General features: G+C 41.0%; 1 protein-coding gene and 3 long non-coding RNA genes across 5 annotated transcripts; 2 read left to right on the forward strand and 2 right to left on the reverse strand.

Moving 5' to 3' along the window:
- Positions 1-18,334: 18,334 nt before the first annotated feature.
- Positions 18,335-226,154, reverse strand: Prim2 (DNA primase subunit 2). Of its 2 annotated transcripts, XM_087898050.1 has the most exons (14): positions 225,986-226,153; positions 225,256-225,421; positions 223,480-223,583; positions 219,837-219,916; positions 218,259-218,379; positions 196,405-196,500; positions 193,220-193,357; positions 109,107-109,174; positions 86,919-86,991; positions 83,138-83,323; positions 53,263-53,389; positions 46,357-46,439; positions 26,826-26,894; positions 18,335-18,916 (listed from the first exon to the last, which is right to left on the reverse strand). In XM_087898050.1, the coding sequence occupies exons 2-14, from the start codon at positions 225,407-225,409 to the stop codon at positions 18,692-18,694; spliced, it is 1,524 nt and encodes a 507-aa protein (XP_087754176.1). In that variant the 5' UTR covers positions 225,410-225,421; positions 225,986-226,153; the 3' UTR covers positions 18,335-18,691. The 2 variants fall into 2 exon arrangements, with proteins under 2 accessions (XP_087754176.1, XP_087754177.1); XM_087898051.1 differs by lacking the exon at positions 193,220-193,357 and having other exon boundaries at positions 225,986-226,154.
- Positions 200,693-204,886, forward strand: LOC125397873 (uncharacterized). The gene is made up of 2 exons (XR_007231211.3): positions 200,693-200,881; positions 204,697-204,886. It is a non-coding gene; the product is annotated as an uncharacterized LOC125397873 (long non-coding RNA).
- Positions 226,155-226,188: 34 nt separating the features above from the next.
- LOC148119109 (uncharacterized) lies at positions 226,189-226,805 on the forward strand. Its single transcript, XR_015735450.1, has 2 exons — positions 226,189-226,249; positions 226,528-226,805. It is a non-coding gene; the product is annotated as an uncharacterized LOC148119109 (long non-coding RNA).
- A 37,734-nt stretch (positions 226,806-264,539) lies between these two features.
- LOC148119110 (uncharacterized) lies at positions 264,540-266,166 on the reverse strand. Its single transcript, XR_015735403.1, has 3 exons — positions 265,757-266,166; positions 265,552-265,601; positions 264,540-264,662 (listed from the first exon to the last, which is right to left on the reverse strand). It is a non-coding gene; the product is annotated as an uncharacterized LOC148119110 (long non-coding RNA).
- Between the last annotated feature and the right edge of the window lie 22,192 nt (positions 266,167-288,358).

Below are 288,358 nucleotides of genomic sequence, written 5' to 3' on the forward strand. Positions count from 1 at the left end.
ATAATTAGTTCTTCAGTGATCCAAGATGTCTAGGCATCTCCTTGACTGTAACTTTATAGCACTGGTCCCATCAAACTGAGTCTCCCTGTGGTATGGATATGTTTAGAATTGCAATGACATACAACTGTTTTGTAGCTACTGTAATTATATTGCTTTCTTGATTTTTTTCATCCATTTTGTCCATAATGCATAAAAATCTTTTTAGTTTTTGTCTGTTGATGTTTATGTCTTGCAATTTAGCTGAATTGCTATGTTAATTCAAGTAAATTTTAGTACATCATTGGGGTGTTCTAGTTGTCTATGTATTACATAACGTCTGGAAGCAGTAACAGTTTGCTTTCTACTCTCCCATCTGCATGCCCTTTGTTTCTGTCTCCAGCACTACTGCTCTATCTAGGATGCCCAGAATTATGCTAAGTGAGCAGCGAACGCGGTTATCTTTGTGTCTTGTCAAGCTTCATGTCTTGGAGAGTGTTCAGGTCTTCTCGTTTCAGTTTGGTGCTGTTCTGAGTTTCTTAGGGCTGGTCTTTTATTTGGCCAATGTGTGCAAACTTCTATGTCAGTTTGTTCAGAGGTTTCGCCATCAACATTGATGACGTTGTTGAATGTTTTCCTACAAGTACAAAGATGCCATATGGGGTTGTCCTCTGTTGTATTGATGTGGATTATCAAATTCCTTAATTTGTTTTGGTTGACTTGTTCTCGTACTCGGGATGAGTCCTGCTTGATTATAGCGAATAATCTTTTTGATGTTGTGAGTGAATTTTTAAAAGATGCTTATGTCAGGATTCACTTGTTTTTATATCTCAGTTTTTAAAACGTGGGTCCTTCGATTAAAGTAGGGTACTGATGTTCCTCTACCTTATATATTGGAAGCCATTTATCTTTTTGGAGCACATAATCATAGGGCTCTTGGATATTCAGTGCTTAGAGACTTACTCCCATTCTATCTTACTGAGTCTTAAAGACTTACTTCCATTCTAGCTTACTGGGTCGATCCCTCGCTTATTTTATGGTGACGTCTTTGAGTTCCCATAGCTTTTGTCTTCAAGCCCATTTTATGAGATGTAAGCGCAGATGTTTCTGCTCAGCTTCTGCACGTGTTTTCTTGGGATGGCATTTATATATGTTCACTTTCAGCTTCAGTATGCTTTGCCTGGTGTCATCCATCACTTGGTCTTGTCCTCTTATAATTTCTTCCAGTCAGTGTCTTCACCAGAATTGTCCATCCATTGGCATGCAAGTTATGACTAGTACATGATGACTGTGGCCTTAAATGTTGTATTTGGTTCATGTTTTAACTATTATAAGCTTTGATGTCTTTCCTGTAATATTAATTCTTTGTCTTATATTCATCTTAGTGACTTTCTGTACAAATACTTTTATATTTTTATTTTAGCTACCTGCTGTTCTGATAGGATTTGTAGTGTCACCTGGCTTTATTCTGGTAGCTACCTTTCCTTTCCTTCTGAATGCAGAATTCTCATAAGCATCTTTGCCAAGGCCATTCTGGTTGTCATGTTTCCCTCACTTATGCTTGCGTAGGCAGGCCTTTGTGTGTCCATGGCTGGAGGACAGCCATGATGGATACTGTATTGGGGCTGGCAGTTACTTTCCTCTAGGTCTTAGACTACGTCATTCCGTTCCCTCCTGGCCATCGGGTTTGTGCTGCGCAATTTGCTCTTAGTGCCACGGGGATACTATTAAATGTGACAGCGCTTTTATATGGCAGAGCCTACAATTTATCCCTTTTCATACACTTGTGACAATTTGACAATACGCTCTAGCGAATCCTTTTTCTATATCGGGCCCCTTGGGTATCTAGAGATGTAGAAGCTTGTTCATTTCATGGTACCTCAGTTATATCTTGAGTGCTTCAATTCTTTTCATTGTTCTTGTTCCCGTGTGTGTGTGTGTGTGTGTGTGTGTGTGTGTGTGTGTGTGTCTCACTAGGACATTTTGAAGGACTCACCTTCAATTCACAAATTCTTTCTTCCACTTGATCTGGTCTGAGGCTTCAGCACCTCGTTGTTTGTCTACAACGACTTCATTTCCAAGTCTCCCACCTTCCTTTTGGAGCTTTGTTGCTAAACTTCTCATCCGCACCCTTTTAAGTTCTTTACTCATTTCATCCGTATCGACCTGGGGGCAGGTGTCTGTGCCTAGAAAAATATTCTAAGGTTTGTGCCTCTGATGAGTTCATAATCTCTCCACTGTTAAGGGGGGCAGCCTTCGGAATGAGTGTCTTTCTTCAGAAACTGTGTCTCAAGAATTTGCCAGCTTTCTATGCATTTGGCTGTATTTCCATTTAGGTACCACAGTGAAGTTTCTTAATTTCTTGGGTTGAACGCAGTTCTTAACCACTGTGGAGTTGGCAGGACCTCTTTCTTTGTGGTTCCTGCATTTAGGGCCACTATCAGCTTAGGAGGGTGTGGTATACCCAACAGGAGGTGTGGGTGTGGATGTGCGGAGTGCTTTCAACTTAATAACCTTTATGATGGGAGCGATGGCCCCAATGGGACAATGCAGGTTATCTTGGGCAGTGCAAGTTCTAACTCTGCTATTACCAATGCGCTCTGGTACTGGGAGCCACGGCAGTGGTGAGGAGGCTGAAGTTCTTTAAACAAGCAGACCCTGACACCATAGGATCTGAAGCAGCGCCTCTTTGGTGGCCAAGCCAGCTCTGAGGTGGCTAGTTTGCACGTCAGCTTGATACAAGATAGAGCCATCTGAGAGGAGGGGACCTCAACTGAGATAATCTTTCTAAGATCAGACTGTAGGCAGACCTATAGGTAATTTTCTTAATTAGTGATTGATGGCGAGGGTCCAGCCCATGGTGGGCGGTTTCACTCCTGGGCTGGTGGTCATGGGTTCTATAAGAAAGCAGGCTGAGCAAGTCATGAGGAGCAAGCCAGTAAGCAGCATCCCTCCATGGCCTCTCCAGCAGCTCCCGCCTCCAGATTCCTGCCCTGGCTTCCCCCACTGGTAGACATAAGATATGAGGTGAAATCAATCCTTTCTTCCCCAGGTTACTTTTGACTGGGATATTTTATCACAGCAATAGGAACCCTGTGAAGACAACAGGTTCGGGGCAGCAGTGGAAACGGTGGCCCTCTTTTCTGCAGATCCTGGTAGCAGTGCAGACCTGGGTGCAGCTGGATAGCTGTATCTCTTTGGGCCCTTTTAGCATTGCATCTATGTATGGAGCAGCAGCTGCAGTTCTAGACCCACACAGGATCTCAGAATGCACAGCGGTGGGACACCAGCGGTGGCCACGGCCTCACCTCTGTCCTGCCCCTAACCTGGCAACAACAGGCACCTACAGCAATGAGGGCAGGGGTAGTGGAAACTGCATAGGTTCTTGACAACCTGGTGATGATATTGATACACTTGTCGCTGACCTTTGCTCTCAAAGTCAGAGCCCCTAATATCTCCTGGTTTCCCAGAATGGTGGCCTCTGTTCCCCTCTGGGCCACACAATTGTCCCCTACAGCCACTCACGAAGCATAGACTCTCTGACCCAGTGCAGTAAATTTCTGTGGAAGAATCCCAGATCTGAGAATCTGCAGGGGTTCCTGACCCACAGAACAGTACCAATTCAGAACTGTCTCATGTCTCCAGAATGCTACTGGCCACAGTAGCCTGGGGAACTACAGAGATGCTGGGGCAGCCTTTTCCAAAGCAAAGGCTGTACAGATTTCAGGCTATTTACCTGAGCAGCAAACCAGCACACAGTGAAACTGTCCCATAGCTAGGCTGGCCAGCAACCATGCTGATGCAATGCTGGGACTCTCCCATTCACTGTTACTCTAAAAAAAAGTCCCCTCTCTGTGGGCTGGGAGATGGAGGCTGGTGTGGCAATTGCTAGGATGTACAGATCTCTTCTTTTTCCATACTATTGTCTTAATCTTACAATATTCTACTGTCTCGTCAATGTTCTCCTTTCAAACGCAGTTACAGGTGTTTCCCTCTGGTGTTTCTCTGCGGAGAAGGAAATGAGTACCGGGTGTCACCATTCAGGCACATTAAATATCTTCTCCTATCATCACTGTATTGGGCCCGTCTTTCACCGTAGGTCTATTATATTTGCTTCGTATATGTAGGTGATTCCATAGTAAAGGTACCTAAAAACATCATTTCTTTGGCTGACTGGTTCCTTTATCATTATATAGTAACCTGCCCTGCTTCCTTTTTAAAACTGCCTTTATGTGTAGTCTACTTTTGTCTAGGGTGAGTACGGTTACCCTTGCATCCCTCCATCTAGGGTGAGCACAGTTACTCTTGCGTCCCTCTGTCTAGGGTGAGCACAGTTACTCTTGCACTCCTATGTCTAGGGTAAGTATGATTACTTACCCTTACATCCCTCTGTCTAGGGTAAGCATGGTTATTTTGCATCCCTCCATCTAGGGTAAGCATGGTTATTTTGCATCCCTCCGTCTAGGGTAAGCATGGTTATTTTGCATCCCTCCGTCTAGGGTAAGCATGGTTATTTTGCATCCCTCCGTCTAGGGCAAGCATGGTTATTTTGCATCCCTCAGTCTAGGGTAAGCATGGTTATTGTAAGCATGGTTATTTTTGCATCCCTCCGTCTAGGGTAAGCATGGTTATTTTGCATCACTCTGTCTAGGGTAAGCATGGTTACTCTTGCATCCCTCTGTGTTCCATTTATTTGAAATAGATTCTTCCAAACTTCCGGTATTCCTCACACATGTCCAAAGACATCAGGTTTTTTTTCAAACAACAGTTAAACAATGCTTGGTGGGGCCTTTTATTCCTCTTCTTTCAGTCTCTGTTTTTTATTAAGAGAGTCAAACCAGTTACTTTGATAGACTAGATCTTACTATTGTCTGGTGTGGGGGTCCTTCTGTCTATGTGTTGCTTTTATTGGTTAATGAATAAAGAACTGCTTTGAGCCTATGGCAGGGAAGAACAGAACCAGGCAGGGAAAGCTAGGCTGAATGCTGGGAGAAAGAAGGGCAGAGTGAGAGAGAAGCGATGGAGCCATGGAGACAGACACTGAGAACTTTAGCTAGGAAGCCACTGTCACATGGCGATACACAGATTAATAGAAATGGGTTAAATTAATATGTAAGAGTTAGCCAATAAGAAGCTAGAGCTAATGGGCCAAGCAGTGATTTAATTAATACAGTTGCTGTGTGATTATTTTGGGTCTAAGCTGCTGGGCGGCCGGGAACCAACAAGCGGCCTCCCTTCTCTCTATAACTGTCATTTGTGTTCAAGCTTTGTTCTCATAATTCTTTTTTCATTTCTTGTAGCTGTCTATCGATGTTACATTTTTTTTCTGATTATTTGCATGCCTCATTATTTTCAGTGTGCCTATTGTAGGTTTTGCTTTGTCTTTTCAATAAGCTTATGATGAGGGGAAGGAATTTAACATTGATCATAAGTACAGGAGAAAAACCACCAAAAAGACAGGGAAAATAATAATTAAAACATATATTATGGGCCCATAAAATGTCTCTTGTATTTTAAAGGTACTTGTCACAAAGCCTAACAACCTGTTTGATCCCAAAGCCACACGGTCAAAGAGAGAACCAATTCCTGCAAATTGTCCTCCGACCACCCCCATGCATGTTATTAGATATCCCTACACACACACACACACACACACACACACACACACACACACAATGTAAAATCGTTATGTTCTATCGCTCCATGTATTTTGAATAATTGTTCTATTTTCAACATAATCTTATCTATCTCTTAGTATAGTTATTTAAAAATTGTTTTTAGTCTTTGTACTTCAGCTATAATGGTTTGTTTGCTATGTTTACAATATAGGGCATTCTGAATTTTTCTATAAATACTCATGAGTTCCATGCATTCCCATGTTGCCTGGTTTGTTTCTTACTCACAGGTGCCTCTTACTGTTGGCTTGAAGAACCTTCCTCTAGCAGCATTTCTTAAGGGCCACATCTGGTGGTGAGAAATTGTCTGGGGCTGCCTTTATAATCTCCTTTACTTGGCTTCTGTGAATACAGCATCCTGGCTTGGAAGGTGTCCTCTACGTCCCCACCCCCACACCTGTTAATACTTTATGTCAGCCCACTCCTTCCTGGCTGATAAGGTTTCTGCTGAGCTCTGCCGTCAGGTAAATTAAGACACGTTATTTCTTTTCTCCTCCTCAGAGACTCTTCTCTGTATTTTGAAAGCCTGATTATATCTTAGGGTGGACTTGGTTGAGTTGAATGTGACTGCTGACCTTTAACTGTATTTCGCCTGGATATCTTCATCACATTCTAGGATTTGGGACAGTCTCTGTTGTGTCTCTGAACAAGCGTTCTACCTCCTTGGTATTGTCACGTAACCTCAAGATATTTGCTTTCTTAATGCCGTGTCAAAGTTCCCAGAAGCTTTCTCCTTCCTTTTCCATTTTTCTTCTCTGAATGTGCTTTCAAGCGGCCTACTTTTGTGCTGATTCTTCCCTTTCACCTAGACAGCTGAGGATAACGTCTAGACACTTTTTATTCCCTTTGCTGTACTTTCCAGTAAGAGAATTTTTTTAAAACAATTATTATTGTGAAGGGGGCATGTCACAGTCTAGGGACAACTTTATGGAGTCGCCACTTTTCAGCCACCCTTATGTGGGTTCTGGGGATTGAACTCAGGCCTGCAGGCTTGTGCAATAAGTTCTTTATCCACTGAGTCATTTTTGATGGCCCCGTTATGAGGAAGTCTAAGGGATTTTTTTTTTCTTTGCAAGTTTCATCCATCTCTATCAAGTCTCCTTTATAACTAAGCTTTCTCCCGCTTGTGAAAGTTCACTTTGTCTACTTAGACAGTCAATTGTTCAATCCCTGGAGTTTTATTTTGCTCTTTTGGTGAGTCACAGCTCCCTGAAAGCTCATGGTGCTTGTTAGCAGGCAGTGAGACCTCACCTTCCGGTCTTCATAACCTGGATTTGGGTTTTGTTTTCATTTCCGACCCAGGGTCCATGCAGCCCAGACTGGTTTGTGGTCTTAAATCCACCACTGCTGACAGTACAGTCATGATCATTTATCTATTTTTACCCACCCTTCCAGAAATTCTACACAGGCTGTTTATTTTTAGAGGCTGTGGCCCCTGCTGTTTCATCAGATGGTACCCCCGAATGGGGTCTACTCTGTGGTCTTTGCACAGGGAGTTGTTTGTCACAACTTGAGCTTTGCTACTCAAGATGGTTTCAGAAAGTATCAAAAGCCTGGTCCATCCCCCAAAGCCTACAGTCAGCAGCCTTGCTCAAGTGCAGTGGGAATCTGCCTTATTATTTGGCCTCGGTACTACAAGGCTGAATACATGTAGGGCTCAGACACATGCGGTTCCCCAGCAGGAGCAGGGCCCATACTGCTATGCTTGCCTGGTGCTCAAGCATATTCACAGTCAAGACTATTGCAGGTGACCAAAGGCAATACTGGTGAGAATACAAATGTCCCTTTGGGACCCCATGCAACACCAGAGCAGGTTTCAGGACTTCATATATACGCACTGGCTTAGCAACAGGGACATTAGGCTCTGCAGAATGCTGGGTCTCACCATAGTGGGCCTGGCACTGAGTTCCAAGGCCAAAAATCTGTGATTCCTTCTATGATCTATAATACCCCAGTGCTTGGATTCTTTCTCCACATGGTGCTGTCTGAAGCTGAGTGAGGGGTCCTGAGACATCAGGCTGATGTGACTGCAGAGGCACCATTTTTGGCCTGGAAACATCCATCATGGGCTCAGTACTAAGATCAGGTCGGCAGTTTATCAGGTCCTTCCCCGAGGAGAAAGCAGCTCTCTTCACAGTGCTATGCTTACGAAGGGGACTGAAAGGACAGCAGCCCTTCCTGCCTGCCTCCATCGGTGCAGCTTTCACGGTGCCAAGAACCAGGAGTTGTGATCTCACCTCGCTCCCTTAGCTCCTGGGGAGAGAGCTGTGTGTTGGGAGCTGTGCACATCAATGCCAAGGCATGGTCTAACCCTGGTGCCACTTTTTCTTTTTAAAGATTTTACTTATTTATTATGTATACAGTGTTCTGCCTGCATGCATGCTTGCAAGCCAGAAGAGGGCACCAGACCTCATTACAGATGGTTGTGAGACACCATGTGGTTGCTGGGAGTTGAACTCAGGACCCCTGGAAGAGCAATCTGTGCTCTTAACCACTGAGCCATCTTTCCAGCCCCACCCCCAGTCGCCATCTTAATCTGTTGCTCTCCTTTCAGTCATGCTTTGAAGTGGAGGATGCATAGGTCTTGCATGTTATGCTAAATTTAGGTATTCCATGTTTTAGAAGCTACCAGAATGGCCTTTATACGATCTTCAACTTTTTATGATTGTTAGGAATATTCGTTTTGGCCTCCTAGGACCTTACTGCACCCACCGATTCATTCTGAAGAGTAGGGTTTTCTAATGATGGTCACGCCACCAGTGACAAAAAGTTCTAGCTTTTGTTTCCTTGCCTATATAGCTGGTCCTCTTTCTTGTCTCATTACAATAGTTAGAGCTCTAAGTACAATGTTGGAGACAATGTGTATCCTTGTGACTACCATCCATTGTTAAGGACTGTATCACCTCCGGGATGTTCACCGATGCCTTTGGTAAAGTAAGGAGAGTCTCTCTGCATTCTGTTTACCAAGAATTTAAGCATGGACAGATATTGCTTTGTCAAACGCTTACTCTCTATTAAATGATCGTGGTTTTCCTCTTGGCTAACACGGTAAGCTACACTGATATTTGCACATTAAACTGACATTACAATCCCGCAATAGATCCCATTTGGTCAAAATGTATTGTTCATTTGTTAAGAATTGCTGCATCTATCCTTCAGAGGTACTGACCTATGCTTTTGTTTTCTGGCATGGTTTTAGTTGCAGGGCAATGCTAGCTTCAGAACATATGTTGGATCCTTAGTCATGAGAGAAATGCAAATCCAAACAACTCTGAGATTCCATCTTACACCTGTAAGAATGGCCAAGATCAAAAACAATGATGCCAACTTATGCTGGAGAGGTTATGAGGAAAAGGAACACTTCTGCATTGCTGGTGGGAGTGCAAGCTGGTATAGCCCCTTTGGATATCAGTGTGGCAATTTCTCAGAAAATTAGGAAACAACCTTCCTCATGACCCAGTAATATCACTTTTGGGTATATATTCAAAGAATGCTCAGTTGTGCCACAAGGACATGTGCTCAACTATGTTCATAGCAGTATTGTTTGTCACAGCCAGAACCTGGAAACAACCTAAATGTCCCTCGACTGAAGCATGAATAAGGAAAATGTGGTACATTTACACAATGGAGTACTACACAGCAGAAAAAAAAATGACATCTTGAAATTTGCAGGCAAACAGATGGAGCTAGAAAACATCATGTTGAGCGAGGTAACCCAGACCCAGAAATACAATTATCGTATGTACTCACTCATAAGTGGTTTTTAAACATAAAGAAAACCAACCTACAAATTACAATCCCAGAGAACCTAGACAACAAAGAGGACCCTAAGAGAGACATATGTGGATCTTGTCTTCATTGGAAGTAGAAAAAGACAAGATTTCCTGAGTAAATTGGGTGCTCATGGGAGAGGGTTGAAGGGGAGGAGAGAAGCAGGGAGGGGAGCAGAGAAAAATGTAGAGCTCAAGAAAAATCAATAAGTCAATTATAAAAAAAAAACCTATGTTGGGAAGTTCCTGTCATCATTTTCCTGTTTTTGTATAGAATTTGGTACTATTTGTTTCAGCATTAGATAGGATTTACCAGTGGAACCATCTGGATCTATTTCTGGAAAGAAGGTTTGAAGTCATACGTTCTATTCTGAATGGATGTACATATTAGGATGTTAGTCACCTTTGTTCATTTGTAACCCTCAAATATTTTATCCTTCATCTAGGTCAGGCATTGACAAACCGTTTCCCACAGGTCAAATCTGGCCCAATTCATGCTCAAAATAGTCACATTAATTTATCCATGGCTTTTATATGGCTGCTTTTCATTGTAATAATAGAACTGAGAAGTTACGAGAGAGGCAGCAGGATCCACAGCATACAACCTCTACTTCACTGGTTTAGAGACTGAATAAATGTCTGTTGTTAGGCTCGAAGGAAAGGAACACACAAGGACCTAAGTGGGCCGCATTCATCTAGTGGAAGTGGCAGGAATCGGGGCATTTTCCTCACTGACTTTGTTTCAAACAACTATTGATACCTTCACAAGCAGGCTGGTTCACCTCTGAAAAATAAGCAGACCGAGTCATTCTCTACTTCCTTCTGTCTGGTGCAGCCTAGTTTGGGTAAAGACAGAAGCTGTGTATAACTCCTAGTTCTTATTTTGATGCACAGATCTAGCTTCTAGAGAGATTTAAGAGTTTGCCTCATACGATGCTGTTTCCAGCTTCTGACAGCACTGACATCAGCCACATCACAGAGGACCAAGCAGGACACCAAGAGAAAATCGGAAGCTGCTCTCGCTGGTCTCTAACTACCCAGATCCCTTCTCATGGGAGACTGGTTTCCTTGCCCATTAAGGATTGAGCTGAAAGAATAGGGAAGATACCACAATGCAGACAAGGTAGCACAAATTTCTGAGCTTACTGGAGATGATGCTAAACATCTTTGAGAAACTAGTAGGCCACACTAGGCATCATTGTATTCACCGTGTCTTTGTGTGCCACCTCCAGCTCCACATTTCTTATACCGCCTCTAGTGATATCAAGGACTCTAAGTTTGGAAGTCCGGCAATACAAATTCCTTAGCTTAAGGGCTAAGTGTTCTAGAATTTTCACTCTGGGAACAAATTATTACATGACTCTTAATTCCAATTAAATAAAAACATGACTTATTTTTGAATATATAAAATAATTACTGCAGTTTGAAAACTTTATTTAGATAAGTCCTACAAACAAAAATTAGTAGATTTCTATCATAACAGCTAACAACAGTCTTTGAATATACCATGAGTCAGGCTTAACATAAAAAGTTTTTGATACTGTTCTATGATTTCTTCTCTCAACTGAAAAAGTTGAAGCCAGAAGCTCAAGCAACTTTCCCGAGAGAGTAGCAAAGACTGTCTCACAGAGGCCTGCAGGTGAGCTCCCTGGCCAAGGCTAGTTGGAGGCCTCAGTATGAAAGTCAAGCATGGAAGAATATGCGCAGGCCAGGAGTCAGAGCATAAGTCAGTCTACGCCCCAGAACAGGGAACTTAGTTCTCAGAATCTCCTTTTCATGGAAAATGCAGATGGCTGCTCTTCTTAGCCTGTTGCGGAAGTGCCATAGTGATAATCTACCGTGAAGGACACTGAGCCTGGGCAGGATGGCAGACACCTGAAGGCGTAAGTCACAGACAATCCCACACCAGTTTGGAATTATGATTAATAGAATGGTTATTTATTCAAAGGGGAAAAAACTTACAGATTACCGTCCCAGACAACAGCCCCTCCGCGCGAACAGGAAAGGAGTCCAGGGGCCGGAAACGGAGCCGGAAGACAAAGACAGAGTGGAGGACAGCCGTTGCTTTTTTTAAAGGGAGAGAGACCACGCCCCAATGGGCTGGTAACTCAGCGGCGATTGGCTGAAGGAGCTGAAGGAACTCCCACAGCATCTCCCCCTTTTGTTTAAGTAAGAGAGTTCTAAGCCTACTACGCAATTATATACAATAAGTACAAACCTACGAAATTATATACAATAAATACAAATATCCTATTCTAACTAGCTTAAGTCTTGTATAACAAATAACTTGGCCAAGTCATGAAAGGAAAGTAACTACATTTATATAATCTTCAATCCCATCGAAGATCTGAGAAGGGAAATAATGTTATCTGAGTAATTAGGAAATGCAATCAAACAACTTCCAGAACATGTAACAAATCGCAGAGACAACTGGCTACCTGGACAAACACCCAAAGTCACATTTGTAGCGTTGAAGCAACCAACTTTGGCTAAGGCCTGATGCAACTGACATACCATTTTCAAAGGCAAGAAACTTCAAAACTATCTTACCCTGTCTTGGCAGGATATGACAGTCTTGTTTTATCCATTTACGGATATTCTGTAACTCTGTCAGTAGTTGAGGTATGAGCATTTCTTTACCCAAAGGCCAGTTCTGCCAAGAAGAAAGGCTCCAGGTGGAGTGTCTTTGGTGCTCAACATTCTCTCGGGCATAGATCAGTGTTGTCAGGAGTGATTGTGTCTCCCTACCATAGAACTCTGAATTAGATTAAAGGCCATTTTCTACAGCTCTTTGAAGAGGTTGAAGATTATCTATCTATATTGAATATAATCTCTATATATCTAAAGAACCTGATTAGTCTAATTATAAATGACAAACTTAGATGACTGTTGATCTATATAATTTTCAATATCTATCTAACTTAAAAACTGAGATAATAAACAACTGTGCAATAAATGAGGACAATGTGACCTCCAAATATAAACAATGTGCAAGTATACATTGCAATATGGTAAATATATATATCAATACATAAACAATATATAAGTATCTTAATCAGAGGTAGAAGTGTACAATGCAATATGGTAAATATATATATATCAATACAATATATATATATACAAATACATAAAAATGTTTTAAACAGAGGTAGAAGCATGAAGCATGCATGCATAAAATAGTCAACATAATTTAACTTTGTATCAATATATAAGAATTGATACCAATATGTTTGTCTAAAAGCAATAACTCATAAGTACAAATGAAGGCGTAAGTCACAGACAATCCCACACCAGTTTGGAATTATGATTAATAGAATGGTTATTTATTCAAAGGGGAAAAAACTTACAGATTACCGTCCCAGACAACAGCCCCTCCGCGCGAACAGGAAAGGAGTCCAGGGGCCGAAAACGGAGCCGAAAGACAAAGACAGAGTGGAGGACAGCCGTTGCTTTTTTTAAAGGGAGAGAGACCACGCCCCAATGGGCTGGTAACTCAGCGGCGATTGGCTGAAGGAGCTGAAGGAACTCCCACAGCAGACACCTACAATTCAGTATTTGGGAGGCTGACTGCAGGCTTTAACGGCAACCCAGGTTATATGATGAGACCGTTCCAAACGTCTTTGCTATTTAAGTGCTTGGAGGCTGGGTACCACACAGGTGGAGAGCTATCCACCTGCACGAGAACCCCAAGATAAATGTGCAGCTGCTTTCTCAACAGCGAGGCTCTTGTTGCCTCCATCCTTCCATTTAAGAACGAGCAGTACCCTGTGAACATTTGTCACCCTGGCGGGTTTTCACACTACTCCTCAAAACAGGGAGGAGCCATGCGTGGTGTTTCCTGGAAGGGATTATCATCAAATTGCAGCAGCTACACTTCCTGTTTCCACTTGTCAACATCCTTTGTTTTGTGCATGTAATAGCACCTAACCAACAATGCTGAAAATGGATGCAAATTATCCTCCATTTCACAGGACGCCAGAAAGTACTGGAAACTAGGGAAGGTGACAAGGTCACAGCTAATGGTGGCTTTACTTGGGAGTCAAAGTTCATTCTTCTTTAAAAATATTATTTGCATATGGATGTCTGAGTGTGGGTTTGTACATGTGAATGTATACATAATATAAACATATATTATATATTACATATATTATAGGTTCATAATAATAAACATATATTATATCATATATCACATAATATAAACATGTATCAACTGGCTTAAATGTGACATGGAGTCTGCATGTGGTTAGAGGGTATAAAGTCCTGTGGGTGAGAAAGAGACTGATCCAGAAGGCCTGAATCACGGCACTGGATTACAGAATGAGGAGAAACAATGTGGAAGCAGAGAGGCAGGTGAGGGTACCGAAGAAAACCCCTGCACAAAGCAGCGGCAACTGTGTTTCCTGATAAAGGTGATAGGGACCCATGGGAAGAACACTTGATGAAAAAAGTACTTAGGTTACATACTACGGAAAGATATGGAAAGGGGACCAGATTCAGATATAAGATGATATCTCATTACATCACCTAACATTACATGGGTATTTTCATACTCAGAAAATTAATCATCTATTACTTATGCTCCCCTTCGTTGGACTATAAAATCGTTGAGTACAGTAAAGGCTTGTGTGTGTGTTCATATTCAAAATTCTAATAATTATGATTGTTTTGAGCTCACAGTGAGATGCACAATAATTCTGGGTACTTAGTACATATGCTGCTAACAGCAGTAGGATCGTGTAATGCAGTTCAATGTAGAGAGGATAGAGAGGGGAAACTTTAGAACAAGGATTCCCCAGTAATAATGTCACTAACATTTCAAGCCAGACATTTTCTCTGTTGTGGAAGAATAGCTTGTAGGATGCCTGGAAGTTTCCTTGATCTCCGTCCCTTAAGTAACACAAGCAGGGCCCTGCCAGTTGCAAGCACCAAAAAACGTCCCAAGCATCACCAAATAGGTCCTAAGGCAAAGCTGCCCCAGGTGAGACCCACTGGTTAAGACATTAAGACAATTCTGATACTAAAACAGAATCTCAGGAGGACCTGGATGTATGGTGGCTGGGGGAAGGAGAAAGAAGCAGGCTTAGGAAGGAAACAGACCTGGTTTTAGATACATTCAGTATGAGACATTTGTGGGATCTCCTAACAAAGATGTGCAACAGGTAGTTGGATGGGTGGGTCTGTGCGCAGCGGAGACTTCACAGGTTAAGAAGTGGGAGTCACATGCACATCTATGGGAACTGATACCACGGGACTAGATGGATTCACTCAGGGAGACAGGGGTGTGTGTGTGTGACTCAAGGGCAAGGCAGGAACTCTACAGAAAGCCAAGGGCTAAGGGTGGCACCGAATTATTAAATAAGTCTCTAATTAGTTGAGAGGGACGATCAAAAAGAAGTATGCATCCCAATATCTTTCTGAAATGAGTAATCTCGCTACCCTCTATGGCTCGAGTGGAGGCTAAGAATAAATGTACCACGTGCATAGAGGTAGTCAGTAAAGTATGTGATGACCCGCTCCTGGGTTACAAAGAGCCTTGCATGCATCGTTTGCTGAATTTATTTCCTTTCAATGCTTTCAGTGTGAATGTAAAATAAGGCAAAACCTTAAAGAGTTCCATAATCCTATTACCCTAAACTGGAAACCCTATCATGCATTTATTAGCAATATTATTTCACCACCTTGTCATCAGTGTTCAAAACCAGCAACTGCAAAGGCAGGCTCGGGGGAAATATAGCTGCTGCATATAGAGACGTAATCTTGAGCTGTTGATGAGGTGCTGCGGTGACAAGTCCTGGATAAAATGGAATGTCAGGGAGCAGCAGACAGAAAGAACTTGCCGGGTAGAAAGCAAATCTGATAACAGGAAATAGTACTGCCTTTGGCAGGAAGGTCAGAGAAGTGGGAAGATGCTTTCCTACAGGCGACATGATTTCCATGGAGTCACAATGCTAATTGCCTACAATGCCAATTATGGCGGAAAGGCACAGATGAGGGCAAAGCCCTGCCAAAAAAAGGGCTCAACGCCGAGAAGACGGCCGGATGCTTTGGGTAAATACCGATTACCTGGATACAAGCTAGCTACCGTGAGAGAAAACACTGCGCCCACAATGCACCACTGGAGGTCCACCCCCAAACGATGCTGATGGTTTTTAGGAGCGGGATAACTAAACCTTTCACATCAGACTGCGGGAAACACACCTTCCACCCTGGTGCTGTCTGTGCTGAAAGTCAGACAATCGATGTCCCTGAAATGAGTTCCCATCCCACTCACTTGTCTGCTGGGACATTTATCACTGTGACACAGAGACTCCTGCTCCCCTTACCCCCACCCCTTGTTTACCCTGGCATCCACAGGTAAGGTAAGCCTGTTCACCTTTTCCCCATCCTTGGCCACCGTGAGGAAAGCAGTTAAGAAATGAGTCTTAACTGTGGCTGGAGGCTTCTCGACGCCGTCTCCCGACCAGCTGCAAAGAGCGTCACAAGCAGAAGGGCTGTCAAACTCCGCTTTAATGGGCACTCACATTTAATGTCAAGCTGATGCCTGTGGAAGACCTTGATTAGATCTGCAAACGGCAAACTAACCCAATGAGAACTTTAGAGTTGTCTCGTTTCATCTTCCAAGCTTAAACCCGTGTGCTTCTCGGCAAAGAACGACAGAAATTTGCATATTGTGGCACTGAGCATCAGTGTGGAAGCAGGATAGGGTGAACAAACACCCTTGCATGGCTGGACAGACCCCTCAGCTCATTATAAATCTGTATGAAGTAAAGATCTTCCCCAATGCTTTATTCCATCCCAACACATTAAAAGTCTGTAACTGTTCTCTCTAATGACTATAATATTATAGTAAGCCCTAATACATTTACTTGAATTCTTGTAGTATTCTTTTATGTGCATGACAACTAAGAGCCTTGTATCCTGTGGGCAGGATGAAGACTACAGAGTAACATAAACGAAATCCAGTAGTATCTCCATCAACAATGCCATCGCTCCAACAGCGACAAGAACCCCAACTTCTTTTTTTTCTTCAACTGTTTCACCTGATAAGAGTCACACGGCCTTATTTTTTTTTTTCCACAGTAACAATGTGAAATACTCAGATTTTTTCACCATCTGCTTTTTGGACGGGCCACCATCTTTTGTTTTGTTTTGTTTTTTTCCCTTTGAGTTCCTTCTACATCATCCAATTCAAACAAGTCTGCCTTCAAGAAAACAAATCAAAACTGTCGAGATCCATGAAGCATGAAAGAAAGAATTGTTTTTTCCAACCTTCCAAAGCAGCAGAAAAAATATTAATTTCCATATTCTTGTAAGCCTCTAACTTCTATACTCTTGATCTACAGACTTCAAAATTTTACGTATTCTTCTGTATAAAAGACGGCTTCTTACTGGGATACTGAACTTGCAGCTGAGATCTAGCATTATTCGGAAATTTGACTAGGGACATACAAGACATTTAAGATGACATATATTCTTGAAAATGTCATTGAATAAAAAAAACAGGCACTAAGACATATCTGCCATTCTGTCCATGGCCTTATCCTTCTGCCTCCTGAAATGAGGACATGAAGCACCAGCAAACGATGGCCCCACATAGCACTGTCACCTATGGAGACTAAGATTCCTTCCTCACTGAACTACATGCGATTGTGTACAATGCCCCCTTACTGCACTACAAGAGACCTACGTTTGGATGGTCAGTGTTCTAAAGCTAACTTAATTCTGCGGTTAAACCCAGCTCCATGGAGCACTGGACCAATAGATCTCTGCTCCTTTTTCTATTCTTTCATAAGGATATAGCACATCGTAAGATTGAAACATGGTACTCCAAACATTTCCAAATACAATGTCTTTTCGAGTTAGATTCTTTTCCAAAGAAAAAGGACAAGTACTCCCTTACCAGAAGAAAAGACTGAAACAGATTAATGGGCTTGTATTTTCCACACAGTTGAAAACAACCCTTTCTCTTATATAAAAGTCCCAGCTCCTCTAGGTGAGTGGAGATGCAGTGGGGGAGTCAGGCACCTAGCAGATGGCTCTGATGAATACTGTCCTCATGGGCTGTCCGGGCCTACCTCACCTCCTTGCCAGAAGCAAGCCAGGACCAGGAACTGCATTCATTCACTGTCTGCTAAGCCCCGCTGTTCGCATTGAAAAAAACACTAGCTACCAAATTATTTGGTAATCCATACCTTAGATTTTAAACCTCCTTCTTGCTTTTGTAAGAAGCCAGTGGGAAAGAGCAGAGATGCGGAGCGCTAATACTTATCTAACGGCCTGTCCCTGAGCAAGTAACTACAGGAATTCTGTCTCTCCAGTCCTGTTCACTTCAGGGAGTCTGCTGCCATTCACAGGACGGAGCTCTTCTGCTGACAACAAGTAACAAACGGGCCATGGAAAAAAGAAAGCGTTTCTAATCTTCATTGGTGAAAGCTGTCTGGGGCAATGAGGGGATGAAGAAAGGGCAGAGCAGAGGCGCGTATGCAGAAAACTCGGAGCGGGGGAGACTGGGCTTGCTTAGATGGAGTGCATCAACTGCAGCCACAACCAGAAACGGTGGTGAGTCCGAAGTGAGGAGCAGGGTAGCTGGTCTCGGTAGACGGTCTCCACAGGACAGCAGTCCCAAGAAGACACCCCAGATGAGGAAGCTGGGCTTGGGAATTTTTTGCGCACACTTACAGCATTCCCACTCAGACCAAAGGAAGGCTTTGCCATTCTCATGAGTTTCAGTCATCGGTGTCCTTGCCATGGCCGTGCCGTGTCAACAATACACATCCACGCGGGACTTTATCCACTCCTTATGCATTCATTTGGAGCCTCCTCTGCTCCCCATACTGACTGACAGTGATGAGTATTTCAAACAGAGAAGTGATGGCTAGCTTGCTGTGAAATAAGATCCCAATCACACAGATATAGTCATATACATGTTCATATTTATTAGCAAAAATGCTCCAAAAGAGGACTGGGTCAAAATTCTAATATGTGAAACTGGTTTTAGTTGTATTTGCTGCCTCAGAACTTTAGTCACTAAGTTCTGTTTTAATTTTCTGAAACAGGATTCAGATCAAAATATTCAATAAAAGATTTCAACAGAACACTGTCTTTTATCATCATGTCACAATTAAGGTAGAAGCAAGCTTGCTTTGCTAACAAATGTCTGTACATGGAATAGGTGGGTAGAGGAAGTTGTTCAACAGCAGGGCTTTAAAAAGGCAAACCTTACAAACAGGAATGCATTAACTGGGGGGGAAATGTACTGAAGTGGCCACATCAATTACTAAAACAATCTTCTAGGTCCTCCAGCTCCATTTCCAGGGAGGAGTTTAGAGAGGCTAAGGCAGACGATGCATCCCTCGCCTTCTGGACACTGGGTTTGGGCTGAGGAGTTTCTGGTTGGCTGAATTCCTTCTTGATGTCTTTGCCACCAGTTAGGATCCGCTGGCTTTCAAGGAAGAACTGATTCGGATGATTCAAAGAAAAGCCACAATCCTCCACCTGCCCAAGTAAGCAAATTTAAACCACATTAGCACACAGCAACGCTAGAAATAAAGCTTCAAAGGCTGTCTCCACCCCCACCCACAGCTGAAGGCCCACGATGTGGATCCCAGCTATCCCCATCTGAAATACGCAGCCCACTATTTACCCACTTCACTCAGTGGAGCATCCGCTGAAGCCCACAGACACCGGAGCTAGTACAGATGTACGCTCAGTCCAGCTCTCTGCAGTTGGCTGTTCTTTCTATCCACTCCATACTCTCAGCAGAGCAGAAAGACTCAAGACAGCTACACTCCAGCCCCCAGCCACGTTCACAGAACTAGATCACCATTCTGTGACACGCTGGATAACAACTCAGCCCTCCACACCCAATGCACCCTCAATTTTTAAGAGTATCCACATCAGCATTCTAATGTCTGTTAATGAATACTCATGATAAAAATATGTTCCACAGGGCTGCCTGGATGTGCAGGTCAGGGGTAGAGCCCTTTCCTAGCATATGTGCCACCTGGGTTCCGGCCCCTGCACACTAGAAACAGAGTTTGGGAAACACACCTGGGCACGTCTGCGTGTTAAAATGGCCACTAGTGATGCACAGGCCACTGCTGCCCTAGCCCTAAGCAAAAGGCTTAGCACATTTCTGACCAAGCTTTTCAAAGTGGTATAAAATCTCTTTGATCACTTTGATACTGGTTCCTGGGGCCAGTGTACTTCAGGGCTTAGGTCTGGTATATGAAATCTCATTTGGTATAATTAGAAGGCCGAACAAGCAATCTTACTTAATGTAACTTCTCCATGTTAATTTGGGGCATCCTGTGATCTGTCCTGTGGAGGAAATCTTTTAAAATTTTAACTGTAACTCAGTGGGAACCTAATAGTTTATGCTGCTTCTTTTCCTCAAATACTGAACTTCGAGTATTATCTCACATTGCTCATTATTCTGCACCTTTCGAACACCGGAAATGGAGGAGCAAAGAATATCATTCCCAGATTTTGATTCTAAAGTTTACTGATGGTGAAAAAAAAAGTTTTCTTATCAGCAGCAAGAACTTACTGTCCCCCATGCGCCAGGTGTCACAGACACAGCAGCCGTGTGCCAGGTGTCACAGACACACTCTCCGTGCACTCAGCTAGAGTGTCAATATTTTCCAGGATTTTTAGGTAATGCAACTGAAAAGGAAGGTTAAGGATTGTGCCCAAGATTACACTACCAAGGATGGGCTATATGAATGACTGTCCTTAAGCCAAGGTCAAAGTATTGTGTCATATATACAATAGTCATTCCTGAGAACTGCAGTCTCTTGTTTTAGTGATTCCTCAAAGATGTGGCATAATCTAACAGGGAAATTTTCATTTCCAGTGTGAGTGTTCAAGTTCCTTTCTTCATTCTCAACCACTGGGTCAGATTACTGCGTCTATGAAACACAGCCCCACAGCAAACCTTATCTCCTCATCTGCAGTTAGCGGTAACAGCAGACACCACTTTGCTTGGTTTTAGAAATGTGATATTTTCAGATCAGAAACTATTATGCTATGTCTTTTTATTTATCTTACTATTCATCCATTTATTTATTAAAGACAGTGTCTCTATATTTCTGCTGTATTAGCCTGGCTGGCCTTGAATTGTAATTCTCCTGTTTCAGGCTCCTGAGTAGCTGAGATTACAGGTTTGTGGCCCCATTTTTGGCTTTTACCATTTTTAACACTTCACTATGTCTTGAGCTGGCTTGTACAAAATAGGTATCTCATAAATATTTACTGAGTTGAGCCCAGAACAGGTCAGTCATATATCTCACGCCTTACTGTATATGTGGCTGTGTTATAATCAGTAGTTTTCCAGAACACAAGAATACATTTGACTAAAATTAGAGCTAAAGAAAAATCACAGCCCAGTAATTCATAAGTTGAAAAATCATTTCCAGAAACTGGAAGTGTAGGGGTTACAGATAAAGGCCATCACTCCGGCGAGGCAGATCAAAGGAAGCTTTGTGAGAAGTGCTCTTTGAGGCGGGCTGGCAAGATGGAGAGGGCAAGAGGCTGGGATGGGGAAGCGGCCAGCACAGGAGCTGCACTGGTACAGAGCAAAGGGGGGGTGGCACAGGTGGTACAGAAGGGGTCCCATGGCCTGGTATAAAAGGCGCATACAGCGATAAGAAGAAACAAGGTTATAATGACTGGCAGGGATCAGACCTCGGAGATCTCAGGAAGCCAGGGTCTGTCTGACATAGTTCTCCAGGCACAAGGGAGGAGATGAGTGTGACTGGATCTGTATGGAATCTTATGGTGGGCTAATCCGGGCTGGTAGTGAGAAAAGGAGCTGCTGTGGCTCTGAACAAACTCGGCGGTGGAACATGCGCCAGAAAAAAAGGGGGTTTCCTGCTAAGTCAGCACCTCCAGATATCCTGGTTCTTTAGTCGTAAATCCACACAGGGCCAGGAGCTGTAGGACCATTACTGTGCTAAGTGACTGGCTATTTGTATCCAGGTTTTAGAATTATTACACAGATCACCAAGAAAAAAATCTTTATCTTTTTTACAATGGGGCTGCTTAATTTGTGTTTCCTCAATGTTTTATGATAAGTTTGTAATTTTATTAACAATGGCATAATTTGTGAACTTCTTTATCTGATTACACCCAATTCCTGAAAAACGTGGAATGTCTCACAAGACATTTAAACCTTTCTGAAATTAACATATAATAGAAATAAGTTGAACACCACTGTTTACTATAGCACTATGCACAATAGGAAAGTTATGGGACCAACCTAGCCTCCAGCAACCAGGGAATGGATAAAGAAAATGTTGTATATATGCACACAAGGGAATATTTTCAGGCATCATGAATAAAGCTATATCATTTGCAGGAAAATGGATACAACTGGAGATAATCACAATAAGAAAACAAAGCCAGTCTGAAAAAGATAAACATTCTCTTCCTCCTCATTTGTGGTCCTTAGATTTTACACAGGCACCAAAATCATGTCTGTGTGTCTGGCATAAAAGGAAAAATGAAACCGTCAAGAGGAACACAAGGGTGAGAATGGGGAGGGAAGCCTGCTCTATACACTGCACACTAAAATGTCCTTCTATAAACAATACCACATACATATGGAATTAAACACAAGAAAAATGAATCCAGGCCTTTTGACTAGAGCACTTATGTTTCTCTGAAGCTGTATTAAGAGGATTCATGCAAGATCAAATAAACTGGCAATGAAAATTGTATAAAACTTGGCTTTAATTGTTATTTTTTAAAGATTTTTTATTTTATGCATATGCGTGTTTTTGCCTGCATGTATGCAAGCACCCTCCAAAGAGGGCAGCAGATAACCAAGAAATGCAGTCACAGGCCGTTGTAAGTGCCACGTAGCGATGGACAACCAAGCTCGGGTCCTCTGCAAAAACCACCAGTGTTCTTAACCATCGAGCCATCTCTCCAGCTCCTTTAAAGATTATTTTTACAGTCTTTTTTTTTTAAAAAACTTACAAAAATAATCTAATTCTAGAAAGAGAGTAATATAGAGACAGTTATCTTTCTTTTTTTACTATGAGAAATTTTTCTGTGCCTCCCTTCAAGTTGTTAAAGTGTTCGGCACACCCATCTTACAGAAGGTAACTGAACTCAAGTCTCAGAATGTGTTGTGAGCAAGTGAAAACGCAGTAGCCTTTCCCAGCCTCACTTTTCTCGTCTATGGAATGGCATAATAACAGTGCGATGATGTCAGGTTGTTCTGGGGGAAACTAATGGGATATGTTAAATTGAGTCTATATGAAATCCAAATCAAATGTTTTAAGAGTCAAGAAAGGTAAGTTGATTAAAAATGAGGTAGACTTCCCCAAAAAATAAAGTTATCATTATTTTTTCTTTTTTACTTTAAAGAACCCCTCTGCTGTGTGAGGAGAAAAGATGTAAACGGGGCATGTGTAGACTCTGGAGAAATGAGTTAGGAAGCTATGATGGGTTCTAAATGAGACATGATGGTGGGCACAGCTTCTGGCCCAGACGTCAATTGCTATGTAAGGATGACCCCACACAAGTAAAGACACTTAAGTGCATTTCATACACTCCATTTAAAACTTTAGAAAAATGTGTGATAGGTTTTCACAAGACTTTTGTAGCAATTTATATGCTAGGGAAGAAATTATGCTTAACTACTTGGAAAATAAGTCTACAATCAATATTCAAAGGGATCAATTTCTAAAGAAGCCATTTTCAATTAAAACTCGGAGAGTAACACAAGGCCTAGTGTTTCCACTTACAGTCAAAGCATTTAAGAATGCAAATGATGGAGTACTGCAATATATAACTGTTCTGAACACTGTCCCTTAAAGCACTGAGGCAGACAGCTATCAGTAGTTCAGCTTTTGACACCCACTGAAGGAATCAATACATTCCACCCGATGACCTTCAAACAAATGTAGGTCTCATATTTCTGCCACAGCGAATATAGATCTGAAGAATGGAAGCAATGCTGTTTTACCTATGGGATATTCGGGTTTTAATCAAGAGGTTTGCAATGACAGCTTGTAATGAGGCAGCTGGTGTTACCACACAGCCATATGGAGCTATCACAGCGCTGCTGCAAATGGTATCAATTAACGAGTTCATTTTCAAAACTTGCATTTAAGTGAATTTCATCACCGAGGCCTGGAAAATGAACCCAGAGGTTTAGTGGGGAGGGAGACAGGAGGGCAGAAAGTAGGCAATACAAACAGATTCTATTTTTACACCAGAAAAATAATAAGTGAAGCTATCCAGATCTACAAATCTACAGTTACAAATCTAACGAATACAGGTACTTTGATGCAGTGTAAGCTACGAAAAGGTTTTGATCACATCTTGAGTGAACTAAGGCTAGGTTTAAAAACTGGCAAATTATAGCCCTAGTTGTATTGGATACCACAAAAGCACACTTTAAGAATTCACCAGACTGGAGTGTGGCTCACTTAGTACAGTGCTTGCCTATTATCCCAGGAGGTACAGGCAGAGGGGTGAGGAATTCAAGGTCATGTGTGGGCTACAGAATGACTCTGAGGGCAATCTGAGCTATACTAAAAAGCAAAACAAACATGGGATAAGGGAGGGAGGGTAAATAACTTAGTATAACTCAACTTTAAGCCTAATTTAATTACTAAAATTAAAGCTTAAGTACAGAATCTAACATTTTGAAAGTTTGGAGACTTCTTAGTTAAAGGGTCCACAAATGGTTGAGAGCGTATATGAATGCTGGGTCAGCAAAGTAAGAAATGCAGTCCTGTCATGTAACGGTTTCCTCTTCCATGCTGGAGGGAAGCTTGTGAGACAAGGATGCCAAGGTGAGGTGCACAGCAGGGTGTTCTAAGGGGAGAGGGGTGCACAGCAGGAGGTTGTAAAGGGGAAGCTCCTTAAGACAAAGTTGTTAAAGGGAGGTGAAATATTTAAGGAGCAGGGAAGCTCCTTAAACTCTGGAAGTAAACAATTCAATAGCTTCAGGAAGTCCCTGAAACCGACCAGATTCATTAGGCACCATCCTCTCTAAGCAGATATATGCTGTTAACAGAAACTCTCAGAGAAGCTGAGATTCCTAGAAAAGGCAGAGAAGCCAAGCTGACAGGCAGAGGTAAAGACCAGCCAGGGTACCTAAAAAAGGCCCAGACCAAATGAGGCACCTGGAAAGGACACACTCTACATCCCGAGCTAAATGCAGGCTGTGCAGTATGCGCTGGAGTTCCAGCTTTTGTGAGCTGTCACCCATGCTGAGGTGGGCTCTGGTGATGCACCTGTCTTTGAGTCATTCCCACCCCTGTAAAGCAACCCCAGGAAAGCCCACTGGTTCACCAAGTTAGACTGGTGGAACCTATACATTGGTCTGCTGTTGGTTCCCTAGCTTGGGTGAATATATGCTTGTTCACCTCTTCCCAGAAACAGTGCCATACAAGTCCTCATGGGGCAGGGCCTTCAAGGCTGGTGCTGAGAAGAAAGGGCCTGTCATGATCAAACTTAAGAAACTTTGCTGTTGCTTACTAATTTTTCTTATGACGAACATTTCAAAATTTATAAGAATAAGCTGTTTCAAAAATAAGGGCAATATTTCCAACTAGATGTGGAAGATTCACGGTAGGCCCATCTCTAGCACAAGATGTTCCTTCAGACAATGGAGGCCGGTTGAGTGAGTACCCTGGATCCAGTTTTCCTTACATAAGCCATGGAGTATGAGTTAGATCATCCAACCTCACCAGTGCCTCAAAGTTTAACATTTCCTGTCTAGAATCACCTCGGCTGACGTTTTTCCAAATCTAGGACAAGGCATAGAACACGACTAGGCTATCAGGCTTTTAAGGACTCAAACAGCCCAGGTTCAAATCTCAGTTACATTCCAACAAAAACTTATCCAGGCTGCTCAGCGTCTCTATGCTGTGTTCATTAACAGGGTACAGTAGGACCTGCTGTAGGGCTCAAAGGAGCCAAGGTGCTCAGTGAACTTGGTGATGTGCCTGCAATGCCTTAAGGGTTCCACAAAGGCTCATATTATTTGTCATTTTAATCATTGATAAGACAATTTTCCTATGAACACTTAGAAAGAAATTAAGCAATTACATAGCCAACATTGTAAAAGTCATCTTTTGACAACCAAATAAAAATATGAATATAAAATTTAGTGCAGTAGCTGATAATGACTCAACAAATGCAGTGTTCTTTGTGGGGAGACTCAGGGTAGAATGACAGCCCACCGCAGTGCACACAAGCATTCAGTGACCAATGACAAATGCAGTATCTTTGTGGGGAGACCGGGGTAAGATCACAGTCTACCGCAGTGTACACTAGCACTCAGTGACAAATGACAAATGCAGTGCCTTTGTGGAGAGACTTGGGGTAGAATCACAGCCCACCACAGTGTACACGAGCACTCAGTGGTGAACTAGTTCAAGAGGCGGACAGGCCTCCAATGCCCATTCTTAGACGTGTGTCCCAGGTTAGGGAGTCACATTCAAATTAGTGCCTGTGAATGTGGGCCCAGTAGGCTGATTCTGCCCTACACGTTTCCTGTGGCTGCACAGAGCTGTCAGTTCTGCTCACATGAAAGGCTCTAGCGTGCATACTTCTTTGGTGCACCAGAGTTTGTGGCATGCTTCTCCCAACTGTAGCAACTTCACCTTTCTGGGTGATCTATCTAATCACTGCAGGCCTCTTGAGCCTGTGATTCCTGCTTTCCTTATTTCAAACCCGTGTCAGATGGACTCGCTCAGCACTCCTGTTAACTATCCAGTAGGAGCTTCCGTACCAAGGAAGCGAGCAAGATAATGGTCACATTTCTCTAAATCTCTTGTAATTCCAATCCACATGTAAACCATGGTTCTACCATGCAAAATATGAAGCCTGGGAGGCAGATCAACTACTATCAAGTGGCAGCCACAATATACCAAACTTTCTTCATGGAGGATGGAAAGGTCGCTGGTTCATCTCTACAGCTATGGCCAAAGCCCCAGATCTAACCCAGTTCAGGGATTGGCAAATTAAATCAAGGACTATAGGTCAACTCTACCCTGCTCCATAGACAAATTCTCTAAGTTCAGCTATGACTACTTATGTATTTTCTATGGTAGCTTTTGCAGTGTTGTGACAGACGTAATAAATTCTTTTATTTTTTTTTCTTCAAACCAAAATCTCACCAATCTTGGTTTCTGAACCTAGACCGGGAGTGGTGGATGCAGTATGGCACGCATCTCCCTTGGACTATTTCTCCTTCTCTAGAACCTATCTCAGCTCTTTGGTGCTTTTATAAATCTTGTAAAGTTGCTTAATACCATGTAACAAATCTCTTTTTGTTGAATTATGGAGAGTGACTTTCACTGCTACAACAAAAAGCACCAAGCAAAACACAGAGCAACAACCACACACATCAATCTGCAAATTTACATAATGTACTTACATTATGTGTCATCTCGAAGTACTTCTGACAGGCTACCTGGTAATGAGTCCCCTTTACTAAATCCAAAATCTAAAATGAATGGGAAAAGGAAGAAAGAAAAAATACAAGATAAGTTTCTTCTCAGCCACTGTGATCACAGTTGTTGACTTTCTCATAATCCATTCGAAAAGAAAACTCAATATATAAATCATGCAGCATGCTGTGCTTCTACAGTCAGGGTACTGCAATGGTGTTGCGAGTATCCAGGAATGGTTTAGCTCAGCAGTAAAACACAGATGGCCAGTGATAGCAAGTGATCTTTCTGACCTGGCACCCTGGATTTTAATAACATTACTTTGACAGCAAGATGGGAGCAGCAGATCCTGGTATTCTGACTTTGATGGTACTGCCGGCATATCATGTTGCAGATCTTTGTAAAACCGTGTACCTATAAATCTACTAATCTAATAGCAGAGGCATGAAGCAATAAAAGACATTCTTTAGACTTACTTACACACTACCTGTTTATACAGATGCAACACTAAACACTGTTATGAACACATCAGGAAAAAATGAGCCAAAACCCTCTGGACCAGCATAGAGAGGCAACAACTTACCTGCAATCAGATTGTCTTTTCCATAATATAGTTACTTCTAGTAAAACTCAGCATATTGCAGAGTGAATAGCCTATTCTGAGCATCTATTAGGGACGCCATCCTATCTTTTGTAAATACAATTTTCCTTCCAACTGTAGCTCATGTAATCTTTTCAGAAAGGCATAAGCACCCATCCTTATCAGCAGAGCACAATGGCAGCTGAAACTTACAAAGTGTCACTGCCTTCCACCACTTCCAAATAAATAAAACACATATTTGACCCATTTATCAAGCACAGAAAAATGTTGGAATTAAGAGATAACCACAAATGAAAGAAAGTGGAATTCTAGAAAATTGTTAATTTGTACCGCCTTTCAAAATGCTAACCTTCCTGTCATCAAAGAAATGAACAGTCTTGAATTCTTGTTATCCCCACCAAGGAATACTGCTTTACAGTGTTGACAGAACATAAGAAAATTACAACTGCAGAAGGGGCATTGGGCACCAGCAAAAATCTGCTTTCCTCTGGTTGTTGTATATACAAATTTCATACCACTTTCAATTAACTTTAAAAGATTTGTGTAGATATCAACCTGTCACAGAACCCAGGATTCCATCTACCTCTATGACCCATTTTTTCCTCAATTAGAAAAAATGAAAAATAAATTCATTAAAAATAAATGACAATACATACATGAAGTCACAAAATTTTGTAAGTAATGCCAACACTTTGAGCTTACACCCCAGTGCTTGTCCACACAGTCACTAAAGCTGTGCAGTGATGAACTTGAAGCTAATTACTGGATAGCAAACACAACAGATTGACACATATGAACTGTCATTTCTAAGGAGACTTCAAACACAGATTCAAGATCTGATCCCATAAATTAACTGAAGACAAAATAAATTCAGAGAAGTAAAGCTGAACTGTGTGATATATTTATGTTCCTTTTATGTAAAATCAAAACAAGGGAATGGTGCTGGTCACAACTGGCTTGGTCTTCTGATATCAACTAACAATCGTGATAACCCCATACACGTGCCCCACAGACCAGCCTGATCCAGATAAACCTACTTTAAGACGCTCCCTAGGCAAGCCTAGGATATGTCACGATGTCAGTTAAACCACACAGCAGAAGTGACTAGATACATGTAGAAAAGTGCGCTGACAAGTAAGACTCAGAATATGAGAAATGCAGACTTAACTGAAAATGCTGGCGGTTTAAGAACATAGCTGTTTCTACCACCATCCTATGGAGGCAGCTCCTTTTTAACAAAAATATTTTGTTTTGAAATCACTCAGCCGTCTATTTTAAAGAATCTTACTAGTCATACTGCAGCATGTTTGAGATAACACATGTATAATTGTGAAGGGATGATGAAAACAAGCAATAGTGGGTTTTCTTTTTGTTTTCTGGCAAGAAAAACCGACAAATTTAGAATGAAAGAGATGAAGCAGAGGAGGTTAAAGGAGAATACATGGGGGTGAGGGAGTTGAGCCATGGAGAACCCCGAGAGACAGAGAGCGTGCTCTGCTCTGAGGCAGCTGGGGAGCAGTGTCAGACACTGTCTTCACATCAGACAAGAAGGGCATCCTGTTAAAATAAAGCTGCCTGAAGGTCTCATTAGGGACAGGATCAATTTTAAAAAGAATTAAGAAATCATGTGCAGCTTAATCTAGCGTTCCATAGAAAAACATAGAAACAACTTGTATGTTTTTAAATTAAAAAGAAAATGTCAACTGACCGAAGAGCACAACCACTAAGAGTCCAGATTATGATCTATATTGTAGGAATGCAGAAAGGCAGGCGCTCTCTCAGCCCACGGTGAACTAACTCACTCATGCCAGACTCACAACTGTGAAGGGCAGACTAGGATCAGCAGACTGCAGACTCCACCAGGGTAAGAACAGAGGAGTAGTGGGAAGTACTCAGACTTGGAGATTAAGCGTTTCCTAAGAGTCAGACACTGTTTCTTACAGTAGGCACTTTCCGTGAAAATAACCGATCAGAGTCAATTCTGAGGCTTCTAGACAATGCACTACTCACCCTCAATTCCCCGGACCACTCCGAAATATCATGAACTAGGTTTTTAAAAAGAATTTTTCTAATGGAATGGTATGAACTCTTCAACAACCGGGTTCAAGGCACATATAAGGTCTTTCCACTTTCATTTACTAATTGTACAAACTAAAGGGTTTCATTACGTCACTTGATACATATATGTGCCGTACTTGGTCTTCTTCAGTCCTTTAATATCCTATCCTGCTCCTGACTCCCGCTGCTCCTCCCCTAACTCTAAACCCACCTCCTACTTCCATGTATCATCTGCACTGTGCTCTCTTTTCTTTAATTATGACTGCTTTATGTATACATGCCTTTAAATCTACCAACACAATCTGCTCAGTCCATTTACTGTTGCTTATATGTATATGCTCTTAGGGATGACACATGGCATTGGATAAACCAATTAGGGAGGCCCACTTTGGGGGAGACTGATTCTCCCTCTTTCAGCAATCATTAACTGCCTGCAGCCTTTCATCTAGGGGTGGGGACCTATGAGATCTCCTCCATCAACACTGGCATGTCAACTAGTGTTGACACTGTTCAGGCCTTGTTTAGGCAGCCATACTATTAAGGTTTCATGAGTGCAGCTTCCCTGTCCTATACAAATGACACAGCTTCTCAGCTGACTTTCTGGTCCCAAGGCTCTGACGATCTTTCCACTCCCTCTTAAAGAAAGTGGACATGACTCCCCCCCCCCCATGGTTCAGTTGTTTCTCATATACTGACATTTATTTCTTATATAAAATAAATACAAAATACCCCCAATACCATATATCAGTCACTAAACACAGCTACCTGAGTGGTTTTTGAACAATAGTACAGTTATAGGGCTATAATGCTAACATTGTGTATGTGGACCCATCTGCTGACTTCAAAAATTTTACAAGTGGTTCTGAAGTGTTAGCATTTGTCTGTGTAGTGCAACTTGGTGTAGGTTTGCTCTTAATTTTGTGGAATTGCCTGATACAAACATTAAACATTGTATTAAGATAAGATGGGCACTGAAACAACCTGCTTTTGGGAAGAATGACTCCAAGGCAGGAAATATAAAGTTAGAAATACAAGGAAAATCAAGATATGCCCCAAGTATTCTAATTTGTATTAAAAAGCACAATAAGTTCAGTAAATACCAGAATCCAAGAAAGGCTGGGAGACACCCAAGACAGATTTGAAGGAACAGAGTTCGGGCCAGAATCAAAGTGTTCCAAATGGTAAAGCAGAGTAAAGGACGGGGCAGCAACTTAACAGTGCTGTTTCTCCAGCATCGAGTCTGAAGACCACGAAGAGATCACTCCCTATATTAGTTCACTTTATGTTCCCATAACAAATACTCAGATTTGGGTACTTGACTTAATAAAGGGTTATTAGCTCACAATTTGGAAGGATGAAAGTCCAAGATAATGAAGTCCCATCAGCTGGTTTCTCTTAAGGATGACAGAAGTGAAAGGAAGCTACCATAAGACAAGAAAGGAAGCCAGAAAGACTCAAAAGCCCGCAGCTCAGTGCCACGGGGTTCTAAGAACTGCTAGTCCTTTCCGAGAGGAGGCCTAAGCTACACTCCACGGTGCTCATCACAGTGAGGCTAAGCTTGTGCAAACACTGAAAGTGTACACAAACGTGTGCTTTCAAGGACAGCAGCAGAGAGGGACCTAGAGGAAGGATAAGAAGTCACACAAAGGCAGGAACTGGGGTCAAGAAGACAGTGAGGAGGAGCCAGTGAGAAGAGTGAGCCGGGTGGGGAAATGAGGAAAGAGCCCATGGAGTCTGCGGTCTGCTGCAGCCTGCAGAGGGTCCTATAACTCTTCAGTCTCCCTGCTCCATTCTGAATGAGCCCAGCAAACCTACTTCCTCTTCCAGACAGCACTATTTCCAAAGGGCAGCACCCCTGAGGCCAGAGGGAAAGAAGGCACAGGCAACTCTGATGCCTGCCTAACAAATTTTCTAATCATGCTCCAGGAAAAAAAAAAATCAAACTAAACAATCACATCAATTTTGAAAACATAAAATTATCAAAGAAAATATTGCATGAAGATCTAAGAATATTTCGGAAACAGTAGTAAAATTAGTTTTTCATACCAATATTTAGAGTAAAATTGAGATGCAGGAGCATCATTATGGCAGCTTGGCTCTTAAGAGCACTGAAGGACTATGTAATGTCATGTATAGTCCTTGATTTTCCCCTCGGATTTTAGTCATTCTCTATTAGGTACTAAGATCCACCAAGAAGAATTCTAAACTTATAAAAATAAAATAATTCATCTTTTCATCTTCACAGAAAGTTTATCAATTTGTATTTACTATGTTTAGCAAAGGAAATTAATTATACTTTAGCCTCGAGACAAGTTACTGGTTATTTCCCTAAGAGAATTACTATTCCCTTCTCTTTTTATCATTATCCTTTTATTTAAATTTCTTTTATATATTTTGATCATGTTTCCTCCTCCTTCAACTCCTCCTGGACTTCTCCCTACCCACATAACTTCACATTCTTGCGCATCTCTCTCCCCCTGTCTCTACCCTCTCCCTCACCCAACAAATGAAAAACAAACAAAGAAAGAAAAAATACCCCCCCCCAAAAAAAAGCTACACAGAGTCCGTGTTGTGTTGGCTGAGTACTCCCGGGCATGGTGCCTATCCTGGGGTATAGCTGATCTTTCCAGTGAGACACTGTTGGAGAAGGTAGATTTCCCCTTTCCCAGCAGCCGCCAATTGCAAATAGCTTCTTTGTTAGGGGTGGGACTTTGTGTTCACTTCCCCTTTTCAGTGCTTGGATCTCTCTGCTATGAACCTGGGCAGGGGTTGTGCATGCTGTCACAGTCTATGAAGCCCAGGCTAGTTTCAAGTTCATGGTCCTTCTGCTTCAAGCCTCCCAAGTGCTGGTACTGCAGACACATGCCACCACACCTGGTAAGGAATTCTAATGAAGTGGCATAACCAAGGTATCTTTAAAGAGAAATAACTGTTTTTATGATCTGAATGACTGTGATCTATCAGACTAATCTTTGCCAGTCAATCAACACGTATGACAGTATCCAACACCCAAGGGAAATGCCACACAGCAACAGAAACAAACATAAATATCAGGGCACAGCACACGCTCCAAGTCTAACTTGGAGAGCAGGTGCCGCTTCCTCCCACCGTTTACTCCAGTGCCTGCCAAAGATGCTCAAGGATGACTTGGCAGCAGGAAGCTGCCACCTGCCCACCCTTGGCTCTGGTGACTGGTGGACTGCACATGCACAGCTACATACGCTGCACCCACCAGTTAGAGACACGCTGGTGTCTCTAATTCAAGGTCATCTGTCTTAATGTAGAAGAAAGAACAGCCTTGTTTCTTCTTAAAAAGCTCAACTATTCAAAACTAGCCCATAAAGACTTTCCACTCCATTTCTGAGCTTCCTTATTTCAAAAGTGAAAGAAAAGCTCGGTAGAGGTAGGAAGTATGGGACACATCTACACATAGAGCTCTCTTTGTTTCTCACATGCCTGGCATGCACAACCAGTAGAAGCCTCGCACCTCTGCTATAACCTTCACTAGGAAGAACAAGGCCAGGTTTCCCTCCCTTGAAAATATACTTTCATTTGATTAAAAACATCCCATGTCAAGCATTTTACTGTTCTTATTTTTTATTGTTTATAAATACGGTTCTGAGCTGATTTTATTTCCAAATGTCTTTCAGTTTTCCCCTTTCCTCTCTACTACTCAGCCCCATCATTCTCTCTCTTATAATAGGCTCCCTGATTTTCCCTTACAAGAGCCTACAAAGCCACCAGCGTCACTTCTAAAAGCCAACCCAACCCTGCATTCCAGTGTCCACCAGAGAAGGGGCACATGCTATTCTGCACAATTCAGGCCTTCTCATTAAACCTAGCCTCCCTCCCGGGGCTCTGCTCAGGCTCATCTGGCCATGGGGTCCTCACAGCTGCTCTAGGCTTTTCTACAACGTTTAGTGAAACTTTAGTTCATAAAATCCTAGTGATAACAACTATGGGAGTCTCTTGTCAAATACGTTGGTTTGGTTTAATCCAGAATTACCTAAATTTCTTGGTGGTAATATTTACCAGAATGGCGCTTGCTCTGTGTTGTCGCATGCCACCCAGAACACACTCTGACCAGGTCTCCCGAAGGGCTCCTCCTGGCCTCTTATCATGCTGTAGTTGGCTTTCACCACACTTGCCTGCCTGGCTCCCCACTGCAGTGTTAGCTCCATCGAGTGGGTCTCATTAACATCACCTGTCACAATATTCCTAGTGTCTTTGACAGCAACTGGAATATAGTTATCTCCAAATTATTATTTACTTTTAAGAGTTTGGGAATAATTGTTTGGAAAAGGGGCACGTGTCGCGTTGCACATAAGGTCAGAGGACAATTAACTGGAGTTGGGGCTCTTCCTCCACATTTCCTATGGATTCTGGAACTCAAACCAAGCTTGTATGGCCTGCTGAGCCACTGTGCCAGACAAATGGCTGTTCATTTATGTTGAGTGTGGGTTTGGTTGTCTCAAAACCCCACTTCCTGCCACTGGGAAACCCTACTCAGTATTCAAACCTGATTCAAGCACTATCCCCTATGTGACGGATTTTCTGCTGCTCTCCTTTGGATCTGTGACACCTTAACTGCACTGATATTTATTCTTTATTCTTTATTACAGTAAAACAGGTACCGAAAACCCTTACAAAGCAATTTAAACTGCTGTCCTAAACACTGACTTCTCAGGGCAGATTAATATCAGTACTTTACGGTTAGGAAACAGCAGTAACTAAGTGACCTAGGAACTGGAAGAAGGACAACTTGGGACACAGGTGATGAACCTGCTTACAAGCATGACAGGCAGTAGTGTTGACCCTCGGCTCCAGGGTTCAGTTACTAATTACTGCTCTGGTTTGAATACTCTTTGTTCTGATTTTTTAAAAAAGCTAGACAGTTCAGAACTTCTATGCCCTATAATCTTTATAGGCCTGTGAAAGACGCTTATATTGATTTCATTTTATTTATAAAGGTCTTATAAAAAAAGTCATGCTCACAACCTGCCACTTAATTGCTTTCCATGAATGAGGGGATTGAAAGGAGTATATGTACTATATGCATATACATATGAATTGTATTACATATATAAACACGTAAAAACATATATACATACATGTACACACACACACAGACAGACAGACAGACAGACACACACACACACACACACACACAGAGAGAGAGAGAGAGAGAGAGAGAGAGAGAGAGAGAGAGAATTATCTAACAAGAATTGCATTATAAACTGATGGTAAACATCATAACTCTAAAATAGCTCAGCACTGAGATTAAAAACCTGAAGTGTTTGCATTATGTAAAACCTTCCTTTTTATTTAAACAGAAAATGTTAAGTCATGTGGGATTCCCCTCTGTATGCTGTTAATACTAATGGCTAATAAAGAAACTGTCTTGGGCCTGCACAGGGAATAGAGGTAGGTGGGCGGGGGGTGGGGTGGGGAAACTAAACTGAATGCTGGGAGGAAGAAGATGGAGTCAGAAAGAAGCCATGTAGACCAGCCAGAGACAGAAGCTGAACCTTTCCGGTAAACCACAACCATGTGACGATACACAGATTAATGGGAATGGGTTAAATTAAGATGTAAAAGCTAGCCAATAAGAAGTTAGAGCTAATAGGCCAAGCAGTGATTTAAATAATATAGTTTCTGTGTAATTATTCCAGGACTGAGCAGCTGGGAACCAATAAGTGGCTTCTTGCGACAATGAATAGCTACTTAATTTTCTATTGAAGTTTATTTCTCCAAAAGAGGTAGGAACTTTGACAAAATACCTCATAAAAATGGTCACAAAAAGAAGTATGTTAGGAAAGTAGTTTTATGAAGTAGACAGACTGGTTTTATGTGAACAGTACCAAATACTAGTCAATGAAATTTCTGTTTAGTGAATATTTTCATCAACAAAGACAAATGCTATTCAACTTTATATATGATTTTTCTTTTAACTATATATCTTGAATAATATTTAAAAATTTTAAAATAACTATCTGTGGCCTCTAAAAAGTAAAATAAATTTTAAAAATCCAATTAAATGTTTAAGGACTTTGTGATATAAGCAAAAACAATCATGGCGATCACCTCTTTCCTCTACTGAAGGTCTGAGACTTAACTAGTGAAAAGGCCCATTTTCAACTACACCATGAAGAACAGCAGCAGGGCTGCAGTTGAGGCAGAAGGAGTACTTATAGCAGACACTGTTTCCTCAGCAATGGGGAGTGCATGCTGTAACATGATGGCCGGCTTGTTGGGGTTTTTGTCTGGCCCGGTACCCCACAACTGGCAACTCCCAAGGAAAAATCATATATAGGACTCCATAAGGTTATAAACTGATTGGCCCATTAGGTCAGGCTTCTTGTTAGCTCTTATGATTTATCTTAACTCATTATTCTGATCTATGTTAGCCATATAGCTCAGTACCTTTTTCAGCTGGGCAGGTTACATGCTGTCTCTTCGAATTGTCTGTATTCTGTCAATGCATGCCACCCCCCTGGTAAGCAGCCCTCATCTGATACCATGACAGAGATCTTTGGTAGTTCAGATTTATCCACACTTCAAATAAGGAGTCATGCGCCTTTACTGGAGCACCTGTCAGCGCTATCACGAGATTCTGACAGAGCTACCTCTAAGCCTTTCAAACTGTCCATTTTGAGGGATTTCTTCATTAAAAGGCACTTACCAGTTTAGATTTAATACAGTAATTGCCTGAAAATTTTTGGACTGTGAAAACCAAGTTCACTTCCCTCCCAAAAGTACAAAGAACACATACTTTTCCACACTTGATGGCTTTGACATCACTACTTAATTTCTTGGAAGCACTAATTAGATGCACTTTAGAAATAATTATTAATGGTTATGCTGATCTACAATAAATATGCCTTCTCTAGTGAAAAACACTAAAATGAAAAAGAAATTAAAGACATTAATAAATAACACAATTTCTGTCAACAAACTTGCAAATAAGCAGCTTATTTCTACTCTTACAGTGAGGTTTGTAAAATTATTACTTGTAGAAAGCTAAACACGACTCTAAGCAGAAGCAGATATAAGGCACATGTAAAGCAAAGCCTAATCCCTCTGCTCATGAAGTGTTGCCAGTGCTTGGAACTCAGAGATCACGGTTGTGAGCGGTGCTCCCCATAATGACATAACTCAGAACACAGCTGGGATGTTATATTCTCTGTGACCACATGGAAAAGGCTCAAATGAAACAAATAATTACTTTTTAACAGTTTAAAACAAAAATGTCAAAATATTATCATCTCTAGCACGTAATTAACCTACAGTATTGCTAAGTTATTTTACAGTGCTTTTCTATATGGATTTTTAGCTGGTTTGTTTAACATTTACAGTGGTACAGTAGAGCTGACTTCGATAGCTTGAGAGTCAGTGTGCCCAGCTCCACACAACAGGTGCGACCCCAGAACAGCTGTTTGACATGTGATACCACACAAGAGAAAGGAGTAAATATATACAACCTCCCAGGAACTGCTTTACTAACACACAACCTTTTCATACTTCATTGGAGAAATCAGCAACCCAAGAGCTAGTCAGCCTCACACCAGTCAGTCACATACACGGCATCTGCAGCCCATGTCGTGCTGCCTGCTACACCAGACAGTAACATCAGGTCACACCAAAAGACCTGAACTTCCACAGTTAGACACCTTCATACTCAGATTCTCTAGTTTTCTACAAAGTATAAAACATGCAAAGAAACTAGAAAGCATGACCTATTCACAGGAGGAATACAGATTCACAAGAGGTAACACAGACACATTTTAAATACATTCAAAGAGTTAAAAGAAACCATGAAAATCTCATAACAAACACTGCAATTATGTGACTGTTACAACATAGATGAAATAGACAAATTCTTAGAAATATAAATTGACAAAATGGATCTAAGAATAGATAGATAGACCATCAAAATAAAGAATAACAAGCATAAACCAAATCACAATTTAAAAACCTCCCAAAGACAGTAACACTTTAAAAAGATATCATGAGAAAACAGCAGATAGCGAGCCCTTATGAATGTATAGACAAAAGTCCTAAATAAAACACTAGCAAGTCTAGGCTATGGCTACAGTTCAGTGGGAGGGTGTTTATCTGGTATGAGCAAGGCCTGGGCTTTGTCCCTCATACTGAAAAATCAACAAAACACTTGTAAATCAAATCCAGCAACACACTTACAAGGATTAGAAGTTATACCCAAATGCTCATGTAGTGATGCCAGGTGGTTCAAATATGAAAATCAATGTAATGCAGCATCTCGATACAGTGAGGCTGAACAGAACGTGTGACTCACCTCGATTGGTGCTGAAGAGGCACCTAAAATATCCAATGTCTTTTGGTTATTCAAACAAAAGCTCTCAATTAAGCTAAAAGTAGGAGGAATTTACTCAGAATTATTAAAGATGCTTATGAAAATCCACAGTTAATAGTACACCTTGGAGAAGACTGAAAGGCATTCCCTACCAGTAGGAACAAGATCAAGATACTTACTTGCTTTTCCCTTGCTACTCTCAGCACCTTACCGGAATTTCTAGTCAGAGAAGACAATCACACAAGAAATACAAGGCATCCAGATGGAAGGGATGTAATATACCGCATCTATTCTCAGAAGGCCAGTTCTTACAGAATCCACAAAAACATAGTACAATAAATTAACCTAGCAATGCTGGAAGACACATGAATAGAAATCAGCTGTATTTCTAACACCAGAGAAAGAAGAAAACATTTCTATTACAAAGTACGAGGAACGCATTTAGTCATAAAGCAGAAAGTGTGTGTGCTGCAGAGTATAAAACACAAGGAAGGAACCGAAGGAACTGAGAAAAGGAAAAGATGTCCGTCATTACCACCCAAACACATTGTGTATCCATCGAAGTCCTAACGCTGATCCCGACATTCAGAGAAAATGAAAACAGGCTCCAAATAGTCAAAACAATATTTAAAAGAAGGGACAGAATTGAAGAATTCACACCTCTGGGTTTTCAAAACCCAGTACAAAGCTATGATATCTGAACTGTAGTATTAGTATCAAGACAGACATACAGACCAAAACAATGGAATTAATAGTCCAGAAAGAACTTTACATACCTATAACCAATTTACTTTGTGTATTTTGAAGTTTCTACTCCTAAGTTAACTACATCTCTAGATACAGTTCACTTTTGTCAAGACTATCAAGAAGCAAGCCACCTCTTCAATGGACATCAACATACAAACACAAAGTGACTCTCAACATCACACTACACACAAAAATTAATTCAAAAGAGACTAAAGATTCAAATTTCAAAGACAAAGCTCTAAAGCCAATACAGGAAATTCTAAGTGTCAATCTTTATGATCTTAATTCTGGCAACAAATTCTTTAGCTATAACACCAGAAACATGTGAAGCAAAAGAAGACACACCAGACTTCACCCATGCTCAAATGTAATCCCAAATTGCATTACCAAGAAATTAATAACCTATAGAAAGGAAAAGTACAATTTTCAATCATCTATCTAATAAGGGCCTCAAATACGAAATAAAAGAACTATTACACTCAACAAGAAAGTAACAACCCAACTGAACTGAGCCAAACAAGTGAAGAGTTACCTCCTCAATGAAGGACAACCAGCCTATCTATAGAGATTTAAAAAAAAAATAAAATAAACACTGTGTTGGACTCTGATATAATGTGGCTTATTCCAAAAATCACAGGACAGAGACACAATACAAAGGAAAAGCGGTGAGAAGCCTCAGGGAGAATGTCATGAGTAATGCAGAAGGGAAGATTCCACTTACAGGCAACACCCAAACAGGCAAACCCACAGGACAGCAGGCAGCTGGTTGCCAAGAGCTGGAAAATGACCAATAAAAACTAAGTTTTCTTCTCGTGGTAACTGCACAAACTTGTAAATATAATGGCTATATGTGTTATACAACTTAAAATGACTAACTGCACAGGAAGACAATTTAAATGAAAATATAAAAGCATGTTTTAAAACCCCGTCTTCACCTGTGATTTACATTTTGTGTATTATTCACATCTTTGTTTCTTATCAGCTGGTTTTTAAACAATGCATTAAACTCTCCAAAGTCTAGGCATGTAAAATTGCATTCATTTCATTGTAGAGAGATTTTTCTTTGGGCTGCCAACTTGTAAAAAAATGACATGGAGAAATTATTAACTATGAAAGTTTGGCCTTTGCTTAGGCTTGTTCCTAACTAGTTCTTATAACTTCCATCAACCCATTTCTTTTAATCTACATTTTTACATGTCTTGGCTATCGTTACTCTGTACTGCCCATCCTGCTTCCTCTCCATCTGTCTGGCAACTCTGCCTTCTTCTTCCCAGAGCTCTCTCTGTCCAGAAGTTCCACCTATACCTCCTCCTGGCTATTGGCCGCTTAGCTTTTTACTAAACCAGTCACAGTGACACATCTTCACACAGTGTAAAGGAATACTCAACATTTCATAGCAAAGGTTTTCAATGAAAGAAGGAACTAAGAAAAATTTCAACTGAATTGAAAAGAAAAATGTGTCAAAGAAGCAGGAAAGCAGAGCGACAAAAAGTGGAGTTTGATCTCCAGTGCCTGCCAGTGTGAGGTTTGGCCTCCTGCACCTCTGATCCAAAGCTCTGAGCACGTCCTACCCTCTCTAAGTCTCAGATTCCTCATGGAGGAAACAAGGATAACGACAATGTCTTGTGAAGAATGACTGGGACACAGAAGAAGGCTCCGAGGAGGTGAGAAAAGGAAAAGCACCATGGCATCCATGGCTCCGCTCACACAAGCACTCTGTGAATTATTACATAGGAAAGAGAAACTATCATGGACTGGATGCACTCAGGAGTTAGAACAAAGGACGCTGCTCTTTCCAAGGCACGGAGTGCAAGGACTGCCACGGAAGAGTAGTGGGTGCTGTCGGGAGTGAGCTCTGTCAGAGCCACAGCACAAAGCATGGGTCTTGGTGAAGCAAGGACAGTTCTGTTCATAGACAAGAGTTATAGGACTGGGCAAACAACCTAAAAATTTCAAGTATAGTTTTTCATAAAAATAAAATTATGATCAGTGATTTTATTCTCAATATTTCGATCACATATTCTTAAAATTTGGGTATCTCAAAACATAACATTTTCATCATACAATTATATATTTTTTATTTTGTCAAAGAAAAAACCTAAAAATTGGACTTGCAAGATGGCTCGGTGGTTAAAGGTGCTTGCAGCAAACCTGACAACATGAATTCCATACCAGGACTACACATGGTGGAAAAAACTCACTTCTCAAAATTGCCCCAACCTCCACTCTGTGACATGTGTGCCTTCATACACATATAAATCAAATAAGTAGGAGCATGGCTTGTGGCCCACCCAGGTAGTGACCCCCATTCCTGCTGCAGCTCCACCTTGCTGCTTGGCACCACGCACCATGCCTAGGAAGGGACTCCCACGCTCCCTGCCTGAGGACCCCTGTATCCTGGTAGCTGTTGCAGGCAGTAGGTTCCAACCCTGCTACCTGAGGACCTGAGTACTGTGTACCTCCTTCATGTGGCACTGTGACACTCTAGCCCCTGCCACTGAACTAAGATCTACAGAACCATGTGAGCCTTCCCCAGACTTCTGAGGGTTTTCAGCAAAAGCTTTCTAACTCTACAAGTTTGCTCCTGTGCTCAGAGGATGAACCTAGCCCTAGCTGAGCTGGGACTATTTCTAATATCCCATTCAGACATCAACGTAAAGCCAAGACAGAACAGAGACACATAAGAAGTTAAAGTGTTAGCACAAATGGATATTTACAGAACATCCCACCCAAGCACAGAATACACATTCTTCTCAGCAGCCATGGAATATTCTCTAAAACAGACCACAAAATAAGTCTCAAAGAGACAGGAAAAATAAAATAATATCCTTCATAAAAGGAAAAGGCTGGATGTCAATGGTAATAGAAAACACACAAACTCATGGAAAGTGAACAACACACTACTGGATAATTAGGTCAAAGACTAACTCAAGAAAGAAACAAAAAGCTTTCCTGATTATATCCATTTAATTTCCTTGTCTTACACTAGTTTTCCAAGCATTTCTTCCCTAAGAACTGCCATGGGTGTTTTCCCACTGCTTGTATGTTTATCTCATGTATATATTTCATTTATTAAGTACACATGTAGCTGTGGATGATCAGGAAGATGATTTCTGCTTAATGCATAATTCTGATAAAAAGAAATAATACTAGAATACTTTACATTATTCAGACTGACATAGAAATACTAGTATTCTCAGTCACAAAGACAGCCTTTTACACAGACAGCTAATTTGAGACTTCAGAAAAAAATCAAAGCATGCTGATTGCCCCAAGAAACAAATACCTGGTTGCCCCTTGAGATAAATACATGAGGTCATTTTCCCAGGCGTTTTGCTAATTCAAGGTCAGAGCTTGAAGCAACCTTAGCAGACATAACTCTGTAGGAAAGGACTTTCTGCACATACTTCCCTACCACTTAAGGTCCAGCTAATTAACTGTTATTGCTAAGTCTTGAATTCCAATGTCATTTTCTGGGAAAGAGCTATGTGAACGGCCAAGTGTTACTCATTGACCAGTCTATGTGACATCCCTAACCTAACAGAAACTACATGAGTGATGTGTTACAAGAATAGGTTAGGCCCCGAAAATGTAATATGTAAATGTAATGTAACATGTAAATGTCCATGTAAAATGTAAATGTCCAGAGTTAGGTTGTGAGAGGAGGGCAGTTGTGTTGAGGGAGAGCAGAGGAAGGGTGCAGAGAGAGAGAGAGATGAAGAGAGTCAACTAGAGAGAAGCTGCTGAGGACAGCAATGGGAAGGGATGTAGAGCTAATAAGGAAGAAAAAAGAAATTTTTTAGAGATGATTTTTTTTCAAGGTGAAATAAAGAGAAGTTACCATCATAAAGTATCTCTGTTTTCTTATTTCCCCCTCAAATAGAAAAAGTCTAACCATCAGATCAGTAATTTTTCCTAAGCATTCATCACACTCATGAATATTTTTGCATACTCTGGGTGTTGACTAGACGCTGGTCACCCAGCTAGCCATATCTGGTACCCAAACAGGTTTAATTAGTCAATCATAAGTAATAAGCTGTTTAATCTCCATGAGTTTATGAAGTTATTAAATATTTGCTTGCTTTCAATTTTAAGTTTACTATAACATAGCCATATAGTATGTAAGAAGTGATTTCACTCTTTTTAAAGTGAAAAAAAAAAGATTTGTTTTGTGTGGTCTATTTTAGAAAAGGTTCTATGTGCTTCTAGGTAGGATATTCATTGTGTTTGGGTAGAATATTCTGTAGATATCTGCTAAATCCATTTGATGCATGATATCAATTAATTAATGTATCTCTGCTTATTTTCTACCTAGATAATATGCCTATTGGAGAAAGCATGTTATTGAAATCATTTATGATTAATGAATTGATGTCAATCTGTTTTTTTTAAAAATCCAGTAGTATATATTTTATAAAACTGTGTGGCAAGTTTGGTGCATATATGTTTAAGACAGTAATGTCTTTTGATTAATCCTTCTCTTGATACAATGAAATATCCCTCCTTATTTCTTTTGATTAGTTATAGTTTAGAGTCTATTTTCTTAGATATTAGGATAGTGGTGCCTACTTGCTTCCTGATCCCATTTGGAGTAGCTTATACATCATTTACTCCAAGGAGGTACTTATCTTTAAAACTAAGTGTGTTTCTTGTAGACAACAGGTAAATAGATTCTGGAGTTTTTGTTTTGTTTTATTTTGTTTTGTTTTAATTAATTAATTAATTTTAAGCAATCTTTTCTCATTTTACATACATATCCCAGGTCCCACTCCCTCCCTTTGTCCCGCTCAACCCATTTTTCCCCCGCCGCAACCCCCATTCACTCCTCAAAGAGGGTGAGGCTTCCCATGGAGAAACAACAAAAATCTGTCTCATCACTTTGAGGCAGGACCAACGTCCTCTTCCCTATATTTCAGCTGAGCAAAATATCCCTCCAAAACAAATAAGCTCCAAAAAGTCAGTTCAAGTACTAGGGATAAATCCTGTCCCACTGCCAGTGGTCCTAGAGACTGCCTAAGCCACACAACTGTGAGGTTAGGGCCGATGCAAGTTCTCCTGCTATCAGTCCAGAAATGGCGATCTCCCACTAGCTCAGGTCAGCTATTTTTGACAAAGAAGCTAAAATTATACAATGGACAAAAGAAAGCTTTAACAAATGGTGCTGGCATAACTGGATGTCAACATGTAGAATAATGAAAATAGATCCATATCTATCACCATGCACAAAACTCAAGTCCAAATGGATTAGAGATCTCAACATAAATTCATCCACACTAAACCTCATAGGAAAGAAAGTGGGAAGTAGTCTTGAATGCATAGGCACAAGAGAGCACTTCCTAAATGCAACACCAGTAGCACAGACACTGAGAGCAAAAATTAATAAATGAGACCTCCTGAAACTGAGACACTTCTAAAAGGAAAAGGACATGCCAATAAGACAAAAAGGCAGCCAACTCAATGGAAAAAAATCGTCACCAACCCCACACTGGACAGAGGACTGATCTCCGAAATATATAAGAACTCAAGAAACTAGACATTAAAACATCAAATAGTCCAATTAAAAATTGGGTACAGATCTAAACAGAGAATTCTCAACAGAAGTATTTCAAATGGCCAAAAGACACTCAAGGAATTGCTCAACATCCTTAGTCATCAGGGATATGTAAATCAAAATTACTCTGTTTTTGTTTTATTTTTTAATCTATTCAATCTGCCTGTGTCTTGACTGGAGAATTGTGATCACTAGTATTTAAAGCTATTGTTGAAATGTGTATGTGTGTGTGATCATCATTGTGTTGCTGATTTTTGGTGGCTTTGTGTTATTAACGGTATTTTTAAAATAATTATAGCCTCATATTTCTTTTCAAAATTATTCTGCTACCCTCACTCCTCTCTTTAGCCTGAAATACTGCTTCTTAAATTTTCTTTAGGTTTGGTTTGTTGAGTATGTGTGTGTGTGTGTGTGTGTGCTTGTGTCATGGAATATTTTTAATGCATTTCTTCTTCAATTATGGCAGATAGTTTTGCTGGGTATATTAATCTAGGTTGGTCATCATAAGTCTTTTAGGACTTGGAATGTATTCCTTCAGGATCTTCTAGCTTTCAAAGTTTCCAATGAGAAGTCAGCTGTAGCTCTAATGGATTTACTTTATATGTGACTTGGTTTTTTTTCCTTGCACTTTTCACTACACTTTCTTTGTTATATATAGTTAGTGTTTAACTCTGAAACGATGTGGGAATTTTCTTTTATGGTTTTGTCTATTTGGTGTTCTGAGTATTTCTTATATCTGGGTGAATGTGTCTTTCCTTAGTTTGGGGACATTTTCTTCTATGATCTTGTTGACGATCTGGTCTATGTCATTGACTTGGAGTTCTTTTCCCTCATCTATGCCTAAAATTCAAAAGTTTATTTTCTTCATGGTGTCCTCCCTGTGTTCCCATTTCTGTTCAGACTTCATCCTACTTCCTCTTAACCTCTGGTAAGCATTAGCCAGAATTCTGCTTTGGCTTTTACTCCACCCTGCTTCTCCCATAACACCCTGGTCTTGGAAAAGCTGACTTCTGCTTCAGGCATCACTACCTGCCAATTGGTTATATACTAGTGGCATGTCACATCTACGACTCCTCAGTGTTCTTATGATCTTTCCAACTCATAATTGTAACTAGAACGTGCCTTAGCTTCTCTATTTGAATGTAAAACCACCTCCTCTTTGCCATTCAAATTCTTTACTTCGAAAATTCAACTCCCAAACCAAGCACCTCTTAAGTTGCCCATCACAGATCATGTACTGGTCCTTTCACTTGAAAGTCAATGGCCTTACACACTCCTGCCTTTAACTTATGCATTTGTGATTCAAATTATTCAAATTCATGACTTTCTATTAAGTCCTCATCCTGTGACCAGCTCTTGCAGAAAGTGCTTTCCAGACTCAACTGGCTATAGACAGTTTCCTTTGTTAAGCATTGCTTCACTTTGACTAGACTAAGTACCTAAAAACTTTACAAGGTAAGCTGAATCAATTAGACAGTAGGGTTTTTCCAGTACATTGATGTTCTTCAAATTAAAAAATAATAATAACTTTTTTAAAAGAATGTGCAATGACTTTGCTGTCCCAGCTTCTTCTGGGGCCAGGAAGGATAGGCTCAGTCAGCTATTGTAGAACCCAAGGCAAGCCAGAATCGCACTGTGGACAGTGGTTCTAACAACACCATGGTATTTTTTAAAGGATAGTCTTACTAAAAGATGCATTCTCTTAAATATTTAGTTAACAATTTATGCATTTTAGTTAAATTCTTAACAAAACAAAGTATTTGAAAAAGCACTAGACCTAATAAGCTGCCATCAGACTTAAACAGATTAAACCTAGTGACGACTGAGCCTACTAGAACAGTCATTGACTTCAAAGTATATTTTATTTTCTCAGAAAACAATTTTCCAAAATGAAAGACTCTGTCATGAAATTTCAGCTTCATTAATAAACCTCAATGCATTAAACATTTATGTTTTTAAGTGAGGCCCTCAACTGACAGAGAAAAATAAGTTGGGGTGGAATTTCTATGTTCTTTTATTACCAAGGGAAATAAAACTGTAGCCGAGCAGATGGAAGAACTGCAATTTCCAGGGACTCAGAACCTGAAAAGTCAAGGTGTTGGATCAATTCACCCAGAAGGCAGAAGTCTGGTGTGAGTCCTGACACAGTACACAGCATCATTCTGTAAACAAATCCCAGAGGATAGAGCTGCTGCAGGACCAGAGGATCCTGGGCAAAACTGGACCTACCTGGTTGATCCCCGAGGCAGGAATCTTGTAGGACTGCATCTTCTGCTTCAGCAGCTCTGCATCACTGTGACGGAATGGGCACCCTGACAACAAAACACAAACCATACAGCAGCAAGGTCATTTACCAGGACAGCACAGTGCCACCCTCGATGCCAAACAGCTTATTAATAAAAGCTCAATTGCCCATGGGTGCAACTGCTTCCCTTTCTATCTAAAGGAGGATTTAGCTGCTCGAGTATCAGGACACTACAGGGTCAGGAGTTACATAAAACAGCGCAGCACTTGCAGACTCACATGGCCGTTCATTAGGAAGGGAAAGCAGTCTGAACCCTGGCACTCTCTCACCGAACAGGAAATCACAAAGTAGGCATAACAGCTTACCTCTCACATTTCTGCGCTCTAAAAATACTGCAGAATGACATAAAAGAGGTGTGTGTGCATATATATATATATATATACATATATGAAATAAAAATATCCAAATTCTAAGAAACATAAATATATAAAATCAGATTCTGACATAAATTCTATGCCTATCTCCTGAAGACCGGAACCCCTATAAACTCTGAAGAACCATGACAGTAAACAATGTGGACAATTAGAAACAGCTTCAGAGAAAAGTCACACATACTATATTTGTCTCATCACTTATTTCATGAGCAAAATAAAAGGATGGACAATGAGAAATACTTGGATGAAGAAGAACAAAGACTATTTAGGCACAGAAGAATATATCTACACGCTAACTGGTAGTAACTGCACATTTTATATAAAATTGGTGGAAATTGGGGAATGAAAAAATAATGGAAAAGGGCCAAGAAGTTAAAGTAATATATTTATCAAACAATTTAAATATAAATAAAGCTTCCATTGTAAAACTATGGATCTCTACGAACTATGAATTCTGCAAAATTTATAGCATATCCTTTATATATATTTACAAGAATACATTTTAGTACAAGGAAGCATCTAGAGAAAATGTATAGTAAAGTGTATGGCATTCCTGGTAGATTGATCATGCTCCTGTGGGTGGCTCAACACAAGACTAACAATCTGAGCAGTACAAACAGAACACAATGAGTTATTTGAAATAAAAACCAGAGAGATAATTGAATTGAATAAATTCAAATTTTAATTGAAAAATCAACAACATAGAAATAGGATCTCAAGGCAAATTTTGCGAAGCAGGTAAATGCAGAGATTTATACCTGACCAGAAGAGAAATCCCTGGGCAAAACCTCTGTCACAGCCAGTGCCCTGGGCAAGCCCATCTGGAGCCTCAGTGTGCATGCATCTAAGAGAAGTTCAAGGGGCTGAGTGCTTACACTTTTTTTGAGTTTCACATCAGAAAATCTACCAGCATCTCACAGTGTTTATCATTTAAATAAACACAAATGAATAAATAAATCAAGCTTCTGTAGAGGGAAGGGAAAGACTAAATATACTAGCACATCCTATTCTCCAGAAGAGACTACCTGAGCAGAGCCCTGTTGAGTCTATTACAGCCTGAAATTCTCGGAAAAGGGGGGTTCCCAGCAAGTTTATCTCATTCAAGGAGATAAAGTCAGCAAAACACTGGAGAAGTTCAGTGTAAAAATGTTAAACAAACAATACAGAATTATAACAGCAAGGATGCTGGAATGAAGAGGCCAAGTACATACATAGGCTAGAAAAAAGAACAGATGTTAGAATATGCAGAGAGATATGAAACCTAAGCACTTTTTAAAGCTACAGATTAAAAACACTATACACATTAAGAAGGATTTCTATGGTGGTTTAAAGGAAAATGGACCCCAATGGGAGGGACACTATTAGGAGATGTGGTTTGGTGGAAATAAGTGTGGCTTTGATGGAGGAAGTGTGTCACTGTGGGGGCAGGTTTTGAGGTCTCTATTGCTCAAGCTTTGCTCAGTGTAACACTCAGTCTACTTCCTGTTGCTTGCAAGACATAGCACTATCAGTTCCAGCACCATGTCTGCTGCACACCTCCATGTCCCGCCATGATAATGGACTAATCATCTAAGCCATCTCAACTAGGTGTTTTCTGTTGTAAGAGTTGTCGTGGTCATCATGACCATGTCTCTTCACAGCAATAGAAAACCTAACTGAAAGAGTTTCCTCTCTGTTGTCTCTAAGACACACATCTTACGGGTACAATACTGTCAGTGCCATGATGGGAAATATCTATCAAGCAAACAGAAATGGAAAACAAGCTGGCTTAGCTAGTCTGAAAATATCTGAAAAAGAAGATGTCAAACCAGAAGTAGTCAGAAGAGACGAGTGAGGCCACTGCATATTAATGAAGGGAATAACTCATCAAGAAGATACAATTGTAAATATATATGCACCAAATGTTGAGCTTCACAATTTCATACACAAACACTAATGAACATAAAGGTCAAGCAGATCAAAAAAAACAACAACAACAAAAAACTGGTTCCCCACTTTTACCTCTAGATAGATCACCAAACCCAAAAATCAGCATAGAAGCTTCAGATTAAACATTATACACCAAATGCATATCAAGTCTCAACAAATTATTCTACCCAGCAGAAACAGAACAGAAATTCCAGAAAGCAGTCATAGAGCCTGTTCAAAACCCGACCACATTCTGTGTCACTTAATATTTAAAGCAACTTGATGGAAACAATTAAGATGTTTGTGGTAGTTTGAATGTAATTGGCCCCAGTAAGCTCATAGGGAGTGGCACTATTGAGAGGTGTGGCACTGCTGAAGTAGGCGTGGTCTTGTTGAAGGAAATGTGTCACTCTGGGGCCAGGCTTTGAGATCTCCTATGTTTGAACTTCACTCCGTGCCACAGTCCCTTTCCTGTTGCCTTACAATCAAGATGTGGCCAGCACCGTCTGTCTGCAAGCTGCCATGCTCTCCACCATAATGATAATGGATTGAACCTATAAATTGTAAGCTGCCACCTCAATAAAATGTTTTCCTTCATAAGAGAGCTACTGCGGCCACACTGTCTCTTCACAGCAATAAAACCCTAACTAAGACAATGTTCTTTAATAAGTGAAAAAAAAATAACCTGTGATATATCCAGATAATGGACTATTACCAGATTTCCACCCAGCCTCCACTTGGAAATCAAGAGTGGCCTCTGCCCAGCTCAAACAGCAGGACTACCTTCGATGAGAAGCTATGTCTAAAAATAAAGGCAGAGAACAATAGAGAAAGGCACCTAACATCAACTTTTGGCCTCCATTAACACACACATGCACACATGTATATATCAGAGACACATACATATATCAACACAACCATAGACACAAGCAACAGTCCAAAAATAGGGAAGTGATTTAAAAATTACTTTTAAAGAATATATTATGAAGTAAATTAAAATAATCTTCCAGAGACTAGTTAATAACAGAAAATAATGTCAAGTTTAAAAACGTGAGGCAAACAGTTAAGAGTTAGCTATCTAGACTTAAGAGAAAGACCCATGATTAAATGTGAAATAATGGGTAAAATTTTCATATTTTTTATAGACAGAATATTTTGAAAATAAACATAAAGGAAACATACTGATGTTCACAAAGTCAAAAATGTGGATGTCACAGACTTGGGGAAAGAGAGATGCACAGAAAATTATCAGGCAGTAAACTTATTCTCTACAATATATATAGTACCATAAATTTGTCCACACATAGACTATAGACACCAAGAGTGAACCCCAATCTCAGCTACAGGCTTTGAGCAATAGCAACATGTAGTAACCAGTCACTGTGCCAGAAGATACTGAGAATGGAGGAGGTCATCATGTGTGAGGATGAGGAAACATGGGAGCACTTTCTTTTCAGTCTTCCTGTGAACCTAATGAAGTTTAAAATTTTAAAACAATTGACCTGTGTGCATGCGTGTGTGTGTGTGTGTGTGTGTGTGTGTGTGTGTGTGTGTGTGTGTGTGTATGGGAGGGGGGGATTGGTAAATGTGTGCATCAGACAATTCAGTTCATCAAGTGTTTGTGAAGAACAGTACAGGAATCCACCCATATGTGAGGCTTTACTTTCTGTGGTTTCTATTATTCAAGATCAAAAATATCCAAATGGAATTTTACACAGGTGTTTCATCTGTGCAGCACCATGAGTAGTGTGGCAGAAATTGTAGGATGTCTGATGTGTATATGCTGAACACAATGATTGCCTGTTGGTCACTTAGTCTTAGTTATAACAATGATATCACAGTTCTATCATGATAACACAGTTCTGCATTTAGATTATAGCACAAGAGTACTGCCTATGGCAATCTAGGTATGCAAACAAACAAGCAAACAAACAAAACTTACTGTAAGTAAAAAGTTAAGGAAGTGGGGAAGGAGGCCAAAGTTGTTAAGATACTATGGCAGAACAAATTTCCTACTCATGAAATGATCAAAAAGAAAGAAGAAACTTATTACTGGCTCTCCTTAGCACATGGAATTGCAAACGAATCAGGCACAGTATGAGACAATTGTTTAGTTAAGATGGCAAAGACATGAACTTGTGGATGGGAAAGAGTGAACACAAAAGGTGTTGTGGGGCTGTCGAAAGCACTGAGTTTGCGAGTGTACACATCAGTAAGGATCCTTAAAGAGTGACAAGCCATGTATGGTAAGCAGTTTTTATAGAGATTCAGGAATAGAGTTGTTCTGTCTTGTTTTGCTTCTTTGATATGGAGCTCTGGATCAAACAAAAGGTCTTGCATGTAGTAGGTCTACAACTAAGCCAACCCAGAAACAGAGTTTAAATGAAAAAAAAATCACTAGGCAGGCTACACATTCTGAGGAAGCTACTGCCACATTCCTAAGAGGTTGGGAAGCTGATTAAGGAGAAAAGATGCCATCTAAAGTAAGCCTTCAGGGAGGATGAAAGCAGGCTCTTCCAGCAGATGATGGACAATAAACCAGCACTCGTGAGGTGCTCAGGAAGCACCAGAGCACAGTACAAGGGAAGACAGACCACCTCTAGCAGCAACAGTACCGGGCATGTGACAAAATCAAGCATGGTGTCAAGAAGTCATGAGGTTTCAAAACCCAAAATAATCTGCTCTTGTTCTGGCAAGATGATCTGAGTCAGGGTGACAGCCACCTTGTTAATAAAAAGTTCTGACCAATAATTCCTCCAAGAAATAAAAAATACTTGCAAGAAAGGTTGAAATTTAAGGTCTTCTTGATGAAAGACAATATTCCTGACCATCCTGAGTTGGCTTATTATGGAAATGCAAGATTGAAGTTGTATTTTTATTATTTCCTAAATTGAGTCCACTACTTGAGCTCCTTGATCAGAGCACCATCTGATTTGTCAAGGCCATAAACACTTGCCTGGTTTAATTGCATTAAATCAGTACTGATACAGGTCCTAACCTAGACATGGTACAATGTAGGAAATGTTGAGCTCCTGTGAAGCTACACTGAAAACCAGAACTAAAAATGCCTGATGGAAGAATTTACCAGCATGAAGCCATGAATGACTTTAAAAGCTTCCTGGGAACAGTAAAGGAATAGGGAAAGCTACTTGCATTGAAATACAAGTTGGTATGAATTTGCTAACATGCTGATGAAGGACTGGAGGAAACATTGGGTAACAAACACACAATTGAAGAAACTTGTTGAGACCCCTATATAGGGAAATGGACAGAAAATTGAGGCAGAATCAGCAGTGGAACATTCCAGAAATGATTTAGGCTTCTTATTAACTAACTATTACATCTTAAATTAACACATTAATAATCTATGTATCACCATGAGGTTGTGGCCTACCGGTAAGGTTCCACATCTCTCTCCTCTGGCAGCTACATGGCACCTCCCTGACTCTGCCTTCTCTCTCCCTGCATTCAGCTTAGTTTTTCTGCCTAGCTCTATTCTGCCCTGACACAGTCCAAAGCAGTTTCTTTATTAACCAATGGTAACAGAACATATTCACAGCATACAGAGGGGAATCTACTACATCAGACTACAGGCTCTGTGCTACCACACCAGGTTTTAAAGTTATAAAAGGACAAAGGATGGAATGAAATCCTCAGGAAACACATAGTTAAGAGCTCCCAGATGACCTCTAAAGAATCACAATGCTGGGGTAGTAATCTGACAAACTAATAAGAGATAATTTATTATTATAGTTTTCACACACACACACACACACACACACACAACGTTCTCCAACAGAAAAAAAAAAGATGAAAACCTACCAAATACTGAGTCTTTGCAAACATTTCTATCACCTGGTCATAACATCCACCCATTCAGAGCATCAGAGCTCGCCTGGCCTAGGGTCACCTGACATGATATTCCCAATACTACACCACAATGATTACATCTATCACGCTGGCCTCCAAAATATTGATACCAAAATATACCGTATCAGCTCATATCAAATAAAAGCAAGGACAGTACATTAATACGTTATTATTATAGTACGTCACTATAATTATTCTATTATTGTTAATCTCTTGCTATGCCTAATTTAGAAATTAAAATTTACTATAGCGTGTGTGTGTGTGTGTGTGTGTGTGTGTGTGTGTGTGTGTGTGAACAACTCAACCAAACTGACATAAATTTAACACTGGGACTTGTTTAAACTGCTCATTTAATCTCTGTTAATCAGATGACAGGAGTAAGAAAACTAATACACTGCTCCTCCACACATGGCTTTTTGAACATTAATAAAAAGCACAAACAGCTCTAAAACACTCTTATCTTCTAAGACCTTTGCAGAACACGAGATACAGAACAGTGGATGAAAGAGAACGGGAAGCCTGCTCCGGCACAAGCTGACCACGGCTGAGTGGGCTCAGTAATAAGACAGATCACTGTCACGGTCTCCAACCTGACACATACACAGACAGGAGCTACCACAAGCTAGGTCCTTCAGCAATGCGAAAAGTCATTCCCGAGCATCCAGCACAAGCACTTACCATGATAATCCCCTTGGCTTGGAGGATTGGTCAGGATAATCTTCATGCAACTGAAAGGCGTATAGTCTGTCCTCTTGCCTTCCTTTCCAAAGCTGTGCCGGATATTGTAAGAGTAACCCTTATCAAACTGAGAAAAAAAAAGAGACCAAGTCAGTCAATACAGTAATGGCATCAGCACCAGCTAGGATCAAACTAAGGGATTCAGTGATCATGGACATGCATAATCTATGTATCTCCTGGGTTTCTGTGACACAAATGTAACACACATACACACACGGAAACAAGGTTTTCCTATTAATGCCCTACCTACTTGTCTCTGCAGCACACTAAACAAACTTTTTAAAGAAACAATAAAAATCATCTTAGATAGGAGAAAGTTAAGGTTATAATCATCCCCGCCTCTGGTATCTAATGGGCATTGTTCCAGCAATCCCAGTGATAATTAGAATCTACAAGTCAATGTCCAATAGCTCAAAACTGAGTGTAATATTTGTATTTAACTTATTATGCCTCCCATCTACTTTAAATGATCTTCAAATTATTTATAATAAGTAATACAGTTTAGATGCTATGGGAATAGCTGTGGCACTGTCACTGGGAATAATAGCAATAGAAACATCTATGTGTGGTTAGTACAGACACAACAATTTCCCCAAACACTTCAATCTGAGGTTCACTGAGTCTAAGGATATGAAAGCCCAAAGCCATGAAGGGTCAACTGCTTACTGATTAATGGTGAGAATAATCTGTTGCAGAAAATAATCAATTTTCCCTCCTTGATTTGATTTCAGAAACTATACTAGGTGGAAACCAGTCTAGCCTCTCTGTCCTCCTCCTAAACTGTCCTTTAAATTCTACATCCTAACTCACTCTACTTATGAAGTGCCTCTTAAAATACTGAATGCCATCCTCTGCATTTCCACTCTGGGAAGCAAGCTGTCAGCAAATGTCTGATGAGTGGATGAGCCACTACAGGTGCCTCCCACCTGGAATCCCTGCCGTGGTGTTCATAAAACAAGATAATGGTGTGGAAGGGACTTTAGAATGAATAGGATAAGAGGTGGAAAAGGGACTTAGCACTCACTGAAAGGCACTTAGGTACCACCAGGCATACTGTTGGGTGCTTTCAAAAGTGCAATCCCATTTGATCATTTCAAATAACTGGTCTCCCTATGATGACGGTACACAAGAGGAAACTAAAGTTCAAAGAAATGAGGCAATGTAATATAACTCAGACATTAAATAAATAGCGGAGTTGAAAAGCATGCGAAATTGGAAAAGTCTGGTTCCAAAATCCAAGTTCTTTCCATAATACTGCTCTTCCTCAATAATAAGATATTCAAAATCATAGGTTCCAATATATCATTTTAGGTTGTAACTTCTTTCTTTCAAAAGATACTTCATCTTGGAGGCCAGAGTTGCGAGCTGACTCTTCTTCCACACCTCAGTGGCATTTCCCTATGCACCCCTATACTCCTCTAGGATAGTTCTCATCACTGCATATTTGGTTTCCATTACACTTGCCTGTGTTTATCTTATGGCTTGTTAGTGTCTGCTGTGTACTGATCAGTTTGGCGGTCAGTTGCTCCTGGGCTATCCAGCACTACACCAGTATGCAAGAAAATAAACTCACTGCACGTGGAAGAACTCCTTGGTCTACTACAGCATTTGAAAGGGCATTATTCTATTTTCATGCCCCCATCAAATGTTTTCAGGGACTGATGTTTGGTAATTTTCTAATACCTATATTAGGTGATGCCTATAACTCATTGGTCAAGCAAAGGCAGACAATGTACCATTGATAATATGTTTGATTAAAGGATATTCGATGTGACAGAATATTAGGTAAAATCCAACTTGATGGAGGAGTGTGTAAATTAAGGTAAATTTCTCACCTAATTATTTCAGTAAAAACTATGAGAATAGCCGGGCATGATGGCGCATGCCTTTAATTACAACATAGGAGGCAGAGACAAGTGGCTCTCTGTGAGTTCCAGGACAACTAGGACTGTTACACAGAGAAACCCTGTCTAGAAAAAGAAAACAAAACAAAAATGAAAAACTATGAGAACGAAAACCAAGTTTCTAAAATAACTGTCATACTACAACAAATGGCAGATCATAAGAGCCTTTAAATAATAGGAGAAAAATCTTAGACTATGCCCTGCTTTTACTACTCAGTAATCTCACAAGCCTTCAAAACTAAATTCTCAGAAGCTGTAAGTGGTTCACAGAGCACATCAAATGTTCTTCCATGACACCCAGGCAATACTTGCTAAGTCTTGAAAAGCCACAGAGCACACATAACGAGTCATTTCCAAAGGGCATCTTCAGAGTTTTGAATCTAACAGTCAGAATAAAACATCTATAAAAGGTCATACTTTATTTCCATGCTTCTTTTAGATAAAATGCATATTCTGGAAAGCTTGAAGAAAAAGTTCTTGAGCAAATTTTCATGTGAAATTACTAAGCATAACACTAAAAGTATTACATAGATGGAAGTAATGGGCAATAAACTGAAAACCTGAGTGTGCAGGACAGGTCTAAGTTTCATCCACATTAGTGAGCACAGGGCACACCAATATGGCATTTGCTCCCCCATAAGGTTTGTTATGAAACAACCCAACAAATATCAGGTAGCTGGAGATGCCAGGCTTTGTAATGAGTGAGGTAACTTACAAAGGGTCTGACTTCACTCTCATCTTTCCCAATCCAGGCCACACCCTTAAGGTCTCTTTCCCTTAACTTCACATCCACTGACCCACTTACTCTTTGGCTATAGATCGTCACTTGCTGATGCTGCGCCCGGTTCTATAATATTCTCTCTCCTCATTCTCAACTACATTCTCTCTCCTCTAGTAGTTCCTAAAGAAAACCTGTTTATATTGCTTTAATTACTGTCCAGCTCTGCCTTTAATTTACCAACATTATGGTACCGCAACTCAGAGCTGACTGCCATCAGGTCCCTCAATCATAAAACACCAATCCAACAATCCAAACTGAACCTGTGTTTCCATCTGCATTAAGGTACGGGTAACCGTCTACTGAGGCATGATGCAGGCAGGTTTCACTCCTAAGATTCCGAGGACAAATGCCTACGGATTGGACCATTTCAATAAGCTCAACATAAGCTTTAATCACTGAAATTTAAAATACACTTAATAGCCCTAACCTATCAAATGTCACCACTTAACAGGACAAGTCACAGAGTGGTTAGTTGTTGACCTTTGACCATGGGCTGACTGGGAACCACAGCTCACTGCCTTGACAGCTCCTCCATGAGACCAAACTGAAGAGAATTAGACTTTCTCCTTGGGGATAAAGCAATAAGGACTTTTACAAACATTTCTAAAAAGTAACTGTCCTCAGCTTCTGCTAGGTTAGGATCCTCCTGTCAGTTTTATTCACGTTTAGCTTCTATCCACTTTCCACACACAGTCTCCCTATTTGTCTTTGCCTGGTCACTTCAGTCCATTGCATCAGGGGAAAAATATTTTCTGTCTTATAGCAGCGAGGATCATATATGTCTGTTTACATAAAGTCACTATAAACTAGTCTGCCTTGTAGAGAATACAAATTATAACACTATAATACTTCCCAGTGAGAGGGATGAAAGGCTGAATAACAAAGTTCACTAGCCTTAATGAGTGCAAGCATTTAGTTACAGGATTCAAATCTATCTTGTACAAAAAGGTTATATGCATAGATTTGTGTTGTGCTTTTCTTTGCAATTCGAGTGCTGCATCACTTACTTACATAAACCACACAGATAGGATTCACTGCAGAAAGACAGCATATCAAATCGAGAGAAATGACGCAATGTTTGAAGGAAGAGAAATGCTTCTTCTCCCTCTTGGTGTGTTATAGGCATGAGCCCAGATAGCTAGCTTCATGTAGATTATGATCAAGGTTCTGAATTAGAGCTGAAAACAAAGCGGTTGTTGTCTTGTAACCAAACAATACGTTATTGACAGATTGTGTTCTCAGCAATGCAGGAAGACGACTCTACCAAGGGAGGGCTATGTAAATTTCATTGTCTGGCTTCAGGTTATCTGTTTGTTTCTCAGCATCAGTGTGGTTTCTCATTAAGACACTGGATTTATGTTGCCATGCTATTCTTTCAAACGATCTGCACACAAGAGACAGGCACAGGAAAAGATAGAAGGAAAATGCTTTTTCTTCCTTCAGTTTTACCACCGTAGAAATGTTTAAAGGAAACCATTATTTCACAATTCAGATGCTCCGGACCCATAATAAATCTTTCATTCTTTCATAGGAATTTAATGTTAAGATTAAAATGTCAGTATTAGTTTGGTCAAACACGAACATATCCAAAGAACAACCAGAAAATGGCAAACTAACAGCTGAATACAGACTCATCTGCTTCCATCTGTAGTGCATTAGTGAACAAACCAAAAAACTCACATGTGCCCCCCCACACAAAGCACACATCAAACTATGAATAATAAAATTATCTATATTTCATATCAAGTCTCACATTAAATGCTAATTTTCAAACTGCTTAGTAACTGTCTATTCTCACGCTATCACTGAAGTACAGACATGTGTCGTTATCAATGGAGATGCTGTCTGAAAAAGTGTATGTTAGGTGGGACTGTGAGAGGAGAGTGCATATTTACATGATAGTGTGCAATGACCATCCATCAGTGTGGTCTCTTGCACAACCCATAGACAGGAAACATATGGGGGTTACTGCTGGCATAATATGGTGTGCTTTTACAGTTTGGTGTTTGCTTTTGTTCAGTGCTATAAACCAATGCCAGGGCTTTGAACATGCTAGGCAAACACTCTATCCCAGGCTATATCCCCAGTGCTATAAACGTATAAGTCATAAAGCCCAGTGGTCAAGTGCTTGCCCAGCATGTACACAGTCCTGGTTAGATCCCAAAACTGGGAGTTGAGGTAAGACAATATAGTAAATATAAATATGCAAACATAATCAATTATCATCATCAAGTATTATAAACTGTGCTCAGATATATGTGCTATGCTTTTATCACTTGGAAACCACAAACAAGGGAGAGCAATACTGCAGTATGAAGACCTCCTACCACACAAGTGGTGCATATCTGGCCAAGACATCACTCTCTGGCGCGTGACTGTGTATAGGACTAGTCAGCTGACTATAATTCTGCTGGCGGATATCTGAGTAACAGAGTTCCTCAGCAGTGACTCTGAACCTCCAGTCTGTGCATAGTTCATTCATTGAATTACAAAACTTCTCAACTATTTACCATACGTGGTGAAGGACACAGATGAGATTGTCCAAATATAAAAGAACAAATATATCTTAGCTGTGTTTAGCAATCTATCAAACTCCACTTTCATGTCTGGGTACATTTAAAAATTCAGTAGATAAAACCTACCATTGGCACTACAGACGTAACTGCCTATTTTATGGGCTCTAAGAGAGCAAGCTGAGGGGAAGGAGGCGACAACCAATGCAGAAGCAGACATTCTCTCTTGCGGTGGCTCTGTTCACCATGCAAGAAGAATACTGGACATGGTTTGGGATGTGTTGTGACTGAAAAATTCTGTGCTGTGTTGTCTCAGGAGAGGTAGAGAGTCAGCATAGGACATACTAAGTCTAGATGAAGGAGAGACATCCTGAGGGTAAAAACCCCTTAAAGACAGAGATTTTGTCTATTTCACTAAATTCTGTGTTTTCTGCACTTATTTGGCACATAAGTAATAGTTGTATAAATAACAGTCAGGGCCACATGGACTTGCTGGGTTACACTGCTTTAATCTATACAATTGTCAAGTTTCATGTATTTCCGGTTGCTGAAACTTTCTCATTCTACAACCTCTCTTAAGGGACTGAGATTTAAAAAGTGTCATGTTTTTAAAGAAAGGATGTGTGGAGGAATGGAGTAGAGTAAATGCCTAGTCCTTGCTCTGTCTGCCAGTTGTTGGTTCTCCCTCCCTTCTGACTTTCTGCCTAGTGCATCAGAAGTACCGAATGAAGACAGAAATGACCCTTTCCTCACATCTCTTAAGTTATTATTAGTAGGGGAGTGCCAATACTCCTGGCTCTCTCCAGAACTTGACAATAAACTCCTGTTACTAAAGATAGCACGCACTTGAGTCACAGAATTCATACTCACCTGGAAGCCTCATCCCTACAGACTAATGTTCACGGTGCTGGAAGGTGCTGTGTCTGAATGTTGATCAGTTTTAGGGATAGGATCTCTGTGTTAATTGCCATCTACTAGAACTGGCTATCAAACACTGCTAGAGAAAAGTAAACCTCAATCCTACCCAGCTATGAATCCTGCAAGCTGCAACTGTCCTGACAAAATAGGCCCACTGGTGTAATAGTGATACAGATGTTATAGGAACAACCAACCACTTTTCTGACTGGAGCAAAGGCCTGATCCATGACCTAGCACTGTCAACAGAGACAAGAACCTATGGTCATAGACCCTAGGAGGGAACCCAATACATTATTCTTCTAAATGCAATGACTTTTTATCATATCTATAAATCAGAGCCAGTTCTCAATCCTCATCAGAGAAGGCTCTCCTTGAAGTAGATGGCAATTAACACAGAGATCCTACCCCTAAAACGGATCAACATGCAGAGCAAAAAAGACTGTGGAGTACCCATTCCTGCCTTAAAGCTGAGGAACTTTTGCTAAAGGGGAGATGTACAACATGCAGACTCACATCAATTGTGACAGCATTTTATAAGGCCTTCAGAAGCTCCAGCCAGACAAAATCTCAACATAAGAGGAGGAAGATGAACACAGTCCCACCAGGCTGAGCAACTACTGGTATTTGATAGTCACTGGGAAAAGGTGTGTCAGTTTCCTTTAATGATGTGACCTCTAACAGACTAACTACACAGCAGGGCAGGCCTCAACCCCAAGACTAGCTGGGAAATACATACTGGACTTGATGGGCAAAGAAGAAGAAAATAGAGGACATCTCAAAGTTGAATGGGAAGGGGTGGGAGGTTAGTAAGGAAAAGAGATGAGGGTGGTGAATGTGTTCAAAATACACTGTATGAAACACTCAAAGAATTATTTTAAAAAGATCAAAAGTTGTCACTCATTATAATAAGTATTCTATAACAGCATTCCCCATAGTCTGATCACCATTTTAGAGCTAAGATAACAGAATAATATGATTAGCTCACTAAGTCTCCAAGTTCAGTTTTGTGCTGGATTTATTTAATTTCTTCCAGCTATATAAAAATATACAAATATTCTCCTACAGCAAATAATTATGTTAAAGGATTCTTTCCCTTAATATAACTGTTTTAATTGTTTCTCTATGCTACATCACACTTGAATACACTAAGAAAAAATCAATTGCTTATAATTTTACTTTAACAGTTTATTTCAATATATTATTATATGAAATATTTCTCTTCATGAGGCACATTATCTTTAAATACATACATATGAATAATGTTCCAAATTACCATTCTGTTATAGAAATTTCTGTTGCAAGTTTTTAGATTACTGTGTCATAAACTCAATATTAACAGAAATTATTTTCCATTCTGTTTTCAAGAAAGGCTGCTCCTAAAAAAAATAACTTTCACATTAATTCAAATTTAATCATTTAAATGGTGAGATGCTATGACAAAGAAAGCTAGGGACAACTGCAAATCTAAGAATGGGACTCTGCCTGGACAGCTTCTGGGATCACAGGCCTATGAGCCTCTTCATATGCAGATGAATGTTCATTGAAATTCAACAGCTGCCTCTGATGTTCTCTACGGCATACAAATGAGCAGAAGCACAATGAGAAACACAACATGTGTAAAGTTACAGGGATAATATTTTGATGTGCAGCTTTAAAGAGTAATTTGTGGAATACTAATAATCCCCAAATCAATTTGTCTCTAAAGAAATATAGCCACAATATTACTTTTGAAACTTGAGTAATAGCAGTGAAGCCCTCACCAAGCAACTACATGAGACATTTTCCATAAATTCTGAAGAATTTATCTTCTCTCAGTACCACCCAATTCACAACTGACAACATTTGCTCCTTAGATTTGTTTCGTGCACGCACATACCCAGTTAAAAGGCTTCAGTTTATCCCTATTTGAGTTGTGTACATCCAACCCAGGTAGATAATGGCTTGTGGTGGAGGGGCATTCCTGTTTTCTATGTCCACTATTTTCCATAGTGAAAATCTTTTTAAAATTATGAACTAAATTCAGTAGGTGTGCACATAAACATACAGTGACTTCCCAGATCTCCACTTTTCTTGGTTCATATCATCATTTTCTATTTCTTCTTTCTGTTATAAAAACATCATGCACCATGAACCTGCAAAATGTTACGTGGCTGTTTAAGAAGCGCAAGCTGAGCAGCTCCTGAAGGGAACAAGGTGACATGGTGTGCAAAGGAAGTCATCTCAGTTCCACCGTGGGAACACTGCACCCAAACCTCCCTCCCATGGCTGAGCCAAAATTCAATACTGAAACAAGTAATCTCAAATTCCACATTTTGGCTGCTGCTCAACACTATTCCACTCGCTTGGGGAGGCAACAAAAGTCAAATAAAAGAAGCCTTAATCTGTCTTTTTTTTTTTTTTTGCTGCATAACACGGACAACACCTTGTTTATTAATTACACTTTTTCCTTAAAGAAAAAAACAGCAGACACTGGAGAAAAAAGGCGGAAAATAAAAAGGATGGATTTTTTTATTATTATTTCAAAATTCTGTTTAGAGATACAAAGTAGTATTCCCAGATGATAAAGCCTATGAAGCTGGGCATTTCAACAGGAAAGGTGGAAGAGGTTGCCACAGACAGAGGCCATGTGCATAAAGACCCCTCCCACAGGCTGTACAGAATTAACCAACACTCAGTTCCACCTTGACAGCTTAAGCAATCGCTGTACCTTCCCTAAGTTCTGAAGAGCTCTGAGATGCGGTTATGAACTTATGTCTTCAAGACTATGCAGCAAATTAGTAATGGTATTTTTGGTTCCTTGCATATCTTACGTCAGAAGTGAATACATTCCTGCCACTTTAGTTCTAAGTAACAGGGTGGGAGGTGACAGGAAAAATGGACGTAACCCTTCCCTCACTGACCTTTGCTGCAACAATGACGTAGAGTATGGATGTCACCTCTAGCTTTGCTGCCTAAAACTCAAAATAGCAATGCAATGAAACACAAGTTATTAAAGAAAAGTCTTTTGACAGGAATAATAGACATTCTAAAGGAAAGTGATCCAAAGGCTTTAAAAGAAATGAGAAAATGCATTTGATGCATTTTTATTTGAGTTTTATTGAGGAATACAGGCATTCCTTTCATTTTATCATTATATAAATCAAGTAGATTTTTTCACACAAAATTCTATTAGAAAACTGCAAATATGAATATCTTAGACTCAAAAAATTTATTGAAATGATATCAATTTAATGGCAACTTTAATAAAAAATATTCTTCTTATTGTAAAGCTGAGAGACTATACTTATTCCTGACATGTCTCACTAAAACTTGATGACCAATGGGAATATGACGCCTCATTAGTCATGAAATAGTGAGACTAAACTCAAACTAAATGATAAGCTGGCGTTCACAGTTCCAAACCTGTGCCTACTTTCCGGCAAGGCTGAGTGAGCTGTGATGCTGGTGCTCCTTCATTTACTTTGTTCAGAGAAACATTTTACATACATTTTTACACTTTTATATTGATTTTGCTTAAACTGAACACCATGAAACAAACCCAGTTCCACCTTATACATAAGGGAACGGTGGCTCTGAGCAGAAAGTGCTCATGAGCTCTGCACCATCAGGGAGTGAGTCAGCTGAAGCTGCACTCACATGGAGTCTGTGTACCTGAAATATCTTGTTGTGTGTGTGTGTGTGTGTGTGTGTGTGTCACAGTGCACGTGTGTGGCGGGGGGGCTGTCAGAAATTCAGTTCTCTCCGTCCACCCTAAGGATCTCTGGACCAAACTCAGATTGTCAGGCTTGGCGGCAGGAACCTTTACCTGCTAAGCTGTCTCACTGACCCCGAAAATGTTAATTTTTAACATTGTATTAATGTGTTACAAATCTGAATGTGAAACCGAAACCACATCCAATAATACTTTCAAAGTAATATTGTTCTTCCCATTTCCCAGACTGAAAAATAAACACCCAACAGCCAATTGCTTCTTTCCAGATCAAATACACTGATCTGAAATACACGCGGTGTAGTGTAAGTTGTAGATTAAGAATTGTCTGGTTATATGATTAGATTTGCCTTGTGCAAGTACAAAAACAAAAGCCATTCTGTCCACAGATACTACGGTATTTCACGGCATCCCGTAAAAGTGCTGTGAGATTTGACTTTCCTAGAGTAGGGTTGGTAGCTACAATGAAATGCCGTCATGTGGGCATATGAGGTTTGAACTACCACACAGAAAAACACGCTTTCTTTTTCAAACAAAAAGCCTCTTTTAGTTAAATCAAACAAATAACGTCCTTCTTGAAAACACAGTGAATAGTGTATCTGCCTGCAGCTCCACAGCCAGGCTGGCAAGGACCTCGGCAACTCACCTGGGCCATGCTGCAAAGTCACCAGTCCCACAACCAGAACCCTAAAAATCCATCCTTTCAACGTTCAGTACCCAAGTATTTTGTAAGGTTTGTACAGAAAAATTACCTAAGTGATAAGAGGCAATGCTGCTTGTAGATGCTATAAAACCATGGAGACAAAGAACTCACTGGGGTGGCCTAGATTAATGATGGTGAGTGGGAAAAAGTCACCTGCCTGGTGATCACAAAACACTGAGAACCACATCTACTCAGATCATCAAGCAGAAGAGCTGAGACGACGGCTCTTGGCTGTCATTATCAGCTGGACAGTCAGAGAGCCCTGCCGAGGCGACAGCACAGCTCTGTCACCCCCTGCGCTCCGATTCCTAGGACTCTCCCGGGTGAGCCTCTGCCACTTTCTGTAGAGATGTCCCTGTCGCTCGGCAGCTGCTGGGATGATTTAGCAAACTAAAGAGATGATTTCTCATGCACACATAATTCCCTTTCACATCCTAGATGAGAGAACAAGCAAGAATAACAGAGCTAACCAAAGCAAAGGGCGCAGAAGTGAGAGCTGACGGCTGATGAATTCACCTTGCGATTACACATTAAACACGGATGCTAAAATGTAAACTCTTTTCATTCAATTTACCTCTACTCCAACAAATATAAAAGATTTTTTTTTCAAAAGAGTCTGAGTTACAGACAATGAGTATTCAAGAAGGAAAAAAAGTATAAATTTGGGGCTTAGAAAACTTCATTCCTCAACAATATTCTGTTTTTCAAGAAAAATCAATATTACATTTTTTTCACTCATTTCTACTTAGTACATTAACTTAAACAAGAAAATCAAAACCCAATGTTCTCTACAATGCTACCTGTTGTTAATATTGAACCTTCCTCCTCCTCTCATCTTAAGAGGCACACAAATACTAACGACCAGAAACTTTTAAGCAAATACAAAGCTAACGTGCACAACACTCCTCTACGTGGCTGACATTGCTGCCAAGAACCCGCCCAAAACTGAGATGATAGCCGTCATATCCGAATGAGAACACGGGACAAACCCCAGTGAAGCAAAGTCACACCAAGAAGCAAAGTGCGCGCAGTGACTTACTGTGAACCCGTGGAGCTGCTAAGGCTCCTTCTAAAGGGGCACAGCATCCACATGTCAGGAAGAACTTCATTCCCAGAAAACTGACTTAACTCTGGAGCTGCCCACACATGGAAGATGTTATTTCTTTAATTTGCTGGGAAGACGTTTCAGAGTTTTTAAGGTGCTGGCCTGGCTGTGCCCTGTGGCTTTAGACCCAGGGTTCTTTCTAGCGTTTAGGCTTCGCTGGTAAGGCAGAGTTGAAAGGACGTGTGTCTTTGCAAAGCACCTGCACAGAGATACACCTGAAGACTGTAGTCCGGCCCTTTTCATTGTATCCAGGCTTCTCATTTCACTGCCCCTTAATAGCTAGGAAACAGAATCCTACAGACACTTGCCTTTCCTGGACGAAAAGGTAACCTACTGAAATACAAAAGTACGACTAGAACAGCTTCAGTCAGTCCCATCTTTAATACCACAGTGGTGCTTGTTTGTGAATACAGAAAGCCCAAGACATGTAATAAGGAAATAACACTGAAAATGTGTTTAAGGTGAGTAATACTTTCTTCCCTAAAACATTAGCACAAACCCACAGCTACTGCACATGGTGCTTCTCCCTTCCTTGGTCCAGGTCGGGCAGTTTCACACCAACAGTAAGGTGGAGACTGAGGAACAACCTGTGCTGCTCTTTACAATGACAAATCGCACACTTACCCCATGTGGACCATAGCACACTAAACGGTACCACTGCTGCCTGGCTGCCTACTTATGCACCTAGGAAACTGTGATAAATGCAAGTGTTCCACTTCTCATGGCCAAATACAAAGCTCTTTCAAATTCTCAGAAAGGTTATACATGGTACAAATCATTTATAATGCAGGTTCCCTTTCAAAGAAGGCACAAAACATACTTGATAACTCAAGAAAAAAATACAGTGACGAGCTTTGCTAGCACAGTACAGAGAAAAAGATAAGAAGTGCAAAGGACGACAATTACCCCAATTGTCATCAGAAAGCTTCCATCCGTAACTGACGGAAACAGATGCAGACCCACAGTCAAACACTGGGCAGAGCTCGGAGACTTCTGCTCAAGAGAGGAAGAAAGAATTACAGAAGCCAGAGGGGTCAAGCACACCACAAGAAAACCCACAGAAACACTAACCTGGCTCATAGGAGCCCTGAATGGACTACCTAAGCCCACTATAATATGTGATAGTTGTGTGGCTTGGTCTATTTGTGGGACTCCTGGCAATGGGAGTAGGGGCTGTCCCTAATGCTTTGCCTGGCTTTTGGTAACCTATTCCGCATACTGGATTGCCTTGCCCAGCTTGAATGGGGGCGGGGAGGGGGCAGGATGACTTGGTCTCACCGCAACTTGCAACTTAATAGGCCATGCTTTGTTGATCCCCATATACCCATGGGAGGTCTGCTTCTTTCTGAACAGAAACAAACGAGAAGAGGACTAGGATATGGGGGCAAAGGGGAGTTGGGGGTGAGGGATATAAAAAAAAAATCAATGGATATATTGAATAGAAGAAAATAAAAAAGAAATGCAATGGAACAAATAGGAAAATTCCAGCGATCAGACTAAATGTTCATGCACCCTTCGTCCTCAGCTTCCGACAGAGCAGTGCAGAAACAACGCAGAATGGCAGCTGCAGCTTTCTTCCCCGAAGCTCATCTGGAGAGCAGAGTCTTTGCTTCATAAAGCCCTGGAAACCACCCTGACTACAAGCGTCCGCTAAATACATTCCAAAAGTTCCTCGCAGACAAAACACATAAAGATGAGAAGTACGATTTAAATGGAGCACCACCATCTGTACTCTAACAAGTAAGAAATGAAAAACAGGGCAGAAAGCATTTGGCTTTTGCACCTAGTGCAGAATAAAGTAATTCATGTCCAGCTGAACAGACAGAAGTTCACTTGACAGCTTTTAAAATTGTCAGAGTAGGAAGTGTTCAGATTCAACAAATGAGAAAACCAAAAACAGAACCAACAAACCTCTCTGATAAGACTTAAACAAAAGAAAATCGTGAGTGCAAAGCAGTTTCCATACATCTTTTCAAACACCATCCATAAGCTTACTAGATAATCCCACAGGTGTAACTAGAACCTGAAGACACGTGTCTGTAATCACAGGTTAGCAAAATGCAGTCTCTGCTGCTTTCATGCTTTAGGTCGGTGCTACCTCTTCAGTCTTCACGCTGCCAGTTCATGGCTGACCAACCATCACCCTCTGTAGCAGTAAACAGTGCCATATCGCTTTCCTAACAATTACTGCAATATTTCTAATGCTTGGCGTGGATGGCTCATAGAATTAAAAGCACAACTATGGGACAGTTTGTCTACAGAAAACAAGATGATATTGAATATCTACTGTGTGCAAAGTACAGGTCTAAGCAATTTTCTTTTTTGTGTTAATTTCATTTAATGCTTACATCAAGTCATTTGGACAGATACTATTAGGATCTTCATGTCATAGATGAGGAAACTGGAGTATGATAAGATTAAGCAATCTGTCCAAGGTCAGCTGACAGCTACGGTCTGACAGAGCCAAATTTAAGCATAAGTACTCACTCGTCCTCCAAAATTATTTCCAATTTATTAAATAAAATTATCTACTCCCTTTTTACTTACCCAAAAAAAAGAATAGTGGAAGAGGGCCAATGAAAACTATGGTATTCTCACTGAGCTTACAGAGCAATGTAGACTGAGTTGTTATTGAGCACTAGTGTGGCTATCTGGGCTTGGTTCTGCTAGACCAGTCAGGAGGCCCACAACTTTAGGCAATTAACCTAACTTTTTCAGCTCCCAACCCAATCTATAAGTGAGATTTAAAACTCCTCTGTTCCTTGTGAATTCTACCTCAGGGGAAATCAATCTTCAGGATGGCCTGGGGAAGGTTTTTTACAGACAAATTCTGGCTGATAAACTTAGAAGTAAAATATTAGCATAATTGCTTTGAGAAGACCATGCTATTGCCAAACCATCAAATGAGACAGCAAAGGTGAAGGCAGGCTACGGCCACCAATATGGCCCCTCAGGTGACAGAGAGTAAGTGTAAGAGTGAGCCACATAGGAAAGGCTCCTGATGGGACAGCTGGGCCTGGCGGGACCAGCTGCTCGGAGGGAAGATGAGAAGGGGAGCAGAACAACACAACACCACAGAGGGACACAAAGACAGACAATGAGACATTTACAGAACGAGCTTGTTAAGAAGCTAACAGATTAAAAATACAAACAAGGGGGCAGTGTAGCAAGCCTGCTGATGCGCATGTGTAATCATGACAGCTAATGCTGTGTGTTTGTAGCTGGAGTGTGGGGTGCCTGGCATTTCTGCACATGTCTGGGTGTTCTGACAGGCTGGGCAAAGTGGCTTTCCCTCTCCAGTGTGATGGGCAGCGTCCTATGTGTTGAAGCCTAAGCTGAATAAGAAAGACAGACAGACTCTCCCTCACAGCCTACCTGGAGCACAGTGACCTGCTTCTGTCAGTAGTTGTCCTGATTAGGACTGTACTTTTCCTATGGCTAAGGCTGAACTTCACCACTGGCTTTCTCTAGTCGGTAGACAGCAGAATCTGGTGGTGTTCAGTCTCCATAATCACATGACACAATTCTCCACAGTCACTTCCTCCCTCTGCGCACAATCCTCCCTGCACTTGTGTGTATGTGACTGGCCCTGTTTCTTTACAGAATTTTGACCTACACAGTACCACACAACCACCCTTTGGAACAAGTTTTAGTATTGTTGCTTTGTTTTGTTTTTTCAATCAGCTAAAACCAAAGACTAAAGGATAAATTTCATGTCAGAAAAGGATAGGTAATCGTTTCATATGATGGATAAGTGGAAATTTGCATATACATTTGCTTGTAATATTTCATGTTAAAATTTAAAGAAACATTGTCACCCTATCTCACAAGCTATTATAATGACCATTGACTAAAAGCAGCTACAACATATGTGTACAAGATGAAGGTCAGTCTGAAAAGAAAAAAAGTTAGAAATCCACGTTCTAAATTAGGAGTTGGCAAACCACAACCAGCACATAAGCTAAATCCAGCTGGGCACCTGGCTTATGGGTGACAAAGTCATGTGCAATCACACAGGCCCCCTGTGGTTGGCTTCCTGCTACTGAGGCAGAGTGGTTGCAACAGAAGCTGAAATAGATACTATTTGGCCTCTAAAGAAAGCCCACCGACTCAAGTTTAAATCCTGTATTTTCACAGTAGCCAGACACTGAGAGACTGCAGCCTATGGACCAAGAGTTCAAGGTCATTCTTAGTAAGAAAGGTGAATTCAAAGCTCGTACGTCCTAGGTGAAACCCTGTTTCAAATGGAAAATAGTATGAGAGGCTTTTTTTTGTATTTTTTTTTTATTTAAACTTTACTGAGGATTTCTGCCTAATCTAGTTTCTCACAAAAGCAAACCCTCATCAAGGAAATCTAGGTAGTTTCCTAATTTTCTCCTAACATGGACAAATCATTTCATAGTTTCTGAGAGTCCATGTGAGAGAAAACAAAGTCAAAACAGTAAAGAGGTAGAAAAAAATCAAAAATAAAAATTATAATTCTGAAATACCATTATTTTATTTCAAATTCCCCAACTTTAATAAAATAACTTGAGGGAAGGAATGTATCATCTGGCTTCAACATATTACAATCAAGGGATGTTTCTTACTTGGGAGCAAGGTAAACACCACACTGCAAGTTCCCTCCTCTTAAGTCTGGCCAAGAACACTGTAGCCCCAGGAGCCATTTTCTTTTCCAAACCTAAACTTAGATATGTTTTGAGCTAGTAATTTAACAGATTCTTTGACAGCCTTTGGCTTAACTTATATAACTCTGGGTTATACCTGTGAGTTGATTAGCAAGTTGGGGACTGAGAAAAGCAAAGTTGCAGAGGAAAACATAAAGACATGGATGGATTTAATATGCAAGCTCACTAGCTAAAGGGCATAATTAAAACTACTCACTCCTTTAAATCTACATAATTATATCCCAAAGACATTCGCATTAGTATATTATACTTGTCACTAAATCAGAGCCTCATGTCTACATGGTCAGGAAATAAACATAAAATTTAAAAGTTAACATAAAATAAAATGTTTGCAGAACTCAATGGCTGAACTTTACTTTGAACAAGTGTTAAATAAAGCCAATCTGTCAGACATCACTACTCTAAAACAAATCCATTATCTGAATATGCGTGAGATTTTTGTCACAAATTTCTGAGGGAAAAGTAACTAGATATGTTTAACAAACTGTATCTTTTTTGTTTTGAAGACAAAGGCTTTTTTTTTGGATACTAACTCGACTTGAAGTCTCTATAACCAGTAATCCTTCCCTGCGCAATGATAACCGACGTTCCTAGTGATAAGCCTGAAGCACTTCCCAATTCTGAAGTGTCCTATAAATCATTAAAACTATGGAATTATGATCAGTTATTTGGTAGTGAGTGCATTTCATTATATTCTCATTATTTTGGCATTAGTAATGTATCTAGGATATATAAGACAAATTCCAACCAGAAGCCGCTCTACTCAAATCAGCTGCGCTAATGGAATGCTCTGATAGCATTATCGATGGATTATGCATCATGGAAATAATTACCTCCCTCAAAATTTGGGGCAGGATGTTGGGGAGAACGTTATTAAAGGTGGAGTGCCAGGACTTGTAGAAATTATAAACTTCCTGTTAGGAAAATGAGCAGCCTGTGGTAGCCTTTCTACTTCTCTGCTTCTGCTGACACCGATAAAGTCCCCTGGGACAGGAGGCCACAATTCAGCCATGAAGCTATCACCATGGTCTGGAGGACAGTGACAGGGTAGGCTAGCACTGTGGCTGTAGGGACTGAAGGAACAGTAATTGTGCTGGTCAGCTTTTCATTGCCACAGCAAATACCTGAGATTATCAGCCAACAGCGAGGCTTCTTTTGGTTCAGAGTCTGAATGCTCCAGTCAGTGATGCACTCACCAATGCATCCTGCTCCTGGGGCTTCAGTGCACTGAAGGAGCAATGCTACCAAGAGGAGGAATGGGCAGCTTCCCACTATCCTCCTCCAGGGCCTGAAGACCTCCTGCTAACAAGTCCGAAGCCTTCACCACCTCCCAATAGCAAGTGGGAAATGCTCCATATCAAAAGAGCAGTGGTACACGTCTCAGGTTAGGTCAGATCACTCACACTTCTGATTGCACAGGTCTAAAAGAAAGGCATGGTCTGAAAACTTCAAGGTTGAAGTATGAACCCATCAAAACAATGGAGTTGCCATTCCCTGAGATAAACTTGGAAAAAACACAGCGGGTGATCTGCACCACAGACCAGGAGCTCAGGTTTAGAAGCCTGAGATGATCTGTGAACTACATTTATATGATTCAGAACATAAATAACGAATATCAAGACCTGAACCATGCCCCGGAAACCTCAACTATCCAAGAACAGTGCTGCTCTGCCCAGAGATACTGAGCACCAGCGTATCTGTATCATCTAGGATCTGTCCATCAAGTGTCCTAGGAACTCTGCTGACCCAGCTCTTCAGTTTATCATCACTCAGTAAACCTACCTTTGCTACCAGTGAAAAAGATGGCTTCTGTAAAGCCCCTCAGAAGGGACCATAATCTAAGTAGCTCTTTAGATACACTTCTGAGAAAGGTACAACTTGTAGACTAAAAGCAAACAAGAACACTGACACACAGCCAAGTCAGGACTATGAATTCGCTGCAACAAGAAAAACACCAACCTTCCTTGGGCATTTGATGCTTTAAGAAGAAGCTCACTGTCTCAAAGAATTACTTTCCATCCCCCATTACAGATGACTGCAAAGCAAAGAAGCCCACATGGAATTTCTTAGCACCCAGCAGGAATGCTTTCACTGAGATTTAATAACATCCAGCTTCTGCAAAGATTGAACAGAAGAATCATCCACTTGAGTAATGATTTTATGTCTTTAGCCAAAACACAATTTACAAGATCCTTTGTGATGTTACCAACAGCCTTTATAATAGAAACATACCACGGTTCAGGAAACACTGTCACCCAATTCTAATGCTCACAACTACCATCATTCAGGACTCAATTCAAATACTAACTTCCCCAGGAAGCCCTGAGTCCCCTGGGTGAACATACTATTTCGTTCTTGAGCTTGCTCTCATGCTGTTATCACCACATTCTACTCCACATTAAATGGGAACTTAGGGGCAAGCAATTTAGATTCTCTGCTAAATAACACACACTGTTAATAGGTGGTATAGGAAGAATATTATCATATACAATCACCATATAAATTCCACCATTATCCTTACCCAAGGCAAGAGAAACTGAAGCTGAGAGCAGACTTATATAAAGGCACACAGATTATAATGAGCAGATGAATCTGAGCTCTCATTTGATTCCAAAGTTCACATTCCCCCAACTACACTATGCTGCCATCCAAATCAAGCCGCACTGCCCTATTCAAAAGACTTGTGTTTGTTAAACTATGAAAAACATCTGAGTACTCAATAAATGTTACTTGAATATAAAATCAAAATGTCTGTGCCTCTTAAAGAGCTTATAATTAACTGAAAGGTAATTCAAGAGTTATAATGAAATAGTAAGGACTTTGTATTCCATATTCTCTGCATATTCACATTCGGATTCATATTCTCTCCCTCCCTCCCATTTTCTCCCTCCCGCTTCCTCCACACCCCTCCCCATCTGGTCTTATGGATCCCAGTCTACCTGGCTTTCAACTAATGGATAAATTTATGTAATTTTCAAGAAACAGATGCAAATTTGAGAAAATCGTAGATTTTATATAAAGACAAATTATGTTTGCATATATTACATGAACACAAAACTAGGAAAACACGGGGGGCTAATAGGAGGGAGGAGGGTGAAAATGGGAAGGATAAAGTTACAAAGAGAATATACTCAACTTACAGTAAATAACTTTTTGAAATGTCTTTATGTAACAGTAATATGTTTATGTGTATATATTTATATATACATATATGATGGTGATTTTTAATAAATATATAAAAGTAATAAAAAGAAATACTCCACGAAATCTTAAACAGATTTTTTTTAAGAAGCTATATATTCACCACCATCTTTTCCTAAGAGCATCAGGTACATTAGCAAGACTGACTTCCACTTAAGAGTTAGCTGCAGTTCCATTTCCTCATCAGTCTAACCCAGGGTACCACTGGCATGAATAAATGACTGAAGTTGGAATCTTGGGTTAGGGTGCATCATAGCTCAGTTGTAAAGGGCTTGCCTAGCATGCATAAGGTAATGAATTAAACCCCCAGAATGTATGAATAAAATAAATAAGTTAAAGGTACCTGGTTTTTGTTTGATTTTTTTAAGGCATTGAGGAGGGGAGACAGAATAGATAATTATGGATGAGGGATGGGGGAACTGGAATAGGAGGATCAAGTGGGTAGAGGGGACAAGGGAGGAAACACAAGGAGAGAGAGAGCGCTAAAATGAAGGGCTGCTTGAGTAGTACGGAAACCGAATGTAGTAGAAGCTCGTGTGTGTGTGTGTGTGTGTGTGTGTGTGTGTGTGTGTGTGTGTGAGTGTGTGTGTGTGTGAGTGTGTGTGTGTGAGTGTGTGTGTGTGAGTGTGTGTGTGTGAGTGTGTGAGTGAGTGTGTGTGTGTGTGAGTGTGTGTGTGTGAGTGTGTGAGTGTGTGTGTGTGAGTGTGTGTGTGTGAGTGTGTGTGTGTGAGTGTGTGTGTGTGTGAGTGAGTGTGTGTGTGTGTGTGTGTGTGTAAGAAGGCAATTTGAATGAAATTGTCAAATTATAAGGAAGATAGAGCCCAAATTGGATATTTCTTGTCACAAATAAAGGTTCCAGTATCAGGAATGGTTTATATCTAATTGAGATGTTGGCCAAAAGAGGTCCCTTTGGGACCCCCAAACAACCCAGGCTGTTGTCAAGACTACTGGTTACTCTCCACAAATGGACAACAATGCCCTGTTACTGAAAACAACACCTACACAACTCACTGAGAATGGGAAAGTCAAACTGGTGCCTACTCAGAGCCTTCACCCCTATGTACTAGTGTCTGTGGTACAGGGAGGTACTCTGCATGCTACCGAGCCAGTCACAAACCCTCTGACCTATAATGCTGTCCTGTCTGCTAGATATGCTAGGGCAATAAGGTACACAGCTTGTAGGACTAACTAACCAATGATTGATTTAACTTAAGGCCCACTCCCCAAGATGGAACCCACGTCCAACACTGCTTGGGTGGCTAAGAACCTGAAACCAGATAGCCCAGAGACCTAAAATAAAACCAAATACTAATGTTTACTTGGAGAACATTGCTGTAAAATGACTCCTAATGACATTCTGCTAAACACATAGATCAGGGCCTTGTTCAGTCATCACCAGAGAAGCTTCCTGCTATGGCAGATAGAAGCAAATGCAGAGACCCACAGCCAGACAATATGCAGAGAGTGAGGGTCCTTGGAACACTCAATTCTAAAAGTGATGTCTCCATCAAACCCCTCCCCTCAGAGGTCAGAAGAGACAGAAGGAATGTAAGAGCCAGAGAAGAAGGAGGACACCGAGAAGACAGGCCTTTCTAAATCAACAGGATCAATGCACATATGAATTCACAGAGATTGCTGCTTCACGCACAGGACCCGCATGGGTCTGCAGTAGATGGAGTCCTACACCTGAATGGAGAAATGAACATATGCCCCAATCCCTAACCTAGAAGGTATTTCCAATTGGGAAAATTTAGTTTCTCCAAGAGAGCTGGGGAAACAAACTACTCCTAAGGGTAGGCTGCGTGCCCAGCAGTAGAGGCCAGCAGAAAGTGAACTCAATAGAATCTTTGGAGGTTCCTTATAAGACCACATCTGGGCTTTTTTTGTTTTGTTTTGTTTTACTTTTATCTCATTTTTAATTGTTAGTTTATCTATCTTTTTTCTTTTTTCCCCTATATGTCCTTCCAGTATATATTATGGCTTCTAGTTTGGTGTTTCTATGAACTCCTAAGTATGCGAAGGAGTGCATCTCTGTATCTCTGTTTCTTGTGCCTTTTCTTCAGCTCTTCTATTTTTCAGTTTTGTCCTATTCCAATGTGATAGTTTTTTTTTTCTTTTGTCTTATTCTATTCTGCTCTGTTCTGTTCTGTTTTAATTAACCTTTAGAAGCCTGCTTGTTTTCTAATGAGAGACAGAAAGGGGGTGGATCCAGAAGGGAAGAGGGTGGGGAAGAACTGGAAGGAGCAGAGGGAGGGGAAACAGTAATCAGGATATATTTGTGACAAAAAATATTTTCAATGAAAGGAAGAAAAAAAAAGGAATTGTAAATTATTTGCCAGAGGAAACGAAAGTTAGTGGCTTTACCAGACCTAGTATTCAATGGAACAGTGTTAGGAGAAAGATACTAACACTTGGTACCTTGTTTAATTCTATGTGACTGGCAAGTTTCTTGATTGTTCCTAAAACAAGCCCAAGCTGCTGAAGTGAGTTTAATATTCTCATATCAGGCTATGCAGAATCAGTTCTAAGTAACACAGAAGAGATGGAGCAAACCTTTCCTACATACACATCTCTATTATATTCTAAAACAGAAGGGCTGGGCATACTGCTCAGAAGCAAAGTGACTGCCCAACATGTACGAGACCCTAGGCCTGATCGCAACACTAGAGTAGAAGAGAATGAAAAAACGTAAGAATGCAATCCAGGCAACTTGTAACTCCTAAGAGTACCTTTAAAGACTGAGGTCCAACTACAGTGGCTTGGGTTACTTTGCAGAACTTTTATCTATTCCATTCAAATTACTTCCTTATATCACCACCATGAACATTCAAATAAAATGAAATTTTCTTCTAAAGAAAAACTAAAATGTAAGCAGCCAATCAACTATGTGAGGGTTTTCAACAAGTTAGGTTTCTAGGTCTTTTAAGGTGAATGTGTGAAAGATTGCAGAGCAGGGCAGCGATCAAGACTTCGACATGACAAGTACCACTTTAGGTCACAGGAGCAAATATGTACACTTACTTCATGCACACTATTACTTCTCTTTAACCCTTAGCGGATAATCACTGCCTGAGTTTTAGTTTCTTGTCCTGCTCCAGTAAACTGCACCATCAAAGGCAACTAAAGAGAACAGGTTTATTCCGATGCGGTTTGAGGTTACAGTCTCCCATGGTAGGGAGTCAAGCAGCGGAACTTGAGACAGCTGTCACAGCACATCCACAGCCAAGAAGCAGAGAGTGTGGAATGCTTATGATCAACTCATCTTCCTTTTATACAATGCAGGATCCCCAGGGACTGGTGCGACCTATGGTGGGGGAAGGCAGTGAAGGCGTCATCTCACCCCAATCTAGTCAAGCCTACCCATACAAGTGTGCTGCTGCTGGCTTGCCAGGTAGGTCTAGGTCTCAACAAAGTAGAAGTTGAGATTAGGCCATGAGTCGTCATTCACTGACATTCTGGTCTATTCAAAGTGGTGTCGCGTTTGACGGTTTTCACAGCACAGTCAACTTTCCAGAGACTAGGAAATACACAGCATTTAGAACACCACCTAGCCAGGTTTAGCGGCGTGCCATGTTCCTGCCTAAAACTGACTGCGCTCTTCATGTTTTCCCGGAGTGACAGCCTGAGTTTGAACTGAGTCAGAATCACCCTGCTTTGCTTCTCTAAACCCGAATGTGCTCACTTTGTCTTCTCTGTTCTAAGGCCATAAGACACTGTTGAAGACAACCTTATGGAATTAGGAAAATACATTTCAGTCACATTTCTCTTGAGGACTGTTTTAAGGATGAGACAATCAAATACACACTAACAACCATACTGCCTGCCAAATACAGGCATCAGTAAATGGTCAAATGGCAACTCTGCACTTAGCCTTTTTTAAAACATTGGTTAATTCCTTTGCGAACACCTCCCCCTCCCACACGATGATCTCAGGGACAGGAACTGAGGCTGTCTTCCTCACATCCAACAAGGGGTCTGAACAGACCACAGACACTCAGCAGCAGCTAACTTAATGCACATGCTATACAAGGACCTCAGTGTTCGGCTGCTGCAAAACTGAAGGGAGTAAGAAAGAGGGAAACAGGCAGCAAAGTGTTAGACTGTGAGGAACTGTCTTGGTCAAGTTATTCAAAGCTGGAAGACCCAACCTAAATGTGGGTGGCATCTTGTAATAGCAATACAGATAAAAGGAAGTCTAAGAAAAAGAAAGCTTTTAATATCCACTTACTTTGACTCTGGCTAGCAAGTTCATCTACCTTGTTGCTGTTGTTGCTACGGCTGTGGTATTCTTTTGCTAGTATGAGAACCCTGATTTTTAGTCTCCCAATGTGGACTGAAAACCAAAGGTTCTCTGGGAATCCTCTAGGCCCTCAGCACCAGATTAGGGCTTCTGAAGCATAAAGCCTTGGGATCTAACAACTACTAGGTTATCAGCCTCTCCAGAATGAGACAGCCACTGTTGGGATTACCCAGACAGTACTGTACAAGCCAATCTGACATATTCCCTTTTAATACCTATTCGTTCTATCTGTTCTTTCCCACTAGAGAACCCTCATATAGTTATATAACTTGTATAGAGCAGAAAAAATATGCTCTCGCCCAAGCCTGCATTCTCTGACGGTACTTCTCAACCCCTTTCATGTCACTTAGCACATATAAAATGATGCTTAGGAAATATTCTAGAGGAAAAAGAAAGCACTATTTACAATCAAAGGGAACGAGCTATGAGTACTCAGGTCTGGCCTAGCTTCCCCGAAGGTTCATGGGATCAATACTGGAGTATATTGGAGATTCATTAGCAGTACATTAGCTGAGACACTCTGCTGTACATATTCATTTAGCATTTCTAGGCCCTGGCATGTAGCGGGCCTTTAAATATATGCATGGATTATTGACAAAGAATGGATCACTAAGCCTAAATTGCCTACACAGGAAGATGGAAGAACAAGGAAGAGCTGAAGACGTGCAGTGTCTATTTGTTGGATTAGTGTTGGGAGCTGTGAACCCCCAGATCCTGAATATCTTGTAAACAATGTGTTATGCTTGCAGCTGCTCTGAGCAGGAGACCCTTGGGAGTTCCTGATGGCAGGGGAGTGGTTCTGGTGGGTCTGGCTGGGGCGTGGCTATCAATTAAGGATCCTTATATAAGCAGCTCTGGTACATAATAAAGGGGGCATTCTTGCACATTCCTGTTTCAGGGATGACCCTTGTCTCTGTCTGTATGTCTCTGTGTGTTTCAGTCTCCAGGCCCTTGCCCAACTTGTGAATGGTCATGTAGTGCAGGCACCACAATGCAGTAGTACCGTAGTAGCGTAGTACAGGCAGGCGGTACAGATAAGCCAGTTAGGAACTTGAATTTTTTAAGGGTCGTCACAAAACAATTTTTCTCAATCTTTAGTGAACATCAGCTTCATGTGGAAGGTTTGAAGACACAAACTATAGGCCCTGTTCCCAGATCTCGATATGTATAGTCACACCTCATGAGTAAAAATATTTTCTTCTTTGGTAATAAGTTGAACAACTCAAGTCTAACCTATGTCACTGCCTGCTAAATTTTGGGACAAAAGATAAGCTTTTTAAATAGTTCTAAATGTCCCTTGACTCAGTTACAACAGAATGTAGTTGACCCTGAATACGGCGTGCAAGGACCAAAAATTGCAGCCATTAAATGTGCTATGTTGTGCTTAATGTCTGGCTGAAACAGAAGGCAACTGACAGGCCCACCAATATAAGCAATCTGGATGAAAGGGTACTGTGCCGTGAATTCTTTATAATTACACAGTTCACTTTAATTCTAGTGACTGAGCGATTTAATAACCAAGTTCCAAGTAAACAAACATTTCAGGGATTTTTTTTTCCACACTTTAAATACAAGTTTGAGAAAAAGGGAGGAAAAATTGGTGACAGCCAACAGCAGGCACCTCGGAGCTCCAAGGAGTTTGAGAGACCCATGGAGGCTCCTGAGGGTGATGCAGATAAGGAAAAGGCATCTGTAGAGCCTCAAATAGCTCTGGAACAACTTTTTAAAAAGGCAAGTCTTATGGGAAGATGCTTTAAAAAGTGGACTCATGAAACTGCAAAGAAAGATGGCAGCATAGAGCCATGTACGGCGGAGAATGATGAATCTATGCCTTCCTATAGATTCCATATCTATATATCTATGCCATGTCTCAACCAATAGGCTGCAATCACAAAGGTCATGTCTGAGGAGCCCTTAGGTGGCCAGTACCAACAATAGGAAGATGGCCTAGAGCCCCTGTAGAAACAGGTCAATACTGAATAGAGCCAGCCTTAGGCCTGGCATCTGCTCCGAGCATGGAACCTGCAGCACTCACTGCCCACAGTCAACAAGCACAACAGTTGTACCCAACACCTGGCACCAAGGACAGGGTGGTGTGCAGCAGCCTGGAGCTTCTGCAGAAATAAGTTATTACTGAATAGTGCCTGTCCTAGGCTCACTTGGAACCACTGTGGCTGCAGCCTGCTCTACCTGTCTTGCTGAGAGAGGGAGAGCACAGGACAGTGGTGCAGCCCATAGGCTACAAGCACAAAGGTCAAATCGGACAAGCCTCAGGGTGGCTGACATCAAGAGCAGGGAGGTGTGTGGGAGCCAGGAGCTGCAGCAGCCTGGAATTTGCATGGAACTTGCCCCTGATGCCCTGCCTAGTTGCAACATCACCCTGACTATGGGCAACAACAGAATATACGAGCAGAGTCTAGGCAATGGTTCAATATTTATGGTGCTTCAGAAACCAGAAAATTTGAACCAGACCAAAGCCTCATGCAATGAATATTTGCATGTAAAGTTGTTTGGGATATATAAATATATATATATTGTGTGTGTGTGTGACACATTGCAGCACGCAATGTCAATACGACAGACAAGTATGCATTGGAGAGGTGGGAAAGGTGGAGGAATAGAGCAGTGTGCAATGGTGGTGGCAGGTGTGAGAGAAGGCTACAGAGGACGGGGACATGTCACTGCTGAGCAGGGCCAAGAGGGTGGTGTGCAGCAGCCTGGAGTTTGCGCATACTCAGCCCCCAAACATGCTGCCCAGTTACACTATCGCCTGGTTTTGAGAAACAGATAGGATGTTCGAGATGAGGAAAACGAGATGGCTCGTTTTCTGGATTGGACCTCCTCTAACAGAGGCATTTCTCAATTGAGGTTCCCTCCCTTCAGATGACCCCAGCTTGTTTCAAACTGACATAAAACTAGCCAGCACAACACTCATTAAAGTTTCTGTTAGAACATTCTCCATATCCATCCAACAAAGTACTGGGAGAGCACTGTAAGCCAACCCTTTCTGCACCTCTTCAGACTAACAAAAAGCTCTGTTAGATTGAAAAGAGTATCACAATTTAACATACCATAGTTGATTATACTTCATATATGTAAGAAAAGAGAACACTGAGAAAAACATGACCATTTGTTTACAAGTGCAGATTGTATAGCAACAGAACCTAAGTGCAATACAATCTTAGTCAAAATAGTACATTTGCTATAATCAATAAGCTAATGAGAATATAAACTCTCATCTTCTTATAGCGAAAATTAAAAATTATCCACTAATTTCTTTTTACACTGAATTTTAAATTGTGCGAAGAAAAATCTCGTAAGAAAAACACTAAACAAATGGGTTCAAAATAAACTTTACAGTGCTGCTGCTGCTGCTGCTACATGGACCTTCTCAAATACCAGACAGGGTGACCAAAAGGCAAACTAACTCTGAGACCGGTCCCTGGTACCTCTAAAAGCTTTACATGTAGAGGACAGAAGCTCAACCACTGGAAGCCCTTCAGCCCTGTGGTAAGAGTTGGGTCAAGCCACAGTGTAAGAACATTTTCACAAGGTTACAGTGTCAAGAGCAGGGTTTGGTATGTCTGGATTATGCGAACCACAAAAGAATGCAAACCTCAGAGTCAGGATGCTGGTTCACAAGGAGGCAAAATCCTTTTGAAATTGTGTCCATGGCCAGGGGAAAGTACCAGATTAACCCACCGTAAGAAATCAATAAAACACTTGCCCTTCCTTTGTTCACTAAGCAGTCTGGTCAGCATGTCTCAGCAGGTACAGGGCACTGTCCCACAGCCTCACAATCTCAGGTTGATCACAGTTGTTTTCTCACTTCCACATGTGTGCTATGACACATACCACACACACCATAGCACACAACCCACATGCACACGTGCACACACAGATACACATATACACACCACACATACCACACACCACATAGCACACAACCCACATGCACACGAGCACACACAGATACACATATACACACCACACATACCACACACCACATAGCACACAACCCATACACATACACACAGCATACATACACACACACAGCATACACACACACACATACACACCCCACACACACACCACACACACACAAATCACATACACACTATATTTTTAAGTTGGGTATAGTTAGTGAATGCCTGCAATCCCAGTGTTAGAGTGGTAGGGGACAGAGTCTCTCTGCCCAGACAAACTGAAAAAGCCAGCTCTAGGTTCATGAGAAAACCTGTCTCATAAAGGAAGGTGGAGCATAATAAAGACACCAACATCAACCTTGGGCCTCCACATGAATAAAACACGTGTACACATGCATGGCACACACAGACAACCCAATGTCTAAAACCTGAAATTATATCATTTTTAAATGCTACAATATTATGCAACAAATTCAAATCACCTTTCAAAGATTAGTTAATAACACGGAAAACCATAAAAGTTTTATAGTGGGGTGGGGTAGAGCAGTAGTTAGCTACCTGAACTATAAAGAGTGCCTAAACACTAAATATTTCTTAATGGGAGAAGGAAAACAAGTAAATTTTTCTGCAGCTTTCATACTTTCCATAGTTAGAATACTTTAAAAGAAAACAAACATAATAGGAGTATAAAAAATATTCTAAACTGTTCAAAGAAAGTTTTATTGAGTCATATATTTAAAAGTCCCTAGGCAGTTCTCAGGAAGGCAGTTTTTAAAACAAGTCTGCAAGATGGATAAGAACTTTTCACAATATTAAAAAAGTCTAGGGGCTAGCGAGATGATCAGTGATCACGTTCAATGCACAGCATGGAGACCACATAAAAGCTGGGCACGGTGGTGTGTGTCTGTAAACTCAGTGCTACAGGGAGGGACACAGGAAGATCCCAACTCACTGGCTAGCCAGTCAAGCTGACATGGCAAGCCCTAGGTTCAGCGAAAGACCTTGTTTCAAAACTAATGTGGAAGCAACAGAGGGGACACATGACCTCAACCTCTGGCGCATGCACACACACCCATCCCCCTCCACACACACACAAACACATAGTCAGATTCTTAAATAAAGTATAAACGAGAGACATGTTATATACTGAGGAATGCTACCCTAAAATTCCTATTTTGAAGCTTTAATCCCAAGTGCGACTGTATTCCAAGAGTGTCTTTAAGAAGGGGAAGCAAGGTGCAGTAAGATGCTACGTGTGTAGTTGACACAGTGCAACTGGAGTCCTTGCAGCAGCGGGGGTGGCAGTGGTACTCACACAGAGAAAAGACTGCATGAATAGGCCAAACCTCAAGGCATGGGTCAGGCCTCAGAAGAAGCAACATCTGCCAAAACCCTGATTGGGATTTCCAGATTCCAGAACCACAAGAAACTAAGTATCTGTTGCTTAAGCCACTTGGAATTTTGTTACAGCAGCCTTGGAAAGCTAATATGAGATAACATGATATTTACTTATATGAACACTCTTCATTTCCTATTAACCTCTTTTCCAAAAGAAACAAATTAAGAAATAAACAACACAAACTTTTTTTCCTTATATAGTGCATGATGTAAAAGAGACAAAAACCACATTTGGAGACAAAAATCTTATCATCTGAGATTAGTAGGAAAGAAGAACTGAGAAATGGGCCTAAGAACATGATGCTACAGATGGATTAAAAGCAGCTCCAAGGGTTCATAGTGACTGCTATTGAGAAGCTTCCAGGAACTGAACACAGGCTGAAAGAATATTTTAACTGCCTTGACCTAATGGTAGTGTGTGTGTGTGTGTGTGCTATGTTGTATATATACATCCTTCTAGAAACATAACTCGGGAAGCAAGTTCAGTCCACTGATGACATGCTTACTTAAGAAGATACCTTTCCCAAGCTTTTGTTTGGCATTTGCTAGAATAACATGTGAATTTCTTTTTACATAAACTAAGACATGTGCATCTTTTATGCTTTTCAGCTGTTTCAGTGCGTACTTTAAAAACAGACTTTTGCTATTGCTCTATATTTTCAGTGTTACCTTGTCTGGATCCATCTTTCCTCTGATAAACTCTTGCTTCCAGAACTGCAGTGCTTGTTCCAAAGTTAGGCCAATGCCCTTCAAGAATAGGCCATACTGCATCCGGCCTCCATGACGAAGATGGTGATTTTCCCTCAAAGCCTTGTGCAATTGACGCATGCAAGGTGGGAAGGATTTGGTAGAAAGCTACAAGAAAAAAAGAAAGTTTAGGCAATGGTGAAGATATACTAGGTCCCCTATTATATCTGCTGGGGTTGCAAATTTGATGTAATTGGGATAAAGAATAGTGTTCCATGTTTGAGAACTGGCTTCTGGCTAGTTCCTCACACTTGGTTCGAGGTTCTCCTGTGACAACTTCGGGAACGTCAATGACAAGCACAGTCTAGACCTTGAATATGCTGCAGTTTGTTTAGCCATCTGCTCACGGGACAGCATTATGTCCTTTCCACCTTTTTATTACAAACAAAACTACTCTGAATATGCTTGGAGGGTTTATGTGGACATAATATTCCATTTTTCTAAGAAAAATATCTGAAAATATAACTGCAAAGTACCAAATTGATTCATAACAAACTAGACATAAAGGAGAATATGAAATTAAGAGAAACGATTTCAAGAGAAAATCAAATAAACGTTTAACCAATAGTTTAAAAATGTAGGTTTTAACATTTTAGTGTGAAAAACAAAGTATCTTTGCTTGTTTTTAAATTCAGCTCTTTTTTCAGTCACAGTCTCAACCTCGTTTCCCCTAACTCCCTCAAATGCATCCTTCCTCCTAGGATGTGAGTTCTCACCAGGGCACACCTGCCAGCTCACCACGGAAGGAGGACCAGGCCTTGCTTTGTTTGATTTTGCTGCTCCCTCTAGTGACCATCTAGTGTCTCTCCGTAAAGAACAACTAAATTCTATCCTCAACACTTACCACCACACAGACCTGTATCTTTTTCTGTGGGGAACGAACAGAAAGCCTTTTGGCTCATTTTCACATAACACTCTGGTTCTTTCTTAATTAAAAAGAAAAAGTGCATGTTCAATGTCCTTAGTGTATGCCCACACCATCCCCAGCGCCTGCTAGCTTTTCATTAATATATGATAGAACAGATTCTATTCAGTATTTTAGAAAACAGCTCACTCAGTTAAGCAAAGGAACAATACATTGACTACTATACCTGTTACACAGTAAGATAATAACTTAAATAATGAGGATGGCAATAAGGACACAGTCAAAAGCCGCAGAAGCCAGGAGGGCTGATTTGTCACTGGACACACTTCCACTCTGCTGGCACCGTCTGGAGGACCCGCCCCACTCTCATGTGATTTAGTTACAGCAGGGAGTCCCTCACGACACACTTCTACCTCTCCTTCCTTTATTACAATTCCCCAGTCTCGCTGTTCTCAACCACCAAGAATTTATTGAAGATTTGAACATGTATTATGTGTGCAGCCCTCACAATTACCAGTAGAGAAAGAGGTCACAGATCCCCTCCTGGAGTTTACACTGTGGTGCAGACAATGGGCATGGACATAAGAAGGTGAAAATGGTGTCAAAGTCTGGGAACACAGCAGCAGTGGGATCGAGTGTGACTGGGAGAGAGAATACTCGGAACAGAAGAGTCTCCAAGGAAACCACACTTCACCTAAGACAGATTCCAAGCTTGATTTTGCTTGTGTGAGGATCCAAGAATACCATTCATGTAATGAAAATAAAAAACTCCAAGAAGGAATGAATATGGTATAGTAGAGCACGTGAGTAAGCCAAGGAATGAATATGGAGCACTAGAACGCAGTGAGTGAGCCACAGTAAAGTAGAAGGCAGGCCGTAAGCACCCGAGTGTGGATAATAGGAACCCAGGCTACAACACTCTACGGGGGCTATACGCAGCAGGAATGGAAGCAGGAAGAACACTTAAGAGAACCGAATGGCTGTCCACAGACTGAAAATGAAGACAGTCGAGCACAGGGTTGGCCACAGTAAGACGGCAATGGAGACTGAGCTGACAGAAACTGTAAAGACAGGATAAGGGATGCTGCAGAGGGCAGCAACAACAGATGCAGTGCCGTGCAAATAAAAACGGTCAGCATCTGGGGATGAATCCAGTCTATGTCATGATCCCAGGGCTTTAAGAAAGCTGGAGCCCTAACAGGGAAGGCTCAGAAGAGGTTGTGTACTCTAAGAAAGGCACTAACTCCATACAGTCCCCATTTGAAGAGAGACACGGGGACAATAGTGCCACTGACAGATACAGATTTCAGCATAGAACAACCTAGAAGGAGCAGCCCATGACCAGCAAATACCAAGAGAAATACTGATGGCATGGTGTTATAGGGATAAAGCAACTGAGTCAGTGAGCTTCCAAATGAAGTTAAGCCTCAGGCACAGCCCTGCCAAGTGATTTTTCAGGACGATGCTCATTTGCTATGTTGTCTGTTTCACCCAGCAAAGGTCTATGAAGGAACAGACATTCTGTTATACTCCATTCTGCTTCACAGCCAGTGACTGGTGCACAACGGATGGGCTCAATTTACATCCACTGCATAAATCAGTAAGTACAGGTCTTGGTGTTCCCACAGTTCACACTTGCTGGGGAATGGGGAAACACCTGGCTAGAGGCAGGAATGGAATTAACTATTATTAACTTCAACTATTAATATATAATATATATTATAAAGTGAACACATGGAGAAATGGAAAAGCAGCCTGGCAGTGGTAGTGCACACCTTTAAGCCCAGTACTCAGGAGGCAGAGTCAGGCAGATATCTGTGAGTTCCAGGACAGGCTCCAAAGCTTCAGAGAAATCCTGGGGGCGGGGGAGGATGGAAAAGCAATAAAGAGATCATAAGGTGAAATAGCTATTTAGAGACAATTCTGGGCATATTAACTGTTAAGTACTAGGTTATAATTCACCATGAGATAATCTGTATATTCTGATTGGTTTCTGGTAACTTTATTGTAATTCTTGTATTCCAGCACTAAAATCCTGTTATATTTTTAATTTTTGCAAGTGAAGTGGTAGTTGTAAATAAAGATTATTTATAGCAGGCTTATTTTTTCTTTGTGGGATCAAGTGCACACACTACAGTAATTAAAGAGAGATTCTGGAGACTGAAGTATAACAAAGCACTTTTGCTGAGGAACATGTGTTCATGCGTTGGAAGCCTCCGTTAGTGCTAGTGAACGCTTCTGGGTAACTGCACCCACACTTACATGCTGAACTTTTAACCCAGTACCCAGAGTTCGACTGGAAAGAAATCCCTAAAAGAGGCAATTAAGTTGCATGGTGTCATTATATTATAAAAGGTGACTACTGTACATAAAAGAAGAGAAAGAACCAGGCTATATAGGCCAACAGTGGGGAAACCATCTCATGAGACAGGAAGGCAGAGGTCTACACAGCAAGGAGAAAGACCCCAGGAAACCCAGAGCTTAGGCTTCACGCGTCTGGTACTTAAGTCACCAACCTAGAACATTTTGCTATAATGGTTCTAGCTAACTAATATACATCATTTTTCCTTTTCTAAATGTGTGTATTTAAATGTAAACACATAAATGGCACTTAGTGATTGTTATTTAAAAGAATTCCATTTTCCAGTAATCAAGTTGTTTTTTAAAAATTGTAAACAATTTCACTTTAAATTTTGTTTTCTTCCAATTTAAAAAAAAATACATACATAATATGAGACTTTCCTAAAAAATAATCAGAAGCATATGGTATTGCTCCCTATCTTTCCAGCAAGGGTCTCTAGTTGAAACAAGTCTGCTTTAATAGGGGCTGGTGCTTACCGAATCAATCTGATCTAAGGAAATCTTCCCAGTGTTCTTCTGGGTGCTGTAATCTTGGCCAGTGTAAGAATGACTGGAAAACAAAGCAGAACAAAATACTAAAATGGGATCTGTAAAATACTTTTATCTCTTCAAAGAGAATTTTTATTCTAAGATCAAAGTTATAATAAGAAAACACTTCACACATGAATCTCAGCAGAAAGCCAAGTACTTCAAATGTATTTAATAAGTCATATACAATGAATTACTTACAAGAAATACACAATATAGTGCCAGCCTGGATTTCCTGATTCCTACCCCAGGGCACTGCTTTCACTTCTTACAAGCATAATCCATACAGTAAACACTTAAATCACTTTTACTTAAGCCTTATTAAAACACTGCAACAGAACAAAGATGAAAGGAAAGCTGCAATCAGAAATCACTCCTTGACAACAGATCTCTAGGCATTTCATCTGCCTACTGGCATGCCATGTTCCTTCTCTGTCCAATGAAGATGATGATACCCTACCTTCAGTGCTGACATGATTCAAATCGAAATCATTTTTGCTAAAGGCCTGATAAATAGTAGTAGTTGGCATTCATTAAAATATTTAACAGTGCTTAGCATGCAAGAAATCTCCATGTACATTCTCTAATTAAATCTTCACATCCATTTGGGGAGAACTCCTAATTTACTCTTAGCAAATGAGGAAACAAAAAATGTATTAGGATCAAGTCTGCCATGTAGTGAAATGCAAACTCGTCTCCTCATTCCATTTCTTCAGGATGCTATCATCCTCTTCCTACAATAAATGCCTCTGTGGTGTCATTTACAATCTGGAAACACAAGTTGATACATGCTATCTAATGCCATTCATCTTTTGTAACTTTTCATATCCTTGAAAAAAGCTACTATCCATATCCAAAGATCCCATTGCGTTCAGTTTGCTATATCTCATAGGAAAATGTATACAGTCAAGCCATGACTTATACAGTCACAACTAAAGAAAATGCTGGAGAGAAGAGTCAAGTTAATCATAAAGAACTCCAGACTCTCTATTTCATATCTACTAGGTACAGACTTTTCCTGCAGAACCACACACATGCTCTCTAAGATACTGCTGTTTCCACAGTTGACTAATTTTATTGATTAAACAACAGATATGAATTATGAAACAAGCCTCTAGTAGTGTGTTGGGATGCTGCAACTGCCCTAAGAGACAGATCATCAAGCCTAAGCCTTCCTCTTCTGTGAAGTAATGTGTCATTTGCTCTGGCATATTCCACCAAGGATATTAACATGATGCACATAGAGATCATGCTACGTGAAACCCAAAGCTGTTATCTTAATGATTTACACTGTTTTCGCAGGTTTATGTGTGTAGAGTGTATGTGCATGTAGGTTCACACGTGTGAGGGTGTTCATGAGTATGTGTGTACATGTTGTGAAGGCCAGAGGTAATGTCATGTGCCTTTATCTATAGTTCTCCACTATATTTGCTAAAGCAGGGTCTCTCACTGAACTTGGGATTCCATGATAGATCCAGCTAGCCAGCTTACCCTGGGGAGTCCTTGTCTCCACTTTCCAAGTGCTGGGATTGCAGGTGGTCACAGTGCCTAGTAGGCCATTGTGATTGTTTGTTTGTTTTGTTTTTTAATATGGATGCTTGGGATCTGAACTCCAGTCCTCATGGAGTTTACCAACTTAAACATCTCCCCAGCTCCTGTTTTACACTGTTACATGGGCACGAAAGACCAATATTTCTGTAAAATCACAGGAATAGAAAAACTACTTTCCCAATTTACAGCAGAACAAAGAAGCACCACAGGGGAATAGAAATAGTACAAGGCTACAAGTCTGAAGACCTTTCTTCTTTCATGCTTTACATCACTAGTTATACAACTGGAAAAGTCAATTATCCTGTTTTGTCATCAGTCTCACTTGTAAAATGAAATTATGAATGCCAAACTTGACTAGAAATGCTAGAGAAAGTAAATGCTATGGCTTATTCAAAGTGCTAATTAAAGTAAGTAACATGGATTCCAGTACAACAGGGCAATTACATCCTTTACCAGTAAATAAGGAGAAGTCGGTACGGCAGTCAGTGTGAGTCTAGAGGAGACATCACCCGGCTCTTTACTAGGCCATGCCTTTGACCCCTGCAAACCTCAGTATCCAAATACATTAATAAAAATGGTGATTCCAATCATCTAAAAGAACTGTTCAAATCAACAACTAACAAATATACAAGTAGTGGTGCGGCGATACACAGATATAATTATAGATGGCTACTGATAAAACACAGTCAAATAATTACTTCACCATAGGAACTTGTCTTGGTCAGATGAATGTAGCACCATGAGTTAAAAAGAATACATAAAGAAGAAACACAGACAGCACAGCAGCTACACCTGCAGTCTAGTGGGTGGAGGGGACTTGGAATCTGAGCTACACAGCAAAGATGAAGCCAGCGAGGGGAGTAGGGGAATATATATTTGCCAAAAATGGAAAGCATCTGTATAAGATGCATGATTCTAAATATTATAATACACCAACAGACTAATTCTAATGAAAAGGAGAATTACAACATAAAAACTACAGAGAGGGCAAGTACAGCATACACATCAAGCACCCAACACAGAAAGGAGGTCGCTAGCCACATACAACTAACTGGACTCCAGTGGAGGGAATGACAGCAATGGATATTAGAAATGTGATTTCTCCTCTCATCTATGATAAAAGGGGTTCTTCTGTCTTGACCAATAAGCAAGGACCCCAGATCCTCAGTACTGGGTAAGCTGGTTATGACAGGCACAGCTGGCATGGAAAGTGTAAGTCGCTGCATTCAGACAAATGATGAGAAGGCCATGGAACCCAGGCTCTGTAGGCAATGGAAACCATGGGAAAATCCAAGGGGCAAACGGACATCATCAGGTCCACAGTTAAGAGCAGAGTGAAGAAATGAGCAAAGAAGAGAGGAACTGGCAAGACTACATCTAGGCCAGCGAAGGTGAGAGCTTGGCTTATCTCAGTAGATGGGTTTAGGTTTTTCTGGGGAAAAAAGAAAAAAAAAACAGATACAACTTAAAGGAGAAGACAGAAAGGTCAAGTATCACGGGGAATTTATAGCTGAGTTACCTGAGTATGTCCAAGATACAAATTCACCTTCAAAGGAGAAAATCTAATGAAATAAAACAACTTCAAGTGTAAACTTTAAAAGAATATTTTAAATGTAAGTTAGAAATCTTAAAAAGCTCTGCTCTGGCTTGAAGGTAAAATGTCACCCACGGCTCAGGCCAGTGAGATGGCTCAGCGAATAATGGCAAATGTCTTCAAGCCCAAAGGCCTGAACTCAACCTCTGGGACCCAAATGGTGAAATAAAGGCTGTCTTCTGCTCTCCACACACACAGACACTAAGCAAACAAATGGAAAGATATTGGTGCCCAATCCCCAGTTGTGGTGACTGAAATTTGTACACCACTAAGTGTGGACCTGGAAGGTTATACGCACCTCCCCACCTCCCTACTTCACCTCTGCACCTCCCCACCTCACCTCTGCACCTCCCCACCTCTCTACCTCACCCTCCCCACCTCATATCTGCACGTTCCCACCTCTGTGTCCTACTCAGGGTCTCTGCATCCTGGTCCACCGGGATGCTAAGAAGCTCTCCCACATGCTCTTGAATCTTGAGTTCTACCTTCCCTTCCCCAACACACTGAAACCAGGGTCGAAATCAAGGTTCCCTGTGAAGTTGTGTTGGGTATTTATGGTCCCAAGAGGGAAAAGTAACTAACTTCATTGCTTAGGTCATTGGAGTATTTCCAGGACCGACTTTTCTGTTTTCTTATTTCTTATTGTGAAGCACTGACAGCAACACAAAGATCAAGACACAAACGAAACACAAGCAAGCAATGTTGCCACAAAAAATAAAAATCCTTACAGTTCTTACTAGGTCATGAGATAGCAACTTTGGCTTTTACACAAGTGCCAAAGTGATGCTCCTGAAGGGGACTCTTGCAGGTAACCCAGAAATGCGAGCCACATCTCTATTATATGCAGAGAGCTCTCGGCTTCATTATCTAATGCTTCTAAATGAAAGCAGACACCACACTGGGTAACTCTCTGTGTATTCTTATTTTATGAATTTTTAAAATGCATCAATTTTATAAATATGTCATGTTGATGTTAGATAAAAAGAAATAGTAACAGCAATTTTGCCTTTTTAATTTTTGAGAGTATAACATAATTACATCATTTCCCTCTTCCCTTGCCTCTGCTCCAAATCCTCTTCTATCTATCTACCTCTTAGCTTTCTTTCAAATTCATGCTTTTTTCATTCATTGTTGAATAGCTGCAAATTTGTTAGGAATAATTTAAATAGGAGGCACATATGCTAACACAACAGAAAATATTCATTCTGAGGATGCTTCATGGTCACCACTGTTCAGTTTTCAACAAGGCAAAATCAGTGAGCATAAAAGCTGTTTAATTCCTAACCTTTTATATCACCATGTCATTTCTTCCAGACACAGATTTTTAAAAACTATTTTAATGGTTCACTAAATTCATATTATATCCATAATCATTATCTTGCCAAATACAAAAAGAAAGATTTCATTAACTACTCAGAGAATCTTGAAAATGGATCTTTTTATGTCTTAGTTGAATCACCAATTTGCCATAAATATAAAAGGAAGAAGACAAACTATACACCAGTTGGTTCATTCATAAACACAAGTAGTAAAGGTTATGAATTCCAATAGTTTACTCGTGCTTCCTATACCTAAGTTACCTCCCACTTGCTGGAGCAGCCTGTAAAAAAGCTCTTGAAGTACAACAGCTTTCTGGGGTTACATAAGTAGCAAAAACAGGAAGGATGTGACTCCAGGCACAGTTGCATTAGAATATGTTCTGAAGATACTGGGCTGTAAAAGGACAGTGTCCTTTTGCTAAGATGTAACAGTGCTGCGTGCCAGCAAAACAAACCTGGTCATCACCTTAACAAAACTGACCAGTGCATAAAATTCAGGATGAACTCATCTTTAAAAAAAATTTTTTTTGTAATTTTATTAAATTATAAAAGTTTCCATTTCCGCCCCTCCTCCCACCACCCTCCCACTCCCCCCACTCCCTCTCCTCCTCCCTCTCCATCCCTAAGAGCAGTCAGGGTTTCCTGCCCAGTGGGAAGTTCAAGTTCCTCCCCCCTCCCTCCAGGTCCAGGAAGGTGAGTGTCCAGACGGACTGGATCCACAAAATCCAGTATATGCAGAGGAAACAAGTCCCAGAGAAGGGGAGAGGGTTAGAGAGGGAAGAGGGAGTAGGGGAGGAATGGGGAAAGCTAGGTGGACTGGGATGGGGGGAGGGAGGAAGGATGGATATGAGATCAGGGAAGAATATATTTCAACTAAGGGAGTCATCTTAGGGTTTACAGGAGACTTGATTATAAATGGGATCACAGGTCCAAGGAGATCCCCAGACTGTTCTCTGGACAGAGGAGAGGGTGCCTGAAACGGCCTAGGCCCATAACCATACTGATGAATATTTTGCTTATCACCATAGAACCTTCATCGGGCGATGGATGGAGATAGAGACAGAGACCCACATCGTAACACTGAACTTAACTCCCTAGGTTCAAACGAGAAGCAGAAGGAAAGAGAACGTGAGCAAAGATGGCAAATTCAGAGAGAACCTTCATCCCACGATGGATGGCGATACAGATGGAGACCCACATTAAAAAATGTTTTTAAGCCAGGTGGTGGCACAAGCCTTTAAACCTAGCACTTGGGAGGCAGGGGCAGGCAGATCTCTGAGTTAGAGGTCAGTTTGATCTACAATATGAATTCCAGAACACCCAGGGCTCTGCTACACAGAGAAATTTTGTCTCAAAATTAAGTAATTAATTAAGAATGCTATTAGACACTTGGACTCAAATAGGTTTCTCCCTACAACTCGGTTACTGTCCTTATATAAAAAAAAAATCCTAATTACTAAATTACAAGACAAAACAAGAAACACTGCTCAGCCCAAGAACTGTTGCCACAGGTATTCCTGGTGGCACCTCAGTTAACCTAAGGAGAGAAAATTCCTCAGAGATATTCGCACAGGCTAACCTAATCTACACACTCCCACCCAGGCAGGCCCAGAGACTTGTGTCCGTCAAGTTGACAATCAAGATTAACTATCACAATTCCAAACCCACATTTATATAACCAAGTTTATAGGGTTTCACCCTGTTAAACCAATGCAATACTGGGGAATATGGGTGTGATAAGTAACTGAGACAAAAAGACAGATAATTCATTCACAATGAAGTAGTTTTTCCAAAAATCTCATACAAATATGTAATATACAGAAAATATAAATATCTAAATAAATAAGTCATTGAGTATCTAAAGTGACAAATCTGGAAAACACATCCGCACACATGCACCTATGAACCCCAAGTGGGAGGCGGACCGTCTGGACTTGGCAGAAGCACAGAAATGTAAGTGCTGTTGGCTGCACATGCATAACAATGGAACACTTAGACCCTTGGCGGGGCCTTCTTTCAAAATGTGAAAACCAAGAGCTGGAAGAAACAAACAGAAATCAGACAAAAGTGGACCTGTGGGTCCCCAACAAGATCGGCTGGTTAAGAGGAGGGAGAGAATCTCCCCAGGCTGTGGCACTGATGACAAGCACAGATGAACATCACCCCTCATCACTACAAACAGGAGGTAAACATCAGCTTCTCAAGGACGGTTGTGCCTCCACTCATCTTCTCCTTTTAAAGGGTGAAAACACAGGTAGAACGTTTGTAACGGTGAAGTCGTGGCTGCAAGTCTTCTTCCTGTGTGTGACAGCCCGGAATAGTCCTGGAGGCTCAGACAAGGAAGTAAGCAGGGTTCTCAGAATCCTGGAGTCATGGGTTTCATCTTCTCTGCGAGAGACAGGGACTAAAATGGAGTCCTGGTATTGCCATCAAAGGTTGCCATGAAGATCAGGAAATGTCTGACTTCATCACCGTGCAGTTAGTTTCATCTAACTGTAGCCATCATCTTCGCCAAGGCCTAGATGTATTAGACCTAAACAAGCTGTGGTTGTTTTCTTGTTGGAAGTCCTGGCTGGCCGGGACCTCACAGAGTAGACCAGCTGTCTTTGAACTCAGAGGTCCCCTTGCTTCTCCTTCACTAAGGTGTGGCTCGCCATTCCACTACTGCTTTGTTTTTCTATTCTTAGCACTTACTTATCTCTTCCAGCAAATACTAGAAGGTGATTTTTTTTATCTACTTTTTTCTATTCCATTGTCAGAAATATTTAACCTTGAGGTAGAAGCATTTAAGTGTCCTTTGATGTCTGATATCTGGAAGCTTTTTTTTAGAAACTATCATTATAAACAATATTTACTTTTGGGGACATTTCCAAAGGTAAAATTCAGCTTCAAATGCAGGAGATTTAAATGGAATTCAACTTCATGCAATCAGTTTTACTCACCTCATGTATAAAAAAAAAGAATTTCCACATAAGCTAAGAACCACCAGACAAACGACTGTTAAACACTTAAATCTGTCTTTTTCTTAGTTAAGATGTTTAACAATAAGAATAATGTATTCATTGATTTCAAATATTTGCAATGATATAATGTAAAATATTTTACCAATAATTTGTCATGTCAATTACACATTAAAATCATATTTTTGGTATGAAGGTGTCATTATCTTTATGTGCGCAATATGAAAGTATGCATGTGATTCCCACTGTGTTTTTACTAATGGCACTGCTGCACATGTACACAATGACAAGAGACAGCCAAATGATCCTTTGGAAGGCTAGGCTAGGTAGGCACACCTACAGAACAGTCACTAGCCTGCCCTCACTTCTACTTGCCAAGCTAAAATGCCTGAGTCATGGGCATAACATAAGCTATAAATATAGACAAACCTAAAGAGTCTTTCGGTCTACTGCAAAAGAACTTGTTTTTAAACAATCTACTTGGGAACTAGGTATTAGACACAATAGGCATAGTTTGCCCTTAAGCAATCTTGGATTGGGATTACTGTGGAGGTAAGATAAACTACGGTTCATTTTGGAGAGAAACCAAGCTTCAAGATATCACTTCTTGTGATCTGGGATAGTCTGGTCCACCTCAACATACATGCTGTCCACCCTTCTTTCATTTGTAAGAAACCATGAGACGCTAGTGTGATTCTGAGCTGCAGTAAAAGGGTTTCCCTCCCACCCTCCAGGAATGTCTGTCCTCAACAGAGAGGTTCTGAAGTCCTTAAAACAATAATATAGAAAATACACTGCCTGTCTCTGTCAAGCATTTCCCAGTCCAGAGAACCTAAATAGGTTACCACTACTTACCCCTCTCCATCTGGCAGACTTGAGTTAATAATATTTTTTATACCAGCATAAAACATGAAAGTAGCAAAGAAAGCACAAGTAATCAAAACTGATTTGGTGAACCAGGCAATTATATTTATTTGAGGAATTAAAAAGTAAATTAAAACATCTTGCAAAATAAACTGCGATCTCTTGGATCATTCTATAGAAGAATCCCAAGTCCCAGCCTAACCTGTCCATATAAAGCCGCAGCATCATGGCATGGGTGGAAAACAGTTTCAGAGAGCGGAGACGAGAGGCTCTGCACAGCGCGTGTGTATATCCAGTTTGCGATCACAGCTTTACCCACTTTGGATAGTAAAGACAAAAAAACACTCTAATCACTTAAGCTAGGCTATTCAGACGTTTAGAAACCGGAATCCCCTGCAATGTAGATTTATTGGGTGTACAGGAAATCAGGGAAGCCAAAGTAAGGACATATCATTTCCTGCTGTGAAGGGCATCACGAGAAAACTCACTCAGCAGCTGTCACTACTGAAACTGAAATGAGATTCTTCCTAAGGCTAAGTCCCCAGTGAATGGTATCTAACGTGTGTCAGTGCAGGTGATTTTCCTGGCAGTGATTCCAAATGAGAACACAATCAATAAAACTCTGTCAAAATTGAATATAAATTATTTTCCACTGGCATGAATTTTACTCAATTTCATTTTTAAAAATGTTCCACAGAAAACTATCATCAGACAACACGCAATATAATCTGCATTTGTGGATAGCAGGAGTAGCAATAATAAAATTGGGACGCAGACTGCAGGTAAGTGCTACCCTGGTACAGCTGCTCTCCGACCCCACATGGCCCACACCATCAGTGAGTTTCTTATATTCCCTCTGCTCTTGGTGCATATTCTGGTGGTGTGTAATGAATGATGCTCTGAGACAGACTAAGAAGGGGTGCCTGCTGGGGCAATAATGAAAACTATGAAACAGGAAGAATGAAGTCCTGAGGGAATGCGCATTGTCAGGAGAATGGCCACACCAAGGACCCCGCCGCCTTAGACTCATGAGAGTGATCAAGCCTTCCACATATGGCCAGGAGAACTGCAAAGCCGTCCCCTGCGTGGAGTACAGTTGTTAGCCAAAGACTGACCTTTAGTTAAAACCAGTGTGCAAAAAAAAAAAAGTCATCTGCAGCTTCCTCCTCCTGGTCACATGGGAATAAAAAGCCCTGTGTCCGTGCAACAGTCGTAAGTCACCAAAACAACGACAGAACTCCTGCTAAGGTAGAGTACTGCACATCCCCTTGGAAATGACAAGAAGCTCTGTGACTTTGGGTCCCAATTATCATCTCAGGAGTGGGGCAGGCACTTGGCTAACATGAGTGAGGCTCCGGGGTAGACACTCAGAATAGCATCAACAGACCACCATCTCATTAAGACTCAATATTTAGCAACTTAAAAAAAAAAAAGAATGAATAAATGGCAAAAGTTAATTTTTTAAAAAAAGCTTAAAATTTTTCTATCATTCATTCGTTCACTCATCCACTGGATTCACATGGTCACTGGGGTCTTATGGCAGCCACTGTTTTATGTAATGAGAAAACAAAGGTAAATGAGATGAGCAAATTCTCTACTCTCAGACTGCATTCTACACAAATACCACACAAACAACTAAAAATGACTGTTTTTCTAGTTGATGTGGCTGTCTTAGTCACTGTTCTATTGTCATGAAGAGACACCATGACCAAGGCAACGCACAACAGAAAGCATTTAATTGGTGGCTCGTTTAGAGTTTTAGAGGTTTAGTCCATTGTCATCATGGCAGGAAGCAGATATGCAGGGCTTTGGAGCAGTAGCTGAGAGCTGTACATCCTGAAACATAGGCAGCAGGTGGGAGGGGGATAAGAAAGTGGAAGGAGGCAGGAGGGGGATTTTGAAACCTAAAAACCCACCCTCAAGAACACACCTCCTCCAACAAGAACGCATCTACTCCAACAGGCTACACCTCCTAATCCTTCCCAGACAACCAACCAACTGGAGACTACACATACAAATATATATATGGAAGCCATTCTCATTCAAACCTCCACCGTTGCCATGGAGAACTTTGCAGTCGGGTGGAGTCACACACCTGTCATCTTTCTTAGCATCTGGCTGAGGCAGGAGGGTGCTGGTCACCTAGCAAGCACGTTTCTCCTCTGTGCATGCTCTGCTATAGCCCTTCACAGGTGACCAGCTCAGGTGTGCAAAGAGCCAAAACCTACACTAAGTAAAGGTCCACCCTCCTATACGGCTATCATGACCGTGAGTTACCCAACTGTCTTACCACAACCCTTACGGGTAGCTTTTACAAGCGCCCCATGTTAGTCATCTTTCCACTGTGACAATACTTCAGAAAATCACCTTCCGGCAGGAGCTTCTTAGACCGAGTTATGGTTTCAGAAGTGAGTTGACTCTATTGCTTTGGGCCTAAGGTGAAGCAGAATGTCATGGAGACAGAACTATGTGAGAAGAAAGGCTATTTTCTTTGTGGTGGCCAAGAAACACACACATGCATGTACGCGCACGCACACACACACATACACACACACACACACACACACACACAAGAGGGATACAGAATGAGGGCTAGGCCTAACACACAGCCTCTTGGGATACCCTTGTAGTGACCTACTTCCTCTAACTAGGCCCCATCTCCTGAGTTTCCAACTCCCAACAATAAATTCAATTACTAACCCAGCAATGGCTTCTGTGGTTGACAATGTTATAAGCCTTGAGATCCAACGCCTCTGAACACTGACTGCTATATGGGGGCCAAACCTTCGGTACTTGAGTCCTTCAGAGACACTGCGAGGGAGCCATACCTAATTTGTTTTATACTAAGAGCTCTCCACCCAGCTATTTTAAAATGCAGTTCCTCTGGTATACTGGCCAAGCACTGGCTAGCTGTGTCTGACTGGTTGCTGGAGGAACAGCACAGGTTCAGAGCATCTCAGAAACGCCAACTGACTAGCACATGACTCCTCTGCAGCTGCTAACAGTGTCACAGCAGGCACTGCAGTGCGTTCCCAGAGCGTTTCAGAAAGTCATTCTCTCCACCCTCATCACTGTGCACTTTGTGAGAGAGCTTTGGACTGACCCGGCAGAAGAGAACTGATTTTATTACTTAACTAGAGGCCAATCAATGTTAGAAAAAAAACTAGAACAGGAGATTTAGGAATGTTTATTCTCTACTGTACCTTTCCCCTGGTCACACAGAAACTAAAGTTCTCTCATGTACACAAAGAGGAGCCTCAAGATTCGAGAAAAAGAGAACAGCTAAGTGAAAGATAAAGCTGCCCTCCATTGAACAATACGTAAACGTGAAAATCAATTTCTATTTTGTGAATTTTCCACTACGTGAAAGACCTGTTTTAAAGTGCCACCACTTTATAATAACATATAAATACTCATGCGGTTACAACAAAGCCAGCAATGGCCACGCCAGGAAGCAAGAATTCATCTCTGCCCCCCTTTATTTCAAATGTGACATAACTACATATTTTACTGAGCACACAAAATAGCATTAAATTATTTTAATATTAATTTTTAAAATTCTCTGTGTGTGCGTGCACATGAGTACGAGTGCCCACAGAAGCCAGGTCTTCTTGCAGAGGAGTGCATGCAGCTAACTGCTGAGCCATCTCTCCAACCTAAGAGATCCACGTGCACACCCAGCCTCGCCTGAGACCTTCCACTTTCCCTTCTTTCTAGATTAGGCATATGTGCACATGTATGTGTTCATAAATTTTGCTTCTTTTCCCCCTAGAAAATATATTGGAGCTACAGGGCCATATCTAGTAACTCTTTTGTACATACATAATCAGAGTAATACAATGGGTAACTTCTAACAAACGGTCAACTTTTAGCAAATATTCTTATGAACACAGGATCATTATTGATATAAATATGAAAAAATATAACTCTAAGGTTACAAATTGAAAAGCATACATTATAATTTATTAATTCCTCACAGACCCCAAATAACTTCATAATAATCTTATTAATTTATTACACAGACCTTTGCAATAATCAGTGAGCTAAAAGCTTGTGTTGATGCATGAATAAAAGGAAATAAATAGTTCAAGGCACTGCCAGAGGCTGGGAACAGGTGACAAGACAGAGCAAACAGCCGATGCTCGTGTGCATCACGTCAGCAAGGCTTGTACGCACACTCTGGCTGGTGTAAGCCCCAATCTACTGAACCATTTTCTAGCATTTACTTTCATTTTTACCACAATTGACACATAAATACCAACACAATGTTCGTATTTGAAAATGAGAGCTTATTCACCTTCTCACTATGCCTACTAGGAAAAGCTTTCTTCAGAGGCTGGCTGTCTGACAGAAGATTAGCGACAGTGCGCTCTTCAGAGAGTAAACAGAAACATGTGCGTACTGCACTAGGAATGGGACTCAAACAGGCAGTTATAATAATGACATGATAATACAGTGTAAGGAAGATGATTTCATTACTTTAAATGATGTTAACAGATCAGTATAACTATTTAATGCATTCTGGAGGCATTAGAAGTTAAACCTAGAGCTGGAGAAATTGCTCAGTGGCTAAGAGCATTGGCTATTCTTCCAGAGATTCTGAGTTCAATTCCCAGTAACCACTTGGTAGCTCACAGCCCTCAGTAATGGGGTCTGTTGCCCTCTTCTGGCATGCATGTGTACATGCAGATAGAGCACCATATATATATATATATATATATATATATATATATATATATATATATATATATATATATAAAACAAAAACATCACAGGGTAGTGGTGGCATACACATTTAATCCCAGCACTCAGGAGGCAGAGGCAGGTGGATCTCTGTTGAGTTTAAGGCCAGCCTGGTCTACAAGAGCTAGTTCCAGGATGGGCTCCAAAGCTACAGAGAAACCCTGTCTTAGAAAACAACAAAAAGTTACTCCTAGTCGGGAACGGGTAGGGGGGGAGGGGGCATGTCTTTAATCCCATCATTTAGGAAGCAGAGGTGGGCAGATTTCAGTGAGTTTGAGGCCAGTATGGTCTACAGAAGGAGTTTCAGGACAGTTACAAAGAGAAACCCTGTCTCAAAAAAAAAAAAAAAAAAATGTGGGTCTCTGTCTCCATCTCCATCCTTCGCCAGATGAAGGATCTATAGTGATAAGCAAAATATTCATCAGTATGGTTATGGGCCAAGGCCAGTTCAGGCACCCTCTCCTCTGTCCAGAGAACAATCTGGGGATCTCTCCTTGGACCTGGGATCCCATTTATAATCAAGTCTCTAGTAAACCCTAATCTGACTCCCTTAGTTGAGATATATTCTTCCCTGATCCCATATCTATCCTTCCTCCCTCCCCCCCTCTCAGTACCCCCGAGCATTCCCCATTCCTCCCCTGCTCCCTTCTCTCTAACCTTCTCCCCTTCCAACAACCCTCCTACCACCCCCCCCCATGCACCCGAGGTTACCTGGGACTCTTGTCTATTTCCAATCTCCAGGAGGAAAACTACCTGAATTTTCTTCAGGTTCACCCTCCTATCCAGCTTCTCTAGGATCACGAATAATAGGCTCAAAGACCTTTAATTATGGCTAGAATCCATTTATGAGTGAATACATACTAAATTCCTCTTTTTGGGTCTGGCTTACCTGACTCAGTAAAGCGTTTTCTTTTCTTTTTTTTTATTATTTTTTTAATTATTTTTTTTATTTTTTTATTTTTTTTATTTAATTTTTACTGGGAACCCCTCCAGAATCAAGTCTCTTGCAAACTCTAAAATGGCTCCCTTAGCTGAGATATAAACCTCCCTGCTCCCCCAACCATCCTTCCTCCCTCCCCCCCCCATTCCCCCAAGCCTTCCCCAATCCTACCCCTCTCCCCTCTCCCTGACCATCTTCCCTTACTTCCACCCCCCACCCCCCATGCACCCGAGTTTGCCTGGCAATCTTGCCTAGTTCCACTATCCAGGAAGATAACTATATGATTTTCTTCAGGTTCACCTTCCTATTTAGCTTCTCTAGGATCACAAATTATAGACTCAAAGACCTTTAACTATGGCTAGAATCCACTTATGAGTGAGTACATACCATATTCCTCTTTTTGGGTCTGGGTTACCTCACTCAGATCCAAACAAGAAGCAGAAGGAAAGAGAACGTGAGCAAGGAAGGCAAGATCAGAGGGAACCTTCATCCGACGATGGATGGCGATACAGATGGAGACCCACATTGGAGCGCCGGACTGAGCCCCCCAAGGTCCAAATGAGGAGCAGAAGGAGGAAGAACATGAAAAAGAAAATCAGGACCGCGAGGGGTGCATTCACCCACTGATACAAGGGGACTGATCTAATGAGAGTTCACCAAGGCCAGTGACTGGGACTGAGCGAGCATGTGATCCAGCCAGATTCTCTGAATGAGGCCGGATTCTCTGAATGTGGCTGGCCCGGAGTCTTTCTGAAAAGCCATTGACAATGACACTGGGACTTGTTTCCTCTGCATATACTGGATTTCTGGGATCCAGTCTGTTTGGATGCTCACCTTCCTGGACCTGGAGGGAGGGGGGAGGAGCTTGAACTACCCACAGGGTGGGAGACCCTGACTGCTCTTGGGGATGGAGAGGGAGGAGGGGAGGGAGGGGAGGTAGTGGGAGGGGGTTGGGAGGAGGGGCGGAAATGGAGACTTTTGTATTTTAATAAACTTTGAGAAAAAAAATGAAAAGTCAATCCTTTGCACATAACACTCCTATCTGCTATATTGCTATATTGCGTTATCTTTAAGTTCTAATTCATTCTTGAACTGAAACAGGATGATAAAATTAGAAGAAGCAGTATAGCAAACACAGTTTTAAATTATTTATTTTTCAATAAAGACAAGACATTAAATAAGGATACTATTAGATTGATAGGCAACATCCTGCCCTCCCGCTATTTGTTATATTAAAGTGGAAGGATGTAGAAGAAATATACACACTATAGAGAGTCAACATGATTGGGAAAAACCTGTCCCTCCCCCCAACACACACGTTCCCTATGCTAAAGTGGAGGGGCAAGGAGAAATACACAGATTATGGAGAGACACTACAGTATATTTTAGGGGATAAATTCTCTCGTGCAAAGTATTACACGTAAAACTGGTATAAAGTCTTCCTCTCTAATCTCATGCTTTCATAATCCTTTAAACTCTAAGTGATATAATAAGTGAAAACAGTGTGTACCTTATACATCCTGAGAGCTGGTGGAATGGGTCAGTGGGTAAAGGTGTTTGCCATCATCTTTAACCTGAGTGTGATCCTCAGGTAGAAGGAGAAAATCAGCTCTTGAAAGCTGTTTTACCCACAGACATGAGTAAACAAACATAATTTTAAAAAGTCATACTACTTTATAAATATTACCCCATGGGATTCCAGGCTCAGAGCAGTAAAAGATTCTCATTTATAATGAAGGCCGAGATTCATGGGAACATGACCAAAGATCTTTGGACAGCTCAAAATAAACCAGTACTCCTAGTAACCATGCCTAGAAAATGCAATGGCAGAACACAGGGTTACAACGAACTTACAAGGAGAAGCAGCTCATTAATGGTGGGGCTAATCCATGATCTAAAGAAAATAGAAATTATTCATACAACTTTTCTACCATATTCTAGAATTGGGGGGGGGGTGTTGCTGTTTCTTTGGTTATTCTGTTGGATTTCTCAGCAAGTCACAACCAGTTTAATTTTCCTAACTTAAGAGTTTTCCTAATAGGAATTTTGAAGAAAAATAATTATGAAATATTCATTCTTCACCTTTTTTTGTTGTTTACAAAACAGGGTCTTACTGTGGTCATCACATGGTTAACGTCATCCCCTTGCCTCAATCTCCCAAACCCTGGGAAAAAGAGGCCATCACTGCGCCTCTCTCTTCTGAGGAGAAAGATGGGCAGTGGTTGTAAAGAAACTAAGCTCCATGAAGAGAACTCGCTCTAAAGTTCTCTGCCGACTTTTAAAGACGGAAACAACGATGCCCACTTGCTATTTCCAGGACGTGGGGGGTGTCTTGTGAACAGGAACTGACGTACAACAGACCAATACTTCGCAAACGCCAACCCAATGTCAACCATCTGAGGCCTCAATCCTGTTCACTTCGTGCCCTCTCAGCCGTCCTCCTTTGATTGCTTCCCTCTGACGCCCAGGATCCTTTCCCACCCTGTAAATATGTCTATCTCTGCAATCTTAACAAAAAACTAAAACTTTCTTCAACCAAGAAGCCCAGGAATGCAGCCCTCTGTCCTTCCCTGCCCTTAGAATGAAGCCCCAGCAGGAGGAGTGTGGATGTCCTGTCTCACTTCCTCCTTCCCAGCTGGACCATTATTATAACACTGTGGCTAATTTCTGGGGCTCACTTCAGTTGGCACTGTTCACTTCTTACCTGACATTCCTGTGGTGTGTGACAGTGTTCTAAGCTTTCCTTTAGTTCACTGATTCTCAGCCTTCCTAATGGTGTGACACTGTGACCCTTTAACACAGTTCCTCGTGTTATGGTGGCTCCCAACCATCAAATTATTTCATTACTATTCAAAACTGCAATTTGCTGCTGTTATGAATCATAATAATGTAAATGTCTGATGTGTAGGATGGCATATGAGACCCCAGAGGGGTGACGACCCACAGGTTGAGAACCATGGCTTTAACGCCTTTCAAACAGTATCCTCTCAGTGTGCTCAGGCATTCCGGAGATCTCTCCCTGGTGGTTCTGCTAGTTCTCTTCTTACTCATCTCCCATTTCCACTGCTGCCCCACAGAGGTCAAACACCAACATGCTGTGGCCTCTATTCAAGTCACTTCCTCCTTCACTCTCTCTTCTCTGTTAGCGCAACCACTTCCCAGACTATGACAATCACCTACAGAGTGACCAGCAGGCACTTTTCATATTAAAATCACTCTCACAGTGTAGGCTGTAGCTAGCTATTCACTAAATATATTCTTTACATATGTGTTATAATCATTTCCAGACTAAATTGTCTTACATTATTAATTCGACAGCAACCATAGTCTCTTCTTCTCTATTCTCTTGTAAAAGACATTATCTACAAGAAGGATTAAGGCTTCCTCCAATCTGAGCAGCCAATTTGAGACACTACTGAACTAGAGAGTACAAATATCAAAAAGCAAGTGGGCCTTGGTACTATCCTTTAAGGAAATGATCACAAGTCAATTAAAGCTGTATGCCTTGTCATCCACTCACAATCAAAAGCTTAGCAAGTTAACACGCTAATGTGCCAGTCTCTTGGATGAAGACAAGTCTGTGAATTCTGGGATAACAAATTGTGCCTCACTTATTCATAATGGAAAATTCAGTAGCCAGTAAATGTTACTAACAAGTAAAAATAAACTGACTTCTATAAGACACTGAGGCAAATGCTTTTCTGTGTTTAACTTTTAATAAGAGAACTGAATTCAATGAAAAATATGGATATGTTATATCTTGTCTTTCTCTATCTATCTATCTATCTATACACACACGCACATATATATTTAAGAAATGGCCTAGATTATCAGGTTGGCAAAGTGTTACATCAATTCTGAGTGACTAAATGCTGTAAAATAATTTAGCGATTTCTCTGTACTGTTCCTTCAACTTCTACAGGTAATTGAATTATCTCCCAAGTGAAATTTATTGACAGATTTAATTCAAATGCTATTCATATTTCATCTTTGATCATTAGAGACATCAAAGTTAGAACAAATAATGACTTCAATAACACCTTCTAAAGGCTATCTCCTCTAGGTCACACTTAAATTATAAAGTTCACACAAATCAATGATAATTTATTTTTTCCTAACAAGATTACCATTAGAATGTCTCAGATCAAGTGATCATCCTTCTCATATTTTTTTTTAAACAGAGTCTAATGCATCCTAGATCTGCCTGCATCTTATTATGGTGGAGAATGACCTTGAGATTCTGATCATCCTGACTCTATCTCCCAAGGGCATGTGCTACCATGCCCTGTTGATGTCCAGCTGAAGAGACCAACTTCAGGGTTTCACACTCACCAGCAACTGAGCTATCTAAACTCTCAGCCCAATTCTTTGCCACTTTGACCTTTAAAAAGAAAGATAAGAGAAAATCATCATGCTTGAAGCCAAAAAACAATTCAAAATGTGAAAGGCACACATTTTGTAGGATTACTTTGTAGAACAGGAAGTGCCAAGCTATGCACACCAGCTGCCACCCTACCTACAGATGTCTCTGACACAGTAATAAAATGAGAAGCCATTTGGTTTAATAACAATAAAAAAGCAACATCCAGTCCTGGTTGCATAGCAACCAGTCATGAATGAACTCCACAGAGAATAAAAGCCTTAAACGAATGTACAGTCTGTGCAAGTTTCAAGGACTCAAAGAGATGTCAGTAGTTAATATAAATTCTAGGTGACAATTACCATATTGAGGTAGAAGATGAAGAATCTATCATGATTGCACGGAATCAGGTATTCACTAGCACCAAGAGTCAACCTCTTTGACTTATATTTTAAACCAACAAAATTATCAGAGGAAATTAATTTATACAAAATAAAAATTTCATTAAGAAAAAAGAAAGCATAAATGTCATAACTTGAACATCACTCTGTAAAACACATAGTACTTCATAGGTGTCAGATATTATCCTAGTTACTGGGCAATGGGCAGACAAGAATAGCATCAAATTCTGTAATGGAGGTAGCTTAGAAGAAAGGAACTACTATGGGAAGGTGATGTGGGATACCCTCTGTATGCTGTGAATATGTTTTATTATCATTGGTTAATAAAGAAGCTACTTTAGCCTACAGCAAGGCAGAATAGAGCTAGGCAGGAAAACTAAACTGAATGCAGGGAGAAAGAAGGTGGAGTCAGATAGACACCGGAAACCAGTGTACCAGTAGGCCACAGCCTCGTGATGATACATAGATTAATAGAAATGGGTTAATTTGAAATATAAAAACTAGCTAAAATTACACCTGAGCCATTGGCCAAACAGTGTTGTAATTAATATAGTTTCTGTATGATTATTCTGGTCTGGGCAATTGGGAAATGAAGGCACAGTCTCTGTTTACAGGAAGGCATCTGGGCCAGGCTAAGAAGGGAACTGCATGACCAGAGAACATGACACATGAACTGCCCATTCACCAAGTTACAGTCCTGACCAGCAGGACATCCAAAGCAGTACCAAGCTCGGGTTTCAAACAGAAGGAAACAGGGTGGAGGCTGGGGAAGGGGACAGGCATGTAGACAGAAGAGCTAAAGCCAAGAACATAATCACCTCTGGCAGTGATGTGAACTGTATCAGAGAGGGGGAAGCGTGAGTAAGGGCAGAGCACAAGCTAGTGAAGTAAGAGGTACTTTGAAGATAAAATCAAAAGACTTAGAAGGGTCAGAAAAAGGAGACTGAACAGTATACTCAAACTTGAGGTCTTGGTTTCTTGACCCACAAACATAACTCTAGGATATGAAACAAATGTGTACAAGATGTGTTTTTCTCAGCTCCAGAAACACTAGTTTTAATCACACCCCCCACCCCTACCCCCAAAAACAATTACATGAAAAAACGAAAGCTACTGAGTCAGAGGGAGAAATGGAAAGGTAAAGGGAAGCAAATAATAAAAATAAAAACAAAACAAAACAAAAACAAAAAACAAAACAAAATGTAAAATTTCTGAGTGACAAAGGAGAAGGGAAAGCTTAAGCTAGAGACGGCCCAGTGGGTAAGAACACTGATTACTTTTGCACAAGACTAAGTTCAGTTCCCACACTGACATGGAAACTCACAACCTTGGGTAAATCCAGTTCCAGGGGATTTGACACCCTCTCTGACCTCTGCATGCACTGCAGGAACATGGTACAAATACATAAGAAATGCAAAATACTCATAAATTTACATATAATCATAAATTTACATATAAATAAATTACAATAAATAAATCTTTTAAAAACTTAAAAATTAGAAATCCTAAAGAGAAACGATATTCTTGTTGACTACACAAGTCTCATAAATATAAGTAGACTAAATAAAAATTTAGAGAGAACTGCTTGTATCAAATATAACAGTGTTACAAGTTCTTATACTTTTAAGTACCCAAGATCAAATAAAGTCAGGAGATGCTATCAATAATTTAGCAAAAAATACAGATTGTTAATCTCAGCTTAAAATAGAAATGGATAATAAAATGTCTAAAAGCCATTCTTCATGAGAAGTGAAATGCATGTGGTCACAATACCATCATTATGACTAAGTTATCCTGCAACAGCTTCATGGCTGTTTGCCTCTTTCAAGGCTGAAGTGGCCCAGGTAGTCATGTACAGTATAAGAATGTAAGCAGAACAACATATATACATTCTGAAATCTTTAAAGTGGTCCATACATTCTGGCAATGTAAGTCTGCTTCTGAAAGACTATTCTAATGAAATGGCCTAAAATACAGATAAGGGCAAAGGTTTGTATAAGGTGAAGTAGCTAAGCTGATGCCATCTTGTCCTGACTTTATTTTGTGTCTGCCTGGACATTTCTCAGCACTCTACCCCTCAAAAGCCACGTCTACCTTGGCGATGTTTATGGGAATATTCGTGACCCTGGCCATGTTTCAGACATATTAACCAAAAGAACTGATGTTTATACAAGCTTAAATATAAAAATAAAATAACTAAGATGAAGCATAAATCAAAAATAATTGTCATGAAGTGCCTGAAAAATACTGCTGAGCTTTGCAAGAATAAAGATGCTACTAGGCCACTCCAAACCCCTCACTGATATGACCCCACCTTGAGAACTGATGTATTATGGGTTTTGTCTTTTAAAACACTGCACCCTGAGCTTGGGCACCAAGAGACATTTTGGAGACATGACCCCACTGTAGTGATATTTCATTTGTATTTTAATAAACAAAGCTTGCCTGAAGATCAGAATGCAAAACAGCCACACTAATCAGTCACACAGGCCAGGCAATGGTGCCACACACCTTTAATCCCAGCAGCCACACTAGCCATAGAGGCCAGGCAGTGGTGGTGCACAGCTTTAACCCCAGCTCTAGAGAGGAATATAAGGTGGGATGAGACAGGAACTCCCTCTCTTTCAGTCTGAAGATTTCATAGAGGTAAGAGCTCTCTAGTGGCTTGGCTGCTTTGCTTTGCTGATCTTCAGGTTGAACCCCAATATCTGTCTCTTGGTTTTTAATATTCATGCTATGACCCATTCTTAGTGTGGTCATTAGTAGGACTCTTACACTTTTAATTGACTTAACCTGAATGGTTGTCGTTAACTATCTCCCATGGAACATTTCAATTATATTACTGCAGGCAAAAGAACTATAAATGGCCTAAGTATCTTCAATATAATGATAAATATATATAACACAACTGTAACAGAAGATTTTAATGTAATCACTAAGAATGATGTTTTTAGAATAATTTCAATAAGGTCTTATATGTCTGTGATAAAGGGGAAAAAGTAAATTCAATAAAACCACTGCTTCAATACTGGGTTTTTTAAAAACATAAAAGGAAGAAATATTTGTAAATAGTAGTGACACATTTTTCCTTTACTTATAGTTTGTTTGTTTAATAAATACTGAAGCTATGCTATTTTTATATTTAGAAACAAGCCTCATCCATTCAATTCCAAATAAAACTATACCTTTATGCTTAAGTAAAATGCATATAAATTTTATATTTTTCAATTAAATTGGTCACCTCTGCTCAGCTTGATTTAAATATAACAGATAATTTATACATTTTTGTTGAATGAAATAAACTTGCTCAGTATTCTAGAGTCAAGGATAGAAAGTATTCATATTGATTAACAGAATTCAAGCAAATAAAAATTATAATTGGTTTAACATCAAAAAGTCTATTACCTGAGGTGCTTGAGCAGAGGCTGGAGTCGCTCATCTGACTGGACGGCAGGCAGGGACCTGGCTGTTAGCTGAAACAGAGAAAAAGGTCAGGAAAGCGGCAAGGGACACACTGTAAGCGAGCGGGAGTGCTGGGTGAAAACCAGGCAGGCACTTCTGCTCTTAAATCAAGGAATTACTAACTCATCAGGATTAAATAACTACATATTTCCAGCACTTGGACGGCTGGGACAGGCAGATGGAGAACTCAAGGCAGCCCGTACTACCCAGAGGAAGCCTGTCTTAGAAAACAAAACAAAGCTAACTACAGCATCTTGGGGTCACAGAATAAGTTCCTGGGCTTTGAACTGGAAAAAAGGGAAGCAAGCAAAGAGCCCTGTCCATCTGAGCCCTAATCATCTGAGCTTGTCCAAAAGAATCTACTCACAAGCGCATTATCTCTGCAAATAAAACTGGAAAATGTTCTAAATGCTAACATGTATCAACCCTAACTTTACAGTAAGACTCTAAGATGACATTAGGAGAGAGACTTTCACTTTTGGCCAAGCGATCATGAAACTGGGATAACTGGAATACACACACATACACACACACACACACACACACACACACACACACACACACATTCTCCCCCCACAATTTCCTTAATATTAACTACCACAATGCTGTAAAAAACCAAGAACATTTTCTAAGACTCAAAATTAACTAAAAGTATCTAATACTAAAATATGATTGCAAATTAATCTAGGAGACCAAAACTGAAAGCCAAGCTCTACTAAAAAGAAATCATCTGAGAATTCACAGAAGGGACCCTTAGGAAAAGTAAAGGGTTAAAAGACATCCTTTGGTATTACATGGGTAGCTCTGCTGTTTTCATATAAAAGTTCCTGAAGACAGAAAACAATTTATTAAAGCAACTCTTTATATTGTTTGCAAATTAAAAATAGAGCTATAATTTAAAATATTGAAATACTCTAATGTAAATTTTAGAGTGGGCTGTAACTCAGTGGCAGAATAGGTCCCAAAAAAAGGCCAAAACATTGTGTAATATCATTTAATTAATGTCTAATAATGAATAGTAAATATTCTAAATTTTACATAAGTCAATAATCAACATTTATTAATAAAACACAATACTGTGACACAATAATATGGTGCAATTTTAGCACAAAAAGATTTTTAGTGCACATGAAAAATGTTGTCTAGTATGTCATCACCAGAAAAGTTATCCAACTCTACAATATAAGCAAACTTTCACTGCATCCTATCATGGAATCCTTAATGTCAAATCCCTCTACAAAATACCACTTTCATTGTTAAAGAGACGTCATGTCTCAGATCCAAAGCTATTCTCTAAAAGTATTTAATTAACCTATCTAGATATTTGAAAAGCCAATTTTCTAAGAACAGACCAGACAGGCTGAACTTTTTCAAGCACCTGTCAATCTCCATGGCCTGCTTCCTAATTAAAGCATCTTTTCTAAACGAAAGCAGACACCTCTCTGCCACACCACATTGCCTAGACAGCCGTTTCCTCCAAATGGAGGGCTTCCTTAAACCGTCCTTCATCCCTACTCAACCCTCCCCTTCCTTTTCCCTAAACTAGGAATGCATTCTATTCACGACTATATCTGTACCCCCCACCTTTTTGCTTATTTATTTATTTATTTATCCCACACTAAAAGATTGAAGTTTTCAAATTATGATTACTTTTTTCTCTAACTAAAAATTTGCTAATTCTCTTAGGCTTTCAGGTTAAAGTTATTACCAATGATCTCACACCCAAAATTTTACAAAATTTTTATGGGGGGGCACATTAGTGAGACACTGAACTGAAAGCGAGAGGCTGAGTCTAGTTTCAGTCGGTTACACTGAAGACTGAAGACACACGGAAGAAGAACACAGGTAGAGAGTCGCCAGTAGAGGGTCACCACGGTTAGGTTTCTAGAGCAGAACAATATAATTTTGAGCCTCTCTACCTGGAACTTAATTAACTGTAACAGCTAATCTTGGCTGTCAACTTGTGCCATCTGGAAAGAAGGAACCTTTCAACTAAAGAACTATCTCCATCCAACTGACGCATGGGCACGGCTGAGGGGCATTTTCCTGATGGCTACTGTGACGTTGGTAGTGTAAGAAAGACAACATACCATGAGCCGGAGGGAGCAGAGCAAGCCAGTAAGCAGATTCCTTCACAGCTTCTGTTTCAGTTTCTGTCTCTGCGTGCCTGTTTTGAGTTTCTGCCCTGATTGACTGTAAATTATAATATGGAATAAATCCTTTCCTCCCCATAATAAGTTGCTTTTGGCCATGGTGCTCATTGCAGTAACGAAAAGAAAACTTGGACAAATATCTACCAAGAATGACTTCCAAACTGAAGATTGGAGTAAAATGTTTTCCAAAGACTATCCTTTGCAACTAGTAAAACATTTAGCACTTTCAAACAGTGCATGGTTTTGGGTTAAGGAGCATGGTAATGGATCTATCCCTAAACTGTTAAAGGGGCAGACCCACATGCTGACTTTAAGTGACTACTGCGGCTGGCATTAAGGGACTGCCAGCTTCACAGACAATCTTCAAGCTTCTGAACTACTATACTGGTGTCTTTCCTCCATTCTACCATGAAGCTGCCACAGCCCTAGCAATAATAACTAGCAGATGTGTAATGGAGAAGATAGCTACAGAATGTTGACAAGAACTTGCACCTCGCTCTATTAATAGATGAAAAATAAAAAAAATCATATCTCTATCTGCACTTGGTAGTTAAAGGCTTTCAAATCCCTGCCTTCATGAAAATTAAATCTAAATCAAAACTAAATGACTGGGAAGTTATCAGCCTTCCCAGAAGGCAATATACTATCAGACCAAGATGTTTATTAGTAGATATTTTAAGCATTTTCCTCTGCAAGTTAAAGTAAGTAGCAATCTAATAAATTTCCTTTACAAATTTCGGTTCTTTATAGAAAATACAAAAATATGCTCTGTATGAATCCCAAATTATAGTTACCTTAAGGAACCATTGTTGGGGGATATTCAATCACACTGTGCACTGAGTTAGCATTGACAGAGAGTCATCATAGAGCATTAGAGGGCATCTAGAAGAGATACAGAGACACTGAAAGTAGTAGGGAGGGATTTTGGGCGGCATGACTCCTTTTGTTTTGGTGGAGTGGAAGAACAGGTCTTTAGGGAGATGCCAGAAAGGAGAAGTTAGCTATTTGCTACTCAACCTCTCTGAGCTAGCAGATTTTCACTCCAGACTTTGAGTCTCAAGTCTTACTTATGAAAAGAACGACAGAGATTTAGTAAAGCTACCTTTATTGACAGCAACAGAGCTTGCCTGTGGGAACAGAATTCCCACCAGGCTGAGGCCTGAGTGGCCAGGCGCTGCCAGGGAAGCAGGCCCATAACTGTGGACTCACAGTTGCTGGCTGAAATAGCAGTAGCCTAAGATGCAGCCACTGTGCTGAAGATAGAATGGCAAACCATCACACAAGTTAGCATAACTTAGACCTTATACAGCACTGAAAAGGCAGACCTAAGAATACACCTAGTATATTGAATGAAGCAAAACAAGTTTGTGTTATTTCTAGGCAAGCTTACCAAGTGACTGATTTCCCTTCCCTTTGGCTTTTTTTGTGACAGAGTCTCTCTATGTAGCCCTCAGTGGCTTGGTCTCAAAGTTGAGGGAACCCGCCTGGCTTTATCTCTAGAGTACTAATGTTACGGGAATGAGCCATTACAACTGGATTCAGTGGTGCTTAGATCTATTTTGTTTTAACGAATTCTATCAGGCTAGAGAGATGGCTCGGCACCTGCACATACTACTTACCCCTCAAAGGACATGAGTTTGGTTCCTGGCACCAACAATGGGCAGCTCACAAACAACTCCAGTTCCAGGAGCTCACATTCCCCTGGTCTCTGTGGGCACTTGCACTCACACGCATATATCCACAAAAAGACACATAATTTTAAAAATAATAAAAATGAGATCAAATCGAACTCTCTGAATGTGGCTAACAATGAGGGCTGACTGAGAAGCCAAGGACAATGGCACTGGGTTTTGATTATACTGCATGGACGGACTTTGTGGGAGCCTGGTTTGTTTGGATGCTCACCTTCCTAGACCTGGATGAGTGGGGGAAGGACCTTGGACTTCCCACAGGGTAAGGAACCCTGACTGCTCTTAGGATAGAGAGAAAGGGAAATGGGAGGAGGGGAGGAGGTGGAAATTTTTAATAAATAAATAAATAAATAAATAAATAATATAAAACAAATAAACCATATAAAATACAAAAAGATTGGTATCATTGAGCAAATCTCACACAGAGCCAGGTTAACATCAAAGATCTGTACACACAGCACAAAATATTCCTCTCTGCCACTGTCAATCTTGACTCATCCCCACATGGCCTGTGAGGACTCGGGAGTTGTGCCTGATCCTGGGACGCTTATGCAATGCAGACAGGGCAATGGTCTGCAAGCTTCACTTCATCTCCGCATTTTCAGTTATCAAGATGACCAAAGCATTCCTTCTCGACATGTGGGATCTGGCTCACGTGCAGCCTTCACAGAGGCCTGCTCAGCCCTGGAAAGCAGCATCTCAGCTGGTATTCTATTCTCACAACATTCACCATCACCAGTACATTTCTAGTCATTGCTCTACTGTTCCTCATTCCCCACAACATACACAAGTCCCACCGGCCCAGGCATTTCGTCTCCTGCCTCCACTTTCCCACCAGCGCTGAGGACGGGTGCAGCGGTCATGCCGCAGCACAGGTTATGGAGGCCCTTCCCTCTAAGACATTTCCCCGCAGTTGGTTAGAAAGGCTGCCCTGGGCAATGATTCTGTTGGCCTTGCAATCTAACTCCATTAGTAAATGCAACTTACTATCCAGAGGACCACAGACATTTTCCCTTTCGTTTCTAGCTCAATAGGACATCTAAAGACTTCTTTAAATACAGCAAGTGCTCCATAGATAGATGCACTGGCTAGTTTAATGTCAACTCGACACACAAACTAGGGTTACCTGAGGGAGGAAACATAAGAAAATACCTCCATAAGATCTGGCTGTATGAAAAAAAAAAAAAAAAAGATCTGGCTGTATGGCATTTTCTCTAGTGATTGAAGGAAGAGGGCCCTGCCCATGGTGGGTGACGCCACTCCTGGACTGGTGGTCCTAGGTTCTATAAGAAAGCAGGCTAAGCAAGCCATGGGGAGCAAGCACCTTTCCATGGCCTTTGTATCAGTTCCTGCCTCCAGGTTCCTGCCCTATGTGAATTCCTGTCCTGACTCCCTTTGATGATGAAAAGCAGTATGGAAGTGTAAACCAAATAAACCCTTTCCTCCCCAACTTGCTTTTTGGTCTTGGTGTTTCATCACAGCCATAGAAACCCTAACAAAGACAATGGAACTGTTGTTTTTGGTTCAAAACTCAAATTATGGGTGTAGTACAAACTCATAAAATCTCAGTATGTGTTTATCTAAGTACACGAAAATGTAAGCTACATTATACACTGTGGAGAAACTATCATGTCATAGTTCTTGTCTTTAACCCTTCTTGGTTTGGAGTAAAGGGGATTTCTGGTCACTAGATAAATGCTACAAATAAAAGAGGAATATCAAGTGAAGACACATTTTTGAGACATTGTTAAAAGTGTAATGTCTTTCTGAATGAATAAAAACATTTTTTTAATATATCTGGAGATGGCTCACAGGTTGAGAGCAGTTACTGTTCTTCTAGAAGTCCTGAGTTTATGTGCCAGAAGCTAAATCAAGTGGCTCAAAGCTACCCAAAATTCAACTCAGGGGATTCAGTGACATCTTCTGACTTGAGACATCTGCACTCAAGTGTGTATGGCCCACCCACCAACACACCCATTTACATATAAGTTTAAAAAAATAAAATAAATTATTAAAAAAATCTGACAAGACTAAGACTACTTAAACACATGTCAGACAGTAAGGGTCAGTGTAACAGCACCTCTGTAATAGGGTCAGATAAATTGAAGAAACAGGCTCTGCAGTAAACCAGCGCTGAATTTAAAGGGCATACTTAAATGCTCGCTAAGGCGTCACTATTGTGGTTTCTGCTACACAATAACTTTCTTAAGGAAAGTCAAAATTTTGTCTCAGAACATCCTACCCCCAAAGGACATGGAATCAGATGGAAATTGAAATGTAAATAGTAATTAGAAGACTAATTTACTCAAGAATAGGGAAACTTAGATAGGAAGCATGCTTAGCACACATGTCTTTTTTTTTTTTAACAGTAAACAGCTCTAATCTCAGCACTGGGGAGTGGAGATGGGAGGACTGAGAGTTCTGCCTACCTTGACCTTCAGAGACAGGCCCTGACACCTCATCTCCCAGATGAGAACAAAAACTCATAGCAATGGAACACACAGGCTAATATGTAAGTGTACCTTCCACTTAGATACAAGCTCTTCAATACAGCTAAAAAATAAAAGCTGGTCAGTACAGAAAGAGTAACTTTTAAAATTAAACTCAATAGTAGGTTTTTAAATTCCTTTGTATGGAAAGCAATTTTTTATTTATCTGAGAAAAGGAAAGGGGGCAAATGTAGAGACTGCTGGTTTGTTCCTAGGTGCTCAGATCCGATAATCACACAGAAACTATATTAATTACAACACTGTTTGGCCAATAGCTTGGGCATATTCCTAGCTAGCTCTTACATCTTAAATTAATCCACTTCTGGTAATCTGTGTATCACCATGAGGCTGTGGCATACTAGAAAGATTCCAGAGGCATCTTTCTTCTTTGGCAGCTACATGGTATCTCTTTGACTCTGCCTATTCTCTTTCTGTATCTCTGTTCAAATTTCCCACCTGACTTTATTCTGCCCTGCCATAGGCCAAAACACCTTTATTAACCAACGGTAATAAAACATATTCACAGCACACAGAGGGGAATCCCACATCAGTCAAATAACTACAAAAGTTTATGTTTTCTAAGTGACATTCTCTCCCTTTCCTCAGTCCTAAGAACATTCTGATGCAATGACTGTCTATTAACTTTGGGTGATTCATGGAGCTAAGTGCATGGCTCTTTGTCATCCTATTCTGTACACATTTGTGTTTGAAATACTTAAGGCAAGGGAGGACAGTTGTTTTTAAAGTAGTGAAAGGAACTGAGGAGGGCAAGCTTAAGCAGAGCAATTAAGAGTATAGTACCCACAGGGATTCAAGATGAACAACAAAACTATGGCCAAGACAGCTGTGGTAGAAAGGCAGACATGGGCATGAGGAGTATGAAGCAAATGTACATCACAGAACTCTGGGACTAAGGGGCATGGAGGAGACCAGGAAAGTAAGCAACTGTATTAGTATTAATGCAAAATTTTAGAGCTGGCATGATGACCCACATTTAATCACAGCACTTGGGAGGCTGATGGAGGAAGGTCAGAAGTTTAAGGACAGCCTGGCATACATAAGAGCCTATCTCAAAAGAATCAATGAATCAAATTAATTGAAAAAGTTGAATTTAGATGTTAAAAAAATATCTCAGGGGCTAAAGAGATCTGATTCAGCATTTAAGTGCACTGGCCACTCTTTGCTAGGACTCAGGTTCAGTTCCCAACACCCACATGGTGACTTACAACCCTCTGTAACACCAGTGCCGGGCAGTCTGGCACCCTCTTCTGACCTGCATAGACACTACATGTGTGTGGTGTGCACACACACACACACACACACACACACAAAGTAAAATAGTCATAACCATAAAAATAAGTATTTAAAAGTATTTTGGAAACAACCAAATAATGTATGGACCCACAATCCAGTGAAGGTTGAGACCCAAGGCATAAATCTCACCAATAAGGAAGCAGCACTAGAGGCCTGACCTCCGCAGATCAGAGATGGAGCAGGGATGTAAACTGTGGTTTGTCACTCACTACCTAGAACTAGTACGGTCACGACTAAGAACGCTATAACCAATATATGACATATGAACAAGAGAAAAGTGTGCATTTATTTTTAATATAGTTGTATATAAAATGAGAAGCTTTAGAAATTAAGAATCAAAGAAAGAAACCTGTAGATGTTCATGGATAGTTGTTCAGAAGTATAACTGGAGAAGTAGTAATCTAACGGAAACGGCTATGGGAGAGGCTTAGTAAGACAGGCTTGTAGATTCTTCACTGTGTCCCTCGGTCTTCAGAGATACACTCCTTTTTTATGAGAAAGTGGGGGGGGGGTGCGCTTCTGTAATTATAGTTTTGTGAACGCTCCAGGGAAGAAAGGGTGAGGAGATAGTAAGTTACCTTCTTCCCTCTGTTTCCCCAAATACCAAGGTACCATGTTTTGGAGTAGTATGTCCTGAATCCCACCCGCTCCAACCATATACAGGACACAATACTAATTTACTACTAATACTTGCACAGGAATAATTGCAACGGAATGGGAGATTAGATATCTGCTATCCTTAGTTTAAGCAAAATAATGAAAGAAATGGAATTTTTTGCTCCAATAGACTTTAAAAGTTTACAACACAAATTAAAAGAAATTACATTTGTTAAAGGGGACATGCAACCAGTACCCCCATTACTTTTGGGGGATGGGGCAGAATCTGAATACATGAATTCTCTTCTGTAGGAAAAAATTCTCTTCTGAGTAGAGCACTTTGCCTACAACACCGATGCTCACCACCACTCTTTAAAGGATCTTGCTGCCAGTCAGTTACTAATTTGCAGCACTTGCTGCAGGTGAGAGGACCCAGGTTTGGTTCCCAGCACTCACGTGGAGCTCACGACTGTCTGGAACTCTACTCCCAGTGGATCCCATATCCTCCTCTATCCTCTGAGGAGACCACGCATGCACATGGTGCTAGAACACACACTCAGGCATTCACATGCTCATGAAAATACATAAAACGTTTTGTTTTTGTTATGTATTGTCAAGAAAAACTTCAAGGAGCCTGTGAAAAGAGTATATTTTCAGAAGATAAGCACACAAAGAGGGAACATGAACAATGAGGGGCAAACACATGATCAAATATGGTAAATGGATCTTAAAGGGACAATAGGCACTTTAAAACTAAAAATGGTTCAATCGGTTGAAAATGAAGAACACAGCAGCTCATTTTAAAATAATAAATCCCTCCTCTCTGAACTGCCTACCTAACACTGGCTAAATTAAAACACATAAAAATGACAAGAAAACGTAGCTCACTTGGAAATACTGCTCAGTTTTGTTCTCTGGGGCTTTACCCTCTACCAGTCACTTCTGCTTTCTTATAAAACTCCAGAGAGAAGAAAATACCTACTATCCAAGGAATACCCAGACAGAAATCCAAGGTGGATGACGCAAACAGACACTCTCTACAATTAGCATTGTTTATTCAAATAAGCAGAACAGTAGTCTGTACCACTGAAACAAGACAAAGGCATTTATGCATCTTTACAAGTGATAGGAAGAATTGAATTTAAATTTTTAAGTAAGGAAAATAGAAAACATTTATTAAAATATTGATACGTGCTCTTCAATTTACAGATCTGGAATGGTCCTATGCATCCTGTTATTTCCTAAGAGCACTAACTAAAAAATGTTTTCTACTAAGTTAAAGATGCATAGATTATACTTTACATTGAGCTTAAAAGTCACATGATTCATTGTTCATTTTCTGAAACCAAAAGGCAACAATTTTCCAAACATTTCACAGAAAAAAGGAAGATGTGGGGTTAGAAAAGACAGGCTGTTCAACAGAGCTATTGTTTTTATTACTGGGACCAATGCAGATGTCAAAGAAAATTAACTTTTACAAGCAGCTGCTCTTTTAACTTCATTGATTTTAACAACAGAAAATCCTGTGTCCTTCTGAACTACATTTTTTTATAACAGCAATGGATCCCAATTACAGAGCCTACACTGTGGACTTCCATGTTCTACTTCTACTTTCTTCTGTAGCCACATTTGTTCTCTCATCTCATAATCTCCCTTGGCAGGTCAGACTGCTCCTTGCTTACCATAACAACTAGTACTCGAACGCCCCCAGAATTTGCTGGTTTTCACAGTGTTTGTGAAGAGGTTATCTCATGGATCCGCACATCAGAGTAGTTTATCTGTCTGCAGCAGAACCTGGAAATTTCCCTGTCTGCTGGCCACCAACAGGATTTTCAACACGAAGGCTCCAAAACTGATCAACAACCTTGCTAAGCAAAACAGATTCCATTGGAGTCCTAAACATGCCAAGTAGTTTAACTTCCAAAGAATAGTAAGCACTGTGAAGGTGACAAGATGTCTCCAATTCAGGGGGCTGGCTGACACATCCTGAAGGGAGCAAGCCTAGGACCCATGCAAGCAGATATTCCAGCTCTCAGGTTTGATCCGGGGCCTAGTGTGAGAAGAAAATGGGTAGCAGGGGCTGCCCTGAGCACCACAGCATGCTGCTAACATTCATAACTATAAAGCAAAACAAGTGCTCGAGTAGGAAGAGAGAGAATAGCAGAGATACACAAAGAGGGTGCACACGCGGCACTCACTACTCCCCACAAAACTCTTTCAACTTTGAGAGGAACTTCATAATTTAGGCTCAGAATTCTTAAGCTACAGAATGCAGTTTCGCCACTGCTTAACTTTCTGCTGAACTCAGATGCTCTCTTTCTGCCTTTCTCTCTCCTCATTTCTTCCTATTGGGGATTAAGTCCAGGGCCTGGTACTCACTGGGCAGTACTCAACTGCGATGACCCACAATTCGTCTCATCACCAGACTTCTCAAGGTCAAAAGAAGAATCTGACAAATGAAATCCAGATTGTCCCATTCTTCCTATCATCAGCCAAGAGGCTGCAACTGTCTACTTTTTAGAGGCCTAAGAGACTTTTCTTATGAGATAGGACAGAACCACACAAGTAACCATCATCCTTTTTCCATATGTAGGACACTCCCCAAACAGGTAGTGCCTCAGACTGGCCCACCAAAAGTCCCTGAACCTCTAATGGCCAAATCACTGTCTATCTGAGTGGGAGGATACTTGCCAGCATCTGCAAAGCTCTGGGTTCAACCCCCAGCAAAGCAAAACAAAAGCAACAACCTCCCTTCAGTCTACTGCCACTATCTTTAAAGAGAAAAATCTCCTGCATTGCTTCTGAATCATCTCTGGGTGGAAGTGGAGCCACAACTATAGCTTTGCAGACTAGGCTACTCTCTTGTATATTTTCCACATCTTATTACTTTAAAAAACATAGCATTATGATTTCACATTCTATAGGGCCCTGCCAAAGAAGTCCCTGATGATACATTTAGGATGGAGAGTTGGCCAAGATGACAGGGGTATTGTATTCATCACAACAACTAAGAGATAAAACTAACATTGTTTCACCCCAAAAAATCTTTACAAATTTTTACTAAAGACTTTACAAATCATTTGTTTATAGCTGTTACTCATGCAATAAATTTGTAAAATGATAATGAAAGGAACTAAAATTTATTATTATATTTTTCACTCATCATCTGTCTTTTCAAAGTATCTATACCATACTAACTTAAACATAAACTTGCTATTTCTTATTTCATAGTAAAATGCCCTTTCTGAGTTTTGCAGAGCTAAACTGTTCCTCAAACATGAATATTAAGCCAAATTGCATGAGATGGTAAGTGGCTCATAAAGCTTCCTAAACAATCACACAGATTGGACTGTGGGCACTAGAAATGCCACCTGTCTCTACAGGCGTCCCAGAGGAGAGTGACCTTCATAGTGCATGTCATTCATCATCCCTAAGCAAGGTCGTCAACGGGTCCTGCAGTCCTGCTCAAATACGCGGTCTAAGCTCCACTGCACCGGCACTCCTCCGGGCAGTGTACTTACTACACCTGGAATGTTGAACTCTACTCTGCCCGATACCTAACATGTTCCTTATTAAGTAATTTGAAATTAACATCAAAGGACCCACCGATATATTTAATTACCAGAGTGAAGAGATATGTGTGGATAAATACAGGCTTAACTTTATTTATTTACTTATTTATGTCAAAAAATAATAATAAAAATAAAACCTCACTTCCCTCTAACTTGAACTTCCACTAACACTTGGAAGTGGAGGCAGGTCAATGGAGAAGAAAGCCAAGATGGTGCATAAGATTCGTAGGAATGCCTTGGAAACAGGCATTCTATAAAGCATAATCCTTTAAAATGCACTTGAAGTACTGGGAGTCACAGGGTAATTAAAAACAAATAATTGAAAAGGATGCAGAGGGGTTCCCATTTCCCCTGCAGCTAAAACCTCAACCTCTGTTGCAAATGTGCAGTTTGGGTAACTAGAACAAAGCCCCAGTCCTCGTGCTCAGGGATGCTGTCTGCGGGAGGACTCATTGGCTCAGCACCCTCGCTGCTTCTCTCTCTCACCTAACCCAGAGAGTACTCCTTAATGGAAACCTTGTCTTTGGAGATGTCAGAAGGTTTTTAGTTGAGTGTAAACAGGATCCAGTGTGCCTTTACATGTCACACAGAGCTGATCCCTCTATCCAGGTTTAATCACGTACTGCCAGGCAGTCTAGCAGAGTCTATGTGCCGAGTTCAGTGAGAGATGAAGAGTCTCAAAACTAAAACTAGAGATCAATAGAGAAAAGGCAACCAACATCAACGTCCAGCCTACACACAGACACACAAGCACACGTGTGTGCATACACATGCCCAAGGACAACACATACACACAAATGAAGATAGAAGATACAACACCATCTAGACTTTTCATTCCTGTGTGATCACGTACTATTAAATAAGACTTTCAAAAAGGTCTTACTTCACCACACAGATAGAGGCCAAGTCTTTTGATATAACTGAAGAAATATTAAGAAACTGCATATTTTGAATGTTTCAACAAACACATAAGGATTGACAGAATCTCGTCCTTCCTCATTTCCTTCCTTTTATCCTAAAGCAAAATGTTTGGAATTGTGTTTCAGATTTCAGTTTTCACATCCTAGAATATTAAATGGATTTTTATCAAACTTGAAGTTTCTGAGTAATAACACAATATTCAAAAAGTTTTACATTTTGAAGGAGCAACCTGAACATGCACACTGTTTTCCATTTCTAAACTCCAGAAAGTGTGCAGTGACATGTGATCTCTTCAGCAACACACACCCAAGCATCTCAACTCATTACATTGACACCAATACAATAATCAGCTCAATGCCAGTGTAACAATTTAGTAAATCAAAATGGAACACAAAATTCCATTTTCTTAGAGAAAGAGGTTATTTTTCTTATCTCTTGTTCTCAGTTTATGACCCTTTTCTATTTTTATGTCTAATAATAAATAAATTCCAAGGTAAGGTGGAGGAGGGATATTGGTCTGAAATGTTTTAAAAAGAATCCTTACCTACTAAAGCATTACAAAATAATAACAATAATTAATAATAATGGATCTACTATAAAAATGTACTTGCTATTCTAATAACCCAAGTTATTAATTCCCTTCTTAGTGGCAGAATGGAGCAGACCTTGGAAATTCCTGGTGGCAACATGGGTGTAAATTCTGGACTTCTGTGACATATTCTATCAGCACTTACCCATCCTCCCACGGCACAAAATCAAGTAATGGGGATAAAGTAAACAAGTTGAGAGATCCACTTCCTTAAGAATAAACATTTGATTAAAGCATATTTGTAAAACTTCTTCTGATACTAAAACAGCTAGTTGAGACTTTAAAAGACCTTGACACACATTTGACTGATTACTTTCCAAAGACACTATTTCATACTTTCTGGCACAAGAGGTTTGATGGTGTGTGATGGATAGCCAGACAAGCAAAGGACAAGTCGGAGCAATTGCCATCCTTTATAGTTGACATTTCCATGTTTTATTACATATTTTTAGAAAAGAGAAACTGGGGAACCATAGGCAATGTTAGTTCTAAAATATCTTACCATAGACAGAACGCTACAAAATTTCTCATTTAAGCACTCACTACCCCTAAATATATCTTATTACAACTAAGGAAAATACCTGCATTATGCATTCTTTACATTTTGCTTCCTCTGATAACATATTTTGAACACATGAGTCACAAGATCCCCTGACCGAAAAGCACAATACTAACTATTCGAGTTTGCTTTTAGTTGCTATGAAAAACAGCATGACCAAAAGGAACTTGGGGGAGGAAAGGGTTTACTTAAACTTCCAGATCACATTCCTCTGCTTTCTTTCTCCCAGAATTCTGTTCTGTGTTCCCCGCCTATCTGAGGGCTGCCCTATCAAAAGACCAAGGCAGTATCTTTATTCAAACAATAAAAGCAACACACAAACAGAAGAACCTCCTACACCATTCACAATCCATCACTGAAGTAAGTCAGGGCAGGAATTCAAGCAGGCATAGAAGCTGAAACTATGGAGAAAACTGCATGCTTGCTGAGTCATTCTCAACTAGCTTCTTTGCTTGCCTTTTTCTCCAAGACAGAGTTTCTCCTTTGGCAGCTCTAGCTGTCCTGGAACTCATTCTGTAGGCCAGGCTGGCTTTGAACTCACAGAAATCTTCTTGCCTCCGTCTTCCAAGTGCTGGGATGCACCACCACAACCAGCTTCAACTAGCTTTTGTATCCAACTCTAAGACCACCTGCCTAGGAATAAGAACTACAGTGGACTAGAAACAACTATCAATCAAGGCAATGCCCTGCAGAGACGTTCACAGAGTAATCTTGGCAATCAAATATTCAAACTCCCTTGGCAACTCTAGGCTGTGTGCAACTGATAGATGCAGCTAACTAGGGTATTAACTATAAAGTGTGACTTTTCCTATTTCACTACATGTGCCCCTCAGTTTATATGTTCTAATCAAATATAAGAGACCACCAACAGAAAGTGGAATGTGCCCTACTAAGATATTATAATAATGTTATCACATGAAATACCAAACAGATCACAAAATTTTAAAGGCTTCTACCAAAAACCAACTACTTGCCACTGAGCTAACTTTCATAAAAAGCATGAGGCTGGGTACAGCAGCACATTATTTTAATCTCTGCATTTGAAAAGCAGTGGCATGTCTGTGAGCTAGAGGACAAAACTGTCTACATAGCCAGTTCCGGGTAACCAGGCCTACATAGTAAGATCCTGTCTCAAAAAAACAAAACAAAAAAAAAAAAACCCCAAAAAAATAAAAAAAACAAACCTATTTTAAAATAAAACGAAAATAAATAAATAGAAGATAGATAGACAGACAGACAGACAGACAAATAGCATCATCCAAAAGTCAGCAGACATTTGTTATTAAAGGAACACCATAGTAAGCATACAGGCAGCAAAAGATTGAAGGAAACTGACATTTACAGCAGCAGACTGGCCTTTCACGATGCTTTACCTAGAAGTCAGACAGCTAACTTTTAGGCATCTGCAAAGCAAAAATGAGTAACATTCACTAACATAAGCAAGAACAAACCTGGAAGGGAAGGGAAGGGAAGGGAAGGCATTCAGTTCACTCTGAACTGTCCATCAGAAATCCAGGGTCATGAAATGAAACAAAAAATGCAATCAGTATCAGAAAAGTCTGTAGACTTTTATGCTTTAGCATAAATTCTACGCTGAAAGCTATGTGATCTAATGAATCCTGCAGCCTCAGTGTCCATCAACTGACAAGTATCCCTGGCTACCCAATCTAAAAGTATTAATAAAATGGATGGTGTGAAACAGCTGTTAAAAATGGTCAAAGTATTATTGCGTTAGCAATATACTGATGATGCACTATCTACTGAATACATGTGGCCACGAAGTTCTTAAAATATATCCAGTCATAATGTGCAAAACATATACCCAATGTCAAAACTCTCACATCAAGACTGTAAAGTACCCCAGTGGTTTTGTACACTGGTGTTCTGAAATAGTTTGCATATGGAACAAGGTAAAATAATTAAAATTTATTTCTTTTTTTAAAAGATTTTTAATGTGGATAGTAGAAAAATAGCCTGTGTTGTATTTCGACTAGACAGATGATTCCTGAACCACTCTTGAATATGACTTCTGGCCACCATATAATCAAAACATAAATGGCAGGAGCATGCCCTTTGTGTGTGTCGATCAGACACTGGGCTCCATAGCTATAATATGGTTTGTTCCCCTATGCTTCTTACACTTCTCAAGTGCATATTGCCTTCTCTTTTTACTTTATATAAACATGTTTGTTTTCCTGTGTTAAAAAGAAAATAATGAGTTGGGTGTGGCGGTACCCTCCATAATCTCATGTATTGGAGGGCAGACATAGGAGGATCACAACGCCAGGCCAGACTATAGAATCAGACCAAACATATTCTTCTCATTTACACCTCAGTCTCATGATACTTCGAGTCTGGACCAATAGTGCACTGACTGTACTTCTACCTCATTCCAGTACAGAAGGTGACTCAATAATAAGCATGTACTTGGATCACTCTGAAATTTTCTCTTAAATCACTGGCATAACAATTCTTTATAACACTGTCTTTACAGAAAACTAAAACATTCCTCCTGCACTCAAAATGACCACAGTACAAACCAACTCTTCATTTTCCTCTAAACTATTAAGAAAATCGTGGACTAATATTTTGTCACCTGTAATAGTCAGCAGCCCTCAACAGCCATATGCTCATCCCGCTTCTTTCTCCTTTCCTCTCACCCACTTTCATGCACACACCAGTCATCCCTTCTGTTCTTACCCAGGCCACCACTGTAGTCTCTCTAGGTCCCTACCCGGACTAGCTAAACACATTCCAATTAATCTCCCTACATCCTGCTTCCCTTCTCATCACTCCAAGCTGGGGGAGAAATAATATAAAAAAAGACTGATAGAAAATCAGTGTTTGATATCACTACCCAGTAAGGACAGGCAAATTAAAACATAATGAGATCAATACAGACCTATCAGAATAGAAAACATTAGAAAAATAATGGTATGATGATAGCAAATATTGCAAGAATTCAGAAAGCACATGATACTGACAGAAACGCAAGTGCTAAAGCTACTATTTGGCCACGCCTTTAAAAAGCAAATATGTAGACAGCACATGGCCCAGCACCAGTGCTGTCAGTACGAATGCTCAAAAAGTACACATATTCGTGCAAAATATGGCGCAAATGCTGAGGAAGCTTTATTCACATTATCAAAAAACCCAAAGACAAATAAAATGTCTTTCAACAGATGAAGAAGCAAACAAATGTGATCTAGTGATGTAAAATATATATATCCACTTCGATGTTTCTCGAGGACCTTATGCTAAACGAGAGGCGATTTTAAAGGGTCACAGGCTGTAGAACCCAGACAGGCAGCACTCTGGGTGTGATGATATTAAACAGGAAACAGCTTCCCTGTGGGTAGGATTTAGGGACGGGACTGGGGTGGAACAGGCAGGACTACACAGAGTTGAACTGAATACTGCATTTTCACTACATCATATTATATATTCATATTATAGAGGGCTGACACAAGTCCACACAAGAGAAGACAGCACAAAACTGCATAAACACACACTGCAATGTCAACTTCCTGGTTTGAAATCAAAGTTGTGTGAGATGCCACCATGGGGCAAACTCACAGAAGGAGCTCTCTGAATCGCACCACAACTCCCTATATTCCTCTGATTACCTCAATTTTCTCTAAAGTTACATATCATATAATTTCATAATAAAGCCATAGCAATACAGAACAGACTAGTAGATGGCAGGGCTTAGGGAGGAAATAAAAGGCAGTGACATAAAGGGAAGCCCTGTGGAGATGTTTAAACAAATCTACCAAGGCAGTAAAACTTGACATGGAAGGGAGGGAGGGAGGGAGGGAGGGAGAAAACAAAACAAAAACAAAAAACCCTGACATTCCAAATAGCTCTATGAGTTCTTCCAATGTCAATCTCTCAGTTTTAACATGGTAATTATATAATATTTCCTATGGTAGAAACTGGGCAAAGGATACACAGTACTCCTAAACACACTTCCTTTTCAACTTCTTGTGTATATTCAAAATAAACCAAATTTTAAAAGTCACAATTTTCTATGGCCTACTGAGTCAAGCACAAGTGCATTCAATTCCCAGGCCCCTCGGTTGAGTCTGCTCTTCACCTTCTCCCCTCAGCTCCAGGTCAGCCTCTGCTGTTCACTACACTGAGCATCTGGAGTTCAGCTCTCAGTCCACAGGTTTTTCACTATCAAAGCATCTGTCTAACACTTGCCACTGCACTGACACCTTAAGTACTGCTCATCCCTCAGATCCAGTCCAGAGCACCTCTTCTGCCAAATAACACACCCTCTGCCTCCATCATGCACACAGGATCTCTCTGTCCTCTGCACAACACAATACTTCTTGGTCTAGAACATGAACTACTACATTTGCCTAATAACAGCTACTAGGTTTAGCTTCCCCTCAGACTTAACGTTCTCTTCATACACAGCCATTAACTTTTCAGTATCTTGCTGGGCATCTAGCAGGACAAACAATACTACAAACTGATTTCCAGCAGGCACCGTGCTTTATAAATCAGAGAGTGGAACAGTCACACACACACACACACACACACTTAAATATTTTACTTAAATATTTCCTCAGCCCTATTAACCACATAATTAGTACAGTGAGGATGTTAAAATGTTCATTAAAGGCCATGTGCAGATTTGGCAACATATCCAGCTAAAAGAGACAGGGAAGAGGAATTCCCCTCTACAAACAGTAATAAGAGCACAGTGGATTACACTTTCAAGTGTATCTTTTAAAACTCTCCAAGGAGCATCTGCAAGTTATCCATGCTCAGACAGGAAAAAAGTCATTAAAGATTAACAAAAGCTACAAAATAAAAAGCGGTCTATCGGAAACCTTTCCTGTTCCTGTTATTCTTGAAAGAATCATTTTAATTTGGGTACTTTTTTTATTTTAGCAGATTACAGCACATTAACCAAGCAATAGTGGATAATTTCCAAGGCTTGTTTTATAAAACAGACTATCTGTTTTATAGACCCAGAATGTTCAATCAGGTGACATACTTTAGAGGGGAAGAGAGCATGTATATGGCATGCATGAATATGTGTATGTGTTTGCCTGGGGGGCACAGCTACATGTACATGGACTGTGCATGCAGCATGAACTTGATTTCTCCATATGTGTTCATTTATTGAGGTGGAGATCTCTCTGAACCCAAAGCCAACTGATTCTGACTAATCTACTAAACCGGCTTGCCCCAGAAACCCCATCTCTATCTCTCAAGAGCTGGGATTGCAGGGCCTATCACTCCCCGGCAGTTTTTATGTGTGTTCTGGGTGTCGGAACTCCAGGCTTCACACCTGCAAGGTGCTTGCTTTACTCCCTGGGTAAATACTTCCTGCCTAAGATTCTGTTTCAGTTTAGGTCAGTGACTGACAAGTATCAGGAAAGAAATGATTGACGTGGGATTTAACTGGTTCTCTGTATTCCCCAAGGCATTAAGAGATGCACGGGAACACAAAACTGCCACACGGGTGCGGAAATTATCAGAGACGTTAGGAGTTTGCCCCAGGGAACACAGATTCTAGAGCATATTTACCGACTACAAAGCGGGACAATTTCGGGCACATTTGCCAAATAAAGTTCATTTACAAATTTCAAGCGAAAACTAATGCATTTTACTAAGTAAAAGTTAAATGTTATTAGTAAAATATATTAATGTCTACTACTTTTGTTTATGTGTATCAAGGAATGTACATGTAAGAGGCAATATATTCCTTATTTGTACAACTTGGTAAACACACACACAGTATTTCATAATTGAAGGGAAGGCATGAAAAAAACTTTAAAGGTAGAATAACAACTGGCCCATTTTGACTGGGACTAGGTGAATTCAAGTGATGGTTGGCAAATTTAACACCCTATGCCTTAGGGGCTTCATTTGTATAGTACTAAATTCCTACACTTGGTGAGATTTGCAGATTTGAAATGGACACACTTTGTCTATGGACATCAATGAGATGTGCTTTACATGTAATGCTATGAATTCTCAGGTTATCTTCATGCTACCTTTACATAAATACACATATAATGCTCACCACTCAGTACTATTTACAAACAATCATAAACTCGTATCTTTTTATAAAATTATAGTAAAAACATAAGAATTAAATTTCATAAATCTTTTCCAAGACAAGATCTCACTAGTTTTGAACTCCTAAACTCAAGTGACCATTTTCCTCAGATGCTCTTGTCTCATTCTCCAGAGGAGCTTGAGATAAAGCCACACATCCACACCCGCAGTTTACAAGGTTCTTAGGAGGCAGAAAATTAGTAAATAAAATTCCTGTGCAGTTTCTTACATAGTATTACATTTTAAATCACACCAGTGCTACTAAAACCATAAATCAGGATTATCTGAGTTTTTATTTAAAAATAATGTGGGTACACACCTGAAAATTTAACTTTCACAACTAATTGTGTTGTATTATAAATATAATGGTGCCAGAGGAGGCCCTAGCAAATGACCCACCAGGGAGCACCAGAGGAGGTCCTAGCAACCAACTCACCAGGGAGGAGCAAGCCACCTGAACCTTAGCCCTGTCTCCACCTCAAGGCCTGCTTGCACCTGAAAGACAGATCACAGGAGACCCTGCTCCACCTGTGCCTGAAAGAGCATTCAATGGAGTCACAGCCCCCAAGTACATCAATTTGAAGGAAGAGGGAAGCACAGGCTCCACCTATAACAATTGGAAGAAGACATGGATAAACAACAAGGTAAGAATATACTCAACAACATAAAAAGCAATACAGCACCACCAGAAACAGTGGCTCTACAACAGTATGAAGACCCCAACAAAGATGAAGCAGAAAAAAACACCTTTAGTAATGTGACAGGATACAAGATCAACTCAAAAACATCAGTAGCCTTCCTATATAAGGATGACAAATGGACTGAGAAAGAAATCAGAGACACATCACACTTCACAGTAGCTACAACAACATAAAGTATCTTGGGGTAAAGATAACCAAAGAAATGAAAGAACTGTACGACAAGAACTTTAAGTCTCTGAAGAATGAAACTGAAGAAGGTATCAGAAAATGGAAAGATCTCCCATGCTTATGGACAGGTAGAATTAACATGGTAAAAATGGCAATCTTACCAAAATCAAATTCAATGCAATACCCATCAAAATCCCAGCATAATTCTTCACAGACCTCAAAAAAACAATACTAAATTTTGTATGGAGAAACATAAAAAACAGAACAGTCAAAAGCAATCCTGTACAAGAAAGGTACATCTGGAGGCATCAACATCACTGACTTCAAACTCTACTATAGAGTTACAGTAATAAAAACATCTTGGTATTGGCATAAAAAGACAGGTAGTCCAATGGAATTGAATCAAAGATCCTGATATTAACCCATACACCTATGAACACCTGATTTTCAACAAATAAGATAAAAATATAAAATAAAAAATAAAACATCTTCAACAAATGGTGGCCATATAACTGGAAGTCAACATGTAGAAGAATGTAAACAGATCCATATCTATCACCATACATAAAAATCAAGTCCAAATGGATGAAAAATCTCAACATAAACCCAGTCACACTGAATCTCATTGAAAAGAAAGTGGGGAAGTACCCTCAAACGCATTGACACAGGAGACCACTTCCTAAATATAACCCCAGTAGCACAGACACTGAGAGCAACAATTAATAAATGGAACCTCCTGAAACTGAGAAGGACATGGTCAATAATACAAAGCAGCAGTCTACAGAATGGGATCTTTACCAACTCCACATCCGACAGAGGTCTGATCTCCAAAAATACAAAGAACTCAAGAAATTGGTCATCAAAAGAACAGATTCTCAACAGAGGAATCTAAAATGGCTGAAAGACACTTAAGGAAATGCTCAACATTCTTAGTCATCAGAGAAATGCAAATCAAAACAACTCTGAGATTCCATCTTAATCCTGTCAGAACGGCTAAGATAAAAAAAACACTGATGACAACTTACGCTGGAGAGATTGTGTGGTAAAGGGAACACTCCTCCATTGCTGGTGGGAGTGCAAACTGGTACAGATGCTGTGGAAATCAGTATGGCGATTTCTCAGAAAATTAGGAATCAATCTACCTCAAGACCCAGCAAAAAAAAAAAAAAAAAAAAAAAAAAAGTGGTAACTTTTGGGCATATACCCAAAAGAAGCTCATCACACCACAAGGACATTTGTTCAATTATGTTCACAGCAGCATTGTTTCTAATAACCAGAACCTGGAAACAACCTAAACGTCCCTCAACCAAAAAATGGATAAGGAAAATGTGGTTCATTTACACAACGGAGTACTACTTGGCGGTAAAAAAATAAAAAAATAAAAACAATGATGTCTTTAAATTTGCAGGCAAATGGATGGAACGAGAAAAAACCATCCTGAGTGAGGTAACCCAGACCCAGAAAGACAAATATGTATGTACTCACTCATAAGGAGATACCAGACATAAAGCAAAGGAAAGCCAGCCTACAGTCCACAGCCCCAGAGAAGCTAGAACCCTCTTCCAGAAACAGATGAAAGCCGATGCAGAAATTCACAGCTAACCACTGGGTTGAGCTCCAGGCAAACAAAGGGACGAGCGAAAATATGAACAAAGGGCTCAAGTCCATGATGAGGAAACCCACAGAATCAGATGACCAGAACAAGTGGAAGATCACAAACTCTGGACTGACATCTGGGGAACCTGCATGGAACTGAATAAGGCCCCTGAACACAGGTGACAATAGTGTGGCTTGGATCGTATATGGGGCCACTGTCAGTGAGACCAGAATCTAACCATAATGCATGAACTGACTTTGTAGAACCCATTCTCTTTGGAGAGACACTTTGGTTAGACTAGGTGGGGGCGGGGGAGGGGTCCTGCTTCAAGTAGGTGATGGAACAGACTTAGTTGACTTCCCAAGGGAGGCTCTAACCTCTCTGGGTAGATGGAAGGTGGGGTGGGGGGAAGGGGGAAGAGCACGAGGAGAGGAGGGAGAAGAAACTGGGATTGGGATGTAAAAAAATAAAGAAAAAAATTGAGGAAAGAGAGAGGGGGTAGGGAGAGAGGGAGGAAGGAAGGAAATGGTGACTATATTATGAATGCTTTAGATAGCATAATATTAAGTAACATATCTAACTGAAACAGGTGAATAGTATCTCAAAATATCCTAAGTAGAATTTCTCTTGTACAAAGTCTCTCATTCACTCACATTCTCTCTGCCAACACTTCTCAGGGACCACAGATGCTACAAGGCTTTGCCTTTAATGTCAACTATAGAGACAGAAATAGGATAGTGCTATGAGGCAACAGTGAGCTCAAAATACTTTATGGTATCTAAATATTTCTGTATAATCTGGTGCTGATACTAAATTGTTAAACCCATTATAACCCACAACCTTCAAATACTACAATAAAACACACCATTTATTCATTTTAAACTCGAAAACTTCCAAAACTGGCTACTATAATATTTAAATTAATTTGTAGGAGAAATGGCAAGAAGGAGCTTGTTGAATATAGTATAAATCTCAAAGACCCAGGCCAACAGAGGTAAGATTAGGCACAGACACACGTGCACACACCACTGCCCTGGGAACCTGTAACATGAGGGCCGGTTTGTTGGGGTTTCTGTCTCGCCCGGTACCCCACAACCCGCAAGCCCCAAAGGAAATTACACACAGGACTTCATAAGATTATAAACTGCTTGGCCCATTAGGTCAGGCTTCTTATCAGTCCTTGTAACTTATATTAATCCATTATCATTATCTATGTTAGCCACACGGCTCAGTACCTTTCTCAGCATGGCAGCTCACATGTTGCCTCTTCGGTGATCTGGGCAGGAATGGTGGAGGGAGCTTCCTACTTCCCAGAATATTCCTGTTCTCTTTGCTCCACCTATACTTCCTGTCTGGTTTTCCCACCTATACTTCCTGTCTGGCCGATCAGCATTTATTTAAAGTATGATTGACAGATTACAGACAATTCTCCCACACCAGGAACCTGGAAAGCTGTCAGCAATCGTAAGTGACAATTCTCTTCTTCCTCTGAACCTGACTTTGCAAAGAATACGAGAGACACACAGGGTATTTCACTGTCTCAACCTCTCTGCTTGTATGTTCTACAAGAAAACAGGTCATGTCCTTTATGTTTATACATAATGAAGTATGTATGGTTTTCATACATCAAGCATTCAATAAAAATAAGGGAGGAAAGGAAGTAAGAAAAAGATAAATACAAATAGGATTGTTCTCCCTCTGGATGGGGCTCAGCTCTGCACAGTTCTCTATTCTGGGCTGGTCCTGTTATGTGTTGTTAAAGGACCTGGACTCAGCTATAATAACTAAAATGGGGCTGGGAAGCCATAATACCACAGACACCCCTCTTGTATATAACGTAATAGAATATCACTGAGCAATAGAAAGGAATGGCATATTGATGCAATGACATGTATGAACTTTGAAAGCATGCTACATGAAGACCACATTCTTATATGATCCCACTTGAATGAAAATTCCCTAAAAGGCAAACTTATAATGTACAAAAGCTGATTAATATTTGCCTAGATGCTGGGTGGGACAGACTCAAGGTAAGTAGAAAAAGTGACCAGTGCTTCCGTGGAGGGTCATTGTTAGATTGGGACTGATGGAGGCTATTACAGACACAAAAGATAGAAGACAGACATCTCCAGAAGCAAACTTGTTCTTTTAATCAGAATAACAGAAGGACCACAGTTTCTTTGAAGAAGTGGAAACTGCACTGTGGCACTGGAGGCTTGAGGTTTTGTAAGGCTTAAATAGGAAGGGGCATATCAAGGTGGGAGTTCAGTGGATCATTTTCTGAACTTAGCTCTGCCTCTGCGGTTTCAGATAGAAACCGTCTGTGCTGGCAGCTATTCTTGAGCGCAGGGGTCTCTAGACAAGCATGTGCCAAGCAATATATGTTTGCGCTTTAGTCATGAAAATGTTCTCAAGCTGGCTGAGCTACCTGCACAACTCTGTGAATAAAAGAATCATAATTGTAAACTTTAGGTGGATGGATTATATGGCATGTATCTATCTCAGAGCTGGTAGCAAACCAAGGAAAAGAAAAATGAAGAGACAGTCCCCACTTGAACTATACTTTCACCTCTGAAGGAAAACAATGACTAACCTCTGCAGGACCCTCTGGCTCTCTCAGTTCTTCCCGCTCCAAAGCATGCCTGCATCTCCCACTGTCCAGTCCACTACACCCAAATAAAGGATTCCGGCATCACCTGGGCACCAGACGCTCAGGCAGGTTGAGGTAGCAAGCCCATGAGCAGCTCTGGAAGGAAAGGCACTAGCAGGTGTTCCAGACTGACACAGCTCAGCAACAACGGCAACAGGAGACATGGGGAGAAAACTCAGCTCTGGGGACTGCAATGCCAGGCTCTTCCACACACCAGCCTCCACTTAATTCTTCTTATAAAGCAGGGATGATGATAGTCTGTATGCAGGGTGTCTTAAGAGGGACACTCCGTAAGACACAAAAGTTTATAAGGAGATGAAACACTCCACCCTGCCAGGAAGGCTGCTAAGCTAGGAAGTAAATAACTTCGTAGCTTCCAGAGGCCCCTGAAACTGAACAAATGCACGAGGCCTCTTCCCTCCCTCCCAAACATATACAAGGGGTAAGGAACCACTGAGAGACAGTCTGGAAAAAGGAAAGACAAGCTGAACTGTCTTGAAGAGGCTGGACCAACTGAGGCACCTGGGAAAGACATCCTCCACCCTGATGAGCAGCCTGCAGACGGTGCAGTGTGCTCTGGGCTTCCAGCTTCTGTGAGTTGTCACCCATGCTGGGGTGGACTTTGATTAAAGCTGTCTTTGAGTCATTTCACCCATATTCCTTTTAGTAACCTCAATAAACTAATTGGTTCACTAAGGTGGACTTTATGTTGGGTACCTATGTGGGGTCAGCAGACATTTTGCACACATTGCCCCAGGAACAGCACCACACAACACCAAGTCACTTTATAGGTGCCTAAGTCCATCAGCACAGGAGCAGCCCATGTGCCTTCCCAATGCTAAGAGGCCCCACCCTGAACACTATCATGTTAATGGCATCTGAATTCTGGACACAGTACATTCAAACTACACTAACACAATTGTTCTGCTTATACTATTTAGGAACACTTGCTAAAAAATAATTATTTAGAAATATATTCAGATAAAACACAGCAAAGTAACAGAAGTGAAGAACATGCATTAAGTCCAACTTGCAAGATTAAACTATGTTTCATATACTTCTTAATAGGGACAGTACTCAGTAGGTAGAGGCAGGGGAACTGAGTTCAAGGCCAGCCTAGGCTATATTTTTAAAAAGAGGAAGAAGAGAGAGGGAGAACCAGAGAGGTACAGAGGAAGAGAAAAAAGATAAAACTTGTTTCTCGGGCATAGGAAGTCTCAAGAAAATGGAATTCAGTGAGTAATTTGTAAGAAATATGTGATTAAATGTTATCCCAATTTTAGGCATTTCCTAGTTAAAATGTGGTTTTATTCACAGCAAGGAAGCACCAAGAAGCAGGTCTCTAACAAAGTTGTAAAACAGTTGAGGTCAGCAAAGAAATTACGGCTGGACACACATCAAACCGAGGACGGTGCGGTTCTACAAATGAAAAGAAACTGCTTGTCCCCACATACAGAAGGAGACTGTCAAAGAGACACATGCTGGAACCCGGCCACGCATGCTTGTTTGGCTTAAAGGTATTCCTTACTTCTGAAAGCGAGGAGAAACCTAGCTTTTCGTATGAAAGTTCACAAAAGCTCTTGTGTTTTCAGTCTTTGCTGTGCGCTAGATTCCAGGAGCCCTTTACAACCCCCCAGACCTAGCACTGTGTATCAAGGGGACAACCTGAGCACTTCGTAAGACCACAGGGAAGCTAAGGAGCTGGGGCCGAGACCTGAAGATTATAAACTAGGAAGCTACAGAGGCAGGCATGGTGCTGTAAGGATGGTAAGTGTGGTGGGCAGATATTTTTTATTAATACTCTGAGCCATGTCCTGGGCTATATTCTCATCAGCAGAACGAAATCTTCCCAGCTACCTCAACAATACAGTGTTAAACAACTCTAGGAAATCGCAGTTCAAGCTAGAGGAGAACTGCTTCCAGAGCCTTTGATGAGATACAAAAGACAGGATTCACTAGTTAGCATGAGACCTAATGCAAGTAATTCTTCTTCAAAAGAGAATGTAGGTTAACTGATGCAGAAAACTAAAAAGCTTTAATACAAAGCCGTAATTAATGGCCATTATAAATCATAGCGGTACATCTCTGATTTCAAGTTTGTGGGGTGCGCTGCATGCAGCACACAGTAATTCAACAAAAAGTGGCCTCCTGCATGTAATTGCCTTTCCTGGAGAAAACCAATTTGATCCCCAAGAGGTAGAAAATGGATGCAAATAATTACACATACTTATAATACAATTACTTTCTGCTCTCCAAAGCAAACTTTTTAAAGTATACTTTTATTTTAAGCAAAATAATTTTTCTTTGACTACCCCACCACCACCCTGTTATATTCATAGAAAAAAAGGCCATACTTTCACATTTGCCTATTTTATATTTTTAATTACTTAGCTACTCAGAGATATGAGCATTTGAAGATTTCACACTGATTAAAATCCTCTGCTATCTGAACTGAATGATACATTAGGTAAAATTGCTCCAGCATAAAACTACAAAACAAGGTGGACCCAGAGGCACCATTTTGCAGGATTCTACAAGCATGGAGAGTTCCCTGCCAGAAGTCACCAAATGATAATGACTGAAGAGGAGGGTGAACATGACTATACCAGAACTTCCCGTAGGGAGCGAAGGCCAGCCCTTGGTAGAACTTTGCTATGCATATAAAGACTGTGGCTGTGGCTGTCCACTATGACAAAGAGCAAACCAATAGCTCCATATATATTCCTTGACGCTCCCCTCTGATCCACACCAAAGCCATCTAAACAGCAGCTGACTCCAGAAACTCGGCAGGTTTATACTGTTTCCAGGGTGGAGGGGTTAACAGTGGCAGTCCTCCAGAAAACCAGCTCTGCTACGAATGCTACCAAAACTTGCTTCCTGGTGACTTTAAGTTTTTGGTTAGAGACATCCTTTCTATCATATCTTGAAAAACATGTGAAATCCAACTTTTCACATATGCAGTGAACTGTAACTGATACACAAACTGCCTGACCAATCTGTGCAACTGGGTTTTCTCAAAGGAAAACAAGAGCATCTGATTCAGCTACTTCAGCCGGTGTTTACCTACTCACCTCTCGATGCTGCGACCCACTGAATGGCCACTTGGCCTGCCCTGCATTGCTAGAACTCCACTTTCCACATCAGCAGACCAAGTGGCCATCTAGATGGGGGCATGCAGAGTGGAGCTAACCCGTTCCCCTCCTTCCTTGTTTTTGTAGCCTGCTCCTACTCTGTGCCTCCTACCTCTTTTGCTCTTAAAGCTCCTCTCCCTGCTGTGTCACTGGTGTGTCTGCTTTGCTCTAACACCCTACTCCACTCTTGACTCATCACTTACACCCTTCCTCCCACAAGCTGCTCCTCTGTAGCCGCTGGCTCACAAATCACTCTCATCTTTGTGCTTACACATTCTCCCGCTGCGACCTCTGCTTGAGACACACTTTGCACAATGCATTTACTTCTCTGTCCTGGTACCAATTCCACAAGCACTTACCTTTCCTAAAGCAGATTCTCCCTGGAAAGGGGGTGAGTTTTAAAACTCCAAAGGGCTAGAAAAACTAGATACTGAGTGGAAAAATTAATATCCCTAATATCTGACATTATCTATCTCCATTTGAACCATAAAAATGGAAAACTGAGGCAACAAATTATAACTGAAATCTAGAAAGCTTTTATTAAGTCTTTACATACTGTATATTATATACATTAATCCTAACAAATTAGTTAACATCTGCTAGCAAAGGGTTATATAAATTATTTGTTATTATCTTTATCAGTATTAAATCTCAATCACATTTAGCAACTAAGGCAAAACTCTGGGATTTCAGGTTTCCCACAGCCACTCTGAAACACAGCAGTTCCTGTTTACTCTACACACCCTGTTTAACCAAAGCAAAAGGATCATACTTCAAACTTGGGGAGATAGCCTGAAGACTATCCTTTGCTAAAACAAACAAACAAAGCCTATCAGAACAAAAATTTCTTAAATTTTTATTTTATTTTATATGTGGGAACTTGCCTGCATGGTTCTGCATCATTGCATGCAGTGCATCCAGAGTCCAGAAGAGGGCACTGGACCCCTTGAACTGAACTTATATACAGGTATAAACTACTTTTTGGAGCTGTGAACTGAACCTGAGTTCTCTGGAAGAGCAGCCAGTGCTCTTAACCATTATTTATTTAAAGGAAATTTGGATTTCTTAAGGTGAGCTTAAGTGAAATTGAAGGGTCTTTTAATATATCCAGGTAGCTCAATCTATTTTAGCCTTCAAAGTACTAGAAAGGGAGAGATAAATGCACTCACATTCTCAAAGTTCTTATGTGCATCAGTCCATTTGTATCTAGAAGACACTTTCTCCTTGGAGTCAATCATCACCTCTGGCTGTTATATTTAGGACTGAGTGCATCAAGGTCTCTCGCTCTCTGAACATTGTCCAGTTGAGGGTCTCTGTGTTAACAACAGCCACCTACTAGAAGAGCCTTCCCTGATGTAGGTTGAGTGAGGAATTGATCTATGGGTATACCAGTTTGTCATTAACAGTCATTTTATTACAAAGCTGCTTTTGCAGAATAATAGTAGTAGGTTTTCCCATAGACTCATAAGTTGTCTAGTCTCAGGCTCTAGGGCACTTTAACAGCTAGGACCATCTCAGAGAGTCGGCCATAAACTTTTAAAATAAAATTGACGATGGTTACTCCCATGATATTTAAGCCACTATTGCACCAGTATATCTTGCACACAGTTACTGTTCTAGGTCACAGAGTTTGTACCTGGGTTAATGACTACCTTTTCTTCTGTTAGCATGCAAAGGTCCATACAATACCATGAATATTAGCATGAGTGAAGCTTCCAGACAGGAGTGCTATTTCTCCATACTCAGTGACAGGGCCTTATCTTCAGGTTGTGGACAGCAATCAATAAATACCCTTAGCAATAGTCTGATGTGTGGGGGAGGGAGGGTCTAGAAGACCCCTTTGGCCAATGACTCAACAAGATTTAACCTATTCCAGGCACTAGAGGTTTTACTTGGTGGCATAAAATGTCTAGTTGCAACAGTGTCTCCCTATTATTTGGTGACCCCATTTGGATTCCTTTCATGTATATATATATATATATATATATATATATATATATATACATATATATATTAGGGAGATGCTAAAGTTACAGGTTTTGCACACAATTTTTCAAATGGTCTTTTGTGTTAGTGGTTTGCCATTTGTCTCTCCATGCACTATTTCCCCTTCCTTGGGAAAGCCTCTTCTCCCCAACCTACCCTCCCCAAACCAAGTTCCTTACTAGGTTCTTAAGCTGAGTGCAACAACACATATCTCAATAGTGTCAATGCAAACATCCATAGAAAAAGAAAACATATGATATTTGGCTTTTTAGGTCTTAGTTACCTCACTTGGGAAGATTTTTTTTCCTAGCTCCATTCATTTACCTGTGAATTTCATAATTTCATTTTTTAATGGCTGAATAATAGTCCACTGTGTAAATGTACCATATTTTCACTAGCCATAGTGGCTATACGTGTTCATACACCCACCCACCAGCAATGAATTAAGTATTTGTCTTACCCCACATCCTTGCCAGCATGAGTTGTCTTTTTTTTTTTAACTGTGGTCAGTCTCCTTGGTAGGTCAAGTACATGTGGGTACTCTTACCAAAGATAGTGCTGAGGTCAAAATGGTGACTACCCGCGCGTTTGTATTTTTTAGAGCTGTTGTAATCTGGAGTTACAAATTTTTACAGATTTTAAAACAAGCACACATACACACACTGCTTAGTGTGGTCACATTATTTTAACAGGGAGACAAATGAAAAAAAAATTTTAGGGATCTGTGTCCGCTGACCAAGTTAAAAATCCTGGTGTAGGCAGCAGAAGCAAGGGAAGCACACAGGTGGTCCCATTAAGGACCAGATTAGCAGATGCTGTAAGGGACAACAGAAAAATATGGACAGAACATCTATGCAGCTTAGAGTGGAAGGACAGGGAGATGGATCCCTTGTAGAGAATCCCAGCATGACCAGATTAATGCCAGGAATGGAGACAAACAATAAACAGCTAGCCATCCAGAGGGCCTTCGGAGTGATCCTTCATCTGGCGAAGGACGGCGATACAGTCGGAGACCCACATTGGAGCACCGGACTGAGCCCCCCGAGGTCCAAATGAGGAGCAGAAGGAGGAAGAACATGAAAAACGAAATCAGTACTGCGAGGGATGCTATCACCCACTGATACAAGGGAACGGATCTGATGAAAGTTTACCAAGGCCAGTTGGACTGGGACTGAACGAGGACGTGATCTAACCAGATTCTCGGAATTTGGCCGGATTCTATGACTGTGGCTGGCCCGAAGTCTTTCTGAAAAGCCATTGACTATGACAATGGGACCTGTTTCCTCTACATATACTGGATTTTGGGGATCCAGTCTGTTTGGACACTCACCTTCCTGGACCTGGAGGGAGGGGGAAGGAACTGGAACTTCCCACAGGGCAGGAAACCCTGACTGCCCTGGGGGACGAAGAGGGAGGAGGAGGGGGAGTGGGGGGAGTGGGAGGGTGTTGAGAGGGAGGGCGGAAATGGAAACTTATAATTTAATAAAATTTACTTTAAAAAAATATTTTAACTATTAAAAAAAATAAACAGCTAGAGAAGTGGAGGGAGGGAGGCTAGGGAGGGAAAGCAGGAGTACAGCATTCAGAAACCATGGGCCTATGGGGGCTTGTTTTACATTAGGTGTTAAGGATAGGCTTGTTTTACATTAAGCGTTAAGGGATGTATGTGTCAGATAGCCCCAACTTAAAAGGATTTTTTGTAAAAAGTAGCCCAAGGGCATTGGAGTTTCTGGCTTCAAGTAGTAGGTTCCCATCTTACAAGTCTATGCTGGGATGCAAGACTCAAAGCCTAGCACAAAGCATCCACTGTGACGGACTTTTGAGTCAAAAAAAGGGGTGTGGGAATTCCTTGGAAGGATGTCTAGTACCCGAAGGAGCTCCCACAGGGGCAAGGCAGGCCCTTGCCCCTCCTGGTGGGGTTGGGCACCTGGCACAGGCCCATGACTTCAACAGACCTCACCCAGATATAGCCAATCTTAGCCTGGCAGAGAGCAGGTGCAGGCGAGAAGGGTGTTTTCTAATACGTAGCCCTGGGAGAGTGGGAAAAAACTCTGGGTTTTTTTCCACTGCTTCGGTGGAATCTCCAAATGAAAAAATTTCATGGCCTGATAAATCTCTTCGCCGATACAATAATCCAAATCATATCAAATCAAGCCAAATTAGAAAAAGCCCAGGTCTAATGGATGCCTGTGCTCCCGGGTGGCCAAAGGTCACCCAGAGATGGAAGATCATGGAGAGGGGAAAGGAAGAACAGAAAGACCACATGTTAGTTCGGGGTTGGGGGGGAACTTAAATAGCCTATGGGAGTGGTCTTGACCCTCTCTGGGGAGCGGGTTACCGTTTGGTGGGTTTTCTCAGAGATGGAGTCTGGACTGCAGCAACTCCCAGGGAAGGGAGCTTGGGATGGAACTTTCCAACCAAACATTCCAGACTCCTTGGATACATGGATGGCAGGGGCTGGGGTGAAGCTTCCAACCAAACATTCCAGACTTTTTGGGTATAAGGATGTCAGCAGCTGGGGTGAAGCTTCCAAACAAATAGGGTTGTGTGTGTGTGTGTGTGTGTGTGTGTGTGTGTGTGTACATATTTTGAAAAGGGGTCTCTATTATGTAGCTCTAGCTGTTCTAGAACTCATCATGTAGACCAGGCTGGCCTTAAGCTCAGAGAGCTATCTGCCTGTCTCTGCCTCCCAAGTGCTGGGATTAAAGTTGTGTACCAACATACCCAGCTGCTGAAGATATTATCAGCTGTAAAGTTTCCTGGTAGAGTTATAGGGATCTTTTATGTATAAAAACATACATGCAAACAAAGACATTTTAACTTCCTCCCTTTCTATTGGCATCCCCTTAGTGTCCTTCAGCTGTCTTACTGCCCTAGCTAGGACTTCACTTATTTACTGAATAGGTACGAACTACATTGTCTTCTTCCTCATTTCGGTGGCAATGCACTGAGTTTCTCCCTGTTTAGGATAACATTGGCTGTGGGCTTACTATAAATTGCCTTTATTATGTTGAGGTATGTCCCTTATAGCCCTAGTCTCTCCAGGACTTTTATCATGAGGGTGGTTGGGTTTTGTCATAACTTGACTGCATCTGGTGAGACAATCATGTGGGTTTTGTCTTTCAGTCAGTTTGTATGGTGGGAGGAGGGGCTCCTGCAAGCAGGTTGCTGCAGAACTAAAAGCAATTCTGCAGACCAGATAAGAGGAAAGAAAGCATAGTTTAAATCGCCTACCTGCTTCCCATCCCACTGTGTTCAGTTCCTTGTAGAAGTGTTTCCGTGTGACAGTGAGTGACATACAAGGAGTGGAGATGAGCTAGAAAGGCCAACATGCTATATTTTTAGTTGTATTTTTTTATCAGTTAATACTACCTAAACAAGTTACTCTAAAAACACAAACAATCACTTTAAATGTGTGCCTATAAATGAAGTAACCAGCTGTCAGTGTGTCAAATGGTGGACATGCCAACTACCCACACGGCCCAGACCCGAACTGACCGCTTATCCTGGGCCAAGGGCAACATCTCGACTATGCTCCGACCTTGCATACCAAACAGTTTGGCTCTCCAAAATCAATAAATCAAATATTTGACTGATCTGTATACTCTAATTAAAGAATTCCCATCATAAGGTCACAGTGTTCTACCTGTTTCTTCAAGTTTTTCATATTAACAGTCAATATCAGAGACTGGATTTTCCTAGGTTTAAATGTCACTATCTGTTCTCATTGCAAAGGTGACAAAACCATAAATGTGATTCAATAGTGTTTTTACAAAGAAGATGGTGAAATTTGCCTGCTGTGAAAATACCAATAGTTCACCTTGCATGACATTTCTCATTTCAAAGTCTCTTCTTCCACAGGCTGAAAAGGAATGTGCTAGAAAGCACTGCACTCTGCAGAAACACATGAGCTCTCCAGAGGGAAACTCGGGCTCATGGCTCTTCACTTTGGGATGAGGAGTAATTAAACAGGCTCTTTACAAAGAATACTGACTGCCAGCCATAAACATACCCCATGATAATCACAAGGTTGTTGATGATGAAATCTCTGCCAGACTGGTCAGTGTATCTCTCCTTGAGGTACTGGCCTCAAAACTATTCCACCTCTGCTTGGAGGTTTCCAAATATTCCAATAAGCCTCGCATCCAAATCTGAGGTTCAGAATGGAGCAAGTAATCACAGAGCAAATAAGTTAATGTTTTTAATAAATAGTCAAAGCCTTGACTTTGAACGCTCATGAGGAAACCCTTCTCACACAAACAACCCCATGATTATACTGTAATATGTTCATTTTACAAAGGCAGAGATCAAATCCAGGATATATGATTGCTAGGCAAGGGGTTTCTCACTGAGTTATATTCCCAACTATACCCTACACAGTGTGTCTTACTCAGGGTTCTGAGTTATGATCTTTGACAAATATAACCAGAAAAGATTCTTTATAAAAAAAATAAAAATGTACTTAACAAAATATTCAGAATCAAAGAATACTAATAGAAGAGACTATTCGAACAAGCCAAACCCAGATCTAAATTAATTCATCTGTCTCAACAACCCTGCCTTTCACCCCCAAAGCCACTGTTTCTGAGCACAGACTCTACAGTCTATCACCCACACAACTGGCCCTGGACACCAGTATAGCTACTGCCCCTGCCCAATCCTCAGAAAAACGGACTCCTATTAGTACCTCTGCTGTGTTCTATTCCCAAACTGGGCAAATGGATCATGTATGCAGATTCTAGCTACATAAGAATACATGTATCTTCCACTTTCAGTTTATATAATAGGAGAGAGACTGCCCTTGTGAAAAGGAGGAAGGATTTCAACACACAAAATTTTTCCTAGGAAGTTAGATGCATGATAACCAAAATAAGAGGTAAAATACTAAATACACTGCCACACTGATAGGAGACACAAAGGAGTGAGCAACGTGTTCCATAGCTCTAAGCAACGAATGCGCAAAAACTTTTGATCTTCCCCTGTAGTGTTCCCAATTGTAAACACAGTTGTTTGTCAGTGATGAAGTTTACAGGCTATGGGTTAAGTCGTGTGTTCAGTTACTAAACTTCTGTGATCCTCAATTTCCTCACACGAAAAATTGGCATACTAAAACCTGAAGGGACAGAAAACCCCAGAGTCACCTCACCTGTCATCATGTCACCTGCTTCAGCTTCTTCGTGTGACAGGTTGGGGTCACTTAATTAGTAACCATGGCTCAAAAAGATGCTAAAAGTAAAGTTACTGGCCATAGCCCTATAACCTTCTGACTGTCTGATTCAGCTGTAGTCAGAATATAAAACTGCATAGCACAGCAAAAAACAACACCGCTTCCAAATGACATCCGATTCCACCCTACCCTGACTACAAAGGGACACCCCCAGTCTGAGTGGAACAAGAGTCACCTCTCCAGACGAACATACAGGATAAGCTTTACCCCATGGCCTGTGTCTCTCCACAGGAGTCCCTCTCCCTGCGTAAATTATGACCCCAAATCAGCCAGCAACTTTTGCCTTCAGAGAATCTGGAAAATGCAATCGGGCGTCAGCTCTTGTTCCACTTGAACAGTTCCCTTCTAGTTGACTCCGTGCCATCTCAGAGTTTCTACTGCACACAACAGCATCAGGAACCAAGAGGCCTATGGCTAACATATGCACCTTCAAGTATTCCATTAAAGTTAGGTTAAACAAACACTTAAAGTACTTAATGTACAAGAAGTACAAAAATTTCTCCAAAGCTGTAGTAGTGATGACTTTGAAAATGATGTGCACAGAGACAGAGCGGAGCAGTGCCTGGCACACGGGGCTCCCTTGTGGTTCTTCCTCTTACTACCATTATTAATTCCAAGTCCAGAGGTGCTCATATCTTTGGCATATTCATGTTTCTGTCACTACATTTAGGCATGAGAAATACAAAAGACTGCCAAAACAAAACAAACAAACAACCCACAAACCTGAGAATGACCCATATCATTCTCAAGGTGCTTACATGATACCTGGGAAGAAATGGCTGCTCAGATGACAAAACAAACATATTGTGACTGTGGCAGCTGCTCAGGGGAGAAGTATGTGGCACTGTGAGTGTGTGTAAGGACAGGTGACCTCTGACTAGGCAGGTCAGAGGAGTATCCCTTCTACATGATACAGAAGGAAAGAGTTGGAGACTGAAGAGAGAGGTGAGTCAGTGAAGAGCATCCCACAGAACAAACAGCAGACAGCAGGCCCATCAAAGAGCACAGAGAACGAAGAAGGGGCACCCTGCATCCCAGGGGCAAGCAGGCAGCCATGTGACTTGAAATAAAGAGGCAGAGACCACAACACATACGGAACTCTGAGCCAGTTCCAAGAGCAGAGGCCACAACTGCATCATGCTGCTTTTCTCTAAGTGCTGTCAGAACTCACTCGAGGGGAACAGTGGTAGAAGGGGGTAGAAGACGTTCTTAGCACCAAGGGCTTCTTATGCTCCGAGACCTTGTGTGAAGACCTGGGCAGTTCAGAAATCTCCGACAATTAAAAACTAAGTAGAAGCACCTCTGCCTTCCCCTCATAAACACAGTGTTCTGGTTCACAGAATCAAAGGTGAGTTAAAGACTAAAAATCCAAGCAACATCTGGCCTAATCGCCTTTATTTTCTAGTTGAGGAAATTATACCAGAAATCAGTGACACAATCAGAACAAAACCCAGTTCTCCAGTTCCAACCCAGTACATCTTTCTACTCCTATGCCACTCAGAAGGTCCAGGTGGCCCTAACAGCCTGGAAAAGCCAGTTGCTTCTTACTGTTGAGCAGAAGCCTGCTTTGCTATAGAGAATACTGGCATTCCATCACAGTGAACCAGAAAGGAAAGAAGAGCCTGGCAGAGGATGTCAGAGTACAGCTGTTTAACAGCTGTCAGCTTCTCTCCAAAGCACCTAAATCTTGATGAAGTAGAAGCTCCCTCTTAGGTTGTTGTTGCTGACGACTCCACTTTCAGGAGGAAGCAGGTGTTAAGAAAGAACAGACATCAGAGTTAGTTTGTGTTTAAAGCATAAATAGAAGAAGCAGAAACTTCTCCGGCACACTGAGGAACATCAGTGAACTGTATCACAGAAGGAAGACATGGTTGGGATGGCAGCTCCCAGGAGGTAGAGGGTTCTGGGGAACTTTATAACACAGAGATTCCCTCCTGCAAGCTGACTATGGAGAGCAAACACCGAGGTCTGGGCAGCTCACAGAGAGCAAAGCCAGGAGACGGAACTGCAGATGCCCTGACCAAATGCTCTCATGACAGAGCCACACATGGAAGTTACTCAGAGTTCAGGTAGCTGGTAAGAAAGCGGTCAGTCTTATTTTTCTTCTGTCCCTTGTGTTCTGAAGAACAACAGCCTACAAAGAGGATAAAACAGTAGTGAAAAAAGACAGCATTAATTCAAAGATTTTAAGACAAAGCTTGGTGAAACCAATACCATAGATCCAAATGAACAAAACTAAAACATTAACAGATAGATTATTCTCAAAGACCACAGAACAATTCTCTTCATTCCCTTAATTTTCGGGTAGATTTCTGTTACATTCAGCTTTTTGTACTTGCATGAGTTTCACCTTGTTTTCCTCTTATCCCTGTCAAACTGGTCAGAAATCCCATATATACCTACCACACTGTACTTGTTTTGATCTATTTAAGCTTAAAAATGGAAGCCATCATATTCACCACCATCATGAGATAATGTACACTGAACATCCATGTGTCACGCACTTGCTAGCTCACTTAACCACGCCTATCACTGTCCTTAGTAAGTGGAAGAAACACCAGTTTGCAGAGCTGATGTGGGATGCCCTTCTGTATATGTATTGCTTTTGGTTGATGAATAAAGCTGTTTTGGCCAATGGCTTAGCAGAGTGAAGCCGGGCAGGAAATCTGAAGAGATATAGAGAGTAGGCAGAGTCAGCGAGATGCCATGTAACTGCCAAAGAAAGACACACAGGAAACTAATAACCTTACCACTAGGCCACAGCCTTGTGGCGATACACAGATTGATAGAAATAGATTAACTTAAGATGTAAGAGCTAGCTAGGAATATGCTAGAGTCATTGGTCAAACAGTGTTGTAATTAATATAGTTTCTGTGTGATTATTCGGGTCCGGGCGGCTGGGAAATGAATGAGCAGCCTCCTACTATACAGAGCCTGCCTTAGCAAGAGAAGGCAGAGAGATGATCAGATGCATGTGTTCCTGAAGTCAAGCACTGACCACGCTGTCTTTTGCTATCAGCAACATTTTTAATCCTTTTCTTACTTTCTAGCCAGTATGCTTTTGCAGACCGATCTTTATTGCTATCATTTATGTGCCATTCTAGAGGAGCTAATTCAATGCAGTGAAAGAGAACAGTAGGCACGGACTGCTCTGAAACTCACCAACGTTTTATGCAGATTCTAGTCAGAGACTCTAGAAGAAACATGAACTCCCTGGCATCTTATGAAAGACACATCCTGAAACTTGTCCAAAGTTGGCCGTGATTAGAAAAAACAACAGTCCATCTTGATTTCTAAAATTTCTCTTTGGAGCTTAGACTGGATTCACTATTAGATTAACATACCTGGCATCCAGATACCCAGAAGCACTGACAATGCACTTACACAGCAGAACCAGTCAGAGCCAGCATGACTCAGGACTAAGTGTTGACAGTCCTGGACCAGGAGGCTTACTATCTCAGGGAGATGGAGCGGTGAGCTAGCACGTGAATGCAGACATGGGCAGCAGCACCATCTCTGTAAGACAATCAGCAACTGTGCTTATGCGGCCAGCACAGCCACTCACTTGCCATCAGGAAAGGGCTGCTGGCTGCCCAACTGACTGTCCTTCCCTTTTCAAAACTAGATCACCACAAGCACTTTCTCTTTCTCCCCTGTCGTCCTCACAGTCTTAACGAAGTTCTGGACTTTCATGGGTCATGTCATTCTTAAATATAAACATTTGGCTGTCTTGAGGCTTGTAGTTTCCCATTCTGTCCCCCATGCAACAAGGTACATCTTCCTTATCTGTGTCATTAATCAATAAAGGAGCTGATGAGTTAATCAACATTATACACCATTCAGGTAGGCTTGTAAACTTCAGACTATGAAGTTGTCAGACTTCATGAAATTGATCTTTAGTCCAATAAAACTTGGCTAAAGAGTCATTCTTCATTTTTTTTTCCCTAGAGAAATTCTATGAGCAATAAGAACAGAACTTAAAAGCACTCATATAATTAACGATATCACTTTGGCAGTAAAACAAATCATAGAAACTACAGAAGTTACACCTACAAGTCAACTGCAAAAATTTAATTTAAAGTGTTTTTTTTTTAAAGGAAAATCAGTCAGTAGGTCATAAGCCTGGACTATCCAAAGAGTTGAATTACCAGATTCTTAAAAGGTATCCTTTAGAATGGGAAAGATATGAAACCAGCTGGCAGCATATTAAACCTGTTAAAGAGACAGAACTTAACGAGCATTGAAAATATTATCCACTCAGTGGTTTTCAGAAGCCTTGCCATCTGCAAGGCTGCAGAGCCTTCAGCTCTCAAAGGAAGAGCTGACTGAGATCCAGGGATGTTCCTGAATCCCCACCAAAGCTCTTACAAAGGCTCACCAACTCTCACTGCATTAAACACTAAGTATATGAAGTATGTCCTTATCTGCTCTGCTGGTACCTTCTGGCCAACAGTAGACTCCTCTTTCTTTGTCCTAACCTCATCATCCTGGGTAGGCGAGGACTACAAGCTATCTGTAGTTCCAGTTACCAGCAAAGTGCCTGGTTTCTCTCAGGTCTGAGGACTACAGATAGTAAGGCTTCTGCGGTAGCTACCTTCACTGTGACAAGATACTTTACGGGAGCTACATAAGGCAGGGGGGCTTTATGCAAGACTCACTGTTTCAAGGAACAGTGTCCACCACGGTGTTGTAGCTTGATACCTGGCAATGAGACTTGTAGCTCACTCATATCGTGGCAGACTAGGAAGCAAAGAACAGAGACTAGAGCTACAGAGAAACTATAACCCTAAGACTGGTGACATCCACCCATCAGCTAAGCACAACATTCTCAAAGTGTCACAACTTCCCAAAGCAGTGTTGCATGTAGATGACAAGTGTTTAAATACATGCTCTAAAACAAACTCAATAACTCTTCGCAAAGATAATTCACTATGATCAAGATGGCTTTATCCCAGAAATGCAGGGGTGGTTCCACATGAGTTAAGTTAATAAATGTTATAAATTAGACTCAAAGACAAAACACATGATCATTTCAACAGACGCAGAAAAGGCTTTTGACAGGACCCAGCATCCTTTCATATTAAAACTCCTGAAGAAACTTGGAATAGAGGGAATGTATCTCAGTAAAATGGGAAGTAAAATCTTATCTCAGTAAAATGTTAGGAATACCTAACATTACCACTACAATCAGGAACAGGATCCTTTCTCTACTAGAATCAATATAGTACTGTCAGTCTTAGCTAGAGCAATAAGATAGAAGGAAATAAAAGGGATACAAATAGGAAAGTAAGATGTCAAGTTATCTCTACTTGCTGGTATGGGATTTGAAATAAGAGACCGACAGACTCCACCATAAAATTCTTAGAACTGATAAGACTTTTCAGCAAAGTGGCAGGATAAAATATTAACATACAAAAATCAGTAACCTTCCTATATACCAGTGACAACCAGACTGAGAAATAACCCCATTTTCAAAAGCCTCAATAAATAAACAAATAAATAAACCCATCCTGAAATAAACCTAAGTTAGGGTATAAAAGAATTCCACAATGAAATTTTTAAAACATTGAAGAATTTGGGGAAAATACTAGAATATGGGAAGACTTCCCACACTCAGGAAGTTAGAAGGATGACTATTGTCTTCATGACTATCTTACCAAAAGTAATCTACAAATTCGCTGCTATATCAATCAACATTCTTCACAGAAAAAGCAAAGCAATCTTAAAATTCACACGGAAGCACAAATGAGTTCAGCTAGTCAAAGCAATCCTGACTTTGTTGGGCGTCTCACCATGCCTGACTTTAAGTTATGCTCTAGGTAATACAACCAGCATGGTAAAGCACACACCTACAGCAATCGCAGCATTTTCAACAAACGGTTCTAAAGAACTGTGTACCACACTGAAGTCAGTTCCTTATCTCTCCCCATAAGAAATGCAACTCCAATAGACCGAGATCTCAACACATAACCTAAAACACTGGAAACTGCTAGAGGAAAAAGTAGAGAATATATGTTAGGACACAGGCAGATGGGTGCTGGTCTCAACTTTAGTTTGGGAAGCTTCTTTTTGAAACAGACAGCAATTGATTCAGGCTCAGAGTTGGGCAAATGGCTGAGAGGAAGTGACTGCTGGGTGCTCAGTCCTTAAAGGGACACCTCTGCCAACCTCCTCACGCCTGGGGAACATCATGGAAGAGGAGGGCCAAGAACGGAGGCGGCAGAGGAAGTCAATGCCTGCACAAAAGCAAGGTCAGTAAATATTGCAAAATAGATGAAGGGGAGCTTGAGGCCCCTGGTTGAGAAGTCATTGGCGGTTGAGAGCTGCTGCTGGATGGAGAGAAGTCATTTTTCTTCAGGAGTGCGGCTGATGTTAGCCTGTGCTCCAGTGGACAGCAATACCCATGTACACAGGGAGAGCTCCAATTGGACTCAGTGGGCTATTTTAAAAGAGGCGAGGATGAATAAAGGTAAAGAGACATTTTGGAGTGTCCAGGTAGAGTAGGAGAGTTGAACTGAGGCTAGATATGATCAAGATACATTGTATATGAAATTCTCAAAAAATTATAAATATTCTTTAAATTTGGAAAACAATAAGCCTGTCAGGACACATTTGGGAATAAACCATCACATTTGTCAACACTCAGACGAAGGAAGGAGGCTCGGGGTCTCTGTCACTCCCTCTCCTGCAGCAGCAGGTCTCTTTGCCCTCCTTAGAAGACTGACTACAACAGCTGAACTAAGCTGTGCTCATTCAGATAAACACTAACCTAAGTGCTGCTGTGAAAGCGTTCTGGAAAGGTGAGTACCCTTCAAGTGTAGACAGTTCATCCAAGACGCTGAAAGGCTGAAGAGCAAAGGAAGAGTTCTGTCTCAGGACTGTAATATGGAATCCTGTTTCCACCTAGGAAGCCTCCCCAACAAGTTCTAGGCTCAAGATAGCAACTTCTCCATTTCCATCTGGCCTATGGATTTCACATTTGACAACATGCCAAATCACACAGGCCCACAAATCTCCAGGTCTTCTCCTCAATCTCTCAGTCATCTGCCTGTCTCTCCTCTCTGTGTATCTGTTTCTCTCCTCCGATCACTCTCCTTCTCACTTACGCAGTGTGTGCATGCAAGCGCGTGCATGCATGCATGTGTGTATGCGTGCGTGCGTGTGTGCGTCTTTCTTGACTCCAGAGCAGTAAGCCAACCTATATGAAGGAGACTGTGAGTAACGATGGTAGCAGCCTTCCCCCCATAAAACCTAACTATTCTAGAAGCACAGGAGTTTATCTTAAAAGAGTTAAAAGTTCAGAGATATGCTGTAATCTTGCCAATTATAAAACTAATCATCACTATTCTACCATTTGTAGAAAAGAACCGTTATTAGAATACCTAAAATTGCATTAGAAGGACATTTTAAAAATTGGACTAAAAGGTTCACCAATGAAGACATCTTGGTCAATTCCTAATCTCACAATAAAATGTTTACTACAGGTTTTTCCACAACCATGTGTTTAGATAACTGAGACAGGAAGGAGGAAAGTAACGGGGAAAGAAATAATAACCTATTGTGAACTCTTCTGTATACTGAGTGCCAGCCTAAGCACTTTGTTAAAGCCATCCCATTTAATTTTTATGTCAGAACTGTCAAATAGGCATTACTACCTTCATTTTACAAGAAACCCAACCTCAGGAAACTTAAATAAATTTACCCCAAGTCAAAAAATTAGCAGAGTTAACAGTCAAGACTGGGTGCCTTACTCCAAAAGCCACTGTTGTATAGAGTCAACTCTTGCTATTAGTATCATCTCTAGAACCACAGTGGTGTACCACATCAAATGTTCATATTACACTAAAGTTAAGGGCTAAATGACGCTAGTGATGCTCCAGGTGTGCTCTGTGAGAGATCCAGGTGAAAGAAGCAGTCCCTATCTAGGGTGTTTGGTATCCTTGGTAGAGGACAGATACAAAAACTCAAGCAATAGTGGTGTGGGAGAATTGTCTGTATTCTGTTAATCATATTTTAATAAAACGCTGATTGGCCAGGCAGGCAGTATAGGCGGGAAAACCAGACAGAAAGTAGAGGTGATGCAATGAGAACAGGAGAATTCTGGGAAGCAGGGAGGTCCCTCAGCCACTCCTGCACAGATCACCAAGGAAGCAGCATGTAACTTGTCCAGCTGAGAAAGGTACGGAGCCATGTGGCTACCGTAGATAATAATAATGGGTTAGTATAAGTTACAAGGGTTAACAAGATGCCTGAGCTAATGGGCTAATCAGCTTTATAACTTATAGAGATCTCTGTGTGGTTAATTCTCTGGGACTTGCCGGTTGTGGGGTACTGGGCGGGACAGATACCCCAACAAGCCGGCCCTCATGTTACATATGGCGCCAACGTGTGGACAACTGTATCCACATAAAGCCTGAGACAGCTTGGGAAGTAATTCTAGAACAAAATAACAACATTATACATGGTTTCTTGGTAGCAGCAATTTCTCGGGTCTGCTCTGCTTGCTAGAGGCAAGCAAATGCTCTCATCTAAGAGAGGCTTCCTGACTCAGCTTTAGCTGCAAAACCTTGAAGCTCTTTTAAGAGGTCCTGCCGCAAAGCACTTAAACGGTGTTGATGAAAAGCTGAACACATGTTTTTCGGGTTTTCAGCAATAGCAGAAAAAAAGCTGCGCTGTTTTAAAATGCCGGCTTTCTGGGTCGTCCTGTCAGGGCAAATCTCTGACTCTTTCAGGCAGGCAGTCTGACTGAATGTGGTCTATGAGCAGAATGCTGCAGCTTGCTTGCTGGTAAGGACCTTGAAACACCATCTGGCCCTCATGTTACACCATAGCACACCTACTTCATTCAAAGATCCTATTTCAGGCTGGCATACTTCAGACCTACATATATTCCTGGAGTCAAGCAAGCTATATAGCTTACCTACCAGAAGTTACCAGAAGTCACATGAGTAAAAGGGTAAAGACATAACTCCTCCTGCCAGACTTTCTAACTGTCTCCTATGAAAAGAATGTGCATATTCCATGGGGGCAATAAAGGGTGAGGTAACTGGAGGAACTAAGCCAAATACTCCTTAGAGCTGCCCACCAAATATGGAAGAAGCATATTTCAATGTTTCACTAATCAGGGGTCTTGATTGATCAATGAAAAGTCAGCTAGAGTGATATATTCTTTCTGATTAGAAGACACACAAATCAGTACAGAATTCGATACCATTTTATTCAAGAAATGTTTCATGGCTGCAGTCTGCGTTCTAGAATAAAGAAAACACAGAACACAGCTCCCAATCAAGCCAAGCCAAGCGTGTAGCATGAACGAGAAAGTACGGGCCTCGGGTGGTTGTACCAACACTGTTGTAACTGATACACAAACCAAGCCAACTCATTTCCTTCAGAATCACACACAAGAACAGATGACAGAGCCAAGACTGCACTGAGACTTTCGCACATGTCAAAATTAAATTCGAAGTAAACAAAAGTCTTGAGAAAGTGGAAGATCAGTATTTAGGAAATAAGATCAAACTTTAAAAAAAAAAGAAAGAAACAGACATATCAAGAATGATTACAATCCTTGTACAAAAAAGAGTACAACGCCTGCCTTCACTGCCAATGTGTTCTGACTCAGTTGGGTTCAATGAATCTTTCCAACTCCTTCATTTTTGTTAAGCACACTAAATGAGCTTTAATGAAAAAGAAGGAGAGAGAGAGAGAGAAAAGAGAGAGAGAGAGAATGAGACCTGCTAAATATCTAAGTCAATGATTTATAAAAATTCTAAGATGAATCCACACATAGAGTAAGCATTCACTTCTTAACATAAACATAAAATTATTACTGGATCAAGAGTTAATATTATATATCCTATCTCCTGAGTTAATATTATATATCATAAAACTATTAAATATATATCCCTATATAAAGTCATTAAATATCTTCTATATCATTTAAGAAATCAAGAAATCAGCCAGACAAGTACAGTAAAAATAAGAAAAAAAGACTTTCTCAAAACTAAGTGCCTGAACAAAGAAAAAGAGAAGCTCGGCTTCATAAATTTTGATTTACAAAGTCAGTGGAGCTGGTTCCATTATTAATCTCTACAGTCTTCCAAGGAAAGCCTAACAGGCAGAAAGTGCCCGTGAGATACAGGGCACAGAACAAGTTCTTATTTAACTGGCCATACAAATCCTGAGTCTTATCATCATTTGCTGTACAATCGCTCATAGACAGGTCTTGCCTGAGGGCAGCACATGTCCCAGGACAGCTATGAATGTGGCCCATCATGTTCTGTAAACAACAGTAATCTCAGAAGGTCAGGCACCCTTGACAGAACATTTACTTACTCATCCCCATTTGGCAGACAAAAAGCTAATGGGGAAGATGAGATTGGATGACTATTAGGCAACATGAGCTAATTATGGACAAAAGACCTAAATAGGAATTAACACATTAAGCTGGCATATGCTGCAGAAGTGGATGATAACTCAAGACCATACTGAGTTCAGTACCTACTTAAAGACATGCCAAGCCTTCTTAACCAAAGCAGAAGTACTCACTGAGAAGCAGCTTCCTGGCCGCATTACACTATGACACTTGAGAATAGAAAATCAAAGACCAAAAGCCAGAAAGTTAAGACTAAATAAATAAAATCAAAGAGCACTCAAGAGTTCCTTCATAAAATATATACCATAGTGAAGCACTAAATTCTTTGTGCTTCAACCAACTGGTCACCTAAACAAAAAGCTACCAAATTAGTCTCAACATAGTTTTAAATATTAGACACAGAAAAGAACTAATAACTCAAAGATTGCGGGTCATCCCAATTGCATTTTTACAAACTAATAAATATTTTAACATAATACTTTTTTTAATTCTTTGAGAATTTCATACATTCATACAGTGGATTTTGAGCATATTCACCCCCTTCTCCCCAGGTCTACCAGCCACTCCTTCACTTCCTCCCAATGGTCTTTTATTTTAAACACACCAAGTATAATTTGGACTACTCATATACTTCAGAGTGTAGACTACATCCTTAAAGATAACCAATTCCCCCTCCCCAAGATGCCATCAGCTGTCAATAGAGTCTCGGCTAAGGATGGGAGCCTGCAAGACCACCCGTGCTCTACGCTGGAACAGTAGCTGGCTTTGCGAGACCACACGTGCTCTATGTTGGGACACTGGCTGGCTTGACCACATGCAGGTCTTCTACAGACAACCACAGCTTCTGTGAGCTCATGGGTGCAGTGGTTCCACCATGTCCAGAAGACACTGCTTCGCTCCAGTCTTCCCCAGTCTGGTTCTTACAAGCTTTCCACCTCCTTTTTCATGGTAGTCCCTGAGCCTCAGGGACAAAGAGGAGACAACACATGACACGGGACACTGCTGCTCCATCTGTGGCTAAGCACTCCACAGACACTTAGTCTCTGCATTTTAGCCTGTTGTAAGCTTTTGTGTTAGCTGACATCCAACTGTATGACAAAACCTCTCTCTGATGGGGATTGAGACACATTAATCTATCAAAGCAATAAATTTTTGAAGCACTAACCTTTTCAGTGCCACACATTACAAAATCAGAGTTCTTCACAATAGCTTAGTCTTATTTTGTAGTTAATTCATCTGGTATGATGCACAGAAGGAATTTAAATTCAATTGACTCTTTTCAAAGACTGTACAGATTCTCACCTTTATGTGGCAGACTTTCTATAATGACAAGTATGTGACAGGTGAAGGTAAATGAAACAGAAATGAAAAGCCCTGTCACGGATCTTACTCTGTCTGTAGTAAATCTAGGCTCAGAGAGACTAGCTCTGAATTTTACTATTCAAGCACTAAATGAATCTGTCTCCTGCACGCTAGTAGCTCCACCAGAGCAGTGATACATATCCTCATTTTAATTAACCTAATGGTCTATTCACCAATCATACTTAGAGGTCTATTTCATTACCCTAAATTAACATTTTCTTTCCATTAAAGTTACAGATGATTAAAAAAAAAAAAGGCATTGCTTCCGTGTGCAGTTTACAGCATGTGGAATCTATAGTACCCTTTATTTAGCGATTACAAGCACTTAGAATTAGCAGCAGTCCCGTGATTTATTCACTCACAGAGAGAGTACTGTTAATAAGGTCAATAAAAAAATGCCATATTTCAAAAATAATAATATCTATTCATTACATCAATGAAAGCAATTGTAAGAGAGGTGTTGAGTGATCTCATGTGAAAGGTGTATGGTTCTCCTTGAGGAAAATGGGCTTGTATTTACATAATTATACAACCTGACCTGACATTCTGTCACCTCTTTCTCCTTGCAGTGAGATTTAGTTTCTCAAGTTTAATATCAGACTATACTAAAAAAAAAAAAAAAATTAAAAAAACTTTTAAAAAATTATTTAATTGCTCAAGAGAACTGTTTAAAATCATTTTCTAGTAAATGTTTACCGATTTAATGAGAAATTATTTGATCATAATTCTTTGACATAAATTTAGCATCTTGAGCTAAATAATCATCTCTAGGCCAGAAATTTACATATGTATCAGCCCATTATTGTTTACTTTCCAAATTACTCCCTATTGGTCAAAATGAAACCATAAAATTCAATCTGATTTTAGGATAATCTAAAATAACTCTTCACAAAATTCCAACTTAAATAACATTTCTTCCAAAGTATTATTAGACTCAAGTACAATACTTTAAACTGCCCATCATATTCCACCCTCAAAAATGTTGTTCTCTTTTTGCTAAGCCTGTTTGTTTGTCTGTAAGAGTCTCACACTGTAGCTTAGGATAGCCTGGTTATCTTAAGGGAGTACTCTGTCTGGCTCAAAACTGCTCTTGTTCAAACTATTCTAGACAAGTTTTCTACTACTTGGAACAAAAATAAAGGTTATTTACCAAAATGGGGCAGGAAAAAGCTTAATACCAGACATTTGAGACCCAATAGACTCACAGCTAAGCACACTAGTGCAAGTTTATAATCTGAGCTACTTAGGAGACAGTCATAAGACTGCTGAGCTTGAGGTCAACTGGGCAACACAGTGAGACTGCACCTTCAGAGGAAACGGGTTCTATCAAAAGGGGCAGGATGCTTCAGTTTTACAAGGCATTTAAGGGTGTAAATTTTTCTTGCCCTAGGCCCTAATGCTAAGAAATCGAGCATCAAGTAAAAGATGTGTGTGCCTGAGCATCTGAAGAAGATGCAGTCAAGGAGTTAAACAATACCCGAGCCTCACTCCACTCTTAGAAACAATACCTGATCCCATTCCACTCTAGAAACAATACCTGACCTCACACCACTCTAGAAACAATACCCAAGCCTCACTCCACTCTTAGAAACAATACCTGACCTCACTCCACTCTAGAAACAATGCCTGATTCCACTTCACTCTAGAAACAATACCTGACCTCACACCACTCTAGAAACAATACCTGACCTCACTCCACTCTAGAAAAAAATACCCAACCTCACTTCACTCTAGAAACAATACCTGATCCCACTCCACTCTAGAAACAATACCTGACCTCGCTCCACTCTAGAAACAATACCTGATCCCACTCCAGTCTTAGGAATCAACGCTGGACCATCAATGGCAGTACATATATATATATGTATATATATATATGTATATATATATATACATATATATATATATATAAATCTGTTCCTAGAGCTGGGGGAACCACATTCTGCTCGCGAGAAAGCAAGGACTACAGTAGAACACAGGGAAATGACCCTTTGAGAAATGAATCTGATATCTATGTTTCTTCTGTGAAAATAATAGCAAAGACCAACTCCAGGATGAGTGAGCTCCTCGGGAGTCTCAAGTTCCTCCATACTAACATACATGCATAGGTGACAGTACATGTGTGTAATTCCAGAAATTTGTAGGCAAAGGCAGGAAGACCATGTTGGTCAAGGTCAACATGGGCACCAGCAAGACCTACTTTTAAGGGTTTGGGGGAGACAATATACATAAAAATAAAAATAAAAATAAATGAAATAAACTGACACAGGCCTGTACTCCTTGCATGTGGAAGGTAGAAGCAGGAGGATTAGATTTATGACCATCCTCAGCTACACAGAAAGGTCGAGGACAGCCTGGGCTACAAGAGAGAGATCCTGTCATTGAAAGTAATTATTTTGCAAGAAAATGTAATGAGGTGAAACTAGTCTTAGTGACTTATCAAATAATTATATTCTGCCATTCATTCTCATTCCATCTTCCTTTTGTCCTCAGCATGGTTGAGTCACCAGCATCACGGCTGACATGGTTAAAAACACATCACAGAGATCTGTGCAGAGTCATGGCAACAGGGGGAGTGGTGGGCAGTTTCAGGGCCAGCAAGCAGCAGAGAAAGCAACATGACCAGGAGATCTTTCACAGTAAATTCCCTTTCATTAAGCAAATGAGAAAATATACTAAGAATAATGTGTGATCCTTCTCTCACAGAGAGAATAAATGAGGATTATAAGGCCAGAGAGAAGGCATTACAAACAACTCTAGGTTGTTGGGATAGAACAGAGTTTATCAGTCTTCCCTCCCTCCCTCCCTCTCTCTCACACACGCACGCGTACAATCCCAAAGGTTCTCTCCTTTTCTCTTCTTCTGCCCCCAAACCCCATCTGTAAGTCTTTTTGTGAAAAAAACACCCAGACCAAGGCAACTTATAAAAGAAAGCATTTGATTTAAAGCTCCAATTCCAGGGGATCAGAGTCCATGACCATCATGGTGGGGAGCATAGACGCAGGTAGGCAGGCAAGGCACTGTAGCTGAGAGCTGAACATCTGGTCCAGGAGCATGAGGTAGAAAAGGAGTAACAAAGAGTCAGAGAGACGCAGGAGGGGCACCCTAACTGAGAATGGTGTGGGCTTTTGAAACCTCAATCCCACCCCCAGTGATACCCTTCCTTCAATAGGGCCACCCCTCCTAGTCCTTCCCAAAGGGGATCGAGTATTCAAATATATGAGCCTACAGTGGTCATTCTCATTCAAACCACCACAGAAGTATGACTGGGATTTTGCCTTAGAAGAAAATAGAAAGGCCTTACTTCAAGATTTTTCCTCAGGAACTTTAATAATGGAAAGACTGAACATAAAGTGAACGTCACAAAGCACAATTAAACAAGGCGTCTAGGCTGTAAATTAAGTTGGTAAAAAATATGGCTGTGGCAAAATCTTGGTAGTTGGCAGTGATTCAAACTTCATCAGTATCCCCTTGATGTTGAGAGATTTCATGAGGATTAGCAAGAACATGGGGGAGGCCTGAACACTGAGGAGACTCAACTCAAAAGTGCAGGCGAACTCATACCCACACGTCTCACAGGAAAGCAACATAAAGCCAACTGTGATCCTAAACCAAGTCAAATTATTTCTCTTGCCATCAACATATTTTAAATCATTGTACAGAAGATGCTTCAAGGCTAAAAACCAACCTTCTGCCAACTAATAATGCTGTTAGGAGAAAATCTAACCCCTCTTCTAGTAGCCAAAGATATCGTTTAAAAATGGAGTGAAACCAGGGGAAAGACTGACGTTAAAATTCTTCCATATTCAATCCCAGCACTGAACAGAAGAACTGTCTATATGAACATCAACAAGAAAAGTTGGATGTGTGCAGCTGTTAGTAAATAAAACATCTTTCAATCACTTCAGTCTCAAAAATTTCCACCCTGAAAATAAAGTTTGGATCCTACGAAACAACACATTTTTGCACCTCTGTGAGGCAACCACTACATAGAAGTCATTCCACATCTATGCTCTTCAAATGGCTTCTAGGAAGAAAACTTGAGCAAAAACAGCCAAGCGAACAGAGTAACCAAGACTAAGAATGAACGAAAAATAATGACATCACAAGACAACCTTTAACACTACACAGGTAAGATTATAAAAGCTGTTCATTATAAGGTGTCTATTTTCTATACACACCCCAGTAACAAGAAACAATCTTAAAGTAAGTAAAAAGCAATTCACAAAATATTTTTTCTTAAAGATACGTATATGGACATATCTCACAGGGTTTATATGATTCAATTAATAGAAGAACATATAGAAGAAAAGCCCACTGTACTTTTCCACTTAAGTTCTCATCAAGAGCAAGAAAAGATCTATTTATCAAAACAAAAGCAGTGAAACCTTCAGCTGAAATGCAGCAAACTAAAAGGTGTTCCATTACAAACCCTCTGCGCATCTGCACTGAAGCCTGATGCAGACGGAGCTTGGGGCCCTGGGGGCTGTGCAAGCAGTATCTAACTAAGAAAAGTCAACCTGCACTTCACTCACGAACACTCCCCAGTGATCACCACTGCCAGTGGGACTCCAACTCATTATTGCTTATAAAATTCTGACTCTAAAAGAAATGGAAAATCACATTTTCTTAAGACAAATGATCAAACATTTAAATAGGAATTTTTCTCTCATGATTGATGATATCTGTAACTCACACAGGATGACAACTGACAAATCACATGATGTCCTAGAAGAAACTTAAGGTCTTTATAAAGATTTATAATATGATGTGGTCTGTTCACCCCTTCACTCATTTAAATGCCCTTCAACCAAAATAATGCTGTTCCCATGGTTTTAAAAATTACAACCCAGTCAATACAGCTGCTGGCAAACTCAGCAAGCTCTGGAATTTAAAGCATAAGAGAAAAGACCAAAACCTATAAAGGGGACAACAGGAAGAAAGGAGAGGGCTGAACAAAAGGCAGAGGTAGGGATAATTTTATTAATGAAAATGGTTAAATTTTCCCAAAATCAATGTTCTAAATGCTCAGCAGGAGAAATCTATCAAGACATTTGAAAGATTCCTGTGTTTTAAATGGTGAGTGAGCATACTCAAAACATGTTATCTAGCTTATTGGCACACTAAAAGAGTCAGTTATCTTTAAAATGCCCGAGCCACCTCATCACATGTCTAAATGGAGCTCGGCTCTGCCCTGCTGTCACTAGTTACTGAATACGATATTTCCACCATTTTCGCTAATATCTGGCTGTCTTCAGTCCTGGCAGAAGGAGACCTTCATTTGTCAATAAAGCAGAAAGAGTCTTTGAAGTGAAGACTGGAGGCAAAGCTCAGCCACGTCAGTTACACCCACTCCTCTGCTGCTCATGAAGCCCCGCAGGCCTGCAGCCAGATTCTCAGGAGCAGACACTGTACTGCTCAAGGACACTTTGTACAGTAGCCCCATTATTTGTTCTCTTCTTGGGGTTCAAAGTCCATTTGGGTTTATCAAGCTGTTTTTATTGTCTGTCTTTTATTTTGGTGCTGAGGATCAAACCCAGAGCCTGGCACATGCTAAGCTTACTGACAAAAACCAAGCTAAACATTCCACTCCATCGTGCTATTTCCAACATGGTTATTCCATGTAAATAAGATTTAAGAAGAGGTTTACAAGGAATGGGGTAATTAATGCAGGCAAAAGGTTAGTGTCCCAGGAGAGGACAGCAAAGTAGGAAGCTAGAAACAGCACGGCTCCTGCTGTTGGCGTTCCTCTGCTGTCACTAGGAAACCTCAGGGAAGTCTGCACTGCTGACAGAAATTTATTTGCTATCAAAAATTTCTGTACCCTCCACTATTTGGCCAGTTAGCAAAACACAGAAAACACCGAACATTCTGGGTCTCATATATCTAGTGTGCTTAATCTCCCCTAAGGCCCATAGGTCGTTTCATGCAGAACAGAGACCCTGGGATTTGTTCTAATAACATCATGTCTTCAGAAAGCGAGGTTGGTCAGGAAGAACAGTTAAAAAGGTACACTGGGAGGAAAAACTTAAAAGTGTTTGATTTGATTACTTTTGCTCAACAATTAAAACTGATTATACTAGTTGGGCCAGGAACACAGCCTCCTTGATATGTATGTAGCTTAGGGGTTATATCACTTGTCAGTTACTGTTACAACTGTTACAGTTTCTGTAACTCTTTGTTACAGAAAGAACTAGGTTTGGGGGTGAAGTTTTATGAGTTTTCTTGAGACTTCATCCAAGTACACAGCTTTTATAGAAGATGTTGTTCTGTGGTTTGAGCATTTTCAATAGCATTATTATAAAAGAAGGCTATACTGCTAACAACATATGTCATGGTATGCTACACTAAGTACTTCACAACCCTATGAATCCGACCCTATGTTTTCCAGCTCAAGGAAGTCAGTGCAGAAGCCTGGAAGCAGAAACTCAAGCAGAAGCCATGAAGGAGTGTTGCTGAGTTTACAGGCTTACTGTTCTTCATGGCTTACTCAGCCTACCTTCTTATAGAACCAAGACCACTAGTCCAAAGGTACCATTGCCCACAGTAAGCTGGACCTTCCCACAGCAATCAAGTAAATGCACCGCTAGCTTGCCCACAGGCCAATCTGGTGGAGGAGGCATTTTCTCAATTGAGGTTCTCTTTTCTAGCTTCTGTCAAGGTGACATAAAAGCAGTCACCAAAGCTGCATAAGAAACTTCAAGACCAGCCTCCAACACATAAGAGCCTTTCCCCTGCCCCTGCCCCAATACACACATATACAAACGGCAGGGCGGGGGGGGGGGGGGACAAAGATAGAGAGAGAGATATGGAGGGGGCGGGAATAACAGAAACTGCTCTCTGTTTTCCATTACCTATTTATAGATAGACTTTAATCCAGTGTGCTCCAGATTTTGGCATTCACTAGCTTCTTGCCACCTAAGCCATAGTATACTATGAGCAAATGTGTAAAGGGGTAGAAATTGGTTCTCCTATCACTCTCCTTGAGAAACACTCAGCATTTCAACAGTCTGGTAAAAAATAATGCCTCACTCAAGTATCAGATTTTCTTCCAAACAAAATCACAACACCAAAGAGAGACCCCAATTGCAGAGCTCTATTCCGAGAGCTATTTGTGACTCAACTAATAATTTTCAATCCCCTAAATGTTCCCATTCTCCCAAGGAATGATAACTTTTATTCCCATCCCCATTCTCAATGTCCTGGCTGGGATTCAGTCTTGCAAAGCTCTAAATTTGAGCCCAATAAGAAAGCATACCTTCACCAGTGAGGATACAGAGATGGAAAACAAGCAAACAAAAGCCGCTCAGAAAGCTGACCATTAAGGAAATAAAAATGGAAGCCATGGAAACGGCTTAGAGCCATGACAAGACAGCAGCACAATTAGATAACCTACAGAAGTTTCTAAGAAAAACTTGTTTTAACAGCAGCCTGCAGATTGGGAAAAAGATCTTCACCAACCCCACATCGGACAGAAGGCTGATCTCGAAAATATACAAAGAACTCAGGAAAATTGGCATCAAAAAAACAAATAATTCAACAAAAAAACAAATGGAGTACAGCCCTAAACAGAGAACTCTCAACAGAAAAATCTCAAAGGACTGAAAGACAGTTAAGACAATGCTCAACATCCTTAGCCATCAGAGAGATGCAAATCAAAACAACTCTGAGATTCTATCTTATACTTGTCAGAATGGCCAAGATTAAAAACACTGACGACATTTTATGCTGGAGAGGATGCAGGGTAAGGAAAACGCTTCTCCATTGTGTGGGCATGCAAACTTGTACAGACGTATTAGAAATCAGTATGGCAAATACTCAGAAAATTAGAAAACAATCTACCTAGCAATACCATTATTGGGTATATTGCCAAAAGATGCCCAATCATACCACAAGGACATGTGCTCAACTATGTTCATAACAGCATTATTTGTAATAGCCAGAAATTGGAAATAACCTATCTGCCCCTCAACCAAAGAATGGAAAGAGAAAATGTGGTACATTTACACAATGGAGTATTACACAGCGGTATAATAATAGTAATAATAATAATAATAATGACATCCTGAAATGTGTAGGCAAATGGATGTACCTAGAAAAAAATATATTAAGTGAGGCAACCCAGACCCAGAAAAACAAATATAATATTTATTCACTCATAAGTGGCTTTTAGATATAAAGCAAAGAAAAAACAACCCATCGCCCACAAATCCAGAAAAACAAGACAACAAAGTGGACCCTATGAGACATGCATGAATCTAAATAGGAAGGAACAAAGGACAAGATCTTTTGAGTGAACTGGTACTGTGGGAGTCACAAGAGAGGGTAAAAGGGGAAAGAGTAGAAGGAGAGGGAAGTAGAAAATGTACAGCTCGATAAAAACAAAACAAACAAAAACAAAAAAATTGTTTTAAATATATATGAATAATACCAAGTACTGGTGGGAATCTAGAGCAACTGAAATTCACACACATTGCCAGAGGAATTTAAACACTTTACCATTCCAGATACCACAGAACTCAATCTTATTTCAGATACCACCCTAGTAAAATAAAGACATTCCTATCTAGAGAGAGAAGAATATTCATGGCATGGCAATTTCACGCACAAAAACTAAATAGCAGCCATGTCAAGAGAGTAAATTACACACACATGAATACACACGCCCACACTGTACATCCACACAGAAGAAATGCTTATCGGGGGCTGGAGAAACAGCTCTAAGGTAAGAGAGTGTGTACTGCTCTTAGAGAGGACTGCAGTTCTGTTCTCAGCATCCAAGTCTGGTGGCTTGTAACTCCAGTTCCAGGGAACCTGAAACCCTCTCTGTTCTCTGCAAGCAACTATACCTCCATACACATACCCACACAAACATGCAGATACATACATATTTTTAGTGCTAGTCAGCAATGAAATGAAATGAACTAGACTACACCATCATATGGAGAATTAGGTTATTTTAAAATGTTCCTAAAAGGTTATATACTATATTTTATTTGTTTAATAATGCTACCTAAAAGATCACAGACTATGTCAATAAAACAACAGAGTTCTCAGGGCTGAAGAGATGACTCAGGGTTTAGAACCCTGGCTGCTCTTCCACAGGACCCACGTTTGACTCTCAGAATACATGGTGGCCTACAACCACCTGAAACTAAAGTTCCAGAGGCTGTGCCCTCCTCTGGCCTCCAAGGATACCAGACATATAAAGGTACAGACATTCAAGCAGTCAGGGCTCTCATGTGTATAAAATAAACTAATCTAAGTAAATTTAAACAAAAGCAAAAAAAGAGTTCTAAGGATACATGTCAAAGTTCAGTGTTTGCTGGCTTGATATCTTCTGAAACTCTCTTTATTACCATGTAGGTGGCTGCTACAATGAACTGGATGTATATTTCTTCACAAAATTCATTTGTTGAAATCCTAAACCCCTCCCAAAGGTAGTGACTGGTATTAGAAGTGATTTGGGATGCCCTTCTATATGCTGTGAATATGTTTTTATTATCATTGGTTAATAAAGAAGTTGATTTGGTCAATAGCCAGGCAGAATAGAGCCAGGCAGAAAATCCAAGCAAAGATACAAGGAAAAAGAAAGCAGAGTCAAGGAAACACCAACAGTCGCTAGAGGAATAAGATACCAGAGCATTACCGGTAAGCCACGGGCTACGTGGTAATACACAGATTAACAGAAATAGGTTAATTTAGATATATAGAGCTAGCCAGTAATAAGCCTGAGCCATTGGCCAACATTCTGTAATTAGTATTAAGCCTCAGAGTGGTTATTCAGGAACTGATGGGCAGGAAGAGAAATCTCTAGTTACAAGAAAGTCATTAGTTCATAAGAATGGAGCCCTCATAAATGGCATTAGTACCCTTCACAAAGGGTCCCTAGAAAGACCCATATAAAGGCATAGTAAAAAGCACTACCAGCAGACAGAGAATCTGCCAGCACTTGACCTTATATGCCCCAGGTTCCTGAACTGGAATTTCTTAAGAGTACAAATAGAAGAAGACAACCACCTTCTCACATGGCCTTTCTTTCCTCTGCACTTGGGTCTCTCTGTCTCCCTATTTCTTCTTCCTAAGAAACCATCAATCAGATTAGAACAGGACCCCCTTCAGAGTCTCATTTTAACTTAATCAGCCTCTTTCAGGCCTTGTCCTAACTGTTATCACATTCTGAAGTATAAGACATTAGATCTTCAACAGACAGTTGTTAAGGAAAGGTCATGCCACAGTTCAGTCCACAACAGTAACAAAGTGCTCTCCTTGACACAGCCTGAGCAGGGCTCCTCTAAGTGCTCTGTCTGACAGGGTTCCCACCCTTTGATTCTGTCTTTGATATACTCCATCCAGTCTTAAGAATCCTGCTGAGTCTGTTTACTGGAAATCTTCTGCTCTCAATATTGTACCACTAATACCTGTCTTTAGCAAGAATCCTGTGAATTGGTCTAGGAAGACCAACTGCTAACCTTGATAGTTTTTCTCAATAATAATCTATCCACTGAGTCTCACCATTGCTCTTTGGTTATAAATCTCTATTTGTCCTAATTAGATGCAGAGTTGAGTCATGAATGCAGTAGCCCTTTGAAGACTTTCCTCTGAATATCTTTCCTTCTCTAACAGCAGCATGATCCCATGGATACTGCACTCTGGCCTTAACCCAATAATGAAGATAAAGAACAGGCTCTGCTCCAAGAATGAGAGAGGGTGTTACCATGAAGTGGTAAGCTTCGGGGGTGGACAAAAGCTCTATATGCTGATGGCAGTAGTAATAGGAGTCACAGAATAGTCACATGAGCCATTGCAAATGACACCACCTAAAACCTGGAGAGATCTGCACAAAGCTCACTACTAACAGCACCAAAGCTACGTAAAATGGGGCTGAGGAAAGCCACGAACTGAAGGAATGTTCTGTACTGTTTTCCACCATCTGTGTCAGTCTAAAATCATCTCCAAATAAAAAGTTAGGAGAAAGTCTTGACAGAGACTTTTAGGGAAAAGTCATAGCCTCTGTGGGAAGCGTGAATAATCAACTAGAAACTGCACTGCCAGGCACAGTTCATCCCTCCAAACCCAAATTAAAAATTACAACATTAGGTTGTCCCCCACCAGACAATCTCACCGCCCCCCATAACACTTATAAGTATGCTTTCTCAGGGAGAAGAAATCTGAATAAATACAAAGAAAACAGCTGAGAATCAATGCTTTAGGCAAAGATTATCAACAGCCTCATTGCTTCTTTCTCCACAGTCTCTTTGCCTGGAGACAGGAATGATTTAAACAGAGTGGGACATCAAGAGCAATCCCACACTACATTTCTGCTTGTTAGTTTTAGTCTTCCTAGATTTGATTTCAGAAATAAGATAGGGATGAAGGTGGCAAAATAACAACTTTCATCTTGGTGTTGATTCATATTCAATTTCTTATAAACTTGCCTCAAAAAGTGTATTTCCTCAATATGATAATGAAAGGATTAATACTTTTTGTCCATTAAAGAAACTTTAACTACTTTCAGGGCATAAATAAACTTTGAATTACTAAAGAAAAATCAGTTATAAATGTCTGACATTAAGCCACATGCCCACTACAACTACCTCCCCCACGAGTTAGTTTTAATCTAGGCTCTCTCCAGTCTAAGCAGCCACAGGGTCCCTAGCATACCCTTAGGAAATTATCACTATCTGAGCCTCCCATCAAAATTTAAATTAACTCGAAACAGCTTGAAACTTGCTGTTAATCTCCCAAATTACATTTGTAAATTCGAATTAAAATATTCTTAATGCAAGGCAAAGCAGCATTAGAGCACACACAATGAGTCACGTCCACCTTACCACTGCAGGAAAGCACTCACGTGGGAACAGGGTTCATCCCCTTAGTGTGTTCATACAAGACAGCATCGTGTCCTTTATACACAAACTACAACATCCAAAAAAACTAACATAAACAATATCGATATAAATTCTCACTATTCAATGAGTGAGAAGTGGAATAATTAAAATACAATTCCAGGCAAGTTTTTTTCCTTAAAATGCAATCTTGACATATTTGCTCTCAAAAATCTCCTCAAATATTTATGAAATGTATAAAGTTGAAAAATAAAAAAGCTCAGAGCACAGCGTAAGGTTGGCAAGATGGCTCCACAGATAGTGACATTTGTCTGAGCCCACACATCCACATGACAGAAGGGAAAAACCTACCTCCGTGAGCTGTCCTCCGATCTACACACTCTCACAGACATGCACACAGGAACACACGCAGAATTAAAACAAATAAACAAACAAACAAAACTTAGCACACAAAACTAAGAGCATGGCAGTATTGTTTGTCATAGCCAGAACCTGGAAACAACTTAAATGCCCCTCGACCAAAGAACGGATAAGGAAAATGTGGTACATTTACACAATGGAGTGCTACACAGCAGAACAATATAATGACATCTTGAAATTTGCAGGCAAATGGATACATCTAGAATACATCATATTGAGTGAAGTAACTGAGACCCAGAAAGACAAATATAATATGCACTCACTCATAAGTAGTTTTTAGACATAAAGCAAAGAAAAACAGCCTACAAATCACAATCCCAGAGAACCTAGACAACAAAGAGGAACCTAAGAGAGACATACACGGATCTACATGGAAAGAAAAAAAAAAAGAATACATTGGAGCTAAAGATTGTCTTTGTATCTGCTTGTAAGACACAACTGCAAGAAATATTTCATGTGCATCTTCCTGGATCTTTTCTCTCTGACACATGCATGTTCAAACAATAATGTATTTGCTAATGGATTATTTTATGTGTATAATATGGAAGCCTGCCTTTTTTAGCTTGACATCATCTTTATGGATATTTTCTCCTTGTCAGTCTAGACCAATGGTCTTCAACCTTCCTAATACTACAAATCTTTACTATAGTTCCTCATGTTGTGGAGACCTCCAATCACATAAAATCATTTTTGTTGCAAAAACAAACAAACAAAAAAACCTCCAGGAAGAGTTAAAGCAATATGGTTTCTGTTGATTTGTGCCAGGCTGTAACAAAGCCCTGTTTCCTAGGAGTGGGTTCTAATCCACGTTAGAAGGCAGATGTCTTCAAAGCCAGAGCAGGAGCACAGCACATTTGCAGCCGGCTTCCTCTGACTTGTCCCACATCACAAACACCACACAAAAACTTGCTGGTTTCTTCTTTGTTTGTTTGTTTGTTTGTGGGGAGATTTGGGGGGATTATTGAGGGGGTTCTCTAATAAATGAGTGGGACTGTAGTACAGTTTTGTCATAACACAGACATGGGTATTGGTTTATTGATCCTTCAGAAATTGCTATTTCTGAAACTTTTAGACATTTCTACATTAGCCATGAACAAACCTCAAATACAAGAAATATAAAAATTAAAAAATAGGACAGGGAAATGGTTTTAGTGAATATAGCACTTGTTGGGCAAGCTGATGACCTGAGTTTAGAGCCCCAGACCTGTGTAAAAGCTAAACACAACAGCACAATCCCCTGTAATCCCAGAGTGCCTCCAAGAGTCAGGCAGACAGAGACGCTCCTGAAGCTGTCCTGGTTGACACGGTGGCGGAGATCTGCTCTCAAACATGACGCAAAGGCAAGGACTAACACCAGAAGCCTGTCATCTAACCTCCACATACAAACCATGGTGCACTTACATCCACTCTGACACATGTACATACACACATACACAAATAACAGTAATATAAAAAATAAACTAAACTCTAAAACCTAACAGAAAGTTTTTATCTACACCATGCTGGTGAATACTACATTGCTTCCAGTTTGAAGTTATTAAGAATAAAGCTGCTACAAACACATATTTTCATTTCTTTTGAGTAAATATCTAGGCATAAGAATGTTACATTATATAGTAAACACATGTTTAATCACATAAGATGCTCCACCACCTTTCCATGGCATCATGATGGTGTACCTACAGTTGATGTTCTCAAGAGCAATCACGATGCTGAAGACAGACAAACACCAGATCCTTACAAGGCTATATCATAAGTCCCAGTTGGGTTCCTCTCAGTGATGGAGAAGCATGGTTACATTGGAAAGCTTGAAATCACTGATATATATATATATATGGTTGTCAAATGTTAACATTGGGAGTATTTTTAACTTCAGCCATTCCCAGTAGATAGCTGCACCTAACTTTGGCTTGATTTGCATTTCCTTGAGGACCAATCATGCTGAGAATCTTCTTTACAGTTTTAAGAACATCACTATACCTTCCTTCTAAAGTATTTGCTTACTTTCCTCATTTTGGGAAATCATACAATGGAATACTACTTAGATACAGAAATGAGTCAGACACACCAAATAATGAACTATTCAGGAAGCTAGCTAAGAAAAATTCTGTTTATAAAACCCTAAAACAAAACCAAAAAACAAAAAAACAAAACTAATCTATAACACCAAAAGATCACTCACTGATTGCCTCAGGCAGAGAACACAAGTTGCTTACAGAAGATGGAATGTTTGCATTTTATTTTAAATGGTAGTTACACAGGTATATTCTTATTCATAAATTAGAGACTTATACATTTAAATTTTATGGAGTTTGGTAAATGTAAAGTATACATCTGTGTAAATATTTATACATGAGTTAATTTACCTATCTTTTTATATATAACTATTATATTTCTTATGTGAAAATAAAGGCTGAGCTTTAGCTGTCTACATAAGTTTTAAAACACCTTCATAACTGCAAACTAATATGTGACCTAACACCATCCAGAGCCCAGGCACAAGCAAGCCAGTATGATTTCTCACCTATTTTACCATGGTGGCACTGACCATTGAGGAAAAGATGCACTACTGACAACATACATGGCTTCAGACGGACAGGACAACTCTTACATCTCTGCCACTCTGTCCCTCAGATCCCTGGGAATACTGCCTCCTACAACAGTCCTCCTTGTCTCTCAGACTATTAACAACTCTCGCCCTTTGAGGATTATCTATCTACTCTTCAAAGAGACATTAAACTGTGTTGACCAAATATTTTATGCACTTGGAGATGCCTGGTCTTTGACTGACATTTCATGCATCTATTGCTGGTATGCATTAAACCACCCTGTAAGAAATAATTCTGTAGCATAAATAAATTAAAGTGATTACAATCCAAATCAAATAACCAGAAATTGAAGTTTATCCTCAGCTACATAGTAAATTCAAAGACAGCCCAAGCTACATATAGACTCCTGTCTCAATATATATATTAAATTCACCATAGAAAATGGAATGGGGTTGGTGAGATCATGTGGAGGATATAAGCATTTTCCATACAATCTGGGGACCTGAGTTTTAATTCCCAGGACCTATGCTGAAAGGAGAGAACCTACTCTCAGTTGTCCTCTGACTTCCACATGTGTGCTATAACACACACACATACACACACACACACACACACACACACACACACACACCTATAGGCATGTATTCTCCACCATCACATGCAGATACATACAAGGCACTTGGTATAGAATTAAAAGGTATGCCTTCATGTTCAGACAAGAACTGTCTTAGGGTTTCTACTCTTATGAAGAGACACCATGACCAAAGTAACTCTTATTAAAAGAAAGCACTCAATTGGTGGATTGCTTACATTTCAATTGCTTACAGTTCATTATCATCATGGTAGGAAGCATGATGGGAGCATGGCAGCATACACGGTGCCAGAGCAGCAAATGAGAGTTACATACTAAGTCATAGGCAGCAAGCAGAGAAAGACACGCTGGACCATGGTGGGGGAGGGGGTGTTGGATGTTTCCTCCATCAACACCATACTTACTCCACAACTCCTAATCCTTCTTCTAATCCTTTCAAACAGTTATACTCCCTGGTGATTAAGCATTCAAACATATAAACCTATGGGGGCATTCTTATTCAGTTCACCAGAGGAACCTTTTAGGCTCCTGAACTGACCAAATGATTTACCACCTCATGATGATCAGGTAGTTAGCCTTAATCATAGGAATCACAGTGCTTACTATTCTCAGGGCTGAAACCACCAGACTGAAACTTTGAAAGTTTCAGGGCTGAAACTTTGAGCCCTTGGTCCCTCAAAGTTAAATTAGCGAGAAATGTGTATTGAAACAATAGAAAGCTTCCCTTGGTTTTTCCCATTGCAGATCAGTTAGCACTTCACACAGACCTACCTCAGGAGACTCATGATGACTTCACCTCACGCCCTGAATGCTGACAGGGCTTCTCACAAGCTTCCGGACTTCAACTTCCTGATCCACTGCAGTTACCTCAACTGTCAAGGTCAATGCTCAGAAGGAAGTTTATATGTAAACTTACTTGAAAAGTAACAGAAAATCACAGGTGCTATAGGAAAGCACAGAGAAGTTTGTTAAAATAATCTCCTAAGTCAGAAGCTTCCAGAATTTTGTAAGGGCTATAGGTCATCAGAAAAATACAAAGATAAAATATTAATGAAGATATGAAAACAGGCACTGGACAGGTTAAGAAGTCAAACTGCTTTGCTCCACTAGTGCCACGGCACACTTAACCTTGTGTGCTTATTATAAAATCCACGGCACACTTAACCCTGTGTGCTTATTGTAAAATCCTCCAGTGTGCTGCAAGGAGACGCTCTGAGCTGACACTGGAACCGCAGCACCTGAAGTGAATTCCAAGTGACACGCTGCTCGTTAATCATCATTTTGAAACATTCATGTTTCAACATAAAGTCTTTTATCTTACTGCTTAAAATTTCAAGTAATGCGGAAGCACAGCGATCTCCCTGAAAATGCATTTTCCATCCCACCTCGTGGCAAACCTGACATACTTGCCAATTTATTCTAAAAGGTCACAGTATAAACAGTTCTGCTGCATCTAGGAAAATAACTTATTTAGCATAAAACAATGCCATTTGTATACTAGCCACACAACATGAAAACCATAATTCATCAAGAGAAGTGTAAACATTACTATCACTTTGACAGATCTAACAAAGCTATTTTAAAGTATTTTTTAAATAGTAACGATCTCTAAAGTAAATTCTAAATTTTAGTAGTCAACATAATGACATAAAGTGAAAAAATGAATTATAAACTTCATTCACTTTATAAACACCTTTGTTAAATTATTAAAATAAGATGGAAATCAGGCTAGGTATTCCAAACCCTTGACAACTTGCATTTTTCCCTGGTCATGTGATGAGAACAAGCTGACCTGGCTGAGCTTCGGTTCTCATCTTTACTGTGTCTACTGCCTGGGACCATGTCACTTGTGCTTTGACTGTGAGATGTTTGCACAGGAGGTGGTGCCCTTTGGGGAGACTGGAGAACCTTTAGGGAGTGGGGCCTGGTTGGAAAAGGTGGCTCACCAGGAGCAGGCCTTGGGGCTTTATGGCCCCATTCTCCCTCTTCTCGGGCACTGATGGAATATGCCAGCCTCCTGCTTCTGATTCCATGCCTTCCCTGCCTGCTAGCATGTATTGTCCCTCTGTGATGGACTGAAGCCTTCTGCGGGCCCAAAAGACCCTTTCCTGCTTTAAGTTTCATTTACTAACTTACTTCATCACACCAAGGGAAAGTAACTCGATCACAAAAAAATTACCTAAAAGAAAGGAGCTTCCATTTGCATAAAAGAGTAACTACATTCAAATCTTAGCCAAAAGATGGAACAGTGATTTAAAAACTAATTTATGAGAAAGTAAATTCTAAATGAGATCACCACTGATGGTCATTAACTAAAGCTCCCATGAAATGCAATAATATTCAGATTTTCCACAAGCTGAATAGAATTCATTTTTAAACATTACCCAAAAAATGTAAAGCATCTGTGTGCCTGTGATGCAGATGTGGGTGGTGTGTGCACATGTGTGTACATGCATGTGGACCCACAGGTCGACATGTGCATGCATGCACATGGATCCACAGGTCGACATGTGCATGCATGTATGGGGACCCACAGGTTGACATCACGTCTCTTCCTTAATGACTTGCCTACTAATTTGGTGACAAGGTTTCTCAGTGAACCTAGAGCTAGGCTGTCTGGTCACTGATGCCCCAGAATCTGCCATTCCCCACAGCACCAGCACTGTGATTGTAGTCCTGGGGCTCTGAACTCAGGTACTGGCTGCACAGAAAGCACTGTATCAACAAAGCCTTCATCCCTGCCCAAACGTAAACCTTTTATAAGAAATACTTTTTGAATTTAGTATCTGCTATTGCCGATATAAATTCAACAAGAAAACTGAGTTCTGTAAGTTCAAGTTGTATGTTTGATGAAATATCATAGCTCAGATAACAATGCCAGGTACATTTTGAAGACGGTATGAGTCATGATCCAGTCTTGCTGATAAGAACCTCTTGTAAATTAAGACTGGCATCTCTGCATCTTTCATCTGCCTCTTACATCTTGTATGTACTCTAGATGATTATTTTGAAGCCAGAGATCCAAGAGCACAGACTTTCATTTTCAGCAGATAAATTCTATCAGCATCGCACCTGCAAAGAGACGGCTCTCTAAATAGAGAAAATGGAAATGTAAAAGACAGCACTTCAGAACTACAGGAAAATGAAATCTTGAGTGGCAGGGGCTCTGCCCGTCGGCACTCAGGCTTCTCCTCTGGCAGTAATGAAGTCAGAGTATATAAGAAAGGCTAGGACAGACGGGAGAGACAGAATGGAAATATCTATTCTTCAACAGTCTGTCTAAGATGTGACAGTCAAAATATTAACAACAACCATTCTTACAAAGAACAGTCACATCAACAACAAAAACAGATGCCACAAACGATCAGATTCACTAGCACCTGCTTACTGCTTACACAATAATGCTTAATGAACATTAAAATTGTAACACAAAACATTCACCCAAGTTTTCCACACTAGGGAGCTGTCAGATCATTAAACCAAAAGAATCTAAACATCAGTGAAGTTATCCAATCGGAAAAATATAACAATGTGACGAAAATCTCAAGACAAAGCCAGGGGCTGAGCCCTGGTTCCAGACTCCCTGACTGACTTTCCAAATGCACACAGTGAAATGTGGACACCCTGCAGTTTGTCCCCCTGCTCCAGACATCACCACAGTCCTTTACCTCCTGACAGAGGTTTGTTCCTTCTCCACAGCTTTCCCCAGAATCACAAGAACACAATGGCCTCTGCTCCATCTTCTCCATCTTCTCCATCTCCTCTACAGCACTTAATACGCCTGACTAGTGGCTACTTCTTTAATCTTCTCAAAGACTAAACCCTGAGTTCACTTCATCCTTCTAGCACATTGCTTTTCCAATTTCTTCAGGCTGTACTTCCTCCATCTACTCCATTCTTAGGAATTTCCCCTAGATGTATGTCTTCAACTCCTTTCACCCCATTTCATGTCCAGCCCAACGTCGTCACATCGTGGAATAACACCCTCTTCTATCCACAGCTTCTTTTCTGAACATTAGGGTCAATTTCCAGCGAAATGTCAGATGACATCACAGGTGTCTATTTGTGTGGCTGTAAATCAAATGTGTCCAAACCTAAAGTTGTTGCTCTTTGACTCCCAATGTGCAAAGAGACCTGTTATCACCAAACTTTCTCTTTCAATTCACTTTAAAGTACAATCTAGCACTGAGTACCCATGCCTAACATCTACAGGGCTTCACCTCTACAGATTCAGTCTGAGCAGAGATACAAAAGATGACCATGACTGGGAAGGAAGGGACAAACCTCTCTCTCACAGACATAGCAAAACCAAATTATGGGAAGGGTTTCAAACCAAAGTTCTTTATAGAGCATGGGTCATGGGGTAACTATGAAACAGTTGATGAAATTAATAAGAACATAAGATCACAGGAGATACAACCAACTCTATTAAAGATTTAGTCATTAATCACCTTTTTCTTTTAAACTTGGACTTGGGCTTCTTTAAATTAAAAAAAAAAAACTTTGACTAATGCAAACTTTCTCTCCGTTGGCCTCCTTAAAATTTCCTCTCATTTTTATGGTTCACCCTGAATCTTACTGCCATGGCACTGATAGCCACTCACGTGGAAGACTTATTTATAGACCTCCTATTCTCCCTTGTCTGGAGAAGCTTTTCCTATGAAGTACGCATGCTACACTACAATCTCCTCAGAGTTGTCCTCTGTGTCTAAACATTTACATCGCTCTGCTGCAGGCAAGTTCCAGCTAAAACACTGATTCATCTTTGTATTCTACTGATGAGTAAGTAGCAGGATGGCTACACACACCATGGCAAATGCATGCATCCTTTTATCTATGTGTCTATGCGGCTGAGAACATTAATGGAATTCTCTTTGTTTTCAAGAATAAAACTGTTGCTTTCAATGTGTTTAACAATTAGAGATCACTTCCTTCTCTGGACTGGCATGCATGTTCCAACTCTAGAGTGATCATTTTCATCACTACAGTGGCATCTGCTCCTGCTGACCAGAAGAGAACATTAGTTCTCAAACGCAAGAGCCCTGACTCTAAACTGCTTCTATTCTACATCGCACATAGCGCAGACACTTAAGAAATATTTGTTCACACAAATACTGAATAGAAAACTAGGCTGCATACTAGGGATATCAACCACACAACAGCCCCAGCAGGCTCATAGGAAATTAATAAGAAGAGTCACAGACTCTTATACATGATCGATGTTTTATGTTTCAAATTAATACAAAATACTTCTTCCTCAATTTCTCATTTTAGATGTAATGAATAGGCACTATTTTATAATATTACTTTATAATATACAATGCTGTACAGTAAACACTAAGAATACCAAGTTGGGAAAGGAACAATGTGTTTCTTTGTATCTATGTTCTCAATCATACTAGGCACATTTACCTTCTTCAAATTTATATTGTCTGTGATCATCCTCTGCAGATATGAAAAACGGCTTTAACAATCTCTACTCTGCTAATATTCCTTCTCTGAGCTGAAGCCCAGGTGCATATCAGTCCTTGCTGGAGCACATCCTGGAGAGCACTCTTCACTTTCCCAAACTCTTCCAGACTCTGGTCACATCTTCCATGATCCTCATCAGCACATTTACAGCTGGTACCTTTGCCCTTACACTAATTTCTAACTACCTGTATAGATAGCACTTAGACTCTAAGACAACATCCATTGCTTTCAATGTAGCACAATTAATAAAAACTCAGAGACAGATACTGGGGTTCAAACTGAAGGTTAGAAAAGCAAAACAGCCAGTCACTGTATGGGTCAACATGCTACAAGAAGGCCAGTGAGCCAGAGACGGGTAAGACAGGAGCCTGTCACAATCAACCTAAGATAGAGGCCTTGCGTGTGGAAGCAAGTGTTCTTGATGACAGGTGAGATGTGAATTTGCTCTTCTGTAACCTAAGACAGGCCTGGTATAATTATATATAAAAGGGGCAGCTGTTGGGAGCTGTAGACCCTCAGACCATGAACTTTCTATGACCTTTTATTTGTTGTAGGTAAACAACTTGTTTTTCTACACTTGCAGCTGCTCTGAGCACAGGACCCTCATGAGTTCCTGCAAGCAAAGAAGTGGTTTCTGGTGGGGTAGGGTTGAAGGGGGAGGGGAGAAGCAGGGAGGGAAGCAGAGAAAAATGTAGAGCTCAATAAAAATCAATAAAAAAAAAGAAGAGAAAAGAAAAGAAAAGAAAAGGTAGCTCCAGAAAGCATCGAGTGCATTAAACTACTTAAACTTGGGCTAAGAGAAGATTCAGTTGGTAAAACTTTGTTGTGTAAGCATGCGGACTAGACTTTAGAGTGCCCCACTCTGAGATCTACACTAAAAGCCAAGAGGACAGCATGCACCTGTACTCCTAACCCTGGAAAAAGCAGGAAAGAAAGAGAGACTCCTGGGGCTTGTTGGCCAGCAAGTTTAGTCAAATTGGTGAGCTCTGGGTTCCGTCAAAGAGCCTGTCTCAGAAATGAGGTAGAGAGTCATTGAAAAAAGACACCTGACATCAACCTCCGGATTCCACACGTATGCACTCACCTGCACATACACAAACAAAAAGCAACAAAAAAGAATTTATGATTCAATAATCTCTAAATTTACATGAACATACAAAAGTAAAGACCAAGTTTAGATAAGAAGTTCATAGAACATTGCATGTGACTGCAAAAATGCTAGAAATGATGACGTTCAGTGTCATTGAGATGGATAAGTAAGTTACTAAAATATACGTGATGGGGCTGGCCATGGCTCAGTGGTAAAGAGCTCTGGCTGCTCTTGCTGAGAGCCCAGGTTTGGTTCCCGGCACCTGCATGGTGGCTCACAACCATTTATAACTCCAGTCATAGGGACCCAAGAGCCTCTTCTGGAACATGGTGCATGTACAAGCATGCAGACCATAGACATAAAATAAACATTTTCATAATATCTCAGTGATAGATAATATAGTCATTTAATGCTATTAAATTGGGTGGGATTATTCATACCTGTGATACCTACACTTAGGATGCTAAGGCAAGAAGGTAACAAGTTAAGAATAGCCTGTAGTACATAGTAACAACCTATCTCAGAATAAGAAAGTGAGGGGGAGACAGGGAGGAAGGGAGCAAAGGGAGAAAAGAAGGAAGAGAGAGAGAGGAGGGAGGGAAGGAGGAAGAAAGAGAAATATTGTGATATTTTAAGAAAATATTTTGAAAGAAATTAATGAGTTCTAAATGGTACATACTATACTATCAAAATATAAACTATATAATTCTATCTTCACATGTTCTGACTTCACAAAATTTTTACAGGATGGATTACAAACTTAAAATTAGTATAAAACATTTTAATCCATTTCCCAAAAAAAAGACCTCAATATTAAAAATACTCATTTAATTATAAAGTACCAAGTCAAAGTATAGCACAACATTGGTTAAGATCTATTTTATGGAGGAAAGGGGGGAAATTAACAACTTAAATAATTCCATCCTTAAAATAATTAAATTGTGTGATTTTTTTTTTACTGTAATGTCACATAAAATGAATAGAGAAGAAAACTCCCAAATCATTTCATGAGGCCAGAACTAACTGGGAATTGAAATCAGATGAGTGTTATAGTACAACTCTAGACTAGCATTCTTTGTGGGAAATAAATAAAACATTTAGGAATAAATTTGATATGGTAAATTTATGCCATGAATGCAAAATTGGTTTAATGTTTTAAATCAGTCTAATCAGACACATTAATAAATGAATTTTTTGTTTAAACACATAGTCATCTCAATAAATAAATATACCAGACAAAATTCAATATGCATTCATAACCATTAACCCTAATACCCAGGAAACTCAGCAAACTAGAAATAGGGAACAGTTTTTTTTTTAATTCTGATAAAAGATGTTTGAAAAACATATAACTATTGCCATTCTTAATACTGAAAGACAAATATACCCTACTCCTACCACTAAAATTAGAACAGTCAAACCCACAAGCCTAGCTCCTAATCCACAGTCCACAGATTCTCTTTCCCAGACAAGTGTAGCCACCACCCCTCAGCAAACAGCCCTCTCTTTACAGCAAATGGAGACTGAGACCACACAGAGATCCACAGACTATGGAGAGCCCAGCCCTAACAATTGCAGCTACATCACAGCTCCTGTATCTGCGCTCAAGGAACATCACAGGAGAGGGAGCAGGGAGACTGTGGGAGAGAACAGGGAGACTGTGGGAGAGAACAGCGGAGGTTGGCTGTGAAACAGTCTCCTGGAAATGGCTACGTAAACAACGGCCCTATCAATGGACATGCTAACATGAGAGAGGGAAGACACTGTGGGGTCCACCCAGACACAGAACTACGACTCTTAGAAGGCAGAGAACTAGCCTCTCCCGGGCATGAGCCCACACACACACACGCACACACAGGCACACACACACACTCTCTCTCACACACGTGCACACACACACACACACACACACACACAAATAATGACCAAAGCAGAGGGACTGTCAGCTTGACAGGGAGCATGGAAGGATAGCTAGGAGAGGCTAGAGGAAGGAAGAAGAAAGGGGAAAGTGATGCAATTCTCAATTTAAAACATATTTTTAAAAAAAGAACTGGATAAAAGGTCAGAAACAAGACAAGAAAGCAAAACCTCACTGTTTTTCAATAGCCAGATATACTGGCCAGCATTATCAGTAAAATAATAATAATAATACATAAAAAGCATATAGACAGGAAGAGGTAAAACTACTAATTTACATACTATAAAGGCATCCATGTATCATAAAACAAACCTACAAAGGTATTAAAACTGAGTTTAGCATTGTTCTAAGATAATTTTAAATCAATTCTACATACTAAAAGTTCACCATCAAAAACATAAAATCTTATTTAAACATTAAAGAAAGTAAAATATATAGAAAGTAAATGGGGTGGGGATACTCAGGAGGGGAATACTTGTCAGACTCTAGGTTGATCTCCAACACTGCAAAACCATCAACATAAATAAAATACGTATGATATATAATTCCCAAGCATATGCTAATGAAAGTATCGTTCAGCAAGCTTGGTGGTGCAGATCTCTATAAATCAGCATAGGAGGGCTGGAGAGATGGCTCAGAGGGTAAGAGCACTGGCTGTTCTTCCAGAGGTCCCGAGTTCAATTCCCAGCAACCACATGGTGGCTCACAACCATCTGTAATGAGTCCTGGTGCCTTCCTTGTCAACAGTACATTGTATGCTTAATAAATAAATAAATCTTAAAAAAAAAATCAGCATAGGAGGCCGACACAGGAAGTTCTTGAGTTCAAGACTAGCCTGGGCTACACAGTGAGACTCTTTCAAAAAAATAAAAACCAGGGCCAGTGAGATGGCTCAGAAGATAAAAGTGCTTGCTGGCAAGCCTGACACCTGAGTTCAATCCCTGGGTTTCACATGGTGGAAGGCGAGAAGAGGTTTAGACAACTAAGCTGCATGGAAAGGACCCTCTCCAACCTGCTGAGCTGCATTCAGGCTGTGCAGTAAACCCTGGGTGTCCAGCTTTCGTGAGTTGTCACTCATGCTGTGGTGGGCTTTGGTGATGTCTTTGAGTCTTTTCTGCTTCAGTTAAGTAATCCTTCTCCGATATTCTTGTAAACAACTCCAATAAAACTCCAATAAAAACTCTAATAAAGCTTTGTTCACCAAATCAGACTTTGGTGGTATCCATACTTCCACCATGGATGTCTTACCCAGGAGTAAGTAGAATGTGTGTGTTACATCTCCACAGTAAAGTCCATTACACAACAATATACACACAAATATACTGATATGCAAACAAGTGATATGGCAGGGGAACAAAAAATGGGGAGGTGCTAATTGGGAATGGAGGAAGGAGATCAATACAGAGGGAGGAGGGAGGAAGAGCAAATGACACGGCTGTTTGATAAAGCCTGAAGAAATCCTATTAGTTTATATTTATCTAAAAATTATACATAATACAGATAAGTTTCTATTTTAAAATACAAAAGAGGGGCTGAAGAGCTGGCTTGGTAGTTAAGAACACTTCTGCCCTTGCAGAGGACCTGAGTTCAGATACTGGCACCCAGATGGCTGCTCAGAACCATCTATAACCCCAGTCCCAGATCCAACACCCTCTTCTGGCCCCCTTGGTCACTAGGCATGAACATGGCACACAAACACATGTGCAATCAAAACTCCCATGCATGCAAACTTTTAATCACTAAAAATAAAACACAGACAAAAAAAACTCTGACCCTGTGAATTTTAGTGGAAATCAAGTTGTATATCACACAGTTCCTCAGTCCTCTCCTGGAGAGCTTTAAAATCAACTAGATACAATTCTCTTTTCTGGTTTGATGTTTCACTTGAATTTACAAATTACTCAAGCACATTAGAGGAAACATTTTCTGTACCACTGCCAGCTTCTAAAGTACAAGCTGCCAGCCTGACCTCACAAGGCTCTTTAAGTAAGGTAAAAAAGCTTCCAAGGGACTGTATTTCTAAGACAAATTTTTCAATGTGTGTAAATCAGAAGATAGATTTTGTACTTCCTGAAAAAGTCCTACATGTGTACGTGCAATTAAATAGACAAGCAGTGAAGCTGATCAAACAGAATTCGAAACTTGAGCTGAAGAATGGAGCAGGCAGGAAGACTGGCGGTGAGGCTCAGCCAGCCCAAATGCAGACAGGAGAAAGGACTAAGGGGAAAACAGCAGCAGTTTGATCCTCCACTCCCTGCCCTCCAAGAGACAAGGTGAAGGCACCACCAACATCTGAGAAAGAGCCAAACTCAAGCCAAAGCTGACATCTTTGAAGCCCTCTGCACAATTAAGTCCCAGACCAAGTTCGTCGCTGTATCGTATTTGCAGTCTCTTTACTTCATACACACACTTCGCTCACTGACCATGGACACAGTTGTTCACACGGTTCCCCCGCTGCTGTGTCCTGGAAGCCCAGGCACACTGTCTCCCCAGCAGGGGTTTGGCCTCACACAGTGAATACTTAAGAAAAGTTACTGACTTAACATAAAATAAATACCCTTTGGCTACGGGCTAGGGAAAAAAGTCAGTAGCATAGTGACTGACTTGTATGCACAAGACTTTCAGTTCAAAAACATAAAATTATAGTTACAATAAAAAATATCAGTCAGTTATAAAAGAAGACCAAACACTCCTTTTCAATATTCTTTCTCTGGCACAGATTAAGCAACCAAAGTGAAGGACATGTGGGTGACTTAATCTACTATATGGCCAATCCTACTTCTATCTTATGAAGTTGATTTAGTTAATACAGTTTCTTTTATGTTAATTCTAATGTGCCATGTGTGCTAGGTTTTATTTCCTCCTCTCCAGCTCTTCTTACTCTCATTAATGATGAATCGGAAAACTGAAACTCAAAGTCATACAGGTACATAATTATTACTTTTTGATGCCCAGTCTCTGTTTTAAAATTACACCCTCAACACTTAATCAAGCCTGTAACACTTTTCATATTACAGTTCCCCCGTGCGAAAGATTTTAAATTGAAACCCCAACAGGTGATACATCTTTCTTTGTAGTGGCTGAATACTTTTCTGTTCTATGAGAGCAGAACTGTCGAAGAATTGGATTTGCAAGAACCCCTCCCAAAACTATTTCAGAAATCAGTTGTTTCCTAGCAACTGAATCAGCTGACACTTTCTCATCACAAGTAGGCAACGGGAATAAAATCGGTGTTTCACATACGCATTAGTCGGCACAGTTAAGAGAAACAAGGCACAGTGTGGAAAACTATTCATTACTCCCTAAGAGTCTGCACTGAAGCTTTCAAATGGGTAATTATAATTCTTAATAGGATGCATAACCTCAGAACCAGGAGCACTTACAAAGGAGTGTGGGACTGTCTGACTTCTACGGGAGTAAGGGAGAAAGAGAAAACCACAAAAGTGAACACAAAAGTAGGATTTCTGAAGTCAGAAATAACTGTCCCTGGGAGCTCAGAAATGTTCTACACATGGCATCTGGCGCATATTAGCAGGTGCTTTGTTCTCATTTTGTACACAGCTGAACTGTATCCATCCTGATTTCATTTCTTTTAACAACAAAAAATTGTATCCAAACATACAGTTCTCACAGCAACTCATCAGATCTAGGTAGCTAATCTTCATAAGACATGGCATTGGCCTTTAGAGATAATTAACTCCAGCATAATCTTTACCCTACAGTTACTGAAGTATTTAAAATGTTCATGGAAACACTGATTGAGAGTGATCTCAGAAAGCAATACAGAGGAGAGATTTGGTTGAGCCTAGGAAAGGCACCAGACTATTTAAAAGACACCGAGCTCAAGATGCTACATTAGACCTGTGACAAAAGACCTGTGTCCTTCGCCGACAGACTCCATGTGTCTGGAAGCTATTCAATATTTCTGCAATTAAACATGCATAGACAAAATAGAAAGCTTCTTAAATAAGAAAACATCGAGGAGTGAATATGTAAAAATGCACTGTATACATGTATGACATTCTCAAAGAATTTATAAAAGTATTATAATTTTGAAGACGGCATTGTGGTATGTGGGGAGGACAGGACTAGACCTGCCCCTCATATAGCCAGAGCAGGGAGAGCTGGCCCTGGGGGCTCAGGTGCAAGAAGAGCTGGCCCTGCTCCTCTCCCGGCCAAAGGGGAAGCCAGCTATATTGGTTTGGATCTGGGAAAGCTAACAGGCACAGATTCAGGGCTTTGAATTGGCTCACCCCAACATCCTCCCCATCTAGGAAGTGCTGAAGCGCATGAAGGGGCTGGTCCTGTGGATCCAAAGCCGCAGCATCCCCCACGACTCAGGGCAACAGCAGGATATCTGAGAGTTTCCATGAGAGTCTAGTATTGACCCTGTAGTTGAAGTACCAGAGGCCTTGAACTACACTGACGAACACTCACAAGAAAAGCTGTGTGAGCTGACTGGGCAAAAAGGTATACTGCAAGACACACCAAATTCAAATGCTACTACGACAGATACGTGATGGAGATGCAGGAAACACAGAGGAGTGGAACGGTTTGTGCACAGAGCACTGTGATTGATAGAGGAGCAGGCGTTGCCCAAGGGGTCAACAAGATGCTTTTGGTTTTTGTTTTGGGGGGTTTTTTTGGTTTTGTTTTTGTTTTGGGTTTTTTCATTTTTGTTTTTGTTTGCTTGCTTGCTTGTTTGGGGGGTTGGGAGTTGTTTTTTGTTTTAAATTAACTTTTAGGGGAGGTTACAAGGATGGGGGCAGATATGGAGGGACTAGGAAATGAGTGGGATTGGGGTAGTTGATGTGATATACCCAAAGATTCAGTTAAAAAAAAATATGCTAAAAAAAAACTAATACTAAACTCATGTATGTTAAAAGGAGATGGCAGCATTCTGCTAAGCCCTATCACACAAAGTAAATAAGACAATGATTTGCTGGCATTTGGAAAACAATTAGGTCATAAAGAGAGACTTCATGAATGGGCTTACCGCTATATAAAAAGACACAAGAGCATGTCCTTTCTCTCTCCCTACACACACCATCTGAGAATGCAACAAGATAACACCACAGGCCAATCCAGAAGCAGGCCCTCACCAGACACCTCCAGAACAGACAAACATGCTTACAGTTCGTCCGACGCTCTACAGGATAACCGGTTATAGTAGACTGATCTGAGATCGTCTCCATTAAGCAGCTGTATTCTAACATCTGAAGATAAAGACCAAGACCATACACAGATGATACCATACAACTCTAAAACCCTCTCACACTCAAAATAACAGCTATCCATGTTGATAACAATTTCTGGAAACCAAAGAAGGTCAAAAAGGAGTGAATCATCAAAGTTCTCCCTATCAATTTCCATGACAAAATACAAACTGTGTAAAACACTGTAGAATGAAATCAAAAGAAAAAGTAAAACTTCCTAAAATACTATTTTTCACAGAAGTCTACCCCTTTAAATGAACATCTCATGTGCGGAGCACTCTGGGATTTTAAAGAACTTTAATATGCATTTACTGGTTTTCCAATGAGTGAACTTAATGAATCAGAAACCTAAACATATTTTGCTAAGTTTTAGTTGTTATTCAATGATGTCAGCATATTGACTAATTACTATATAGAGGATATATACAATATGTATATATAATACATGTATACATACATACTCCAAACCAAATTTATTACTGTCCGATAATTACATAAGTTCGTCACACCAAAAAAACAAAATCTTTTCTCCCCCAAATACTTCTGTTGCACATCCCTGCTGCAAACAACTTCCCAGCAATAACACCAGCATTCTCCAGTAATTATTCCAAAGAAGGCATAGGCAAGATGGCCTACTAAAAAGGCAAAAGAAATGACTACCATCTACTTCTATTCTTCTCATACCCATTTTTAATTCCCATCTTATAATGGCTACCACTGTACACTAGTGAATATGATACTTTAGTTGAAGGTAATAATCAAAAACATTTGGTATGAGTTTTTCCTTGACAGTTCAATAGAATTCAGCAGTGAATTCATCTTGTCTTGGGCTTTTCTTCAAGTAGACTCTTTGTTAAATGTTTCAAATTCACTGCTTAGTGGGGTCTTTGTTATTATTTAAGTTATTTAAGTCTTTGTTATTATTTAAGTTATTTATACCTTCAGGGATTAATTTTGGTAGACGATATATTTTGGAAAATTCTTCTATTCTGGATTATCTATCTAGTTTTTCAGATTATTAATTCCATAGTAATTTCTAATAACATTCTGAAATTCATTCAAGTCAGCCGTAACTGCACCCTTTCGATCTCGAATTTGATCAATTTGCGTCTTCTCCCTCTTTGTCAGTTAGCTAAAGGACTGTCTGTCTTATTAACTTTTTCAAAGAAGCAACACTTCCTTTGGCTGACTTTGTGTAGTTTTCTTTTACTCACTCTCTTCTCTAGTCATTATTATTTCTTGGCATCCACTGTGCGTAGGGCCATCTGCTTGTTTCTGGAGGGTCTTGTGGTGCATTGTTGGGTTATTTATTTGGTATTTCTCAAATCTTTATAACATGAAAACTTATTGCTATAAACTTTCTTCTTCGCGGTATACAGGTTCTAACAGGATGTATTCTCATTATCATTTGTCTCTGAGATTTGTTAATTTCCTCTCTCATTTCTTGGATTCATTCAAAGGTTTGCTGTTTAGTCTCCAAGTATTTTACGGTTTCTGTTGTTTCTCTTAATGTTAATTTCTAGTCATATTGCATGATGGTCTAATAGAAGACATGGACTATCTCAATTTTTTGTATTTCTGAGATTTGACTTGTACCTTATGATGAGATAAATTTTAGAGAAGGTTCCATGTGTTGCTAAGAAAAATATAATGTAGTGATATTTCATTTGTATTTTAATAAAGCTTGCCTGAAGATCAGAGAGAAAAACAACTGCACTGACCAGCCATACAAATCAGGTAGTGGTGGTACACACCTTTAATCCCAATAGCCACACTAGTTGGTCACAGAAGCATGGCAGTAGTGGCGCAAACCTTTAATACCATCCCTAGAGAGGAATATAAAATGGGAGGAAGCAGGTTTCAGGCTCAGTCTCATTCTGAGGATTCCTAGAGGCTGGACTGCCATTTTCAAACTGAGGTAGAGGTAAGAGCAAGTGGCTAGCTGCTTTGCCTTTCTGGTCTTCAGGTTGAATCCCAATATCTGTATCTAGGTTTTTATTAATCACACTACATTTGGTGCCAATGTTTGGGGTAAGAATTTAGGAAAAAGAATTCAATAATCTGCCTTTTTTCTTATGATATCTATATCCTCCCTTTTTCTTTTCAGAGTAGAATCAAGAATCTACCCTTTTTATCCTATTATATCTATAATGGATATTCATCATCTGTTGGGTGGAATACTCTGTTAAGTCCAATTCATATTGTATTTTAGCTCTGAAATTTGTTTTTAATTTGAAGACCTACCTAAACTTGGGAGTGGAGTATTGAAGTTCCCATTATTATTGTGTCGGGACCTATGTGGTCTTTTGTATCTTTTTGTGTTTGTTTTATAAAATTAGGGGCTCCAATAATTCATGTATAAATGTTTGCAATTGTTCTATTTTCTTGATTCTTTTAATATGCATTATTCCTTTTATTTCTTCTGATTAGTTATGGTTTGAGGCTTAGTTTGTCTACATAAGACTAGATGTGCCACCCTATTTACATTTTCTGTTTGCTAAGTACTTTGTTTCCTTCCTTTGCTATTAAGTATTTGGTGCCTTTCCTGGTTATGTACTTTTCTTGGAGACAGCACATAGTCAGGCCTTGTTTTGTCATCCAGCTCTGAGTTTGCATCTTTCTACATTTAAGGTTATTATTCCCTATAAATTTATTTTACTGTGCTAGCTAGAATCACTTTAGAAAAGGGAATCTCGATTAAGAAAATGCCCACCAGACTGGCATGTGAACAAGTCTGTGGTGCATTTTGTTGAAAGATGATTGATGTGGGAGGGCCCTGTTCACTAAGAGTGGTGCCACCCCTAGACAGGTGGTCCTGGGTGCTATAGGAAGGCCAGCTCAGCAAGCCAAATAGTAAGCCAGCAAGTAGCATTCCCGTGGTTTGTTCCAGTTTCTGCGTACAGGTTCCTTCCTGGAGTTCCTGCCCTAATATCCTTCAAAGGTCGACTGTTATACGGAATTATAAGCAAAATAAACTCTTTCCTCTCCAAGCTGCTTATTGTCGTGTTCTTCCATAGTAACTGAGACCTTAAAACAGAAACTGGTACAAGGAGTTGGGTGTTGCTGTGATAGCCTGACCATGTTGGGTTGAGGAGGATTGTGGGAGGAGTCTGGAGCCGAGAGCTGGTAAAGCCATAGGGCACTCAGAGTTGTGCTGTGAATGGCGAAGCTGGACAAGTTCCAGTGCCAAGCCCTCTGGAATATAGACGACCATGAGCCACAGGAGTCTGACACTGAGCTGTGCACTGTTCAGCTTTGGTTTTGCTTTGATTTGAATGAAAATAAAAGTGCAATGGTTCTTCCCACTTGGAGGAACAAAGAGTGGAAGTATTTTTTTTTATATAACAGGATACCACAGTTTGAAATCTTATATAATTGGAACTGTACAGGGGCTTTGACAATCTTAAAGAATGTGTATATTTTAGAGAGACTTTGGATTCCTTAGAGAAACTTTGAACTTTGAAAAAGATTTTGGATGTTTTAAAGAAACTGAATTGTGCAGACTAGTTCTATAACAACAACACAAGCTAGTCATTTTGGAGGCGGGAACCTCAATTGAGAAAATGCTCCATCTGATTGGCCTGTGAGTCTATGGTGTAGTTTCTTGACTGATGATTGATATGAGAGGGACAAATTCACTATGGGTGGCACTACCCCTGGATGGTCGTACTGGGTTCTATAATAAAGCAGGCTGAGCAAGTCATGTAAGCAAGTCAGTAAGCAGCACTCCTCCATGGCCTCTGTTTCAGTTCCTGCCTCCAGGTTCCTGTCTGTAGTCCCTGACCTGACTCCCTTCAGTGATGGGCTGTGATACAGACAGAGTGTAAGCAAAATAAACCCTTTCCTCACCAAGTTGCTTTTAGTCATGATGTTTTATCACAGCAATAGAAACTCTGATTAAAACAAGTGATGTTCTATTTTGCTGGGTTTTTCTTATTTCTTTTCCTGTTCCCATATTAGTTTTAAGGGTTTGCTGAGTTGCTGTGTCTGATATGCCGTTTCCCCAAATCTAGTTTATCTATAGCTATGCCACCTTCCTCCCTATAAACATTCTACTAAGATCTTTCTGCAGTGCTGGCATGGTTGTCACAAATTTCTTTTATTTGTGTTTGCCTTGAGATTCTTTTATTTCTCCACCAATTTTGAAAGATAGTTTTGCAGTATATAACATTTTTGGTTCACAGGTGTTTACTTTCAGAGCCGGAAGCATCTCATTCATTCTGTCTTTTACATTTGCAGATGAAAAGCCTGGGGCAATTCTGATTATTTCTGCCTTTGAATATAAGTTGGTGTTTTTCTCCTACTTAGAGGATTATTTCTTTATTTTGTAATTTTGGCACCCTGACTACAATATGTCATGGAGAATTTCTTCTCTGAGCATGTCTACTTGGATCTCTAAGCACCATGTGCCTGTTTCCACCCAGTTCTGAGGTCTTTTCCTATGGTTTCACCAGTCTGTCCATGCCACTCAGTTTTACCTCTGCTCCTTCTTCTACACCATCAGTACGAGCTTGGCCTCTTGACTGTGCTCCAGACTTCTTGGAAATATTATCCATTTTTAGGAATTATGCCTTAATTTTTTTCTTTATATATGTCCTGACTCTGTTCTCCATCCATGTAATGGTCTGTCCTGTCCCTTTAAGAGACAAGCCCTGCCCACTCCCTCCCCTTTTCTCCCCTGTGGCTACAATCTCTCTCCTCTCCTCTCTCCCCACCCCCCTTCCCTTTCCTTCCATAACCCACTAAATAAATACTCACTCTGAATGGCGTACCTACCCATCCGGGCTGTCTCTTGTGGTTTTTATCTGAGTATCTCCTTCTATGTTTCAAACTCCTTGCTAAATGGACCCTCCATATTTTGAACTTTCAACTCCAATTCATTAACTGTTCTGTTCATTTGGGAGACTACCTTGTCAAGGTCATGGATAAATTTCCCTAATTTATGCATCTCTCTTCTAAGTGACAGTTAATTCTTTTGAACAATAAGATTCTAAATTCTTTCTCACACATTTCGGCTTCTGTAATCTTGCACTCCCTCATCTGGACGGGTCACCAGTAGTGGTTGCAGCACATTCTTTGTATAGCAGGTTTGTGACTGAGGTGCAAGTAGGACTGCTCATCCCTGAACTGTTGGGGAAGGCCTTTCACATCTCTCTCCGAGTTACTGGTATTTGGCGTGTGACAATATAACTGTAGTCTTCACACAGAACTACCCAGATGTGTCCCAAATTTCTACTTTTTATAATAATACCAGTTATATTAGATTAAGGCCCCTGCTCTACTGTGTCTGCAGTGGCCCCATTTCTAAATATATTCACATTGTAAGGGAATGCCAGTTACAGCTTCAACACATCAAAATCTGGGGAGCATTATCCAAGCTGTATTGTATACTTAGACAATTATCACGGCCAAAAGAATTGCCTAGCCTAAGGCTATGACTCTGACACTTTGTTTGGTGGTTCACGGGATCAAGACACTCTGCATGTTCCCAAAATGTGATATCCTCAACAGAAATGCAAGATCAATCTTCAGAGAAAGCAGAGGAGGAACTGCTAGTGTTTCAGAGCTAACTCTAGCTAGTGTTTTACAAAGCTTAGATTCATTTTACAGTATTTTACCCATTCATTTCATAAATTTGTTGGGAGCACTTACTGGACACTTGTCTTTCACACAGTTCAGAGTGTTAGGTATGGATTTGCTGTTTATCTTCCTGATGATACAATGTGGAAAGAAGACTGGACAGCAGATTTTCACAAGATTTTACTTTTTCTCCCTATTCTCTGAGTAGAAAATGGAGGAATCTGAATACACAGGAGTAAAGACAGAATTCTGTGTGTTCCTAAGTTTGCAACCAATGCCTGTTCAGCAGATTGCACTAACCTTGTGTCTTGGAAGTAGATGCAGCCCTTCCCCAACAGTTCAGAGATGAACTCTCTGTAATCAGGAGACAATGAATGTTTCTTCTGAGACCCCATTCTATAGTACTTTGACAGAGCAGCCATAAGGAAGTGATACAGCTTGTGCCTTAAGCCATTTCAAGCATAATAAATACTAAGACAAAGAACAGAATTCAAGGACACAAAAAGAAGTTTGTATGGATGGTATGTTACAAGAGAAATGATGTCTGACCCACTTCTGCTACCATGAGAGAAGCCAAACCAAGGACAAAGCATATTCATATGGGGAAAACAACTGCAGAGAAACAGCTGGAACACTAACGAGGACACCAGTGTCGCTCAGACAACTTCTGGACTTCCTGAATTTAAGGACTAACACACTCCATTATTGTTTAAGATACCATAGATTTGTTTCTGTGACCAGCAACTGGGGAGCTGGAGTAAAATGTAGTGTGTACTACAATCTCTGAAGCAGGGAAGTATCAGGAGGCTTTAGGTTACTAGAAACAGAATTGAGGAAGGAGCCTCAACTGCTTCAAGGTTGGTACCAACATCCCCAAAGCTTTCAGAAATGCATGGTGATGGCTCTTGTGACTATGGAGAATAGGAGCATTCGTGGACAGCATTCACTGCTGTCTTCTGTTCTGAAAAGAATGTACCTACTTCACACAAAGAAATGCTATCCAAAACAGAGAACTGGTTGAAACAAAAACCACAGAACAAAGAGAATGCCAACCAATAAACAAATAGGTCCATAGTGGTGGAGTCACTGTTCTTATTCATACACACATTGTGGGACAGAGTAAATCACAGGGAAACAATTTAAGAGCATTAACCATAATAAAGATTTATAATATAGCATGGAATTAGATGAAGAAAGAATATTAACAGCTAAATACCTACTCAGACCTGAGAATATAATTCAGGAGTAGACGATGTGTTAGCACACACACAAGGCCCTTGGTTCCATCATTAACACCACACACCCACACATACAGATTTTCATGGAAAACCAGTTAGGTGTTTCCATAAACTTCTCACCAAATAAAAATAGTAGCTATTTTAGCCTCCCCAAATAACTGAATGATGCATGCTTAAGTGACCCTAGAGAGTCAATAATAATTATTTGTACCAGAAACACTACAATTTCATCTCAAAGGGAAAGTTGACCACATGCTCACACAATTGTCATTACAGCTTCATGATCACCCTTCGACTCTGAAGTCCTCTTCCACATTAAGAGCAAAAAAGCATAAAAGAAACTGACCTAGATTAAAAGTCAAGTGTCATCACTCTGAAGTAAGATTTCAACAAACTAAGTATACTGTCATTTATTCAACATAACTCTTCGAATGTCATGTAATTCTGGGCTTTTTACTCATCAGTAGCCTATCACTGTTTTTAGTACTTAGATATAAACACTTTCTCCTAGGGCTGATGGCACACAGGTCAGCAGTAGATGACTCCCTAGCACGCTGAGGCCCTAGGTTTCAACTTCCAACATCACAAAATAAGAAAACCAAAATTTGCTTCTACAATGCCCTCTACTGATAGAAATATAGCAATTCACAACAGAAATCTAGGAGTTATTTCCACCAACGGCCACATTGCTTTTAAGGAGCACATATAAAGTCCATCTCCAAGCAGAAATGATTTGATGGATAACCTACAGAGACCGCTGCCATAATTAGTAGTCAGCCGCCCATTAGTGCCATTAGAAGAAGCAATAAGAAAACCATGTGTGGCAACTGACACTTTAGAAACCTAGGATTCCACAATTAACAACACAATACCACAGGCAATCAAAATGTTACTCTGTAAAAAAGCACAAAACAGAGTCACCAGGGATTTATAATGATGTCAAATAAAGACATAAAAGAGGACACTTACTGCCAGAGCCTTAGACAGCGTGGCTCTGAACTCGTTCAGAATGATGGCCACAATGTCTTTAAGCGGCACATAGGCAAAGCCATCTTCCAAATAGACCTTCCTTCCTCGGAACAGGTCCAGAGCATCAGCAAAGGGGATCTGGATTCAGAGTGAAACAGGGAAACAGATCAGTTTCTATTGTTACCAGGTCCTGAGACTTCAAACGTTAAGTCAAACAAAACCCATTAGTTCCAGAAGCTCCAAAAGGAAAAGAGAGTAAAAAAATGTATTCCCTAAAACCAAACAGTTAACATTTAGGAAGAATTAACAGTGTACAAAAAAAAAAAAAAAGTTTTAGAGTACATGTTTCAAAAGACAGTAACAATAATTTAAAAAGAGTCAAAAAAAAAGAATGTTTCCTTTTAGTTATAACCTACAAATTTCTGAAATATAAACGACAAAATTTTAAACTTCTACATCAAAGTCTTTAAACATGTTATAGTCACCTCATGACAGGTTCAAAATTTGTTGTCAAATAATGCTTTTCTAATTTTTATCTTTAAAAAATATCCAGTGCTAAAAATTAGTTGTAATTGAAGCTAATTCCCAATCTGTTCATCTAAGCTTCTGTTCCTCCACTGGAGAAGCATATGTGAAGCGTATGTGTTGTTCTCTCAACACCAAGAAGTTGAAATAATGATCCTTCAGTTTTGTTGTTAAATATCTGCCCTAAGAATTTAAGTATTTATTTTAAAATAAAATGAAGATTAAGTTCTATGAATTACCCTACCATTGAAGAGATAAGCATCATCTGATCTTAGATGACTGTGAAAATCATCATCCTGGAAAATATTTTTTTTGTTCTTTCGAAAACGAAGCAATGAAAATGTTTCTAGTCTTGGGCAACACTGAAATCTGCCTGGCTGCAGTTTGGTGCGTTTAATGACACCTCACACTATGAACAGATCATGTGTCATTTAAATGCTTTTTATTTTATTTTATTTTATTTTTAAATTATGTGTTTGTTATATTTGTATATGGATATGAGCACATGTTAGTACACTGTCCAGAGTCTAGACAGGGTGTTGGATCCCCAGAAGCTGGACTTATTGGCAACTGTGAGCTATCCAATATGAGTTCTAGGAACTGAACCTGGGTCTCTGGTATGTCACATATGTCTCCAGTCTGTGATTACATGCCTTTTAACTAGAAAGCCTGTGACAAATGTACTGTTTTCCATGACTACAATATAGTTCTTGTCCCCAAAGAATTCATAATTTATTTAAGAACAGGAAAAAACTTGTGGAATATCAAACAGCTCCACAAGGCATCGTGTGTGCTATGGCCTGCAACAGGTGGTACATGAGACACAGCAGAGGCATAGGGAAGAAGGGTTAGTGCAATGCAGGCAGGAGCAGAGGATGGCATTTGGAAGCAAGCTCTAGTCCAAGCCTAGAATCTATTCTAGTCTACTACTGGCTTATGCTTTAGTGAGTGAAATAAATTCCTCTGGATCTCAGAGAACAAATCTGTGAAACTGGGAAAAGAAAGGAAGACAGAAGCTAAATAAGCCCACTGTGTCCTTTCCTGTAACAATCTAGACCTCTAGCACTGTGGTAAGCACGGTGCAAACAAAAATGCACAGGCAGAAGCAGCAGATGCTGTGATGGTCCAGCAATGGCTATGTGTGCTGTAAATCAAGGACCCAATCCTCATACACTACGCTTGGAAGGAGACTGAATGGTGGCTCAATGTGAAGAAAAAGAAAAAGGTACAGACAGCTAATGTGGAGGCAAGACTTCATCATGCATTCAATCTTTAATCCAAGCAATTCAGGAGACTGAGTGAGGAGGATCACAAATTCAAGTCCTGCCTGGGCAAGGCCAACTTGGTCAACTTGCTGACACAGTGCCTCAAAACCAAAAATAAAAACTGAATAAAAGGGGAAGGAGGAACCTGTGTATAAAATTAAGTAGTGGGTAAGTAAGAAAGGTGCACTTCCAAGTTTACTGTGACTGTCTGTCCATCATTTCCAGGGTCAACTATGAGATGACAGTCACCAAGTTTTCAGTTAATTTCAGATTTCCCTCTTCCCCTTCACAACTACTTATTCCCAAGTTATCTGGGAAGCTCACATAAAGAAGGTCTCTATGCTAAGAGGACAGAAGAAATGTAGGTGACCCAGCAAAGATGCTGGACTAGGTTCAGGAAGGCATCCCCATAGGAAAGCAATAGGCTCACAGTACAGAGCTGAGATGCAATTGGACCACACAAGGCCATAAGCCTAATCATGTGTAAGAGCCCAAGACCTCCCGAGGGAGCTGTCTTAGTCAGGGTTTCTACTACTGAGACAACACCACGACCAAAGAGCAAGGTGGGGAACATAGGGTTTATTTGGCTTGCACTTCCATACTGCTGTTCATCACTGAAGGAAGTCAGGACAGGAACTCAAGAAGGGCAGGAACCTAAAAGCAGGAGCTGATGCAGTGGCTGTGAAGGAGTGCTGCTTACTGACTTGTTTCCCATGGCTTACTCAGCCTGCTTTCTTATAGAACCATCAGCCCGGGCATAGCACCATTCTCAATGGGCTAGGCCCTCCCTCAATCATCACTAAGAAAATGCCTTACAGCTGGAGTTCAGGGAGGCATTAAGCTTTCTCAATTGAGGTTTCTTCCTCTCTGATGACTTTAGCTTGTGTCAAATTGACATAAAACCAACCAGTACAGGAGTTTCTAGAAAAGCACCTTAAAGAGTATTAGAACCAAATAGAAAAGAGGGGGCAGCCCCAGAGCATATGCAGGAGCCCAAGCGATGTCCCTAAGGTTTTCCTTCAATAGAATGGTCTAGGGTGCAGCCCGAATCCCAAAAGGGTGAGGAGGATGTCTGCGTGGAGGGTGGCCCAGCACTGAGTGTTTCCTAAGTATGATCTATTCACACAATGAAGTGGGAGGGGCTACCCAAATGTGTAAGTTAATAATGCAGGTAAAGGGGGCTGGAGAGATGGCTCAGAGATTAAGAGCACTTGCTGCTCTTCCAGAGGTTCTGAGTTCAATTCCCAGTAACCACCTGGTAGCTCACAACCATCTATAATGAGATCTAGTACCCTCTTCTGGCATGCAGGAAGAACACGGATACATAAGAAATAAATAATTTTTTTAAAAAATGCAGATAAAGCTAAGCATGACGCTATATAAATGTTTACATACCTTATAAACTGACTCCGATTCCCACTTCACCCCACTTAGGCTTGGCGAGGATGCAATGATATCCTGTTCTCGAAGAGTCTTCTCTTCATCACTTATCTAAGAGGAAACATATTTTATGAGCCTTTTAAACTTATATTCTTCAGTTCCAATAAAGCATTTTCCTAATGTAGAGAATATTCCACACTTTTATAAAAACAAGTTAATATACTAATTATCTTGTCATTTCCAATGATTGCTAAATCATTATTAACCCCAGGGAAGGCAAAATGTGGAAGAAAATTTAACTCTAATATTTTTCAAGGTTTTTTTCCTGTCAATATCTGAAGAGATACATAAAAAGAGCAGTAACAAAGGGTCTATAGATGTAGCCTAGTTGGTGGGGTGCTTCCTTAGTGAGCTGTGTTCAGTCCCTAGCAGTTCATAAACCCAGGCATGGAGACATGCTTACATGCCAGCACACAGGGGTGGAGGCACAAAGACCAGAAATTTAAGGTCAACTCTTATCTTGATGAGTTTAAGATGAGCATGGGCTACATAAAATAGTCTTTAAAAATAAATAAGAATAGAAAAGGAAAGTACAATGATTGGAGGGAAAGAACCATAAAAATAAAAAATGTTCAGGTTAAAGCCATGACATAAAACCTGTCATCTCAGAATGGGGAGGCTGAGAACCATGACATGAGTTCATGGCCAACCTGAGCTACAACCTGAGATCCTAATTTTAAAATAAAAATCAAGTTACTAAAGACTAGATGTGAGCATTAACCAACCAAATCAAGAGTTATGCTCTGCTATTTATTAAAGTATCTATTAAAGTTAAAGCTTATTTCTCAGATTTTTAGTCGCATACAATACTTGAAACTTAAAACATTGCTTTTCAAGGCACTAACATTTTTCTATCTTGTGTTGATTATATCCTCATAAAAAGACTGACAACTCTAGGTAGATAAAATTCTCAACTTCTATACAAAAAGAAGATGGGGCTGGAGAGATGCTTCTGCACTTAAGAGCGCTGACAGATCTTCCAAAGGACTTGGATTCATTTCCTAGGACCCTCATGGCAGCTCACAATCTTCTGTAACTCCAGTTCCAGAGGATCTGGCATCCTATTCTGGCCTCACAGGCACAAATGTGGTGCACAGACATACACGCAGACAAAACACCTATACGCATAATTTTTTAAAAAAAATCTTTTAAAAGGAGAAAACAAATCTCTCCCAATTTAAATAAAAAAAGGTATAGCAATGAAGATAAAAGTGGAACCGACATGAGTACTGAGAGAAATGTCTACGCCATATGAAATCATCACCACTCCTCTGCAGGAGCAGAAGCAGTGGTAGCACACACCTCAAACAGTAAGGCACAAGCAACCAGCATTCATGAGTAAGCAACAAACACCAGTCTGTTTGCTCGTGTCTTCTTGTGTGTCCCAGGCTGGCCTCACTCAACTATTCTGTCAGTCTTTCCAGTGCTAAGATTAAGAAAACAAATTATGACAAATGGCAACAAAGATGTGGGGGACCTTACTCACTACTAGCAGAATACAAACCATGGCGATGCCTCAAGAAGCTAGAAATAAAACTACCATGTGATCCAGCTGTGCCGCTCCTGAGCATATGCCTATATCGTACAGAGGCACATATCCATCCATGGCCATCACTGCCTTCATCGTAATGGTAATAGGAACAGCCAGATGTCCAGCAATTGATGAACGGACAAATGGAATGTGAAATTTTAATGCAACTTTATGTAGCTATTAAAAAAAGAAATCAGCAGGGCAGTGGTGGCGCACGCCTTTAATCCCAGCACTCGGGAGGCAGAGGCAGGCAGATATCTGTGAGTTTGAGGCCAGCCTGGTCTACAAGAGCTAGTTCCAGGAAAGGCTCCAAAGCTATAGAGAAACACAGTCTCAGAAAAAGAAAAAAAGAAAGGAAGGAAGGAAGGAAGGAAGGAAGGAAGGAAGGAAGAAATCAGACATCCTTAGTGTGAGTTCTCGCCCCCTTCACCCCCAGCCTGTTGCCCTTACTCTATTCCTCTCCCCAGTCACATCACTGTGTCTTACTAACCCACTTCCCTAAGTCTCCTTCCTCCTGCTCCCCATAAGGGCCCTTTTCTACTTGCCAGGTTTCTACAAATACCCAAATTCAAACCCACAAATCAAAAAATGTCTTTGTGTATCTGTGTTACCTCATTCTGTATAATTTGTTTCAGTTCCATCCACTTGCTACAAATTTCCGGAGCCACAATTAGGATCAGACTGACAATACAGGCCTGTGGTGTAACTGTGGCGTAACTGTTAAAAAGGTAACCAACAGCTTCTGACTGGACTTAGGCCTGCTATACAGGAGGGAACTGATATATGGTACTTCAACTTTGACCAAAAGTGGATAGCCACTTTAAATCCTACTTTCTCTTATACTTATTTGAAATTTAATATGCATATTGATGTCACCACCATTAACAGTAACAACTGTTTAGCTGTACTGTTTTACACAAAAATAATTTGCCATACTGAAGTTAGGAACAAGTACACCAATCTGCTCTTTTATAGTGGCTTGTGACAGCAACAAAGAAACTGGTGTCACTATCTCTGAACACACAGGAAGGCTCTTGCCCTGACAAGATGCTAGCTTCTAAACGTATCAGAGCACATGAACCACTAATAGTTAATACTGTAGCTTCTATTTCCTAATTTCAAGCCTATTAGCAAAACAGAACAGTTCTTAACTGCTTACAAAGAAAATGCCAGGGAAGTGCACAACAGTGTTCAGAGGCCTTAAGAAACAAGACCATAGTTAGAAAAGACTTGTTCAAACAGACAACCAAAAATGAACTCAATAACTTTAAAAAATAACTACATTAAGTGATTGAGGAATGGAAGAAGACTTCCTTCACCAAAACCTATACTCCAGAAAGAAGAAAGCTGTCTAATCTCCCTATCCTGGAACTCATAGGATTAGGAACACAATGTGAAGATTTAATCCTGTGCCAGCTCTTGCCAGCACCCACAGGCACTGAGCTCACTCCTTAATACATGAGAAAAGATGAAAGTAATGCACCCTTTCAAAGTAATCAAATATATTTTATCTAAAATTCCATGTGATTCCTGTTATGAATAAACATCACATTTTCCTCAGTGAATTAAACATTCACTCAAGAGCTGGAGATGCTGCTCTTGCAGAGGACCCAGGTTTGGTTCCCAGCACCCACATTATGGCTCACAACCATCCATTATTCCAGTTGCAGTAGATCCAATGATCCCTTTTGACCTCTACAGGCTCTAGATATACATATTGTACGAAACATACATGCAGACAAAACTGCTGAACACAGAAAATAAAATAACCTAATAAAATATTTAAGTTCACCTGCTGTCATTCATACCCGAGGCTTTCATTTATCTATTTAGTTACAACGAAAATTTAAGACAGAAAATTCTCACTAAAAATACACGCTGACTATGTAAAACTTTACTAGCCAGTACAAAGTACTTAACTTGATTGTTTCAAATTTCCAAAATAACCCTGTGGGTCGTCTTTTCTGCTGTTCTCTCCTGGGAAATATGAGCACGTTTCATGTGCTCAAGTTCTCCTTAAAGAGATTACCTACAGCAATCATAAAATATACTCGCCCTCTGAAAGAGCAAAACAAGATTAAGTTTTGCCTTTCTGCTTTCTGTTATCAGAGATTCTAAGTAAAAATTGACAGAGTAGAACCATTAAAAAAAAGAACAATAATAGAGACAAAGTATACAGGTTTCTATTTTAATTAAAATATAATTACATCATCTGCTCCCTTCCTCTCCTCCCTCCTAGCCCTCCCATGTACCTCCCCTAACCTCCCTCTCAAATTTAACTTCTTCTTTAGTCATTGTTGTTACATAGCATATAAATAAATAAGCATATAAATACAACCTGCTGAGTCGGTCGGGTGTCGCCTGCATGTATATTTCTAGGGCTGGCCACTTGGTATTGGATAATCAATCAACAGAGTCATCCCTGGGGAAGACTTAACTCTCCCTCTATCAGCAGATGTAAATTGCTTGTAGCTCTTCCCCTAGAAGTGGATCTCCCCCACACTCCCCATCCTCCCACCCCACACCCCTCCAACCCCTCAGCTGGCACCTCTGCACGCTGCCTTCCTAACAGAACTAAGGTTCTGTCTGTGCCTAGCCAATAAGGAGAGACCAAGTAGTGTTTCCTGAGTGCCTAGCAACAGGCGCTATCAGCGGTCCTGATCGTGCCTAGCCAATGAGAGAGGAGCATGAGATGCTGCCCATCAACTGCCACCCAGCCTGGGTACTGGGAGGGTATATGTTTTCCCCTATGGTTAAATGAGCCTGCTGTAAACCTCCACTTGACTCCTGGGTCTGTCGTTGCTTTGCGCTTTTTCACCCCTTTCTCCGAGAAAGTTAGGACCCAACAATGCATGATGACAGCAGGCACACAGGAAACAAGAGCCCGAATGAGAACAAACGGTAAGGGGAGCAAGGCGAGCAATGTGTGCCAGGGTCCCAGTAATCGAGTGAGCTGAAAGCAATCTCTTGAGCCTAGAAGCTTTTTAGTTTGCCTTCTGTTGCTCTGCTAAAACATTCTGACTGAAAGCAACTTGGGGAGAAAAGGGTGTATTTGGCTTACAACTTGCAGCCCATTATCAAGGGACACCAGAGCAGGAGCCCAAGGCAGGAAAAGGCAGAAACAGGAACCATGGAGGATGTTGCTTTCTGCCTTGCTTTTCCATGACTTGTTCAGCATGCTTTTTATATAGCCCAGGGCCATCTGCCCAGGGGTGGCACCACTCGGTGGTACAGGCTCTCCCACCAATCACTGATCTCCCACAGTCGTGCCTACAGACAATCTGATGGAGGCCTTTTCTCCAATGAGGTTCCTCTTGCCAGACACAGGCATGTCTGGATAGATGTCAAGTTGGCCAAAACTAACCAGCATGAGCACCAAAAGCACCCGATTCAGAGTGTGTGAAAAACAATCCCAATAAACACATTTTGGATAATAAATTAAAAAGAAAAATAAATTTAAAAATTAGCCCAGAAAGGTCTCAAGGTATAGCTCAGTAGTAGAGTGGATACCTAGTATGTACAGAGATCTTAGGTCTAATCTCCAGCATCCCACCTCAAAAAAAAAAAAAAAAACTCCTATGAATCACAATATTCAAAATTAAAATCTCACTGAGAGCAGGGCAAACAAATCAGACTACTGAAGTATCACACTGGAAGATCACAGTTCACAAGAAACCATCTGTAACTCAGCAGATAACCACTGCTAACAAGAAGAAAGAAGAAAATGAAAGACTGAGAATGAGATATAAAACTAAGACGATCTATAAAACATCTCACTGGCACCCCAGACAGTCAAAAGAAAAGGAAGTTTAATGTAAGGATGGCAGCGAATTTTCCGAGCTCTATAAGACACCATCTATATACTTAGGAAGCCTAGCGAGACCTAAGTAGAATAATTTTAAAAAAGAATTCTACTCACACTGAGAATGCTTAAATCAAGCAGAAGTGAATCAACCTAATTTTATAAGGAGCTTCATGAGAGCTTAGAAAGAGCAGAAAGCTGGAAAGGTGGCTCAGTCGTTAAGAGTACTGACTGTTCTTCCACAGGATCAGGGTTCAATTCCCAGCACCCACATGGTAGCACACAACTCTCCGTAACTCCAGTTCCACAAGTCCTCTTCCTGCTTCCACAGGCACCAGGCACTCAGGTGTTGCAGACAGACATGCATGCAAAATACTCACAGACACGATAGATAGACAGATAGACAGACAGACAGACAGACAAATATCCTTCAAACTCCACAGCTTAAGGACACCAGGGCATCTGTGTAAAGAACAGTGGGCATTTCCCTATAAGTTCCCTTGACGGAAAGCGTATGCTTTTGAGTTATCAATGTGTTATTTACACAACTGTCCTGGCTCCTCAGTGGATGAAAGGGACCACTTACATTCTGGTTTTGATGTCTATTTATTATAGTATTTGATGTATATAGTGTTTTGCCTGTAGTTATGTATGTGCCCACACAGGCCATAAGAAGAAGTCAAATCCCCTGGAACTGGAATTACAAATGGTTCTGGGTGCTAAGAATCAAACCTGGGTCTTCTGATAGAGTAACAAGTGTTCTTAACCACTGAGCCAACACTCGAGTGCCCATTTACATTTGTTACTGGATCTCCTGCCTGCACACTCACACCCACAATTTATCCTGTTTGGGAATATTTATTTAACCACATGTCAAGAGCTGAGAGACTAAACTGCAATACCGTAATTCATTTTATCCCATTTTTACCCCATTTTTACCCCAATAGTTTTAATATAAACTATTCATTATATTCATTAACAAATTCTCTGATCTTACATCATCAAATTTGTAATAAATATTTTTAAGTGAAAGGTAGCATGCTTTACAAGTCACTTGAAGTTGATTCTCACACGTTTACTAATAAAATCAAGTCTTTGAAAACTGTAACTGTTTCTTTAATTCCCAACTCTTCCAAGATCTCAGTCAACTGGCAGGATGCCTGTTTCTCTGCACCATTTTCTGTTACTGAGTTTCTCATTTTCTTCTTTATGACGCTCCCTTATGCTGTCTTCTGCAAGAACCTTTTGGTGCACAATTAAAAAACCTTCCAAACTCAATCTTCTTTGAGGCTCCAACTGGCAAATGTTTTCCAGAGAGAGAGAGAGAAAGAGAGAGAGAGAGAGAGAGAGAATAATTTTCTTTCCCCGGGACTGTGGTTGATTCTAAGTCTTTAAACTATATAGAGCAGGCTGGTCATTTTCAAGTTTCTTGGACAAGAGACAGCAAAATTCTGACTAATGAAAAGCATGACGATATGTGAAGTCACCCAAGCCCACTGGTTGTCAGGACACTAAACGAGATCACTTCACTAACGAGGGGGAATGTGGAAAGTGTCAGCAACTGAGATCTCTGCCGCAGCCATATTGATTCAAGAAAATAGAAAATGAAACAAAAGATCACAGAAAAATAAGGCCAGGAAAAATAAATGAGTCTGTTAATGCTTTCTCTTACCAACTATAATAAATCAAGTCTCTGTCAATTTATTTTAGTAAGTACATTTCCACTGTACTCAAATTCACATGGATAGAACATAAGCTCTGTCTTGTACCTGGGCAAGGGGAAGACAGTCCAAATGTTCAAATGTGCACACTGACACTGAAAACATTAGAAACCAGTCTTACTGTCCTGACAGTGGTGTCCTATCTACTGACCCAATTCAACACTTTAATACCTCAAGCACTTGAAGGTGATGGATGGCATGCCATCTGTCAGAATTTTACCTCCTTTCCCGCTAGTGGGATGCTACACTTCAGATTAACCCAGCACACACAAACACCTTTTCTCTTTCTTTAATTCACACACTAGATGAAACATTCTAGAACAAAATTATTTTTCCCTGTTGTTTCTTAAAAATATTTTCAGTCTTCCAGACTATATATACATGTTAATGTAAATTTTCTATAACATGCAACATAACTGTGAATCTCCTGCCTCGTTTAGCAAGACTAATACAAAACAGCCTGCTAATACAAGCAGAAAAGGACCCTGTGGCAAGCTCATGCTCACATTCACACATGAAACACTCTGGCCCCACCAATCACAAGCCCTGAAGCTGAACAGAGGGACACACTCAAACAGGCACCTGGGCACAGAACTGACAGCTGGATGGGTTACTAAGCTGCCAGAGAAAAGAACCAGCAACACTCTGCCACCCTCATCCTACCCTAATGGAACCTGCTTTACATTCTAAGAACAAAAGCCTAGCTGACCTTAAGTGAGCCCCCCCTTTGTACCCCTAAAGTCCCCCAGTTAAAAATGCTCATGATCAAGGTCCTCCAGCTGTCTAGCTATTAGTCTAGAACTCATCCACATACATCTTTAACCCCATCGCTACATGCGAAGAAGAGAAAGTTAAAATAAAATCTATACTCACTCACTAGAAGATTGAAGGATTTCAAATTCTATTAGCTTATATTCCTGATGTTCTTATAATTTATCATGCACATACCTGTAGCACATATAAAAGATTCAAGTGCACACTGAATTCCACCCAATGTTCTACACATACACACCCACACACACAAACACATCTTACACAAATTTTATGCAAAAGTCGGAACCATAAAAAATAATAGTTGAAGGATAATAGATTATTATATGCTTTGTGTACCAGACATGAGTCTAAGAGCTTTGCAAACTGTATTATGGCCTTCGAACTGACAAGTTAATGTTTCTGTATTCTCTACCATATAGGTGAGCAAAACAAATCAGGATGGAGAAACAACTGATGAGCACAGCAGTGGCATCCAACCCCAAGACTGCGGAGTCTGGAGTGTGCGGCTCACAGTCCTGCTTCCCTGACTGGCACTGCTCACACTGCTCTGACCTGTGTTCTGCTTTGTAAGAGAAGACTTGGCCACCAGTAAAGACAGGCTGGAATACACACATGGTACATCCTCCTCTTCTATGCACACTGTCAATGAGCATGTATAGGATAACTTTTGCTTCTTTGTGCTGTTCTGCCTTATATTAGGACAGAAAACCAGAGTCCCACAGTACTTACAAAGGTCAGACTAGAAAATCTAGTGAAATCCAATAAGCTTGGTTTTTAAGAGAGAGAGAGAGAGTTAGTTCAGCTCTTCCATTTTGATAGTTCACTTCCTTCTGGTTTCTGACAGGGTCTTGTATGTATCCCATTTGACCTCAAACTATTTCTGTAGCTCAGTCTGGTCTTGACCTTCTGACCCTCCCACCTCCAGACCGCCCACCCCCATACACACACACACACACACACACACACACACACACACACACACCCCAGGCCTCACTAGAATTACAGGCATATACGACACCCACCAGTTTATGAGGTGCCTGGGATGGAACCCTGAGCTCTGGGCATGCTAGGTCAGCACTCTACATTCCCAGCCTGAGATTAGGGAAAGGTTTCATGTCATTTTACCCTCCAAGTCTTTGGTTCACAGAACTTGCAAATAACCCTATCACACCATACACTCATAGTTAGTACATAGGTAATTTACTGTATGTGCTATTCCTTAAGTTAATGTCTTAATTGGTTTGATAAGTTGATTTGAAATAATGGAAGTCATCTCTGAAAGGTCCACTTAGGTAATCAGCATCTGCCTCTAATCAAACTGAGATGATTAACAAATTAAGCTCTTTAATTCACATTTTACATAATTTAGGCAAATCCTTCTTAGTTTTAAAAAGGTGAAACAGAATTCATCAATTAGAATTCCTCTAAATTTTGATTAATTATCTCCTTTAAACTGTATTAATTATCTAATTTTACAGCATGTACAGTAAAAACATAAGAAATATAATTTAAAATTAATGTTCACTTCTTGAAATCTAGTATTTTATAAAATTTAGGCTAGTTCTGTCCATCTGGGCAAATTAATAGAAAACTCTAGGGGAAAACAGATTTAGTTTTTTTATCAACTCTCCAGAGTCAACTTCAGTCACAATAAAATCAACTTGCATTCTTAAAGAAGGAGAAGGCAGAGGTAGAGGAGAGGAGGAAGGGCAGGGATGGGGGAAGGGTGAGAGAGGGAAGGAGGAAGAACTCAGAAGCCCAAGCCATGGTGTCCACTGATCAAACACTTCCAAACTATTTTAAGCACTTACTCAAGTGCCAATACTTTTAACACAATTTACAATACTCTACTGTAGGCGCTCAGAAAATATTAGTCTGTTCGTTGACTAGAAGAACTATAAGGACTGCTGAGTATTGAACCCAAGTCTCACTGAGACAAGGAGCCCGCAGGCTGGGTTAGAGCACTATGGCTGTGATGTGACGAACACTTATCCTACTCACCAGAGAACACTGCTCTCTGAAGACATCAGCAACAGGGCAACCAGACTGCAAGTGTAAAACGTTCAACTTCGAGGTACACATGCGCTGACCGTTCCATTTAATTCACTTACTGCTCAATAACCTTCCAACCATCTCCTATGGAAGGAGGACACACACACACACACACACACACACACACACACACACGCAGCTACAGAGCATGAACTTCCTCTCATTATTTTCTCTTCTATACTGAACAGAACATTGGTAACCGCAGTACTCTGGCTCCCCCAAATGACACTTTGAGAGCACACTAGTTCCTGGCAACTAAGAAAGAAATACAAGTAGGTTCCTTAAAGTCCATCTTCCTGGAGGGGAAAAAAAATCTGTCAGAAATACATTCAATCTGAGTGTCATCACCTCTCACTTACCCTACTCTCAGCCTCATCAAATAAGAACGCTTAATTTCAAGCAAAAACTTTTCTCTAAGTCCCAAATGGTAAAGGAATGTATAAGTAAGAAAAAAAATGAAGGTGGAACAACTGAGAGTGTATCGAGGGTTTAAAGGACAGAAGTAGTCAAATGGAAGACAGACAAAATACTGCATGTTTCTCAAATGCACACAACCTAGATTTAAACTTCACACACACACACACACACACACACACACACACACACGACATAAACGGAGAAAAGGAACTCTAAGGGACGGTAATGAGGTCTAGTCAGAAGGAAGAAGGGGAGCCTGGGATGGGTTCTGGGAGTGAGGTTAAGTATGACCAAGATACAATAACATATGTAAGAAAATGCCATAATGAAACCCATTTTATATGCTAACTGGAATATTTTAAAGGAAGGCTTTATGTAAGAAATACCCAAAAGTAAAATAGATATTTATCAAGCAAATTAGTGTCAAGATTTGACCTGGCCAATCTTCAGAAACCCAAAGCCTAACTGAATGAATACAAGTGTCACTGCTTAAGACCCCTTGTCTGATTGTAGTTTTTGCTTTGTTATGTTTGAGACAGAGCCTCACTATGTACCTCTGGCTGGCCTAAAACTCACTACATAGACCTAGCTAGCCTTGAACCCGGGGAACTAGTCTCTGCCTCCCAAGTGCTACAGTTAAAATCAAGCCCACCATGCCTGGCACTTTAGACATTTAACACCATTCCAGAGTTAGAAGTCTCAGAATCACTTCAGTTTCTATATGCATAATAAAAGTGCTTAATAAATAAGATTAGTATTACCATGCACTTGCCAAGGACTGTGATTCATGGAGATGATTTCATTCAATTTTACAATAATCCTAGATTTCAGTAAAAGCTTGGTAATGTGGTCAGACTCGTAAGCTGCTGCACTAAGTGCCAGGTTGCTCACGCTGCCCCGCGGCAGTCCTCCTCTCCACAGGCCCACAACAGTGTGTCTGGGGTGTTGGCTCCACAGCTTTCACCCTTGACTTCCTGATCTCAGCCTAGCATTCTGAACTGTCACTGTCATCTCCGCTGGCCTGCTGGCATTCATAGTAATATTTTCACAAGCAAACACACATCTTGCCCTAAGAATACACTCCTATTTTTACATCCCCACTATCACCAGCATCATACAGCATCACACTACCCTTATCTCCTGCACGGAGATCTGGCGCCAGTCTCTCTTCACACCCATTAACCAGGCAATCCTCAGGCCACGCCCACGAAGACTCAAGCTCTCAGTTCTTCAGTCCACAAACCCTCCTTACCTACACTACCAGACACTAACAATGTCTTCTGAAACAACCTGCCTCATCAGCTCTCCATTCCTTTGCATTCTCACATCTCAGCATGGTGGTTATCTGCACAGAGATCTGGTCATGCTCCTCAAAACCTCCAACAATGCCCTCTTGCCCTTCTATGTAGCTAATCTCATCCTCTGTTCTTTTCCATAATTTAAAACAGATTTCCTTGTCATCAGACTGTACGCCAGAAAACAAGATTAACATTGGGACACATAAGATATTTTAAAAAAAGAACGTAACATTAAAATAACAATAGATAAACAAAGTAGGGCTGGAGAGATGGTTCAGAGGTTTGTCTGCGGATCCAGGTTCAATGCCCAGCACCCACACAGCAGCTCACAACTGTCTATAACTCCAGCTCCAGAGGATCCGACACATTCACACAGATACACATACAGGCAAAACACAAGCACACATAAAAAAAATAAAAATAAGTGAATCATAAACAAAGTATCTGGAAACCTCCAGAGAGGTAAAAATGTTATCCTCTGAGATGAGGTATGGAACTGTGACTGTGTTCAAGCTGGAACCAAGAGAAAGAAGCACACAGAATATGAAAAGCCAGCCACTGCTGAAGAGAAATAGAGGGGAAAGAAACCCGCTTCAGAGACCAGCAAGCCTTTTCAGAGGAACAAGATAGAACCCTAACCTACCCACCTCAGTTAAAACCATCAGTAGGCCTCCTGGGTTCATCTTCAGGATCTGCCAATACAAAAATCAAATAGAAGTTCCACTCCAAAGACAAGTCCCCAGTGGTTTATAAGGATTGGAGACCCTCCAGGGCTCACTATCACCACCTCCACCTTCAGCATCATCTGAAAGGGAAATAAACCAGCTTTCCAAGAAGCATCACACAGCACCTTCTTTAAACCACATTTATCTGTGCAGGGTGGCACCTGCCCACCATGGTGCATGCCTGGAGATCAGAAGACAATCTGCCCTTCTCTCCTTCCACCAGGTGAGTCCTGGAATCAAACTCAGCATCAGACCTGTGGCAAGTGCCTTTACCCACCGACCCATTTCACTGGCCAAAACCACTTTGAAGTTATTTTTACGATCAGTATTCTTCAAGACTGCTATTTTATGTCAGAACCATAAACAGACAATTTTAAGGATATATATAGTCTGGGGATATAGCTCAGTTGCTAGAGTGTTTGCCCAGCGTTCATGAAGCTCAAGGGGCTCCGTCTCCAGCAGTGTACAAAACTGAGGATGGTGGTGGAAGCCTATAATCCCAGCACAGGAGGAGGAGAAGTTGAAGGTCATCCTCAGCTACACGGGGAGTACAAGACAAAAGTGATCCCACCAGAAGCCTCTCTCTATGGGAGGCACAACCCCAGGAGGAGGGCATCTTTCTTACATGCACTGAGAAGATGTCTCCATCCTTCCAAAGAACCTAAGAACACACAGTCAATCTTGACACTTTCTCTTGAGGAAGTTGGCTCACCTACTCCGCTGGGATTCTGGGACATGAGGCCTTCACTGCTGATGAAGGAGAGCACAGAAAAGTGTACCGCTGTCACACCACTGCTTGTGACTCTCCACCTAATATGCTCACGTGCTCTTATGGGTACTGTAGGGATGTGATACTGGGAGGCTAAGACTGTTTTTCACAAGAAATAGAAGAGCTTCCATCCAGAGCTTATGATATAAAAACAATGTATCTGGGATGACGGTTTCTCTAGAGTTATTCAGTTAGACAGTACAAATGGAAGTCAGTGGAGATCTGCAAGGCCTGGGTACTCCTCAGCTCTATCAGACTCAAAAAAAAAAAAAGCCATCCTTCTTTAAATGAATTAACACTTAAAATACATTACAAAGCTAGCTACAATCATAAAGAAAAATACAGAGGTAAGCATTTCATATTGATTTATAAAATGATTCTTGATACTCAGTTCAATAAATGGAAAAGGTATCCACAGAAACATAAAACATCAAGAAACGGGAAAATTCAGTTACACAGAACTATCTCATGAGCTATAGGCACTCCAGCATCCTGTCTCCTGAATGCCTGAAGTATCTGCCAATCATCCCCACTAAGAATACCATAAAGCTGTGTAGCTCTATTGGGGAGACGGTATCCTGTATAGTCCAGAACCCCTAGACTAGCCAACAAGCCATTCTAGAAAGCTCAGTGTGCAAGAGTAAGTAAGCTTCCCCTGATAACACCACTTTCTTACGACTAAGAGGAAATTCTATCCAAATCCTTAACTGTTCTGTGTCTTACGAATTAAGTTTAATTGTTCCCAACTGGAGCACAAAGTCTACTGGTTGGGTTTTAGTTTACAATGACCTTACAAGACTACATGAGCAAACCACGGAGCATGAACTAACACATCCAAAATGTTTTAAATAGGTGAAAAGAGGTCTGAGGAGAAAGCATTTGACATATAAACATAAACACCTGAGTTCAGATCCCCAGCATCCACACAGAAAGCTTGACGTGGGGCACACATCTGTTATCCCAGGGCAGGGAAGCAGAAGCTGGGGTTTGCTGGCCAACCAGGCTAGATGAACCAGTGAGAAACCTTGTCTCAAAAATAAAGTGGAAAGTAATAAATGAAGGTATCCAACTTTGATCTATGACTTCCACACGCGCGTGCACACCCATACCCACACACAAAATGAAATTCTACACAACGAAGTTGTATGGTCCCCCAGCGATGTTACACACAGAAACAAAGGTTGGGAAAAGTACCTGTGGTATACTGATATACTTAGCTTCTAATTCTGACAAGAATTATTAGTTAAAAGAAAGCATTTTAGCAAAATTTCAGTTAATGCTTTAATTTGCAACATTAATGTGAATCTCTGATCTCACACCTGTGTTTGCGTATCCTTCTTGATGAGCCCTGTTACTTTAAATGTCACTTCTTTTTTAGTGCTAGGTAAGGACAACCTGTGAGAAAAAAATCTGATCCATATTTACTAATGTGTTTAATGATTTACATATCTCAAAATATCCACTAGCCTGCCTGAGGGAGTTGTGGGGACTTCTAGCCTCTTTATCTTCAGGCTCCTCATGGAGCTGTTGGGAGGATTAAACCATATAAGCCCATAAAGCGTTTAGCTAAGTGATTGGTACTCAGTAGACACAGTAAACGGTAGCTGTCAGAGATTAGCTTCCTCTGCTTACGTCTTAGCAGATGTGATTCTATTCAGTCATTAGCATCTTTCTTTAGGAAATGAGGACCCCATGCAAGTTTGGATATAGTTCTTTATCCTAATGTTGACAAAGTGATTTTAACCATTAGATTACCCAAAGAAGCTGAAGTATGTGAAAGGTTATGTTCCAATAGAGAACAGGATTCTCTTGCTCAAAACTGGGACCTGGAGACAGCGGACTTAACGGAGATAAGCAAGAGAACAAAGCCAAAGAGGATCAACAGCAAGAGAAAGGCTAAAGTCTTGAAAGTTGTGTTAGCATCCAGCAGCAGGCAAAGAAGTAAGAGGTGTACCAAAGCAGGGTACAGCTGCCCTGTTCTCACACCTTCAGAGGTAAGTACAGCAAATCCACACACTCTAGGCCAACAGCTGCTGCTGTTAACTACACCCTAGCGCTCTGTCACCAAGTTTAGCTAAAAGATCACTGAAAACACAATCTTCACCTGCCCCTACTTTCTACTTTCTAGTTAGCCATATTCCCAACTCTTGCTGTTTTGAGAGTCTCACAGTGTAGCCTTATCTGCCCTGGCACTCAGTGTAAGACAGGGTGGTCTCAGCCTGCTGGTCTCCGCCCCTCTCTGCCTCTATGTCAGGGGGTATGCCATCACACCCAACAGCGTGACCCTGACCCTGGTTTGTAGTCTCATCCAAGTGACCTAGAATGAGTCAGTCTAACCCAGACTTCAGACTAATCCATGACACATGACTTCAACCAAAAAGGATTGAATTTTAAGGGCACTTGGAGAAAAGGGAGAAGACTATGAAGATTATAAATGCAAACATGTCATATACTTCAGTATCTATTTCAGAATAGCTTCAGAAAACATGAACAATATCTCATGATATTTTTAATTAAGACAACGCTAGCGATGAGATTCGGTAAGGCTAATTTCATCCTTTTATGCACAGATATACATATACATTACCTTGTATGCGGGAAACATCAACTAATTTAAAGTCGTATTTTCCAAGTTGTAGGCATAGTTATCAAACGTGTGACTCTAGGAATTTTATATTTTAAAACTACATAAAAACTTCTAAAATAGGTGACTTCCATAAGTTAGTTTGAAAATGTTTGCATATGTTAATTTTAGTCTTCAAGGTTAATTAATTCAGCTTGAAGTTCCACATTTTGGCAATCTCTAGGTTTAAACTACCTTATGAAGAGAATATAATTCTGTAACTCTATAAAGACCAAATCAACCTCAAATTCTATGAATTCTAAAATATTACCAAAAGGACTACTTGCCATGATTTTTCATAATTACATACATATAAATACAGGTCTCAACTAGCTGAGAGTTTGGCAAACATTTTCCTTATTCTTCAAAACAAAAGTTATCGACAGTATGTCTGCCCAGTTAGTACACATAAAATAAGGTTGGTCTATATAATTATCTTATAGACCACTATGCGAACAAAAGGATTATGTTAGCTGAGTTGTCTTCAGAAAAAAGCGCTGAGGACTGGAGAGATGAATCAATGCAGAGGATCTCGGTCAGTTCCCAGCTCATGCACACACGGCACATAAATGTACACCCCAGCACACAGGAGAAAGGGAGGTTAGCACACAGTCCCACCTCTTAACCAGGAAGTTATTTTGCAACTGATACCTGCTGGAAGGGGGAAAGCCAGTTTTCTTCAGTGGAGTAACAAAGCATAGGGCAGGCCTCATGCTCAGGAGGAGGTGCCAACACAAAACAGGCTCCTTGTGGGGATTTTGGTTGTTGCTTTGTTTGAGGAAAGGGGGCTTTGTGTGTGATTTTTTTGTATGCGTTCTTTTCTCTCTTTTTAAGAGAAAGAAAGAACATGAAGTTGGATGGGTAAGGATGAGCATAAAGAATATAACCAAAACATATTATACGAACATTTTTTAATTAAATTTAAATTTAAAAAATTTTAAAAGGACTATCACGATGACCCTGTGGTTACAAGCACTGATTACTCTTCCAAAGGACACAGGTTCAATTCCCAGCACCCACATGATTAAGAACTGTCTATAATTCCAGTTTCTGGGGATCTGTAGCCCTTCTCTGGTCTCTAAAGGCACTGCACATATGGTGGACAGACATACATGAAGGCAAACACCCACTCACATAAAATAAAAATTAATTTTCAAAAAACTTTTTAGAGCAAGGCAAGCATTCTCCTGCCTGCTCTTCTCCAACATCTGCATGTTCCACCTCTATTTTATCACTAGATTTGTGACTCACAGAGACACACTGTGTCAAAAGGCACAAAAGGAACAGAGCTCTCCAGTCTGTGGGTTCTGCTCTGAAATCACTAGGAAAGTTATTGATTTAGGTTATAGAGAGAGGACAAAAGAGAATGATATATACCAGGCCAATAGTGATGTGGAAGGGTCTTCTATCATTATTTTCCTTGGTTAATAAAGAGACTGCCTTGGCCCTCTGATAGGACAGAAAATTAGGTAGGCGGAGTAAACAGAACAGAATGCTAGGAAGAAGGGAAGTGAGGCAGACGCCATGGAGCCAGCCACCAGGTCAGACATGCTGAATCTTTTCCGGTAAGCCACCACCTCGTGGTGCTACACAGATTATTAGAAATGGGTTAATCAAGATATAAGAGTTAGCCAGTAACTAACTCTCTAGAGATAATGGGCCAGGCAGTGTTTAAATGAATACAATTTGTGTGTTGTTATTTTCAGGGCTAAGGTAGCCGTGCGGGAGCCGTGCGGGATGAAAAGTAGGCCTGCCCGCAGCTCCTCACTACACAATAGTATCCCATATTTTAAATAAAAGAAATGAAGTCAACCACAATGAGGCGTACACATGCCAAAAGAACAGAACCACCTAAAATATATCAATTAACAAAGTAAGCAATACAACAGAGATCAGTAATGGTCAGAAACCCATGACTTTCGAAGCCAATTTGCAAATACCTATAGAACAATGATAAATACATAACAAGATTGTTTTAAAATTTCACATAAGTAAAGACTAAACAATGTTGCAATGTTAACTGGAGAAAAGCATCCAGAAGAGCCTAAAGAATTAAAAGATGGTATTTTCAGTACAAATAACAAATTAAGCTTCATCCGCCAAGCCTGACAACCTGAGTTTGATCCCAACAATCCAGAGAGTAAAAGAAAAGAACCAACTCTTTTAAGTTTGTTCTCTGATCTTCACATGTGCTCTGTGCCATGTGTACCTACACACATGCTTACACATACAAAAAATAATTATTTTAAATGTCTTAAAAAGATGAAACATTTTCTAAAATAATAATAAATAAGTAAATAAAAAGATATCCAAAATAAGAGTCAAGAAATTCTAAGTGCCAAGAGTGGAATTAAGAAATTCATTTTAAGCAAAAATAAACCATTGAAAATTGCATGTGTACTTGTTTTGAGACAGTCAAGCCATGAGATTACTGCCTTACACGCATCCTCCCAAAAACTCTCACCTCCTTGAGCACAAAGGCAGCCGAACAGCACAGCTCTTTCTATGGTGCATTAGATCTAGTATGCGGCACACAGAACACTCTCCTATCTTTACTGTCCCTGACTCTGTTACCGTAATAATGTACCCTGACTTTACATCCACTGGTATGTCAAATGAATTTTCCTAGGAAGCTTTAAAAACATCCAGTGTATTACAAACTTATCTGGCTCTGGAGTGCAATAGCACAGGGTCCTTCGTCTAGGAGCCGACACATCACAGCCTGACCTTTCCCTACTGACTGCTAGAACCTGTGTATGGACGCTCAGTCCCCTGTGCTATGACTCAAGGTTAAGTCAATCAGCTCAGCTATGAGAAACCCAAAATAATCCTCAGAGACTACAATACTCCATCACCTCTAATCCTTCTTAGAAATTTGATTTGACATTCAAGTTATTAAGGCAAAGGATAAAACACACCAGTTCTTCTCTTTTCGTACATTTTCATGTACTATGTCACAAAGATTCAGAATCTGCTATCCACTAGAAATTCAAGTTTAAACCAAATAAGCAGAAGAATCAGCACACTGCATGGATCAAAAGCACAGAGTTCAAAACAGGATCAGGAATCAGTTTACGCTTTCCAGATTTTTGCCCAATAAAATAACACCAGCATGGCTCTAAATAAAACAGAATTTAAGAGAAAGGGCTGTGCGAAAGAATTAATGAGACCTTTCTCTGTACATGTTCCTCTATCAAAGCAAGCATGTAATTTATGTTACTGTAGCTCCTCCTAATATAAAAGCACCTTGTCTTACAGATGAGGCTGAAGATGGAAGTACTTTAGCCTTAGAGAAATAGACAAAGAAATGCGTACAAGAACACAAGCACTTCAAATCCAGGTAGACTCTAAGTGTGCCGGGAAGGCAAATCCACAGTGGAACTCTGATAGCCCCGTAGATCTCTACTCCACCATTTCCGTGTGCCTCTCCTAAAGCAGCAAGCTGCGTGGTCTCCATTTCGAAGACCATCTCAGGTGACAAATGCTCATAACTGTTCTCAAACCCTGGTTCTGCCCCACATCTATACCAATCCCTGGTTAGGGGTAATAGTTTTCAAATGCAAACTAGATCTTCAGAGCAAACAGAAGATAATACGCACGTGTCTAGGAATGAAATGGTAAAAATTAGGGAAGCCTAAAGTAAAATGGAAAAAGCTGAGGGACCTGAGGGGTAAGTCAGCCTCCTGACCAGGGTTGACGCAGAAGGGAAAGTGCAACCTCCCCCACTCCCTCCTTCACACACGCACTCACACTCACACACACACACACACACACACACACTGTTGTGCACATCGAATTAATTTCACATGATCACAGATCAGAAGCCTTGAGTCTCAGAGAAACATTAGCGCCTGGAGTTGGCATTGAGCCAAGCTGAGTCTGGGCCTTCAGTCTGCAGTTTTCCAAGCTGTCCCGGTGAATGGGTCCCAGGACCACCCTACAGACACCAAACCCAGCAGAAGCTTGGGTATAGAAAAAGACGCAGTAAAGCCAGGTGGTGGTGGCGCATGCTGGAGGCAGAGACAGGCAGCTCTCAGAATTCAAGGCCCTACAGAGCCAGTTCCAGGATAGCTAGGGCTACAGAGAAACCCTATCTCAAAAAGAAAAGAAAGAAGATAGTGCAGTTACTTGCATATAACCTACACATACCCACCCCTACACTCACATTACCACTGGGTTACTTGTAACACACAATAAATTTAAGCGGGGTGTAAGTAGTTATATTACCTCGGAAACAATGACGACAAGAAAGTCATCACAATTTTCTGCACAAGCATAATTCTTTTACAGAAAGCTTCTAACACAAAGTTTGTAGAATCCAGATACAGAGCCCACAGCCAGTAGTCGCTCATTTTCAATGTAAAAGGGACATATATACAGACACACACACACACACACACACACACACACACACACATACATATGGACCACATGTGTGCCTGGTGCCCAAGGAGACCAGAAAAGGGCATAGATCCCATGGAACTGGTGTTATGGGGGCAGTTGTGAGCCTCTTATGTGAGTGCTGGGACCAAACCCAGGTCCTCTGCAAGAGCAGCAAATGCTCTTCACTGAGCTATCTCTCCAGCTCCTAAACACATTACTTTTTAAAAACATATATAGCAATGTGTTCAGATACTCTAGAATAAAAAACAAGATCAAGGACATTTTTTCTTTCAATCTTCCACTAGAAAGCAGCAATTTCAAAATTATTTAAAAAACACAACTACTTCTAATAAGATTATAAAGTTTATTTATAATAATAAACTGAGGCTAGAGAGATGGTTCAGCAGAGGACCCGGGTTTGATTCCCAGCACCTTCCAGTCAGACAGTTCACAATGTCCGGAGTGCAATGCCTCTAGCCTCCACGGGCAGCCACACTCAGACGTGTATCCCACGCACAAACACACACACATACACATGACCAAAAGTAAAACAAGTCACTGTTTCAAATAAATCAACTGTTGATAACAGTAATAATGAATTTCACCAAGGCCCAAGGCTAAAAGGAAAAAAGTAGCAGCACTGGGCTTGGGTCCAGTGATCCTGCGCCCATGTCCCAAGTCTTCTACACACACAGGACTCTATACCAGGTCGTCTACACACACAGGACTCTATACCAGGTCTTCTACACACACAGGGACTTTATACCAGGTCTTCTACACACACAGGGACTCTATACCAGGTCTTCTACACACACAGGGACTTTATACCAGGTCTTCTACACACACAGGGACTTTATACCAGGTCTTCTACACACACAGGGACTTTATAAGAGAAGGAACTACAGAAAGTCTCTCCTAGCACATAGCAGACACTAAATGTTTGCTGACTATCCTTATACAACCAAATCTGACCAAAACTTTAACAGAAAATGAGAAGGAATGAGTTCTAAAAAAGCAAGCGTCTTTGCCTATCTGTGGCAGTAACTGGTAAGAAGCCGTGCCACAGGGGTCTGCAGACAGGACAGGGACCTTCCACCTACATCAAAGTCCCACTCGCACTTGACAGCTGGAACTTTCCAGAAACAATCTTTCTTTCACAGCAGCACAGATCCACCTGGGACATATTTTCTACTTCTGACCACAGTTTCTCCACGCTAAATTTCCCAAACATTTGGTTTGTATAACTGCAAAATGTAGTTCACTCAGATTCATCTGCAAGAGCAACTTCTGAAAACCATCCAATCAGCAGTTACAAACAGCTGACTTTCAAACCGAAACACAACCTTCTCTAGACCTCACATACTTTCAAATAGCACTTGCTGTCGGCTATTCTTTGAGCCAGGTACCCAATAAAAGAACATAAAGAGCCTGGATCAACTTATTAATAACTGTACTTAAAATAAAAGGAGATGATAACCGGGGAATGATTTCAAATAAATATAAAAATATACTTAAAAGCCAACCATGGTGGCATGCCTGCAATCCCAGTACTCAGTAGGCAGAGGCATGAAGACTGCCCCAAGTCTGGACTACATACTGAGACGCAGTTAACGGAGGGAAAAATAGGAAAAAAAATAGATAGATAGATAGATAGATAGATAGATAGATAGATAGATAGATAGACAGACAGACAGATAGATAGATACACACTTACAGCCTCAAAATGCAAATGACTATCCTTTAAGAAATTCTGAACTTTATCCTTGGGTAAAATGCTGAATCGAAATCGAAGCAGATCCATTTCTTGTTGAATAAACCATCGTCTAAGATCTTCCCTGAAACAAAAACAGAAATGAATGTAAGTTAAAAACCCAATGATAGTTCAATAAAAACAATTTTAAAAAAACACCCAGTGATGACCAGATTCAAGAGATTTTCTGACAGGATATTCAAGGCATGTCAGACATCAAGAGAGCCGTCAAGAGCAGACTGTCCTCTCTGAAGCAAAGAGAGGTCCACAGCATCACTGCCTGTGTGCACCCGGTCTCACCTGACGGAAAGTGAGAACCATAAGCCATCACCTTCCACGTGGATGCTGGCTGAGGCCCAGGAGCACACAAAAAGGATATTTGGAGGAAACCAGTACAGTTACTGAATAACATAAAAGAACTAGCTCGCTGCATTTAAAGTACCTTTCAAAGAGGCCGTTACACTGGAAGTTAGGCTCTCTTCTCTCTGAGGTGCTTTTGTCCACAGCAAGTAAACAACCAGTCTTAAAAGTCAATGTTCTCTGAACAGGTTAACATGAGCAAACTTTGTCAACTAAGAGGGTAAGCTTCACAGTAAACCAGTATTTTGGGTTTTTTTTAATTTTATTAATTAACATTTTTTTCATTGATTTTACATACCAACCACAACCAGTTTCCCCTCCCTCCTCTCCTCCCGGAAGTCACCCCCTCCCCATCTTCCCACCCTAAACTTCCAATATTTTAAAGCTAAAAATAAAAATATACTAATCCATAAGACAAATACATAGCTGGCATTCATGCTACATTATAAAATAATTACTGCATGTAAAATATAATTTCATTTTTTCGAGGTGACTTTCATAGACTACCAGCAATTCAGTGGCTATAAGTTGTATAAACTATATATGTTTTCTATAAAGCCAAAACTCTAAGTTTCAAGCTTAAGGCAAACATGCTATCACTTAGGATCTTGTGAGAAGTGATTCAAAATACTCAACTCATAACCTAATAATAACAAGAAACAACCATAGTTCTGATATTTGACCAAAAATTAGCAAGGGGTAAAAGTTAAACTAAAAAAGCAATTAGCTCCTTATCCCACTGGGTGGCAGCACTGAGTTACAAGAAGCCGATTACCAACTGAAAATAGCTGAAATTTAATCTCAAATTTAAAAACTTTATCAAATTAGAGTGCATTTTTGAATCAGTGTTTCTTAGTAATATTACAAGTTTTTTCCTTGGAAAAGTATCAAAAGTCGTCTTCCTAATGAAATCCCTTATATATTTAAATTCCAAAATTTAGAGCCTTTCCCATTCAGATAAAAACGGTTTAATCCAGCAAATCTGCAATAATTTTTTTCAGCGTTTTCTAATAAAACAACTTATTTCAAAAAATACACAACAAAGATGTTCAGCCTATGACATGCTGGTTCCCCCAGTGTCACTCTGGGTTTTCCTACAGTCAGTTCAGAAACATGCCAACTTCACATGAACCATTTATAACCCAAGTCAAATCTGAGTACAAGGACCAAGGGTTTACTCACGACTGGCAGTATGCAAGGCGCAAAATAAAGTGGGAAATGTGGTCCCTTCTGCGTGGCTCGTATTCATCTTCTAAGTTCTCCTTCAAAATAAAACAACACAAATGAATTCATGTCTTATAATGAGAAGGGTGTAAAGACATGCTGATTCAACACAGCCAATGGTAAAAGAGGCTTCAAAACACAATTCTTAATACGCTTTGCAGGATAATTATCACTGTACTTCAACTACAAGCATGTACAACTGAGAACTGCACTGTCTCATTGAAAGCTCCTGGGCTAGATCCAACTACTTCCTTCCTCTCACCACTCCTCCTAATCTTCCCAGCTTACGCCGGGGTATCCACCCTCTCAATCATTCCTAAACCTCGACCCCCAACTCCTTTCATTTTAACTGTTCTAGGTATGAGAACATTTTATTTTAATTCTAAATTATAATATATAACCACACTCCAAAGTCCTATCTCCAAATGCTGAGAACTTTTAGAGAAAAAAATTTTACTATAGAAAAGCAAAATATAAAATTTTTTTTTATATTCTGTCTCTAACCTGAAGTACACAATGATCAATGCCATTGTATTTTTATCCAAGCCCAAACTAGCAAAACTGAACCCATGCCTGGCACTAAGTAGGAATAGGCACTGTTCAAGGCATTCTGAATGTATAAACACACTCTTAAAACTGTATAATGAAGGTTCCTGTGCCCTTATCTGAAAGATGAGAAAACTGAGGCACTAAGAGGTCATATAAGTTTTCAGAACAAAGTTCATCAGCTTTCAGTTACTCTGATAAAATGGGGGGATAAGCCATTCAAAAGGAGAAAGGTTCACTCTTGGCGCACTGATGTGAGGATTGTAGTGTAGTCATTTAGTCTGCTACTGTGAGGTCTGCAGCAAAGCATAACATCGTGGGAGGAGCAGACGCTGAAGCGGAGCTGCTCACTCAGGGAAGTGGTGGATCAGCCAAGAGTGGGGGAGACTGGGGTCTTTCTGTGCCCTTCAGCAGATGCCTCGACCACCAAAACCTCCCCTAGGCCTCACTCTCCCCTCTTAAACATTTCACCTCCCTCCAGATACACCACACTGAGGACCAAGCTTTTTAACACTCGGGCCGATGGGAGACATTCCAGATTCAATCAACAGCACATCCTATAGATAGCAAAACCAACTGATACATAATCATCTCCTTCCTCACTTCTTAGAAAAGCAGCTTCAGTCTTCACCAGCTGCCAAGGCCCCTATTGCGGTGTCTTCCCCAAGAGCATTAAGATTGTGTATCCACATGCCAGGCTGCATCTTCCTTTCAGCTCCATGGACACAGCATCTGTTGCCCTCCCTTCCATCTCCATGGACACAGCATCTGTTGCCTTACCTTCCATCTCCATGGACACAGCATCTGTTGCCCTCCCTTCCATCTCCATGGACACAGCATCTGCTGCCCTCCCTTCCATCTCCATGGACACAGCATCTGTTGCCCTCCCTTCCATCTCCATGGACACAGCATCTCACCTTCCTTGTCCAATAACTAAAACCTCCAACTCATTTGCTGCTGCCTCCGATGGCCCGTGGTAGAAAAATGATTGTGGAAGGCATCCTAGCGCCTGGTCAATCCACATGCAGCAACACAGGTGAGAACACCTGCACGCATGCATACATCTCTCACACAAAAAATAAAATTAACATACGTGTCCAGTACATCTGTGTGTGTATATATGTATCTTCTCTTTTCCCTAAAACAGCTATATTCTGTCCTACTTCCCCCTGACAATTTTAGCTAAGCATCTTACGAGCATCCACACCCACCTCACCACCTCTCTCCTCCAAGAGCTACCACTGTTCTCATTTCTGCCCCATCTCCAAGGGCCCGATGCTAACTCCACTGTACACTGTACAACTAATCTTATGTGATTCTGACTAAGTTTCTAAAACTGTTGGGATTAAAAATACCATCACAAAACAAAATGCCCCAGGTAAAATCCTGGCTCTACCATTTACCAGTATGAGTATGAAGCATAAGAAAACAATGTCTTCGTCATAAAATAGGATGGAAACAGTACCCAGCTCATAAGACAAACTCTATGGGCCAATATAAGTAATATACACTTACAGCCAAATTCAGCATGAAATATGCATGATACAAACGGCTGATGTCATCTGTTGTGCTGTCATTATTAATATGGCCACTATTATTCAAACGCCAGCCTTCTTTGGCGTCTGTGACACTATCATCCCAATTTATCACTTAATTCTCATGAAGCGTCTTCTTTATCTCCTTCCCAGACTCCTCCATTCCACTCACCTTAGATACTGGTAGTCTCCTCATCCTCTCCCCCATTAACTTCTCTAAGTATTTCCCTAGTGCACTCTCATGTAGTCTTGTTGATTCCAACCTTCTTGGAAGCCTGCACTCCCAGCAAACATGCCTTCTCTAAGAAGTCCACACGATACTATGACAGTTGTGTCCAACTTATGTCTAGAACAAATCTCAACATCTTGGTTCCAGGACTAGCTTCACTTACTGTATGCCACACCTTAAAATAGCACCGCCGTTCGACATGTCAGCCACAGACTCAAGCGTTTCAACACTCGGTCTCCAGCTGGGGTGCTAGTCTGGCAGCTGAAGAACCTTTGGACACTGGACCTCGCTGACCGCAGTAGGTCACTAGGAGGTTACACCCACTTCTGGTTGTGACTGCTCTCTGCTTCCTGTGTGCCCCACGAGGTAAGGAACAACCATGGCACACTCCCACCATTATGAATCTGCCATGCCTTGACCATTACAATAAATCCATGAGTAAAACATCTCCTCCCTTAAATTATCCCATCAGCTATTCTGTGACACTCATAAAAAATGAACTAATCCACTGTCCGAAGTAGATACCTGGGTACTGTAACTGTCTCTCTGGTTTCCCCCCGGGATAAGCAACTAAAATCTTTTCAGTCTACACCAATATCTTTTCAGTTGTCCCATTTCTCATAAATTCAGACTCTCATCGTTCCAGGCTCCTGTCCTCTCCTGTCCAAGACGACCCTCTCAACCTGCTGTTGGCAATTATCCTCCCAAAATAAAAATGTTATGCTATCTGTCAAGACACAGTTCCAAGCCAGACATGGTGCTATACACCTGCCACTTGAGCACTCCAGAGGCTGAGGCTCAATACTGCAGGGCCAACCCGGACTACATCACAAGGTCAAGGAAAGCTTAGACTGTGGAACAACCCCCTCCAATGGAAAGCCTTCTAAACTGCCCGTCTGAGCCAGGCAACTGCACATGCTCCTGGAGTAACCAGAAAGAAACAGCGTGCATCACCCTGTACGGCACAGGATGCAGGCAGCTTCTTTATTCCATCATGGGTAAAAGGCAAGGATGCTACTAAGCGCCCTGTGCAATGCACAGGACAGTACTGCAATGAGAAATGAAGAGGGCAGACGGATGGTGGTCCTGAGGGTGAGGAAATCGCTGTGTTATCACCAACTAACTACATGTCAACCACCTCAACAGACTATTCTCCCAAACAGTCTGAACTACATTTGTCTTTATAAAACCCTATGCCTAATAACAGACCTTTCCCATAGCTTACACTCAATAACAGAAGCCCACACAATCTGAAAGGACCGTTCTCCCTCCAAGCCTTTCTGTTACTTACTCTGTAGGAAAACTTGAGTTTTCGAAGCTCAGCCTCCAACTTACTCTGGTATTGTTCTGTTCCTTTCACGTAGCTCACACCAAGATTCTCAACTGTTTTTAGCACTAGAGGGGAAAGATTTAAAAAGAGAGAGAGTATAAATCCAAAATAATTGTAAAAAAGACATAAATTAAAGATAAAACCTATGGACAGCAATTCTCTAATCCTTTGTTCTTAGACCATGACAGTATTAACAATTTTGCTTTCTGCAAGTGCATTACATAAATTGCATTTGAAAGAGGATAAACCCCATCAATGCGCTGAAAATAGAAAATAATCTAAGACCAGAGAGTTCTCAACCAGAGAAGACAGAAAACCAGGGATGATCCTTCCAGCTGTGCCAAGCCACCAACGCTGAGAAGTGAAAAGACCTGTGTGCCCGTCTGAAGAGAAGCTCTGCTGCCTGGAGTCTTCGGTCAACCTTGACCTCAGCACAGGAGGAGGATGGGAAGGAGAGGATAAACAACAAGACACAGGCTTTCCTTCCCTGGTGACACAGCAGAGGAGCCATCCTGAGCAGATGCCACAACTAAAGCCATGCGCAAGCCTTCCTCACAAACTCCCTAGAGGCAGGTGTTAGTGCCAGCAATGTGACTCTTCTGTATTCCCTCCTGAACACAAACCCAGGTTCCTCTGGCTCCCTCCTGCTATAGTGTCCAAATCTCGTCCTCTCCACTTCCCTCTCCTCTTCCCATCGTCCCCATTTCCATCTGCAGTTTCTACCCAAGCAGGCCCATCAGCCCCCCCTGCGTCTGCTCACCCGCCCCTCACATCCAACCACTCACAAGTCCTGTCACCACACCTCCTTTCCGGCTCTCTGTCTTTCCCCTATCATCGCCATCGTCACCACCTTAACGGGGCCCTTGCCACTTCACCCCTTAAGTGACAAAGCCAAGGAGCACCTTTCACCACCACCTTCACCATGAGCCATCTGACGCTGTTAAGCTTCCTATGATAATTTCCCCTTACCGTCGCTCACTCTGGGCAGTAACGAGCGCTGTTTCCTGCGTTAGCAGCTCATACCCTGCTGCTCAAAGAAAAAGTAACGGTATATCCCGTCTCCTGGTCCTTCCAGCAGGAACATTCGAGAGCATAAACTCTAAAGACTGTGCTAGTATTTGTCTGGTCCATGGTGAGCTCATTCATTTCTGCATTCCCACACAAAGGATAAGAGGCCTCCAGCTGAGTGGCCATGTCCTTCTCACCCTCAGATCCTGCACAGTCTAATATGCCTTCCGATCCCCACAATTCTCCACTGGCCCTGAACTGGCCGCTGAAAACAGCACTTCTCGCTCACAGCCCCACGTCTTTGTAGACACCCTTATCTCAGGTTGGACAGCTGGAAAGTTCCTACCTTCTACTCATTTCCTCAGGAACCAGACCAAATTCCAACTCCCCTAAGAAGCCTTACTTAATCAGACCAAGCTAGTTACTCTTCACTTTCACGCTCCAGGAGCACTAATCTTTACGTCTATCAAAGCAGACGGGAATCGGATGCAGGGCTTCTACTCTGCATCCCTCTCTCTCCATCTCCCTCCACAGTAGATACAGTTTCAACAAAGAAGTGAATTACAGTCTTCCCTCCCGACACAGTATACTCAATATCCCTTCCGCACTGAACATGAAGAGAAGAACAAACAAACCCTGCCCAATAATAACGAACTGCCTCCATTAGCTCCCACCAATGACAGCTGCACACCCCAAGAATACAAATATTTGAATTTAAACGTCACTTACACTTAAGTCGATCAACAGCCAAGTTTTCGAACTCTGTCAAAGATATGTTTTCAGAAGGCGGCTGGAGGTAAAACTGAAGGCTGTGAGGGTAACAAGCATTCCTCTGGTCACCTGCCAAGCGCAGCTTCTTCCGAATCCTTCCTGAGAACTGCATCTTGGCTACCTTCTGAAAGCAGTGAACAACAACAACAAAAAGATGTTTAAAAAGTGATGGGGGAAATGTTCAAACGATAGGAGAGTTGAAAACAACAAAACAGACATGTGGGTACATTACATACACACACACACACACACAACACTTCATGCACAGATCATTAAAAGCAATTACACTTAGGCGAGGCCCTATTTTCTACACTCATCTGTAATAACAGAGTCGAGTGAGCGGCGGAGTTAAACGGGTAGAGATGAGGGTAGTGGACCTTTTAGCAAGAGGGAAGTCAAGTGATGCTGCCCGCTCACTTGGTCTGTGTCGCCACCCTCAGACGTCTGCGAAACTAAGACCAGATGGGGTTCTACTGGGAGGCAGTCCTTAAGTCAAGGGAAAGAAAAGTAGATTCTACCGGGAGAAGAGACTTACGCCTCATCTTATAACTCTGTGGAACAGACTTATAAATCTAGCCTTTGAATCCAGCCTTCCAGAACATTCAAAAGTGCCTCAAGTTCCCGCCCAGGCGCCGGCACTTTCCCGGGCCGCGTCTCTTCCCACCCCCTTAACCCCCGCAAACATCACCTGTCACTCGGTCCCACCAGGTCAACTTGCAAACTTTCAACTCCACGTTTTCTCCGTCCCTAATAAACCCGCAAGATTTTCTTTAGCCAGCTAGTAATCAAACTGGAGGAAACACCGCCCTGACAGCTGCTCTCTCCCAGTGGCGGGAGAGTGCATTTGGGACCGGAAGCGGAAGTATGGCACGGAGGTCCCACCCCCCTGGCGTCCCGCCCACCGTGATGCTACGCGGATTTCGTGGGAGCTGCTGAAGGAACAGTGTGTTCTGTGCGTTTAGCTCGCTGAAGGACTTTTTGTTGTTGTTGTTGTTGTTGTGTGTGTGTGTGTGTGTGTGTGTGTGTGTGTGTGTTTTGTTTTTCGTTTTGCTTGCGGAGGTTTGGTCTTTCTGAGATAGGGTCTCCCACCGCAGCCAGGGATAACCTGAAATTCATGTTGATCCTCCTGCCTCAGCGCTCGAAGTGCTGGAGTTATGGGCTGAGCCACAACGCCCGGCATTAAATATCTTGAATTCAAATGTCTGTAGATTCTGTTCATTTGTTTTGCAGAACTTAAGCTGTCCCTCGGTGCACGGAGACGGCGTTGGGACTCAGTGCTGCAATGCTAAGGGCAAACGTTTGCACACTGCGGACAGAGTTCGTGTTACTAAGTACTGAAATCCAGGGACGGCGCTCTAACCGCACTTTAGGTCGGAGAGATGGAGAGAGCCTGCCTGGGTCGGCTTTGCCCGGGGTACACTAGGACTTCCCCTCATTCTGTTAGCAACGCTGCCTTCATTTCTCTGATGAGAAAACAGCTCCAAGAATAATGTCCGTTTGCGCATCTACGTGCGATGTCCTCGGTTTCTCCTGCGGCCCTTCACAGGATAACACCAGAGCACGGTCTCCAGGGAGTGGTGGAACCTGCAGGATTTTGCAGAAATGCTCGGGGACCACAGGGAAGCCGGCGGGAAGGGAAGGATCCTTCCCGCGGAGCTTTAGAGCCCCTCAGCCCTGGGCGGTCTACAGTGTTCGAGGCCGCGGCCCCTAGGTGGCGTGTCTCCCTTGCAAAAGCCGCAGGCGGAGGCCTTGGAGAAGAGGCTGGAAGTCGTCGTTTTTAGAAAAGCATAGTATAGTGGAATACTTCGAAGCTTCTAAATGCCCACGGAAGACGGACTAACTGGTAGCTATCCCTTGTACCAGAGCCTGTTTTAAGCAGTTTATATGTCAATTTGTATTCTTAAGCCACACAAGGAAGGCTCTAGTATTAGCTCCAATTTACAAAAAAAAAAAAAAAAAATTTTTAAAAAAAAGTGACTTCCAAAGATTACCTAACAAATAATAGAACTGAAGTGACTATCACGGAGCTCCACTCTGCCAACCGTCTTGCTGTCCTGATTCCACTAATACGACAGTGGGGTACACATTTCCCCTCTGTGGCATATACACAATTGACATCACCAAGTCTAACCTGTGAATTACCTTTAAAGGGTTAAAAAGAAACTGAAGCACAGAACAGAGAAGGTATACATGAATAGTCTAAGGATATCACAGGAATCTAAGTGAAGTCACAACAAATTTTAAAAAAAATCTAGAGCTCTGACTAGGAAAACAAAATTGTGCGTCTAAAAAGGTGCACAGAATTATTGTGCAGTGAAAAAGGGGTTGCCATAAGTATAACACAAAAGGTTAATATCGTCGGGAATGATATTTATTAGAGAAAAATCTTACACAAACTACAAAATTAGCTCACGAAGTAGTCAGTTATAAAGTATGAAAATGTTTATTGCTATCAGCAAGGGAATTTTCCTGGCAAAACTGGCAAAGATCTACCTGCTTCTGCCTCCCCGGTGCTAGAATTTAAAGCATGTGCCACCATGCCAGATTTACTTTTTATGTGTTTATATCCCTCTACTACAGGTCTTCGTGTTTTTGGAACATGAACTACTAAAACATATGATGAATTGTCTCCTAAGGGAAATGCACCTCTGAGTCAATTTTGTACCCTGTTTCAAACGGTTCATGGCCATCACTTGTGGCTTGTTAAGAATGCCAAGGCTACTTGATTTTAAGCTCTTTTTTGGACAGCCCCTTTTACTTATCTTCATGTATCAGTTTATACAGTCCCTTAAATGCCTACCTTCAAAATTAGAATATGAGATAACTAATGTCATTTCATAAAGAACTAGACAAATGTTTAGCATTACCAAAATCGTATTATGTCATGTAATAGATATTTTTACATCATATCAAAAACCTGGGTTTTTCTTTGTTTTTAATTTGTTTTTAGTTGTGAGCCTAGCTTTTAAAGGCTGAGCTGTCTCTCCAGTCCTGTTTTTAGTTTATGTATTAATGTGTTTTGTCAGCTTGTAGCTTGTAGGATTTGCACTTCTTGCATGCAGTGACAACAGAGGCCAGAAGAGGGCATCAGACCTCCAGGACTGGAGTTACAGACTCCTATAAACCACTGTGTGGGGCTGGGATCAGAAGAGTGCTCCTGAGTGCTGAGCCCTCACCCCAGGCCCTTCAAAGCCTCTATCTGATTTCAGAGAACAAAGCAGCCTGAGTCTATCAGCTATACCAGCATGGTTATTCTCTAGTATCAGTGAGGGTCACTACACACTGTAAAAACTGATTTCTGTATCCAGGGGCAATCAAAAGGGTAACTTCCCCACAGCAGTAACACACAATGATGTGGACATTTCAGATGTGCTTTCAATGCAGGGGCTCTCTCGTATATTCATTTCATCAACAATGAGGGATTATATAATGCTGAGTCCTGGCAAACAGGACTCTCAAGAAGCTATAGACACCGACCTCATAGCGGGAGAAATATATATACACATACACAATTTTACTTTCAATAAACCATAAGCAGTCAAAACCAGGAACTGCCGTGCCATTTCTGGAACCACGGCTCCTGGATCCCAAGATCCTTCAATAAATATTTATGGGAGGAGATTGATGAGTCCTGGAGGGATGTCTAAGTCAAGTGCTGGGTGATGAGTCCTGGCGAGACTACGAGCAAAGAGCTGGGTTCAGCTTCGCAGGAAACAGATGGTTTGAATCGAATGTGACTCTGACCTTAGAGACGGCAAGTGCTCATCTGAAAACTGTATAAGCATTCCTTTCAGAATGACTTGGCTGCCCAGCTTATCCTGTAATAAAGCACAGAGTACCTTCCGCAGCATAATTTCCATAAATCGTCACTGCTCCGTGCAGGGCCTGTGCTGGACAATAGCAGCTGCAGACAGTCCAACCCAGATGGCATTCACCCTGAGCTGACTTCACCACTCCAGAACTCCAGCTCTATGGTGTTTTACACAGTTGAGAGTTTCATTGCCGTACTTGGTAAGTCAGAGTGCGTCTACATTCTTCCCCAGTTTAGGCTGTGTTACCCCAAAGCCCAAGGATGTGCAAACGTTCTTTACAAAGTGAGCATCCTCTGATTGTTACACCCTGCCAGAGCTGCTCACCATGGAAAGTACAGGAAAAGAAGCCTTTCCAACAGGGGACTGACCCAAAAAACGAAGGCAAACTTGGCCACCTTCTGCTCTCTCCACCCTCCTGACTTCATTTCCTACTTCAGAGAGTTTGGCTATAAGAGAAATCTAAAAACAAACATCCCATTCTTTCTCCCTTTGCTTCCATTCGTCTAGCCAGCGAAGGTCAAGCGAGCCGGAGGGAACATATCCTTAAGAGGTAGGACAGGGAGGAAGAAACGCCCTTCCATATACCAAGATGGCCAATTTTATTTTGGAAATGTCAGTTAGCCCTACTAAGTGCCAAGAAGTGTTTTCCAATGAAAGAGTTCCAAATCTCTATTTTCTTAAGTTTTATAGTCTAGTAGGAAAGAGAAAAGAACAAATAATTATATGAATTACTATGTAAGATAAACCAAGCAATAAACAATTCAACCAGAGGAGGAATATGAACAGTTCTTGGAGGAGTCTTAGAAATTCCAGAAAGAGTGGCTGGGAAAGGCTGGATAGAAATATGAATATAAAGCAAAGATGATAAGAAAATTATGAATTCCACAGCCTTTGGACTGTGAATCCACAGAAAGATTGATATAATCTTATAGCATTTAAAATACTGTGGGACTGAAACAGGAATAAGCTAATTAACTGAACAGAATAGAGAACCCAGAAGCCCGGCATGTGACAGGCCCACTCCTCTGGTCAATGGAGAAAAGACGGGCAATTCTAAATCACTCTGGGACAAGTGGCTGCCTGTGGGAGAAGAATTTTATTCTCTACCTCTTACTATCCACTGACATCAACTCAAGCTAGTTGCAGATACTCCAGAAAGGCAAAATAGTAAGACTTTCGGGAAAAATATATGCATGGTCTTTGTGATGTTTGTGCGCCAAAGAGGTTCTTAAAGATACAGTGGCATGCACCCAGAGCCTCTGCTGTTCAGAAGACTAAAGTAATAGAACAACGTGAACCCAAGAGTTGGAGGTCATTCAGAACGACACAGCTAGCTCACAGAACAAAATGGGGGAGATTAATTAAAAGCATAGGAGTCTGGAGATGGGGGTCTCATCAATTAAGAGTGTGTGCTGGGCTGGAGGGTCAGCTCAGCGGTTAAGGGCACTTCTTGTTCTTGTGAAAGCCCCAGGCTCCTTTCCCAGCAACCACATGAAGACTGTCTATCTCCTCAGACACTAAGCAGCTATATAGTGCACAGATGCAGACAAACAAAATAATAAAAATAAATCTTTAAAAAAAAGTGTGTATTGCTCTTGCAGGGGTCCAGGTTCAGTTCCCAGCAGGGTGTCAGACAGCCCACAACTGCCTGTGACACTAGCCCTGGGAGAGCCACCCCCCTTCTTCTGGTCTCATGCAAACATGCCCACACATAGACACATACATATAATTACAAAATAAAAGAAGAAAAGTATAAAACAGTTCTGGAGATGGAGAGCGATAATGGTTTCACAATAATTCAAATGTATACACTGCCACTGAATGTACACTTAAAATGACAAGTTCTGTGTTGTGTATCTTTTAACCACTTTATAAACACAAGCTCAAAGTGGAGAAGTCCCAAGAGTGAATAATGAGGGTGAATGTAAAAAGGATTCACTGATTATTTGGAGCATATTAGAATAAAGAACTTAAGTTTCAATATAAGCATAGGTGCATCTTCATAGCCACAAAATTAGAAAAGTTATAACCAACACAGGGTTACTATCCAAATACAACTACTAAGAAAAATCTCAGGGGCCGTCCCTACCATCAAGTTAGGGATGTACCACAGCTGGTAGAATGCTTATTCGGCCGATATGAAGCCCTGGGTTCAATCCCAAGCACGCATGTAGTGAGTGGAAGGTCAGTCTGCAGGCGCTGAGGCTGTGTCTCCGAAAATCTAAGTAAATAAATAAATGCACAGTAGGAAAGAATGGAGGGAAATCTGAACAAGTGTTTCCAGGCCAGGGGAAACAGTGATGACTCAACATATGAGCTCATGTCAAACCACACCAACAACTCAGGACATGGAAACGCTCAGTACAACCACAAAGTCAGAAAACATCCAATGTCAAGAAGGCCCCCACAGGCCTCAGGAAAAGATGAACTCATGCAACTACTTTGAAAATCCTGTTAGTATCGTCTGGCAGTCTCAATGTGATTGCCCCAGTTCAAGAATTCTAATCTAAATACTGTATATTTCTAGAGAAACTTTGTGCCTAAACATCCCCCCAAAAAACAAAAACCACTAACAAGCATATTCATAGGAACATCAAAATAGTAAAACACCAGAATCTGTCTGCTGCTAGGGGAAGGGGTAAATGAACTGTGGTCTTTTCACCCAATGGAATATATTTTTAAAACACAGTGTGAACAAATGAACTACAGCTGAAGTAAGCACAGAAATATGAATGATTCTCAGGCTTATGGCAGCGGGACACTGGAGCCCATGTTTATATGCCGGGTGTCCTTCATTTCCCATTTTGTCACCCAGAAGCCACTGTATCCCTGCTCCCTGGTGCTGACTTTGCAGGCTATAGAAACAGTTTTCTGTGCTATGTGCTCACAGTTAGATTCATTCCCAAAAGGACCTGGGAAACTGAGAAGGATTGAGGTCAGTCTGATATATCCTACGGTGTCTCCCTGCAGGCCTGTCTATGTCCTTCAACACGTCGCTGCCCGTCTCAAGTAAGCTGACACTAAATGATTCTCCGGCTCTGGGTCAGATAACAACCCCTGTCCATCTACAGGACTAGTAACAGGAGCAAACTGACTTCTACTGAGTCCTCTGTGGCTGTCCCCAAACTACTCCTCTCAGACACACACACACACACACACACACACACACACACACATCTTTGAGTTAGCCAATGCTGAGTGGTGCCTCCTGCCTTCTGTTGAACTCTAACAATACAATTCAGGATTTATAATAGTTTAAGAATTTAATCAATGTAATTCTGAAGAATACATACTAAAGGGTAGACAATGATTCGTCTCAAGGCGCTGGTTGCTCTCGGGAGAAGGGGCAGGCTTCAGTGGAACCTTTCTGCCATCTCTCTTCTCTCCCTAGTGGACACAAAGAAGACCTTGTAATATTGTAAGAGAAAGTGAGATTTCAGAAAATGGCTTCCTGAGATTTCAGTAGGGAGGCTTGCAGAGCAATCATTTCTGCTCTCTCTGATTTAGTAATTTCTCTTTAGCAATCCCTCCTCTTCGTCTGTCCATCTTGTCTCTGAGTCCTTTAGGAGGCACGGCATGAAGATTCTTTTTAGTAAACCACCACCTCAACCTGAATTCTTTCCTCCACTTGCCAGTAGCACCACACATACACAGACACACAGGCAGACATGGACACACACACACACACACACACACACACATTCAAGCACACACCTTGCAGTGATGACCTGATAGGGATCACCTAAGCCTCTGAGACATAGTTAGTCCTGCCTGGACCTTTTCGGAACCCTGATTACATATAGAAGGTATGTACGGGAGGCAGATGCATTTATTAATTTAACCTTCTCCCTCAGACTGGCAAAGTGTATTGCTGGGCACAAAATCTTGAAGCTAAGCCAGTATCTTTCTGGTGAAGGGGATAGTGAAAAAAGATGAACCTCACCCTGAACACAGGAACAGCAAAACTTGTTCACTTGGCGGGAGGAGTTATTTCTAGATATCAGAGACGGAAAAGAATACAGAATCTTTTTCTCTGCCTCCGGGTTAGCCATGTACAAATAACTCTAAATATTAGTGTTTCTGAACCCTACATCTTATAGATAATTGCCATAGGCACCATAACACCAAACACTGCAAATCTCTGGCCAGATTAACTTTTTGAGTGATTTCACCTTACAGTAGTACTGTCGGCATCCAAAGGATATGAGAAATGCCTGATTTTAGTAACTCCAATTCAGTCCTAAATGTTTAGAAGAACTCTTTTCTCTATATAAGTTTAAGCTGGACTGAACCCCACAGTAAAAGACACATCTACCTCAAATCATCTTAGTGACATTCAAAGAAATTGGCTTTGGGCTTCGGGAGGTGGGGAGCCTGCCTTTAAAAAAAAAAATCTAAGAGCTACCCTCAAATCCAGTGGTATTTTATGAACCAATGGTTTTGATGCACTGCCCATGTAACCTCCCCAGGTGAACTTCTAAGGTGAATGGGTCATTTCACATTAATCAAGTCATACATTGGCAACACTGAACTGCTATTTGATGTCACACTACTCTGAATAGCTTAACTTTTAAATACAAGCCTCGTTCCTAAGCGACAGGGTCCAGAGATGGAAAAGAGAGTCTCGCTGGGTTCTGCACTCTGCCTCGATCCCACCCGTAGCACAGGCAGACACTCCACAGGGACCTGCTGAACTGAACTGAGCTCCTTCCTGTTCATCCCTGCGTCCAGATGGGCTTTCATGTTCCATATGATGTAATCCTCCCCAAAGATGTATTTTCACTCTCGCTGTGGGCTTTCCGATGGCAACTCCTGAAGAAAATATTTTCCTTCGGTTGGCTGAGCTTTGGAAACTGAAGAAGGCGTCAACACGACGCTGTGATAATGCCAAGATTTCATTCCAACTTGACTGATTGATTATCACAACTAAGAGTTAGTGTTCTTCGTTGGGAAAAAATGATCTTAATCTTTCACAGGATAGAAGCCATGAACTAAAAAGGAATCTTTCTACCGTTGATAAATATAAAGTGTTAAGGGTAAAGGTTAAGGTCTATACTGACTGCAGAGAGGAAAGGGGCCTGCCTTCCTGACTTGGGTGGGATCACCTCTACTGAATTTCTCATCTTTGAATAATAAAACATCACCCATCAGTAAGTATCCACGAGGGAAAAAAAAATCCTTCCTTCTACAGTGAAAATGCATTTCCCCGTGGGGTTAAATAATTTAGGTCCATGCTTCCCAAGTGTGTGGTACGTACTTCAAACTCTTCCCTGTGTGGGCTTCTCACCCACCACTCTTTCCAATGCCCCATGAGGCTGGGGCAACTATCAGTCAAATGCTCCGGCCTTTTTCACAGACACTGGCTCCGTCCCCTCCTCAACCAAAGCTGACTTTTCCCAATCCACACACACTGCCTCGGCCACACGAGCCACTCTTAACACCAAGACTGCCTTCTCCTGAGGACATTTGTGATGGAAAGAGGCTGGGCTGGGCTTTCTGCAGCGGAGGGACAGAGGCAACTGGATTTCACCCACCGATTAACAACCCTCACTGTGGGATTCCCTTTCTGCTGTGCAGATATAATCCAACATTTGGTATTGAATACTAAACCCAGGTTTTGTCAACTATAATTTTTCTTATAATAATGATGTTGGCATTTACAAAACATGTAACAGTTTTCAAGGCTATTTTGTTTAGATGATCAATTAACTCTCTGGAGTCTATTTAACCATGCTAACTTTTTTCTTTTCCATTCTCCTTATACTTATATGGTAAGCTTTAAATGTTTAAGTAAAAAAATATATCTTGTGTCATCGGGAAGGCTATGTTATTTCCAAATAGTGCCGCATGGGAGCCCCTGCCCATGACAGCAGCGGCCTTAGTGTCAGATGATTGTCTGAAATGAGGTCTAGCTTTCAATATATTGATAAGTATGTCTAAATATTCTTGATTTTAAGAGTCTAAAGACAAAATGTTTTTTAAAAAAATTTAGTTATTTTACTTTTATATGCATGAATGTTTTGCCTGCATGTGTGTCTGTGTGCCATGTACATGCTTGATGCCCAAAAAGGTCAGATTCCACGGGGAATCAGATACCATAGAACTGGAGTTAGAGATGTTACGAATTGCCACGTGGATGCTGGGAACTAAATGTGGGTCCTCCACAGAGTTCGCCAGTCTCTTAACCAGCGAACCCTCACTATAATCCAACAAAATGCCTTTAGATCATTGTCTTGTGTCACCAACACCAATTTGGGTGTACAAAATTAATTCTCTATAGTTTCTATCTAGCTGCAATTTTCAATTCCTAACCACTTTCATAAAGAAACCATCAGTTTCTTAGCCTTTCTTTTAGCGAGTCAAAGTTTGTCTGCATATTAGCAAATGAACCCAGTTAGAAAACTAAGGCACTGGTGAAGTGAAAACTGGTGCAGAGGAACTCAAATATTGGAGCCAGTTGTGATCACTGATACTTTGGTAAAGAAACTACGAACTCACAGTAGTTGAAATAGAAATTTGTGGTAGGAAAGAAGCTCTTATGGGTAGATAGTTCAGAAATCCAGAGGGCCCATCCAGCCTAAGAGGGAGAAGTATTGCTTTGATCTCTGTCTTTAGATAGTCCAACTTGCCACAGGTGCAAGCAGTATACATACGACAAAATATACAATGAGAGATTTTTTTCAATTGGATTATTTTTCTCCCTTGTGTTTTCAGGTAAAGAGCTATGTTGATTGGCCTATATTTGCTTTTAAAAACTTTTAGTAAATGACCAGCAATGGTACTGACAGTCATTCAAATGATAATCTGCTGTGCTCAGACTGCAAAGCCTCAAGTGAAAAAGATACTAAATTGTTTCATTATTATTCTCAATATGCATTCTTCAGTTTTAGTAAAATATCATCCAGCAAACTAATGTTACTCATATTGCATTGCTTTTACAATTTTGCAGCCTATAAACGTATTTGACTTTTATATGTTATGTTAACTGTAAGCATATATAGTGATTAATCTTAGCTATCAATTTGATTGGCTATATCAGTAAAGGTGTGTTGTATGCTGTGTGCTGTGGGGACTTTCCCAAGGCAGCTAGATCATGCAAGGCCTGAACCGATGAAGATCTAATCTATTGACGAATTGAAATTTAAATAGATCATTGAAAGTTAGGAGAAGTTCCTGTCTTGCTGAAGGAGGTGACTTACTGGGATTGTGTCCTAAGGGGCTATGTCTGTCCCTGACTCTGCTTATTCTGCTCCTTTTTAATTTACATCCATAATAAGACGCCCACTCTCTGTCATACACATGCCCCAGCATGGGCCCAGAAACCCAGAGCCATGTTACCTCAACCTGTGAGTATCAATATGATTAATACATAATTTTCTCTTAAGATGCCTCTGTCAAGTGATGAGAAAATTAACTAAGAAGCACATTAAAAACTATCATAACAATTACAGTGCCAAAAAAGATACACATCAACTCCAGCTACCCTCAGTATTCAACTCAAGCTTGAGAATTTCCAAATTAATCATAAAATGCATGGACAGTAAACCCTGTCACTCATAGTAGAAATATGAAATAGTAACTTAAAATGATTATCGACAAATATAGTTGGACAATATATTTTAACAAATATCATCTTAGGGTTTTCATTGCTCTGAAGAGACACCATGAGCATGGCAACTCTAATAAAGGAAACATTTAATTAAGGATAGCTCGCTTCTAGTTTCAGAGGTTCTGTCCATTATGATTATAAAGAGGGAGCATGGCAGCACCCGGGCAATGTACAGGCAGATATGATGCTGGAGCAGAGATTGCTACATGTTGCAGGCAACAGGAAGTTGACTGACTGTCCCACTGAGGGAAGCTTGAGAAAAAAAGACTCAAAGCCCACCCCCACAGTGACATATCTTTTTCCAACAAGGTCACACCTCCTAAAAGTACCACTCCCTTTGGGGGGCATTTCTTTCAAACCACCACATACAGTAATTTTAGAAAACTATATTCTCAGAAGATAGTTACCTTCTACATCAGCAACTATTTTATTGAGGTAATGGAGCTTTCATGATTGAGCTTTTATTATGCATTAGCTTAGGGACAGAAGGCTTTATTCTGTGAGAAACAATGTTATTTAAAAATCACTGTGTCAAAGATAAGGGGGTGATAGAAAATACCCATTTTTGATCTATTTTTATATAATTTTAGCTAGACACTATTATACCATGCAATTATGACCTGGGTAATTAACAGTAATAAAAGTTTTTAAATAAGCATATAATTCCAGCATTTGGGATACTGAGTTGGGAGAATCACAAATCCAAATCCAATTTGTGCTATTCAGTGAGAGAGTTATTCAGAAGGGAAAAAAAGCAAACAGGCAATAGCAACAAAAAATAAGAACCCAAAACCCCAGAGTACAGGAGCTGGGCCAGGAGGCCCTGGATTTTATCTCCATAACAACGACGAACTCTTTAATTTTTAATAACACATTTCAACACTATGATTAATAGCTTTTAGGACTGACCAACATCCAAGCACAACTGCTGAAGACAAAAACTTGGAACTATTACAGCCGGTTTGTTTTATCTGAAGTCCAAATGTTTAAGGGCAATACATGTATGTCTTGGCTTTAAAAGACGCATTCACTGATAACTTCTCCCAAATAGAACTCTTACTTTTGGATTCCACTCTCTAGCCTCGGAGTTCTCTGTGTTCATTTACCTCAGTGAAACACATTGGTGTCTCCCATGTTTTTCAGGGTCACTCACGAAGAACCTGATGATATAATTTATTGTCCACAAAAGCACACATCTGAGGGTGGGTCAGGGTTGCTGTAATGTTGATTCTTGGCTAAGCCAAAACCATCTCTGCAGAGTAGACTGGACAAATCACTCAAGAAGACTTTCCAGCTAGTGTGCTTTTAGGAGTTGGCTTTTGTGGATTTTATGATATTTCTTAAGTAATCACTACATGCTACAGTCAGATATATATATATATATATATTCTGGGCCCTTTAGGAGCTTACTGACGTGTGAAAACAGAACTAATGGCAGTAAAAGACTACATTGAACACATCAGAAAGGCTCCACCCAACAGATTTCTCTTCATGCCTTACGGGTCTAGTGTATGCTTATTCTATTTTCCCCTGGAATACTTAATGAAGCTAAATATCATTTTCTTAACTTTGGAGTTAAATCTGAAAAGGTAACATTAAAAGCACAGAGCACAAAAGTCTGAAGCAAAACTAAAAATATCAACTTACTCTTGAGATCTTAGTCTTGGTAAAGAATTTAGGTGTGGATTCAGGCGGAATCTAGAGGACAATTTTAGTAGAGTCTAAAAGAAAATCCTCAGGACAAGCAAGCTCTATGTCTCCAAGGCTGCCTGGAGGAGGAAGGAGGAGGGAAAGAGCAAAGGCCAGGTGCTGGGCATCACGTGATGGGGACGGGAGCTTTAGAGAAGGAGTAACTCCCAAAGCTTACGGAAGGCATGAGAGACAGAAAAGAGAAAAGGGAAAGTTAGGCTTTTTCTGAGCAATTCAGAAAAGCAGAAGGATTTACAAAGCTATGTGACAGGGGTTCTGTAAGCCCCTGCACCAGGAAGAGGCGGGTGTCAGAGAGTGGCGGGAATTCTGGGAAGGAAACATGCAGTATCTCACTAAAAGGATAATTATTCCTCCTAACCATTTAGCATGAACCTGCCTTCCTGAGAAGTACTTATGGTCGGCTCAACAGGATTAACTGTTTCCTATTTGGGGTAGCTTGAAATGTTATGTTTCCAATCAGGCCAGGGAAATAGTATTCCATAAGGGGCCTCCCCACAGGGCCCTGATCAAGACTACTGCAACAGTACCTCTTTGGTTCTAGAGGATACTCAACATAAATGTAATGTTTTAAACTATCACAAGTATAAGGAAAAAGCAGAGAGACCACTTTGGAGGTTGAAACCAGGGAAGTCAAGAATCCCGGAACTCAGTAATCCCAGTACTCAGAAGGCAGAGTCAGGTGGATCTCTGTGAGTTCCAGGACAGCCAGACTGTTACACAGAGAAACCCTGTCTTGAAAAGCAAAAAAGAAAGACCAGAGTCAAGTTAGATGACCCATCAGCAAGAAGCACCCCACTGTAGGTCCAGATCCACAAGTTAGCAGCCCTCATAAGAAGGAAAAAAGAGTGTACTCAACAGAAGCAATGATCCAGGCAAAGCCAGAGTCAAATAATCCATCATCCTGTACAAATGTCACTCAGGACATGAGTGGAGAGCATCATAGAAGAGAAACCAAACACTGGGGTCTGTAGACCAATTGGCTTTGAGGAAAACTTACTGAGGTTATCAAGTTAAGAGTCAAATGGAAGTGGACTACAGAGTAATAGCAGGGGTTAAAAGAAAGCAGCACAAACGCTGAGTGGTGGGAAGGGGGCTGAGAGTGTTGGAAAGAGACCTCCACTCACTTAAGCCCAAGAGAAAGTTAGTAAGGACCAGAAACGCACAGATAGGTAAAGACGCCCACAGACAGTAACCATGAAGCCAGCTGGGCTGCCATAGCAAGTGCCGGATCATTAAACAATAGACCTTTTCTTTTCTTCTTCATAATTCTGGAGATAAGAGGTACAATATCAAGGCGGCTCAGCGGTTAATAGGGTACTTGATGTTATTTCAGAGAGCCCAGGATTAGTTCTCAGCATCCACATAGAAGAGACCACAACCTTCTGTAACTCCAGTTCCAAAGCCTTCTCCTGGCCTCCTAGGCCACCTGCATACATATAGTGTGTGCGCATACTATTAAGGTCATGAACATACACATAAAATAAAATAAATATATATTTTTTCAAGGAAGTTCAAAATCATTAGCTGGGCTTAGTGGTGCACACTTTTAGTCCAACTTTTGGAAGGCAGAAGCAGGTGGATCTCTAGGAGTTCAAGACAAGCCTGATTTACACAGTAAGTTCCAGACCTGCCAAAACTATACTGTGAGACTCTGTCACAAAATATATAAACAAACAAACAAACAAATAAATGCCCAAGAAACTAGAAGGGGTAGTCATTTTCAGGGTTCTCAAAAGACAACTCATCATATTAGACTAGGATCCATCCATACAACTTCATTTTGATCCTAACTTTCTTATTAAATATTATCTCCAAAGATACTCACATTCTGAGGCACCAGTGTTAGGACTTCAGTTTATGAATATGATGAGGGACACAACTCACTGTGGCTCCTAACTAATGGGATACGTAGGAAATATCATTGGAATTTGCAATGAACATAAGTCACTGAAGTGGAAGCATTTGGATGACAGTTGAGAAGCACCCTAGAGTCTTAAAGCATAAAAGTACTAGCAGAAAGTATGAGGCACCAGGGCTCCTCCAAGAAAAAAACAAAGAATTAAGTTCAGATGAGCAGATGCTTTAAAACATCACAGCAAGGTGCTGAGCTCAGTTCCACACCCCAGAAATGTACAATATGTTAGGAAAGATGTACAGGCAACCCCACACAGTAGAACATAAAAATCTTTTAGGACAAAGAGCATTGAAGTGTTTTCAAAAGAAATGAGCAAGGCTGGGGCTGCCTTGGGCGACTGGACTAATTGTTGCAGAGCTGATGTTTTACTTGGACAATATGAGAGGACTAGAGGTTTCAGCTCAGGGTTTTACGTCTTCGCATCCCTCATCTTGGTCTTGAGTAATGTCAGGAAATGTTGGATGGAACTCAGAGTCAAAATTGGGCAAAGCCGCAGAAGGCTTTTTCCTCATGAGGAATAAGACTTAGAAGTCATTTGTCAATGTCTTGCTGAGTAAGGAGTCATGGGAAGTAGTAGACACAGCTGCTCCCACACAAGCTAAGATGCTGAGAAGCCCAGGGGAAGAGCACTGCCCTGATAGCATGCTGCTTTGGTCCCGGGTTCCCATTTCCCCAGGTAAGCGCCCTGACTCCAGAGGACAGCTGCTCCAGCACAGCTGTGCTTCGGGCTGGGACTGTGCACATAGCCCAGCATGGTGGTGCTGTCCATTCCAGTGAGCACACAGCTCCAAATTTCTCTAGAAAGAATAACAACTGGTATATTTTTTTTAAAAGAAAGGAACAGACCTCTGGGAGAAAAGAAGATGTAAGTATTTGGGAAGCCGAGTATGCAACAGTCAGCATCTCTTTATACTGCCTTTGAAACACTTATGAGAATATGAAATTATTTCAAAATTAATACATTTTTTAAAAGATCTGGGAATGGTGCTATAAAGCTTGTATGCTGGTGGCTTTGTCAGAGCAGCAGCAGGTGGTACTTGGATTCAAGAGTTCAGTCCACCAGAATGCAAGGCACTGATGAGGGACTCTCAAACAGGCAAGGCTTTGGCTCCAGAATGTCTCTTGGTACTGTTGTGTCTTTACACGATTGCCGCTGCCATTTTTCTCTGGTATCTGGCATGGTGTGAATGGGTATGGGGGATCCCCCATTGCCTTTATTGTAGTGAGATTGTCTCATGGAAATATCCTGTTCTACTGGGCATTTTTACCTGTGGATTATTATGAAGATGATCTCCTCTTAAGAAGTACTGTTTAACTGAAGCAATGGTTTTAAACAATAATAGTGACAATTGAATTAGAATTTTGATGATTGAGGGCTTTAAATAAATATAGTAAAGGATTGTGATAGAGGTTAGTTTAGTGGGAAAATTAATAAAGGTAAAAGCAGGTTATGGTGTTGCCCCTGCCCCCTGATAAAGCAGCGACGTCAGAGGATAGAAAATAAGAACAAGGAACTGTCACACAGCTAGGATTTATGAGTTTCTCTTGAGGAGCCATTTAGATTTTGGCCTAGGTTAATGATTCAGGAAAACAATTGTGTTCTAGCATTTTAATGTTGGGAGATGTTTTCATGGATTTCAGTATGCAACATAGCTGAAACAAAGCTTTAAATAATGACTAAGGTTAGGTTTTTGTTAATGACTTTGAGGTAGAAAATCTTGGGGAAAAATTTAAAGTTTAGAAAGGCACATAGTTAAGTGAGGGACTCGTTGAGGTCAGGGAACAAAAACAATGGTTGTCTGGCTATTGCTGGTTGATGCACCTTTCTTGCTAGGGTCGATTGGTGATCAAAGTGATAATTAGTTCCTTGTACCTATTTCTGACCTCAAATTCCTGATATTAAAAAAAATGGTTGATGAGTGCATGTGCAGACTGATTGTTTTCATCTAAAAAGTTTTAAGATTTTTTTGTAAGATTTCTTTTTAAGATAAACAATAAAGTGATTGATCCTTTCCTTGTAACCACAAAATGCAGCCTACTAGTAAAAGGACTGGCTGAGAAAAACACCTTGCTTGCTTACACTCTGCTAATCTATAGCAAATTGCTTGAACATGAGATAATTTGTTTTTCACTTATAATACATAAAATGTCTAATCAGGTAAGGGCTATGAAAAACAGGTTGTTTTTACTTGTATTCATTGTACTCATGTGCTTAAAAAATAGAATGTAACCACATTGTAATTTTTATACTGTTTGAAAGATTTTACTGGGGTATAGAAGCTGTAAGGGAAAAATTAATGATACACAGAAGGGTTACAGCTGATACAGATAAGAAAAAAATAAAAAGAGAAGAGAGACGACAGAAAGACCACAAAGGTCTATGTGTGTGTGTGTGTGTGTGTGTGTGTGTGTGTGTGTGTGTGCTCCCTTTCTCGCCAGCCCCAGAGAGTTAAGTTTGCCTATCCCTGAACCCAGAGAATTAAGTTTTACTCCATCAGATAAAAAAGTCAAATTGAAACGAGGGAGCGACCTCTGAGGGAGTAGGCCGGAGCCAGAGACCTCTGCAGGATCAGTCCCAAGCCAGGGATTTCCACAGGAGCAGGCCCAGGCCAAGGACATCTACAGAAACAGGCCTGAGCCAGCAACCTCTGCTGGAGCAGGCCTGAGGCAGTGAATTCCACAGGATCACAGAGGGAGGGACCTTTGTAGGACCGGGTACAAGTCAGGGACCTCCGAGGGAGCAGGCCCAAGCCAGGGACATCTATGGGAACAGGCCTGAGCCAGCTACCTCAGCTGGAGCAAGCTTGAGCCAGTGACCCCCTGCTGGAGCAGGTCTGAGGCAACAACCTCCACAGGAGCAGGAACAAGGGAGCCACCCCTGAGATGGTAGGCCTGAGCTGGTTACATCCACTAGAGCAGGCCTGAGCCAGTGACCTCTGGCAGAGCAGGCCCAAGCCATCAACCTCAACAGAAATAGCCCCAAGCAAGCAATTTCCATAAGAGCATGCCAAAAGGACACCCCCCTCATATTGTAGAGCAACCCCAGGGCAACCTCCAGGAACACCTAGTGACCAATGAGGTGACTGGAACCATGGCCCTGACTGCACCATGAGGAACAACCATCTGAGCCTTGAATCCACTGGAACCTGGAAGATTTATTACCAGAGACACACAGCCCCAACTACACCAAAAAGAGGAAAAAATGGGTAGACAAGGTGAGAACACACACAATACCACAAAGAACAACACGACACCAATAAAAACTAGTGCCCCTTGAACAACAAAACAACAAGACTTAAAAAAACAAAATTAAATGAAGCAAAAGAAAACGACCTAAAAAATAACTTTAGGAGAATGTTTGAGGCCCTTAAAGAGGAAATGAAAAATTCCCTCAAAGAAATGGAGGAAAAGACAAACGAAAATTTGGAAGAAATCAGCAAATCCCTTAAAGAAAACCAAGAAAAGGCAATCAAACATACGAAAGAAGCTATTCAAGACTTTAAAACTAAAAGAGAGAAAATAAAGAAAACATAATTCAAGGGAATTATAGAAATGGAAATTATGAGAAAACAATCAGGAACCACAAATACAAACATAAACAGCAGAATACAAGAGATGGAAGAGAGAATCTCAAGCGCTGAAGATACAATTAGAGGAAATAGATTCATCGGTCAAAGAAAGCATTAAATCTTAAAGCTTAAACTTAACACAAAATATATAGGAAATATGGAACACCATGAAAAGACCAAACCTAAGAATAATAGGCATAGAAGAAGAAGAAGTCCAACTCAAAAGAATAGAAAATATATTAAGTAGAATCATAGAAGAAAACATTCCCAACCTAAAGAATAATATGTCTATGATGATACAAGAAGCTTACAGAACACCAAATAGAATGGATCAAAAAAATAAAAGTACCCTTGCCATATAATAATCAAAACACTAAACATACAGAATAAAGAAAGAATATTAAGAGCTGCAAAGGAAAAAGGTCAAGTAACATATAAAGGCACACCTACTAGAATTATACCTGACTTCTCAATGGAAACAATGAAAGCCAGAAGGTCCTGGTCAAGCATTATGCAGATATTAAGAGACCATGGATGTCATCCCAGACTGCTAGGCCCAGCAAAACTTTCAATCACCATAGGCAGACAAAACAAGATATTCCATCACAGAACCAGATTTAACCAATACCTTGCCACAAACACAGCCATACACGAAGCACTAGATGGAAAACTCCAACCCAGGGAAGTTGACTACATTAGCAAAAACACAATTGATGCTCTCACAGCAGCAAATTCCAAAGAAGGGGAAAACACACACAATAGCATCACCAACAACAAAAACTAAAATAAAAAGAGCTAGCAATCACTTGTCATTAATACCCCTTAATGTAAATGAACTCAGCTCACCTATAAAAAGACACAGGCTAACAGACTGGAAACGAAAACAGAACCCATCCTTCTGCAGCATACAAGAAACACACCTCAACCTCAAAGACAGACATCACCTCAGAGTAAAGGTTTGGGCAAAAATTTTCCAATCAAATGGACCTAAGAAACAAGCTGGTATAGCTATCTTAATATCTAACAAAATAGGCTTCAAACTAAAATCAATCAAAAGAGATAACGAAGGACATTTCATATTAGTCACAGGAAAAAATTCATCAAGAGGAAATCTCAATACTGAACAGTTATGCCCCAAATACAAGGGCACCCTCATATGTAAAAGAAACATTTCTAAAGCTTAAATCACACATTAAACCCCACACACTAATAGTGGGAGGCTTCAACACTCCACTCTCACCACTGGCCAGGTCTGTCAGACAGAAAATTAACAGAGAAATAAGGGAACTAACAGATGTTATGATTCAAATAGACTTAACAAACATCTGTAGAGCATTCCATCTAAACATAAAAGAATATACCTTCTCAGCACCTCATGGAACCTTCTCAAAAGTTGACCACATACTAGGTAACAAAACAAACCTCAATAGATACAAAAAATTGGAATAATACCATGTATATTATTGGATCACCATGGGTTAAATTAGAATTCAATAACAACACTAATTCCAGAAAGCCCACAAACATATGAAAATTAAACAACGCTCACCTGAAGCATCAATGGGTCAAGGAAGAAATAAAGAGAGAAATTAAAGACTTCCTAAAATTTAATGAAAATGACCACACAACATATCCAAGTTTATGGAATACAATGAAAGCAGTGTTAAGAGAAGAGTTCACAACCCTAAATGCCTACATAAAAAAGCTAGAAAAATCCCACACTAGTGAATTAACAAGATATTTGAAAACTCTAGAACAAAAAGATGCAAACTCACGCAGGAGAACTAGATGTCAGGAAATAATCAAATTGAGAGCTGAAATCAACAAAATAGAAACAAAAAAACAATACAAAGAATCAGTGAGACAAAGAGTTGGTTCGTCAAGAAAATCAACAAAACAGACAAACCTTTATCCAAACTAAACAAAAGGCAGAGAGAGAATACCCAAATTAGCAAAATCAGAAATGAAAAAGGGACATAACAACACACATGGAGGAAATCCAGAGAATCATTAAGTCATACTCAAAAAAATTGGAAACCTTAAAGGAAATGGACAACTTTCTGGATAAGTATCACTTACTAAAATTAAATCAAGACGAGATAAGCAAATTAAATAGACCTATAACTGCTAAAGAAATAGAAACAGTCATCAAAAGTCTCCCAACCAAAAAAAGCCCAGGACCAGATGGTTTCAGCTCACAATTCTACATGATTTTCAAAGAACTAATACCAATACTCCTCAAATTGTTCCACACAATAGAAACAGAGGGAACATTGCCAAACTCTTTTTATGAGACTACAATTACCCTGTTATCTAAATCATTTAAAATATTACTAAAAAAGACAATTACAGACCAATTTCACTCATGAATATTAATGCAAAAATACTCAATAAAATACAGGCAAATCGAATCCAAAACACATCAGAAAAATCATCCACCATGATCAAGTCGGCTTCATCCCAGAGATACAGGAATGGTCTGATATAAAAAAAAAAAAAATCTGTCAATGTAATCTACCATATAAACAAACTCAAAATTTAAAAACCACATGATCATATCATTAGATGCCAAAAAAGCCTTCAACAAAATACAGCATCCCTTCATGATAAAGGTCTTGGAGAGTGTAGGAATACAAGGAACAAACCTAGACATAATAAGGGCAATATACAGCAAGCCAACAGTCAACATCAAACTAAATGGAGAGAAACTCACAGAGATTCCACTGAAATCAGGAACAAGACAAGGTTGTCCACTCTCTCCATATCTATTCAATATAGTTTTTGAGGGTCTAGCTAGAACAATAAGACAACAAAAGGAGATGAAGGGGATACAAATCAGAAAAGAAGTCAAATCCTTACTATTTGCTGATGATATGATAGTTTACATAAGGGACCCCAAAAATTCTACCAAGAAACTTCAACAAGTCATAAGCACTTTCAGTAATGTAGCAGGATACAAGAATAACTCAAAAAAAATCAGTAGTCCTTCCGTACACAGATGATAAAAGGACTGAGAAAGAAATCAGAGAAACATCACCCTTCACAACAGCTACAAATAGCATAAAATATCTCAGAGTAACTCTAACTAAACAAGTGGTATGACAAGAACTTTAAATCTTTGAAGAAAGAAATTGAAGAAGACACCAGAAAATGGAAAGATTTCCCATGCTCTGGGTAGGCAGAATTAAATAGATTGTCATAGTAAAAATGACAATCTTACCAAAAGCAATCTACAGATTCAGTGGAATGCCTATCAAAATCCTAGCAAAATTCTTCACAGACCTCAAAAGAACAATACACAACTTTATATGGAAAAGCAAAAAAAAAAAATCCAGGATAGCCAAAGCAATCCTGTACAATTAAAAAAAAGAAGAAGAAGAAGAAGAAAAAACCTCCTAGAGGCATCACAATCCCTGACTTCGAACTCTACTACAGAGCTACAGTACTGAAAGGGCCAATGGAACTGAATGGAAGACAAATTAGGAAGGGAAAATGTCTGGAAAGCATGATGTAAGATTTCCCAGCTCGGATGTGTGGTTTCCGCCACAGGAAACCTTCACAGGCTCGAGTCCTTCCTACAACAGGACTGGGAACCATGACTGAAAGACGTTTTGGAAGCCAAACCTCTATGGCCACTGCTTTAGTGAGCTGGGTTTCAGGTTTCACAGACCACAGGTTTGCTCCCTTGATAGCAGAAAACTGTAAACACAATGAACTGACTTCTGTCGGCACCGCAGACTGTTCCTATCACAGTGTCCCTATCACATTGCCTGTTCCAGTACCACACACACACACACACACACACACACACACACAACAATGGAAAAGTACAAAAAATGACCTCTGAATGAATACATAGATCTATTTCTTTTTTAATTTAGTGTATGGTGTCAGTATAATTATCACAGTCAGGGGAGGGATGTTCTTCAGAGCTCTTGATCCAGGCTGTTGGCGACTGTCTTTGATCTTGGTTTATAAAAATCAGGTTGTCTGTTACCTCCCCAGCGTAGGCACACCTACCTACCCGCTCTGATGTCTGAGGCTACTCCCTCACCCACAACTTCTCTTTTGCCTACTGTACTCTTCAGGTCTTATAAGACATGACGGAAAAAGAAGCATTAAGACCTGGGCACACCATGTTCAGATTGCATATAATACTGTGTCTCACGGAACGTGTCATGGGCTTTTGTGAAAGACATTTTGGAACATGGCTCTTGGCAAAACATTAAACTGAATGATTGAGCTATAAGTAATCATCTTTATAAAGTAGTCTGTTGACCAAAATAATAAAGCATTGAGGCAGTGGGATGAATTTTTAAAAATTTTTTTATTTAGCCTTTGTGTCTTTTACATTATGTTTCCCGATCTCACCCATCTCCCTCCCCACCCGAAAATAAAATTTAAGAGAAAAAGAGGAAAAAGAGAAAAGAAGGAAAGAAGGAAGGAAGGAAGGAAGGAAGGAAGGAAGGAAGGAAGGAAGGAAGGAAGGAGCAGCCACACTAGTCAGCCACACAGGCAAGGCAGTGGTGTCACACACCTTTAATCCCAGCAGCCACACTAGCCATAGAGACTGGGTGGTGGGCCACACCTTTAATCCCAGCACTAGAGAGGAATATAAGATGGAAGGAGAAAGGTCTCAGACTCAGTCTCATTCTGAGGATTCGTGGAGGCAGGATAGCCATTTAGGCTTGAGGTAGAGGTAAGAGCCAGTGGCTGGCTGCGTTGCTTTGCTTGTTTTTTGTTTTGTTTTGTTTTGTTTTGTTTTTTGAGACAGGGTTACTCTGCAGCTTTGGAGCCTATCTTGGAACTAGTTCTTGTAGACCAGGCTGACCTCGAACTCACAGAGGTTTGCCTGACTCTGCCTCCTGAGTGCTGGGATTAAAGGCATGTACCACCATCTCTCGGCTGCTTTGCTTTTTTGATCTTCAGGTTGAACCCCAATATCTGTCTCTGGGTTTGGTGCTACACCTGTGTCCACAGGAGTGACACCTCTCCATTCTCCAGCAGGTCAAAGATGGGATGGATGTTGGGCTAGGGTGGGCCAACACATAACCTTGGTTCTGGGCATGAGTACTTGCAGGGTTGGTCAGCCTGTTAGCTCTTATGGGATTGGTTTTTTTTTTTTTAAGTAAATTTTATTAAATTATAAAAGTTTCCATTTCCGCCCCTCTTCCCAACACCCTCCCACTCCCCCCACTCCCTCTCCTCCTCCCTCTTCGTCCCTCAGGGCAGTCAGGGTTTCCTGCCCTGTGGAAAGTTCAAGTTCCTCCCCCCTCCCTCCAGGTCCAGGAAGGTGAGCATCCAAACAGACTGGATCCCCAAAATCCAGAATATGCAGAGGAAACAGGTCCCAGTATCATAGTCAATGGCTTTTCAGAAAGACTTCGGGCCAGCCACATTCAGAGAATCCGGCCAAATTCCGAGAATCTGGTTAGATCACGTCCTCGTTCAGACCCAGTCCAACTGGCCTTGGTAAACTCTCATTAGATCCGTTTCCTTGTATCAGTGGGTGATAGCATCCCTCGCAGTACTGATTTCGTTTTTCATGTTCTTCCTCCTTCTGCTCCTCATTTGGACCTCGGGGGGCTCAGTCCGGTGCTCCAATGTGGGTCTCCGACTTTATCGCCGTCCTTCGCCAGATGAAGGATCTATGGTGATAAGCAAAATATACATCAGTATGGTTATGGGCCACGGCCGATTCAGGCACCCTCTCCTCTGTCCAGAGAACAATCTGGGGGATCTCTTCTTGGACCTGGGATCCCATATATAATCAAGTCTCCTGGGATGGGTTTTTAATAGCAACATGATGCTACAAAGAAGACGGTATGAGTTGTCACTCTTACAAGGCTAACATTGCATGTGCTCCACAGGCAGAATCTTTCCTGCCTGCCAGTGGACTGATTGCTTTTCTCATTGTGAACCCTGAATGACATCAGTTCTATTCCCAGATAAAAGCAGGCTCCAACATTCCCACCATTGCACCTTCACCTCTGTGGTTAAAGGGGACCCTGTGCATACCCCCAACACGCTGAACTATTCAGATACAGGATTTTGAATTCCTCGAAGACAGGGACTCCTGTATCTCCACATCATTCAGCATTGTGTGCCATATACAAAACATTCGACACAGATTTGCTCAACAAATCAGTTTCTCTCCTTCTTGGGTTCCTTGCTGGAAAGTTTACACAGAGAAATGTTAGACACAGAAATGAATTGTCTCTCAGATGTCTAAGCTTCTTAGAGAGGAACTGACAGCTGCTAAGTTAATGCCTGTATCCTAGAACAGTGTGAAACACAGTGGTTAATAACACAGACTGAATCTGCCCATCTGAAAGCCTGCTTCCCATCCTTTCTGTTTCATCTCATCTTCTTAGCAGTCTGACCTCGAATTACTCCTCCCAGCATTCCCCTCTTCTATTGCACTCACTAACGGTGACAGAGCTAGCATTCTTCCATTCTGACATAATGTGTCATCAACTTTATAAGGGAAAGTTTTATTCAGGCTTAGGGTTTAGACCGGCTATGCAAGGCAATGAGTTGTGGCTATATCACAATTTGGGTCTAAGAATATGATGCTTTGGAAAAGAGGTTCTTCTTTTGTTTTCACAGAGGATGAAACCCTGCGGATTGCTTCTATTCCAATATGGTATGATAGACCACGCCCTTCTGAAAGGGTGTAGTGAACACCCTCAAAAAATGACTGCCGACTGAGATGAACCTGGCACACAGGATACACCATAAAAGACCTGATTAACAGTGCCCCTATACACTGTTATACAGCAGGAAGAAGTTTAGAGAAAAATAACAGTGCCCATATTCCCAAATATTGTTTATAAATGTTCTTTTACATTCAAAGGGGAATATGATATAGATATGAATAATTTACATTGGAATAAATTTTGCTTTATTGGTATAAAGTTAAGATCAATTTTGTTATATGTATATGTGTTTCTGCTCTTGATTGAGGTATTGTGATTGTGTAGTTCATTTAAAAATGTAATGTATAATTAGAAAATATAGGTCATTAATCGGTAATCATCTATAATAGTCAAGTTTGTAGTCATGTTAGTTAGACTTTCTAGATGTGCATAGATATATTTCAGACAGGCATTCTTCATATCTTTCAAAGACTACAGAATATGGCATTTAATGTTTTAATAACTTAGGGTTTTTCATGACATTGAGACACGTCTGCTCCTGGCAGCACCAATCTACTTCCAAAGGAAGTTGGGCATCGAAGAGGCTACTTATGGAGTTTGCTAGCCATTTGGACAAGAAACTCCTCTTGCCTGGACTGTTGCATAAACTGGACACAGAGAACCCGCAGAGAGATGACTGCTGAACTTGCCTAAAGGTGAGATGGTCTTTCGGGGTTCCTGATTCATGAAAGAGTCTGCGAGACATTCTGCAGGACACAGCAGATAGTGACTGAACTTCCTTTGAAATTTCCTGATTCATGGAAAAGTCTGCTGGGTACTATGGGCCTGTAGGCTGAAGATGGATGCCCCAACGGTACAAAGGAACTTTGGGTGACTGTACAGGCAGCGAGATGTCTCTGTCATTTCTAGAGTTTTGGAAGTTGCTTATTTCTTGTTTACTTAGGTAATATTATATCCTTCTGGAATCTTTGATGGAGTTGAAGAATGGATAGATAGTTATAGTTTTCCTCAGTTATGATAAGAGATAAAATAAATATAAATATTGTAACTGTAATTCTTACTTGATAACTGTTTTGTTATATGTAATTTTACTATGTTAAAGTTAAAGCCTTCCTTTTTGTTTAAACAGAAAAAGGGGAAATGGAGTCTATGGGCCTTCTGTCTATACGTTACTTTTATTGGTTAAATAAAAAAGCTGCCTTGGCCTTTTGATAGGCCAGCCCTTAGGTGGGTGGAGTAGACAGAACAGGATGCTGGGAGAAAGAAAGCAGAGTCACGCAGACACCATGGCTCTTCTCTCCAAGATGGACGCTGGTTAAACTCATGCTGGTAAACCACAGTCAAGTGACGATACAGATGATTAGAAATGGGTTAAAAGAATATGTAAGAGTTAGCCAATAAGAGGTTAGAACTAATGGGCCAGGCAGTATTTAAATGAATACAATTTATGTGTTATTATTTCTGGGGCTAAGCTAGCCATGAGGGAGCTGGGTGGGACAAAAAGCAGGCCTGCTTGCCTCATCAAGCCTTTGATGTATTAGGTTGTGAGGGAACAAAAACATCCAAAATCTAGCATGGCTTCCTGCCTGACTGCATGCCTCCTGGAACTCATGGGCCCTACTCTCCATGTTTCCACGTTGACTGGCACATGTCTGCCCTTCCCTCCTTACTCTGTTTTTCTCGTTCTCCTCGTCTACCTGCTCCTCCCCACTCTCCTTTTACTTCTTTGAGATATGTAAAAAGAAGAATAAATTACCAGTCATAGTGACTCATACCTGTACTCTCAGCACTTAGGAGGCTGCGGCAGGAGGGTTAACATGCGTTTGAGTACAGCCTGGACTACATAGTGAGTTCCAAGCCAATTCAGATGCTATCTGAAAAGAAAACTTTTGGAAAAAAAATATAAATTATATCCTCATGGCCATTTTTCTAGCTACCATTCAACTTACAAATTAAGATAGTTCTGTTATGATTCCAAACGAATCCTTTCTTTTACACAACAGTTTACATGGTTTTCTTTTTCTTGATTTTTTTTGAGACAGGTTTTTCTATGTCGCATTGATTGGCCTGACAGTTACCATGCAGCCCAAACTGATGACAGACTCACAGAAATCTGCTGCCCTCAGCTTCCTGAGTGCTGAGTTGACAGCCAGATGCCAGAGGTCCAGCTATTTAGGTTTTAACATCCCTCCGTCACTGTTGTACACTATCCAACTATGTGACCATCAGTTAATTCATTTTCCTAGTTGACGTGTAGGTGCATTTGTAATTTTGCCTTTGCAGACACCATCCCTGTGGACATTTTTTTGTTGGCCTTTTTCATAACAGCGAAAAGGGTTTTAGTTAACATAAAACAGGGAGAAAGCTCAAGTCTACAATGACACCAACAGAGCCCGTGCCCCAGCTGCCTGCTCAGACGTCTACAGAAAAGCGGCAGCCGCAATGGGTGAGCAGAGCACGTGAAGCAATGCTCACTGGAGCTACCATCTTTCCAGAGGTCTGTCAGACCTGCCTTAGTAATGGCACCAAGCTTCTGCGAGATGAGCGGTCTCTAGGACGCTGACTGCGCAAGTACGAGCGAGGAGAAGGCAACTTTCGCTTCAGTTCACTTAATGACGAACCTGAGAAACTTTATGTTAAAAACCGTTCTTTCCATGGTCTGGAAACCATGAGGAGATACTCTTACCTGGTCTCGTGTATGAACTGAATCTTGATGAAAGAGTTCTTGCCTCACATGCATAAGGACCTTGACTCAATTTCAGATACCACTGAAAACACTCAAGTCTTGCTTTCTTTGCTTTCAAGAATTGATATTTCATTTTTCTTGCTTCATTTTGCCTGTTGTCTCCAAAATCACTATTTTGACAGGATTTCCTAATCCATATTTTTTTTCCTTTCAACATGATAGTCTTAAAAATTCACATGTGGAAAAGTGGGGGAAATCTCAACAAAAATATGATAATTTTCCTAGTTGGCTGGCTGTCGCTGTGATAAACACCATGACCAGCAGCAGCCTGGGAGAAGAGGGCCCACTGCCTTTATGCTTCAGAGCATAGCACACATTTGAGAAAACCAGGCAGCGATCCCTCCAGGCAGGAACCTGGAAGCAGGAACCATGCAGGGATGCTGCTTACTTGCTGGCTTCCTCCGGTAACTCCGAGCTGCATCAGGCTGACAACCGAGGCTAACTGGGAGGATAATGTAAACGAGTAGCCTTGTAATTCCCCAGTAACCAATATATTAGAGTGCATTTAAAGCTCAGTAGGAAAAAAGTACTATGAGGCTAGAGAGATGGCTCAGGCATTAAGTGCACTGGTTACTCTTCCAGAGGACCCAAGTTCAATTCCCAGCACCCAGCAGCTTACAGTTGTCTATAAATACAGTTCCAAGGGGTTTAACTCCCTGGCCTCCCTAGGCACTAGGACACTCATGTCGTAATATACATGTAGGCAAAACACTCATACACATAAAATAATAAAGAGAAATTTTAAAATACTAATTATAATCTAATTTCCTACTAAGAATATTGATTTTGGATGGAAGGAAGTTCTTCCCACCCCACTCCCACCTTTTAAGCAAAGAATTTTGTTGTTGTTGTTGTTGTTATGTTTTGAGACAGGGTTTCTCTTTGTAGCCTTGGCTGTCCTGGAACTCCCTCTGTAGACCAGGCTGGCCTCGAACTCAAAGATCTGCCTGCCTCTGCCTCCTGAGAACTGGGATTAAAGGCCACCTTGGGGCCAAGTAAAAATATTTTGATGACACAAAATTTCAAAAGCCACATTAGTTTCAACATATTGATTATTTGTATCTTAAAGCCTGAATTACATACTGTTCTCTATTCAGTTGCATTACGGAATATTTGTACATCATGTGAAGATGTGTTGCAATAATTGGTTTCATAAAGAGTTGAGTGGCCAATAGCTGGACAGGAGAAAATAGGCAGGACTTCCTGGGAGAGAGAAGAAGAGGAGGAACCTAGGTGCACAGATGTTGGCATCAGACTCAAGAGCAGAACGTGCAGAATGGAGGTGAGGTAATGAGCCATGCGGCAGAGTGTAGATTAATAGAAGCAGATTGATTTAAGTTATAAGAGCCAGTGATAAGGCCAAGCCTTCATAATTAATGGCAAGTCTCTGTGTTGATATTTGCGGGCTGGTGGTCCTGACAAGAAGGCTTACAATTGGTAGTGCTGTGGTTGTTTGTTCTAACATCTTATAATCTTTGATGCTACAGATCACAGAACTATCCACAGTAATTTGAGCACCATCTAGTGGGTATTCTGGCTACCTTCCTGATTTGGAAGGATGGTGATTAAGTGCTTTCTGGTGGTCTTTGCAAATGCCCATCCCTCCCTATCTGTGGTGGATGAAGTAACAGCTTACATAAAACCTTCTACCCACCCAAACAACTTCAACATGGCTCACCAAGCTCTTCTAAATCCTCCTTGCTTAAACGGCAAAAGCAGGATGCTCTATTCTGTTTTCAAAGCCTGAACAATGCTGGGTGGACAGAGTAGACTGCTCCAGTGTGCTCGGCTCCTACATAGAGCACAGTGACCTCCCCCTCAGCCAGCAGGACAAAGGCTTCGTTTCTCACGACTCTCAGATCTTCTTAGCAAAGGGAGTTATAGTCACTCTTGCTTCTGTAGGTTTTCTGTTTTGTTTTGTTTTCCTAGAAGCAGAAACAGACTTGATTCTCAAATCTAAAGAGAGAAAGAACCTTGAATCTGTGGCCAGTACACGATGAGGAGATTGCTCAAACATGTGAAACCGCCGTTGTCTCCGCCAAAGCCCTAGTTTCTTGATTTACTTAAACTGGCTCATCCCACAGTTACGTGATATTTAAAGAAAAGAGAATCTGTATTCTACTTAAAACCATGAAAATTGTAGGTTTTCCTTTTGTTCCTAGATCTGTCATTGGTTCGGGTTCCTTCTAATAATAATCTTGCATCTGAAAACTAGGTTTCTGACTGCCCATATTTTAATTCTCCTCTGCTTATCATTTGAAACATCAATTATCTGACTTCATTCTATTTTCCTACTAGTGGACAGGAAGCCTGTTATTTGTTAATGAGGAGCTAAGTGTATTCTGACAGCCCATTGGAGAAACTTGACCAAATACCAGCAGGGGAATGTCAGTTGGGGGAAAATGTACTCAGATCTGGAAAATGACTCAGTGTCTAGGAACTCACTGCATTTAACTCACAAAGTATGTTCCAAATGAGCAAACCGAAAATTCTTCAAGAGGATCAACAAAATAAAGATGCCTAGAGCCATCAAGCAAGGGATTACTTATTAAAAATTCCGTTCAATTGCAATGATATCAGTTTCTGGAGTATCTGTGGAACAAAGTGACCATTTTTCAAACTAAAATCTGTCAATAACTAAACACATTCCAAATTATTCCGAGAACTGTCAACATCCCCATGCCTGTGTGTGCTCCACTCTGTGTCTCGTGGCTGCGTGTTAACCACCGATGAAAGCTGCGTGGTGATTAAACCAAAGTGGGAGCAACACAAACATTTTCACAGGAACAAAATCGAAGGCACATTCCAGCCTGGCTACAGATGCATCTGAGAGACGTTACAGCAAATAAATAACCTGAAGCTGGGTACAGTGATATGCATATATTCCCAACACTCAGGAGGATGAGGCAGGAGGATTGTGAGAGTTCAAGGCTGCAAATCAAGCATCTGTCTAAAAAAATTAAGATATTCAAGAAATCAACCTAATAACTAAAATCCTTGTTAGCCTAAGAATTAACATCAAACTTCTCCCTTCTTCTGAAAAGAAAATGGTGGAAGGGTGGGATGATAAACACAGTCTGATGACTTGCACATACTGCAGTGTGATGATTCAGTAGAGGCGGCGGAGGTCTTACCCAGAGAAGAGGATGATTCCCATTGACACCTGAGTGAAAGGCAGAGTCAGGGCTAAGGCTCTAGATGTTAGGAAGAATGCTACGTCTCCTAGAAATGTTACTAAGTAGCCATCATGCATAAACTCTAAAAACACAGGAATGTTTAAAAAAAACAAAAACAAAAAAACCTCACCTGAAGAATGCATCAAAAAATTGATTCTCTTTTTTTTTCTACCTCCTGGAAGTGAACTGACCTAAGACTCAGGATGTCAAGGATACTCAACAATGCTTTTCCTCCAGATAAAGGTTATGTTACATGGAGTGAGGTGGGCAGGACTGCTCTGCTGAGTTGTGGCTGTTGACGCACGCTTTTGACATCATCCTCAGTGAGAATCCCCAACAAGCCACTGGGTCTCTGGGGCATCCCCTATTCTTCTTCCTAAGTCAGAGGATTTGGCCTGAAGTTTTGGATGTCTATCTGCCATATTTACATCTTCCGATACTTCTGTCTTCTCTCCTCTTCTAAAAGATGGGCCCTGGAGGTGGTCGGGTCTCAATTCTGTTTCAACAAGAGTGGCAATGATTCTCCAGGCTCATTCATATCCCACTCTGCTTATACTTGCCCTTGTGGATGTTTGCACAGCTGGGAAAAGGCTGCCAGGATCACAGGACCTCTCCTGACCTTCAGGGTCAACATAGCCCAACACAGTCAATCTCAGAGGGCTCATAGTCTCTAGGACCATTTTGCCAAGACCAGGTCTATCCCCAACGTTTGTATTGCTTTTGGTAGTGTTCTGAGAGGGAGGACCAAGCTTAGGTCCCAAGTACCTTCCTAGAGTCAAAGCACTCCTGTGGGACCAGCATCCAAAGGTCCCAAGTACCCTCCTAGAGTCAGAGTGTTCCTATGGGACACAAAGAACGCACTCTGTGACTGGGTGTCTCACCTATACAGCTAACTACGTTGTTGGGGAAAGCAATGGTGGCAATGGCCCAATATAGAAGGGAAGGCTATGATTAGATGCTATCTCTGTTCATCAGCAGGGAGGCATGGGAAGCTGTCTCCCAGGGTTTAACCATGGCTGAGTCTTTGATCGTTATCTATAATTATTATTGTGAGCTCACCCAAGAAAGTGCGGAATAGGGATATAAAGTAATGTCTCACCACAGCAGAGGGTTGAATAACAATGTTGCTAAGGAGTGATATATATATATATTAAAAACATCATCATTGGAAAAAAAGAATGCCACTTTTGAGCACTGTGTAGCATTGAACAGCTTACAAATACAGTCATTAATCATGAGGCCCTCATATCAATCCAATCAAGTACCTGAGACATATATGACTACTACTAATCTCATGTTATAGAAGAGATCTAAGACTCCAGACAGCCTAGTTTCCTTTCTTCTGCTGTAGACAGAGCTTTTCTGTCCCATCCACCAGTTCCCAGAACCACTCAGAGGTTTAATATTGCTTATAAATGCTTGGCCGATAGCTCTGACTTGTTACTAGCTAACTCTTACACGTAAATTAACTCATATTTCTTAACTATGCGTAGTCATGTGGTTCATGGCTCATTTTCTACACGTTCTGTTTCCTGGGTAGCTGGCTTAAGTCTCTCCCCTGCCCCAGTATCCTCAGTTTTATTATCCTGCCTAAACTTATCCTGCCTTGATCTAGGCCAATCAGCTTCTTTGCCAACCAATAAGAGTAATACATATTCTAGGTGTAGAGAAGGATTATTCCACAGCATTCTGCCCATTATTTAGTCTCATTCTTTAAACTATATATCCTTAAAAGGTTGAGCTTAGGGCTGGGGATATGGCTCAGTGGCTAGAGAGCTTACTGTGCAAGAACAAAGGCCTGAGTTCAGATCCTCAGAGCTCATGTAAAAAGCTGAGCATGGAGGTTTGCGCCTGCACCCTAGGAGGGGGACAGAGACAGAGAACTCGGAGCCTCACTGACCAACCAGTCTCACTGAAATGACGGACTCCAGGCTCAATGAGAGATATCTCCAAAAATAAGGTGGAGAGTGATCAAAGAAGACACACGACACACCACAAACACACACATCACACACATACCACATACACACCACGCACACACAAGTGCAGATATGCACATAAGTATACATTACACCACACCCGCACCACACACACACATGTGCACACACAAGTGCAGATATGCACATAAGTATACATTACACCACACCCGCACCACACACACACACACACACACACACACACAAGTGCAGATATTCACATAAGTATACATTATGCTACACACACATGCACACACACACACACACACACACTCACAATATTATAGCTTTCACTGGTTTAAACTACACCTCACCATGCCGACATCAGATGGATTACATGGGTTTACCAAAGAGGAGCACATCAAGACAATAAAAAAAATTTCATGTGATAAGTCATACTGTGAAAAATAAATGCTTATCGCCTCTCTACTGACAACCAATTACCAGACCAGAAAGCTAGCACAAAACTTAAAGCTGCAGCTTAGGCTTCATCATAAATCTGAATTAATGACTGCTTCAGGTACTACACCATCCAACACTGTAGGCAATACTAAAATACTTCCATAGCAACTGTCACCAAGGACATCAGAAAGATGCTGAAAATATAAAAGAGGAAAAAGGAGCTATAAACTAGAGACAAACAAGATTGCTTCCCTGGTAGCATGAATCCCACTGTTCAATTTCAATAAATATTGAACCACTTGCAGTGACTGTAAGCAGCTGTTTCCGTTTGTCAGCCCCATCTTCTGGATATATACATTTTTAAGGGGAAAAAAAGATCACCTAGATATCAGCAAACACGCATAACTCTTGATGCACATACTAGGGAGAAAACTCATGTTATAATCTGTAGATTGGCCATGAGTCAGAAAAAGGAGGCGGGAGTCCCAACCCAGCCATTTACTAAGTGTTATCAGAGACACAAAAGGGAACCCAGAATTGCTTCTTTTCTTGGAAGGTGTGGGGGAGGATAAATAAGCTACTTGGGACAATTGTCAAAGGAGAGATAATGCTGTGCCTGCTAAATTTTAGAATACTTCTGGAAAACTTGTGGAATGAATTGTATCCCCCAAGAGCATCTATTGAAATTCTAATCCTACATCTTGCAGTATTTCCCCATGCGTTCTGGTCAGGGAGGCCCGAAAGACTCCCTGAAACAACATAGGCTCTCGGTTGCCATCTATAACTAGATGATGAGACCCTGTTGCTGAATAACTTGAACTGGAAGTGGCCGAATAACTTGTTCACTGCTAGCTAGCTTTTCACAGTGCTGGAAGATGCTATGCAGAGCCCTGGGGGGAAAAAAGACATCAGTGGTCTTTCTCAGTCCTTTCCCCAGAATGCTACAATACCAACATGCCTGGCAAGATGTGACCACTGTTGCAATTGAAGCATGAAGATTATACAGGTAACCAATCACTTTCTGGTTGGATTTGAGGGTGCTCAGCCAGAGGGAATTCATACCTGGTACTGTAAACCTGGCCAAAAGCCCCTGGCTCAAGGGGTCAAAGGTATTGTAAAGAGTCTACTACTGTTGTTTTGTTACATGGACAAGTTGTCAAATTGACTTCTAAGTATTTATTCTTTACTGATAGATTAGTATTGCTCTCAACCTTGGCCAGAGAAACCTCTTTCTACAGTGGGCAATAGTACAGAAGTCTACAACTGGCCAACATCCTGAGAATAAATAACTATTGAGTTAGCTCTAAACGGGACATCTACAACATCACCCCCTCACACACATTGAAAGGCTCAGGGAATGTGGTAGGACAGGAGGTGGAAAGAAGGCAAGAGCTGGAAGACGGTGAAGAGTACTGTGATGTGCTATCTTCTGGACATTGTATGCCCATTACACGGCTGACCTCACTGTAGTTCTGGGTACCTGCATAAGACCAGCACAAGCTCAAGACAAGGAAATCAGTTCACTTTGCAACAACCCCCTCATATTTAACTCAGTGGGCTACACAAATCAAAGGGCGTGCATACGTGTGGGAGGAGGATGAAAATGTGTTGAGGGATGTTCTAAGGGTGGAGAGAGTTGAGGGTGAGTATGATCAAGATACATCTTGTGCGTATATAACATCGTCAAAGAATAAAGAAAGGATATTCTAAGAAATAGTCGTGGACTGGAGAGATGGCTCAGCGGTTAAGAGCACTGACTGCTCTTCCAGAGGTCCTGAGTTCAATTCCTAGCAGCCACATGGTGGCTCACAACCACCTATAATGAGGCCTGGTGCCCTCTTCTGGCCTACAGCCAGGATACTGTATAAATAAATAAATCTTTAAAAAAATAAGAAATAGTCGTCATGAGTATAATGAAGTTGAAATCAGGTGATCTATTATCCTTGTGTAACATCATGTGAAAACAGACATACCAGTCTGCTTAGGGTAGAGTCAGAGGCTGGAGTACAACAGCTCTAGGCCAAGCGAAGGGACAACACAGACTCCGCTAATAAAGGCAAGGGGGGGGGGGGTTCTGTACCTTGATTTCAAACTTTGAACTTCCAGAAATGTGAGAGAATAAACATCTATTGTTTCAAGCCACCTTGTTTGGGTACTTTATAACCTGCCCTAGAAATCGGTTTATGTAGAGATTACTTAGTGCTAAGGGGAGCAAGTCAGACTTCCAGTAAGAAGTGACATATAAATGAAACTTTGAAAACCTTGTACCATCTGGTAGAGCATGCTGAACCTGCCTGTGGTCATAGCTATTCAGAAAGCTAAGACAAGAAATCACTTAAGCTCCCGAGTTTCGAGTTTCGGGGTAGTCTGGGTAACATAATGAGCGGCCATCTGTGCTGGCTAATTTTATGTCAACTTGACACAAGCTATAGTTATCGGAGAGGATGGAGCCTCAGTTAAGAAAATGCCTCCATAAGATCTAGCTGCAGAGCATTTTCTTAATTAGTGATTGATACAAGAGGGCCCAGCCCATTGTGGGTGGGGTCATCCCTGGGATGGCAGTCCTGGGTTCTATAAATAGGTAGGCTGAGCAAGCGAAGATCAGCAAGACAGTAAGCAGACCCCTTCATGGCCTCTGCATCAGGTCCTGTCTCCGGGTGCTCATCCTGTCTGAGTTCCTGTCCTGACTTCCTTCAGCGATGGACTATGGATGTGGAAGCATAAGTCAAATAAACCCTTTCTTCCCCAACTTGCTTTCGGTCATGGTGTTTCATCGCAGCAATAGTTGTGTCTGAAGAGTCCAAAAATAAGAATATAGAAATGTAGATTCCAGAAATAAGAATGAAGAAACAATAAAATACCAAGTTGTAAGCCTAGGAGAATGAGAGCAGGCTATCAGCAGCTTAAGGATTAACTATTACCAGTGGGTTACTCTGCTTTACAACCCATAGCTCTATTCACAAAGCCAAAGCATCTCTCTGTAAACTGAGAGCCCTAAAATAACACCCTGGCCATCCATGAATAAGGACGCATATGGAGATTTATTTTTTTTTAATTTTTACTTTTTTCCTAGAATAAGGTTTGCTTCTGGTTTATTAGACTTTGGTGGCCTGTCCCCATCTTTGTGCGCCCAACCACCGTGTACCCAACAGTGTCGGGGTGTTCAGTTCACGAGGGTTTGCAAAAGAAACAGGGTTACTCTAGGGTGATTTTAGCCTTTGCAGCTGCAGGGGAGTCAGCTTCCGGTGAGCTGATGGACTGTAGCTTTGCAAAAGGCTTTTTTTTTTTAATTGTTATACAATTTACACCTTAGCAAGCCAATTTCTGCTTACCAAAACCTCTCATCTTCAGCTCCTTAAAGTAGACAAATGCCAAAACCATTCTCAGCCACAGAACTTCTCAGAGTTCTTCTGCAACCAAATTTTGCATAGGCTTTGAACCTTTCAGGAAGCACTTAAGATTTACACGCTTCAAGCAGACGGGAGGACACAAAAGGCAGATCAAAGGCCGGGTGCTAATACTCCAGAATCAGATCAGCAGCAAAGCTCTTCGGATCGCCTGCTACAAACAGTAGCCCAAACTAAGATACCATCTCAGTATGAGTGCTTATATTTGTGCTATCTGAATGTCAGGACGTGGGTTCTCCCATTTTCATGAAAATAGCATTTAAGATTTATTGAGAATCTACTGCATGCCACACATGGCAGTAGGAATTATTCGACATCTGACTCATCTCCAGACGACATCTGGATTTCTGAATGCCCCGTCCTTTTCATCCTGTGATGGTTGATACATTTAGTAAATTAGGTAAATGAATCAGAGAGAGGTGTCATTTTTTTGTGTAACATGATATGACAGATTCTAGGCATAAGTCCAGGATATTTGGAACTGAGATGACCCAGAACCAAGGTGGCCATTCTCCCTTCAGTTTCGCAAACCTAGGTCACCAGGAGGCCTTCCAAGGACTAGACTCTTTAGGAGCACAGAAGTCCACACCCTTGGCATGAGTTGCATTCGGCAGATGGGCCGTGACACTGGGAAAGCTTTAGCCTTGGCTGGTGTGGGAGAATTGTCTGTATTCTGTCAATCATATTTTAATAAAATGCTGATTGGCCAGGCAGGCAGTATAGGCGGGAAAGCCAGACAGGAAGTAGGGGTGGAGCAATGAGAACAGGAGAATTCTGGGAAGCAGGGAAGTTCCTCTGCCACTCCTGCGCAGAACACCGAAGAGGCAACATGTAAGCTGTCACACTGAGAAAGGTACTGAGCCCATGTGGCTAACATAGATCAGAATAATGGGTTAAGATAAGTTATAAGAACTAATAAGTAGCCTGACCTAATGGGCCAATCAGTTTATAACCTTATGGAGTCCTGTGTGTGATTTTCCTTGGGAGTTGCCGGCTGTGTGGTACTGGGCAGGAATGGAAACCCCAACAAGCCGGCCCCCTCATACTACACTTGGCAATAAAAAAAAAAGTGGCCCTGAAAACAGAAGATAAATATGTGGGAACTGGGGCAGAAGAAAAATGACAGGGCAGTAGCCTGGAACCACTATAAAAGAGAGATTGTTTAAAGAAACTTCCAGAAATGCGTCGGGATAATTTGAAGACTCTTAATCTCCTTTAGTCAAATAGAAAAGAGATTCCTGCCATTGAAAAACAGAACACAAAGGAAAGACTGTGTAGTGAGGCCTTGTTTTAGGTCATCACAGCAATGGGGACCTGGAATACACGGGCAGGAGCTGATTTTCCTACATAAACCAAACCATCATGAGACCCACTTCCACTTCACTAGCGAGGATACAGAGATTCACAAAAGATGCCTTCCCAGACAGAATTCAGAGAATTACTGCAGTTGAACCAAAAGGAGAGCCTTGTGTGCCTGTCACTGGAGTCACAGACTTTGGACCGTGTCATTCCACTGTTCTAGGCAGAAGGCAAGAGGTGACTGACACTCACAAGGAGCAAAGGAAGGAAGGCATGAGGCCCAGCATCAGTCAAGGCTCTGGAACACAACCCAAGTGCTCTAATGAAAAGCCTTTAAACCAGGCATTCATACTGGCGGGGGCAGGATTAAGGGAATTAACAAAGCAATACCAAAGCACTCAAAGCCCAGCAATAGAAGGCAGTGTCTCCTAGCGAGATCTATGAGATGGATTGAGTCCCAGATCTGTTAAGGAACGGGCATTATGTTAGGATCTACACCATGGAAGGACACCTTCATGGCCAGAAAGACTGGACCAAAGCAGAGGAGAAAACAATGTAACCCCCCTTCGCAGCTTCCAGTGCAAGTGTCCTACCAATGCCATCTGTCACCTGCACGCGAGTGTATGGGGCCTGGGTGAGGCAGAAGCAGCATCAGAGACAGTACAGGAGACAGGAAGACACTTGGCTGAGCAGCAGGGACCCTGTCCTCGTCTGGTCTCTGCCTTGTGTGTGTCACAAAGAAGCACTTCCTCCAGGGTCTGACTTCTGGGTCAGTTTAGGCAATAGGAGGCTTTGAATGGAGGGCATGTAGGGAGAAGTCAGTGTATTTTTTCCTCTGTCTCTGCTTCGGACATATGGAATCATAAAACAATAAAGAACAGTGGGATCATATCATAGGATAAACTGAATATGCGAAACCTAATGGAAAATTAGGACGTTACAGAGTGAGGGCTCCTGAATTACCTCCCAGCGGTTCTCACTTCAGAGGACGTCTGCTAAGCCCACAGTCACACTCTGACGGAACACTTGTCCTGGTGTTCTTCAAGAGGATCTGCTGGTCTGATCCATTGGTGCCCTGTTAGAGACTAGAGCAAAAACGTGTCCCGCTTGGACCCTGAGAGATAGGCTGGCACGCCTCTTTCCTAGTGCTCATCAGAGAATTGGTACCTGCTGTGGTTCACTGTATGTTGTCTCCCTCTTCTAGGGTTATGAGAAGTTTTGGGGAGGAGAAAGCTTCTATAACAACCTGTCAATCAGGCCAATGTCTTCAATAGAAATCAGAGGCAAAGATGTGCTGGGGAGACCAACTTCATGGTAACTTGAAGTCACACAAGAAGGTTCATTAAATGCTAACAATTCTTTTTTAAAAAAAAATTAGGGGGATTATTGAGATGGCTTAGTAGTTAAGAGCAATTGTTCCTTTTCCACAGGACCCTATTTCAATCTCCAGTACCCACAAGTCAACTCACAACTGTCTGTAGCTCCAGCTCCTGGAGATCCAATGCCCTCTACTGGCATCCTTGGATACTAGGCATGCATGGGGTACACAAACATGCCTGCAGGAAAAACACTCACACACTAACAAAAATCTAATTTTTTTACTGTGCATTTGGAACTTAAAAATAATTTATGCCACCTCAAAATTCCAGTAACATTTTTCACAGAACTAGAAAAAAAAATTCCTAAAATTCATGCCCATTCCCAGAATATCCTCCGTAGCCAGAGCAATCCTGAGTAGAGAGAGCAATGCTGGATGCATCATAAAAATCAATTTCCATTTTATAATTTAATAAAATTTACTATAAAAAAAAATCAATTTCCAATTCTACTGCAGAGACAGAATAACAAATACAACATTGCTTTAGGAGCAATTTGCAAGCATTATCATCAATATTCATAGGCTTTTCTTTCAGGTTCCCAAATCAAATATCCAGGAGCTATTGGTGGACGACATGGGGGTGACATGGGACTCACCAGCTAAGTCACTCTCAGTTCTTCGGGCTTATGTCATCTTGCCCTCTTTCCTGTAAGCAGAGGTTTCAGAAATGCAGAGTTGGACCCAGTAGTGACAGTGATAGACTGGAGTAACTGTCCTCTGGGTTTCTGGCCTATGGAGCCAAAGACCCAGTCAGATGGCAGAGGAAAGAGAGAGAGTAGGGTAGCGCCGCTAACACCTCACCCGAGCCTTTTCTGTTGCTTCTAGCTTCTCAGCATGAGATAGTGTTCTGGTCTGGCGTGCCACATCTGGTAGGCTCTTCCTATGCAACGGCTTCAAACATGGCTGGAAAGACATTTTTCTCACTGAAATTCCACTGTCCAGTTTGGCAAACTTCTTTGCTCTTGGTTTCTTTGAAGGCTAAGAGGGAAAAACAAAGAGCAGGACACACACAGCCTGCAGCAGAGAAACAAATCATTTCAGACGAACCACAATTTAGTGGTTATAAGAAAGAGTTAAAGAGCCAGCTTTATATTTTGAGATCAGTGTGTCCAAGCCCTGGCTCAGAGGAAATTGAGACTTTGAAAGAAAAGTTCTGCTTTCTCTGAAATCTCATCTGTAGCACACCACCCCCCAATAAAAGGAAAACTCATACTCCCTCACTTCCCAGATTCCTAAAACAGCTATTAGTTCTCAATGGTGTTGATGGGGTGGGGACACCCATGGAAGAGAGAAATGAAAAACAATACATTCCTGAGACATTAGCAAAGATCAACAGAAGAGAATTGCTGCAGCACGGTGATTTCCACAGGGATGGAAATCCTTGAAGACCAAGACGGGGCTTCCAGATCTTCTGCTTCAAGACAAATTGAGGTCATGTGAGGTCAAAGGCAAGGAGATTACAGCAAGTTTGAGGCCAGCCTGAGCTCCATAGTGACTTCAGAATGAGACTTTGTCTCAATAAAAATAAAATAGAATACAGAATGGCATTAAAAGAAGGTAACTAAAGATCAAGTCTTGGGATTATCTAGAAATAGAAGTAAATCGGAGTAATTCCCGTCAGTGAGATCACACTAGGTTCCTGACAGTCTTCTACCGTTCAGCAAAACCAATCACTGGTTCTCAGGATAATCCGATGGCAGGTGGGAATATTATCCCCATTTCAGAGAAGAGAAAACTGAAAAATCAAGCCGCAAAGTCATGAAGCAACTCGCTTAAAGAGACATAACTAGAGAAAGCAGATTATGATACACATGGCTGTAGTTGCGAGTAGCCATGAGTAGTCTACCATCAACTTAAACTTGTATTACATTTTTCCTTAAAAATTCATAAAAGGAATAATCCAATTTAAAAAATGGGATACAGTTCTAAACAGAGAACTCTTAGCAGAAGAATCTCAAATGGCTGAAAGATACTTAAGGGACTGTTCAACATCCTTAGCTATCAAGGAAATGCAAATCAAAATGGCTCTGATACCATCTTACACATTCAGAATGGTTAGGATCAAAAACACCAATGATAGCTTATGCTGGACAGGTTGCAGAATAAAAAGAACACTCATCCATTGCTGGTGGGACTGCAAATTTATACAGCAACTTTGGAAATCAGTATGGAAAATTCTCAGAAAATTGGGAATCAATCTACCCCCAAGACCCCAAAATACCACTTTTAGGCATATACCCAAAGGAGGCACACTCATGACACAAGGACATTTGCTCAGTTATGTTCATAGCAGCATTATTCATAATAGCCAGAACCTGGAATCAACCTAGGTAGTTGCCAAAACTATAGGTTATCTTCACAATCTGATAGTAAGGCTCTGTTGCTAAAGACAACACCTACACAACTCATTGAACATGAAAAAGTCAAGTTGGCGCCTACATAGAGCCTTCGCCCCTCCGTGCTGGTGTTCTTGATGTGGGGAGTTATTCTGCATACGACCAAAGGAGAAATATAAACACCAACACCGACCCAGCTACAAATCCTTTGACAGTAGTATCCTGCCTACAAGATATGCTGGAGCAACGGCAGCACAAAGCTTAACCAACCAATACCTGATTTGGCTTAAGATCCACTCCATGAGACAGAACACATACCTAACACTGCTTGAGATCAAGCACTTGAGACTAGATAGCCAGGGACTTAGAGTAAAACCAGATAATACTGGTTTAAAATGTAGTGATAAAATTACTCCTAATGACATTTTCTTTACTTATAGATCATTGCCTTGTTCAGCCATATTCAAAGAAGCTTCCTCCTGCAGCAGATGGGAGCAAATACAGAGACCCAGCCAGACAATATGCAGAGAATGAGAGACCTTGGAACGCTCAGCCCTAGAAGTCACGTCTCTACCAAATCCCTTCCCTCAGAGCTCAGGAAACCCTGCAGATAAGGAGGCAGAAAGTCTAAGGGCCAGAGGAGATGGGGAACACCAAGGAAACAAGGCCTTCACAACATCAGGACCTACACACACATGAACTCACAGAGATGGAGGCAGTATGCCCAGGTCCTGCACAGTTCTGTACCAGATGGGGTCCTAGAGAGGCAAGAAGTGGACACATGCCCCCATCCCTAACCCAGAAACTGTCTCCAGTTGAAACCCACTCAAAAATGAAACTCTAGCTTCCTCTAAGGAAGTCTCACTGGGGAAACAACCTACTCAGGTTTAGGCTGCATGCCCAGCAGTAGATGGCCAACAGAAAATGCACTGATTTTATGTTTTTATGGGGTTCCTGAGTGTGTGAATGAATGGGTCTTTGTATGTATTTTTGTGCCTTTTATTGAACTCTTCTCCTTCTGTTGTTTGTTTTGTTATATTCCAATGCGGTTGTTTTTGCTTTATCTTATCTTATTATCCCTTAGAAGCCTATTGGCTTTCTAGTAAGAAATAGGAATTTACTGTGGTGGTGGTGGATCTGAATGGGAGAGGAAGTGGAGAGGTACTGTGGGAACTCCTTCAGCCAATAGCCTTTAAGGTACTGGCACACTCTGGGCGTGGCCACATGTCCTATATAAACAGAAGTAGAACTTTGTGCAGCCTCCTTGGTTGCTGGGTTTGGTTCCTGTTCCCCACTTCTGTAGAGGCCTGCTGATCTGTGAGTCTACCCCTAAATAATGAACCCTTTATTATACTCCATTCTGGGCTAGCGTGGGACTACTTCATTGTAATCGTCTACAGGGAGGAACTGGGAGGAAGAGATGGAGGGGAAAAATAAATAAATAAAATAATTTTTTTAAAAGAAGAAAGCAAACTAAGATAGTTTTGTGATATCTCATTGTTTGACAGAGGTTTTTGTACACATTTTCCAATCGCTCCTCTTAACCAAAGCATCAAGTGAAATTGCTGTTTCCGAAACTAGACAACCTGCGTTTCTCGTGCCATGGCAACTGGAGAACCACAAGTGAGGCAGCCGCTTTTTCAAGAAAAAGTTCAAAGACCTTTATTATCTGTAGCAGAATTACTTTGTCCATGCAGATATGGTGGCCTGTATCGCAGCGCTTGGGAAGCGGAAGAGGGAGGATTGTTAGCTTTGGTCAGCCTGAGCTTCATAGCAAGATTTTCTCAGAAAAGAAAGTGAACAGGGTAGAGTAACTGAACAGCAGGAAGGAGCCCAACACCGAGTAGACAGGTGATGTTTATTACAGCTAGACTTACCATCAGAATAAGGTGTGAACACAGAAAGAACGTAGGCTCTGTGGGGTATTTATAGTTTGTCCTGAAAGGGAAAGACTAATACGATTTATACACATGGTGTACAGACTCACATGCTGCCAAAATATCCATACACATGAAAAAATAAAAATAAAATTCTATTGCAGTAATTCAAAAGTACAGAATTCAGAGCCAATCAAACCATGACTTTAGCCAGATGGTGGTGGTGCATGCTTTAATTCCAGCACATGGGAGGCAGAGGTGGGCAGATCTCTGGGCGTTTGAGACCAGCTTGGTCTACAGAGCAAGTTTCAGGATAATAAGGGCTACACAGAAAAACCCTGTCTCAAAAAAATCAATAAAAAAGACTTAAAATATTATATCTGATACTTAACAGTACTTCAAGTTACCTAATTTATCCAATTTATGATATTGTAAATAGTAAAGTTATAAAACTTAGGCAAATTTCTAAAATTTAAAATGTTTTATTTTGGTTTGGTTTACCTTTTCGAGACAGGGTTTCTCTATGTAGCCCTGGCTGTCCTGGAACTCATTCTACAGACCAGGTTGGCCTTGAACTCAGAGATCTGCCTGACTCTGCCTTCCCCTGTGCTGGGATTAAAGGAATGTAGCACCACACCTGCCGCCACCTTTTACCAGTTTTAAAGTATTTTCTTTTTGTCATTTCTAATACTGAGGCTAATGAAATACACAACCTAACTGAGTTCGTTCACAAAGTGAAGGCAATAATCCCCTCCTGGGAGTAGCAGTTAGAGGAAAGGAGGCAACACATGGTTCACTTAGGGCACGGCCTCAGGAGCAGAAATGTGTGGTCATTTCTACTTTTTGCCAAAAGTAACTGCACTTGTTACTTTTCTATGTCTGTGATAAAACACCATGACCAAGGTGTTAGAGAAGAAATAATTTATTAGGGGACCAAATACTTAAATACCCAAGATTAGGGGCATCACATCTAAACCATCACGGTAAGTTTTTCCCAGAAAAGGCTTAGATCTTCACTGCAAGCTTTTAGATGACAAAGGGGACATTGGCCTCATCATAGAGGCTACCATTGTGCTGACACCAATGTTTATTTCTCTCAGAATTTTCTGTGCTTGTATATTCAGTGTGTATGTGTTTTCTCAAGTATAGAGTGATCAATTGCTTTTTAAAATAATTCATCTAGCATTTGAGCACCCTTGTACTATACTGTGTAATGGATTATCACACAAGAGGAGACACAATTCGTTGGTTGGTTTTTAAATGCTAGATGGTATCAGTAAACTGAATAGAAATTATACCTGTCCTTGTCTTAAGGACCTTTCCAATCTGGTGACATCTTATTCCTCCTACAGCTCCCATATTTGCCTTGGTGTTTTCATACGCACCATAAGTGTACTCTTTCACATCTTTGCAGGCCCATGGGTTTTGTAATATGCCTATGACTTTCACTGGACATTGTACATACAGTAATTATACTTATATAGTGTAGTGAGGGGCTGCAGGGCAGGCCTGCTTTTCGCCTCACCCGGCTCCCGCATGGCTAGCTTAACCCCAGAAATAATTACACATAAGTTGTATTCATTTAAATACTGCCTGGCCCATTATCTCTAGAGAGTTAGTTACTGACTAACTCTCATATCTTGATATTAACCCATTTCTATTCATCTGTATCACACCACGAGGTGTGGCTTACCGGGAAAGATTCATCATGTCTGACCTGGTGGCTGGCTCCATGGTGTCCGGCTCATAGCCCTCTTCCCAGCATTCTATTCTGTTTACTCCGCCTACCTAATTTTCTGTCCTATCAAGGGGCCAAGGCAGTCTCTTTATTGACCAATGAAAATAACGCAATAGACAGATAACCCTCCTCCATCATTTCCCCTTTTTCTGTTTAAACAAAAAAGAAAGGCTTTCATTTTAACATAGTAAAATTACATATAACAAAACAGTTATCAAGCAAGAATTACAGTCACAATACTTATAACTATATCTTTATCATAATAATGGAAAACTATAACTATGACTATCCATTCTTCAACTCCATCAAAGACTCTAGAAGGATATAATATTACCTAAGTAAACAAGAAGTAAGCAACTTCCAAAACTCTAGAAATGACAAGAGACATCTCGCTGCCTGGACAGTCACCCAAAGTTTCTCTGTATCGTTGGGGCATTCATTTTCGGCCTTCAGGCCCATAATATCCAGCAGACATTTCCATGAAGCAGGAACTTTTAAAGACAGTTCAGTCACTATCTGCTGTGTCCTGCAGAATGTCTCGCAGACTCCTTTATGAATCAGGAACCCCGAAAGATCATCTCACCTTTAGGCAAGTTTAGCAGTCCTCTCTCTGTGGGTTCTCTGTGTCCAGCTTATACAACAGTCCAGGCAAGAACAGTTTCTTGCCCAAATGGCTAACCAACTCCATAAGGAGCCTCTTCGATGCCCTTCTTCCTCTTGAAGTAGATTGGTGCTGCCAGGAGCAGACGTGCCTCATTGTCATGAAAAGTCCTAAGTTATTAAAACATTAAATGCCATGTTCTGTAGTCTTTGAAAGATATGAATGTCTATCTGAAATATATCTATGCACTTCTAGAAAATCAGACTAACATTACTACAAGCTAGTATTATCGATAATTATCCATTAACAACCTATATTTTCTAATTATACATTACATTTTTAAAATGAACTACACAATCACAATACATCAATCAAGATCAGAAATATATATACATATAACAAAATTGACCTTAAAATCCATAACAAAGGAAATTATTCATATCTATACCATTTCCCCCTTTAAATGTAAAAGAACATTTATAAACAATATCTGGGAATATGGACGTAGTTATTTCTCTCCAAACTTCTTCCTGCTGAATAGGGGCGCTGTTAATCAGGTCTTTCACAGTAAACCTGTTTGCTAGCTTCATCTCAGTTGACAGATGAATGAAGTAATTTTTTGAGGGTGTTCACAGCAACCTTTCAGGAGGGCGTGGTCTATCATACCATATTGGGATAGAAGCAATCCACAGGGTCTCATCCTCTGTGAAAACAAAAGAAGAACCTCCTTTCCAAAGTATCATATCCTTAGATCCAAATTCAGAAGTCAAGGTATTTTCAACATATCTATCTTGTATTAGTTCAGCAGCATTTATAAACAAATATCTTTTAGCAGCTGTTGCTCCTTCCTCAGCATTCAAACAATTCAAAGGGAGCATAATAGCATACAGTATCAAGATTCTCTGTGTATTTTCCATCTTTATGCAGCTTTATTTTTAACCTCTATTTCTTTTATTTTTACTTTTACTTTTTGACACAGGTTCTCTGTATATCTTTGTCCTGGAATAACTCTGTAGACCAGGCTGTCCTTGAACTCACAGAGATCTGTCTGTCTCTGCTCCCCAGTGCTGGGATTAAAGGCATGTGCTACCACACCTTGAGGTCACAGAGGTCAATCTACCTCTGCCCCTTGAAGTCACAGAGGTCAATATGCCTCTGCCTCCCAGGCATTGGGATTAAAGGTGTGTACCACCACACCCAACTACTTTCTTTCTTCCTTTTTTTACATTAAGAACTTTAACTTTTAGCCTGCATATATATTTCTAACACACTGTAAAATATTTAGAGGTTTTCTTCCTCTTTGAATCTCTCTTTACTGTATATCTCTCTTTTTCTGACCACATGAGCCTTTAAGGAGAGGACTAAAACTGTGGCTTTTACGGCAAGAATTAGCCCATTCCTTAGCTTTCCAGCCCTGTGGCTGAGATACCAGCCAGAGCTGTGTTCACTGCCACAATATAGGAACATCTCTACCAGCCTCTGGTCCGACCACTAGTGTGTAAAGAGCTAGTGGTGTGTGATTGGAAAGCGTCATGGGAATGCAAACACAAGGACATTGAGCGTAATTCTAATGGTCACTAGCATTCTAGGCTGTACAAAAGGGCTAGGACCAAGAGGTAATTTCAAGATGAATTAAAGGGGTCGATGATAGGCACGGTGGACACATGCCCATACACCCATTTGTGCTGAGGCAGCAGAATCACTTAAGCCCAGGCTGTTCTGGGCCAGCGTAGATACTTGGTATAAGCAAACCTCCCTTGTCACCCAAAGGCAGGTGGAGCTGCAGCGAGGAGATGCCAGACTTGAAAGAAATGGAGGCAAAGGTAACAGAGTATAGAAAATAACCAGGCTAGCTAAGGATAAAACAATTATATTTAATTTATTATAAGGGAGAAAAACTCATGAAACAGGAAACAAGAAATCCAAGCACAGCAATGTCCCGCGGAGGGGAAAGGAGCAGAGAATGCACACACGGAGGTGCTCACCTTTTTACCTGGGTCCAAGCAAAGCCACACCTTAACTAAGGCCCACCTCTTAAAGATTATTGGTTAACAAGGCTTTCCCCATCAACAGAGGAGAAGAGCGGGATTTAACGTCGTCTGTGGAGAAGTTCAGGCTGATGTAGTAGGTAAGGTCTACATGGTGGTAGAGAGTGCAGAGATGGGATTGAAGGTGGCAAGGTGAAGATATATGGAAAATAGGTGAAAAAAAGGCAACATATTCTGAAAGACAGGATGCTAGTCAGTCCTACAGGGGCTGAAACTCTGAGGAAAAATTCAGGGATTTCAAGTAGTGAAGAGAACAGTGACCTTTCTACCATAGCGGCTTTCAAGAGGGCCTTTTTGTGGCTGAGTGTTAACAGACAGCATTGGAGAGCTCTTTGACAAAGATCATAAAGGAGAGCATTTTACAGAATGAAATATAACATTTTTGTTTATTTGTTTGTTTTGTTTTTCCACACAGTGTTTCTCTGTGTAGCTTTGGAGTCTGTCCTGAAACTTGCTTTGTAGACCAGGCTGGCCTCGAACTCACAGAGATCCAGCTGCCTTTGCCTCCCGAGTGCTAGGATTAAGGGTGTGCACCAGGCAGAATATAACATTTTATCAGTACTTCTCCCACTGTGGCTCTCAGGCTAGCAGCAGCCACATCATCCAGGAACTCACTCCAAATTCAAACACAAGGCTCTGTCTCAGACCTACTGAATCAGAAGCCAGTAGGGAACTCAAAGATCCGTTTAAGAAAGCCCTTCAAGGGGCTGGAGAGATGGCTCACTGGTTAAGAGCACTGACTGTTCTTCCAGAGGTTCTGAGTTCAATTCCCAGCAACCACATGGTGGCTCACAGCCATCTATAATGAGATCTGGTGCCCTCTCCTGGCATGCAAGCATCCATGGAAGGAATGTAGTATACATAATAAACAAATAAATATTTTTAAAAAAAGAAGGAAAAAAGTCCTTCAAGTGCTTAGGCTGCGGACACAGGGTGACCCGTAATTTAAAGGTGTAGCGGAGAACTGACAACTGCATAACGAGCTCACCACCTGCCCCTCCGTCATCCCACCGGTACATTTCCTTAATCTTCTGGGAGGTTTGAGTTTCAATTAGGTCCCCATTGGCAGCATTAAAGCAAAAGCCTGGAGAAACACTTTGTTCCCAGTGACACCGGGGAACCAGAGGTGGCCCTGAATGGTCTCTTCCAAAGTTTCTACTAAGGAAAGCTAGCTAGCTGGATTAATAACATGGCCCGAAGGTCGATGCCATGGATACCGTTAACAACAGTTATTCAGAGTCAGTCATAAAACCCAGAACACAGAACAAACTCTAGGATCTCCAGGTTGAAGCAGGAGCAGCTACAGAGCCAAGTATTGAAATTAGTTCAATAGCTTCTCACTAGACCCACAGTACCTGATGCACAGGAAAGCTCATGGACTTCGTATAAATGTTCTGATACATAGACCAAGTCCTGCCTCGTGGTCTTTTCTTTGCTTCTTTCCTCCTGGTCTCTCCCAAACTACATTCAAGACCACTCCCTCAAAGCTAACTAGTGGAGCACAGCAGTGCACATCTGCAGTCCCAGCATGCAGGAAGTAAACCTGCGTCTCACGAGTGCTAGGCCCACCTAGACTAACACTGAGACTCTTGTCTCAAAGCACAAAAGACATGCCAAAATAATCCCAGGGCAGAAGAACTAGGGGTCCCCAAGGCCTGATCCCTAGCTAGGGTACTACTGGTGCTTGATGGGTGCTGGGGAAAGAAGAGTCACTTTTCTTTAGGTGTGGCCAGTGCATGACTTCATATCCATGGCCTATGAACAGCCATAATTGGACTCGACATGTTAAAATTAATTAACTAATTAATTCATTAAAAAGAACATAAAGTTGGGAAGAAGATGTGATGGGGGTTCTGGGGAGAGTTGGAGGGGTAAGAGAGGTAAGGATATGACCAAGAGGTATTATATACATGGGCAAGAATAAATCATAAATTACTAAGTATGCTACAAGACCCATCAGCCCTAACTGAACAGAACATTGCATATAAGTACTGTTGCCTTCACTTACCGATTTTCTTTTCTTCCTTCCTTCCTCTCTTTCTATCTCTCTAACTTGAGCCTCCTACCTATTCTTTGAAAGTGCTGGGCTGCCATGCATAAGCAACCACACCCATATGCATGGTGCTTTCATTAAGAAACAGAGAGGGAAATGCTGAAGCCCAAGCAGCTTGGATATTGTTCCAGGGCTGAGAAGGTACAAAGTTGGGTTCATTTGGTAGCACACCTGTCCTTTTAGAACTGTGATTTAGGCAGGAGCTTGAGAATTCACCAGACTTGGTTTTCAGAATCAGTCAAGCCAATTATTACCTGAGTTCTCTTGGATATAAGGATTGGAACTACCTCAGAGATCTGTGAGATTAAATTAGGAACACACAGTAAAAAATACCTAACAGATTCCAGTACATGTTAAACCTCAATAAATGAAATAGCTTGGGATTTACCTTTCACAGAAAAAGCTAGATACCCCGTGGCAGTGGAGATTACTCAAAGGGCAATGCTCACTGCGTAGGACAGTGAAAAGGATTGATTTCTATAAACACTAAAGTACCCTTGAGGAGAAAAATATTATTAGGTCTTTGGATAGCATTCAGGGAGGAATACAGTCAGCATTGTGTTGGGATGGATTCAGAAAGGAAGATAGGGTCTTTGTCCTCAGTGGGACAAGCAATGGATTTTCAAAAGGAAAGAACCCTTGTCAACAGCACAAGCAAAGCTGTGTGTTGCTTGAATGAGTGGATTAAGTCAGGATGCAACTGAATGGTGTTAAGCGAGGAACGATGATGTCCTAGCTGTGCATGTCTATAATTCTAGTTATACAAGTGTCTGAGGCAGGAGAATTACAAGTTCAAGGTCAGCCCTACCCACGTGGTGAGACCTACTAACTGAGAAGAAAAGGAGGAAGGAGGGGAGGACAGAAGAGGGAAGGGAAGGTCAGGAAATGAAGGAAGAAGCGGAGGAAGGATGAAGGGAAAAGGAAAAGGCTGAAGACATAGGTCAATGACATGCACAGACACACAGAGATATGAATTTCTTCATAGAGGGTAACTGAATAATAAAAACCCCGAGACAAATATTGGGATTCAACCTGAAGATCAGAAAAGCAAAGCAGCCAATCACCAGATCTTCAGATCAAAGGTTGAGATCCTGTCTTCACGAATCCTTAGGCTCTACCGAGTCTCCTCACTTTATATTCCCCTCTTCACCCAGCCATATTGCTCCTGTCTACATCTCCCTGGTTCTGGGATTAAAGACATGTGATTCCAAATGTTGGAATCAGCTCTGTTTCTCTTCTAGACAGATTCAATCTTGTGTAGCCCAGGGTGGCCTTGAACTCACCAAGATCCGAGATCGTCTGCCTCTGTCTCCTGAGCTCTGGGATTAAATGTGTGTACCACCACTCCCTGGCCTGTATGGCTGCCTAGCATGGCTGCTTTGCCCTCTGATCTTCAGGCAAGCTTTATTTATTAAAACACAAACAATATACCACTAGAGGAGGGAAAAAAAAAACCCGAAGAAAATCGGATCTTAAAAGGGAAGGAGATAAGGCAGCTACTTGGATTTTATAGACTCTGGTAAAGCAGAAAGTGTTTCTTCAAGGATAAAAAGATTCAGCATATTATAAGAAGATGACTTGATCTTCATGTAGAAGGAAACCTAGCATATAAACCAAACATCGACTTGTTTTCTCTTTAATCAGTCAGTGTGCAGGACCACAGAGGCTGGGGCAGGAAGAGCACAGGTTCCAAGCCAGGCTTGGCTACTTGGTGAGTTCGAGGCCAGCCTGGGCTACATACCAAGACTCTTTGCAAAACCATCTCCAAAACTCGGGTTTTATTATTATTATTATTATTATTGATTTTTGTTGTTATTGTTTCAACTGCTTGTGGTAGTGTCTGGACACACAGAGCAAGGGAGCTAACAAGCCACAGTGCCAGTCTTCATCTCTTAGGACTTTTGCTCTCGGTCCCCAGATGAACAGCTTAAGCTGTAGGGGATCTTGTACTAAGAACGGAAGGCTGGATTTTTTTTTTTATTCTAGGCTGGAATTTTGAACACTTGTTTTCCCTATAGCTGGAGGCCAAGACACAGTCACCTAGGAGTCAGATCCCTAACAGAACAGCCCTGCCTCTAGAGCAGTAACTCTCCACCCAGAGTCTCGCACGCATGCACGCGATCTCAGATGCAGTGTCCTGGCCCTAATCACTGCCCAAGCGTTGGTTCTAAGCCTCGCACCCAGGCTGGATTCTCAGATGCAGTGAACTGACCCTAATCACTGCTCAAGCTTTGGCTCAAAGCCTTGGCTTTGTCCTATTTTGTTTTTGTTTTTGTTTTGTTTTGTTCTGTTCTGTTTTGGGTTTTTTTGTTTGTTTGTTTTTGAGACAGAGTTTCTCTGGGTAGTCCTGGCTGTCCTAGAAATTGCTCTGTAGACCAGGCTGGTCTTGAACTCAGAAACCCACCTGTATCTGCTGGGATTAAAAGCATGCACCACCACTGCCCAGGTCAGCTCGAAGCCTTTGATCAACACACCAACTGAACTAATCACAGGTTAATTTTTATGTATTTTTTAATAAATTTCCTTTAGATATTGCTATTTCTAATTTTATTTATTTTTATGTATACAGGTGTTCATTTTTTATGTATATTTATTTAGTTATTTTTATGTATACAGGTGTTTGGGCATGAAATTCCCTGGAGGACAGAAGAGGGTGTTGGAGCCTCTGGAATTATGTACAGTTGTAAGCTACCATGTAGGTTCTGGAAATTGAACCCAGGTCCCCTGGAAGAGCAGCAAATGCTCTTAACCTCAGAACCATCTTTCCAGCCCAAATATTGCTATTCTGGCAGTAGCAATTTTTTTTCCTGAGCTAGTCTACATCTGTTTGGCACACCTGGCCTTCCGTGATTGGGCAGATCAGTGTTAGTCTAGCTCTTGCTGTAGATCAAAGCCAGTGTGGGAACAACTGATCCAGTTGGAAAAAGACCTGTTCCACAGCTGACCCAATTTCTATGATAAAGAAAAATTTTGGTAAAATATGTGGGAGAAATATATTTTTTCTAGAGGCAGAAAAGGAAAGGAAGAGGTTGCTTGGACTGTTACTTATTATAAAATGTTCATCTTTACAACTCCCCCCCGCCCCCGGCATGCCGATCCATTCTATAAATGTTTCTGGAGGCCAAGCACGTCAGCTCTGTGGAGTTAGTCTACAGCCTCTCAAATTCGTATGTTTTCATTGTTGTTCTTCCATTTTGTTTCTGAGCTGATCCTGTCTCTTTTCACAGCACAATAACATGGCTTCAAATGTGAGGGGAAGAGAGACCATTTACAGTAGATCTACAGAGAAAAATGTACTGGGCAAGTTGAAGTATATCCAATTGAGTTCTGTTATTTTCAAATAATGCCAAAGGATATTGAACGAAAGTCACTAACTCGGTATAAGGTGTCTCCAAAACACAACATTTCATCTGAATGGTTTTTTAATGAAAGCTAAAGGAGTGTGAAGCTGAACCTCATAGCTGCAGCTAAGGGCAATTAGGTAAGTTTAATAGTGTGATTCATCGTTCTCTGTGAATAGCAAAATTAATCTGAAGGATGCTTTATAACTCAAAGAGCTTGGCTCAGTCTCAAATTGCTCCTACCATCTGTTTCCAGTGTTAACTTGCGATGTGCCTAGTTATTATTCTTTCCTGACCAATACAAAGTTCTAATCCTAAGTCACATGAAAAACCCTACTTGGAGTTGGGGCCATAGGCGAATGCACAATACACATTTGGATAAAAATGTGTTTTAAAGAAAATCTGCTGGGATAATATGAATATATATACACACATATGATATATAAGAAAAAATTCCATGACAAAAACAGACTAAAGGAATTCATGGCCACTAAGTCAGCATTATAGAAAATGAAAGACAGAAAAACAAAATAAGCAATAAGCATACCCTCAATGCTACCGGAAATAGCAATGCAAGGACAGTAGGTAAGTAAATGGGGAACCAGAAAATACCAAGCACTACAAAAACAAACAGGATGGCAGAAATTAATGCACACCTTTCCATGCTAACAGAAAATTGATGGTTCCAGTTCCAAAACCAAAGACTCAAACTAGCAGAGTGGACTAAAATAGGATCCACCTACTTTTTGCCTCTAAGGAATTCACATTTCCATCAAATGTGCCTCACCCACATCAGGATGAAAGGTTGTAAAAAGTATCCAAGCAGATGGAAGTAGGAAGGAGCAGGTGACATCACCCTAATATCTGAGAGAACAGACTTCAAAACAAAACCTGTCGGAATAGAAAAGAGGCTTTTGGGGCTAGAGAGCTGGATCAGCAGTTAGGACACACTCTGCCCTTCCAGAGGCCTGAATTTAGTTCTCAACACCTAAGTAGGACGGTTCATAACCACATGGAGGGTCCCACTCCCTCTTCTGGCCTCTGAGCAGACCTGTACCCTTGTAGGTGTACCTACACACACACACACACACACACACACACACACACACACACACACACACGAGGGGGTGTTGCCAATCAACCAGTCAATAAATAAATGTGAAAACACCCAAGAGACCCAGTCAATCAATAAATGTGAAAACACCCAAGCCATCTCCAGGGAATAACTTCTGTGCTTTGTGGACTTTGAATAACTTATGTTACATATGAACTTGGAAAAACAAGTCAAAGCCTACAGCAACTGTAATCACATGCACAACATACACAAGGCCTGTCAAGATTGCACATGGAGGAAGGGAGGGGCTCACGAGGGTCCCCTCTTCCCTGAGTATCAATAGAGAGCTAATGGTTGCTGGGAGAGAGAGCTCTTCTTTGGAGGTATATCCACTGGTAGGCTGGCCATGCTCCTCTAAACGACTTGTCACCCATGTTATTGTCGGCAACACTAATCAACCTCATTGGAACACACACACACACATACACAGAGAGAGTTGGGGGAGGGAGAGGAAGAGGGAGAGCAAGGGAGAATAGAAGAGGAAATATCTGAGAAGATGAAAAGCATCAGCAGGAATGGAGGGAGGACAGAAAAGTCTACAGAATAGTGCGTATGATCAAAATATACTAGATACACAAATGACTGTCCCATAATGAGACCTAGTGCAAATACCAGCAAGAATGGAGACAAAGGAATCCTTACGTACAACTGGTGGGAACATAAACGACTCCAGTCCCTCTGGAAGCCAGCGTGAAGGCTTTTCAAAGGACTGAAAAGGGATCTTCCATGTGACCCAGCTATACCGCTGTGGTAGTCTGACTATAATAGACCCCCATGAGCTCATAGAGAGTGGCACTGTTAGGACATGTGGTTTTATTGAAGTACACATGGCCTTTTTGGAGGGAGTGTGTCACTTTGGAGGTGGGCTTTGAGGTCTCATATATGCTCAAGCCATATGCAGTGTCTCCAACCACTTCCTGTTGCCTGCGGAATCAAGATGTAGTTCCTCCTCACAGGTCCTTCTCCCAAGCCACATCTGCCTGCATGCTGCTATGGCCCACCGTGATGATAATGGACTAAAGCCCTGAAACTGTAGGCCACCCAATCATTGTTTTCCTTTGTGAGAGTTGCTGTAGTTATGGTGGCTCTTCACAGCGATAGAAATCCTAAGACAACCATTGACGAGTATTTACTTACAGAGCTTCAAGCCAGCACACCACAGAGATATCTGCATATCAGTATTTATTGTAACACCATTCACAGAGCTCAGACATGGAACAAACCCAGACATCCAACAACTGAGAAACGAATGAGGAAAATGTGATGTGTTCATAGTGGAATTCCTTTCAGCCTTGAAGACATAAATCGATGTCATTTTCAGGAAAACAGATGCAGCTGGAGCTAATCGTGTGATGCAAATCAAGTAGTCTCAGAAAGACTTGTATGTTCTTACTCGTGGTTCCCGGTTTTTATATCGATGTTTAAAATAGGTATGTATATGTGGCATGAACATAGAAGTAAAACTGTCTCAGGTGACATGAGAAAGGGAAGGAGGGAAAAAGAAAGGTGGGATGTTGTGGGGAATATGTACTTTGTGTAGTATAGACTTGAATGAAAACTTAAATATAAAGTAAATAAATACGTTTATTCTCAGGCACTGAACAAGACTATGAGTACAACCGGAGTGACACAATGTATTTGTTTGTTTGTTCGTTTGTAGTGTGTGTGTGTGTGTGTGTGTGTGTGTGTGTGTGTGTGCATGCACACACACAAGTGTGGAAGTAAGCAGACAGATTTAAGGCATTGCATCTCTCCTTCCATAATGTGGGTTACAGCAATCAAACTCAGGTCATCAGGCTTATACGGCAGGTGTTTTTATCTGCTGAGGCATTTTGCAGGCCCCCAGATTTTAGTCTTTGAAAGAGCAAATGCTAGAATTCCCCTCTAGGGAAAGTCCTTTGAATCATGCATGCTTTAGTGTGAAAAGGCATCTGGGTTATGTCAAAGGAAAACTCAAGGTTCTTTCAACCACTGCTTGAAAACTGTTTGTTAATATGGCATCCTGGAACTGTGGAGGTGGTGGTGGTAGTGATGATGGTGGTGGTGGTGGTGGTGACAGTGGCTGTGGTACTGCTGCTGTTGCTACTGCTGCTGCTGTTCCTGCCATTTTGGGACAGGCCACCAGCCAAGACTGCCCTTGAACACAACGTGTAGTCTGGGAATTACCTTGAACTTCTGATCTTGCTGCCTAAGACCTGGGATTACAGGTGTGTACCACCACACATGAGTTAATCAGTGCTGGAAATTACACTCGGGGCTTTGTGCATTCTAAGCAAGCACTCTACCAACTGAGCTATGTCCCCAGTCCTCTAAGACAGTATTTTGATAGCATGGCCTCACACAGATCAATCCTTACAAAGAACATTTGTATCCCATCTACTACAGCTCTAAGAGGGAATTGATGTTATTTCATCAGCTTTTGCTATTTCTTACTGAGGACTTTGACATTTATCTAGCGCTCAAAACATACCCAAAATAATTTCATTCTGAATAGGCATCAGTTATAACTCTGTAATTTATTTCCTAATAGTTTTTGTCTCCCTTCAAAGCTTACTCATTGGTGAATAATTCTTATGCACTTTTCAAATTTCGAACAATACCCTTGGTATCAAACAGAGCTTTGGAGTTTGACAAGCCCTACAATCTATCCACGCTACAGAAGTGATGCATGATTTTACATGGCTCCGTCAGTGTGTCCTTGAGTGGGGCAACAGTGAGGAGGGCTAGCCTGAGAGAGCAAGGTGAGTTCTCCTGGCTGTTTTCAATTTGACACAGCCTACTGTAATCTGAGGAGGTCTCCGCTGAGGAACTGCCGGGTTAGGTTGGCCTGCAGCCATCTGTGCGGACTTGTTTTGGTTGATGATGGGAAGGAGACTATCCCACTGTGGGCAGCGCCATCCCTAGGCAGATGGGGTGTGAGAAAGCCAACTGAGAACGAGTCTGTGAGGAAGGCAGTAAGCAGTGTACCTCCACGGTTTCAGCTTCAGTCCTGGCTTGACTCTCTGCCCTGACTTTTCTCAGTGACAGATTGTGACCTGAAAGTGTAAACCAAAGAATCCCTTTTCCTCCCCAAGTTGTTTCTGATCAAAGTATTTTATCATGGTGACAGAGATAAAACTATAACACTAGTTGTTCACCAATATAGGAGTAATAATGAACACCCTAGGGGTGCGTAATCCTGAAGTCCTATCCAGGGAGGTCACCTGTGATAGGAAGGTCACAGGACGACTATAAGGGTATCAGCAGTAGTCGCTCTCTAGGTGGACGTCTGTGCGGCCCATCCTGAGATGCCCCTCCCTGTTCAAGCGGTTCAGCAGATTACCTCTGCCCTTGCTATCCCCCAGACACATTTCTGAACTGAAGTGTTTCTTCCTGCTTCTCCCCACTAGATAAATGAAAGGATCGGCTGTATCTACCAGCTACTATCTCCAGTCTCCAGGAGAGGGAACGCTGATGGTAAGAATCGGGCCAGAAGAGACGTGAGCCAGTGATGCTCTCTCCTTGGTTAGCCTTTCACCTGCTGTGCTGCTGTCTTGGAAAATTCAAAGATCACTATCACTGTTTCCCTAGCCATTTTCTATGAGCGTCCGGGAGGAAACAAACCAAATGATCAGTTGCTTTTAACAGCAAGATTAAGAGATTCTACTGAAATAAAGAGTTGATTCCTTGAAAACGCACAGACTACAAAAACTTGTAATAACCTTTATCCATGAATAAATTATAAAACAAACTGACATTATAGTTCTATGACGCATTTTGTCAACAGTAAATAGATCATGTCTGTTGGTGGCCCAGTGTACATAAAGGTGTAAAAAGCATAGCTAGTCAATCTCCTAAATCCAGGTGTTGGGAGCTGCAGACCCTCAGACCCTGAACTCTCTATGACCTTTTGCTTGCTGGAGGTAAACAACTTGTTTCTCTACACTTGCCGCTGCTCTGAGCACGGGACCCTCATGAGTTCCTGAAAGCAAGGAAGCAGTTTCTGGTGGGCTGCGGTGGAAAATCCTGAGAGCTAGGGCATGGCTACTAGTTAAGGAGAACACTGTATAAACTGCCTTGGAACATAATAAAATTGGCATTCTTGCTTCAAATGCATATGGTCTTGGGAAGTTCTAGAAGAGCAGTTCTCAATCTGTGGGTGGCAACCATCAGAAAACACATGTTTCTGATTGTCTTAAGAACTGAGACCCCACTCAGTAACAATTATGAAGTAGCAACAAAGATAAGTTTACGGTTAGGGGTTCCTAAGACCATTGGAAATATGTATTTTCCGATGGTCATGACCCATAGGTTGAGAACCTCTGTTCTAGAGTATACGAAATGTGGAATGTTAACTGGAATGGGAATCCACCTTTACAGACCTGGAGGTGTCATCATTCATGATTGGATGAGATTTTCAGTGACATGGCTGTTTGAAGATCACAATAAGTAAGAACATTAAATCTCTTGGTTCACTAACTGACACTGGGTAGGATAATTTTTCTCCTCTTTGGTGCCTTGTCGGGTGAATAGACATTGTTTTTTCACGTTTCCCCAGGAAAAGTCCGTACAACAATTGACACTCAAGCAGGGACATAATAAAGCATCAGTGACTCTGGAAGGAGCAGATGTATTGCCCTGCTATGGGTGATGACAGACAATCTAAAAGCCAAGCTTTTAGAGGCTGGATCATCTGCAAGGCCAGCCACAGTGTGGCCATCCTTCTCTGTGTGGTACATAGCAGCAGGCTTTCCTGCATCTTCATCGTGCATGGCCTTTCTTATGATGCATCTGATTTAATCATATGCAAGTTCAATCACATGTAGGCATAAGATGGCCTAGGGAACAAGAGGATCCTAAGGGCCAGTTATGTCTAGACAACTATGATGGCTATTCTTGGCTGTCAAAGTGACTACGTCTGGAATTAACTAAAACCCAAAAACCTCACACCTGTGAGGGGTTTTTGCTTAATTTGAAATGGAAAGATCCACTTGTAATCCGGGTCACTGAGGTGAGAAGACACACCTTTAATGCAGATCTTTTGATATGGGAAGACCCACCTTTAACACGGGCCACGCCCATACCTTCTGCTGGAAGCCTAATAAGACATGGAAGAAGGAAGCTTTTTCTCTTTACCTACTTGTTCTCGTCTTGTAGTAAATCCATTCCTTCACTGATATTTCCGCATATACTGAAAACCAAGTGAGACATCCAACTTCAAGGACAGAAGAACTACTGAATTCTTGGACCTTCCGTTCATAGGCAGCCATTGCTGGATTAGCTGTAAGTCATTCTAATAAATTTCCTTTAGATAGATAGATAGATAGATAGATAGATAGATAGATAGATAGGAGGGAGGGAAGGAGGGAGAGTGGAAGGAAGGAAGGAAGATGATAGATGATAGAAAATAGAAGATAGATAGATGATAGATAGATAGATAGATAGATAGATAGATAGATAGATAGATAGATAGATAGATAGATAGAGTTTCATTCTATCAATTCTGTTACTCCAGAGAACCCTGGTTAATAAAAGAAGATTGCTCTTTTGTAGATTTCCAGAATGACTTAGTGAAGTTGACAGCTACTGGATATTTAGGAAAGATGAGTAAGCAACTAATGTGACTGTTAAATAACTCATTATATAACCGGTTCTAACCAGATGCCACTTCTGTGTGATCCTACATAAGCATCCTTGAACCCAAGAGTGTGCACCTTCTCCTGGAGTGAACAGATTATGGCACATCTGCCCACTCTGTACATCTTCTTTAGTTTCCCAGACCCTCATGACCCTCCATCCCTGGCCACAGAACCATCATATGATAAGTAGTTTTACCCACAAAAATTTGCTCTAAGGGCACAAGCTGTCTTATTACACATACATCCAAAACCAGTCCAAGAGGGATTAGCTTCTTCCTGCCTCTAGTTCCTGAATGTGTTTCAAAACATGCTTGAATGAAAACTAACCACAAAGGGAGAGTTGCTAAAGGGCTGATAGGAAGGAGTTACTTATTTCATTGTTTGAAATGGAGGTGTGTGTGTGACTAAGTCTAGGTGGATGACCCATGTTGCTGAGTGCATTGTTAGGGAAGTGATGTATGTGTAACTCAAGCCAGGCAGAGTCCCAGGTTGCTAAGCTGTCTGTAGAAGTGAGCAATTTTCTCCCCCTGAGTAGGCTGTGTATAGTCCTTCTCTGGTGATGGAGATTGTTTACCCAGCCAAGAGCCCTTTCCAGACCAGGTGTAGATAATGGAAAAGCACCAGCCAGCTCAGAGAGTATGAGATTCAGGAAACCCACACAGTAAGGCAGGAGAGAACGTGACTCTGCTCCCTATTAGCCATACACAGATCACTGCAGCACAAATCCACTCTTCTGGATCCTTGGGAGTGAAGGGATGCTCAAGATGCCAGTAATTGCATCCCAAGAGGAGGAGGTCAGACTGCTCATTGGAAAATGTACATTGTAGAAGGTTAAGGTGGTACCTCCCATCCACACTGCTATGGCCCACACCAATCTTTTCAAGGAAGAACTGACACACACACAATGGAACCTTTCCTTGCTATGTTGGATGTTGCTAACAAGTTTTTTTTGTTGTTGTTTTGTTTTGTTTTTGATTTTTTTTGGTATCCCCTTAGCTGCTGACTCCCATGACCAATTGGTATGCGATTAGAAGGCCATTGTGGATCCCCAGAGCTACCGTATCCTCCACCCCTTGAAGAAAAATTTCACTATGTGAGTGATGTAATAACTTCTGAGTGGCTGGGAAAGCACCTGGAAGAATGATAAAAACAGAAGATGAAGAATTTAACCATCAAAGCCCCACGAGTGGATGGAAAACCACAGGGTATATAATAAAAATTCAGTGCCAAAGACAGGTTGCCTCCCCATGAGTTGGTAGTCAGGGAAGACCCTGAGGTGCCCCCAAATGATACGAATATTGAAATGCTTTGGGTTTCCCAAGAACTAGATAAGATCCTATTACTGAAGATACTGCTTGCTTTGGTCATAGAGGACATTTTGCTTTGTTTGGGCACAAGCTTGGCTTCCTCAGTTGATCAGTTCTGTCTTCAACATGTTGTAAACGTAAGTCACAAAACAATCCCACACCAGTTTGGAATTATGATTAATAAAAGGGTTATTTATTTAAGGGGAAAGCTTACAGATCACTGTCCTAGACAACAGCCCTCTGCATGCCCAGGAACAGAGTCTAGTAACCAGAAGCTGAGTTGGAAGCAAGAGAGGGAGAGCAGGGCTACCGCTGCTTTTTAAACAAAAGAGACCACACCCAAGTGGGCTGGTATCTTAAAGGCTATTTAGTTCATGTTTTTCCCTCTCCCAGAATTTCTCCCAGACCCTCCCTATCTCCTTCTCCTTGAAAATTTATGTTCTTTATTCCTCTCTCTTTAAAAGAAACAAAAGCAAAAACAACAAATACACCCAAAAAATGCCCTCTCAAAACCACAAAAATGTATATTAAAATAAACAAATAAAAGATTAGTAAGAAAAAAATGCCCAAACAAAACAAAAATGAGACAAAAAGTCTATAAAAATATCACTGAGTTTACTTCATGCTAGCCAACTACTTCTGGGCATGGGGCTTACCCTGAAGTGTGGTTAATATACCCAAGTGAAACTCCATTAGAGAAAATGGATTTTCCCTTTCCCCAAGGCCCTGACCTATGGGGAAGGAAGAGAGATCCTTCTCAAAATCAGGACTATATTTGAGAGAGCCAGTAATGGCCTAGGGTCAGGGCCTTTCGGGAGTTGCAGCTTTGGATCCTAGAAACGCAACTCTTCCCACCGCACAGAGAAGCCCCAGCAAGGAGGAGTGTGAGGCCAGCTTTGCAAACAAGAAGCAGAAAGAGAATAAGCTAGGAAACCTCAAAGCCTGCCCCAGGGACTCCAGCATGGCTCCACCTCCCAAAGGTTCTTTAACATTCCCAGACAGAGTCACCAGCTTAGGACCAGGTTTTCAAATACATGTGCCTATGGGGAATATTTAATATCCAAAGAACAACATTCCACCTGGAGCCCTCAAGAGCTCATGGTCATTGCACAATGAAAAATGAGTTTCTACCCATTTCAAAAGTATCCACTGTCTTTGTCAGCCCCAACACTATTTAAAAGCACAAAGTGCCAAGTCTCTTCTGGGACTTAAGGCAGGCTTTTAGCTATATCATTTAAAAATTACATAATTTCAACGAACAATGGTACAGAATATACAATCTCATCCTAAAGAAAGGAATGCAGGCATAGTGAGGCCATATTGGACCAAAGTAAAACCAAAGCCAACAGGACAAACACTAAATTCCAGAG

The sequence above is a fragment of the Myodes glareolus genome, chromosome 18 (genome assembly GCF_982192425.1).
Source record: "Myodes glareolus chromosome 18, mMyoGla1.1, whole genome shotgun sequence".
Classification (NCBI taxonomy): domain Eukaryota; kingdom Metazoa; phylum Chordata; class Mammalia; order Rodentia; family Cricetidae; genus Myodes; species Myodes glareolus.

Bases quoted from the DNA above. Each gene is read 5' to 3' on its own strand.
- Prim2 (XM_087898050.1), bottom strand. From the start codon at position 225,409: ATGCAGTTCTCAGGAAGGATTCGGAAGAAGCTGCGCTTGGCAGGTGAC. The intron at 109,175-193,219 runs GTAAGTGTCCTC...TCTCTGTTTCAG, and splicing joins CGCTGTCTAAGGCTCTGGCA to CTAACAGCCAGGTCCCTGCC. The intron at 86,992-109,106 runs GTAATAGACTTT...TTTGTTTTCCAG, and splicing joins CCTCTGCTCAAGCACCTCAG to TCATTCTTACACTGGCCAAG.